The sequence below is a fragment of the Lampetra planeri genome, chromosome 43 (genome assembly GCF_965212315.1).
Source record: "Lampetra planeri chromosome 43, kcLamPlan1.2.h2, whole genome shotgun sequence".
NCBI classification, from domain to species: Eukaryota; Metazoa; Chordata; class Hyperoartia; order Petromyzontiformes; family Petromyzontidae; genus Lampetra; species Lampetra planeri.
The window spans coordinates 6,679,063-6,962,381 of NC_136149.1; the positions used below are offsets into that span (position 1 = coordinate 6,679,063).

General features: G+C 49.7%; 18 protein-coding genes and 1 long non-coding RNA gene across 42 annotated transcripts in view; 3 read left to right on the top strand and 16 right to left on the bottom strand.

The window, feature by feature from the left end:
- Positions 1–2,532: 2,532 nt before the first annotated feature.
- On the bottom strand, positions 2,533–3,917 carry LOC144732657 (uncharacterized). The gene is made up of 3 exons (XM_078614183.1): positions 3,769–3,917; positions 3,083–3,250; positions 2,533–2,765 (listed from the first exon to the last, which is right to left on the bottom strand). Exons 2-3 carry the CDS (start codon positions 3,239–3,241, stop codon positions 2,571–2,573), a joined length of 354 nt encoding a protein of 117 aa, XP_078470309.1. The 5' UTR covers positions 3,242–3,250; positions 3,769–3,917; the 3' UTR covers positions 2,533–2,570.
- A 4,649-nt stretch (positions 3,918–8,566) lies between these two features.
- Positions 8,567–10,174, bottom strand: LOC144732713 (uncharacterized). Its single transcript, XM_078614298.1, has 3 exons — positions 10,127–10,174; positions 9,114–9,281; positions 8,567–8,805 (listed from the first exon to the last, which is right to left on the bottom strand). The coding sequence occupies exons 2-3, from the start codon at positions 9,270–9,272 to the stop codon at positions 8,611–8,613; spliced, it is 354 nt and encodes a 117-aa protein (XP_078470424.1). The 5' UTR covers positions 9,273–9,281; positions 10,127–10,174; the 3' UTR covers positions 8,567–8,610.
- Positions 10,175–14,824: 4,650 nt separating this feature from the next.
- On the bottom strand, positions 14,825–16,212 carry LOC144732714 (uncharacterized). Of its 2 annotated transcripts, none has more exons than XM_078614300.1 (3): positions 16,090–16,212; positions 15,385–15,552; positions 14,825–15,064 (listed from the first exon to the last, which is right to left on the bottom strand). In XM_078614300.1, exons 2-3 carry the CDS (start codon positions 15,541–15,543, stop codon positions 14,870–14,872), a joined length of 354 nt encoding a protein of 117 aa, XP_078470426.1. In that variant the 5' UTR covers positions 15,544–15,552; positions 16,090–16,212; the 3' UTR covers positions 14,825–14,869. The 2 variants fall into 2 exon arrangements, with proteins under 2 accessions (XP_078470426.1, XP_078470425.1); XM_078614299.1 differs by lacking the exon at positions 16,090–16,212 and adding an exon at positions 15,694–15,750.
- A 22,101-nt stretch (positions 16,213–38,313) lies between these two features.
- Positions 38,314–39,711, bottom strand: LOC144732715 (uncharacterized). The gene is made up of 3 exons (XM_078614301.1): positions 39,665–39,711; positions 38,871–39,038; positions 38,314–38,546 (listed from the first exon to the last, which is right to left on the bottom strand). The coding sequence occupies exons 2-3, from the start codon at positions 39,027–39,029 to the stop codon at positions 38,355–38,357; spliced, it is 351 nt and encodes a 116-aa protein (XP_078470427.1). The 5' UTR covers positions 39,030–39,038; positions 39,665–39,711; the 3' UTR covers positions 38,314–38,354.
- Positions 39,712–42,240: 2,529 nt separating this feature from the next.
- LOC144732716 (uncharacterized) lies at positions 42,241–43,469 on the bottom strand. Its single transcript, XM_078614302.1, has 3 exons — positions 43,334–43,469; positions 42,803–42,970; positions 42,241–42,479 (listed from the first exon to the last, which is right to left on the bottom strand). Exons 2-3 carry the CDS (start codon positions 42,959–42,961, stop codon positions 42,285–42,287), a joined length of 354 nt encoding a protein of 117 aa, XP_078470428.1. The 5' UTR covers positions 42,962–42,970; positions 43,334–43,469; the 3' UTR covers positions 42,241–42,284.
- An 8,838-nt stretch (positions 43,470–52,307) lies between these two features.
- Positions 52,308–53,362, bottom strand: LOC144732717 (uncharacterized). The gene is made up of 3 exons (XM_078614303.1): positions 53,315–53,362; positions 52,839–53,006; positions 52,308–52,545 (listed from the first exon to the last, which is right to left on the bottom strand). The coding sequence occupies exons 2-3, from the start codon at positions 52,995–52,997 to the stop codon at positions 52,351–52,353; spliced, it is 354 nt and encodes a 117-aa protein (XP_078470429.1). The 5' UTR covers positions 52,998–53,006; positions 53,315–53,362; the 3' UTR covers positions 52,308–52,350.
- Positions 53,363–56,426: 3,064 nt separating this feature from the next.
- Positions 56,427–58,198, bottom strand: LOC144732658 (uncharacterized). 3 transcript variants are annotated; one of them, XM_078614186.1, is made up of 3 exons: positions 58,129–58,198; positions 56,991–57,158; positions 56,427–56,667 (listed from the first exon to the last, which is right to left on the bottom strand). In XM_078614186.1, the coding sequence occupies exons 2-3, from the start codon at positions 57,147–57,149 to the stop codon at positions 56,473–56,475; spliced, it is 354 nt and encodes a 117-aa protein (XP_078470312.1). In that variant the 5' UTR covers positions 57,150–57,158; positions 58,129–58,198; the 3' UTR covers positions 56,427–56,472. The 3 variants fall into 3 exon arrangements, with proteins under 3 accessions (XP_078470312.1, XP_078470310.1, XP_078470313.1); XM_078614184.1 differs by having other exon boundaries at positions 58,037–58,164; XM_078614187.1 differs by lacking the exon at positions 58,129–58,198 and adding an exon at positions 57,691–57,757.
- A 6,702-nt stretch (positions 58,199–64,900) lies between these two features.
- Positions 64,901–82,662, bottom strand: LOC144732659 (centrosomal protein of 63 kDa-like). Of its 4 annotated transcripts, none has more exons than XM_078614191.1 (10): positions 82,327–82,662; positions 79,742–79,822; positions 78,458–78,635; positions 73,241–73,336; positions 71,696–71,824; positions 70,931–71,044; positions 69,923–70,159; positions 68,487–68,626; positions 66,125–66,461; positions 64,901–65,449 (listed from the first exon to the last, which is right to left on the bottom strand). In XM_078614191.1, exons 2-10 carry the CDS (start codon positions 79,780–79,782, stop codon positions 65,279–65,281), a joined length of 1,443 nt encoding a protein of 480 aa, XP_078470317.1. In that variant the 5' UTR covers positions 79,783–79,822; positions 82,327–82,662; the 3' UTR covers positions 64,901–65,278. The 4 variants fall into 4 exon arrangements, with proteins under 4 accessions (XP_078470317.1, XP_078470314.1, XP_078470315.1 ...); XM_078614188.1 differs by having other exon boundaries at positions 69,923–70,162; XM_078614189.1 differs by having other exon boundaries at positions 69,923–70,162; positions 82,420–82,559.
- Positions 82,663–82,804: 142 nt separating this feature from the next.
- On the top strand, positions 82,805–115,761 carry LOC144732660 (angiomotin-like protein 1). 2 transcript variants are annotated; one of them, XM_078614193.1, is made up of 18 exons: positions 82,827–82,890; positions 84,001–84,202; positions 85,073–85,213; positions 89,789–90,159; positions 90,699–90,901; positions 92,258–92,399; positions 93,036–93,409; positions 94,080–94,331; positions 94,496–94,589; positions 96,388–96,532; positions 97,090–97,182; positions 107,284–107,429; positions 108,005–108,154; positions 108,579–108,769; positions 109,370–109,465; positions 110,039–110,304; positions 113,166–113,453; positions 115,113–115,761. In XM_078614193.1, exons 4-18 carry the CDS (start codon positions 89,824–89,826, stop codon positions 115,223–115,225), a joined length of 2,889 nt encoding a protein of 962 aa, XP_078470319.1. In that variant the 5' UTR covers positions 82,827–82,890; positions 84,001–84,202; positions 85,073–85,213; positions 89,789–89,823; the 3' UTR covers positions 115,226–115,761. The 2 variants fall into 2 exon arrangements, with proteins under 2 accessions (XP_078470318.1, XP_078470319.1); XM_078614192.1 differs by lacking the exon at positions 84,001–84,202 and having other exon boundaries at positions 82,805–82,890.
- Positions 115,762–119,584: 3,823 nt separating this feature from the next.
- Positions 119,585–124,991, bottom strand: HPS1 (HPS1 biogenesis of lysosomal organelles complex 3 subunit 1). Of its 3 annotated transcripts, none has more exons than XM_078614196.1 (3): positions 124,894–124,991; positions 123,843–124,000; positions 119,585–123,703 (listed from the first exon to the last, which is right to left on the bottom strand). In XM_078614196.1, exons 2-3 carry the CDS (start codon positions 123,940–123,942, stop codon positions 121,509–121,511), a joined length of 2,295 nt encoding a protein of 764 aa, XP_078470322.1. In that variant the 5' UTR covers positions 123,943–124,000; positions 124,894–124,991; the 3' UTR covers positions 119,585–121,508. The 3 variants fall into 3 exon arrangements, with proteins under 3 accessions (XP_078470322.1, XP_078470323.1, XP_078470320.1); XM_078614197.1 differs by having other exon boundaries at positions 124,860–124,913; XM_078614194.1 differs by lacking the exon at positions 124,894–124,991 and adding an exon at positions 124,581–124,887.
- On the top strand, positions 124,961–133,210 carry ABHD13 (abhydrolase domain containing 13). Of its 4 annotated transcripts, none has more exons than XM_078614206.1 (3): positions 124,961–125,064; positions 128,628–129,401; positions 131,778–133,210. In XM_078614206.1, exons 2-3 carry the CDS (start codon positions 128,771–128,773, stop codon positions 132,614–132,616), a joined length of 1,470 nt encoding a protein of 489 aa, XP_078470332.1. In that variant the 5' UTR covers positions 124,961–125,064; positions 128,628–128,770; the 3' UTR covers positions 132,617–133,210. The 4 variants fall into 4 exon arrangements, with proteins under 4 accessions (XP_078470332.1, XP_078470329.1, XP_078470331.1 ...); XM_078614203.1 differs by lacking the exon at positions 124,961–125,064 and adding an exon at positions 125,554–128,122; XM_078614205.1 differs by lacking the exon at positions 124,961–125,064 and adding an exon at positions 125,554–127,654.
- Positions 133,211–134,698: 1,488 nt separating this feature from the next.
- Positions 134,699–154,239, bottom strand: LOC144732662 (RNA-binding protein FXR1-like). Of its 6 annotated transcripts, none has more exons than XM_078614200.1 (17): positions 154,127–154,239; positions 150,203–150,255; positions 149,684–149,777; positions 148,157–148,228; positions 147,366–147,514; positions 146,680–146,773; positions 146,130–146,246; positions 145,354–145,512; positions 144,920–144,998; positions 143,982–144,091; positions 142,050–142,136; positions 141,004–141,232; positions 139,454–139,741; positions 138,771–138,968; positions 138,296–138,394; positions 135,973–136,049; positions 134,699–135,500 (listed from the first exon to the last, which is right to left on the bottom strand). In XM_078614200.1, exons 1-17 carry the CDS (start codon positions 154,175–154,177, stop codon positions 135,312–135,314), a joined length of 2,145 nt encoding a protein of 714 aa, XP_078470326.1. In that variant the 5' UTR covers positions 154,178–154,239; the 3' UTR covers positions 134,699–135,311. The 6 variants fall into 6 exon arrangements, 5 of the variants coding, with proteins under 5 accessions (XP_078470326.1, XP_078470325.1, XP_078470324.1 ...); XM_078614199.1 differs by having other exon boundaries at positions 138,296–138,391; positions 145,354–145,524; XM_078614198.1 differs by having other exon boundaries at positions 145,354–145,524.
- A 6,240-nt stretch (positions 154,240–160,479) lies between these two features.
- LOC144732664 (rho guanine nucleotide exchange factor 7-like) lies at positions 160,480–192,722 on the bottom strand. Of its 3 annotated transcripts, none has more exons than XM_078614208.1 (19): positions 192,623–192,722; positions 177,956–178,080; positions 175,309–175,510; positions 174,078–174,157; positions 173,880–173,974; positions 173,597–173,692; positions 173,301–173,423; positions 172,836–172,974; positions 170,603–170,662; positions 169,606–169,752; positions 168,622–168,708; positions 168,189–168,267; positions 167,589–167,725; positions 166,594–166,839; positions 165,915–166,002; positions 164,621–164,713; positions 161,882–161,981; positions 161,413–161,467; positions 160,480–160,892 (listed from the first exon to the last, which is right to left on the bottom strand). In XM_078614208.1, exons 3-19 carry the CDS (start codon positions 175,505–175,507, stop codon positions 160,770–160,772), a joined length of 1,947 nt encoding a protein of 648 aa, XP_078470334.1. In that variant the 5' UTR covers positions 175,508–175,510; positions 177,956–178,080; positions 192,623–192,722; the 3' UTR covers positions 160,480–160,769. The 3 variants fall into 3 exon arrangements, with proteins under 3 accessions (XP_078470334.1, XP_078470335.1, XP_078470336.1); XM_078614209.1 differs by lacking the exon at positions 192,623–192,722 and adding an exon at positions 179,855–180,057; XM_078614210.1 differs by lacking the exon at positions 192,623–192,722 and adding an exon at positions 163,119–163,232.
- Positions 192,723–194,244: 1,522 nt separating this feature from the next.
- LOC144732667 (uncharacterized) lies at positions 194,245–197,054 on the bottom strand. Its single transcript, XR_013588220.1, has 2 exons — positions 194,956–197,054; positions 194,245–194,474 (listed from the first exon to the last, which is right to left on the bottom strand). It is a non-coding gene; the product is annotated as an uncharacterized LOC144732667 (long non-coding RNA).
- A 3,467-nt stretch (positions 197,055–200,521) lies between these two features.
- Positions 200,522–209,065, bottom strand: LOC144732666 (RNA binding motif protein, X-linked-like-1). Of its 2 annotated transcripts, none has more exons than XM_078614217.1 (9): positions 208,889–209,065; positions 205,669–205,792; positions 205,236–205,342; positions 204,612–204,714; positions 204,040–204,165; positions 203,707–203,815; positions 202,992–203,114; positions 202,595–202,695; positions 200,522–201,527 (listed from the first exon to the last, which is right to left on the bottom strand). In XM_078614217.1, exons 2-9 carry the CDS (start codon positions 205,772–205,774, stop codon positions 201,025–201,027), a joined length of 1,278 nt encoding a protein of 425 aa, XP_078470343.1. In that variant the 5' UTR covers positions 205,775–205,792; positions 208,889–209,065; the 3' UTR covers positions 200,522–201,024. The 2 variants fall into 2 exon arrangements, with proteins under 2 accessions (XP_078470343.1, XP_078470342.1); XM_078614216.1 differs by having other exon boundaries at positions 202,941–203,114.
- A 2,424-nt stretch (positions 209,066–211,489) lies between these two features.
- LOC144732665 (E3 SUMO-protein ligase RanBP2-like) lies at positions 211,490–253,197 on the bottom strand. Of its 4 annotated transcripts, none has more exons than XM_078614212.1 (40): positions 252,988–253,197; positions 249,946–250,013; positions 247,537–247,648; positions 247,001–247,156; positions 246,289–246,513; positions 245,898–246,025; positions 244,506–244,689; positions 244,010–244,097; positions 243,467–243,679; positions 242,621–242,805; positions 241,828–242,003; positions 240,185–240,308; positions 239,640–239,801; positions 239,342–239,479; positions 237,849–238,013; positions 236,953–237,147; positions 236,750–236,833; positions 235,711–235,864; positions 234,897–234,982; positions 230,121–234,461; positions 229,352–229,560; positions 228,080–228,885; positions 226,742–226,816; positions 223,141–223,341; positions 222,940–223,005; positions 221,872–221,984; positions 221,196–221,280; positions 220,622–220,699; positions 219,554–219,754; positions 219,328–219,435; positions 219,154–219,209; positions 218,624–218,924; positions 217,416–217,487; positions 217,195–217,272; positions 216,967–217,062; positions 216,132–216,316; positions 215,287–215,403; positions 214,497–214,653; positions 214,011–214,369; positions 211,490–213,670 (listed from the first exon to the last, which is right to left on the bottom strand). In XM_078614212.1, exons 1-40 carry the CDS (start codon positions 253,057–253,059, stop codon positions 213,353–213,355), a joined length of 10,737 nt encoding a protein of 3,578 aa, XP_078470338.1. In that variant the 5' UTR covers positions 253,060–253,197; the 3' UTR covers positions 211,490–213,352. The 4 variants fall into 4 exon arrangements, with proteins under 4 accessions (XP_078470338.1, XP_078470339.1, XP_078470337.1 ...); XM_078614213.1 differs by having other exon boundaries at positions 219,554–219,751; positions 236,953–237,150; XM_078614211.1 differs by having other exon boundaries at positions 236,953–237,150.
- Positions 253,198–254,971: 1,774 nt separating this feature from the next.
- PCID2 (PCI domain containing 2) lies at positions 254,972–264,427 on the bottom strand. The gene is made up of 14 exons (XM_078614218.1): positions 264,268–264,427; positions 263,452–263,541; positions 262,999–263,072; positions 262,411–262,478; positions 261,584–261,623; positions 260,995–261,049; positions 259,500–259,603; positions 259,297–259,372; positions 258,798–258,939; positions 258,137–258,237; positions 257,132–257,205; positions 256,209–256,334; positions 255,980–256,103; positions 254,972–255,753 (listed from the first exon to the last, which is right to left on the bottom strand). Exons 1-14 carry the CDS (start codon positions 264,301–264,303, stop codon positions 255,664–255,666), a joined length of 1,200 nt encoding a protein of 399 aa, XP_078470344.1. The 5' UTR covers positions 264,304–264,427; the 3' UTR covers positions 254,972–255,663.
- A 3,199-nt stretch (positions 264,428–267,626) lies between these two features.
- Positions 267,627–271,675, top strand: LOC144732669 (uncharacterized). Its single transcript, XM_078614219.1, has 2 exons — positions 267,627–271,177; positions 271,279–271,675. The coding sequence occupies exons 1-2, from the start codon at positions 269,537–269,539 to the stop codon at positions 271,579–271,581; spliced, it is 1,944 nt and encodes a 647-aa protein (XP_078470345.1). The 5' UTR covers positions 267,627–269,536; the 3' UTR covers positions 271,582–271,675.
- Positions 271,676–279,228: 7,553 nt separating this feature from the next.
- The window catches only part of LOC144732671 (C-X-C motif chemokine 13-like), an 8,647-nt gene continuing 4,556 nt past the window's right edge, over positions 279,229–283,319 (bottom strand). Inside the window, exons 3-5 of the mRNA XM_078614221.1 lie at positions 282,821–282,944; positions 281,493–281,576; positions 279,229–280,572 (exon numbers count right to left, since the gene is read on the bottom strand). Coding sequence (XP_078470347.1) covers positions 280,458–280,572; positions 281,493–281,576; positions 282,821–282,944 — 323 coding nt within the window. The 3' untranslated portion in view covers positions 279,229–280,457. The remainder of the gene's footprint in view (positions 280,573–281,492; positions 281,577–282,820; positions 282,945–283,319) is intronic.

Consider the following 283,319-nt stretch of genomic DNA (forward strand, 5'->3'; position numbering starts at 1 on the left):
GAAGGTACCTCCAGACGAGACGCCAACGGCAAGTCTAATTTGGCGGGAAGCATTTCCTGCCCAGTTTATAAAATGGAGGCCAAATTTGGCGCCCCGCTCACGGCGGGCAAAATGGCGGCCGCTTAGCCGACGGTGACGGTCGAGCTGCCCGCCAGATGCCCCAGTGCTGAAGCATCCTCGGCAGGTGCAGCAACCCCGAGCTGGGCAACCAGCTCCGCCGCAGCAGAGAACATGTCCGCGAGGCGTGCGATGCACTCGCGCCATCCTTTTCCGGTCGGCGTCAGCGAGGAGTCGACGTCCCTCTCACGTTGCTCGGCATGGATCGCCACCTCAAGACCAATCTCTGGGGTCCTGGATTCCGGGGCTGTCGGGGGATCACATCCCCATTGTCCTCTTCACCCAAGGACACAATAGTTGGAGTCTTCTTTTTGGCCGACTTGGACATAGTGAATAATTATTTAACACTTTTGACTCTAAATGTAGTGACTGACTCAGAGACACTTAGAGTAGGAAGCACTCTGTTAATAAACAGCCTTAACAGTTCACACTTAGTAACTACAGCTCCCAGTCAGGACCGCTGGCAGACTGCCTGACTGACGACGCCAAGATGGTGAAGATGAAGACGGCGACGAAGACTCAAGCAGCACGATGGGATCCCACTCCAAACGAAAGCCCCAAGCTCCCGCTCGGATCCCCCTTTTTTCCTCCCAGCGTGGCCTCGTTCCGCCCCGGCCACGCCGCCTTTCTAGAGGCGACTAGCGGGTTCCTGGGCTTTCCTCATGTGCCCCTTCTGTAACCTTTCCCCAACACCCCTCTCTCTGGTCTTTCACGTGACCGGCTGCCAGTCAGGGCTGCTGTAACTGCAGATCCCCTTCCCTGCCAGCAACAAGCGCTATGCTGCTAAGTAACCGATTCTATGTCACTACAAATGTATAATCAACGTGAGCCGATTTAGGCGAAAAATAACTCATTCAACATTTATTTCAGTGCAATATTTTTTTCTTTTCTCGTGACGCAGTTGTTTCTGGTAAGATTACTATTTGCTTTATTCTGTACATTAATTATTATTTTTGTCATTTAGCTGATCTAAGTCACTTCCAAATTAAACTTTATCCTGGTCTCTTGGATTTTTCATCGCATTTGGTTAAACAAAATAAATTTACATTTTCTATTGTTTTGATTCCTGCGGTGTTGATTGACCATACTTTACCACTGTTGTAAATCGGTGTTGGTGAATAGGATTAGGGGCAGGGAAAGGCTGGACCATTTGAGAAGTTGCATAATGTCCCTGAAATCCAGACAGATCTCGCACTCTAGCCCCTCAGACACCACACTGGGATTGGCGCCATGCAGTTGCACATCAAGTGGAAATGGGGCTCTGGGCAGAGGAGCCACCAGGGCGTGGCTTCTCCACATTCTGCCTTCAGCAACAAAATGTCTGAAGCCTTCCCCGAGGTCAGACTCCGGAACCAACACCAATTCACGTGCCAGATCCGCATTATTCAACCCATTTGTCCTTCGGCGTCATCACCATTCATCGGGAACGTAGCGCAATGAGAACCCCACGTGCATTGCAAACGCTGCTGGCACAATTTTGCGTTTCCTGCAGGACTCATTTACATTGCCACTTTGTTTTTTTTTTGCATCAAACATTCCACACCTTTCTCACTATTGTGACTTCGGTCACCTTTCAATAACTAGCCAGCTTTCGTAAACATTGTGATGTTTCCCAGCTGTGTGCCTCGAGCAGAGATCTCCAGGTGCATAGCGACCCGATGCGTGACTTTTTCAGCTCGTTAACACGAGCTCAGCTTTGGGGGCTTTTACTGCCGATTCTCGCGTTTTCACATAAATTCCCATCGCATGTTAACTTTGATCACCGACTATAGGCGGTTACTCCCCTCTGTTTCCACCAAAGTTTCGGGAAACATTCTAATATAACTTTGGTTAAAGTGCGATTTCCCTCAAATAGCAATGGCGTCTATCTGCACATCGTCGGCTTGGCCCCCCTGCCATGAGGTTGGAGAACCTCTTTATTTACACAGAGTCAAAGGTTTTCTCAGTCTGCCAGGGCTGTGACAAGGTGAAGTCGAAGATGCTTTCCAATAAATTATCGGTTTAGCCTCAACGAGCACACCGGAAGAAAACCTTCCTTCCAAATCACTCGTCAGGCGTGAGATTGGAAACTGTAATATTCCACCATTTTCTTTCCAAGATCTTATACATCTTGAACGGAAATGGAAGCGTTGCCCCTATTTGTATAGAATAAAATACATTCAAGGGATAAATCAGTTTTCGGAGAGCGAATAACTGGGTGCCAAGTGCCACCCATAACTGACCTGTTTTGAAACAAAGGCCGATTTCGCCAAACATCTGAGGATAATGCCATGCTCGTTCTATTTTCAGGGGCCAACAAACCTAGGGAGTTCTATTAAGCCCACCGCCATTCCCCGTAACCAAATTTGCATCAGGAGAAGAGCCAGCCACAACCACTGCTCGCCGATTCCCAACTTCACACGCACCAGGATCAACCAGTTTGCCAGCGATTTTATTCAAATTTTAAAAGGCATTTACTTTGGCTTATCGGCAACAATGGGCGAACCACAGGGCCCCCTGGTGAGGAACACGCGCTCCTGGAACGGGGCATGGCCGGCCACGAGAATCCGCGTCCACGTGGCCATGAACGCTTGGAAGTCCACGCTGGCGCCTTGGTTCTCGTGAAGATCCCCCATGATCTTGCGCACTTCATCCGGGTTGCAGGCGCCCTGCAGTCGTGACAGCATGGAACAGTTTGTTACATGCAATACACCAATAGCTCTGCTCAGTGCTGTAGGAGCAGCAATCAACGTGCGATGGTGGCCATTAAAAGCCCAGTTAAAATCAACCCCTAGCAGTGGCTACACGCGCTCGAGCAACGGACCCGCGCGCCGGCTCGAGCCTTCGCGGCTCCAGGCCGTGGGGCTCCCCGCAACTCGCGATCTCAGAGCCCAACAGCTGTGCGATGAGACGCAGTCGTTGACGTGAAATGCTCAAGAGACTCGTGCGTGGTGCCGCCGCCACGCAGATCCCGCAGGAAACCCACCGCCAGGTAGGACCGTATGTGCTTCACGAGCAGTTTCTGCAGCACGTGCTTCCTCATGGAGACGCTCCCCTCGCCTCCTTCACAGCTGGCGCAGAACTCGCGCACGAAGATGTCCATGACAGCGCTCAAATCCTCCATGGCGGCGGCAGATGTAGGCATGACGAGATTCTTTAAATGAACACGTACACTTATTACAACGATGAAGCAAAAACAAAAATCACCTGCATATCACCTTTAGACTTGAGAGAATCTGTTCAAGGCCAGCATACCACACGAGGTGGTTGGCCAGCACTCCGCCCGTCCACCTTTGTCCGTTCAGCGAAGTTCACAACCACACCACGTTTTCATTTGGCGGCAAAGTCGACCAAAGGAAGGCCCAGGACAGGCTAATAATACTCTGCGGGTGTTGGCCGAGTATCAAACTCGGGACACCGGATTCATGATCCCAGTACGCCAACCGCTACACGACATACGTGTATACAATCTACACGGGTTAACTCAGAGCAGCAACCTTCCACAGAATACAAATATTGCTTTCAGGAGACAGCCGCGAGATTAAGTGGCTTTTCAACAAATCAGGACCCAGACTTGAGCAGCTGCCTCCATCTCGCCCCAACGCAAAAAAATCACGGATGTAGTCTCCACAAGACCCCTCTACATTCAAGACGCCAAGAAACGGAACTCACCGCGATTTAAAGGCGGAACAACAGCGACGATGATAAACCACCGAATCTCAACCACCTCTCGCGCGGGGGTTTAAATCCTCACTTGTGGTGATGATGTCACCAATTACCGCCTTCACCTGTGCTGAAGACGTCACTCGTCATTGTGTGCACCTGTGCTGTGTGATGCTAATCATCATTGTATCGACTTGTTTTATTGACGTCATGACTCATCGAGTCTCCGTGTGCGAATCTGACCAATCCCGTGCAACCCCTCATTCATACGAATCCCTTGGGCGTGCGGGGTATGGTGGTGATGGAAGCAGTGCCGATGATGATGACGAGGATGAGGTTGCCTGGGATGAAGCGAGTTGTAATTACTGGCGAAACGTCGTTCTCAGATTGTAAATGTTGTGACTTGGCTCTACAACACACCGGTGTGCTGGACTAGTGACAAATTTGGCACGTGACAGCCCTTACGAGTTGGCTGTGTCAGGTGGTGGTGGGTTTTAACGATACATTTATATATTTACGTGATCTAACCATAAAAACCTCTATTATGGAGGTCGGCTGAGTTTGTTTTTCTTTGTGATCTTCACTATTGTCGTGAAGACGTTATTTTGCCGCGACACTTGATCACAAATCCAATGCAAGTCACGATAGATTTTTTATTTATAATCTACTTGAGCCGAATGAGGCGACAAATAACTAATGCCTGAAAAATCGGAAAAACGCAGATAATTGATTCCATACACACCTGTGGTGATGTCAGTACATATTGCAGCAATGAAAATAATCGATTCCGGTTAATAGCCATTGTCGATGCCTCGAGCGAGATGGATACCCGCAATGTTTACATTATATTCAATTACGCGTTCATAAAGATAGCGGAGAATAGATTCGACACAGACGTAACGAACCCCGCTGCAGTGACGTCAACACGCTTAGGTTGATTGCAGGGGAGCTACGTATTGACGTCACGACGATTAAGTTAATGGACATCTCGTGAAATTTGTACCTCATAATTTACGTAACATATATATCAGCTATAGGGCATTCGAATCAGGTTTGAGATGCGAGTTCAAGACCGCGAACACCTTCACGGTAAGATGTGTAGCTTCCGAGAAACACCCGACATTTATTTTCCCCATTAATTCGAAGAAAAAACTGTCCATGCCTTGTCCCATAGTTCATCCTCATTCCCCAAATAATCCGTAGATTGACATAACTAAACAAATACTGCCACATCCGTTTGTCATAGGTCGTGCAAACATTCTGCACAGCAATAATTAGACAAGCTCAATTATTATTTAAAAAATTCGCCTATGGCAGTTATTTTAAGTCAGAGCCATGAAGTGCAGTCGCATTGCAATGGGAATGTATAGCAGTCGCTCCTGAAGACACATCTGGCAACAGAATCGCCTGATGGACCTCAGGCAGAATGGGGGCTTCGTGTAAATGTTGCTTTCATCGTGCGTGCAGCTGCGACATGAGCCGCGGTGCCCACGGCAACACGATATCCGCAATCTCCGATCAGAACATCTGCACTCCACTAGCATTGACCATCGGCTTGGTCCCCACTCCCGATTCGTGCAAACCAAACCCGTACCACGGGAAGGGGACCAATCTGAGTGGCAGCCACTGCACGCTCTTCCCAACAGCTTCACGCACACGAGTCACTGCAACGGGGGAACAGTTGGCAAGACATTTTATTCTTCATCCTGTTTCAGATTTACAATATTTAATTCGGTTTATTAGCAAAAATGGGCGGGCCATAAGGCCCCCTGGTGAGGAACATGCGCTCCTGGAATGGTGCATAACCGGCCACGAGGATCCGCGTCCACGTGGCCATGAACACTTGGAAGTCCTCTCTGCCGGCTTGGTTCTCGTGAAGATCCCCCATGATTTTGCACACTTCATCCGCGCCGCACCCACCCTGCAGTCATGATAGCGGGAACAGTTTCTGTTACATGCAATGCACCAATCACTCTGCTCAGTGCTGTATGAAGAGCAAACATACAATTGTGACCATTAAAAGCCCAGTCACAATCAAACCCGAGCAGTAGCTTCGCGCGCTCAGTCGTTCGAGCCACGGACCCGAGCGCCACTCCAGCCTTCGCGGCTCCAGGACGTGGGGCTCAGGCATTGGCAGAATGCCTGACTGACGACGTCAAGATGGTGAAGATGAAGACGGCGACGAAGAGTCAATCAGCACGACGGTATCCCACTCCAAACGACAGCCCCACGATATCCCACTCGGGTCCCCTTTTATCCTCCCAGCCCGGGTCCTGTCCCCTTTCTAGAGCCGACTAGCGGGTTCCCGGGCTTCACCCATGTGTCCCTTCTGTAACCTTTCCCCTACATCCTTCTCTCTGGTCTATCACGTGACCTGCTGTCAGTCAGGGCTGCTGCAACTGCAGATCCCCTTCCCTGCCAGCAACAAGCGCTATGCTGCTAAGTGACCGATTCTATGTCATTACAAATGTATAATCAACTTGAGCCGATTTAGGCGAAAATAACTCATTCATCATTTATTTTAGTGCAATATCTTTTTTATTTCTCGTGACGCAGTCGTTTCTGGTGAGATAATTATTTGCTTTATTCTGTACTTTAATTATTTTTCTTGTTATTTAGCTGATGTAGATCACTTGCAAATTAGACTTTATCCTGGTCTCTTGGATTTTTCATCGCATCTGGTTAAACAAAACATTAAAATGTTCTAATGTTTTTATTCCTGCGGTGTTTATTGACCATACTTCACCACTGTGGTAAATCGGTGTTGGTGAATGGGATGAGGGGCAGGGGAAGGCTGGACCATTTGAGTAGTTGCGTAATGTCCCTGAAATACAAACACAGATCTCGCACTCGAGCCCCTCATAGACACCATACTGGGATTGGCGCCATGCGGTTGCACGAGTGGAAATAGGGCTCCGAGCAATGGCGCCACCAGACCGCGGCCTTTCCACTGTCTGCCTTCAGCAACAAAATGCCTGAATTCTTCCCCGAGGTCAGACTCCGATACCAACACAAATTCACGTGCCAGATCAGCATTAGTCAACCCATTTGCCCTTCGGCGTCATTACCATTCATCACGAACAAAGCGCAATGAAAACCCCGCGTGCATTACAGACGCTGCCTGCACGATTTTGCGTGTCCTACACTGCCACCTTGCTTTTTTTTGCAAAAAACATTCCACGTTCATTTAAACACCTCTTTCACAATTAACTTCACTCACCTTTCAATAACTAGACAGGTGTCATAAACCTTGTGATGTTTCCTAGCTGTGTGCCTCCAGCAGATCTCCAGGTGTATTTCGACCTTGTGCTCGACTTTTTCCTCAGCTCGTTTGCCTCGATCCCAGCTTGAAAACCCTTTACTGCCAGTTCTTGCGTTTTCACATCAATTCATCGCACGTTAGATTGGCCCACCAACTACTGGAGGTGGTCACTCCTCGGCCTTTGATTCCATTAAAGTTTCAGGAACTGAATTCGAATGCCCTGTGAGTAACTTTGGTTAAATGAGAGCTCCTTCAAATATTAAGTCTTTATCTGCACGCTGGCATAGCTCCTTGCCATCGGAGGATGGAGGACATGTTTAATTTCAGTCACAGGCTTTAGCATAGTCTGCAAGGGCTGGGATAAGGTTACTTCATGGTTAGTCTCGCCAAGAACTTGATGAACCGGAACCTCGCACGCCAGGAGAAAACCCTACCCAATTCTAATGCCGAGGTGCGAGGCTGGACGCTCTAATTTTCTTTCCAAGATCTGCCAATACATCAAGATCAGAAACGGAAGGATTACCGCTATTTGTACAGAAGAATAAATTCTATTCCATGGATGTACCCGTTCTCGGTGCGCTAAAATTTGGGTGTCACAGACCTGTTTTTGAACAGTACAAAGCCCGATTATCTTACCATCCGAGGATAGTGCCACGCTCGCTGCTCCTTTTGGGCCGAGCAAACCTAGGTGCCATGAAGTCCATCGCCATTGCCAGTGTAGGACTTGAGAAACACGCGTTACGTGTTGGATTGAGATACGGGCACGCGGTGGACAGTGAGGGCAAACGAGGACACAGGGCGCGGAGCTACATACTGTTGTTGTACCAATTAATGTGGCATGCTAATTAAGGGGGGCCTGCAGATGGCCGAGGTAATCAAGGACGCAGGCCAGTGATTGGACGAGAGGTATGGGTGTCGGGAATTGGCGCAGCGGTGTCTATAACAACACCACGTGAGGCTGGGGGCGAGTAGCAAAGCGGGGGATGGTCCAATTAATTAAGGAGAATTGGTTCAGGGATAAAGGCAAAGAGCGTGGGGAGAAACGGGAGTTGGTTGGTGCCTGGGACGAGAGACAGATAGAGGGAGAGACAGAGCAGCAGACAAGAGAGTATAGTATAAGGTAGCAGTGGACAAAGAGATTACAGAGTAGGGTAGCAGCAGATAAATAGAATACAGATAGAGTAGCAGTGGACAGAGCGAGTACAGTATAGGAAAGCAGCGGAGTAACGGACCTTGGTGGCGAAAGCTACGACAGAGTGGGACGGCAGAGAACAAAGAGTGACCGAGCTGGAGAGAGAGTAGAGAGGAGGGTCGCTGGAGGAGAGGAGCAGTGGGAGAGCGAGCAAAGCCAGCGGAGCAGAGGGACATTGAGTGATGCCTACAAAGAGATGTGAATTATAAGCATTAATAATGAACCGAGAAAGACAAAGAAGCTGTCGCGTCAGTAGGAGTCCTACACCAGTAACCAAATTTGCAACACGAGAAGAGCCAACCACAGCTCGTTGGTTCCCAACTTCACACACGATTCACGAAGACCAGGACCGACCAGTTTGCCAGCAATTTTAATTTTCATCTCATTTAATAGGGATTTATTTCGGTTTATCAGCAACAATTGGCGGTCCATAGGGCCCCCTGGTGAGGAACACGCGCTCCCTGAACGGGGCATGGCCAGCCACGAGAATCCTCATCCACGTGGCCATGAACGCTTGGAAGTCCACGCTCGCACCTTGGTTCTCGTGAAGATCCCCCATGATCTTGCGCACTTCATCCGGGTCGCAGGCACCCTGCAGTCACGATAGTGGGAACAGTTTGTTACAGGAAATGCAGCAATCCCTCTGCTCAGTGCTGTACGAGCAGCAAACATGCCAAGTTGGCCATTAAAAGCCCAGTCAATCAACCCCTAGCAGTGGCTACGCGCGCTTGAGCAACGGAAACCAAGCACCGGCTCGAGCCTTCGCGTCTCCAAGCCGTGGGGCTTCCGCAGTGCGCGATCTGAGTAGCTCAGTGCGGTGCGAAGAGACACAGTCGGTAACACGCACGGCTCGAGAAACGTGTGCGCGGTGCCGCCGCGCGGATCCCGCAGGAAACACACCGCCAGGTAGGGCCGCATGTGCTTCACGAGCAGATTCTGCAGCGCGTGCTTCCTCATGGAGACGCTCCCCGCGCCTCCTTCACAGCTGGCGCAGAACTCGCGCACGAAGATGTCCATGACAGCGTTCAAATCCTCCATGGCGGCGGCAGATGTAGGCATCACGAGATCCTTTAAATGAACACGTACTCATTACAACGATGAAGCAAAAAAAAAAGAAATCACCCGCATATCGCCTTTAGACTTGAGATAATCTATTTAAGGCCAGCACACCACACGAGGTGGTTTGGCCAGCACTACGCCCGTCCACCACCTTTGTCCGTTTAGTAAAGTTCACAACCACACCACGTTTTCATTTGGCGGCCAAGTCGACCAAAAGGAAGGCCCAGGACTGGTGAAGAATACCTTGCGGGTGTTGGCCGAGTATCAAACTTGGGTCACCGGGTTCATGATCCCAGCACGCTAACCGCTACACTACCGCTCGCATTACACACGCGTATACACTCTACACGGGTTAACTCAGAGGCGCAAACCTCCACAGAATACGAATATTTCTTTCAGGAGACAGCCGCGAGATTAAGTGGCTTTTTAAATCCTTACTTAGGACCGTGCAAATCTTTCAGTCGATTTTTAACTCACTTCCCCGTGATCCACTCGAGCTGACATTTTGCACACAGACAATGCATTTTCGTGAAAAAATTTTTTCCAAAATTTTACACTGTTTAGGGAAATTTGTTTAAATATTTAATTACCAATTGCTTAATGGTGGCAGTCAATCATCTGACCCATAGGTGGCAGCCATCTCAAGCCAGAGGACGAGAGGACTCGAGCCGCCCCAATGCCACGCATATAAAGGATTCATAGTGAAAAACTTTGTTTTTACGGGTTATACTTGTTTAACAAAACAGAACCCAGACTTGAGCAGCTGCCTCCTTCTCGAACCTACGCAAACAATTCTACGGATGTCGTCTCCAGGAGGTCCCTCCGCATTCAAGACGCCAAGAGATGGAACTCACCAGGATGTAAAGACCAGCAGCGACCACAAAAGTCCTCTCGCGTGGGGCTTAAATACTCACCTATGCTGGCGACGTCACCAATTACCGCATTCACCTGTGTTGGTGACGTCACTCATCATTGTCTGCACCTGTGCTGTGGATGTCAATCATCATCGTATCGACCTGCTTTATTCACGTCACATGACTCATCGAGTCTCTGTGTGCGAATCTGACCAATCCCGTGCGTCCGCTCATTCAGGGAGGAGGGTGGCTGAGTTTGACTTTTTCTGTGACGTTCACTATTGTCGTGAAGGCGCCACTCACCGTTCTTGCCGGGAAACTTGATCACAAATCCAATGCGAGTCACAATAGCTTTACAATTTAGAATCTAAATGAGCCGATTGAGGCGGCAAATAACTCATTCAACATTTATTTTAGTGCAAAATTACTTGGATTTCTCGTGACGCAGTTGTTTTGGTCAGATTGCTATTTTATTTATTCAGTACTTTAATTGTTTTTCTTGTCATTTCGATGATCCAGGTCACTTGAAAATGAGAGTTTATTCTGGTCTCTTGGAGTTTTCATCTCATCTGGATAAATAAAATACATTTCACTGTTCTAATGTTTTGATTCGTGTGGGGTTGATTGACCATCCTTCACTGTGGTAAGTCGGTGTTGGTGATGAGGGGCAGGGGAGGCAGGACCGTTTCAGTTGTCGCGTCATATCCCTACAACACGAACACAGATCTCGCACTCCCTCGCCCATCTCATGGATACCACACTGGGATTGGCGCTGAGTGACTACACTTTGAGTGGGAATGGAGCGGCGCTCTGAGCAGTGGAGCCACCTGAGCTGCGGGGAACATCGCAACTCGAGCGCGGTCTCTCTGTGCTCCGCCTTCAGCAGCAAACCTTCTGAAGCGTTCCCCGAGGTCAGACTCCGGGGAACCCACGTGCCAGATCCGCATTACCCAACGCACTTCTCCTGTGGCGTAATCACTCATCACCAACATCGTCACCAACATTATCAATCATCACCAACATCGTTATCAACATCATCAGCCGAGTGCAATGTAACAGTCGCGTGCATTACAGTTGCTGCTGGCACGATTTCGTGTGTCCCTATCTCTTAACATTGCCCGATATACTTCTTATGTGAAACAGTTTCCGATTTATTCATATTGACACGTATACTTTTTATGGGAACCGGTTCCCTATACAGTATCTTAAAATTGGCCAATGGAAAAAAGATAGGGAACCGGTTTGTCATCGCTTAACATTGCCCCATAGGATATCATAGACTTTCATAGACGATCAAAATACCGTACATCGTGGGAGTAACTGAGAAACTATCCAGATGTTTGGAAAAACAAAACATCCGAGTCAGATTTGGCACGGTACATCAAATACAGAATCTAATATCTGGTACAAAAGATGTATTACCGAAGCTATCAACAGAAGGTGTGTACAGGATTAACTGCACGTGTGGTAAATGTTATGTTGGGCAAACAGGACGAATGATCAGCACGAGACTAAGATAACCTCAGATAAATATTAAATTCTCCCAAATGCAACTGTCAGCAGTAGCAGAACACGCGTGCCAACAAGGACACTCAATTGATTTTGATAATGTTGAAGTTTACGTGCAAAACTAGCTACTACTGGCCAATACTAATTAGAGAATCTATCGAAATTGAAAGAAGTTAAAATAACTTTAAACGTTCGGATAGCTACTGTATTGCTGCGTGGAAGCGAATCATTAAATAATACATTATTTAAATGCATGCCTACAAAGGGCAGCGTACTTCAATAGGGATTATCGTTGGTAGGGCTATTTTAATAAACACAATCGACAGGAAGGACAAGTTTAAAGGGCTCGCAGAATGCACATGCATAATGTGCGTTGCCTCAGTAATCCCCCCCCCCCCCACATTGTGCAAGAGCGCAGAAGGGTGGTCATCACATCTACGCCTCTATATAAGGAACGAAAAAGTAATACTTCTCCACAAATATGGCTGTCGACTGATGAAGCTAGTTGTAATTACTGGCGAAATGTCGTACTCAGTTTGTAAATGTTGTGGCTTGATTCTCCAACACATCGGTGTGCTGTACGAGTGACGAATTGGCATGTTCTGTTTACGTGACAACCCTTACTAGTTGGCTGTGTCGGGTGGTGGAGGGTTTTGACGACACATTTATATATTTACGCGATCTAACCCAAAAACCTATATTATGGATTTCATAGACTTGTCCTCTGCATACGACACGGTGTGGCGCTGAGGACTCCTCTTTAAACTCGCCAACACCATCAAGTGTGAAAAAAATGGTTTGCCTCATCGCCAGTATGCTTAGTGACCGACAATGTTGCGTCCATCTCAGAAACAAGGTCAGTCGCCCACGGACTCCACAAAATGGCCGACCACAGGGATCGGTATGAGCACCAGCCCCATTTAATCTTTACACCAGCGACATGTCGGCCACAAGTTAATTTACACAGACGACCTAGCACTGGCCAGCCAAGCGACGACACTCAACGCAGCTCAAGACATCTTGAACACCGACCTCAATACATTGGCAGTTTTTGTCTTCTCCGGGCGACTCAACCAAGACAGCATCCTCAGGTTTCCATCTCAAAAACGTGGAAGCAAAAAATATGCTGGAGATCGAGTTTCCTGGTAAAACCATCACCCAAGACCCACTCCCGTAATACCTTGTAGTGGTGCTCAAAGTTTCATGTTCAGGCAACACGTTAAGCAGTTGAGCAACAAGATAAAAACCCGCACGAACATCATCCATAAACTGGCGGAAACCAGTTGGGGCTGTGGACTACCACGCTCGCCCCCCTCGTGTTTTCGATGAAAAAATATGGCTCACCTGAGGACACAGCGCTCACACTCGAGTTATCGACACGCAACTGAACATCTCCACATGGGAGTAAAAAAATTAACCCGTAAAAACAAAGTTTTTCACTATAAATCCTTTATATGCGTGGCATCGGGGCGGCTAGAGTCCTCTCGTCCTCTGGCTTGAGATGGCTGCCACCTATGGGTCAGATGATTGTCTGCCACCATTAAGCAATTGGTAATTAAATATTTAATTATTTCCCCATAAACAGTGTAACATTTTGGAAAAGAAATTTCACGAAAATTAATTGTCACGCACAACGAGTCTGTGTGCAAAATGCCAGCTCGATTGGATCACGGGAAGTGGGTTAAAAAACGACCGAAAGATTTGCACGGTCGTAAGCAAGCACGCAAGCACGCAAGCAAGCAAGTGAACTTAATATAAAGGATTTAAAAATAAATCTCAACTCGCACCTTTCGATATATTGGGACATAAACCCAGCGCCGCCTGTTCGCCTAAAATCACGCCACCCCCTCTGGATCACGGCAGCAGCCTCACTCCACAAATACAAATGAAGGCGAGAAATGGAAGCACAAGTCTGGACCGCGGCCGACAAACAAACATCTCGTACAGTGACCCTACCGTCAATACTCCCGGGTTCAACCTTTCACGTCACCAATGGTCAACCATCTTCTGAAACAGGACCGGGCATGAGCGATGCAGCCACCGGATGCACAAATGTCGCATCAACGTTGTGCAGCCTGCAAATGCGGTCACAAATCCCAAACCATCGTCCACATCGTAAACACCCCGCTGCGTCCGTCTTCACTCCTTTAAAGGAGGAATGGACGAGATCCACCCTGAATTTTAAGGCAATTGAGTGGATAACAAATATTAAATTATATATTTACTCTGCTGCTATTTCGACCCCAGTTCGCATATCCGATCCCAAGGTCGCATAACGTCCTGCAAAATTCACGTCAATTTGCTGCCTCCCTTGACGCAGCGATTTGTAGTTCCTGAGAAACAGTCTATATATTTATTTTCCCCATCCATATTAATGGATTTCAACCATATCAATCTAAGGATTGTATGATCAAACCCCCTTTCTGCAATCCCATAACGACCAAAAATGCCTGAAAACGTTTGCCACGATCTTAGCTTTGCGTTTTCACATAAATTCATCGCACGTTAGAATGCATCACCAACTCCGAAAGGTGGTCACTCCTCGGCCTTTGATTCCACAAAAGTTTCGGGAACTGAATTTCAATGCCCTGTGAATAACTCTGGTTAAAGTGAGTTCTCCATCAAATATTACGTCTTTATCTGCACGCTAGCATAGCTCCTTGCCATCGGAGGATGGAGGACATCTTTAATGTCAGTCAGGATTTTTACATAGTCTGCAAGGGCTGGGATAAGGTCACGTCATGGTTAGTCTCTCCCAGAACTTGATTAACCTGAACCTTGCACGCCAGTAGAAAACCCTTCTTAATTCGACCGCTGAGGTGCGAGGCTGGCCGCTCTAATATTCTTTGCAAGATCTACCAATACATCAAGATTGGAAACGAAAGGGTTACCGTTATTTGTATAGAAGAATGAAAATTATTCCATGGCTACACCCTTTCTCCGGGCGCTAATAATTGGGTGTGAAGTGCCACGTATCACGGACCTGTTTTTGACCAGTACAAAGCCCGATTATCTTACCATGCAACGATTGTATCACGCTCGTTGCTCCTTTTGGGCCGAGCAAACATAGGAGGGTTCTATGAAGCCCACCGCCATTGCCCCCAACCAAATTTGCACCAAGAGCCAACCACAGCCAATGCTCGCTGGTTCTCAAAGTCACACGCACGATTCACAAAATCCAGGACCGACCAGTTTGCAAGCGATTTTATTATTCATCTCATATTTCAAAGAGATTTATTTCGGTTTATCAGCACTAATGGGCGGACCATAAGGACCCCTGGTGAGGAACACGCGCTCCCTGAACGGGGCATGGCCGGCCACGAGGATCCTCGTCCACGTGGACATGAACACTTGGAAGTCCACGCTGGCACCTTGGTTCTCGTGAAGATCCCCCATGATCTTGCGCACTTCATCCGGGTCGCAAGCGCCCTGCAGTCGTGACAGCGGGAACAGTTTGTTACAGGCAATGCACAAATCCCTCTGCTCAGTGCTGCATCAATACTAACCAAGATGCTATGGTGGTCATTAAAAGCCCAGGTCACAAATCAACCCCTAGCAGTGGCTACGCGCGCTCAGTCGCTCAATCATGCACCCGAGCGCCGCCTCGAGCCTTCGCGGCTGCAGGCCGTGAGACTCCCCAGTGGGCGATCTCAGAGCCAAGCGGCTGTGGGAAGAGACGCAGTCGGTGACGCGCACGGCTCGAGAAACGTGTGCGCGGTGCTGCCGCGTGGAGCCCGCAGGAAACCCACCGCCAGGTAGGGCCGCATGTGCTTCACGAGCAGATTCTGCAGCGCGTGCTTCCTCATGGAGATGCTCCCCGCGCCTCCTTCACAGCTGGCGCAGAACTCGCGCACGAAGATGTCCATGACAGCGCTCAGATCCTCCATGGCGGCGGCAGATGAAGGCATCACGAGATTCTTTCAAATGAACACGTACATTACACAACGATAACGCAAAAGAAAAAAAAATATCACCCGCATGACACCTTTAGACTTGAGATAATCCATTCAAGGCCAGCACACCACACGAGGTGGTTGGCCAGCACTGCGCCCGCCCACCTTTGTCTGCCAAGTAATGAAGTTCACAACCACAGTCTTCATTTGGCGGCCAAGTCGACCAAAGGAAGGCCCAGGACTGGCTAAGAATACTCTGCGGGTGTTGGCCGAGTATCAAACTCGGGTCACCGGGTTCATGATCCCAGTACACCAACCGCTACACTACCGTTCACATTACGCACGCGTATACACTCTACACGGGTTAACTCCGAGCAGAAACCCTCCACAGAATACGAATATTGCTTGCAGGAGACAGCCTCGAGATTAAATGGCTTTTTTTAACAAATCAGGACCCAGACTTGAGCAGCTGCCTCCATCTCGAACCAACGCAAAAAAAATCCACGAATGTCGTCTCCAGGAGGTCCCTCCGTATTCAAGACGCCAAGAGACGGCACTCACCAGGATGTTGAGACAAGCAGCGACCACAACAGTCCCCTTGCGCGGGGCTTAAATAGTCACCTATGCTGGCGACGTCACCAATGACCACATTCACCTGTGCTGGTGACGTCACTCATAATTGTATGCACCTGTGCTGTGGATGTTAATCATAATTGTATCGACCTGTTTTATTCACGTCACATGACTCTTCGAGTCTCCACGTGCGAATCTGACCAATCCCGCGCATCCGCTCAATGAGATGAATCCCTTATGCTGTGTGGGGTAATGGTGATGATAGATGCAGTGGCGATGATGATTGATAATGAGAAGGAGGAGGGTGGCTGAGTTTGACTTTCTCTGTGATATTCAGTGTTGTCGTGAAGAAGCCACTCACCGTCCTCTTGCCGGGAAACTTGATCACAAATCCAATGCGAGTTACGATCTATCTATACAGTATATATAAAAGTCAAAAATAGTCTGTTTGGGGGTTTGATTTAGGCGAAAAAATACTCATTCAACATTTATTTTCGTGAAATAGTTTTTTATTTCTCGTGACGCAATTGTTTCAGGTGAGATTACTATTTGCTTGATTCTGTACTTTCATTATTTTTCTTGTCATTCAGGTGATCTAGATCCTTTGAAAATAGACTTCATCCTGGTCTCTTGGAGTTTTCATCTCATCTGGTTAAACAAAATACGTTAACATTTTCTAATGTTTTGATTCCCCATACTTCACCACTGTGGTAAATCGGTGTTGGTGAATGGGGTGAGGGGCGGGGTAAGGCAGGACCATTTCAGTTGTTGCGTAATGTCCCTGAAATACAAACACACATCTCGCACTCTAGCCCCTCATAGACACCGCACTGGGATTGGCGCTGTGCGACTGCACGTCGCGTGGAAATGGAGTGGGGGCTCTGATCAGTGGATCCACCAAAGCGCGGCCTCTTGTTGTATACTAACCCCTTCTTCCAAAATTGATATTAATAATATTTGATGATATTTTTATATATTATCTTTTTACTTGTTTTTTTATAATGAATGAAAACACACCAAAGCGCAGCAAACTGCAAAACACCAGGGGTTGTTAAGTAATGAACTGGAGGAGGGCTAGGATGGCAGAATTTGCAACCTTGCTTCAAGGAAAGATAAGGCCTGATGAACGGGCACATGTCACCCGTGCAGGCGGCAGAGACAGTGGGAGAGTCAGCCAGACATAGTTAAGGCAAAAAGCCCAACCATCCTGCATGGTTTTAAAGTAACGTCAAAATTCGAAATTCAACAACAGAGTAGGCTAAATTATCGATCCTCGCGCTCGCTCAAATTGGAGACCAGGCTGCGAGCTACATCAATGAACCATTGCCCATTTGCTAATCCAATACTGAATGTTAATATTACTGAAGTCAAAACGAATTCTATGACCTCAGCACATGGGCGAATAATAGGGCAGTGTCAACTCAAAGGCAATGGAAGGAAGCAGAGGCGCCTTTGTCTAAATCACAACCACAGAAAGCCAGGAATCATCACTGATTGTGTGTTTAGGGATTCCGAGCTAGTTGGAACACGTGCACACAGGGAGGAGGTAGAAATACGCCTTGTCCTCCTGCAGCTGAGGGAGCAAAGATAAACCCAAAAAGGCCAAGGAAGTGGGTCAGCTCAAGGCTGTGTGCACAGGGGAGGGAGCTGATTAAGAATAACACTCCCAGAGCAGAAGGTTGGATGGCCACAGTGAGACGAGAATAAGAGTGTTGTGTATCTCTCAAGGATGCAGACTCAGCTGAACAACAAGGCTGCGGGGGTCACCAGAAGTTCGCGTTCGCCTAGTTAAGACAAAAAGCTCAATTATTCTGTATTGCTATTAAAGTAACGTTAAAGTCGGAATTTAACAACAGAGTAGGCTAAAGTTATTGATATGAAATGTTATTTCCATACTTTAATACTTTCTATAAAACTCGACCCGAAGCATATGCGGGATGAATCACCACCAGGTCGAATATAAAATACATAATAAAAGAGCGATGTTAAACCCAGGGTCGGAGAGAAAGGGAGATCCCGGCCGTCTTTGTATCCCCGCAGCGCGGGATAGGAGTGTGTATACGCTCGGGGAAACACCTCCACTTGAGTCAAGCACCACGATGGGAAACGACAGACCTTAGGTTACATACAGAATCATAACTGTGAAATGGTAAGGGACAAATGTTAAAACTTTTTAACCATTTCTTTGTGCGTCGGTGAGGGTCGGAGGGAGTGTTGCCCCTCCCTCCAGGTCGTGCAACACGGACAAAGACGCCTATGAGACGATTTGTAACGTCTGTGTTTTGGTTCATGAAGAAGGCCAGACAAGAGATAATATCGCACCCAGACAGAGAGACGACTTCGAGGCAATTTGTAACATCTGATTGTTTGCTCGTGGATTTTATGGAGGGAGTATGACAACGGAATATACCGTGGGTGATGCACACAAGGACATACGGACGTACGGACACACACATGGACACACCTACCTACGGACAGATCCTGACACAGCAAAAATCGAAAGAAACCCCGCCTTGTGGGCAGGATCCAAAAGGGATTTTTCGGCATAAAAGAGAGAACCCTGAGCATTGGAAACCAGCTCGACCGGGAGGGTCGACTCAGGAGCGAGCTGCGACCAGCGGGTCGGCTCGACTCATCTTCAGCTCGTCTGGGACTCAGCCGAGTTCGATCGGCTCACCGGAGCCGGCTCTCGGGGCTCGACTCAAGCGGCTCCCCATCTCCTCTGCAGGCGGGCAAGACCCGCTTGACAGCTCAACTCGGCCTGCGTGGGTCAACCTCTGCCGAGTCGGAGGTCTCTGCTGCCGCCGGAGTGGTGAGGGTCGCAGTTTGGCGACGAGGCTCCGTGCTCACCCTGGTCGACGACCCAACACTGCACGCTGCGAGCGAGCTGTGGGCGCCACCTACCGACCGGGTTCCGAACTGCGACAGCGTATCAACGGGCATCCGAACCAGTTCACCACGGTGACAGGGGAGCGACTGATACGTATGACGTGCACCGCCCCCTCACCACACGACCACCAGGCGTCTGTTTGACATAAAGAACCGACACCGAACACTGACTATTCAAGACAACTTTTACCACTCAAACACACTCGAACCCATAAGCCATCCGTGGCTGTGAAGGCATCACAACGAGACCGAGTGATGGCCATCCGTCGTATAAGTGTATTCGTAATTTTTATCTTTAATATTTAGTGGGCTGTACTCTTAATCGCATAAATTCCCAACAGATCCATCAATACGAATTGATTCTTGGCACCTCCTTCCGCTGAGCCACGCTCACGTGGGGAGTGGTGGCCCACCAGATCCTTATCAGGTGATCTGGTCCCCAATTAGTAAACTTGGTATAAGATAACGATCTTCGGGAAAGGAGCACCGTCGCAGGCCCTTACTCCGAGCCATTCTGTTGTCAGATAACCTGCCGATGTATCTGTTGAGATTGGTGCCTTTAAGAATAATAACTGTTTTTGATTGTGTTTTTTTTATCGCCGTATAATCTTTCAAGTATCTTTCAGTCATAATCGCCGCACGTACTCGCATCCTCTACAGAATATTCAACTGTCCCGTGACCCAAGGTGCTAACAACGTGATAAGGGTTGCGTATGATCAATAAGGAGTGCGGTACTGCGTGAACAATATTGAGTATAATCATTCATTAACGTTAAGGTTTTTCTTAGCATAGTATTTGCATATTTTAACGACTCTCTCTCTCACTAACAACCATCGCGTTATGCGGGATCCATGTGCCGTTGTCAAAGTGAAATCAGACAATCGTTGATGATACTGTATTGATGCCGTGTTGACGTTCCGGGATTGAGAGTTCGCATACTATATCATAGTTGAGGTTGAATTAGTAATAAATTGATTAATACAGAAGTGGTTGTGTGATTCTTTCCTGAAATCTATGCATAAGATCTGCTTCTGCGTTGAGATCTGAACTTGGTGACCTTAATAAACACACTAATACATACTCAGTAAATGTTAAAGCGATAACGGGGTGAACCGGGGACCTAAAATATAACCACGAATACCCACTCTGGGAATGTTAAAGCGAGAATGAGACGAACCTAGACAACGATGCCGAGTTAATCTAAGTTAATCTTGCATACTTACACCACACCTGCATAACTGCATACGATTAATTGCCTTATTCCGATCGATAACCCACCCTCGTCACCGAGGCGGGGTCTGGTTATCATAACGACTTGCATTATCATAATTACACCCACTCGCATAATTACTACGATTACCTCTCGAATTGGCATAATTAAATGTGCATAATTACATAAATTAACATATTTCCGGATAATTACACATTTGGCCAAATTTCATTTGATTATTATTATTTTCACTGAATATTCATAACCCACATATACAACATAATAATTTCACCCACGCACGCATACAACATAACAAATTTTGATAACCAACATATACAACATAATGGGGGCTCGTCCGGGATCTCTCGCAGACAGTTTATGCATGAATTCAGGAACGAATCACTGTTGTGTTAATCAAAGTGTTGTGAACTAACGTTGCCTTGTGATTGTAAACGGGGGTATACAAACAAAACGCGCTCTGAAGGGAAATACCAGAGTAGCAGAGTATAACAAAGACAGCTGGGCTGAGATTATTTGCTCGAGTTGAACTGACGCATCCTGTGATACAATTGTTTATATGTGCTCTGAAGGGGAATTCTAGAGTAACTCACGCCGCACATGAGATGTTAGAATTAAGATACACTCTTAAGTCTATTAACCACACTACGTAATAGAGATGGCACAGGATCCACAACATTCTGAGGTTGACACACCAACGCATAACACTGATACAGAGTGGACCTCTGAGGAGGAGATAGAATCTATGGAAAAACAATATCGGGAATTTGTGTTAAAACGTACTGGACGGACTGCTAGCCAGCAGACGGAGCAGAGAGATATATGGGAGGGGAGCCATACAGAAGATGTTAAGGCCCATAGAAGGAAACTACTTAAGGACGTGATGAAATGTGGCAAAGCCAAACGTGACGTAAAAATTGCAGAAATAGCGAGGGTAGACTCGTATCTCCTCGCACAGACAGACAGAGAAAGATTATGGAATGAGGAAAAATTTGAAAGGGAAAGACAAGAGAAACTGTCCTTAATGGAGCAGGTAGAGTGTCTGCACGCCCTCGTGAGAGAGAAAGAATCCGCACTAAATGCACCAGTGAAACACCCAGACGTTGATACACAGAACACATACGGGAGTAACAATTTACCACACTCCGAGCCACGTGGACGTAGCCCAGGGCCAGATCCCACAATGAGTATGGCTACTGTGCAAAGCAATTTTGATAAAGTAACACCCTCGCAAATCGAGGAGAGAGAAGAGGAAATAATAATACAAACGGGAAAACATGAGGCCGACCACCCCAACGTTAGAGAGAGACAAATAATTAACCCTAAGTCATCAGGATACACTGTAATGATAGGGCGGAAAAGGGCGGAGCTGGTGCAAGACGGGAAACATGACATAAACAGCACACCAGGCAGACGCACGCTACGCAAGTATGACCGACATGATGCAGATGACAGAGAGAGCTCACCAGAGAAACGCACCTCGCACAAACACGACCAACACGACACGGGTAACAGGAGCTCACCAGAGAGACGCACATCACACAAGCATGAGCCATGGGATAAGCAGAAATCACCGAGCCAAGTTGACCCACGTTACAGGTGCAAAAGGCACTACAAAAGTTATGTTAAGCAGAGCCACCGTGATGGTGACGGCTCATCTGACACTGACTCCTCTGACGATGACCAACACGACATGGGTAACAGAGAGAGCTCACCAGAGGAACACACCTCACGCAAACATGACCGACATGATGCAGATGACAGACACAGCTCACCAGAGAGACTCACCTCACGTAAACATTATCAACACGACATGGGTAACAGAGAGAGCTCACCAGAGGGACGCATGACCCGTAAAAATCACCCACGCAAAACCACCCGCACCACAGATGACAGAGACAAGAATCCCGATAACCATGAAGCACGAAACAAACATAAATACAACACCTCACCTAGCAGGCACCACACACGTAGTAGGCAGCATGAAGGTCAAGGACAAAAACACTCACCACATAGACACCGCACAAGACCCACGTAAGGAAAACAAGAGACACAAGCAACGGGACAGATACGAATCCTCGGACAGAGGGAGATCACGACACAGACACGGGAAACATGACAACAGTGATAGTGGAGACAAGGGTAGCTCAAGTGAGCACTCCTCAGGAACCGACACCACTGATGACGAACAACACACTTTTAACAGTAAGACACTAAAACTAATGGACAAAGCACTCGTGAGAATTCCCTATTTCGATCCACATAACAAGAACAGGGATATACACACTCACATAGCTACAGTAGAACAGGAGGCTAAGATCCGGGGTCTGGGTAAATCAGCAGAAAAGGCATGTTTATTATCAAGGAGCCTACATGAACCCGCCAGACCATGGGTAGCCTCCCTGCCAAATAGGGTGAAGAGTGACTTTAAACAATTGAGCCGAGCAGTAGTTAAGAGATTTGGGGAATACTCCACACTATCCGAAGGATTGAACGCGGCAAAGTTGATGACCCAGCGTGTAGACGAAGACCCACGAGATTATCTCCTACGCCTTAAGAAAGCATATTACGCAGGGGACGTGGACAATGCCCAGGGAGATAAGACAGTCTTAAAAGTGATGTTCTTCCAATCATTGAGACCTGAAATAGTGAGAATAGTAGGAATGATGTTGGACCCCGAGACTGCCTCCCTACGCCAGATTGAAAGCAAGGCCCACACGGCCTGGGTGAACGGACGGAAAACCACTAGCATAGCCAAAACCCACATCGTCACCAGAGATAAAGAATGCCTCGATCTGGAGGGAAGCGAATCTCCAAGGAATAATAGTAGAGCCACACGGGGTGGACATGAATTCCCCCAGGAGAGGGCGCCTAACCCAATAGAATCAACACCCGTCCACAACACGCTGAATAACGTTCCACGTGGGGGGAGGAACGAGGCCAGAGGAACCTGGCACCCACAGCCGCCACCACCATGGAATGCAGAAGAGGGCGGAGGCTGGAATTATGGAGGAGGAAAAGCGAGTGACGGGCCATACCTACCCCGCGGAGGCCGACGCCCACCAAACCAGTCACCATATCGTCCCCCACTGCCGCCTCCACTAGCAATAGAGCATAGACCACCGTTAGCTAACAGGAATCGATATGCTCACCACATTAGGATGGAAAAAGAGCTCCTAGGGAGTATGAAGACTCCCATGCAAATAGCGAAGGGAAGAATACCAACTATACCCACACAGGAGGAGGACACACCCAGCGCAAAGGTAGCCCAAGTGAACGTAGGGAAGACAAGAAGCCCCGAAGCGATCACCGAAGTGGTACCAGAGGGAAAAGGGTACCATCTGGGGGAATTGATTCCCGTAGGACCAGTCGGACGAGTCCACGTGGAAGTAATACTGCAAGACACCCTGACCAGCCAGGGCCGTTGTGATACTGGAGCAGGAATATCCATGATATCCAGAGAATTATTTGACGAACTCCAGACTGCCCTCCAGAGGAAGAATGAAACACTACAGATGATGCCAAGTAAAATTACCTACTCAGGATGTGAAGGGACCCACATGCGACCATTGGGCAAAGTTATGACGAAGTTGACATTCAACAAAATCAACATGAACCATCCCCTATATGTCGTACGGAACCCCGGAAAAGAGCTGATCATTGGGATAGAACTACTGAATCGCCTGAAACCCATTATGAACCTTGAATCCCGACAAATTTGGGCACAGTCAATGCCGGAGCAACAAAGGGACTCAGAAGATGAAGACGTTATGAGAGACTCCACGGGAATCCAAGTGATAACACAAGAGCTCAACGACCTATCAACAACAATCAGGAACGAAGACGAGCTCCCAGCAGGAATTCGAATCACTCAGCTAATGACTAACAGACTGAGAGAAGACCGAAAGGAAGCCGACTTAGAGTCAGTATCACCAAATGACCGTCCCCTCATGGAGTATATACCGCCCCCTGGAGGCCAAACCGACGAACTGCAAACCGATGAAGGAGAACACAAGGGCAAGAGCGTATTACCCTCGGATGAAGCCAAGGCAACTCAACCGATAGTAACGCAAAAGGAACTTTCAACCGAGCCGCCCGAAACCACGAAGGCCTTGGACCCAGACCCAGGACAAGGAGTCTCCATAATAGAAGAACAAATCGAACAACAAATTGAAGCAGCAGACGCCCTCGAGAACGACACTCAACGAAATGAGCTTCGTCAACTGCTCCACAAATACCACTTCCTGTTCTCAGAAGACCCCTATGATTGCGGCAAAACCGACCTACACGTGGTATCTATTCCCACACTGGAAGGAGCGCCAGCGGTATATGTGAAACAATACAAGATTCCACTGGCTGCCTACGAATCAATCCAAGAAACCTTGGAGAACCTACTCAAGAAGAATATAATTCGAGAATGCAACTCAACCTACAACTCACCGATTTGGCCTGTATTGAAACCCACAGGCAAGTGGCGACTCACCATCCACTATAGGCAACTCAACAAAACGGTTCCCCTGTCTCGATGGCCAATGGCAGAGATCGACCAGAATCTCAACCAAATAAAAGGCGCAAAAATTCTCACCACCATGGATCTATCAAATGGCTTCTGGACCATGCCCGTGAAAGAAGCGGATCAATACAAGTTGGCATTTACATTCAATGGAATACAGTATACTTGGAACCGATGTCCATTTGGATACTCAAATTCACCTGCGGACTTTAACATATTCCTACACAAGGCAATGGACGACGCAAAAGAGCGAGGTACCATCGTCTATGTCGACGATATACTGGTCAAGGACTCCTCATGGGAAGAACACCTCGAGAGCCTCCAGCATACCCTCGAGCAGTTAAAGGAAGCAGGCGCAAAGATTTCAATACAAAAAGGACAGTGGGCACGCAAAAGGGTGGACTACCTCGGGCTCCAGGTCGGCACTGAGGGAATGTTACCCCAAACCAAAAGACTTGGAGCCCTCCTCGCACTCAAATCGCCCACCACAGTCACGACCCTTCGGAGCTTCTTAGGGATTTGCAACTACCTTCGACAGTTCGTGGACGACTACGCAGGAATCGTTCGACCCTTAGTCAAACTACTGCAAAAAGACGAACCATGGGAGTGGGGACAGGAACAGGAAGCCGCAGAAAAAGAATTAAAACGACAGATCACAGAGGCATCCTGTCTAGCATACCCAGAGAAAGGGAAAGAATACTACCTGGAGACCGCATACTCAGATCATAGTATCAGCTCGGTACTGTACCAGAGACAGGAAGCAGAGAAACGAGTTATTGCCTATGCCAGCAAAGCCCTCCGGGGAGTGGAGATGAAGTTCTCCGAGTGTGAGAAGGCGATATTTGGAAACATCTGGGCCATACAACATTTTCGGAACTTGTTGAACGGAGAGAAGATCATCCTGGAAACGAATCATGAATCCTTGGCATACCTCAACAGTAAGAAGATTCGAGAGGGCCGCGTAACCAGCAGCCGAATAGCCAGCTGGGCACTGACACTCCAAGGCCTACCAATCACAGTGAAATACGCAAAAAACAAGAAAAGTCCAATGGCCCAAGGTCTTGCCGATTTACATGATTGTACCTTTGACAGCGTAGAAGCAGAGGACGAAAAGATACCTCCGGAGGACAACAGGTACCTGCCCTTCAGGAAGGAGACATGTGCCGACCTACCAGTGGTATACATCGATGGATGCTCCCAGATGAGGGAGAACAAGCTTCACGCTGGGTCAGGAGTCATTTGGGAAACTGGCCCACTCACAGGGATTCAAGAGGGATTTCAGCTGGGACCAAAGTCAAACCAGTATGCAGAGTTGGTCGGGGTACACATCGCTGTCCAAATGGCATCCGATAACCAAATACGGACCATGGTGGTGTGCACTGATTCCAACTACGTACAGCACAGCTTCCTGCACCACCTACCCATATGGAAAAAAAACGAGATGAAGAACCATAGGAATAAACTAATTCACCATCGAGAACTATTCGAGGCCATAGATAAGATGGTTCAGAACAAGGATATGAAGATATTTTGGAAGAAAGTCAAAGGGCACTCCAAGATACCTGGTCAAGAGAAAACTGGGAACGACCAAGCAGATGCCATAGCAAAAGTGGGAAGCCTGGAAGGCACCCCGTGGAAGCTAGAAGACCAAACCGACAGAGACGGACAACAAGAGTCGACGAACCAAGACATCGCCGTGATAAGACTGGTCACAAGAAGTGGGAAGAACCCGGCAGAAGCTGGAACCAGACCCCAATTGAACAGTGCCCAGCCTTCCGAAGACCTGATCAGAATGCAACAAGAGGACGAAACACTAAAGACACTCGCCGATCATATCCAAGATCCAGCAGGAAAACCAATCACTACTGACAACTTGAATGACAACAAAGAGCTCGAGATCATGCATAGCCAAATCAAAAGGTTCTCAATGCGGAAAGGGCTACTGGTATACACAAACGAAAAAGACGGTCGACCTAGATGGGTAGTCCCCTCTCAATATCGGGAAATAATGTTACAACACGCCCACAATGAACCGTGCAGCGGCCACCGATGCGAGGTGAATACGGGACAGATGCTGCGACAGGTGGCCTACTGGCCAAAAATGGGGGAAGACATACACAAACATGTGTCCAACTGTCTCGTGTGTTGTAAGTACCAGCCAACGACCTCACAGCATAGGGCACCCCTACAGAGGAGGGGAACAGATTATCCTTGGTCCAACCTACAAATCGACTGGATAGGACCTGTCAACCGATCAACCAAAGGGAACAAGTACATGCTAACTGTGACCTGTGCATTCTCTAAATGGACAGAGTGTTTACCAGCACCCAACAACACCGCGGAAACGACCGCTATCCTACTGATCAACCAAATATTCAGTAGATGGGGCCTACCGTCAACGATCGATTCAGACAAAGGAAGCCACTTCACAGCCGAGGTCATCACAGAAGTGTGGAAGATGTTGGGAGTAAAAAGACAATTACATGTCGCATACCATCCACAATCCTCAGGACAGGTGGAAAGAGCCAACAGGACCATCGTGAGCCTCCTAAAGAAATATGTGTCTACCACGGGCCGCGACTGGGATACGAGACTACCCCTAGTCTTGATGGCCATGCGAGCCACACCCAACCGAGCTACAGGCAGGACACCCTTCGAGATCATGACAGGGAGGCTAATGACCCTCCCAGTACACCTGTTATATGTCCCAGCGGAGGACGAGACCCCGACGGCAATGACGCCAACTGAATACCTGACGGGATTCAATAGTCACCTACAGAGCACATTCGCTATGGTCAGGGACCAGTTGCAAGTAGAGGCTCAGGGGAGCAAAGCATACTATGACCAAAAAGCCAGCCACGCAGAATACCAGCTAGGAGACCAGGTGTGGTACCTCAATTACGAGAAAAGGAAACAGAAGTGCAGGAAATTCCTGCCTTCCTGGACAGGACCACACGAGGTTGTTGACAAAATGTCCCCAGTCGTATATCAGCTAAAAATCACAAAGACAGGAAGAGAGCAGCAATACAAGTGGGTGCACATCAACCAAATCAAACCGTACCCTGTGCTGGTGGAGCAAGATGAGGAATAAAGGTGGAAAAAGGGGGGGGGGGGGAACTAAACTAATGGGCATATCACACTACAATAATATGTAACATGTTTTCCAGGAAATGGCAGCCCTCCTGCTCACGCTCCTGCTAACGTACCTTGCCAAGCTAGAAGGGAGCCAAGAGCTGATCAAGCTAGGACCAGAATCCGGGGTGATGCTGAGAGACTCCTCCAGCTTCCTAGTAACCGAAACGAAAATAGTAACCCAACAAGTCTATGTCTCCTTGGAACCTGCCTTGGTGGTAAAGAAGCACTTCGGGAAGTTACCACCCCAAGCTACCAAAGCAACCCGAATATGGTATTATGACTTCCTAAGATACAGTGAACAGAATGTCGGAACGATCCTGAAGCAATTACAAAGAACCATGATACTTCCCCCCACCACTGTCAACCTAACACGTTTCAAGAGGTCTATCGGCCTGGGAGGGGTCTTTGGAATACTATCCGGTTTTAGCTCCTTAATCACACTAGGAGTATCCATATCCAACGCCGTAAAGATTGGACACCTCACGCAAGGTATCGAGAATTTACAGCTCGATATGCATCAGATCCATCAGCAAATACAACACCAACAAAAGAATCTGGTCGAAATGGGATCCACCCTCCGAGACACCGTGGTTCTCGTAAACCTACATTCTATCATGATTAACTTAACATTCCAAGAATTGAGTTCTGCAATCCGAGATCTATACGAAGAAGAGAGTATTCGAGAGCCAATTCAGTGGGTGATCCAAGACTTGTTGCGTAGCACCAGCGGCAGCATCAGTGATCTTATACAAGAACAAATTCGTCATATCTGGTAACTCCAACACTGATAAAAGATGTGCTACAAGCAGCATCCCCGGAAACAATCAGTCCAACTCAAGTACAAATTGCCTTCAACATGGGTACAGCCACACCCATACATGTGGACCCCCAAACTAGACAGCTGGCATTTTTGCTAAATTTACCCCTGGTCAAACCCGGAAATGTATTTCGATTGCGGACAGTATTGAACGTGGGTACATGGAATAACGACATTTACTCCAAGATGGAAACTCCCTTAGTGGTGGCCTACCAGGAAGAAGGCCCCCTTAAGTACCTGGTGCCTGACCTAAACCTGTGTCAAATAATGAAAGAGGTTCATTGGCTCTGCCCAGGGGAACCATTTCTGACCAATACAGCAGAAATAATGTGTGGTCTGTCAAACCTAAGCTCTAAGGAAACTTGCAAGTTTAAGCTAAGTAAACCCAAAGAAAGAACCGGAACAGTGGCCATGATAGCTAATGCCCAGTGGTTGATTAGCACCCCTCTAGATACGGCAATTGTTTCCACCGATCAACACTCCATAACCATGGAAGTTCCGATTCCAAGCCACGTCGCACTGGTCACAATACCAAGAGGAACATTCGTACGCATAGGGGACAAGGTATTATATAACCTAGACAAAAGCCTACACCAAGCGGAGGTAGAAATAGTAGACACATTCCGAGGCCACAAGTTTGAGATAAGCAGCACTCTGTCCAACTTGTTGAACAGTAAAGAATTCCATATGGTGAAATTATCCCTCAGCGAATCAGAGATTAACATAACAGATCTTACTTGGGCGACCGAAGAGGCTGGATATCAGCGAAATCAACAGATGGGGATGGGAATCACAGGGGCAACAGGGATGATCATACTAATCCTGGCTATTCTAACCTTAACATACCATGTGGCCAAAATGAATACCGAACTTAAAAGACTAATCGCAGGCACAAGCCACCTACCATTCAAGCCCAGGAACAGGGATAGAGCCAAGGCCTGATGATGCCACCCAAGAATAACCGTAGAAACTATATTTTTAACGATATCTCCTATAACACGTAGTCAATAGAATAATTTCTCCCTCCCTTATCGTTTTACCTTCCTTTAGAATATATTTTTTTCCTCTCTCTTGTCACATATAACCATGTTAAGTTGTGACACGTACGCGCGCGTTGTAAGGAAATAGCAGCAAAACTTGAGGACAATCGATGGTTCATGATGGAAAAAGGGTATACATATTTTTTTTAAAAATAACCCGTGGCCATTTGACCACTGGTCATTTTTAAAAGGGCGGAATGTTGTATACTAACCCCTTCTTCCAAAATTGATATTAATAATATTTGATGATATTTTTATATATTATCTTTTTACTTGTTTTTTTATAATGAATGAAAACACACCAAAGCGCAGCAAACTGCAAAACTCCAGGGGTTGTTAAGTAATGAACTGGAGGAGGGCTAGGATGGCAGAATTTGCAACCTTGCTTCAAGGAAAGATAAGGCCTGATGAACGGGCACATGTCACCCGTGCAGGCGGCAGAGACAGTGGGAGAGTCAGCCAGACATAGTTAAGGCAAAAAGCCCAACCATCCTGCATGGTTTTAAAGTAACGTCAAAATTCGAAATTCAACAACAGAGTAGGCTAAATTATCGATCCTCGCGCTCGCTCAAATTGGAGACCAGGCTGCGAGCTACATCAATGAACCATTGCCCATTTGCTAATCCAATACTGAATGTTAATATTACTGAAGTCAAAACGAATTCTATGACCTCAGCACATGGGCGAATAATAGGGCAGTGTCAACTCAAAGGCAATGGAAGGAAGCAGAGGCGCCTTTGTCTAAATCACAACCACAGAAAGCCAGGAATCATCACTGATTGTGTGTTTAGGGATTCCGAGCTAGTTGGAACACGTGCACACAGGGAGGAGGTAGAAATACGCCTTGTCCTCCTGCAGCTGAGGGAGCAAAGATAAACCCAAAAAGGCCAAGGAAGTGGGTCAGCTCAAGGCTGTGTGCACAGGGGAGGGAGCTGATTAAGAATAACACTCCCAGAGCAGAAGGTTGGATGGCCACAGTGAGACGAGAATAAGAGTGTTGTGTATCTCTCAAGGATGCAGACTCAGCTGAACAACAAGGCTGCGGGGGTCACCAGAAGTTCGCGTTCGCCTAGTTAAGACAAAAAGCTCAATTATTCTGTATTGCTATTAAAGTAACGTTAAAGTCGGAATTTAACAACAGGGTAGGCTAAAGTTATTGATATGAAATGTTATTTCCATACTTTAATACTTTCTATACAACTCGACCCGAAGCATATGCGGGATGAATCACCACCAGGTCGAATATAAAATACATAATAAAAGAGCGATGTTAAACCCAGGGTCGGAGAGAAAGGGAGATCCCGGCCGTCTTTGTATCCCCGCAGCGCGGGATAGGAGTGTGTATACGCTCGGGGAAACACCTCCACTTGAGTCAAGCACCACGATGGGAAACGACAGACCTTAGGTTACATACAGAATCATAACTGTGAAATGGTAAGGGACAATAGTTAAAACTTTTTAACCATTTCTTGTGCGTCGGTGAGGGTCGGAGGGAGTGTTGCCCCTCCCTCCAGGTCGTGCAACACGGACAAAGACGCCTATGAGACGATTTGTAACGTCTGTGTTTTGGTTCATGAAGAAGGCCAGACAAGAGATAATATCGCACCCAGACAGAGAGACGACTTCGAGGCAATTTGTAACATCTGATTGTTTGCTCGTGGATTTTATGGAGGGAGTATGACAACGGAATATACCGTGGGTGATGCACACAAGGACATACGGACGTACGGACACACACATGGACACACCTACTTACGGACAGATCCTGACACAGCAAAAATCGAAAGAAACCCCGCCTTGTGGGCAGGATCCATAAGGGATTTTTCGGCATAAAAGAGAGGACCCTGAGCATTGGAAACCAGCTCGACCGGGAGGGTCGCCTCAGGAGCGAGCTGCGACCAGCGGGTCGGCTCGACTCATCTTCAGCTCGTCTGGGACTCACCGGAGCCGGCTCTCGGGGCTCGACTCAAGCGGCTCCCCATCTCCTCTGCAGGTGGGCAAGACCCGCTTGACAGCTCAACTCGGCCTGCGTGGGTCAACCTCTGCCGAGTCGGAGGTCTCTGCTGCCGCCGGAGTGGTGAGGGTCGCGGTTTGGCGACGAGGCTCCGTGCTCACCCTGGTCGACGACCCAACACTGCACGCTGCGAGCGAGCTGTGGGCGCCACCTACCGACGGGGTTCCGAACTGCGACAGCGTATCAACGGGCATCCGAACCAGTTCACCACGGTGACAGGGGAGCGACTGATACGTATGACGTGCACCGCCCCCTCACCACACGACCACCAGGCGTCTGTTTGACATAAAGAACCGACTCCGAACACTGACTATTCAAGACAACTCTTACCACTCAAACACACTCGAACCCATAAGCCATCCGTGGCTGTGAAGGCATCACAACGAGACCGAGTGATGGCCATCCGTCGTATAAGTGTATTCGTAATTTTTATCTTTAATATTTAGTGGGCTGTACTCTTAATCGCATAAATTCCCAACAGATCCATCAATACGAATTGATTCTTGGCACCTCCTTCCGCCGAGCCACGCTCACGTGGGGAGTGGTGGCCCACCAGATCCTTATCAGGTGATCTGGTCCCCAATTGGTAAACTTGGTATAAGATAACGATCTTCGGGAAAGGAGCACCGTCGCAGGCCCTTACTCCGAGCCATTCTGTTGTCAGATAACCTGCCGATGTATCTGTTGAGATTGGTGCCTTTAAGAATAATAACTGTTTTTGATTGTGTTTTTTTTATCGCCGTATAATCTTTCAAGTATCTTTCAGTCATAATCGCCGCACGTACTCGCATCCTCTACAGAATATTCAACTGTCCCGTGACCCAAGGTGCTAACAACGTGATAAGGGTTGCGTATGATCAATAAGGAGTGCGGTACTGCGTGAACAATATTGAGTATAATCATTCATTAACGTTAAGGTTTTTCTTAGCATAGTATTTGCATATTTTAACGACTCTCTCTCTCACTAACAACCATCGCGTTATGCGGGATCCATGTGCCGTTGTCAAAGTGAAATCAGACAATCGTTGATGATACTGTATTGATGCCGTGTTGACGTTCCGGGATTGAGAGTTCGCATACTATATCATAGTTGAGGTTGAATTAGTAATAAATTGATTAATACAGAAGTGGTTGTGTGATTCTTTCCTGAAATCTATGCATAAGATCTGCTTCTGCGTTGAGATCTGAACTTGGTGACCTTAATAAACACACTAATACATACTCAGTAAATGTTAAAGCGATAACGGGGTGAACCGGGGACCTAAAATATAACCACGAATACCCACTCTGGGAATGTTAAAGCGAGAATGAGACGAACCTAGACAACGATGCCGAGTTAATCTAAGTTAATCTTGCATACTTACACCACACCTGCATAACTGCATACGATTAATTGCCTTATTCCGATCGATAACCCACCCTCGTCACCGAGGCGGGGTCTGGTTATCATAACGACTTGCATTATCATAATTACACCCACTCGCATAATTACTACGATTACCTCTCGAATTGGCATAATTAAATGTGCATAATTACATAAATTAACATATTTCCAGATAATTACACATTTGGCCAAATTTCATTTGATTATTATTATTTTCACTGAATATTCATAACCCACATATACAACATAATAATTTCACCCACGCACGCATACAACATAACAAATTTTGATAACCAACATATACAACACTCTCCACCTTCTACCTTCAGCAACAAAATGTCTGAAGCCTTCCCGAGGTGAGACTTCGGGAACCAACACCAATTCACGTGCCAGATCCGTATTATTCAACCAATTTATCCTTCGGCGTCATCACCATTCATCACGAACTTAGCGCAATGAGAACTCCGCCTGCATTACAGACGCTGCTGGCACGATTTTGCGTTTCTTGCAGGACTCATTTACACTGCCACTTTGTTTTTTTTTGCAACAAACATTCCACGTTCATTTAAACACCCTTTTCACTATTGTGACTTCGCTCACCTTTCAATAACTAGCCAGCTTTCGTTAACATTGTGATGTTTCCCAGCTCTCGAGAATTTATACGCGATTTTAACAAGCTAGAAGCTGCACACACAGAAGCCGCATTCATTGTGGCTGGCGATTTTTACAGAACGAATTAAAGGATTGTTTAACCAAAATTTTACCAGGACATCAAATGTCACACGCGCGTCGGCCAGACTTTGGACCGCTGGTATTCTTCCTTCCAGGATGGATAAAAAAGCCTTCCCCCGCCCACTGCTCGGCACATCAGATCACACCTCAATCCTGCTCCTACCCATCTATAAGCAGAAGCTGAAGTCGGAATTGCCTGTGACAAGAACTGTTCAACGCTGGTCTGACCAATCGAAATCTGTGCTTCAGGACTGTTTTGCTTCCATGTGTAGTGACATTAGGGATGTCACTGTATGGTGCCGGCCTGAGAGGGCCGTGGCGTGCGATGTCCCTACATCGCGGACAGCACCGGGTGGGTTGCTATGTGAGGCCGGCTCTAGCACAGCACGGCGTACACCCCGTGTGCGAGTGTGGTACCAGCCGTAACGGGGCTTGGTGAGCGCTGGGATAGCGCGGGCACCACGCAAAGCGTGTAGTGCGAGCTCCCACCAGGGGGAGGGGGAGAGTGTCAGCCCAGGGGCAGGGTTGCCCCGGCACTCTAGTTGACCCGTAGACACGTGATCCGAAGTGAGGCCCCCAGGTGGGGGGGGGGGGGCTAGGGGGTGATCACGTGTCCGGGGAGAGCTCTCGAGAGGGATCAAGAGAGAGCTAGAACGCTCGAGAAGGTGGGCGGGGCCAAGGGCGGAGCAGCCCCAGCCCGGGGGGGATATAATGTGGGTCCCTGAGAGGGACCGGGGTCGCTGCATTCTACAAGCTGGAAGCTCCACGTCTTCAAGCTGGAAGCTCTACGTCCTACCAGGCATCAACATGTGGTCGGGTACCCGAGTGAGGGTCTGACACTTCATAGCTGTAACTCCTACGTATAGAGTAGTTCGCTGGGTGGTCACCACCCTAGGCTGTATTTGGTGAAGGGGCAGTTACCCCTTTGTGTTAGCAGGTTCATTGGCTCTGAGCAGTGGAGCCACCAGAGCGCGGCCTCTCCACTTTCTGCCTTCAGCAACAAAATGTCTGAAGCCTTCGCCGAGGTCAGACTCCGGAACCAACACCAATTCACGTGCCAGATCCGCATTATTCAACCCATTTGTCGCACTTCGGGAGCCCCACGGTAAAGTCACGTAGGTAAAACAATTAACTAAATTAAATCACGACGTTTCGGAGGCAACACAAGCCTCCCTCATCAGATGTAACAAGGCACAGCAAAATAACTGTAGCGAGAGTTATTTGTGATGAGACATTGTTACATAGGGTAAGAGGAGGGGGAGGAGCCAAGGAGGACGGGTGCAGGATGGGGGGGGGGGGGTTGGGGTGTGGGTGGAGCCAGGAAGGTGACAGAGAAGGAGGACGGAGCCCCGGATGGGAGAGGGGGGACGCAGAGCGGGGGAGTGTCACGGTTGAGGTTTAACCAGGGGCGGTTTCTTCATTAGGGCGATTGGGCGACGCACCACCAATGTCATTCAACCACAGAGTCACGCTAGCCGTCACTGTGCCTCTGGATATAGTCCAATCAGCGTCATGCTACGTTCTGTGCAGTACCGCCTCTTTTTGGGCGATTTCCCTCCAGCTGAGAATCGCCCCGAGTGGTCCCATAGACTTACATTCAAAGATGTTTTTTTTCGAACGGGGGCTCTGCAATGCATTCTCTATGGCTTCAGGGAGGGCTCGCCCTAACGTGCTTACGTCATCATACGTGCTTACGTCATCATACGTAAGCACGTTTCATCCAACAATATAATTTGTCGCCACCTAGTGGAATCTTTAATAAAAGAAACTTGAGTGGTTTGTTTTAATAGTGAGTATAGAAACAAACAAGATGTATTGTAAGAGTCACTTTATTTTTCATTAATATTAAAGAAGTGAAGTTGCCTTTACATGCTTAAGCTGTTAATTTATCCATTGCATGGGTGGACCTTATCCTTATCAATCATCCAGACATTTGCCCCCCCTGAGAGATTTTGCAGGAGCCGCCACTGGGTTTAACATGGTTAATCACATCTTCCCAATGATGTAAATCCGGAATGTCATTCCGGATTTATAGTACCCCGGTGTTTACAAATTGAGTTGTACCTGTGGTGACTGCTCCATCGGGGAGACGAAACGACATATTTCGGACCGAATTCGCGAGCACAAATCAGATTTGAAACACGGCAAAACAAATTCTTCGGCCGTTGCTGATCATTGTTACAACGCTGTGGGTGATCAACCTCAACCGTGACTCTCCCCCGCTCTGCGTCCCCCCTCCCCCATCCTGCGCCCGTCCTCCTTGGCTCCTCCCCCTCCTCTTACCCTATGTAACAATGTCTCCTCACAAATAACTCTCGCTACAGTTATTTTGCTGTGCCTTGTTACATCTGATGAGGGAGGCTTGTGTTGCCACCGAAACGTCGTGATTTAATTTAGTTGTTTTCATTTATTTTATTTTATTAATTGTTTTACCTACGTGACTTTACCGAAAAAAACAAAGAGGAGGGGGAGACGTTTCATACGCAGAAAGGGGAGTTGGATAGGAGGGGAGGAGCCCGGATGCAGAGTGACAGGGAGGGGGATGCGGAGGTGGAAGGAAAGGGAGGAGGGCCGTGAGGTCCCCTCAAGTTTAATGTTGAGACGTTGGAACGTGACGAAAGCGCCTCCACCCCTCAGCCGGTGCTGCTGGTGCCACGGGGCGACGCGGTGCGCTCGGAGAGCGTGAATTGATGCAGAAGAATTGTCGTTTTCTCTACGACAACTTCACCTGCAATAGCACTTGACTCGAACATCCTTGCCTGTTTACAGATTAGCACAATAGCCTCATGTTTAATGGTTCTAACTTAATTTTACATTCTATTACCATCGTTTTTCATTTGTAATCTCCTTGAGCCGACTCAGGCGACATATACCACGCTTAACATTTATTTTTGCACAAAATTTAAAATTTTTCGTGACGGTTTTTTTGGTGCGATTGTTTTGTCATTTCGGTGACCCAGGTAATTTTTGCAAACGAAACTTTATCCTAACCTCTTCAATTTTCATCTCATCTGGTGAAATAAAATAAACTTGACTTACTTTTATAATGTTTCGATTCGTGCGGTGTTGATTGAGCATACGTCACCACTGTGATAAGTCGGTGTTGGTGAATGGGATGAGTGGAAAAAGGAATCACCGCTTCAGTTGTCGCGTCACACCCCTTCAATACGAACAGTTCTCGCACTCCCTCGCCCCTCTCATTCACACCACTCGGATTGCCGCTGTGCGGCTGCACGACAAATGGAAATGCAGCGGCTCTACGAGTGGAGCCACCAGTTGCGGGGAATATCGCAACCCGAGCGCGGCCTCTCCGCAGCAAAATGTCTGAAGCCTTCCCCCGATGTCAGACTCCGGGAACCAACAAAGTCACGTGCCAGAGCCGCATTATCAGACCCAATTGTCCTTCGGCATCACCATTCATCAAGAACATTTCACGAAAACCCCGCGTGCATGAGGTGCTGCTGACACGATTGTGTGTTTCCTGTGGGACTCCTTTACACTACCACCTTGCTTTTTTTTTTTAATCAAATTCGGTTTTCCAAAAACCACTCTACGTTCATTTAACCACCTTTTACTATTGGGACTTCGCTCCGCTTTCAATAACTAGCCAGCTTTCGTAGAGTGATAATTCCCAGCTGTGCCTCCAGCAGAGGTCTCCAGGTGCATAGCGACCTGATGCGTGACTTTTTCAGCTCGTTTAACACGAGCTCCGCTTTGGGGGCTTTCACTGCCGATTCTCGCGTTTTCACATCAATTCCAATCGCACGTTAACTCGGATCACCAACTACTAAAGGCGGTTACGCCCCTCTATCCCTTTGTTTCCACCAAAGTTTCGGAAAAACATTTTAATGCCGGCGAATAACTTTGGTTAAAGTGCGATTCCCCTCAAATATCAATGGCGTCTATCTGCACATCGTCGACTTGGCCCCCCTGCCATGAGGTTGGAGAACCTCTTTAATTTACACCGAGTCAAAGGCTTTCTCAGTCTGCCAGGGCTGTGACACGGTTACGTCGTCGTTCTAAGAAACTAGATGTTTAGCATGAACGACCACACGGTAGCAAACCTTCCTTAATCACTCGTCAGGTTTGAGATTGTCAACTTTCATATTCCGCAATTTTCGTTCAAGATCTGCCTAAACATCATGAACGGAAAAGTAGTACCCAATTTGTACATGATGAAATAGATTCCAGGGATGTATCCATTCTCGGGAGCTAACCCGGGTTTAAAGTGCCACCCATCACGGAGCTGTTTGGAACAGTACAAAGGGCGATTTCGCCAAACATCTGTGAGGCTAGTGCCATGCTCGTTGCTCTTTTTTGGGCGAGCAAACTCGGGGGTTCCATGAAGCAGACCGCCATTGCCAGTAAGCCAATGTGCATCGCGAGAAGCGCCAACCACAGCTCGCCGATTTCAACTTCACATGCACGATTCACCAAGACCAGGACCGACCAAGTTTGCCAGAATCTTTTTTTTTTATTCATCTCATATTTTAAAGGGATTTATTTCGGTTTATCAGCAATGGGCAGGCCATAGGGCCCCCTGGTGAGGAACACGTGCTCCTGGAATGGAGCATGGCCTGCTACGAGGATCCGCGTCCACGTGGCCATGAACGCTTGGAAGTCCACGCTGGCGCCTTGGTTCTCGTGAAGATCCCCCATGATGTTGCGCACTTCATAAGGGTCGCACGCGCCCTGTTGTCGTGATCACGGGAATAATGCAGGCCATTAGACAATGCACCAATGCTCACTTCTACGTCGCAAAAATGAACATGCTTCGGTGGCCGTTATGAGCAGTCAGAATCAAGCCGTATTAGGTAGTGCCTACGCACACCTAGTCATTTGAGCCACGGAGCCGAGCGCTGCCTCGAGCAGTCGCGGCTCCAGGCCGATAGGCTCCCACATTGCGCGGTCTGAGCCGAGCGTCTGTGTGGCGAATAGACGCGGTCACAGTAATGCGTACAGCTCAAGAAACGCGTGCGCAGTGCCGTCGCCGCACAGAGCCCGCAGGAAACCCACCGCCAGGTAGGGCCGCATGTGCTTCACGAGCAGATTCTGCAGCGCGTGCTTCCTCATGGAGATGTTCCCCGCGCCGCCTTCACAGTTGGCACAGAACTCACGCACGAAGATGTCCAGGACCGCGCTCAAATCCTCCATGGCGGCGGCAGATGAAGGCATCACGAGATTCTTTAAAATGAACACGTACACTCATTACATAAGAAAGCTAAAATCACCAGCATAAGTCTTTAGACCATTTATTGGAGGCCAGCACACCACACGGGGTAGGTGCCAAGTGGTGAAGTTTACAACCACACCACGTTCTCATTTGCAGCAGACTACCTATGGAAGGCACAGGACTGGACGACCAATACCCTACCACTCCGATTTCAGGAATGTACAATCCACACTGGTTAAGAGCAGTGAGCATTCACAGAAGACTAGTGTTACGTTCATGGCAAAACAAGAGCCGCGAGATGAAGTGGCTTCACAAATCAGGAGCCAAACTTTAACGCAGATGCCTCAATCTCGCCCCAATGCTCGAGTACAAGCAGCAGAGAAGATTCACAGCAAGGAATCCACACATGTCGACTCCACGAGGACCCTCCCCGTACTCAATACGCCAATTTAACAGTTTATTCATTTTTCAATCATGGGCAGTCGTCTGCCTTGAACAGTCAGAAAGAACAGGAAAAAAGAAAAGGTGAAAGAATGACCACAACCCGAACAGGGGACCCTATTGTAACAACCAGTGCCTTCACCACGCTCCCTTACAGCACGTGCACCAAGTATCAATACGCCGAGACAGAGCTCACCAAAATGCAGAGCTCAGCAGCAACCACAAAGGCCGCCTCGCGCGGGGTTTAAATACTCACCTATGCTGGCGACGTCACCAATTACCGCATTCACCTGTGCTGGTGACGTCACTCATAATTGTATGCACCTGTGCTGTGGATGTTAATCATAATCGTATCGACCTGTTTTATTCACGTCACATGACTCATCGAGTCTCCGCGTGCGACTCTGACCAATCCCGCGCATCTGCTCAATGAGATGAATCCCTTATGCGTGCGAGGTAATGGTGATGATAGATGCAGTGACAATGATGATTGATAATGAGAAGGAGGAGGGTGGCTAAATTTGACTTTCTCTGTGATGTTCACTATTGTCGTGAAGACGCCACCACACCCTTCTTGCCGGGAAACTTGATCATAAATGCAATGCGAGTTACGATCTATCTATACAGTATATATAAAAGTCAAAAATAGTCTGTTTGGGGGTTTGTGTGTGGCTTTGCGTGTGTTCGCGCGCTTGCAAACGATTTTGCTCTCTAACGATGGGGTATAAGTGAAATAAAAATAGCCAGGTACTACGCTGTAAGCCCCGTTGTGAGCAAGCGCTATTCCATTTTCACATCCGTCATCACATCCCTCAACTTTTAATTAGTTTAATTAGAGATTTAGTGCGATTTTTTTGCACTTCCCATCTATTTATTTATTTATTTGTGACGCATGCACGACCATACCAACTCACGCGCCTTTGGTGGGGGGGACGGCCCATGCAAAGTCGCACGCCTTCGGTGGGAGTAGGGGGACATTTTCTTTCGCGTTAAATATGCTATATAAATACACTAAACGCTGACGCTAATTCTTCACTGTGTGATATCCACCCCACCCGATGCGTGCAGTTATTACTACTATGCAGTCGGTAGATTCTACCACTATAGGCCATAGATATTACAGCAGAGAGGCCGGGGAGATCGTGGCTGGGCGGGTCAGTGGTAGCAGCCCAGCCCCAGCCTGCCAAGGTGCCATCTCGGCCGGCTGGACATTCTAGGCGAGGCCGGAGGGTCTACACGGGACTAGGCCTCACCACACCACTCTGTCAGGTGAGTACTTTGTGCTATCGAGTCAATAAATACGGCAATAGTCAGTATGGACTACTATAGTGATAGCAGGTACCACCACAGTCGGTATGCACTGCTGTAATCATAGCAGGTACCACCACAGTCAGTACCCACTGCTGTTAGATTTTTAAGAGTAGTTATGAAATATATTTTTGGCCCGGGCAACGCCGGGTATATAAGCGAGTCACTTTTAAATGTAGAATCTACTTGAGCCGATGTAGACGAAAAATAATTCATTCAACATTTATTTTAGTGCAATGTTTTTTTATTTCTCGCGACGCAGTTGTTTCAGGTGAGATTACTATTTGCTTCATTCTGTACTTTATTTTTCTTGTCATTTAGGTGATCTAGGTCACTTGCAAATTAGTCTTTATCCTGATCTCTTTTCATCTCATTCGATAATACAAAATACATTTTTTCTAATGTTTTTATTCGTGCGGTGTTGATTGACCATATTTCACCACCGTTAAATCGGTGTTGGTGAATGGGATGAGGGGCAGGGGAATGCAGGGCCATTTCAGTTGTTTCGTCATGTCCCTGAAATACAAACACAGATCTCGCACTCCAGCCCCTCATAGACACCGCACTGGGATTGGCGCTGTGCGACTGCACATCGAGTGGAAATGGAGGGGGGGGGGGCTCTGAGCAGTGGGGCCACCAGAGCGCGGCCTCTCCACCTTCTGCCTTCAGCAACAAAATGTCTGAAGCCTTCCCCGAGGTCAGACTTCGGAAACCAACACCAATTCACGTGCCAGATCCGCATTAACCATTTTCTAAGCTCGATTACTACACTTCCAGCTTGAAAAACCTTCACTGCCGATTTTCGCGTTTTTACATCAATACATTGCACGTTAGATTTGATCTCTAACTACGAGAGGTGGTCACTCCCCTCTGACTTTTATTCCACTAAAGTTTCACGAAACGAATTCTAATGCCTTGTGAACAACTTTGGTTAAAGTGAGATTCCCCTCAAATATGAAAAGTCTTTATCTGCACACCCGCATAGCTCCTTGCCATCGGAGGATGCTTTAAGTCTGTAAGGGCTGGGATAAGGTTACTTCATGGTTAGTCTCTCCAGGAACTTAATTTTAAACTGAACTTTGCACGCCAGTAGAAAACCCTACATATAATCCGATCACGTCAGTGCAAAACTGGCCGCTCTAATATTCTTTCCAAGATCTGCCAATACATCATGATCTGAAACGGAAGGGTTACTCCTATTTGTATAGATGAAATCTATTAAATGAATGTACCCGTTCTCGGGGTGCTAATAATCGGGTGTCAAATGTCACCCATCACAGACCTATTTTTTAACAAAGCCCGATGATCTTACGAGGAGAATGCCACACTCGTTGCTCCTTTTGGGCCAAGCAAACCTAGGTGCCATGAAGCCCACCACCATCAGTACCCAAATTTGCATCACAAGAGCCAACCACAGCTCGCCAATTCCAAACTTCACACACGATTCACCAAGACCAGGACCGACCAGTTTGCCAGCAATTTTAATATTCATCACATTTTATAGGGACTTATTTCGGTTTATCAGCAACAATGGGCGGTCCACAGGGCCCCCTGGTGAGGAACACGCGCTCCTGGAACGGGGCATGGCCGGCCACGAGGATCCGCGTCCACGTGGCCATGAACGCTTGGAAGTCCACGCTGGCGCCTTGGTTCTCGTGAAGATCCCCCATGATCTTGCGCACTTCATCCGGGTGGCAGGGGCCCTGCAGTCGTGACAGCGGGAACCGTTTCTGTTACAGGCAATGCACCAATAGCTCTGCTCAGTGCTGCAGCAACACTAAACAAGATGCTCTGGTGGCCATTAAAAGCCCAGTCACAATCAAGCCCGAGCAGTGGCTACGCGCGCTCAGTCATTCAATCAATGCACCCGAGCGCCGCCTCGAGCCTTCGCGGCTCCAGGCCGTGGGGCTCCCGAAGTGGGCGATCTCAGAGCCAAGCGGCTGTGCAAAGAGACGCAGTCGGTGACGCGCACGGCTCATAAACCGTGCGCGTTCTCGCCGCCATGTGGAGCCCGCAGGAAACCCACCGCCAGGTAGGGCCGCATGTGCTTCACGAGCAGATTCTGCAGCACGTGCTTCCTCATGAAGACGCTCCCCGCGCCTCCTTCACAGCTGGCGCAGAACTCACGCACGAAGATGTCCATCACAGCGCTCAGATCCTCCAGGGCGGCGGCAGACGAAGGCATCACGAGATTCTTTCAAGGAATACACACGTACATTAATTCCACAACGAGAAAGCCAAATCACCAGTATATAAGCCTTTAGACCATCTATTAAAGGCCAGCACACCACACGGGTTGGGTGCCAAGTGGTGAAGTTCACACCCACACCACGTCCGCTTTTGCAGCCGACTTCCTATGGAAGGCCCAAGACTGGACAACCAATACCCTACCACTCGGATCTCAGGATGGACACATACGAGTGTACTATCCACAAGGGTTAAGAGCAGTGACCCTACACAGAACACGAGTATTGCGTTCATGGGAAGACAAGAAACGCAAAATGAAGCGGCTTCACAAATCAGAAACCAAACTTTAGCACAGATGCCTCAATCTCACCCCAATGTTCGTGCATAAGTAGCGTAGAGAATATTCACAACGAGGAATCCACAAATGTCGACTCCACGAGGCTCAATACGCCAAGCCAGAAATTACCAAAATGCGAAGACCAGCAGCGACCACAACAGTTCTCTCGCGCGGGGCTTAAATACTCACCTATGCTGGCGACGTCACCAATTACCACATTCACCTGTGCTGGTGACGTCACTCATCATTGTATGCACCTGTGCTGTGGATGTCAATCATTGTATCGACCTGTTTTATTCACGTCACATGACTCATCGAGTCTCCGCGTGCGACTCTGACCAATCACGCGCATCCGCTCAATGAGATGAATCCCTTGTGCGTGCGGGGTAATGGTGATGATGGATGCAGTGACGATGATGATTGAAAATGAGAAGGAGGCGGGTGGATGAGTTTGACTTTCTCCGTGATAAATTTTGATTTAAAGCTTTCGTGACTGCAGGGATTCATATTCTTGGTTCTTTCGGTAAAGTCACGTAGAAGGGAAATAATATTTATCTGTGATGTTCACTATTGTCATGAAGACGCCACTCACCGTTCTTGCCGGGAACTTGATCACAAATCCAATGCTAGTCACGATAGCTTCTAAATTTGTAATCTACTTGAGGCGACAAATAACTAATTCAACATTTATTTTCGTGCAATATTTTTGGATTTCTCGTGACGCAGTTGTTTTGGTCAGATTGCAATTTTATTTATTCAGAACTTTAATTGTTTTTCTTGTCATTTCGGTGATCCAGGTCACTTGCAAATGAGACTTTATCCTGGGCTCTTGGAGTTTTCATCCCATCTGGTTAAATAAAAGACATTTCACTTTTTAATGTTTTGATTCCTGCGGTGTTGATTGACCATACTTCACCACTGTGGTAAATCGGTGTTGGTGAATGGGATGAGAGGCGGGGAAGGCAGGACCATTTAAGTAGTTGCGTAATGTCCCTGAAATACAAACACACATCTCGCACTCTAGCCCCTCATAGACACCGCACTGGGATTGGCGCCATGCGGTTGCACATCGAGTGGAAATGGGGCTCCGAGCAGTGGAGCCACTCGAGCGCGGCCTCTCCACTTTCTACCAACACCAATTCACATGCCAGATCCGCATTATTCAACCCATTTGCCCTTCGGCGTCATCACCATTCATCACGAACAAAGCGCAATGAAAACCCCGCGTGCATTCCAGACGCTGCTGGCATGATTTTGCGTGTCCTACACTGCCACCTTTCTTTTTTTTGCAACAAACATTCCACGTTCATGGTAACACCTCTTTCACTATTAACTGCACTCACCTTTGAATAACTAGCCAGGTTTCATAAACGTTGTGATGTTTCCCAGCTGTGTGCCTCCAGCAGATCTCCAGGTGCATTGCGACCTTGTGCTCGACTTTTTCTCAGCTCGTTTGCCTCGATCTCAGCTTGAAAAACCTTCACTGCCGATTCTTGCGTTTTCACATCAATTCATCGCACGTTAGATTGGCTCACCAACTACGAGAGGTGGTCACTCCCCTCGGCCTTTGATTCCACCAAATTTTCTGGAACCGAATTATAATGCCCTATGAATAACTTTGGTTCAAGGGAGATCTCCATCAAACGCATTCCTGCGGAGGGAGCTGGTAGGAACGTTGGGTTGCTCGGTTAATGGCCAAGGTCAACCGCGGCGTGGTGTATTCCGCAAATATGGCCGACTGAGGGCGGGCACAAGCCGGCGTGAGTAGGTTAAACGTCGAGTTTTGTAAGGGCACCACGGGGTGACCAGCCCCTCCCCACCCAGCCCCACCCGTCCCACCCCCCACCCAGCCTCACTCTGCCTACCCAGCCCCTCCCCACCCGTCCCTCTCCACCCAGCCCCTCCCATTTTTGGATGCACGACGGACGGACACAATAATCCCCTGTGGGCTGTTATAACCAGAAGGTTCCTACCAGTAATATTACGTCTTTATCTGCACGCCGGCAAAGCTCCTTGTCACGGGCTTTTACAGTCTGCAGTGGCTGGGTTAAGGTTACTTCATGGTTGGTCTCTCCCAGAACTTGATTAACCTGAACCTTGCACGCGAGTAGAAACCCCTTCATAATCCGACCACTAAGGTGCGAGGCTGGCCGCTCTAATATTATTTGCAAGATCTGCCAATACATCAAGATCGGAAGCGAAAGGGTTACCATTATTTGTATAGAAGTGTAATAACAGCCATAGAGGGTTCACGTGGGGATTGGCTTGCCGGTCCTGCTTGTAGCCAATAAGGGTTGAGATAGGGAGCATGGCCCAGGCGTGATCACGGCATGTCATCAGGAGTGATTGGCCTAGCCATTCGGGGCCCCAGCTAATGGGGAGCCGGATGAGAGGCGTGGTCCCGGGATTGACAGGGAACCATCGAGAATGGTCGAAGCTGTCCATGAACGATTGGCTGGGGGGACCACGTGACGAAGGGATTAAGAGAGAGTGAGAGGGAACGATCGAGAGCAGACTGGAAACCGACAAGAGCAGGGTCACGCGCGGACGGGGGCTCTGGGTGCCACGTGCGCGGTGGGGATTTAGTGCGACGTCTGTCCTCTCTCCGTTGTCTGCCAGCAACGGAGAGTGAGTGAGTAAAGTGTATTGTGGAGTGGAAATAAAAAGGACTGATTCCGAAGCCGTCTCAAGAAGGATTATTACATTGGTGTCAGAAGTGATTCTGCGACTGTTTGGACGATCGTCAAGATGTCTAAGCACCCCAGAAAAAAGAACCTGCCCTTGCCTCTATCGGAGGAAGAGGTCGAGACGGATGAAGATGAGCTGTTGGGAGCAACAGCCCTTATGCCGCCTGCTGATGACACTCGCCTCGACGCCTCTCAGCATCGACCGTGGGAGGATGCAACCACCGCAGGACCAAAAGACGAATGGCGGCTGATGGCGGAGCAGATTGAGTCGTTGCGCGCCATTCTGCTAAGCCTGGTGACCGCGGTGGCGTCCTCACCAGCCGTGAGTCGCCAGATCGCCGATCAGCTGGACGCCGCGGGAAGGGGTCCTGCTATGGAATCGGGACCCGCCATTGCTCCTGCCACGCGGGAGGACGCCGTCGTCTTGGGTGGGGCAGCTGCGCCGGAGTCGTCGGCTGCCATTTTGGGCGCGCCTACCACCACGCGGCCACCGGACGCCATTTTGCCTGCACCGAGTGGAGAGCGGGAACGGTAGTCGGAGACGCCCGCGGCACGCGCCTGCCACCGCGGACATCGCCTTCCACAAATAAAAGAATTTATCGCCGGGGGCGATTGGAGTGCTTTTACGTGGCGCTTCGAGTCAGCTTTTAGATCTGTCAACTGGACGGAGGAAGAAGCGCTGGGAGCGCTACCTACGCTGCTCGATGATGTGTCTCTGGGAGTCTTCCGCTCCATCCCGGCGTCCAAGAAGAAGACACTGCGGGATGCGTTCACAGAGATGGCGGAATTTTATGACCCGCCGACATCGGCCATCAGAAAATGTATGTCGCGTCGCCGAGCACCGGAGGAATCGCCGTTGGCCTATCGGGGGGCGTTGATGGCGATGGCCATGGCCGCCTAACCCGACGCAACGGCCGAGCATTTGGATCCGCTCATCCTTTCCCGCATGCTGGAGTTGTCTCAGGAGCTCAACATCTCTCTACCAGTGTGCGGCCACGAACCGCTTTCATTGCGGTGGGTGGCGCGCTGCCTGGACGCTAAGTTTAATATCAAGCGTTGGGACCAGATGGCGGCGTGGATGGGGAAACCCGAGATCGACGGGCCGCCTCTGGGGTGGTCTCCGCGACTGGTTGTCCACTGCTCCGACGACTCGGGCGACGACGACATGCTGGCTGCTGCTGTCCCGCATAGGATTCCGGGACGGCGGCTGCGCGACCAGCGGGGCGACTACACGGGCCGGCCGCGTGCGAGGGCCGGGTCGTCCGACCACCGGCCGACGTCGGCCGCGTGTTTCAAGTGTGGCAGATGGGGCCACTTCGCCCGTGACTGCTGCTGCCGACCTCTGCTGTCGCCTCTTCCGCCAAGGGGACCTCCATCTCCTCTACCTGCTGCGGAGCTGCAACAACCTCGGGCGAGTTGGCACAAATCGGATTTTACTTCTCCTGCTCCATTGACACGCTCTGCTACACAGTGGAAGAAATTGGCTCGCAGGATTGTGGCTGCGGCGTCGGGATCGTCGACGGTACGAGGTACCATCGACGGCGTTGACGTCCGTATCTTGGTGGACACTGGCGCATCGGCTACCATCATTTCTGATGTTATTTTTCATTTGTTGTCCATTCCTGCATCGTGGATAGGCAAGGTTAATGATGCGAGTGTTGCCGCCAATGGGGGGAGCATGGGTATCTGCGGACAGGTGGATGTGAGCATCGCTATCGGAAATATTACCGCCGCAGGACCTGTGTTAATTTCTCGCCCGCTAGCTGTTCCATGCTTGTTGGGTTCTGATTTCCTGCGCCGGATGCCGCTGAGAATACGGGTCGATTAGGACTGTTTGGAAATGCCGGGGGGTCATTGGATGGCGTTCCTGCCTTCCCTGCTGGCCAATGCGCCTACAGGTAACGCAGTTACTGCTGTCGTTGCGGCTACGGTGGAGGTTCCATCGGGAGGGCCTCCGCATGATCGTTCACAAGAACGCTGGATCGCAGATTTATGCGGAGAGAATTCTTCATTGTCAAATGAACATAGGAACGCCTTGCGTTCGCTATTGTTGCGGTACGCTGATGTTTTCAGCAGAAATGATTTGGACCTCGGCCGCACGTCACTTTTGTCACACCATATTGAAACCGGTGCGGCGCCTCCCGTCTGTATGCACCCTCACCGCATGAGCCCGGCGGAAAGGGAACACGTGCGTGGGGCAGTAGATGAATTGCTGGCGGCGGATATTATTTCGCCGTCCAACAGCCCTTGGGGCGCGCCCGTCGTGCTGGTTAAGGAGAAAGATGGTGGTACGAGGTTTTGCGTTGATTTCCGCCGGTTGAACAAAATTTCGGTAGCGGACGCGTACCCCTTACCGAGGATGGATGACTCGTTGGATGCTTTATCGGGTGCTAAATTCTTTTCCACCCTTGACCTGTCCTCGGGCTTCTGGCAGCTTCCCCTCGATGACGAGTCTAAAGCCAAAACTGCATTCCGCACGCCGCAAGGTCTCTTTGAATTTAATCGGTTGCCTATTGTCCTGAACGCGGCTCCGGCCACGTTTCAGCGGCTCATGGAATTGGTGTTGGCGGGACTGCAGTGGGAAACGTGCCTCATATATCTAGACGATATAATTGTCTTTAGCCGCACGTTCGAGGAACATCTCCAACGCCTTGAGACAGTTTTTCAAAGAATGCGTGCGGCTGACCTTAAGTTTAAACCGAGGAAATGCCACCTTCTGCAACACTCCGTCCGTTACCTGGGTCATATTGTCAGTTCGGACGGTGTATCCACTGACCCTCTGAAAACGAAGTGTGTACGTGAGTGGCCCACACCCACCTCGGTGGGTGATGTTCGGCGGTTTATTGGATTCGCTTCCTATTATCGCCGCTTCATTAAGAACTTTGCGACGTTGGCAAAACCATTACACGTTCTAACTGGCAAAAATCAAAGGTTTAAATGGAGTGCGGAGGAAGAAAGTTCCTTTATGGCACTTCGGGACCACCTCGCCACGGCGCCTACCTTAGATTACCCAGATTTTCGCAGCCGTTCATCCTTGATACGGATGCTAGTGATATCGGCATTGGGGCCGTTTTGTCGCAACGCAAGGACGGGGTTGAGAGAGTGGTGGCGTACGGCAGCAGGGTTCTATCTCCTGCGGAAACGCGATATTGCGTGACAAGGCGGGAACTTTTGGAAATTGTCCATTTTGTTCGATTGTACCGGCCGTACCTGTATGGACGGAAATTCCTGGTCCGCACTGATCATGCGGCTTTGCAATATTCCCTCAAATTGGATCAGCCGTCAGGCCAATTGGCCCGGTGGTTGGAATCGTTACAGGAATTTTCCTTCGATATAGCATACCGGAAGGGGGCCCGTCACGCGAACGCTGATGCGCTCTCAAGGCTGCCGCCCGTTCCTCCGTGCACTTGCCTGACGGGCACGCACCGCTGCGTGGCACCGCCCACGTCGCCCTGCCCGGTTATGGGGGCGATAGCGAATGAGGACGACGCAGGGGCCAAAGCGAAGGAGGAGGACCAGCAGGTGTCGGTGGACACCGATGATACCTTACGGCTGCCGCACGCGGTCTGGTTGCGCGAGCAGGAGGCCGATGCCTCGCTGTCTCCGCTACGTAAATTGGTAGGGAAACAGAAATCGCAATTGGCGGGCTGGAAGTGGCAGATGTTCCGGGGTAAGTCGGGATTATTAATGTGTACCGACGGGTTGTCTGACCGACCACGCTTGGTAGTGCCTACTTCGTTTCGCTACGACCTGCTCCGTACTCTGCACGCTGATAAGTTGATGCACCTCGGCGTCCAAAAGACTGTGGCCGCGATGCAAAAGGATTTTTTTTGGGCCGGTATGACGGCAGACATCAATGACTTTGTCCGCTCGTGCCATGATTGTGCGAAGAGGAAGCCGCCTTGGAACCACTATGTACCACCGTTGCGTTCCATTGAAGTGTCCCGTATCAACGAATTAGTTGCTCTCGACATTCTGGGGCCGTTTCCCCCGTCGGCTAGGGGCAATAAATACCTTCTGGTCAGGGTGGAATATTTTTTTCGATGGCCGATGGCCTGGCCTCTGCCCGACCATATGGCAGCGTCCATCACCGACGCTTTTTTGAACGGGTATGTCATGGACAAGGGGGTACCTGAGAGGCTGCTCACAGATCAAGGGCGGAATTTCTCCTCTAAATTGCTTAGGGAAGTTTGTGACGCGCTAGGTACAAAGAAAGTTCGCACCTCCCCATACCATCCACAAACAGATGGTATGGTGGAACGATTCAACCGTACCCTCTCGGCTATGCTTTGTCACACGGTCAGTGAAAAGCAAACCGTTTGGGACCTGCACATACCAGGCGTCTTAGCGGCATACCGCATGGTTCCGCACACGTCCACGGGATACTCACCATTTTTTTTTATGTATGGCCGTGAAAATGTTCCACCCATCGATGTGCAACTGGGTACGCCGAGTAAACGACCGTCCCGCTCCCTGCCTGACCACGTGCGTGACTCGCTTGAACGAGTAACGGAGGCGCGAGAGGCTGCCCGGTGTGCGACGGCCCGTGCTCAGACAAGGAACGAACGGTATGCGCGTCGATCGCATACTCGCATGCCTTGGTCAGTGGGAGACCTGGCGTGGCTCCACTGCCCCCAGGTACCGGCGGGCACATCCCCTAAACTGCACAGGCCGTGGCGGGGGCCTGTGACGCTGGTAGATGTTCGGAACTCGCAAAGTATCCGCGTTCAGTATGGAAAACGTCGGTGGAATGTTCATTCCTCGCGACTTAAACCCTATGTTGACGCGCGTGTCGGTCCTTCATCCCCACTAGCTGACCTGCCGGGTTCTGCCGGGCCGACTACGCCGCTTGACACGCCCGTTGATCCCAGGGGGGACTGTGTTGTGCCTCCTGCAGATGAACAGGTTCTGAGGGCTGAGGAAGCCCCCGCTGCCCCCCCTCCAACGGGGCCCGCCCTGGACGTGACCAAGCACCAACAACCTACTTCTTCTTCGAGCCTGCCACCTCCTGTCCATCCGGAAGCAAAGCGACCTTGCGCTGGGAGCGGAGAGGGTCCCGCGTCGCGTACGCGGTCGAAATCTCTTCCGTTTCGTTAACGTTTGATCGTTTCGCTAATTTCCCTGTCGTTACTGCGCTGCAGGGGCGCCCTAATGTATGTCGTGATTTTTTGTGTTATTATGGGTGACTTGTTTTAAATGTTGTTAGGCGCGGGAACGCCGGTTCACCCTTGAATTGTTAAACGCACCTTGGTGCCCTAATAAGATGTTGCGGAATTGGTTCTTCACCCTTTTCCCAGCCGAGACAGCTACATTTTTTCACCGGGGGAGGGTGGGGGGGTGATGTAATAACAGCCATAGAGGGTTCACATGGGGATTGGCTTGCCGGTCCTGCTTGTAGCCAATAAGGGTTGAGATAGGGAGCATGGCCCAGGCGTGATCACGGCATGTCATCAGGAGTGATTGGCCTAGCCATTCGGGGCCCCAGCTAATGGGGAGCCGGATGAGAGGCGTGGTCCTGGGATTGACAGGGAACCATCGAGAATGGTCGAAGCTGTCCATGAACAATTGGCTGGGGGGACCACGTGACGAAGGGATTAAGAGCGAGTGAGAGGGAACGATCGAGAGCAGACTGGAAACCGACAAGAGCAGGGTCATGCGCGGACGGGGGCTCTGGGTGCCACGTGCGCGGTGGGGATTTAGTGCGAAGTCTGTCCTCTCTCCGTTGTCTGTCAGCAACGTAGAGTGAGTAAAGTGTATTGTGGAATGGAAATAAAAAGGACCGATTCCGAAGCCGTCTCAAGAAGGATTATTACAGAATAATGAAATATATTCCATGATGTACCCGTTCTCGGGGCGCTAATAATTGGGTGTGAAGTGCAACTTATCACGGGACCTGTTTTTGTACAGTACAAAGCCTGATACTGGTAGGAACGAAGTGAACCAGCCTACAATAGATTATATCGTCCGTCCGTGTAGCAACATCGCCCCCTACTGCAAACCTGCAAACACTTGGCAGGACCCTACAAAAACCTTTAGACTCAGCGAGGCTTTCGTGGCTAAACAAGTGTAATAATACAACATGTTTATATTCTTTGGTTATTCGTTCCTACCAGCCCACCCCACAGGGTCCTGTTTATATTACCATGCGAGGATAGTGCCACGCTCGTTCCGCCTTTTGGGCCGAGCAAACCTAGGGGGTTCCATGAAGCCCACCGCCATTGCCACTAACCAAACTTGCACCAAGAGAAAATCCAACCACAGCCACGGTTCGCTGGTTCCCAATGCCACACACACACACACGATTCACCAAAACGACCGACCAGTTTGCCAGCGATTTTATTATTCATCTCATTTTATAGGGATTTATTTCGGTTTATCAGCAACAATGGGCGGTCCATAGGGCCCCCTGGTGAGGAACACGCGCTCCCTGAACGGGGCATGGCCGGCCACAAGGATCCTCGTCCACGTCGCCATGAACGCCTGGAAGTCCACGCTGGCGCCTTGGTTCTCGTGAAGATCCCCCATGATCTTGCGCACTTCATCCGGGTCGCAGGCACCCTGCAGTCGTGACAGCGTGAACAGTTTGTTAGAGGCAATGCAACAACACAAACATGCTATGGTGGCCATTAAAAGCCCAGTCACAATCAACCCCTAGCAGTGGCTTCGCGCGCTCAGTCGTTCAATCCATGCACCCGAGCAACGCCTCGAGCTTTCGCGGCTCCAGGCCGTGGGGTTCCCGAAGTGCGCGATCTCAGAGCCAAGCGGCTGTGCGAAGAGACGCAGTCGGTGACGCGCACGGCTCAAAACGCGTGCACGTTGCCACCGCCATGTGAAGCCCGCAGGAAACCCACCACCAGGTAGGGCCGCATGTGCTTCACGAGCAGATTCTGCAGCGCGTGCTTCCTCATGAAGACGCTCCCTGCGCCTCCTTCACAGCTGGCGCAGAACTCGTGCACGAAGATGTCCATGACAGCGCTCAGATCCTCCATGGCGGCGGCAGATGAAGGCATCACGAGATTCTTTCAAGGAATACACACGTACATTAATTCCATGTTCGAGTATAAGCAGCAGAGAAGATTAACATCGAGGAATCCACAAATGTCGACTCCACGAGGACCCTCCGCACTCAATACGCCCATTTAAAAGTGTATTCATATTTCAATCATGGGCAGTCCTCTGCCTTTAACAGCCAGAAAGAAGAGGAAAAAAGAAAAGATGAAAGAATGACCACAACCCGAACAGGGGACCCTATTATAGCAACCAGTTCCTTCACCACGCTCCCTTACAGCAAGTGCACCAAGCATCAATACGCCGAGACAGAGCTCACCAAAACGCAGATATCAGCAGCAACCACAAAGGCCGCCTCGCGCGGGGTTTAAATACTCACCTATGCTGGCGACGTCACCAATTACCGCATTCAGCTGTGCTGGTGACGTTACACATCATTGTATGCACCTGTGCTGTGGATGTCAATCATCATCGTATCGACCTGTTTTATTCACGTCACATGACTCATCGAGTCTCCGCGTGCGACTGACCAATTACGCGCATCCGCTCAATGAGATGAACCCCTTGTGCGTGCGGGGTAATGGTGATGATGGATGCAGTGCCGATGATGATTGCTAATGAGGAGGAGGGTGGCTGAGTTTCACTTTCTCTGTGATCTTCACTATTGTCGTAAAGACGCCACTCACCGTTCTTGCCGGGAAACTTGATCACAAATCCAATGCGAGTCACGATCGCTACTAAATTTATAATCTACTTGAGCCGAATGAGGCGACAAATAATTCAACATTTATTTTATTGCAATATTTTTGGATTTTTCGTGACGTGTCTATGTTTGTATATCCCTTATGCGTGCGAGGTAATGGTGATGATAGATGCAGTGACAATGATGATTGATAATGAGAAAGAGGAGGGTGGCTAAATTTGACTTTCTCTGTGATGTTCACTATTGTCGTGAAGACGCCACTCACCTTTCTTGCCGGGAAACTTGATCATAAATGCAATGCGAGTTACGATCTATCTATACAGTATATATAAAAGTCAAAAATAGTCTGTTTGGGGGTTTGGGTGTGGCTTTGCGTGTGTTCGCGCGCTTGCGAACGATTTTGCTCTCCAACGATGGAGTTTTACGTGAAATAAAAATAGCCAGGTACTACACCGTAAGCCCCGTCGTGAGCAAGCGCTATTCCATTTTCACATCCGTCAACTTTCAATTAGTTTAATTAGAGATTTAGTGCGATTGTTTTGCACTTCCCATCTATTTATTTATTTGTGACGCATGCACGACCATACCAACTCACGCGCCTTTGGTGGGGGGGACGGCCCATGCCAAGTCGCACGCCTTCGGTGGGAGTAGGGGGACATTTTCTTTCGCGTTAAATATGCTATATAAATACACTAAACGCTGACGCTAATTCTTCACTGTGTGATATCCACCCCACCCGATGCGTGCAGTTATTACTACTATGCAGTCGGTAGATTCTACCACTATAGGCCATAGATATTACAGCAGAGAGGCCGGGGAGATCGTGGCTGGGGGGGTCAGTGGTAGCAGCCCAGCCGCAGCCTGCCAAGGTGCCATCTCGGCCGGCTGGACATGCTAGGCGAGGCCGGAGGGTCTACACGGGACTAGGCCTCACCACACCACTCTGTCAGGTGAGTACTTTGTGCTATAGAGTCAATAAATACTGCAATCGTCAGTATGGACTACTATAGTGATAGCAGGTACCACCACAGTCGGTATGCACTGCTGTAATCATAGCAGGTACCACCACAGTCAGTACCCACTGCTGTTAGATTTTTAAGAGTAGTTATGAAACATTTTTTTGACCCGGGCAACGCCGGGTATATAAGCTAGTCACTTTTAAATGTAGAATCTACTTGAGCCGATGTAGACGAAAAAGAACTCATTCAACATTTATTTTAGTGCAATGTTTTTTTATATCTCGCGACGCAGTTGTTTCAGGTGAGATTACTATTTGCTTTATTCTGTACTTTATTTTTCTTGTCATTTAGGTGATCTAGGTCACTTGCAAATTAGTCTTTATCCTGGTCTCTTTTCATCTCATTCAATAATACAAAATACATTTTTTCTAATGTTTTTATTCGTGCGGTGTTGATTGACCATATTTCACCACCGTTAAATCGGTGTTGGTGAATGGGATGAGGGGCAGGGGAATGCAGGGCCATTTCAGTTGTTTCGTCATGTCCCTGAAATACAAACAGATCTCGCACTCCAGCCCCTCATAGACACCGCACTGGGATTGGCGCTGTGCGACTGCACATCGAGTGGAAATGGAGGGGGGGCTCTGAGCAGTGGAGCCACCAGAGCGCGGCCTCTCCACCTTCTGCCTTCAGCAACAAAATGTCTGAAGCCTTCCCCGAGGTCAGACTTCGGGAACCAACACCAATTCACGTGCCAGATCCGCATTAACCAACCCATTTATCATTTTGCGTCATCACCATTCATCGCAAACTTAGCATAATGAGAATCCTCGCGTGCATTAGACGCTGCTGGCACGATTTTGCGTTTCCTGCAAGACTCATTTACACTGCCACCTTGTCTTTTTTTTGCAACATTCCACGTTCATTTAAACACAGCTTTCATTGCGACTTTGCTCACCTGTCAATAACTAGCCAGGTTTTGGACACCTTGTGATGTTTCTCAGCCGTGTGCCTCCAACAGAGATCTCCAGGTACATTGCGACCTTGTGCTCGACATTTTCTAAGCTCGATTACTACACTTCCAGCTTGAAAAACCTTCACTGCCGATTTTCGCGTTTTCACATCAATACATTGCACGTTAGATTTGATCTCTAACTACGAGAGGTGGTCACTCCCCTCTGACTTTTATTCCACTAAAGTTTCACGAAACGAATTCTAATGCCTTGTGAACAACTTTGGTTAAAGTGAGATTCCCCTCAAATATGAAAAGTCTTTATCTGCACGCCGGCATAGCTCCTTGCCATCGGAGGACGCTTTAAGTCTGTAAGGGCTGGGATAAGGTTACTTCATGGTTAGTCTCTCCAGGAACTTAATTTTAAACTGAACTTTGCACGCCAGTAGAAAACCCTACATATAATCCGATCACGTCGGTGCAAAACTGGCCGCTCTAATATTCTTTCCAAGATCTGCCAATACATGATCTGAAACGGAAGGGTTACTCCTATTTGTATAGATGAAATCTATTAAATGAATGTACCCGTTCTCGGGGTGCTAATAATCGGGTGTCAAATGTCACCCATCACAGACCTATTTTTTAACAAAGCCCGATGATCTTACGAGGAGAATGCCACACTCGTTGCTCCTTTTGGGCCGAGCAAACCCAGGTGCCATGAAGCCCACCACCATCAGTACCCAAATTTGCATCACAAGAGCCAACCACAGCTCGCCAATTCCAAACTTCACACACGATTCACCAAGACCAGGACCGACCAGTTTGCCACCAATTTTAATATTCATCACATATTTTATATGGACTTATTTCGGTTTATCAGCAACAATGGGCGGTCCACAGGGCCCCCTGGTGAGGAACACGCGCTCCTGGAACGGGGCATGGCCAGCCACGAGAATCTGCGTCCACGTGGCCATGAATGCTTGGAAGTCCACGCTGGCGCCTTGGTTCTCGTGAAGATCCCCCATGATCTTGCGCACTTCATCCGGGTGGCAGGCGCCCTGCAGTCGTGACAGCGGGAACCGTTTCTGTTACAGGCAATGCACCAATAGCTCTGCTCAGTGCTGCAGCAACACTAAACAAGATGCTCTGGTGGCCATTAAAAGCCCAGTCACAATCAAGCCCGAGCAGTGGCTATGCGCGCTCAGTCATTCAATCAATGCACCCGAGCGCCGCCTCGAGCCTTCGCGGCTCCAGGCCGTGGGGCTCCCGAAGTGGGCGATCTCAGAGCCAAGCGGCTGTGCAAAGAGACGCAGTAGGTGACGCGCACGGCTCATAACCCGTGTGCGTTCTCGCCGCCATGTGGAGCCCGCAGGAAACCCACCGCCAGGTAGGGCCGCATGTGCTTCACGAGCAGATTCTGCAGCACGTGCTTCCTCATGAAGACGCTTCCCGCGCCTCCTTCACAGCTGGCGCAGAACTCGCACACGAAGATGTCCATCACAGCGCTCAGATCCTCCAGGGCGGCGGCAGACGAAGGCATCACGAGATTCTTTCAAGGAATACACACGTACATTAATTCCACAACGAGAAAGCCAAATCACCAGCATACAAGCCTTTAGACCATCTATTGAAGGCCAGCACACCACACGGGTGGGTGCCAAGTGGTGAAGTTTACAACCACACCACGTCCGCTTTTTCAACCAACTACCTATGGAAGGCCCAGGACTTGACAACCAATACCCTACCACTCGGATCTCAGGATGGACACAGGCGTGTACAATCCACACGGGTTAACAGAGCAGCGACCCTACACAGAACACGAGTATTGCGTTCCTGGGAAGATAAGAAACGCGAGATGCAGTGGCTTCACAAAGCAGGAGCCAAACGTTAACGCAGATGGCTCAATCTCGCCTCAATGTTCGAGTAGAAGCAGCAGAGAAGATTAACATCGAGGAATTCGCAAATGTCGACTCCACGAGGACCCTCCGCACTCAATACACCCATTTAAAAGTGTATTCATATTTCAATCATGGGCAGTCCTCTGCCTTGAACAGCCAGAAAGAACAGGAAATAAGTATTACCCGTAAAAACAAAGTTTTTCACTATAAATCCTTTATATGCATGGCGGATAGAGTCCTCTCGTCCTCTGGCTTGAGATGGCTGCCACCTATGGGTCAGATGATTGCATTGCACCATTAAGCAATTGGAAATTAAATATTATATTTGTCCTAAAAAGTGTAAAATTTTGGGAAAAAAATTCAACGAACATTAATTGTCACGCACAACGAGTCTGTGTGGAAAATTTCAGCTCGATTGGATCACGGGAAGTGGGGTAAAAAACGACCGAAAGATTTGCACAGTCCTAAGCAAGCAAGCGAACTTAATATAAAGGATTTAAAAATAAAAGGCGAAAGAATGACCACAAACCGAACAGGGGACCCTCTTGTAACAACCAGTGCCTTCACCACGCTCCCTTTCAGCAAGTGCACCAAGCATCAATACGCCAAAACAGAGCTCACCAAAAGGCAGAGATCAGCAGCAACCACAAAGGCCGCCTCGCGCGGGGTTTAAATACTCACCTATGCTGGCGACGTCACCAATTACTGCATTCACCTGTGCTGGTGACGTTACACATCATTGTATGCACCTGTGCTGTGGATGTCAATCATCATCGTATCGACCTGTTTTATTCACGTCACATGACTCATCGAGTCTCCGCGTGCGACTCTGACCAATTACGCGCATCCGCTCAATGAGATGAACCCCTTGTGCGTGCGGGGTAATGGTGATGATGGATGCAGTGACGATGATTGCTAATGAGGAGGAGGATGGCTGAGTTTCACTTTCTCTGTGAGCTTCACTATTGTCGTAAAGACGCCACTTACCGTTTTTTCGGGAAAACTTGATCACAAATCCAATGCGAGTCACGATCGCTTCTAAATTTATAATCTACTTGAGCCGATTCAGGCGACAAATAATTAATTCAGCATTTATTTTAGTGCAATATTTTTAGATTTCTCGTGACGCAGTTGTTTTGGTCAGATTGCTATTTTATTTATTCAGTACTTTAATTTGTTTTTCTTGCCATTTCGGTGATCCACGTCACTTGCAAATGAGACTTTATCCTGGTCTCTTGGAGTTTTCATGTCATCTGGTTAAATCAAATACATTTCACTTTTCTAATGTTTTGATTCGTGCGGTGTTGATTGACCATCTTTCACTGTGGTAAGTCGGTGTTGGTGAATGGGATGAGGGGCAGGGGAGGCAGGACCGTTTCAGTTGTCGCGTCATATCCCTACAACACGGAACACAGATCTCGCACTCCCTAGCCCATTTCATGGATACCACACTGGGATTGGCGCTGAGTGACTCCACTTTGAGTGGGAATGGATCGGCGCTCTGAGCAGTGTAGCCACCTGAGCTGCGGGGAACATCGCAACCCGAGCGCGGTCTCTCTGTTTTCTGCCTTCAGCAGCAGACCTTCTGAAGCGTTCCCCGAGGTCAGACTCCGGGGAACCCACGTGCCAGATCCGCATTACCCAACGCACTTCTCCTGTGGCGTAATTACTCATCACCAACATCATCACCAACATTATCAATCATCACCAACATCGTTATCAACATCATCAGCCCAGCGCTATATAAAAGTTGCGTGCACTACAGCTGCTGCTGGCACGATTTCGTGTGTCCCTAGCTCTTAACATTGCCCCATAGACTTCCTTTGGGAAACAGTTTCCGATCCCTTCACATTGGCACGTAGACTCTCTATGGGAACCGATTCCCTGTATCTTAAAATTGACCAATGGTAAAAGATAGGAAACCGGTTTCCCATCGCTTAACATTGCCCCATAGGCTTTCATAGACTTGTATTCTGCATACAACACGGTCTGGCGCCGAGGATTCCTCTTTAAACTCGCCAACACCATGAAGTGTGAAAAAATGGTTTGCTTCATCGCCAGTATGCTTAGTGACCGACCATTTTGCGTCCATCTCAGAAACCAGGTCAGCCGCCCACGGACTCCACAGCTTCACGCACACGAGTCACTGCAATGGGGGCACAGTTGGGTAGATATTTTACTGGTAGGAACCTCCTTGTTACACCAGCCCACAGGAGAATATTGTGTTCGTCTGTCCGTCGTGCATCCATAAATGGGAGGGGTGGGGCTGGGTGGAGAGAGAAGGGTGGGAAGGGGATGGGTGGGGAGGGAGGGGCTGGGTGGGGAGGGGAGGGTGGGGAGGGGCTGGGTGGTGAGGGTGGGGCTGGGTGGGGAGGAAAGTGTGGGGAGGGGCTGGTGGGGAGGGTGGGGCTGGGTAGGGAGCGGCTGGTCATCTCGTGGTGCCCTTATCAAACTCAACGTTTAATCTACTCACGCCGGCTTGTGCCCGCCCTCACAGTCGGGCATATTTGCGGAATACACCACGCCGCCGTTGACCCTGGCCATTGACCGAGCAACCCAACGTTCCTACCAGCTCCCTCCGCAGGAATGTGTTATTCTTCATCCTGTTTCAGATTTACAATATTTATTTCGGTTTATCAGCAACAATGGGTGGGCCCATAAGGCCCCCTGGTGAGGAACACGCGCTCCTGGAACGGTGCATGGCCGGCCACGAGGATCCGCGTCCACGTGGCCATGAACACTTGGAAGTCCACGCTGCCACCTTGGTTCTCGTGAAGATCCCCCATGAATTTGCGCACTTCATCCGGTTCGCACCTGCCCTGCAGTCATGATAGCGGGAAAAGTTTCTGTTACAGGCAATGCACCAATCACTCTGCTCAGTGCTATGTGAACAGCAAACATGCAATTGTGGCCATTAAAAGCCCAGTCACAATCAAACCCTAGCAGTAGCTTCGTGCGCTCAGTCGTTCGAGCCATGGACCCGAGCGCCGCCTCGAGCCTTCGCGGCTCCAGGCTGTGGGGCTCCCGCAGTGCGTGCAGGTTTTTTGGTGTGACTCTGGTAACCAACGCCAATTCACGTGCCAGAGCCGCATTATCCAACCAATTTGTCCTTCGGCATCACCAATCATCACGAACATTTCACGAGAACCCCGCGTGCATTAAACGCTGCTGCCACGATTTTGCATTTCCGGTAGAACTCATTTACACTGCCATCTTGCTTTTTTTTTTATCAAATCCGGTTTTCCAAAAACCACTCCACGTTTATTTAACCACCTTTCACTAGTGACTTCGCTCCGCTTTCAATAACTAGCCAGCTTCCGTAAACAGTGATATTTCCCAGCTGTGTGTGCCTCCAGCAGAGATCTCCAGGTGCATAGCGACCTTGTGCATGATTTTTTCTCAGCTCGTTTACCACGAGCTCTGCTTTGGGGGCTTTCACTGCCGATTCTCGCGTTTTCTCATCAATTCCCATCGCACGTCAACTTGGATCACTAACTACTCAAGGCGGTCACTCCCCTCTATACCTTTGTTTTCAAAGTTTTGGGAAACAAATTATTCCAGTGAATAACTTTGGTTAAAGTGCAATTCCCCTCAAATATCAATAGAGTTGTATCTGAACGTCGGCATAGCCCCTTGCCATCCGAAGGCTCTCAGTCTGCAAGGGCTGGGACAAGGTTACGTCATAGTTAGTCGCTCCAAGAAATTAGACGTTCAGCCTGAACGAGCACACCGGTAGAAACCCTTCCTTATCACTCGTCAGGTGTGAGATTGCCAACTTTAATATTCCGCCATTTTTGTTCCAAGATCTGCCTACATCATGAACGGAAAAGGAAGTGTTACCCCTATTTGTATAGAATGACATATATTCCAGGGATGTACCCGTTCGAGGAGCTAACTGGGTTTGAAGTGCCACCCATCATGGACCTGTTTTTAAACCGTACAAAGGCTGATTTTGCCAAACATTGTGAGGCTAGTGCCATGCTCGTTGCTCTTTATTGGGCGAGCAAATCTAGGGGGTTCCGTGAAGCCCACCGCCATTGCCAGTAACCAAATTTGCGTCACGAGAAGAGCCAACCACAGCCACGACTCGCCGATTCCCAACTTTACATGCACGATTCACCAAGAACAGGACCGACCAGTTTGCCGGCGATTTTTTTTTTCATCTCAATTTAAAGATATTTATTTCGGTTTACCAGCAACAATTGGCGAGCCATAGGGGCCCCTGGTGAGGAACACACGATCCTGGAACGGGGCATGGCCAGCCACGGCGATCCCCGTCCACGTGGCCATGAAACGTTTGGAAGTCCACGCTGGCGCTTTGGTTCTCGTGAAGATCCCCCATGATGTTTAGCACTTCATGAGGGTCACTTGTGAAGCCTTCCCCGAGGTCAGACTCCGCGAACCCCACGCCAATTCACGCGCCCGATCCGCGTTGACCAACGTACATCTACTTAGGCGTCATCATCACTCATCACCAAGATTGTGAACAACATCATCAGTACAGTGCAATGAAAAGGCCGCGTGCATTACAGACGCTGCTCGCACGACCTCGTGTTTCCTGGAGCATTTTTCATCACCAATTTCTGTTTTAGAAAAGTCACTCGAACTTCACATGCATGAGTCACGAAGACCAGGATCATTTTGAGTGATTGTGTCATTCATCTCGTTTTACAATTTACAGGAATTATTTCTATTTATCAGCAGAAATCACCCCACGACCCACTCCCGAAATACCGTGAAAAGGTTATCGATCAAAGTCTCACTTTTAGGCAACACGTTGAGCAGTTGAGTAACAAGATGAAAATCCACACGAACATCATCCATAAACTGACTGATGCATAAATGGCACATTAAAGCTTCGACGGCCTGCGAGTGCCACGAATCACAAACCATCGCCCACATCGTAAACACTCCGCTGCAGCTGCTGTCTTCGCTCCTTTAAAGGTGGAACAAGACGAGATCCACTCTGCTTCTGAACAGACGATTAAGTGGATAACCAATCTAAAATTACATTTGAATCTGCTGCGCTTAATCCATATGAAAGAAGAGTTCGCATATCTGACCCCTACTTCGCATGTCCGACCCCAGTTCGCATATCCGACCCCTCGTTCGTATATCAGACACTGGGCCGCATATCAGACCCCTAGTTCGCATATCCAACCCTAAGTTCACATATCAGACTGCCAATTGCTATATCTGACCCTCAGTTCGCATATCCGACCCCCAGTTCGCATATCAGACCCCCATTTCGCATATTCACCAAGTATATGTTGTTCTGCCCCATGGCAGATCTGGGGGTGTGTTTACACAGGAAGTTCCTGATATGATGGTGTTGAGTTTGGTCACGTGACCAGGAAGTTACGAGTTCAGGGTCTCGAAGCTACGAGGCCAGGCAGCCATTACAAAGAGTACAAAATGGAGGCACAATTCGCGTCTCAGTGAAGACGGGTGCATGTTTATTGTGGGACTTTAAGAAGCATTGTCTTTAAGTTCGTTTATGTTCTTATAATACTGGGAATGCTATTATAATGTTAGGATTGCCGTTATAATGCTGAAAATGCCTTTATAATGCTGTTAAATTGTTATGATAAATATGAGGCCTAGTTAACAACGAAGCCTGCCACTTGCATTATTGTGAATGTTATTTGTAGTTGGATACACCAAGCCAGACTTGTGCCCATGTAACTTTAATGCGTTCTTGAGAGCAAGGATGAAGAAGTATCTCATCCACAGTTCAGTGTTATGTGCAGCGCTGTACATTTGGGCTGCTGTATGGTGATTACACAAAGTGACCTTATTTAACACAGTCGCTTATTATCTTGTTGTATAGCTATTCAGTGCTAACGTAGGTGTCTGGTCCATCCAGGACCTATCATTGAGATTCATGTTATCTAAGACAATGTTATGATGCTGCAGTGTTCATTCATTGTATTTATATTGCAAGTATTAACAGATGCTGTATTTGTGCCGTGTTTTTCAGTTCTAATAATTAAATACGTTAGAGTCGGATGTTCACCCTGGCTCTGAAGGTTCATTGAATGCGTGCAACGCAACGCACAGCGAGGCTGAGACATATGTGGTTAATGCAAATATCATTCCTTGCAAAAGGTTTCAGTTTGGTGTTTTAACATCTCAACACCTGTTTCATTACCAGAAATGTTAAAATATATTCTTATATCCTCTATGATATCGACTCAGTTTCATTTTTCAGTTTCATTTATTAGGTATAACCCTGTGAGCCATGTGGCTCTTGACTCGGGTGCAACCGCAACAAACATATCGATCAACTCGTCTCCTCCAGACGCGTTTCGAGGTAAATAGCTCATCGGGAATCTACTGACATCAACATGGAGCATCTCTGCGTGGTGACGTCACCACGCTCAGGTTGATTGCGGCGCAGCTGCGTTGTAACGTCAAAGCGAAGGTTGATTGGATAGAGAATCGATTCCACGACTGTTAAATGTGGTAACGTCATCACAGGTGTGAGAGAATCGATTCCGGTTTAATAGCCCGGTCGTTATAGATTCCTCTTGGCGTGATCCATACCGGCAATGTTAATTTACTATTCAATTACGCGTGCACAGCAGTCAAAGAGAATCGATTCCCTTCATTGGTTAAATATGTACATCGCGTCATCACAGGTGTGGGGGATCGATTCCGGTTTTTAGCGCGGTCGTCATCGATGCCTCTTCGCGAGATCGATACCAGCAATGTTAATATTCGATTAAATTACGCGTGAGCCGGAATAGCCGAGAATCGATTCCACACACACACAGCTGTGATGAACACCGCTGCGTGGTGACGTCACCACGGTCAGGTTGACATGTAAGCAATGTTTACCTCATGATATACAAAACCTATAGACATCATCTAAAGGTCCTTCGAATCCGCTTCGAGATGCGAGTTCAAGACCATGAATACATTAACGCTGCGATTTGTAGTTGCAGAGAAACACCTTATATATTTATTGTCCCAGTCATCGCTATGGGGGGAAAAACAACTGATGGGTCTTCACTCAGGCATTTCTTGCCGGATTTTGACCACGTCTATGGGAGCCTTTAACATTGAAGCCTATGGGACCCCCTTGGACCCCCACCCCTTCCCAGAACCACCACGGACCCACCCCGGATGCCTCTTGACCTACACCAACACCCCCTCCAAGACCCTCCCAAGAAACCGACGGACCCACCGTGAACCACGTCAGATCTCCCCGGACCTCCCCCAGACCACAACCCGGACCCACTCCGGACCCCCCCACCATCAGACCCAGACCACAGATCCCTCGACCCGGATCCACCCCGCACTCCAGGTCACTGGATTCGTCGTGCATTATGCTAACCACATCAGCGCCACCGCTCTCCACTCACGCATGCACACACATATAGACAGACAGTTTTTTTACGTATTTTTTTTAATTCAAAAGCTAAACAATACTTAAGATAACCCCAAACCCAACCCAACCCCACACCCCAACCCTCAGCCTGGGAGATAAACATGGAAACCAGTAAACGCAGTTGTAACATGAAATGGGTGGAAACACAGAGCTGGTCACCCGCTATAGGCGATGACCTGGGACTTGAGATCCTTTTAGGGGGTCGATTCATGACAAGAGTGCTGGCTCGTCTGCCAAGCGGTATTAGCTGGGCATACACCCATGTTAATGACACATGAGACCTACTCACAAAACCAAGAAGAGAAACAAGTCTACGTGACCAAACACAGCTTTATGAATCTACGGGTTTTAGTTGCCCATTGTTACTCCACATACTGCTCATGCTGGGGACCCATGGGCTTGACCCAAGTGCTCAAGTGCGAGTCGAGTCTCTCTGCGCAGGCCGTCCATGTGCTCTTCAACCAGTCTCTCCAGATCCTTGGCACGCTTCGACTCTTCTTCCAAAAACTGTTCAACAGCCGCATCGGACCCAGCCGGCTCATCTGAAATCTACAACGTGCACGACTCAAAATCATTGAGGAAAGACAGGTCACGCTAAAATAATAACAACTAAAGAATTCTGGCTTCATGTTCTATAACGCTTGCAAGTGACTACTTTCATTTAAAAACCATGAACAATGGCCCATTGAACCTGTAATTTGCTGTGCATGTATAAAATGCACTGTAGGAGTACAAGTCCTAAACAAAGAAGCATGAATTCGCCATCACCTATTACAAAATATTAGCGATCTGTGGCTTAAGCAGGAATAAACAAAATAGTTGTGAGAGTTATTGTAAGGAAAATGTGGAATCAATTATGTCCTTAGGTTTTTTCGGTAAAGTCACGTAGGTAAAACATCAAAATTAATGAAAATCATTTTTTTATTTTGATGTTTTACCTACGTGACTTTACCGAAAAAACCTAAGAATATGATTCCTTGCAGTCACGAAAGCTTCAAATCTAGAATCAATTATGTCACTTTACGCTTAATTACATAAGTTTACTGAAAAAACACCGTGTACATAAGTAAAATATATATGGCCAATTGCATAAAACCCCTTAAGAGGATGATGTATGCCTCAGTTTATTTTTCAAAGCTGGATACATTCAGATATAAAAACACTAAATGTTTCATGTAGACTTAAGTGGCTTAACTGCAAAATCACCATCCGCAACAATCTTACCAGTAGATCCAGATCCTGTGTCTTCATTGTGTGAAACAATCTTCCTGGTTTATTAACACTGGCAAAGCTATCGTCTAGTTCATCATCAGACAAGGTTCTGGGGTAGGGTAGAGGTTCAAAGCTCGCAGCCAGAGGGGCAGCGTCGACGGCTGTCGCGTGCCTTGACCCAGCAGACTCTGCGGCCTTCAACTCAGACACGGGGTGTCCCTGCTCTCCTCCATCCGGTGGTGAAAACAGGCGCTGAATGTTAAACTGGAGCGGTTTCTCTGCGCCACCCAGTCGGCCGTGCGGCCCATGCATGTCACCTTCACTCCTTGTCCGCTGCTCCTTCACCGACCTGGGGATGCAGACACGGACACTCGAGTTGAAATTAGTGTTGCATCTTTGCCGTGTATGATTCAGCAGGATTTGCAAGCGCGAAGTGCTCTCATTATAACCTGAGCTGTTTTTATTTTCAATCACCAAGCTCTACGGAGGATCTAAATGATTAAGATGTTCTGCTTGCCGGCTGTGAATTACTGGGTAGTCATGCTTAGTTGATGGGGTACACCCATAACATGGCACATAACAAAACACATGGCACATATTGAGGGCAGTATTTGCAATATTCTTTGGGTCTTTCGGTAAAGCCACGTAGATAGAAAAATTATAAAAATATGACGTTTCGATCACAACACAAAAACTCGTCATCAGGTGCCCACAGATTCATGATCTGATCCCATCTGTGAAGGATGTGATCACTGACATGCAATACCCCGGTGCCTACAAACTAGGCTGTCTGCGGCAGTAGTTACATTGGGGAAACTAAGCGACATGTCTCGGACCGTGACCGTGTTCGTGAATATAAGGCAGATCTGAAACACGGTAGGACCAATAACTCAGCTGTGGCTGACCATTGTTTTAATGCTGTGGGCACACACGAAATTGATTTTTCCAAGACGAAGGTACTCTGCAAACCCACTGGCTATCAGCAAAGATTCGTTCATAAAGCCATCCAGATATATAAACACAGACACAATTTCAACCAAGAAGATGGGTACAAACTGAGCCATCATTGGAAGGACGTTATTAACCAGTTTAAGTCATAACTGGCTGTGATGTTTCCTTCCTACCTGCCGATGTTAGCAGTTACTTTCTACTCTCTGAGTTACATTACCAGGTTAAATGTCTCACTGTCTAACACAGCCACCGTTGCTCGTTGGCCTCTGTATTGTTGGTTTTCTGTTTTCCTACATTGACATGCTGATCTCTCACAATACAATGGCCATCTCCACAGCTTCGTAGACGTGGAGGTGGCCCAGCTCTCCGATCTTACATTTGCATGCAAATTTAATCTCTAGCCCCGCCCACTTCGCTTATGACACATGTCAAACCTTTATAAACATCCAGCCTCAGCATCTCTCCCGCTATATTTTTTCACCTGATGATGATTGCTTGTGTTGCAATTGAAACGTTGTGATATTTATTTAAATTTTTATTTTATTATTTTTCTATCTACGTGGCTTTACCGAAAGACCCAAATAATATGAATTCCTGCAGTCATGAATGCTTTAAGTCAAGTATTTGCAATGTTTATAAAAATATATATATATATAAAAGTGTACTTCTTTATAGTTAAAGTCAATGCCCAGTTTATTACGTAACATTGTAAGCTTTGTGTATGGAACATCTGAAAAACATCTCAATACAGCAATTATGGAATGCGAAATGTGATGAGTGGACATGTAAAGATGTGTCAATTAATGTACCTAATCGTGCATTTCAATACACATATCGATAACACTGAGGGGAATATATTTATTTTTCTTTTTTTAATTATATGCCAAGGTTACATATGGGGTAAACGGAGAGGATAAAGCTCATCATTTACAAATGGGACGGAACAAATGAGAATACAAACCAACATAAATATTAAATAATTGATACTTCAATCACACTCCTGAGCCATTACAATTCATGAAATGAGACTGGAGGTAATATGAAGATGTGGGGCTTGTGGTTGTTGGGGAGCCGTAGGGTATCGGTTAGTGCGCTACGCTACATATGCAGCAACTCGAGTTCGATTCTCGTTCACCGTCACCAACACCAGTGACCATTATCTGAACCAGTTCTGGGCCTCTCCTTTATCGACTCAGCCTCAAATGAGTACCTGGTGCAGTATGTAAACATCAGCACTAGGAAACAAAGACGGCTGGGCGTGGTGCTGGCCACCCACCCCCTCGTGTCCCGTGCCGGCCTTCATAGGTGCTATTCGCTAACAGCACTTGCCCCAAAAGTCTGCTAAAGCTACACAGGGGATCGTTGGGGGGTGGCAAGTAGTTAAGTGGCGACTCATGCGGGGGACTGCGTGGCCAGGACACACCGCTCTTCACATCGCTCCATCTCGGGGACGTGATGAGACAGCACGGCGGCGGCAGAGCACAGGGCAGCCAGCTCACTCCGCAGCTGTCTGTTCTCCAGCTCCAGCTGCCCAACGGACACAGCGCTGCCCTCCCGTCTGTCCTGCATGGAATCAAAATCAGAATCTCTATTTACCCTGGACTGAATCCGATGAGCTATGAAGCTGTTTTTCACAGATGTCCAGGAGGGGCGTGACAGGTTACAACAGGCAATACAAAAAAAACGATAGCAGTGTCAAGTAGAGAAAAGGTAAGAAAGTCACTAAAAATATAAATATATACATCTATATATATAAAAGGGAAATTTGTGAATGTGTGTCTGTTCGAAATGTTTAGCATGCTTCCCGACATGCAACAAACTTGAAATTTGGCATGTGGGTAGTTTCCAGACTGTACACAATGCAAAAAGTATAAAAATAGACTTTTGTACTTCTTTGGGAGGGGAAGGGGGGCGCAATAATGTATATATTTTGCACGGCAAGTGAGCGGTGATGTCACATCTGTGATGTCACGCAGCGTCACGCAGTGTGCCTGCTGACGTCACGCATCCCCCCCCCCAAACCCTCCGCGTAGGCCGTGTATTAATCCAAGACAAGAATCCAAGTCTCGGGCGAAGCCGGGTAGTAAAGCTAGTAAAGTATAAAATAGAATGTGCATAAGTACATTCCTGCTAACTCTTCAACACTAAACGCAAGCTTGGGGGCAGTCCATAAATGACGTCACGCGATTTTGGACGATTTTTGACCCCCCCCTCTCGTCACACGGCGTCACAAAAAGTCAGACCACTCCTATATAAGGAACAAAACAGTAAGACTTCTCCACAAATCTGGCTGTCACCTGATGAAGCTAGTTGTAATAACTGGCGAAACGTCGTACTCGGTTTGTAAATGTTATGGCTTGGCTCTCCAACACACCGGTGTGCTGTACTAGTATACTACACTATACACTACACTATACACTACACTTGTGCTGTACTCGTGACGAATTGGCATGTTCTGTTTACGTGACAACCCTTCCTATTTGGCTGTGCCGGATGGTGGCGGGTTTTAATGATACATTTATATATTCACGCGATCTAACCCAAAAACCTCTATTATGGATATTGGTCGCGGAAGCCTACGTGTTAAACCGGCTGCTGCTGCTGATGTGTAAACGGGAAAAGCAGCAAATGAGTCCAGACTGAAGTCGATTTGTAAAGCAAGCCGAGTATCCCAAATGCTGTTCGTTGTGCTAAAATGGAATGTGCACCCACCTTTAAATAAACTGCTAGATGGCTGCAGAAAATGTAAATGGTCAACAATCCTAAAGTCAACTATAACAACAAAACTTGATCATCCACAGGCAATGACGCGAGCACTCTGCCGTGGGTGTGCGAGAGGACGGTGCGACGGCGCCCTACATGTTGGCACGTGCGGTGTAGCTCCTCGCGCAGACGCTGCCTGTTCTCCGCCTCTGGCCCACACGCAGCCTCCGCCTCGTGCAGGTCCTCTCCGAGCTGCTGCACTGCACCCCGATCGGACTGCAGCACCTTGCTGGCTTTTTCCAGTTGGCTTTGTAGGAGCGACATCGCACATTGATCCTTCTCCTCCACTGAATTCTGCCAGCAGATCAACTGGGCCTGGTAGTTCAGCGATTGCTGCTGTGAAAGCATCAGGCACAAACATGATTATCCACTTCCAAATTACCTTTAAATGGTAATGGGTTTGTATTTCTCAAAATTATGATTATTGCTATACTTGTTAACTGAGGGAGTCCTCACCGAGTCTCAACTTTTTCAGGAGGGTCCTAATACTTTTTTGCAGTCAGGGGCAACGACTGCTCTGTATTTCCCAATGAGGTCATTTGTGAATCGTTTATAAAAGTTTTTCAAACTTGGATCATGACACCGGGACACAATGGCCGCCTCGTTGCCATTAAAGCAATTTCGACGCAGATAATCATAACTCTGCAACAAACTGTTAATAGCACAACCACTCTGCCCTGTCACCGCCCCATGTGGCAATGCAGAGACACGCTGCATTCCTTTGGAGCTCTTTTCATACGGCAGTAGCAATATCCTTGTGATGGATTGCACGCATGAAATTTTTATTTAGCATCTGCAAGTACAAGCTGATTTCCTGCTCGAATGAGCAAGGGGTCGGTGCTCATTTCCTGTTGACAGCCCTGAACCAGTTGTTTAATTTCCACATTCCTATGGCGGGGGCGAGTTTTTCCATAGAGACCACCGTCGACTTCCTCATAAAACAGAGACTTATTTTATTGATCCCAGAGGGATTATGGGCTGAGTCAACAACCAAACAGGATGTGAACTCGCAACCCTCCGATTAACAGCCTCTTGCTCTACTGCCGAGCCGCTTGGCCGGTTAAATTTGTATTAACGTGCTCGCTGCTGGAATGTACAACCTACCTGTATGGCTGTGCATTCTTCAGCTAGAGCTCTCCTCTGTGACTCCAGATGGGCCACCTGCTCTTGGTGCATGATCCTCTGCTTCTCCCACTCCAGTGACTGACTTCGGAACTCCTGAAAGAATTCACCACTTGTAAGCATTTGATCCGCTTGATATTCCTGTAATCTATATGTATAAAAGGGATATTTGTGAATGTGTGTCTGTTCGAAATGTTTAGCATACTTCCCAACATGCAACAAGCCTGAAATTTGGCATGTGGGTAGCTAATTACACTTATAAAAGACATATCATCATCAGCCATGGAAAAGCCACTGCTAGATAAAGACCTCCACAAGCTGACTACATCATTCACAGTCAGTGTTATAATCTACCTACTACCTGCACATGAGATGAGCAGTGCGGTTAACAATGAGTGGTGTGCCGCATGCTGGACTCAACAGTGAGGGGTGCAATACATTCTGTACTCAACAATGAGTGCTGCGTCATATTCTGTAACCAACAAAGGGTGGTGCGCCACATGATGGACTCAAAAATGGTTGCTGCACCCTACACTCTACAATGGGTGGTGCGCCGCATGTCATTCCTCATTACGCAATTGCGCACCACGACCACCTCGGTACTCGTGGGCAGCCCTGCCACGGAATCCTAAAAGAAAATTGACTGTCCGGTGGGTGCAAGTGGTGAGTGTGAATATTACACGAGCATCACAACACACGGTCCAGGTGGCAGGGGGGGGGCCTTTGTTGTAGCGGTGGCATCGTTACCTCCAGCTTCTGGCACAGGTGGCCCAGCTCTGCACTGGCGAGACTGCCATCCGTGTCCTGTCGGATCCGACTCGCCTGGCGCCGCTGATGCCGTTGGAGTTTCTCATAACTGCCCTTCAGCTTGCCGAGCTGCAGGCAGGAAATAGCGGGCTCGAGCTGGGCACACGGCACGCTATGAAGAGCTCCACCACCAATACTTTCACTCGAGGGTTGTTAAACGATAATCGGTAAATTGGGAACCATTATAAGAATCAATTACCAATTCTGTTTCCAGTGCAATGTTAGTATGCAAATGCTCAAACCGCTTAGCAGCAGGCCAAAGGGTAAATAACGGATTGGTAAATAAAAGGTAAACGTGCAGCCCACAATTTCTTGCTCACACCACGACTGGCAAAAGGCCTGCACTCGAGGCAGCTCTTGGAAGGTTTTTTGTCTCCTCTTCCACACTGACCACTGGGAACACCTATACTTTACCCCACCACGCGCGACGTGCCGATCGACTTCCGTACACCCATTTTATACACTTGGGCGGACGGGGGAGGGGGGAAACGGGAAACTCTCCCCATTGTTTCAACCGCCAAGCCAGCGACCTTTTTAGATGGCAAGTCCAGTTTTCTAAGTTCCCAATCATTTCACGACAAAAGCTCCCTTCATTTCTGTACTCCGTTACTGTCTGCTTTTCCCTAACTTCATATATTTCCTACGCTCTACCCTTCACACTCCATACATCTACTTGCCATGTCTCCACTTTTCCGACTACACAAATCAGCCACACTGCTGCCCATCTCCATCTCTCGCTCTGTGCATGTCTGCCTCTCAATGCATGTCTTGCTTCTAATTCCACACACCTATATATATGCATCTCCAATTTCTCACTCCACACATGTGCACTTGTGATAACCTAGGTTATCATAGTCACGTGTTTATAAACCTACTCACATATATCCTGCTGCTCGTGCCCAGCAACAGCGCGGTCACTGTGATGCATCACGAGTGAGTGTCGGACCACATGGAGCGGAATATGTGAAGGGTGCAATGTGTGAAGATGGCAGGGGAGAGGAGACACAGTGAGCGAGAGAAGCCGCAGCAAAACAACTCGTGAAGTGCGCCCCGAAGAAGCACGAACACCGAGCTTGAGAAGACAGACGGTGGAAGGAAAGGGATAGGGGTTAAGAACGGTGGAGGCGTAATTGTTTAAAGATAGATGTGGGACAGCGGTAGGGAACACATAGTGGCAACATTTAACAGTGCATAGAGATGTTTGGGACCCAAAAATGTGATAAAACATGTGAAACAATGCAAGAAATGGGAACTTAATAACTCGTTTAACAAACATGGAAAACATACGTTGAAAAATTAAACACTGTGATAATGTTTATAAACAATATACTTGACTTTTTTTTTTATTAAAGGTGATTTACAATTTTTTAAATGGTGAATTGCAACAGCATCTGATAAGAAGCGACCATCGTCGTGGTTTATTTCAGATTACAAATGCACACCGATGGCACGGAAACAAGAGGCTGAGAACAAGCCAAGGCAAACCTGATCTTTGCAATACTTGAGCTCCTCTTCATACCGCTGAGCCACCGCCGCGTGGGAGGTCTCCGCCGTCTCCAGCTGCTGCTTTAGCATGCCCACCTGCGTGCACGGCACTCCCAAATGTCAGCGCTATCTATCGATGCATTCTGTTCGCCGAGCTCGAGTGCCACCTTCACGCATGGAGGGTTTCCAGTTCAAATCCTGGTCAGGAGCCAACTTGGCCAATGGTCCGCGTGCTACTATTAACAATAAACGTTTGTGGTAAGTCAGAAGAGATTGTTCTAAGGGGAGACTGGAGTCCACCACACTAGTGTGGAATTTACACCTCTGACTCACCACAAGGAAACCACTGTTGTGTAATGGAATTGCGTGTGGTGGGCTAAAGTGAAGGAAACACCCTCCTCCCTTTGAACATCTATCTATATATATAAGTCGAAAATTGTCTGTTTGTGGGTTTGTTTGTGGGTTTGTGTGTGTTCGCGCGTTTGCGAACGATTTGCCTCTCCAACGAAAGGGGTTTACGTAAAAAAAAAATTGCCAGGTACCACGCCGTAAGCCCCGCGGTGAGCAAGCACTATTCCTTTTACACATCCGTCAACCTTAAATTAGTTTAATTAGCGATTTAGTGTGATTTGTGTGCGCTTCCCTTTTATTTATTTATTTATGACGCATGCACGACCATACCAACTCACGCCTTTTGTGGGGGGGGACGGCCCATGCCAACTCGCACGCCTTCGGTAGGAGTGAGGGGGACATTTTCTTTCGCGTAAAAAATGCTATAAAAATACACTAAACGCTGACGTTAATTCTTCACTGTGTGATGTCCCCCCCACCCCGATGTGTGCAGTTATTGCTGCTATTCAGTCGCTAGATGCTACCACTATAGGCCGTAGATATTACTGCAGAGCGGCCAGGGAGATCGTGGCTGGGAGGGGGGGGGTCAGGGGTAGCAGCCCAGCAGCCAGCCTGCCAAGGTGCCACCTCGGCCGGCTGGACAATCTAGGCGAGGCCAGAGGTTCTGCACGGGACTAGGCCTCACCACGCCACTGTCAGGTGAGTACTTTGTGCTATAGTCGATACATACTGCTATAGAGTCAGCATGTACTACTGTAGTGATAGCAGGTACCACCACAGTCGGTATGCACTGCTGTAATAATAGCTGGTACCACCAATCAGTATGCACTGCTGTCATAATAGCAGGTACCACCACAGTACGCACTTCTGTTAGATTTTTAAGAGTAGTTTTGAAATATTTTTAAGACCCGGGCAACGCCGGGTACTTCCCGCTAGTCTTACCTATAACGTCATTCTTTGTCTGTCTGTCTGTGTGTGTTCATGCGCTTGCAAGGGATTTGGCTCTCAAACGGTGGGGTTTACGTAAAAAAAATTTAGCCAGGTACCACGCCGTAAGCCCCGTCCTTGGCATAGGCTATTCCTTTTCCACGTCCGTCACCTTTAAATTAGTAAAATTAGCTATTTTATGAGATTTTGCTATATTTATTTATTCTTTGCGCGACATCGACCGTACCAATTCGCGCGCATTCGGTGGGGTTGAGGGGGACATTTCCTTTCATGCGTTTTACATGCAATAAATATAGACATAACGCTGCGGATATTTCTTCACAGTGTGATGTCCTCTTCGCCCCCCCCCACCCCCAACACGATGCGTGTAAGTTTATACTACAGAGTCCGTAGATAATTACATTTCTTAGATAGCATTATTGTTGCACGGGCGGGGGGATGGTGGGGGGGGGTGAGGTAGCGGCCCAGCCCCCAGCCTGGCAACGTGCCACCTCTGCCGGATCGGCAATCTAGGCCAGGACGGGGGCTCCGCACGAAACTCGGCCTCACCACGGCTATGGTAAGTACAATATCCTTGCTTCTTACGCTACAACCACATACGTACAAAACTGTTATTTTATTAATCACCTTGGAAACATTCTATTATTTTGGTTTGTGTGCTCACAACACATTTTCTTTGCTTCTAACTTGCGCATTACTTTCATCTATATTATTGTGTCACCTCATGTTCAAATACACCTATTTATGCAAAGGGGATATTCTACTATTTTTGTTTGTGTGCTCACAACAAATATTTTTTGTTCATAACTTGCCCATTACTTTCATCTTTATTGTTGTCAACTCACGTTCAAATACACCTATTTATGCTAATATCACCTTCCTATTATTACATAACTTATCTTTACTTACACTTGAGGAGTTCATATTATTTGCCTCTTTCTGTTACGTCACGTAGCTACAAACATTGTAATGCATTTTGCATTTGTCACTATGCCATACAAACCATACAAATAGCACATCTAACATTTTGTGCTTATAACTTGGACATTACTTTAATCTTCATTATTGTGTCAACTCACGTTTAAAATATACTTATTTTGGAAAATATTACCTTCCTATTAAACAGGACCCTGCGGGGTGGGCTGGTAGGAATAATACTAATACCGGTACAGGGATATCGACCGGGTATAGAGGAGTTAAAAAAAGAAAATGATTTGTGCATGGGGGGTGAGCGATGACGTCCACACCCCCCTCCCCACTGACCCGCGCGCCCACAGAGCAATGACGTCAACACCCCCCTCCCCACTGACCCGCGAGCCCACAGAGCAATGACGTCCACACCCCCCTCCCCACTGAACCGCGAGCCCACAGAGCAATGACGTCCACACCCCCCTCCCCACTGACCCGCGCGCCCACAGAGCAATGACGTCCACACCCCCCTCCCCACTGACCCGCGCGCCCACAGAGCAATGACGTCAACACCCCCCTCCCCACTGACTCGCGCGCCCACAGAGCAAGGATTGCAACAGGCGATGTCATTGGCTGCGCCGGATGCGACGGCCATCTTGTTTAGTTCATTTAGTTCACAAATCGCGGGGGGAGCGGGCGGCCATCTTGTCGGACAGACGGACAGCCTCGCGAAGCCTGTCGCAGTAGGCCTCGCGAAGCCTCCTGCACTAGGCCTCGCGAAGCCTCCTGCAGTAGGCCTCGCGAAGCCTTCTGCACTAGGCCTCGCGAAGCCTTCTCTGCAGTAGGCCTCGCGAAGCCTTCTCTGCAGTAGGCCTCGCGATGCCTTCTCTGCAGTAGGCCTCGCGAAGCCTGCCGCACTAGGCCTCGCGAAGCCTGCTGCACTAGGCCTCGCGAAGCCTTCTCTGCAGTAGACCTAGCGAAGCCTTCTGCACTAGGCCTCGCGAAGCCTTCTCTGCAGTAGGCCTCACGAAGCCTTCCCTGCAGTAGGCCTCGCGAAGCCTTCTCTGCAGTAGGCCTCGCGATGCCTTTTCCGCAGTAGGCCTCGCAAAGCCTGCCGCACTAGTCCTCGCGAAGCCTGCCGCACTAGGCCTCGCGCCGTGCTTTTCGTGCACAAATAAGGCGATTAAATGTATCTCGTCTCTGTGTTAATAAATGTATCTTGTCTCTGTGTTAAAAAAACGTGCTGCGTTTCAGTAAAGTAAATTTGAAGCGAAGTTTAAAGTTTCGCCGTGAGGCGCCGGAAGCGACGGCCATCTTGTTTAGTTCACAGATCGCAGGGGGAGCGGGCGGCCATCTTGTCGGACAGACGGACGGACGGACACATTAATCTATTGGTGGTCTGGTCCACTTCGTTCCTACCAGTATTACATTACTTATCTTCACTTACAGCTTTCGTCATTGCAGGATTTCATAATCTTTGCATATTTCTGTTCCGTGCACTACCATACACACAATACCATACACACCATGCTAACCACATTAACGTACACACAATTCCAGAAACACACTACTAAATACATCACGGTATACACACAATACCATACACACCATGGTATATACATAATACCATACACACCATGGTATACACACCCTGCTATACACACAAAACAATACATACAATACCATACACACCGTTTTAAAATAATCACCTGGGAAATATTACAATCACAATGTTTGTGTGCGGACAAATAATATTTCTGTTCCTTGCTTCTTCCGCTAAACTCATGTACATTGAAAGTGTGTGTAAGTCGATGTGTCTGTCTGTCTTTTTCACCCGGGCAATGCAGGGTACTTACCGCTAGTGTCTAATAAATGTGGAAGGGTAGACAGAATTACCTGTTGAGCTCCCTTTAGCGGAGGCTCTTCCACCAGCAGTGGAACGAGCAAGCTATTTACAGGACTTTACCTGCCTCGGCACAGCCAAGAGAGTTGAGCGGCGCCCATGGAAACACTCTGAAAGTCTGACTGCAGTGAAGCGAAGAATTTACAAGACAAACATGAGGGCTTGCCCAATATGTACTGTGACGATTTCAGTTTTAACTGCGCATACACACGTCACAACAAGACGCTTGACAGAGCAGGATTCTCGTTGTACATGTTGATAGCTACTGCCTCTTTGCATAAACTAGACTATGCTGACATCATATGCAAATCAATCTCCCCTCTAAAAAAACCTTTGGATTTGCTGAATCCTATCTTTCACTCTGCCTTGCGCTTTATCAACTACTCCACTCATCGCTGTGATCTTAACTCCAAAACCAGTTGTCACCCACACATATATAACTCAGTCCCTCGCCTAATCAAAAGTGGTTATTCAGGACCAAAACTCTCAAAATTCTAGACGCCCCACAAGCACTGAAGTGCACTGTAGCGAGGACACACAACTCGCATCTCTCACGGTTCTCACGCGTTCTGTGTTGATGCCCCAAACACCTGGAATTCCATCGCTACGAAGAAATGTCTTTGATTCATCTCACATCTTAATCACAACGCGAAGCAAAACTGTCAATTATTTATATCGTCATTTGAATTTGCATTTCACTTGCACATACTTGTATGTTTACATATAAGTACAATGGTAGTCACCCTTTATCTGTTTTCTGTAACTCACTGGTAATTGTATTATTATCAGTCTAAAAATGATTTGCCCGAGCTGACTTGCATTACGGGGAATTGGTTAACATCTGATTTACGTTTGTGCAATATTGTCGATGTCTCATCTTATGCAGTTGTTTTTTGTACCGATTTCTACTTGCTTCATAGCTGTACTCTATTTTATTTGTTTTACTTTTCATCATTTAGGTGACCAAGTTCACTCTTGCAAATTAGACTATCCCTGCTCTCTTGGGTTCTCACCTATTTAAACAAATAAGACTTCAACTGGTCATGTCCATTCAGACACCATGCAAATGCAATGCTAATGACCGAGTAAGCAAAAAGAAGCCCCACCTCCTGGTGCTTGCGTTCCAGCGTGGAGCGGCAGAGGAAGAGCTCCTGCTCACGCACCTCCAGGCGGGCCGACAGCGCCTGCAGCTCACGCTCCCACTCCTGCTTGCGTTGTCCCACCATCACATCGATCTGCCGCATCAGCTCCTGCAGTTCTGCTTCACATGATGTCAGCTGACCCCTGTGTAAAAGATCGACAACGGACCTGGCAAAAACTCTCATGATCCAGGTGTGAACATCCAGCAGACACCAAACGTTGGGACCAAACCTGCAAGGGCTTAGCAAGGTGAGTGGGCCATATTACCACGTTACACCTACACAAGGTAACCATGTCCTCCTCGATCCGCAGATATTTGTTTGTTTACAATTGTATTTTACCAGGTAAGGCCCACTGAGCTGCTATATAGCTATTTTTCAGAAGCGACCTGGCCACAAATGATAGCTCAGCCAAGTGGCTTATAATGTAAAAATTTACAGCAGCCAAATACTTGAAACGCCTGTTTCTCAATGTGGTGGAAAAACCGGAGGACCTGGAGAAAAATCTACAAATATACAACAAGCGTCAAGGTCAGGATCAAACCCACGATTTCCTGCATAATAGGAGAGGTAGTTAACATCTCGCCACCGTGACGAATTCCATTAATGGGTGTTTGGCATGTGGGAGGAAACCAGAGTACCTGGAGAAAGCCCACACATATGGATTTAAGAATATTTATTGTACTATGTACTTCGATCTCCTGGCCACCCCACAGCCCATGCCTACAATACCTGGTATTCTCAGGTAATCCCCGATCCAAGTACTATATAAGCACAACGCTATGCAGCATCCGAGATGTGATAACATAAAGAGCATCAAGGGTGATTTGTCCAAGAAATGTGTAATCATACAGTAATACATTGATTTATGTCTCCCCCTTTGTCGTTTCCAAAATACATAATCACTTTATTCATACCTCTACCTGATTTGCATCGCCTCAACCCCACACTTATGTTGCTGACAAAATCCGTCCTTTCTCGTATCCGTTGTCTCTCAGCCTTCGCCTCCATTTACTACCCTGTGAATTGCTTTGATTTACGTTGGGTCAATATTCGTCGTCGCACCTTTCAGGAACGCATCCCCGATGTAAACCGAGGCATGACTGTACATGCTGGCGAATCCACCGCCACAGAGCTTCTGTGGTGTAGTGACCACCACATTCAACTTGCAATCCACAACCACTATGATTGGTGAGCACCATGACTAGGGGCCTCAGTGCACAAGCTCCACGAAAGCAACACCCTCCTCACCTCGCTAGGCCATCGAGGCCCAGCTCCAGCAGGCGCTCCATGACACACGCGGGACCACACTTTCAATCCCCGTTTGGGCGTCTGAAAAATAAAGCACAGGTACATTTGCAATGAAGGACTCCAAAGGCGGCACTTCTTGGATAAAGTTTATTATCCTTAACAACGTCCAGTGCCTACCGCCAGCCAACACCTTCCCTCTCTTGAGCGCCTCCTGCTTCCCCCCTCCCTGTTTCCTTTTATCCTCCCCTCTCCAATCCCCGGCCATGCCTTCCTTCTAATCAATCCCTCTGCTCCTCTTCTAACAGTCCCCAACAGATCCCTTGCGCCTCTTTAAAACATTCCCGCCTTCTCCCTCTTTCAAACCTTTCCAACCAATCACCATCTTGCAAGCCACATTCTAGCTATCCTGATGCAGTAGCGCCACCCCATTATGGTGTTCAAGATATCCGTGTCACCCCATGTCTTACAAAGACGCTATCCAAGGATGCCTAACATTCTTACCCATTGAGAATGTCTGGCACGTCACAGTACAAACACAAGGGACACTCCTCATATCCGTGCATACTGCTTGCTGGGCAAGGTGCTCGTCAAGCACAAGATGTTGCCATTGTTGGCGAGTCCCGGGGCGTGTGGATTTGCGTCATTGCGTTGTCTCCGGAATTCGTAGCGCACCGAAGCGCTAACCGCTACGCGCCCACGCACAATGTTTTCGACTCGACTCGGCTAAACCGAGTCAAAAACGATGTGTATGCGGGGACAGTGGTCCCTCGGTTTACGATGCCATCGATTAATGATATTTCAATAAACGATCCGTCTCCCATAGGGTCCCATTGTTTCGATAAATGATACATTTTCGCTTAATGATGACTCGGCAGACCTCAGCCAATCAGCAATGCCCTTTTATGAGCGTTTTATGAGCAACTGGCTACTAGATTTCCAATGGTTGATGTGCGTTGCTTATGGAAAGCAGCTCTCGTGAATACTTAAGTGTTTTTTTTTAGTTAGAAAAGATTAATAATAGCAACTACAATTAATGTAAAGAAAGACAATACGTCTTAAAGCTTTCGTGACTGCAGGAATTCATATTATTTGGGTCTTTCGGTAAAGTCACGTAGATAGGTTCAAAGAAAATAACAAAAAAACTACGATGTTTCGATCGCAACACAAGCGTTCGTTATCAGGAAGAGGCGGTTAGCTGCTAAAGGGAAACTGTTTATAAAGGATTAAAAAGGGCGTAGCCCAAATGTCAGCAGCCAATGTTAATGTCAGTGGTGGGCAGCGACCGCGACGGTGGTGGGTTTTCCCACCAATCAAAGGGCTGCCCAGTAAGAATTAGCATGTTAATGTAAAATCGTTGAGCTGCCTCCACGGCCAGCGCCCTGAGGTGGCTATGTTAATGTAAGAGATGAGCATGTTGCTGTGAGAGATTAGCATGTTAATGTGAGAGATTAGCATGTTAATGAGAGATTAGCATGTTAATGGTAGATCGCAAAGAAAAAACCTCGAGCTCAGTGAGCGGGGTGGCTGTTAGGATGAGAATTTTTACTTGTTAATGTAAAATCAGAGTCGAAAATAACATCGGAAGGTGGTAGGAAGGAAACATCACAGCTAGTTATGACTTAAACTTGTTGATAACGTCCTTCCAATGATTGCTCAGTTTATACCCATCTTCTCGATTTAAATTGTGTCTGTGTCTATAAATACGGATGGCTTCATGAACGAATCATTGTTGATAGCCAGTGGGTTTGCAAAGTCTTAGAGAAGGTACTTCTTAAACCCACAACACTCACATGACCAGAATCCGTCTCAGATAAGCAGCTCAAAACGCCAACAACAAGTCTCGCTTCAAGCTGCCGAAGGGTCCAAGCTCTATACTCTTTGGTTCTTTCGGTAAAGTCACGTAGGTATAAAATAAATTAAATCACGACGTTTCGGGCGCAACACAGGCGTCCTTCATCAGGTGGGACAACCCACAGCAAGAAACAATTGCTGAAGTGGGCAAAAGGGGGCTGCTGCAAGTCCTCTTGACATCATTCTCACAAAGCCCCCTGCCAACCTCAGCCAGGGTCGTGAGGCGAACACCTCCTGCGGCCACGTAACATCACGGCACGCGTGTGTAAGTACCCTGGCTATCCCACGTACACACTCACACGAGGACACTCACACGAGGACACTCACACGAGGACACTCACACGAGGACACTCACACGAGGACACTCACACGAGGACACTCACACGAGGACACTCACACGAGGACACTCACACGAGGACACTCACACGAGGACACTCACACGAGGACACTCACACGAGGACACTCACACGAGGACACTCACACGAGGACACTCACACGAGGACACTCACACGAGGACACTCACACGAGGACACTCACACGAGGACACTCACACGTGGACACTCACACGTGGACACTCACACGTACACACTCACACGTACACACTCACACGTACACACTCACACGTACACACTCACACGTACACACTCACACGTACACACTCACACGTACACACTCACACGTACACACTCACACGTACACACTCACCGTTGACGCTCACTCGCACGCGCTCTCACCGGAGTACAATTTGCAGCGGCACATTCACCACCGTGCTTCCACGATCTCTCCCCTGCGGCGCTCGTGTACCCTCTGTCGCCTGTAACTCTCACCGGAGCCGGCTGCCGCTGTCGTTGCCGCCAAGAGACGGCGGGAAGTACACACACACACGTTGCCCACGTGCCGCGCGTGTGTGTGTACATGTGTGTAATGTACACACACACACGTTGGCACATGTAACACACACAATAATAACAACGCGGGCGTGGCGCTCACACTCTAACGATTCGTCGATTATCCATAGCTAGCTTGCTCGCGCGTATCGATTAATCGATTGCAACCACAACGGTGACCCCGGAAGTTATGGCTTGACCCAGCCGTTCAATCCGCCCCTCACCCATCGGCCCCACCCCGCCCCTTCGCCCCCTTGGCCCCGCCCCTCGGCCCCGCCCCTCACCCCCGGCCCCGCCCACCCCGCCCATTCCACGCCCCTTACCCCGCGGGCGTCACTCGGCGTCGCGATCTTCTTTGTGTGGCGAGCGGCGGCGGAGGCGGCGAAAATCGGGGAGACGCGAACACTTGAGGTGAGCCATCCTCCACACACACACAACACAATAACACACAACAACACACCTCCTCTCACACTCAACACTCTCCTCGCTCGCTCCTCCAACACGCCTCGGCTCACTCGTGCCGACAATCCTCTTCCCCACCACATTCCTTATACTCCCCTCACGGCAGTCATCGAACGCCCTCCAATACTCTCTCCCCACACTGCTCTGTTACTCCCCACACTGGACTCACTGCCCCCAAATTCTCCACTCTCACCCCACACTCTCCACTCTTCCCCCACACTCTTCACTCACTCCTCACACTCACTCCCCGCTCACTCCCCACACTCTCCACTCCCCACATTCTTCACTCACTCCCCACATTCTCCACTCTCACCCAACACTCTACGCTCACTCCTCACACTCATCATACTCTCCTATGCGCTCCCCACTCACTCCCCACACTCTCCCCACACTCTCCACTCCCCACATTCTTCACTCACTCCCCACATTCTCCACTCTCACCCCACACTCTACGCTCACTCCTCACACTCTCCTATGCGCTCCCCACTCTCCCCCCACACTCTCCCTCACACTCTCCACTCTCACCCCACACTCTCCACACTCTCCCCCCACACTCTCCACACTCTCCCCCCACACTCTCTCCATTCGCGTCTCACCCCCATGGCTGTACACGAGTGAATGTGGGCAGTGTGAGTTGGTAACGCGTGGCCGTACAGTGCGCTGCGTGTTACCCTGACAGCGTGAACTGGGAGCCCCCATCTGCTGCCATATGTTGTTACACGCGCTGGGCCCCCGTGTCTCGTTTTCCACGTGTTCTATGCAACCATTGCTTCCTTGTGTTTTGAATAGCGGACACAATTATGTCAACATCATAACCTGCTACTTATGGGAACTATCGTGGTGTAATGGTTATCGCACCGGACTTGCAATCCAGAAGTCGTCGCCGGTTCGATCTTCCAGCGAGGCACTTGAAGCAAAGGGTCAAGGTGTCTCAAATGTCCTCGTCCGCCTCCGACTGCAATCGGCAGTCTGGCCTCACCGGAGATTCAATAGGCACAGGTCGTGTGTGTGTGACGGGGGTTAAACAAAACACAAAAAGTGTCCCACCCCGTCGTCCAGGACGTCTGCTCAACGTGCAAGAGAGGACCCAAACATCCTCGAGAGGGATTTCTAGAAGTGAGGAGGCCCTCTTCTTACCGCCAGCTGTTGTCGGGACAAGCAATCAAAAGCCACTAAGGACTGGAGGCCCGGTGTCTCGGTGTAGGAGGTGACCACCAGCTGTGACCCACCCCCGTGCCCTGCATTTAACACGGATTTAGAGGTAATTCCCCGTCAGCTTGTTAGAATGCCAATCATTTAACAACCTTTTTGCGAACCACTTGTGGATGAAGGCCCTTATTCTCTGTCATTATGGGGCAGTTTGACCATACGGTAACCTCACCGTACTGGTGAGTGTAATCTCTCCAATCCGCGTTGGGAATTTCTGACCATTACTGAGACTGCATAACCATTGTAGTACAGATGGTGATGGCGGTATTCATAATGTTTATGCAATCTAACCCAAACAAATATATTATGGATAATATTGGTCGCGAATCTTTACGTGTTAAACTGGTGATGGTGGTAACCTAATCAGAATATGGATAACTTTACAACGATTAATTGCTTTTGGAGCACTGAAACCGTTGAGGAAAATTAGCATAACACTTTCTAAAGAACATGTTTTAATCGCCGCTTATTACCTACTGCGACGTGGATCAGAAACATGGACTTATACGACGTTGAACAAACGTTGAAAAGTGTACAAAGAAGCATGGAGAGATACATGTTTGGAATTACGCTGTGAATAAAGTGCGTTGATCGGGAACAAATGCAAATCGGTGACATTGACTTGTAAAGTGGGTTTGGACAGAACACAAGAGATGGTGGCCAATGGATACGACTGGTGATGGAATAGCAGCAGCCAAAGAAGAGAACGGTGCCCAAGAAATGGAGCAATGAGATCAGTTCACGTGCAGAAGTGAGATGAATTGTGGGATCCCGAGACTGTGAGGCACATTGACAGCATGAGAGGAGGCCATCTTTTGGACGTGATTAACTATTGATCCATCACTGATATGTGTTTGTGCACTTGGGCAGCAGCACATGGCTGGTTAAAATGTCATCAACCCCTGTCATTCTGTGTGTGCAGAAGCAGACAACAGGGCAGCATCGGCGACCATAACAAGACCCCAGGGACTGAACTGGGCCAACGAGAGCTGTGCGCAGAGGGCTGATATCTTGCACTGGCATGAGCGACTCAGCAGAGTGAGCAAGAAGCCTCCACATGCTGGTGGGTCACCGTTCTGTGCTGAACACGCACTCCACGCCTGGGAAGGTTTTCATGACAAGGTTCCATTTCCCCTCTTGTATTTGTTTTACCTCAATCTAGATTTGAAGTTTCCGTGACTGCAGGGATCCATACTCTTTGGTTCTTTCGGTAAAGCCACTGTGAAATTGAGTTGCACCAGGGCCGTGCCGAGCCAGGATGTTTTTTCTACTGCAGAAGCCAAGCTGCCGTGCCGCTGACGTCTCGCGCTACGAACAAATCAAGATGCGTGTAGATGACGCAGTGACGTTTTTGAGTTATACTCACTGACATGTCATGCAAGGAACATGTCATTAACGCTGCCCCGGGCCAGCTTGACCCTCCCCAAGCCAGATTCGGATGTCTTATGAGGACTATGTAGCACAGTTTGGTTCTGGCTTGGCATGGCAAACAGCTAATGGGAAACCTACCTGTACTGTGAGGACCCTGCGCTGGGTTGGCTTGGATGCACCAGTGGAAAAATTGGTGTTTGCGGTTAGACCTTATATGTGCCGGGCACAAACCTATCATTCTGCAAAAACTAGGGAAAGTGAGGCTGAAGTATTTTTCGTGATTCAGTATTGCTAAGATGAAAAGTAGTCGGTGCTCATGACCATGCTTCAAAAGGTCACGTTAAAGCACATGTAGGATTTTAATATTTCACAGTTTACTATATTTAACTATGTGGTGTGGTTTTGGATTGGAAGCTAACCCCTGAGGAAAAAAAACACGTCTCGGAATAGTTGAGGTTCTATATTGGCATCTTCAACAACAATTAATTTAAATGATTTAAAATACAATGCAAGTGAGATATTCTTGGTGTTTAAATTGTTCAATGCTCAGAAATGTACACGGTTTAATCTCCCGATGGCATCGCAAGGAAGAAGTTTACCACTGGGTTTTTCAGATACCTGACAACCTCACTGTTCTACATTCTCGACAGCATTCACTGTATATCCTGGGACAATCGGGTCACGGTAGCTATTTAGCCGTACCGTTACCCTCGGTAATGTTTGGGAAAACTACGTGGACAAATGTATAATTCTGTGTTTACAGATTTACTTTGAGATGTTGTATTGTGTTTTACAAATTGTAATGGTAAAATGTCCAATTATAAACACGTAAACATGAACACACCGCATTCATTAATGGGGAATGCTTCTCTTGCTGTGTTTGTTTAACTCGCATTCAAGGGAACTTTGTACCTTGCAACTGTTGGAATGTCCCTGTGGTTTTACATTGTTTGGGTGAATGGAGAGTATATGATAAAAGAGTCTCTTAAAAACATAACATTGTGGAAACAGCAAAAACCGCTAAATTTTAAACCACAACCAGGTTTATACCAATGTTTTTTTCGATAAAATTGGCAAAAGGCATAATCACAGGATCATGTAGTCCTAAACAAATGCATGATAACTCTAGTATGTTTGTAACTCGCACGTGAAGGCTAAGTTATTGGCTGCACGGTCGAGGTTTATCAGGCCCAGGTGTGTATTGCTGTGACCACTGATGGTGGCTGTGCATGTGGTAGGGGCTGTCGTCCTCAGAGCGCTCAAGCAACTGGCATTCCTGAGTTGGCTACATAATGACCGCCTTGTGTCCGAGACTTAAAAAACAAACGCGCGCCACACAGCCTTGTTACAAATACATTTGACAAAAACTTCTACGCTCGGTATGGTTTTGGCTTTAGCTGGTGGGATTGTCGCCAGAAGGCTGCTGCCCAACCCCCATCCCACAGTGTACCGCACTCCCTGGAGGACATTCTTGGAATATAATCTGTTTAAGGCAGAGGAAGAGTGTGGAATGAATGGGCCCTGTTGTGGGAGCTCGGGTGTTTTTACATCACCGACTACGTGGGGTTGGGGAGGCTTGACTGCGGCCAGGCTTTGTACAGTGCACAGAGCTACATTTTCAGTGTGCACTATGACATTTTTTTTCTGGCAGGCTGTTTAAAAGCAATTTCTAGCTTTGCTAAAGGTCAGCTCTGAGCTGGCTCTGCTGAGATGCTGGGTATAGATCTCGGCAGCCGCCAGTGGTTAAACTGCGTTCGAAAGTGGAGTGAGTTGATTGGGCTCACAAGTCAGGTCTCAGATTAAAATATCATGTGATGAACATTTCTGTCTCTAGCAGGGTGGGTGAAAGATTGCAACCCCTAGTGTGGATAAGAGGTCACTGGAAGGGATTTCACAGATCGTTTTATGATTTTTAATTCTGCGGGTTGTTTTCTAACTGCAGTTGTGCCACTGACATAACACACAGTGAATGAGTGGACATCCACGTAGATGGCGTGGCGATGCATTGTCTTCATGGTGTACCGAGTGATGCCACAAGCAATGAATGTGTTCGTCGCCCCACCCCAGGACCTGCTTGGCCCGGAGCCAGATTGAATGTCTTGTGAGGCTAGCGTAGCATGATTTCGTTCTGGCTTGGCTTGCAAAATAGCCAGTGGAAAATCACCCGTACTGTGAGCGGCCCTGCGCTGGCTCGTCTCAGATGTGTCAGTGGGCGAAATCGTATACTGAGCCACAAAGAGAAATGTAAATTGACACAAAAGATGTAGCCGTGTCAATCCACGTGCGAATGCTCATTTGCAAGGAAAGTGGTGGCCTTGTTTTGCACTCGTTATTTGGTGATGCTGCGTTGCAGTGGTGCACAAGGACAACTAACAAAATCAATCTCCACACATTAATCAACACTGCTTAAAATAAATCTAAAAATATGCAATGTTTTAGAAAATGTCTTTTCTCTATGCTATGAAGAAAGGGCCATTGCCCGAAATGTTACCTGTGACGTATTTTCCCATTTAAGCAGTATTATTGATGAACGTGAGTTTTTGTTTCACATTGCTTTATAGTTAATGTGTGTCGAGCATTTGTCTTCAAGTGCTCATGGCTTTGTCTTCAAATGCTCAGGGATTTAATCAGCTAAAGCTAAACAGTTAATTGCCTGGCACGATTATAAAAAAAATGTGAATAGAGTAGTATGAAGTGTTCCATCAGGATTTTTTTAAAATACAGGTATTTTTTAGTTTTTCCGTGTTATGCAAAAGCAGATGTTTTCGTTGAGCTCCCACACACACGTAGGTTTTAGAACCGCACACACACACTGGATGTAACTGTTACGCTGGTGATTGTTTGGTTTCCATGTGAGGACGGGACCGGGCTGGGTGTGTGGGGTGGGGGCGGATAGGGAACCCAACCGAGGCTTGCTTGGCATTTCCTGTTGCGTGCCTCGGGGCCTCAGACCTCAGCACAGGCAGATGTCGGAGATTAATATGTGACGGTATGGGGCTTGAGCTGGTTACACACTGCACTCTGGTTGTGCTTGAGTTAGGAAAGGAGTACATATTGGTTTGTTGATCTGCAAATAAAATGTAAAAATAGTGGTTGCAATACTGAGCAACTTGCAAACGTAATATAACGGAGTTATTTGCATAGTGTTATTCATTTGATTGTCGTAAACTTGATCAAAGTAAACCGATCTTGTACTTGCCGCGTGATTAAATTCCATAACGAATGCCGAAGACCACTTCTGCTCAACCATTTATCCACAGATCCCAAAAGGGTTGGAGCGAGTGTTAGCGGGTGGCAAGAGCTCAGGGCTAGCGAACAAGAGACGAGCTGTTGGGGGTGTGGAGGTTGTATTGGTTGGGTTCATCTTCTATATATATAAAAGAGAAATTTGTGATTGTGTGTCTGTTCAAAATGTTTAGCATACTTCTTGACATGCAATAAACTTGAAATGTGCCATGTGGGTACTTTCCAGACTGTACACCATGCAAAAATTATAAAAATAGACTTTTTTTTTGGGGGGGGCGCAATAATGCATATATTTTGCACGGCAAGTGAGCTGTGACGTCACATCTGTCATGTGACCCGCGTGCGGAAGCGTAACGGATTGTGCCTGCTGATCGCGGGTAAAGTAAAATACAAATGTGTTGCAGGTCTAAGGCGTTCTTCGTGCAGCATTGCTTTATTATTTCAGTCGTTTACTGGCGTACACACCCTGAAAGTTGTGGGTGTCTGCAGCAGACGCGTGTATGTGTACGTATGGACACGCGCGCGTGTGTGTGTGGGGAGCGCGCTGCGCTACGAACCCGACGACCCGAGTTAGATTCCCGCTCACGGCCACCACTGGTGACGATTATTTGAACCGGTCCTGGGCTTCCCCTAGGTCGACTCAGCCTAAAATGAGTAACTGGTGTGGTGTGTGAACATCGCCACTAGGGAGACAAAGGCGGCCAGCGTGGTGAATCCAAGTCCCGGGCGAAGCCGGGTAGTAAAGCTCGTGAGAACATATGAGAATGATGCTTATTGCTTGCCCATTTGTTTTGTAGTCTCCATTTTGACTCTTCGCAATTATTTTGTATTTTACAAAATACACGGTTTGTGGCAACGACACGAAATCAAGGCCGTTCTCTGGCATCGCAGGAGCGAAAGCTGCAGCACACAGGCCAGGACTTGCTTGGCTCATGACTGGCGCAGTATTAATTTTGCTCTCTATACCGCACGAGATTGAGCATTTCAGAGTAAAATTTACATCCCCCCCACATTGTTGCAGGTGGTCGAGAGCTAAGTGGCCCGCTGTCTTACTTCATGGGCGACCCCTATGCAAGAGAGCGGGCGCTAGAAATGAGAGCTGCAGAAGACAACTCTGGAAAGGTGCTGCAGAGGCTCATTCAAGAGCAGCTGCGCTACGGCGGCGTCACCGACAACCGTGGCCTCTTAGCCATCCAGCAGCAGGCGACCACCGCGGGGTCACCCACGCCGGCCAACGCCACCACGGGTGCTGGCGCCTCCCACGGAGCTTTGTCCCTGGCTCCCGCGTCTCTGGGAGTGGTCTCTTTGGGCGGCGCACCGGCAGCGACAGCAGGAAGCTCCATCTCTTCCACGGAGAGCTTGGTGCAGGATTTGCGTCAATCTGCCCGGCAGGTCAGCAGCACTGGATGCCGCACTGTGACATGACACCCCAATGGTAGTTCAATAAACTGTGGTCGTCGAACTGAGTGTTCATTTCAAGATGTCGCAGGATTTGGGACGCATAGTCAGAGCGAGCAATTCCTGATTAGTTGAGCGTTTAGGTGGTTTTCATCTCATGTTTAAAGCTCTGAACTAGTGGTGGAAATTATTTTTTTCCAATGGCGGGGGTGAGTCTCTCTGGAGTACAACCACTGTTGACGTTCCCACAAAGTAGTACTGCTCATTTCATTAACCCCAGTGGGAGGATGGGCTCAATGGTAGGGTTATTTTAGTCTTAAGACATGGTGAGCCTGTAGGTGTTAGGGAGATGCTAAGGATAAAATATACACTTGGAAACTGTATACTGTAACAGGCGTGTGTTCTCCTTGCATTTAATAAAGATGGTGAATACTGTTAATATGCAATCACGTGACAAAGTGTAACTGCCGTTGAATCAATATGGATATCATGGTCTGGAAGTAATGTACCATTGCCGTGTTATTACCACACAGGAGCCACAGGGTCAAGAACACCAAAGCAGTGAGACTCCAGAGAAGCAAGCCCAACGTCTTGCCTTACTGCAGCAGCAAGCACTTCAGCAGCAGCAGTATCAGCAGCAGCAGTATCAGCAGCATCACACTGCCACTGAAGAACTTCCATCTTACGAGGAGGCCAAGGTCCATTCTCAGTACTACTCCAGCCTGCAGAGTCAAGGGTATGTGACAAGCCCGTTACATATATAGGCAATAGAGCAACATTAATACATAAATAAATGTGAATTATTCAAAATATTGAAGTGTGTTTTCTTTGGACAATATCCATGTATACCAAAAGTATTGTACTTATTTTGAGAAGATGGTCATAAAATATTTGTAAAGCTGTGGCATACCTTATTCTGATGTTCATTGAATACTATTCCCACACATCCTGCTGCTGTGGTGATGAGATGTTATCTCTCTCGCCTTCTACACAGAAGTTCGTGGGTTCGATCCTGACCCATTATGTCTGTGTATTTGGATTCACATGTTCTCTCTCCCCGTGGTCGCGTGGATTTATCTCCAGGTTTTTTTTGCCCTACGCATTTAGAAACACGTGTGTTTAGATTATTCGGCTGCCACCATAAATTCCCACTTATGATACGCTACTGCGATGAGCTTTTATGCATTAACAGGTCACCTCTGAAAAAGCGCAAATAGCTTATTGGAATTTACCTGGTAGATAAAATATTTGAGTTTGTAACAAAAAAACAAAGACGATGATCCCCCGTATAGCCTGACCAGACTGTTGGGGCAAGTTCTGTTAGCGAACAGCACCGATGAAAGCCAGAACGGCACACGATGGGGGTGGATGGCCAACACCAGTGGAGATGTTTACACACCGCACCAGGTACTCATTTAAAGCTGAATCGACCTAGGGGAGGCCCAGGACCGCTGGTGTTGGCCGTGAGCGGGAATCGAACCCGGGTCACCAGATTCATAGCGCAGAGTGCTAATCGCCACACTACCGCTCCCCCATAAGTCATTGACAAGTGGTGTGTTCCGTTTGTGTTGCTGCATTGGCTCTCGGAAACAGTTAATTGCTTGCTGAAGCCAAAGCAGAGGAAGTGCAACTGAATTGCCATATTCAGCTTTACCGAGTGTCAGGTGTGTTTACGTTTTGCTCTTGAGAACGTTGTGCCTTTTAAATGTGGTGATGACATGGCCCAGTGGTGGCACGTTCACTATTTGTTGCGCAGTTCAAATTCGGCTAACTGCCCTGGTTGATACTGCGAGGATATTAGCCGCAAAATACTAAGCTCCCTCTGCTTCACAGTGGATGTTAAAGATCCCGTGACGTCATTCAAAAAGAGTAGGATATCGTGTTATTGGGGTCATGGTCCAAATGAGAAAAACTACTCAATTCGAATTGCACAGAGCAATTATCACCCCATACTACTTAGCAGTTAGTCTTAAGACTCGGCGAGGCTTTCCTGGCTAAATAAGTGGAATAATAATAATAAACAATCCGTGATTCACTCTGTGCCTTCTATCCAGACCTGGCTCTGACGAGTATTGAATCTTGTGTGCTGCAGTCAAGGGCAGACGGTTCACCAGGCCAGGATGAGCAACACGGGCCCTGCTGCATTCTACGTGACAGCCACGGTGGGCGCGCAGAAGGGCCGCACGGAGGGCAGGCCAGCCGTTCAGAGGACCAGCCCACTTCCCATCATGCAGGTACACAGGGCAAGACGTTTTGGCCAAAGCCGTTTTCCCACCATACCTCGCCAATGCTTTATACCCTCCGACAGATCCCATGGCTGCTTCTCCAGGCACTGCAGCGGCCTGCATTCTTTAGGATGAGGTGGAGGAATGTTGTCATGTGTTAGAAAGACATTCATGGATTGTACTCGTTTATTTTGTTGGTATATTGCAAATTACAGATGCCATGAAGTTCAATCCAAAACAAATCCAATTTCTGATGGATTTTTCTTCAGCATGTTTCTTGAAGTCAAGGCACAGTCAGTGATTTCTTGCTCAAATGAGCATTGAGGCATTGTTTATTTTCCGTTTTTTCATTTTGATTTGTGGAGGTTACCACATTCTTCCAGTGGGGTCTGGTTTTTCCATAAGATAACCAAATGTTAATGTCCTCACAAAGTATGGTTCTCATTATTGGGCCTAGAGGGATGATGAGCTGAGTCAACCACCCCAACCAGAATTTGACCTCTGATCGTGAACAGCTCACGACTGCCGAGCCGCTTTGCCGGATAGTCGCGTGTAATCTACACATCGCATTTTGATAATTTTTTTCTACTTGTCATAGCAACAAAAAAAAAAATCCTTTTTATGGTGAACGTTTTGTCGGTGCAGGATGACGGCCTTAAAGAGCTGAAGCAGGGCCACGTGCGCTCTCTGAGCGAGCGACTCATGCAGCTCACATTGGAGAAGAATGGAGCCAAGGCTCAGCTGCCGCTGGGCAGCTCCCCTCCCAGCAGTGTGCCACAGCAGTCGAGTGCAGACTTCTGTCGCTTTCAAAATCAGTCGCCGCCCCAGAGACCTTACGACCCACGGGGCCCACCTCCAGAGTACCCTTTTAAACACAAGGCGGCGTTCGCTCCGCAAGGAAGTCCACTCCAGCTAAACCAATTTACAGCTCTCCAGCACCAGCATCATCATCATGTGCCAGGTGCAGCGGAACAGCATCTTCTAAGATATCAGCCACCACCTGAATACAACATGGCCAGGTATGCGGAGCCATTTGTAATTAAACGCCTGTGACTAAGGGTGCACCAAATATTCACCTTTGGCCAAATATCAATTGGGATAAAACATGAAGTGAAATTTTAGGTTTAAGCAGGGAAAAAAAAAAGATAAAGGGATAATTTAACAAATGGAGTTATAGACGAGGAAAAACGAGGACAGAGAATACTCTTTGGTTTTTTCGGTAAAGTCACGTAGGTAAATAATGAAATGAAAAAACAACTAAATTAAATCACGACGTTTCAGAGGCAACACAAGCCTCCGTCTTCAGGTGGAACCGTCATAGCAAAATTGTGTTGCCTCCGAAACGTCGTGATTTAATTTAGCTGTTTTTTCATTTCAATTTTACCTACGTGACTTCACGGAAAAAAACAAAAAGTATTAATCCTTGCAGTCACGAAAACTTCAAATTTAGAGGACAGAGAAGACTGATACAAAAGAAGATAGGCATAGGCAATAGACAGGAATTGAGAGAGAGGGACGCTGAGACTATTTTATATAATGAAAAAAAATCATAAAATACTATTTGGCTTTAAATCAGGGTTCTTCGAATTCTGAGATGTAAAGTATTAGGTATAAAGCAGAACAGTAAAAAATGTTATTGAGTGCACTCCTTGCTTAACTTGAAGGACAATACTTGTTTGCCATTGGCAGGCAAACTCAACAAGGGATGCAGCACATGCAGATGCAGTACCACAGCCCATCTGCATCACAAGGCAGTGCCGGGAGCTTGTCCATGCAGATGCCTGGTGCCGGGGCCTTGCCAGGTCCCGTGCAGAACCTTGGGTCCATGACCCTGACGACGGCAGTGGCACAGCATACTCCGATGTACGCCGGACTCGGAGGACAGCTCAGCATGGCTCACACAGCAGGTCCTGGAGAGGAGCTTCACTTCATGCTGCTGAGGTCAGCATGGTTACATCTGAAGCGCACGTAGGGGGGGATGTTTACACCGTCGCAGCCTCGGAAATCTCTTCCTGCGACGGAGTGATCTGCATCTTGTGAGAATAAGATGGCCTTCGTCCAGTGTCCACTGCAGCAACAAATGTGTGACGATGTTTTGTCTTCAGATCCCAGCAGACGGTGGAGTTGCTTACGGAGGAGAACCAGCTGCTGCGTAGTGAGCTGGAGAGCTATTGTGAGAAAGACGTCAAGCTGCAAAAGGTAATGTCGTTTATCAAGGACCCTGAAACAGTGCTGGAGGAATATTCTTTGCAAAAGCTGTGTGCTAGTCAAGGGAATGGGTGAAATCTGTAGCTTTACAACTGCTTGCATCACAGGTGATGCACATCGCTAGCCACGTTGCCGTATACTGCATTACTGCATTTGCATGGCGTAACTTTTAAAACAATATTTTTAGTGAACACCATTTGTAACTGTTATCTTCTTACCTTTAACTCTACAGGAAGCCTGTGAAAATATGGGTCTAAATTAACAGTTAAACTGATTGGCATGCGTCTCCCTCGTCAGACAACAAGGTTGCAGGTCAAGCTTTACATTTATATGTGGATTGTATTCACGAATCAAGTTGTAACAGGGAACCTCTCCATGAGTCCTTAAGTACCAATGTTTAGGTCATGCTTTAACACCATCACATTAACTTTCAATAGTTCGGTTGGATTGTTTGGGAACAATATTCAATGCATGCGTTGCGAGTATGATCATTAATTTTAATCGGAGTATAATTGCATGCTACATATTTTCAAGCTGTCCGCTTAAGGATTTATGTCCTAATCTTTTCAAAACTTGAATCGCGGTTTCTTTCCAACCTATTCCTGATGGAGACTGTGGTGGTGATAATCGGCCTTCATGTGCAATTGGAAGGATTACTTGTGATGTACAGTTTCGTGGGCTAGAACATGTGTTCATGGTTTACGTATTTAAACTGACTTCAGCATCTTCATATGGCACGTGGCGTTGGAGGGTACTGCACATATACATTGAAACTGAATCGCCATTGCTGTAGTTTATCCCTGCATATTCTTTCTGCAGATGAACAACAGAGGTAAATGCGTGGGTGTCGTTTGTTGTCTGCCATGATGGTAGTGATTGTTGTGGTAAAGTCTTGTGTTGATGCTTCGATGGGAGGGCCAGAACTCCTGCGCACATGGCACAATGTCCTCTCCGTGGTGACGCATTCGACTAATACATGAGCTCAGAGCTCAGCTATGCAACCACTTTTTTCAGGATTTCTCCCCCCCCCCAGGCAGTGTATAGCAATGGTGCCATTTCAGAAGACGATTGAGCCCATCTGTATAAATATAAATTAGATATGTTAAAAAGCTATTTTGCTGCATTCTGCATGCACCCAGAATGATTGCATCATCTATGCATGCCCTGTTGCTGTTTGACTGCACACACTTATGTATATATCCCAAGGTTTGCAAAACACACCTGACTTTTTACTGGAGATGTTTCCAAAAAGGAAACTTGTACTGCTTTCCTTACAACCAATGCTCAAGGGGTTTTTGATACGTTTTTATGGAAATCATCTTGACGAGAATTTGTCAATGTAATGTAAATTGTAGGACACAAATGGGCATTTTTTTTTGTATTCACAAACTGTATGCAAGTTACGCACTGTATATAATGTGCCCGGAGCATTGCACAATCTTGTCCGATTATGTAATGGATTTTTCATCTCCCAGGGTCCTAACCAAACCAGTTTTACATGTAGAGGGAACGTTGTTTTCTTGACATTTGAAGGCTAATGTTTTCCTTTTAAGCATATCTCTCGATAGCTTCTTCCTCTCACCGCATGCAATATAATTGCTTGTACAAAACTACCCATTTCGACTTGTTAAACCATAACATACATTTTTTTTATGTTGAAGACTGATTTTTTATGTTTTGGCTGAATACTGCTTTTGATGTAATTTTTCACAGTGAAAAAATGTCACATTTGCCCGAGAAGGAGCGGCGTTGTCTTATTTGCCTGTGTGATATCTGCGCACCCACGCAGATGGAGCGCGAGGTCCTGCGGATCTCCGAAGCCTACGAGAACCTGGAAAAGTCCACGTCCAAGCGAGAGACCCTGGAGAAAGCGATGAGGACCAAGATGGAATCGGAGATCAGAAGGCTGCACGACTTCAACAGAGACCTGAGGGGTGAGTGGTGCAGGGGGGGGGGGTGTCTGCTGACAATGGCTTGGGCCAGGGCCGTATTATCCAATTGGCACAGTGGGCCTGTGAAAACAAATTTTGACCATGTTTTTCTTTTGTTTTTGTGATAAAAAAAATGTAACAAGATATCTTCGTGAATAAAAAATATTGACATATCAAGGATAGGTAAACTATATGCAAAGAGGCAGAATTTTCACATTAAATTTGCTTATCTGCGGCACGAAGCGAATTAGGGCACAGACTAAATAATGAATGTATCACGAACGACATCTGTCCAGCCGCTAGACGCAGTACGCGTGAAACAAGCGAGTGACAGCGGCGGTAGTAATAACATGGGGCAGCAGCACCAACTGTGGAAAGTTATCACTGAAGGCCTACGAAACAGAAGTGCCTAGGGCCTACAAGAACCTTAATCTGGCCCTTGCTCGGGGCTCCCAACACGATTGCCCGACTTGAGGCGAGGTGAGGCCCAGCACAGTTCCCGAGTTACGCGATTACTTCAATCCAACGCGCCTGTGTCACCCCCCATGTTGTTGTTGCAGATCGTCTTGAGACGTCGAATAAGCAGCTTGCAAGCAGGGAATACGAGAATTCTGAGGACAACAAGCTAACCATCGCCAAGCTCATCGCTCAGAGTACGTGCCTCTTGATCAGTCAGAGAGTGATGTATTTGGTTGCTGGATTGGTTGCTGGAATTAACATTTGAGTCTGTGGTACTTCTGAATGCTTTGCTTTTACAATATCTGAGCCGACATTTTATTGATTGTACAAAAGCAATGCTAAAAAATACTCATTCACATATAGGCATACCTCCTTATAGCGCTCAGGATGCATTCTTGATAAACGGAGCTCCATACGAAGCAGCGCTATAGGAGGTTATTATACATAGAGCTCCAATGGAGGTGCGTTACCAATAGACATTTTCTTCACCTGTGAGCGATATATGAGGACCTCATTTAAGTATCGGTAATAGCCATAATAATGATACTGTACACATGATAAATGTATTAATGCATTTTATACATAAAAATAGTCACTTTTAATCATAATGACATTAAAAAATTACAAGTTATGTACTCACCAGTGCATTCGGTCAGAGGTTACCTAAGATTAACTACCGTCTGCCGTCTGGAATGCTCTTCAGATATTAGGAAGCCACTGGAGCTACGCACTTTTAAATCTAGATTGAAAACTAACTTCTTTAGAACTTATTTTTGTGGTTAATTTGTCGTCCTTCCCCCACACCTCCGATTACCACAATTGGCTACATACGGTGTGAAAGAAGTTCAACATACATACATGTTCTGCAGGAAGCTACACTGACCAATGGGATTACTCAATCCATGAATCGCCAATTAATTATTGCAGTGATTAACCCTCGATCAATCGATACCCAAATGTGGCTGTCGGATTGACTATGAGCAGAATCGATTCAACAGACACCTCGATTCCCATTCCACAAGACCATATATATGGGCAAAGACATACCCCCATGGGCAAGGCCATGCCTACTTCCATCTATGGGTTGATCCACGCAGGAATTTTCCTCCTGGACGGAGCGGTATATCGAAACTGCGTTATAAGAGGCAGCGCTAAAAGAAGTATATATTCTTGTGTGTATATGCTGATGCTTTATTATCTCAAGAAATGTTCACACATATGATGTATGGATACATTATGCTGAAAATCGGCCAGGTGGCTCAACGGTAAAATAAAAATCCTGGTTGGGGGTTGGCTCAGCCCTATCATACCTCCATGTTTATAAAATGTATACCACTTTGTGTGGGGAAGTCAACCGTGTTCTCTGGATAGACTTTCCCCTTCCATAGGAATGTAGAATTTCCAACACTGGCTTATGGCTGTAAACAGGAGATAATCATTGCTTCAATGCTCTTTTGACCATGAAATCACTGACATTCTTGAACAATTTGGTAATCACAATTTGAGCTCAATGCTTTTAAAGTTTGTTGTTGTTGTTTTCTCTCTCATTTGTATAATTATCTCTAAATCAGCGTATCTTTTTTTTTAACTTAACTTTCGTGACTGCAGGAATTCATATTCTTTGGTTCTTTCGGTAAAGTCACGTAGATAGAAAAATAATAATAAAGTTAATAAAAATAATAAATTCGATCGCAACACATCAGGAAAAAGGGGTTAACCTCTAAAGGCAAACTGTTTATAAAGGTTAAAAATGGGCGTAGCCCAAGTGTCATCAGCATGGGCGGGGCAGGTAATGTTAATGTAAGTGATAGTAGTCGACAACGACGGCGCTGGTGGTGGGTTTCCACCAATTAAAGGGCTGCCAGGTAATCATTGCACCTCGCTTTACACACTCACACTGTTGACTGTGGAGGTTGCTGCTGCGAGAGGTGATGGTAGTAGTGGGTAATGATGGTACAGGTGGTGGGCTTCCACCAATAAAGGGCTACTGCTAGTGGTGATGGTAGTAGTGGGCTGCGATGGTCCTGGTGGTGGGCTTCCACCAATTAAAGGGCTGCCAGGTCTAAAATGGAAACATTACAGAAAGTTATGACTTGAACTAGTTGATAACATTCTTTCAGTGATTGCTGAGTTTGTACCTATCTTCTCTGTTGAAATTGTGTCTATGTCTATATATGGATGGCTTCATGAGCGAATCTTTATATATGCTTGTTTCTTTAGGTAAAGTCACGTAGATAGAAAACTAAAACATAATAAAATAAAAATTATAAAAATAATATATTAATAATTAATTTTGAATAATAAAAGCTAAAAACCGCTATAAAAATAAATGTAGTAAAATTCAATTAAAATTACAATTTAAAATCCTAATTAATTGAAAATAATAAAAGCAAAAAACCCATGACGTTTCGATCGCAACACAAGCGGTCTTCATCAGGTAGAGAGAAAAAAGGGGGCAAGCCTCCAAATGTAACGGCTTATAAGGGTTCCAAAGTGAGTGGGCGGGGGACGAGAGCTGCGCAAGCAACACGCTAATGCAGGAGCTAAACAATGGGGAGTTGAGAGGAGGTGAGCTTGTGCAGTGCAAACAGCATGGGCGGGGCAGCCAGTCAGCCAGCGCTCATGTAGGGGCAGACAATTGGGGGGAGGAAGGGGGCAGATACAGGGGGAGAGAGAGAGGGGGGGCAGAGATAGGGGGGAGAAGGGGTAGAGATCAGGGGGGGGGGGGCATTGCACCTCGCTACACACATCCACATTGCTGACGGTAGAGGTTGACAAGAAAACACAAATCAAGTCATGACCCAAAGTGGTTGATGACATCTTTCCAATGATTGCTGTTGTCTCGGTTGAAATTGTGTCTGTCTATATATGGATGGCTTCGTGAACAAATCTTTGTTGATAGCCAGTCAGCTTGCAAAGTACCATCGTCTTAGAGAAATAAATTTCACGTGAGCTAGCCGCATTAAAGTAATGATCAGCCACGGCAGAAGTATTTGTCCTGCCGTGTTTCAGATCGGCGTTATGTTCACGAACACGGTCCGAGACATGTCGTTTAGTTTCCCCAATGTAACTGCTGCCACAGATACAGCTTAGTTTGTAGACGCTGGTATATTGCATGTCAGGAATCTTGTCCTTCACAGATGGGATCAGGTCACGAATTTTATGTCCTGTAAAATTGGACCTGGATCTTGTGTTTGTTCAAGTTTTTGGAAATATTTTTGCTTGTCCCTGCTATGTAAGGCAAGGTGATGGTTTTGATTGGAACTTCAGATGGCTCCTTCCTCACGGTTGGGGTGATGGCTTTGCGGATTGTGTAGTCAGAATATCCATTTGCCTTGAGAGCTTGGTGTATGCGTTTGAGTTCACTAGTCAGGTGTTCATGGTCGGAGATACATTGAGCTCTATGGTGTAGCATTTTGATGAGGGAATTCTTCTGGGATGGATGGTGGTGGGAATCAGGTTTTAGGTAGGCGTCAGTATGGGTTACTTTCCTGTAGACAAAGTGGCTCATTGAGCAATCTGGTCTCTTTTTGATTAAGACATCCAAGAAGGGTAGCATTCCATCTTTTTCTACCTCCATGCTGAATTTGATTGCTAGGTGTATGGAATTGATGTGGTTGAGGAATTATTTCAGAGCCGGTTGGCCATGTGGCCAGATGACAAACGTGTCATCCACGTACCTCTTCCACAAGGACGGGCGTAGAGTGGATGCCTGGATGGCGTCCATCTCAAATTTTTCCATGAAAATGTTGGCCACAACCGGAGATAAGGGAGAACCCATTGGGGTGCCTTCAGTTTGTTTGCAGAATGTTCCATCCCAAGTGAAGTATGTATTGGTGAGGCAGTGTCTCACCAGGGCTGGTACATCAGCACTCAGTCCTTGTTGTACCACATCTTCAATTATTGCAATGGTATCTGGCACAGGAACTTTGGTGAACAGAGAAACTACATCGAAACTGACGAGCAAATCACCTGGGGACAGTGAGATGTATTTAATTTACGATACCAGGTGAGCTGAGTTAAGAACAGAAGAGGTGTTCTTACCAGTGAAAGGTCTCCAACAAATATCGGGCCAGTTTGTAGATGGGTGAGCCAGCGGTGGAGATGATGGGATGAAGGGGTGTACCTCCTTTATGGATTTTTGGTAAGCCATATAGTCTGGGTGGTCTACCAGCAGAAGGTTTTAAGGAAAACCGTTTGGTCTGTTTAATTAATGAAGCTGAATCAGTGATGATACTGTTCGTTTTTGTAACGAGGCAGTTGGTGGGATCTCTTTTAATTTTTGTGTAGCTACCATCATTAAGTAGGGCCTGAATTTTGTTATTGTACACGTTTTTTTCCATGATGACCGTGGCATTGCCCTTGTTGGCTGAGAGGATGACGATATCTTCCCTCTTTTTTATTGAAATAACTCCAAGCACTCCTCCTTACGGATGTTGCTGACTGGTATCTTAGCGCTTTTGAGGGTTGCAGCGATTTCAGATCTTGTCACGCCTGCAGCGATGTGTCCCAAACCCTTAAGAGCTACATCGACCTGAGCAATAATGTCATCCACTGGTATGTGTTTGGGGGTGACTGCAAAGTTCAATCCTTTAACCAAAACTAAATTTTGACCATCGAAAATTGGGCTATTACCAGATTGATAACAACCTTGTCAAGGTCTAACTTTTTAATGTGTGGATCTGGTTTTTTATTGGAAAGGAGGTTGAATTTGTAAATTAGATTATCTTTACATTTAGCTGACATTGTAGCTGCTGATGAAGTGGTCATGTAATCTACATGTTCACAATCAGATGTAGATATTTTTTCTGTCAATGTTAAGTGTGATTTCAAGAGTGTCTTATCTACATGATCTAGTTCAGTGCGGAGCAGTCTCATTCTCTCAGATCAGGGCCAAGCTCGCTCTAAACAAAATTCGTTTGGCATTGGAGGATGTGACAGCAGCAGAGATCAGTGTGAATGAGGTAGGTATTACCTTCGAGTCGCAGCATCTCTTCAGAAATGTGAGTGACTCGATCAGATGAGCTTTCTTGTCTCGGAGTTTGTTAAAAGATCTTATGGTTATGTGGAAACCCTCCCCATAGAGGGAGCTAAATTTAGAATTAAAACTGTCGTGACTGCAGGAATTCATATTCTTGGTTCTTTCGGTAAAGTCACGGAGATAGAAAAAATATATATAAATAATAAAATATATGTCAAATGAAAATAATTATTTAAAAAATTCATAAGTTGAAAATAACAGCAAAAACCCACAATAAAAATAGTAAATAAAATTAAAATAATTTTGCGTTGACAAGCTCACCTCCTCCCAAATCACCCATTATTTAGCTCCTGCATTAGCGTGTTGCTTGCGCAGCTCTCGTCCCCTGCCCACTCACTTTGGAACCCTTATAAGCCGTTACATTTGGAGGCTTGCCCCCTCTTTTATCTCCGCCTGATGAACACCGCTTGTGTTGCGATTGTAACGTCATGGGTTTTTTGCTTTTATTTTCAAATTTTTTATTTTACTTAACTATTTTTTTTTAATGTGTTTTTTTGCTTTTCTTATTTTTTTTACGTGACTTTACCAAAAGAACGAAGAATATAATTCCTGCAGTCACGAAAGTTTTAAGTCAAAATTGAACGAATCTTTGTTGATAGCCAGTGGGTTTGCAAAGTACCTTCGTCTTTTTTATTTGTATAATGTTTTCTTTTATTCACTTTATTATTTTTTTTCTATCTATGTGACTTTACCGAAAGAATCAAAGAATATTGAATTTCTTCTATGTTATCATAATTTTGCATACAATTTCCATATGTTGCAAATAGTATGTACTCACATGCTTGATTTGGTTCGTGTGTCCTGAGTGTAGGAGTTTATTTCATCCAAGGAACCGATGCCTTTTTACATGTCTAATATATACATGAAACAACCGGTTTTATGGGATACAACACAAACCATAAGAGGCAATTGATAAATGCTCGTTCTTTATATTCAGTGGGGGAAGGAGTCGAGTAGATAATTTGGCAGGGTAAGCTCTGGCAGCCGGTGCAGCAGAAGTGGAGTGGCTTCGCATGTCCTACCAAGCAGGGGCCGCCGTTGTGAAGCCAAATTGATTTACTGTTTAATGAGCGTTGATGCGGTGCTCATCTATTCATCTGCTGTTTACAGCCCAGAGCTAATGGTGGACAATTCCACATTATTATGGCATGGGTGAGTATACCTATGAAACAGATGTTGACTTCCTCACAGACCGATGCACACTTCAACCAAGACTTGAACTCGCATCCTGCCGATTGCGAGCCACTCGCTCTGCCACTGGTCCACCTGATTGGCCATTATGTAGGACGAGTTGAAGATGCTTAAGTGAGCCTTGCCATGGATGTGGAATGGGGAACACATGCAGGGCTGTCACTTGGCAAACTTGCACACGGTGCAGGTAGTGCTTGTCTTTAATTTGTTTGTTGCTGAGGGCTGGTCCAGTTTATGTTGGTTCCTGAAGCAGCCAAAAATAAAAATGTCACCTGGGGCTGGCTTAGGTTGTAGGTCAAATTAGTGAGAGAATTGGCGGACTTTATTCAAAGGCATTTAAACTTTCATGATTCAGCGTGTACTTGGCCTGATGTGACTGACTCAGTTTCCTGCAGTGTCAGGAAGATGGGTGGGTGTGTCATGAGAACTGTCAAGCAGCCGAATACTGTCTCTGCACAGACTCTTGAGTGCGATGTTGGATGATGTGGACTTTCATTGACCAGTATTAAAAACAAGCAATGCACAGCCTTAATTATTAATCAGCACGGTAGTGCATCGTGAGTTATATACACTTGTACTGGATGCAGGGAATGGTGCTCTGTGCTGTTCCTGATATAATCATGGCTGTAACATCAGAAAACTGCAGAATCTTTTAATAGGTCACACTGTTGGATGACACTCAAGGAGTCTTCCGTATGTATGTTGAACTTATTTCGCACCATACGTAGCCAACCGTGCTAATCGGGAGTGAAAACTAGACCAGAGTTTTCCTGCTTAGGCAATTGTGGCAGGAAAACATTGGTCCAAATTGACCATAGGCCAATAAAAAAAAAAGATTTTACGCAGTGAAAACAGACTTACGTCAGTGTAATTTTGATTTGGTTAAACATCAAGTTCAATGATGACTGTTATGGGTATGGGTAAAGTTCTCTTTTGGGCCAAATGGTGAGCACCTATTCCAAAGCTGATGTATACTTACACATCTCCTTTAGGTTTGTGATACAAGGCCGATGTTTGTGTCCTCAAGGAAGAAATAAAAATATATATATTGTACAGCAACACCCAACTCGATTAATATTTGTACGCATCTGCATTCATGGATGGGTGAATTCATCTCTCGCCCTTATGGCATCGGGTTCCTATTTGTTTCATGTGTGGCTTCTTCAGATATTGGTTTGGATTAGGATCAAGTTTAAAATGTATTTTGTTTAACCAGATAAGACTTCAAGAGACCATGAGAGTCTCACCTGCAAGAGGGACCTGGGGTCACCAAAATTAACAAAGGCAATCAAATAAAACAAAGTACAACAATAAAGCAGCTAGAAATTAGAGGAAAAACTAACTAAATTTGTGCAAAAACAACCAATCTATAGCTCAAAGCATTGATCAATATAAAATTGTAATAATTTCCCGTAGACAAAGATGGTTTGGACAACTATAAAAAAAAAAACCCATCCATAGAAAAATTTAATTACAGAAATGAACGTGGATTTGTGGTGGTTAGTGCATTAACAGACATGGATATATATGAGGTACGCAGCCAGCCTTGTATCAGTGGCAGCTTGTGCGCTGTGTTGTCAGCTTCTTTATTGGCTGGGCACGACACTTTGCTGCGACGAAAAAGACTCTGCACATTCCCGCGTGGACGCATGTGCCTCCAGAGTGAGCCCGGTGTGTGCGCCTGGCATCTGCCAGTGCCCAATTTAGGCCCGGGTATGTAGAAGAGGCAGGATTCCAGCCATACCACGGTCGACACAGGGCAGAGAGCTGGCTGCTGTGACACCACAGTGCGGGCCACGCATTGCCCGCATCGCTCTCCCTGCACCCCGTGGGCCACGCTGTAGCCTGGCCTGCATCTCAAAAAGGATGGATTTCGGCAGGATTTCAAAGGCAGCGACGTTGAAAGTTACACTTGCCAACTTTTATGGCAAGCATGGTATGGTGAATGTGTAACCGTTTTGACGCACAAGTTTGTTGAAAAGGAAAGTTTGGATGTTGTGTTCGCACGATGTCGCAAGATTTTGTTAACGAGTAATGAACACCTGTTATTGTGGAGGCTGCGTTTGGGTAGTGTCTGGCCTTCATTCCGCTGCACTTCGTTCAGTAGCCGCGATGGGTATGGGGGATCTCTTCTTAATCGGGTGACAGCAAGAGCTGTGTCGGTGTTAGGGCTCTTCTCACCACCACCACACGTTGGCTGTGTCGATCACGTGCAGCCAACTGGCACTCGTGCCTCGGTATGTGCACTGTTAATGTTCTTGTTCTGGGGCTAGAAAAGTCTAATGTCATGAAGACGTCGATTTTTTATGTTTGCTGGAAGCCTGTTTTAGCTGTATTTTGTCAGTGCTTGTCAACAGCTTTCCCAGTTTTAATGTGCCTTAAACACATCATCCTAAAGCCCTGAGTGGTTCATGTCATAATGCACCATGTCCACTCATTACCCTGCACAACACCGCTGTCTGATGAGTGGAAACAAATGTTACAGAGCTTGTGTTGCATATGTTTTTGAGGGTGCAAACGGTCTTAAAATAGGTCGCAGTATTTACAAATGAATGCGTCACAGACACCGCTTAGAGATTAGTATGTACATTATGAAGATAGAAAACGCACATAATAATATTGGAATGGTGTAATATTTCCCATATTTAGCACAAATATTTTTACATTAGAGGTTTTAAATGTTGTTCTTGTTATTTAGAGCCATGAGCCCACTGGGGTATGATGCATTTTGCTATAAATTTAGCAGCCTTTTTGAAGAAACACCTGCTTGGCAGCTTCCTTGGCATTTGGAATGCGAGCAAATGCTTTCCACTGGGTCAGTCACTGCTTACGAGCGTCTCATGACCATGAGCAATGGAAATCGGCAGAAGGACAAAAATGTCCTTTATACCATCTCCGCTATGCATTATAATTATAATGGCCTAGATTTAGTAACGTTATTTAAAATAGGTTTCCGTTGACGATCAACATTTTTCCTTAGCACAGCCACTCCACACAGCACAACGGAGTGCCGTGCCAGTCCAGGGCTGCTGTGATTTGTATCAATTTCCGTATATGCGAGATCGCTAATGGAATGGTATGTTCCCCATGTAATAAGGAAGATTTACCCTGTGATGCTAGGCATATTTGTCCGAAAAAAAATGCCACGTATATTTGTTTCGCATATTATTATTTCAAATATGTGATAGTTGAAGTGGATGCTGGTGACCTGCTGGTGGTTGGGCATGGATCTCGATTGGTAGCCGAAGTTCAAACAACAGGTGCCGATATCTCAAGAGGGAAGACACACGTAGCCCTTAGTGGCTTCACCCATCTATAGTTGCACTTTAACAGGTGGTGTGCAATTACAGTGGACCTCTTAGGCGTTAATCGAATAGACATTTAAAAAAAAAAATTGGGTTAATTAAGTTGGTGATGTGCGCCTCTAAAAATGTAGCTAACTTAGCAGTTGTTTTACTCAGATTCTGGAATACTTAAAGAGTTTGTGCTGACAACTTCATCATGGGTTGTGCCTTTGACATCACGGCTGCTTGCCTGAATTGCTCTACTGTGTTAGCGCACACGGAGTTATTGGAGGGTATGTTCCATTATTTTGTTTCTTTTATGAGCTGGGAGTTGGTGTCTCATGGAGCTCTGTGTGCAGGTGCGCCACCCTCTGGAACTAATTTAAAATGCGGACGCCTGCATTGCCACTGGATCATGATGCAGGACCCTAGTACTGTACTACACACAACATGTAAATTATATGTTGCAGCAGACAGTCATGGGAATATGGTCTCCACTGGTATGACCAATGGGAAGAACTAAGAGCAGTTGGTGGAATACTGTGAGGGCAGATCCATAGAGGTCGCGTGTCTACTGCAGCAGCAGCCGCAGATCTGCCATAGGGAGAAGAAAGTGTTGGTAAAGTGCGACGGTGGACTTAGCGGGTTTGGCCATGTTGACATCGTGACCTTGATATGTAGAGTGTACCCTTCTGTTTGCGTTACCTTTATTGAAAAAAAAAAGCCACCCGAGTATGCGCTTGTGAAATATTCACCTTCTCGCTGTATGCCACTTGCAGACAAGGAGACCCTGCTGACCAAGGAGAAGCTGGAGGTGGAGCTTGCGGGGCTTCGCTCGGCTAATGGGGACCAGCGGCGCCACATCGAGCTGCTGAACCAGGCGTTCAGCAGCTCCGAGGCTAAGGCGGCAAAGCTGCAGGAGGAGGTGCGAGTGCCTCTCTCTGTCTCGACCCCCCTCTCTCGCTCCTTGCGAGCCAAGCCGTGATTACTCCACGTGTTGTGCTCATCATCTTCCTGAAGTTAATCCGTAACAAACACGAATCTTAGGTCACCTGCCTGAGTGTCTCACGGTTCAGATTTTACACGTTTGAATATTACTTCGAAATTACCTAATTGTGTAAAACCGCATAATAACGTTATCCCCCACTGAAATCAGCGAATTCCCACTTTCAGTGTTTGTCCTGCTTCATCTGGTACACTTGTATTTAAACTCCTTAGGATTAATTCTGGAGCTATAGATTAAACAGTGGGTTTTTGAGCACGAACACTCAGGGCCCTGTCATTTCATCATGAGCATTGCTTCCGTGTGTTGTGATTTTTACGATATCTACTTTTTTTTTTAAAGAGTGATTGGTTTCGTTTTTATGTGGACAAAGAATGTTAACATCTTGCTTTTGAATTCTTTTGTGAGAATGCATTTGATGATGTAGGTACTTGAAGAGCATGTTTTGCAGGAGTTGCTTCGAAACTGACATTGCGAGCGTGCAATTGCGTGTGTAGCTCAAGAAGAAGCAGTTCTACGTGGATAAAGTGGAGAAGCTGCAGCAGGCACTGTCCCAGCTGCAGGTGGCGTGCGAGAAGAGGGAGCAATTGGAGCGGCGACTGCGCACGCGGCTGGAGCGTGAACTGGAAACTCTGCGTGCACAGCAGGTGCCACACGAAACCATGAACTACAATCAAAACACCTGGGAACCCGTGAATTACAATCACAACACCTGGGAACCAACAAATTACAATCAGAGCCCTTGGTGTGTCCTGCAGTGTGGTAGATGATCACAGTGGGAATGAAGCGAAACAGTCGGTTTCAACATGAGTGCAGGAATCAACGGGAATAGGAAGCATGATAGGCGCGATAGAAGAGTGATAACAAGGCGGCAACTGACCGCCGGGCGAACGAGCGAGTGACTGGAGTGCAGCAGTGGAGTGCTCTCTCCTCAATTGCCCTGTCCTCTTTACGTTGAGCCTACGGTGCTCGATCTGGCCCAAGGTTGCCACAGAAGTGAAATGTCACCATGGTGATGCTCGGGGTGGAGGCCACGGTGAGAAACGTGCACTGTCTCCGTGGCGTGTGCAGCGGCAGGGAGCGCCACCCCCAGGAGCAACGTCGGAGCACGCGGCGCCGGCGCTGATGGAGCTGCTCCGCGAGAAGGAGGAGCGGGTGCTGGCGCTGGAGGCCGACATGATGCGCTGGGAGCAGAAGTACCTGGAGGAGAGCGCCATGCGCCAGTTTGCGATGGACGCAGCCGCAACCGCGGCCACAGAGCGGTGAGAGGCTGTCTAGAAGACGAGCTCCCCCTTCGGCCACAGAAATCTGGGTCTTATATGGCCACTGTGTGTGGATCGTGGTGGCAGAAACAAGACACTGTTAATTTGCATCCTATCAAAGTTATTAAACGATTGTGTACCTTGGGAAAACCTCGCTGAGTCTCAAAACTTTTTCATGAGGGTCCTGCTAGGTTTTTTGCAGTTCGGGGAGACGATTCCTACGCGTTTCCCAATTAAGTAATTTGCGAGTAATTAAAAAAAAAAGGGGCAAATTTGGACTTACACCAAGACACAGTGGCCTACTCTAATTCAAATTACATCACGAGATATTTAGCATCTGCTGCGAAGTAGATGGCGTGAGGCATTTTGCGGTTAATACACACCCACCACATTAATCAGGGTGGCCTGCCAGAATCGAACCGCGAACCTCCGCAACAAGCAGCGAATGCGCTGGCACCGGGCCTGGTCCACCACTAACATTGAAACTGATGATGTAAAATTCGCGTTGCTGGCTCATGGCTCCTCGAGCATCTAAAATGGCAAAAAAAATCGCACGTTGTTAAGTCTGGAAACTTCTAATTCCTGTTTTGTCTTCTTTAGAGACACAACGATTATTGCAAATTCTCCAAATGCAAGTTTCTCGGAGGAGGAGGAGTTCATGTTGGCTAGCCGCCGCTGCCATGACATGGAAGGCAGGTGAGTGGTGTCTGTAGGGTGACATGAGTGGTGAAAAAATAAGAATATGTTTTACCCTTTGTGGCAATAAAACAGGAGTTAAGTTGTTCAAACACCAAATAGGATCCTTTTGCAAGGCACCAAGTCTGCGTTAACCACACATAATTGTGGCAAAACATGCAAACATGCTCTGATAATATATGCATTCTCTGAAAGTGGTTGGCCTACACCAGAGACAGCCTTCTTTATGGCCTAGTCACCAGTGGTAGACGAGAGAACGCCAAAAGGTGACCAGTACAAAGACAATGCAATCATCAGAATACTTAGAGCTCGGGTCGAGCAGTTATATCTATGGGACCGTTTTGCTCGTGCCAAAAATTATTAAAAATACAAGTATAGGTTATACCCTTTCTGGCAATAAAAAAAGGTGTTAAGGTGTTTAAAGACCAAATAAATAACCTATTATTTTTTCATAATTTGTGATACTGGCAAAAGGTCCAGTGGTGTCTCTAGGGTCACATGTGTGGTGTCTATGTTGTGTGCTAATCGTACGGACGTTTTGTGTTGCTAAGCCGTTAATTTTCTCCTTTGTAGGATAAAAAATCTGCACGCTCAGATTATCGAGAAGGATGCCATGATAAAGGTTCTCCAGCAGCGGTCGCGCAAGGAGCAGCAGGGAAAGACGGAGTCGTCTGCAACCTCCCTCCGTCCAGCCAAGTCCGTTCCGTCGATCGCAGCGGCGGCAGCGGCATCGGGGAGCCCCGGTGGTGGTCTGGCCAGTGGCCTTGCCGCCCGGAAGCCGCCCATGGCAGCCAGCCCCTCGCTGGAGGAGCGGCTTGGAGCTCGGACCGGCAGCTTCAGTACGTCATGGCTATGTTTCGTGAGGCCCTCTCGTTCTTCAGGCCTGTTGGATCATTTTCGTCTCATTCAACAATTTGACGCTAAACTTTTTATTCTGTGCTACAACTTCACTTGGACGTATGTCCTTGTCCATTTACGTGTTTGTCTAATAACCACCATGATTGAGTTTTTAAGGTTTCTTTAATTTATTTTTACGGTGAACGATTCAATGTTTCAACGTAATTTGTCCGAACCAATTTTCTGAAAGGAAAAATGTATGTTAGATAATATTACGTTTGTTAGCCTTTTTTGTCGATGCTGCTGTCCACCAGTCGCGACTCCTCACTCTCAGCAATCCGAGTTAAGGCACGGAACGTGGTGCAGAGAGAGAGATAATTGAGGTGGGCGCATGCCACCTCATTTCCCCAAGTTTGCTACCCACTATACTCACTGATTTTTTTTTTTACCGACAGCAGGTGAAGGGAGAAGGGATGGCCATCCAGGATAGAGTTAGGAGAAGTTAACGAGTACATATAGAGACGAGGAAGGTGTACAATTTTATGCAACAAAAAGTTTGTTTGGTGCATGCTGAAAATAAATAAATTATATTTCAAATTCCGCTCACATGGCACCTCCACCAAGCGTTAGCATCGCTAATGCGGCGTGGACGTGACCTTTGCCCAACTTCCAAACATCGCTCTGCACGTTTGGGAGCATAACTTGCAATCTCGACTGAACGCAGCTTTCTTCTGGTGCAAGAGGAGGGGCCAGCGCAGCTGTGGGGGGTGATGCCAATTGCTTCTGAGAGGCAATGGCCATCTTGACAGGGAAAGATGCATCCTGTCACGGTCTACGACTCCAAAGGCGCCCGCCTCTTGGCAGTGTCTCTCCTGCGGGCTCATCGACCACATGCTCGGGCACAACTCCTCTACAAGCTCCTCTACAAGCTCCTCTACAAGCTCCTCTACAAGCTCCTCTACAAGCTCCTCTACAAGCTCCTCTACAAGCTCCTCTACAAGCTCCTCTACAAGCTCCTCTACAAGCTAATCCGGATACCGGGAAGGGAGCACTCTTGATTGCTCGGTCACAATGCTGCAATTGGTTCATTCGATTGCTCCAGCAAAGCGAGATGTGTGCTGCTCTCCAATTCGGGACAGGAATTCCGACAGCAGTGTTCTCTCGCTCGGGGGCTGTATTATCCAATAGGCCACAGTAGGCAATGTGCTTAGGGCCTTGTAAAACTAAAGGGGGCTACAAAAAACATGTTGACCATGTGTTTTTTTTGTTAATATGATAATTAAAATGTAACCAAAATATCTCTTGGAATTATATATTGATATAGCCAGTGTATATACAAAGAGGTGGAGTCATTTAAATGTTGTCTGCGGCACACAGCGCGTTCCCATCGAATTCGGGCACAGACTAAATAATGAACGTATCGGTAATGACATCTGTCCAGCGGCTGGATGAAATACGTGTGAAACAAGCGAGTGACGGCAGCAGTAGTAGTAACATGGGCAGCAGCGCCAACTGTACAAAGTTATCATTGAAGGCCTACGAAACAGAAGTGCCTCGGGCCCACAAGAACCTTAATCTGGTCGTGCCTCCGCTCGGGATACCGCTCATCGTTAGACAACCCTGCCCAAGCCCAGCCCGACGCGCTTGCGTGGGCAAACAAACGAGAGCGTCACCGGCAATGTGCAGCCCTTCCACAGGAGGGCTGCACCATTACACAAAGCGGACAGCTCGACTTCCAATGAATTGGGACATGCTTGGAGGGGAGAGAGTTTTGTTGTGTTTACCCTACTACTAATGAACAGTGGGGATTGTGGGTAGCAAGCTGGGGGGAAGTGAGGTGGCAAGGGCAGGCACGGAGCGCACGCTTCAACTCTGCACCATGTTCTGTGCCTTGATGGGAATTTCTGAGGGTTACGAATCTCTTTAAGTAGACAGCGGCATCAACTAGAATAAACACATTTTTACCAAGGTACAAACCCTTATTTTTTTATTTCCTCTGTTGTGTGATTGTTTTTGACGTGATTTGTATTTGGTCGCTTTGGCTCTGATTTCTCTTTGTTTCATTGTTGTACTTATTTGTTTTGCTGTTCGCATTTACGTGATTTCAGTTCAGTCTTTCAGATGACTCGTCCCGGTCTTTTGACTTTTCACCGTTAAAACAAAATAAACAACAGAAACTTTAATGTTTACCTGTTCTGCATGAGCCCAGATCCTGATTTATATAAGTGAGTTTACTTGGTTCTGTGGCTGAACTCTGCAGGAACAAGGGTCTATTCATAAAGATTTAGGCAGATGGTCCCATTTGCATCGTTTACGTTTTCTGATGCCTGACCACCTGAAAATGAGTGATTGTGTTTGTGACCATGTTTGTATACTTTATACTGTGGGGAGCGGTGGTGCAGCGGTTAGTGCGCTGCACTACAAACCCAGCGACTCGAGTTCGATTTCCATTCACAGACAATGCCAGTGACGATTTGAACTGGTCCTGGGCCTCACCTAGGTCGAATCGGCCTCAAATGAGTACCTGGTATTGTGTATAAACATTGCCATTGGGGACACAAAGGCAGCCGGACATGGTGTTGGCCACCCACCCCCTCGTGTGCGTTGCTGGCTTGGATAGCTGCTCGCTTACAGCATTTGCCCCAACAGTCTGTTGAGGATATACGGGGGATCTTTGTCTTTCTACTTCATAAAGATTGAAGCTTTTTCTGCAAATTACCAAAAAAATTATATTTACTGAATAAAAACAGTGTGATTCATATGGCCATTTCAGCCAGGCGTATCGCCTCATTTTGACAATATGGGGCCATGCGACCCGCGACCCTGCGTGACTCCACGCGACGCTGCCTGTCTTCCGCTACAGGTGGCCTGGTGAGCACCGAGCTGGCAGAGGAAGGCTCCACGGCATCCTTGGGGCTCTCTCCGATGCGGGCGCTGTCCCCTCTGCCGCCGCCGTCGCCACACTTCACGCACGTCAAGTCCAGCAGCAAGGACAGCAGCACGCAGACGGAGCGCGGGGCCCAGGAGGGCAGCTCCAGCCCCCACGTGGATCCTGCTGCAGCGGAGCGCAAGAAGAGCAACACCCTCCCTCGTGGAAGCAAGATGCTTCCCAGCCTCCACATCCTGCGAGTCGACGCCAGGGACCGTGCAGGTCAGCGAGCAGCACGTGGCTCCACTCGGTCGCACAGCGAGAGACTTGGGTATCGTCTTGCAATGCAAATTTCTCCTCGCCTGCATGAGCGTCGAGTGGGACGGTGATTGTCTTTCTCAACGCAGTTGCTGGGTGCGTGTCAAGCGGCCAGTAATAAACAGCACTATCAAAGTTGTAATTTATGGAGTTGACGCGTTTCGTCAATTCAACAAGGTTATATAAGAACTTTGAAAAAGAGGTAATGGAAGGGGATTTATAAGTGGAGCAATGTGAGAGAAGCAAGAAGAAGTGTTATGACCTGCCATGGGGTGAGAGGGGGGGGGGGTGTGTTGTTGTGACCTGCGGTGTGGTGAGTGTCTGGTAGACAGTCCTCAGCATGGGTGGAGGACTCAACGAGCAGTGCTCACAAGAACAGTGAGGCATAGTAGTCGCTATAGAAGAGGGATAAGGTGACTGAAGGTCTCTGGGAAAGTCAAATGAAATAAAAGTTTGTCATGCACAGGATACAGAGAAGTCTAACTGCAATGAAATGCTTACTCACAAGCTCTCCTCTCAAACAGTGCAGCAGCTATAAAAAAAATCTATTTAGGCAATAAGTAGTCAACAAAAAATACTATGCCAATAAAAATAAGAAAAGCAGAAAAAAGAACACTATAAAAAAGTGGTGAGAAATATAATATAATAAGACGTATTCACAGTAGGTACCATTTACACGTATGCGGGGTAAGAGAGATAAAGTAGGATAAGTGTAGAGAGAATAGTGACTTGAGCAATGGGATATAAGTAATAAATAGTAGCAGCAGTCGTGGTGGTTGTGTAGGTGTGTGTGTGAAGAATGTGTGGTAAAGTGTCGTCGGTCAGCGTTCAATTCTGTACGAGATGGTCCAAATCCGCAAAATACCCAATTCCAATTAGCAACATCGACCCCTTGCAAAACTACCGCCATGGTAACCTCTGCGATTAGTGCGATTACTAATTGTATTCATGATTTACATGTGTGGGTGAGAAGTCTGGCAGTTAAATTTTGCATCAAATGGTGTTTTGTGATGAGCGATTTGGGGAGGAGGCCATAGAGGGATGACTGGGATCTGTTTGGGATGGCGATTGTCCAGGTGTACCCTGATATACATTAATGAAATATACGAGGATTCAATATTACATTTGTCATAAATTAACACTTTTTTGAGTTTACGTCTCGTTTGTTTTGGTATTACGGTTATTCTATGTTTTTTTAAATTTTGGTGGAAAAAATGTGAAAATACCTGCAGTAAATGCCACGTTGTCGTTTGTCTGTGCCTGCACCTGGCCTCGCCACTTTTTTAAACAAGCCAAGTAGCCCAAACTATTGTACGTTCCATCTCACTTTGGACTGTACGTACACCCAAGAGGGAGAGGCGGAAGCTCCTGCTGCCCATATTTATGCATGAAAAAAATCTTAGTTTTGTTGAAAAGTGTTATTTTAGTAGGCTTTGTGTCAGAAAATATTTTCTTAGGAACGTGCATCTTAGGATATGCATTTGGGGCCTTATGGGAAAATACGTTTCGATATACATTGCGATTTTTCACTTTGCGTTCATGTTTTCAAGAACTCAACCCAAACGTATATTGAGGTACACCCGTCCATGATTTGTGCCCTTTCCTGCTTGTGTTCCCTTGCAGATATGAAGATGTCAGCTGGTGAGAAGTCACTGGACGGGAGACCACCACTGCCCATGTCAGGGCTGCCCCAGGAAGACCAAATGGATAACGAGATGGTCGAGATTCTGATATAAGACGCTCATTACAGCCTCGGTAGAGAAGCTCACAGCGGATCTTGACAGTTCCGATCTGTTGGTCCAATACATTTCACGTCGCTGTAATTGACATGAAGAAATAAACCGCGTTGGGGGGGGGGGAGACATTCCAGCCCGGGGAGAGATGCGAGCACTTCAGCTGGACACGTTTCTACTGGACACGGCGTTTTTAAACTTTTTGAGGCCTCTTCATTTTTGTAAGTAAAATAAAAAGAAGCCGCTGGCCGGTGAAGACAAACTCAGCCTCTGGTGACCAGTGTTGCTGGAGACTCTCTGGCGCTCGTGCAGAACGCTGGCCGTCACCTGCCGAGCGTGTCAGCAGTAGCAGTCGCACCCCGACGCGTTTCCGGTGGGATGGGGTGCGCACAGTAACCCTCAGGAACGAGGTCTCGGCATCAAGAATTCTGGAGCCCAAGAGTGCATCGCTGTTGAATCTTTTGGAATTTGCATGAAAGTATGCATTTTAGTTCAAGGGATTTGTTGCAAAATAAAATGGTGAGATCTGCACGGTCGAACGAATGCCTTTGTAGGATTTTGTCAGAAGTGACCCATCTTACCCCACCACAAGAGTGCTTTAAATGCCTTGAGCCCAATTGATACTCGTTTGTAGCCATTGCCAAACGCACGTAGAACGCGTATTTAATCTCACTGCTTAATCTATGTGCTGGACAGCACTTTCAGGTTTAAATGTTTATAATTTATTCTTTACACTACCCCTTTTCAGCTGTGCAATTCAGTTGGCTTCAGTGCATTTTGACCCGAAGCTGCCGAGCGAAGCAGCGCATAGTAGGAAGATGAGAAGGGGGAAACATGGGGGTGGGGGGGTGTTTGCCGAGCGCATGGATGAATTGCAGAGAAGCGCGGTGACTGTTCTGCTGACAGACGCCTTCTCAATGGGTGTCAACATAGGCAAGGGCCAGACCCACAATCAGCATTGGCTGGAAAGCTCGGAAAACCGAAATACACGCGGACATTTGGCAATTGCAGTTCAGTAGCCTAAAGAATTCCGTACATGACAATTACTTTGTATTGAAAGTTTGGTGCTGTAACTCTGTACAACGCTAAGTTGCTTCTGATTGTGGAATTTTACAGTAAGACTGGTTCAAATAATTTGTACACTCCCATAGCTTGCGTGCGGATTTTCTACTGCCTGTGTGCACAGCTGAATGTTGAGTGCAGGTGAACTTGAAGCTAAGCTTAAGACAAAACTGTACTTGGTAAACTATGCCCAAATTGCATCTGCCTATACAACTGTGTATATGTATTCTTAGGTTTTTTCGGTAAAGTCACGTAGGTAAAACATTAAAATTAATGAAAGTAAAATAAAACAAAATAAAAAAAAATAAATAAAAATCACGACGTTTCGGAGGCAACACAAGTCTCCGTCATCAGGTGGGACCGTCACAGCCGAATTAGCTGCATCAAGTGAAGCAATGATTCAAGATGTAATCCCTTATAAGCAAGTTGAAGGGAGGTGGAGAGGGGGGGGGGGTTTGGAGAGCTTATCAGACTGTGGTAGCCAATGAATGGAAACGTATTGGGAGGGAGGAGGAGCGGTGATCAAAGACTGCACGTAGTGCTCAACACAATGAATGGACACGTGTCGGGAGGGAGGAGGAGCGGTGATCAAAGACTGCACGTAGTGTTCAACACAATGAATGGAGACGTGTCGGGACGGAGGGTGAGCGGTGATCAAAGACTGCACGTAGTGCTCAACACAATGAATGGAGACGTGTCGGGACGGAGGGTGAGCGGTGATCAAAGACATCACGGAGGGTGAGCGGTGATCAAAGACATCACGTAGTGCTCAACACAATGAATGGAAACGTGTCGGGACGGAGGGTGAGCGGTGATCAAAGACTGCACGTAGTGCTAAACACAATGAATGGAGACGTGTCGGGACGGAGGGTGAGCGGTGATCAAAGAACAATGAAGAGATTACTGTTAAACACTGGGGATGTTAACACTCGGTGAAGTAAATTAAAATAGTGCCTGTCAGATAAGATGGTCCAAAAAGTGTAATTAAGTCTTTTTTGCGTGGTTAATAACATCTTTCCAGTGATTACTAAGTTTGTACCCATCATCACGGTTGAAATTGTGTCTGTGTTTGTATATTTGTATGGCTTCGTGTACAAACCTTTGATGGTAGCCAGTAGGTTTGCAGAGAACCTTGGTATCGGAAAAGACAATTTCATGAGAGCCCACAGAGTTGTAGCAATGATCGGCAACGGCCGAAGAATCAGTTCTGCCGTGTTTCAGATCTGACTTGTGCTCGCGGACACGATCAGAAACATGACGTTTCGTTTCTCCAATGTAGCAATCACCACAAATGCAACTCAATTTGTAGACTCCAGGATACTGTAAGTCAGGAACGACATCCTTCACAGATGGAATCAGATCACGGATTTTATGCACTGTACTGAATCGGACTTGGATCTTATGTTTGTTTAGAATTTTGGAGATCTTTTTGGTCACGCCTGCTATGTATGGTAACGTGATAGTTTTGGTCGGAGTTTCATGTGGTTGTTTCTGTGTGGTGGGAGAGACAGCTTGGCGGATAGTACGGTCAGAGTATCCGTTCATCCTGAGGGCCCGATGTACATGTCTTAATTCATCAGTCAGGTGGTGTTGGTCAGAAATGCCATGGGCTCTGTGGTATAGCGTTTTGATGAGAGAATTCTTTTGTCATGTTTCTGATCGTGTCCGCGAGCACAAGTCAGATCTGAAACACGGCAGAACTGATTCTTCGGCCGTTGCCGATCATTGCTACAACTCTGTGGGCTCTCATGAAATTGTCTTTTCCGATACCAAGGTTCTCTGCAAACCTACTGGCTACCATCAAAGGTTTGTACACGAAGCCATACAAATATACAAACACAGACACAATTTCAACCGTGATGATGGGTACAAACTTAGTAATCACTGGAAAGATGTTATTAACCACGCAAAAAAGACTTAATTACACTTTTTGGACCATCTTATCTGACAGGCACTATTTTAATTTACTTCACCGAGTGTTAACATCCCCAGTGTTTAACAGTAATCTCTTCATTGTTCTTTGATCACCGCTCACCCTCCGTCCCGACACGTCTCCATTCATTGTGTTTAGCACTACGTGCAGTCTTTGATCACCGCTCACCCTCCGTCCCGACACGTTTCCATTCATTGTGTTGAGCACTACGTGATGTCTTTGATCACCGCTCACCCTCCGTCCCGACACGTCTCCATTCATTGTGTTGAGCACTACGTGCAGTCTTTGATCACCGCTCACCCTCCGTCCCGACACGTCTCCATTCATTGTGTTGAACACTACGTGCAGTCTTTGATCACCGCTCCTCCTCCCTCCCGACACGTGTCCATTCATTGTGTTGAGCACTACGTGCAGTCTTTGATCACCGCTCCTCCTCCCTCCCAATACGTTTCCATTCATTGGCTACCACAGTCTGATAAGCTCTCCAAACCCCCCCCCCCCTCTCCACCTCCCTTCAACTTGCTTATAAGGGATTACATCTTGAATCATTGCTTCACTTGATGCAGCTAATTCGGCTGTGACGGTCCCACCTGATGACGGAGACTTGTGTTGCCTCCGAAACGTCGTGATTTTTTATTTTTATTTTGTTTTATTTTACTTTCATTAATTTTAATGTTTTACCTACGTGACTTTACCGAAAAAACCTAAGAATATGAATCATTGCAGTCACGAAAGCTTCAAATCTAGAACTGTGTATATGATCTGGGATGTTCAGGTTGCAAAGATTACGCGTGTTAATACAGCACTGAGTAGACATCCGAATACCCCACAGAGCAAAGGGTGTCTGTACGCCTTTGGCGATGTGGCGCTGTCATTTTTGTTCAGACGAGTGCTGCTGCTACTGGTGTTGGAAGTTGCGTCATTTACGCGAGCTTTGTCTCGTTCTTGGTGCACGGCCCCTACGAGAATCTGATTGGAAATATTGCGACGTGGCAACTATAAAATGCACTGCGCGATAGGATTCAATGCCTGCGCTCCTGAAAACAAATAACTGCTTGGGCCAAAAGAAAACAGTATGGCTTCGCCTGCATGCTAGGGTAGATGGTTGTCAGCCTGGCCTTGGTGGTGTCACCACTGCATAGGCCCTGGGTGCGGCACCACACGGCCTTGTAGCCACCGGCTCAGAGTGGGATCTGGCATTGTACTTCCAGCATCTTATATTTACGAACTGCACATTGCAGAGGTGCACACCAAGGGATGGCTACACCGTTATGCAATATATGCAGCGGATATACATTTATTTAACATGCATTATCAATGAAAATAGATTTATGCAATTGCAACATAACATCATACCTTTTAGTGCATTGGTTTGCAAGCATGTTTATTGCAATAGCTGTAGGACTTATTTACAGTGGCCCATGTACTTGGGGGCTGCTTGTGTGGGAGTGGCCTTTTCGCGAGTAACCCAGCTTCCTGTACACCTCGCGGTCACACTGGTTACCCACACATTCTGCCGCGTTGCTAGAAATACAGTAAACGAACTCAGTATATCTTGTTACTTAAATGCTTGGATTGCCCTTATTGTAACCGTTTCAGGACACGGACGGAGAGAATGAGCAGTTGATGCGAGTGCATGGAGAGTAGGTGCTGGAGTCAGCTGGTTCTGTCGCCATGTGTGTGAACATTTGACGCATTTGTGCCTCGGTGCGACTGTAACATAGCCTTTACATTTGCTCTTGCCTGGTGGTTGACAGATGCCACTTTGCAAACTTCAGGTTCTTATGCCACACACGCCAGTTTCATGTCTGTTAACGGGAGGCCTGTGAAGCTGCCGTGCAGACCTCTGCATGTGCACCACAGGGGGCAAACCATTCCTAGTGACATTCAAGCTGTTGCTACAGAGGGCCTCAACGCAGCTTATTTCCTGATTGGATGCAAGCCCACACCAAACCACTACGTGACGACGCGTTTTAGCGAGCGACTGACCACAAATCCCAAGAGATGCCTGTTAATCGGAGCTGGGTAAGATGACCTCCCCACATGTGAAGGAGTTCTGCAATCCAGGGACCACGGGTGATGACACACTTCTCAGTATTCATTTAAGTTAACATTACAATGTTAAATCAATAAAAAATTACTGCTTTACTCATTTTCGAGAGGTGTGTGGATTCCAACTTCTCACGTGTTACGGACTGAAATTGTGTTGTACAAGGGAACATCTGGGTTTTAACATTCAATACTCATGTCCATACACCACCGTTTACGGCATAAATTAAGACATGCAGTTGAATGTGACCGAATTTTCACACTGCATGCCAAAATCTGTGCACGCTGTAGTATGCCTTTCATTTTCACAAACTTCAAGCACAACCTATAAGTCTTGAAAAATCCTTTTTCAATGTGTACAGTTACCTTTATTTAATAAACGTGTCAAGAAACTTACTTTATAATTGATAGAGCTTTAAGTGCATATTTAGCACATTGAGCAGCCTCAGTGTCCATTCACCAGGACACGATCGTCTCACGTTTATCCAACATCTGCCTTCATACCCCCATCTCTGTTCAACATCTTAGGCCTTGCCCTTCTGCATTACACTTTGTAGTTGGCAGACGAGCATTGCGAGTGCAGCCGCTTCAGGGTAATGCATCCACTTGAGACTTTGGCAATGAGACACCTGATAATGCACCATTAACACAAGCACTTGCTTGGATAACTAGATTGGCAATTCTGTCTGAGACAGGCCATGACAGTATCTCTTTCTGGTCGCAGATTCACTGGCTGTGGTAAGCATTTGGCCAAGAACATTTAAAATAATTTTCTACATCCACAAGTCCGTATAAACCAGTATCGCCTGTTACAGGCAGCAACCGCATGCTTCGCCACAGAGCGTTGCCAAGGCCTAAGTGTACGCAGCTTCATGTTAAAGTGCAACTCGAGAGGCATTCTACAACAAAACAAAATCCGATGATGCCGATGGAATGAACTGTTGGTGGCCCAGCAGCAGAGGAGCTCCCAGTTTTAGGCACACGTGGCTTCATGAGCGGAGCAGAATGGGGCTGCGTGGCCCCAGGGGGGTGGGTTTCCTACAAGCTCCACAGCACTTGCAAGTTGCTTGCATCAAACGCTTGCATCCCACCAAAACCCTCATGGCAGAAGCTCGTAAAGTAATCGACAGCCTGGATTCCCCAAGGCACAGATTCTAGCAACACCAACGTTGGGCTTAAGATGCCCAGCAAGTCTTGCTTCATGTGAATCGAATCGCTGCGTGCCATCGGGCCCATCGTTGGTCAAAGCAAGGGCAGCCCTGGTGGCTCCCAGAGCGTCTTCACCAACTGCTGGCATTGCTGAGCGATGCACTCCGCAGGCACCACCGCCAGGTGAAGCGTCACCATCTCGTAGCAGCGCACCTCTTCCTGGCGCCGTCTCGCCGAGAGCCACATGAGGCGGCGGTACGAGTCCCCCGCCAGCACCCCCACGGGCTGCCCGGCAGGCCCCTCCTCAACGTCCGTCTCCAGGTCTGGAGCCGCGAGGCTCTTGCCACCGGTATCACGAAACCACAGGAAGTAGGAGCAGACGAAGTCGCCCTTGCGGAGAGCAATGCTATTATAACCGTGCCGCAGCATTCGCCGAGAGAAAGACACGAACCACCAGACGAGGTCGCGCACCACGGCCGCGATCGCCCCATGACCCAGCTCAGAGCCGCCCTCCGTGAGCAGTGCCGGGGCGACCAGGAGCCCTAGGGCCCGGTCCATGTAGAGGAAATGGACAAGTCCGGGGAACTTCTCCAGGTAGGCAGCCATCGTGATGTTGCGCGCACTCTTCACCAGCAGGAAGTCCTTGTAGTCTTCCAGCTTCTTGCGCATGGACTGCAGCGCGCTCTCCTCAAGGGACCGGTACATGCGGGCGCTTGGAGTATCGAGCAGGTAAAGCACACTAAACGCTTTGCAGAGATACTTTTGAATGGTGCGGCAAGCCGAGGTCAAGAAATCGACGTCCAGAGTCTCGCTGCTCTTCACCAAGAGCTTCCTCTTAAAGAGTTGCCACACCTCCTGCAGAGATGTCGTCTGCGAGCGGCCGATTTTCTGGCAGTCGATGATTTGTTTCATTTTTCTATCCAGGTCGTCTTTAAGTCGGGGTCGGATGCCCTCGTCAAAAATCTTCTCCACGGACACGAAGTAGTCCAGCAGCGACGACATGGGGGCAGCGAGGCGGCTGCTGGGGCCGCGGCTCAGCAAGGAGAGCGTGATGCCGGGGTGCACCTCGTAGCAGTAGAGATTGTGCGGAGTGAACGGGCTGTAGCTCTCGCGTCCTCCCGTCTCCAGGAAGATGCGTTTCGGTAGCTTATCATCATCATCCTCGCAGTGGCCGGCCCCCACGCTCGCAGCCACGCGCTGCGCATCGAAGCCAAACACAAACGGCACGGAGCTTGCGGCGAGCGTCGAGGACCCGCCGCTCCGACACCCTCCCTCCGTCAGCTCGGCCAGCACGGTCTCATCCGCGACGCTCTCCAGAGCCATCTGAAAGTCCTCCTCGCTCGATGTGTTCTGACTGAAGCGGCTGGGGCTTTGGGACCTCGGGTTCACGGCTTCGCTCCTCACAAACTCAAACTCGACCTTCCCCGCGCATCTTCCCGTTTCGGCATCCCCGCCATTGCCCGGCGCCCTGCCGCCAGGCCGCTTGGCGGGCGGCTGCTGTCGGCCTTTGCCGCCACCGGAGTTGCCGAACGTGGCTCTGGGTTCCGCCTTTCTGCCATTTTCATGTTTTTCAGCGGCTGCCGTGGGTGTCGCGGCACCCTCGGATGCCGCCCCGTTGCCCTCCTCCCTGCGGGGAAACATCTTCTGTGCCATGAGAATCAAAAGCAGCAGATCGGAGGGGGCCAGGACCCCCGCATTCCGTGCAGAGTAGAACGCCAGCAGCTTGGTGTGCACCAGGATAAATGCGTGCACCACCTCCTCGCCCTCGCGCTCCCGCTCCGGAACGGCGTTCGCCGCGATCACCACCTTCTCGAGGCGCTCCAGGCAGCCCTCGGCCAGCTGCGGCGACGCGAGGCGCTCCACAGCCTCCGCCAGGAAGCCCTGCTCGGTGCCGCGCAGCCGTGCCAGCGCGCTCAGCGTCGAGTCCAGCTCGGCCCACACGCGGCGCCTCTTCTCCAGTCCCGGTGGCTTCAGCGCCTTGCGCAGCAGTTCAGAGTCGTGGCAGGCCAGGCCGAAGCGAAACTCCACGAGGCGACGGAGGGCGAAGATGTCTCGTGCGAGGTCGGTCTCGGCGCCGTGCGGAGCGGCGCACGCGCTCACGGCCACGTAGAGGAGGTCCCCGAAGCGCCGCAGCGCGTACCGCGCGTCGCCCACACACTCGAACGACGCGTACGAGTCCTCCAGCTCCGTCTCCAGGACGGTGGCCGACGCCACGAGAGGGGCGAACATCCGGTAGACGAGGCTGTCCATGTCGAGTGCCGTCGGCACCTCCTGCTCGGGCGACGCATCTGCAAAGACAAGGTGGAGAGGGGGGGGGGGTTGAATGGCGATCGTGGTGCGAGCCTCGTCCCCCCTCTCTCCCAGAGAAGACTGGGAGACGTGAGGAGCGCGGTGTGAGGGGAGAGGCGGACACGCGGCGGTACGCACCCACGCCACCTGCCGCCCGGTGGAGTCGTGCAGCGAACGCCGCATCGGCCCAGACGAACTTCACGTCGGCGCTGCTGTCGGCGATGAAGAGGCACTTCATGCTGCTCACTGGCGCGGCAACACAAGGGAGGAGGCGGGGGGCAGCAAGACGACTGGGCCTGCAGCAGGGAGGTGCGAGAGGACACGGCGAGAGCAAATTGAGCAACACAGGTTTGAGCGCACGCTGGCGACACGAGTAGGCACACGCGAAGCGGCGACCGTGACCACGCAGGCGGCGCGCGCGCAGTGCAGAGCGTGCAGAGCGCAAGGCTGGCACAGTCGGGGTTTTTACAATCGGGTTTAATTGTCTTTTTATATTAAACCCGATCATCTGAGATTGGGAGAAATCCGGTTTAATTGGTACTAATTGCAGAACCGCACTTCTCAACGATGGGCTTCATCTATTCCAAGCCAAGGAACTCACTGGCGCCCACGATTGTGGAGCTCTTAATCATCAAGACCAACCTGCCCGCCGCATTCTACGACTACCCCGTGCCCGACAGCCTCGGGTACGATAGCAGCACCGACGAGGAAGCAGCCTAAGCCTAGGATCAGAGTTTCGTATTCATTAAACCAGGTATTAATTACCCAAAATAGGGTTTAATTGTATTAAAGAAAAAAAACCCGATGCCTGCCGCTGGAAAAATCGGGTTTTTTCCACCCATGGCAGAGTGTACACGTGCAGCAGTAGGGACTCACGCTTAGACGGCAGTAGCGGGACCACAGGTCACCCCGTGTAGCCTTAACAGACTGTTGGTGCAAGTGCTGTTAGCGAGCACCTATGAAGGCCGGCATGGCACGGCCACCACGCCCGGCCGATGTTTTACACACCGCACCGGGTACTCGTTTTTAGGCCGAGTCGATCTAGGGGAGGCCCAGGATCTGTTCATATAATCGCCACCGGTGTTGTCCGTGAGCAGAAATCGAACTCGGGTAGCCGGGTTCGTTGCACAGCGTCGCGCTAACCACTACACCCACCGCTCCCCTGCCCAACACCAGCACCACCACGCACTCGAAGCAGCCGCGCCTTCAGTTCCGCCTCGTGACTCCAAAGCACGTGACACCCTCCTTACTTATAGCCCCGCCTTGTGGGCGGGGCAAGCAGCCGCCGCCGTTGATTGGTCGGCGCCGTGTACGCGCGCGCGGGGCACGCTGGGAGTGCCGCGTCACGGCGAGAAGCGAGGTGAGGCGGAGCGGCTCCCCCCCCCTCTCTCGTCTCGGCCTACGGGGGCCCCCGGGCGCCGCGCGACGTCCGCGCGGGCGACCGCTCGCGGGGTCTGCGCGGGCGGCGTTCAGCGCCGCGCTCCACCTCGCGCCGCGTCCTTCGCCTGCGCGCGCTTTATTTCTGCGTCCGCGTCAACTCGCGGCGGTTTTCCCGGTTAAGGCCGCGGCCCTGCCCGTTGCCTAGGTGGCAACTCGCGGGGCGGGGGCTCGTGAAGGGAGGGGGGCGTGGCTCTAGAGGAGGCGTGCGATTGGCTGAGCACTGCGGCGGGGGTCGAGGGGGGGGGGCAACGGGAGGGGGCGTGGCTCTAGAGGAGGCGTGCGATTGGCTGAGCACTGGGGGGGCAACGGGAGGGGGCGTGGCTCTAGAGGAGGCGTGTGATTGGCTGAGCACTGGGGGGGGTCAGGGGACAACGGGAGGGGGCGTGGCTCTAGAGGAGGCGTGCGGGGATGGGGGCGGGGTTCGAGCCTCATGGCGTCATCGGCTTCCTGCAATGTGGGGGGGTTGTGCGTGTTGCGGAGGAGTGGCCATTCTACGTTCCTATGGCGAGAGAGGGAGGAAATTTAGCCACACTGTTGGCACCCCCTCCAACAAAGTGGTGCTCGTATCACACGGATGATTTTGTGTGGCCAATGAAGAGCAACTACAGAAATTCAGCGCATTTACTGCTGCTTGCTGCTGCATTGATCAGCGGTGCACAAACAGCAGCAGCAGCGGGGCAGCCCTGGGCGCATTCGTCGCTGTGTGGCCTCGTAAAGAGTCTCGTCATAGGCGATGTATCGAGCAATGGCCCTTTTCCACGACACGTAGGCCAGAGGTTCTGCCGTAAGTAATGTGACCGTGCGATTGCGTTGAGAGTTTGATGAAAGTAACAGGAGATGCACTCACCCAGGCCACCGTCTTCAAGTTTGTGTTTGACGCAGTGCGAAGCTACGTGGTGCGAGGGGTTGGGATTCGTAGCCACAGCCGCACAAAGCAGAGAGAGAGAGACTCTGACTATCCACTTGTGCTTCAGGAATGCATTGTTTCTGTGAATGCCCGTTGTTTCTGTGGAAGGTGGGAGCCGGGCAGTGTGGTGGTTGGCTCGTTGATGAGCTGTGTGTAGAGGAAGCCAAGCAATGTGGTGGAGGGCTCGCTGATGAGCTGTGTGTAGAGGAAGCCAGGTAGTGTGGTGGTGGGCTCGCTGATGAGCTGTGTGTCGAGGAAGCCAAGCAGTGTGGTGGAGGGCTCGCTGATGAGTTGTGTGTAGAGGAAGCCAAGCAGTGTGGTGGAGGGCTCGCTGATGAGCTGTGTGTGAGGAAGCCGTGCAGTGTGGTGGAGGGTTCGCTTATGAGCTGTGTGTGAGGAAGCCGGGCAGTGTGGTGGTGGGCTCGCTGATGAGTTGTGTGTGAGGAAGCCGGGCAGTGTGGTGGTGGGTTCGCTGATGAGCTGTGTGTGAGGAAGCCGGGCAGTGTGGTGGAGGGCTCGCTGATGAGCTGTGTGCAGAGGAAGCCAAGCAGTGTGGTGGTGGGCTCGCTGATGAGCGGTGTGTAGAGGAAGCCGGGCAGTGTGGTGGTGGGCTCGCTGATGAGCTGTGTGTGAGGAAGCCAAGCAGTGTGGTGGAGGGCTCGCTGATGAGCTGTGTGTGAGGAAGCCGGGCAGTGTGGTGGTGGGTTCGCTGATGAGCTGTGTGTGAGGAAGCCGAGCAGTGTGGTGGAGGGCTCGCTGATGAGCTGTGTGTGAGGAAGCCGGGCAGTGTGGTGGTGGGCTCGCTGATGAGCGGTGTGTAAAGGAAGCCTTACACTGGTGGAGGGCTCGCTGATGAGCTGTGTGTCAAAGAGGCCTGGCAGTGTTGGACACGTTGCTTGCATTCCACGAATAGGTTCACACACAGTTTGTGCATGTTTCTAAAACGGCTGGATCTCAGCCGTGGATGCGAAATGATGTTGTTTCAATGATCGTTATTTGGGAGTGTTTGGATCGGCCGTCAGATGTGTTGCAGAATCGCAGAGAATATCCGCCGGTGTGATATTTAGCAGAACAGGAATTCAAGGCGTAGATATTTAGGTTCCCGTGAAGAGTCCGCATCGCGACGTTCCCGTCGTTGTTGGGTGTCGCCGAGTCCACGGTGGCAGCTTTCTGCCCCACACTCGGGCAGCGCAAGTTCGGAGCTTGAGGAAACTGCCGGGGCGCATGCCGATGTATGAAGCTCCGTGGAGACATCAGCCCTCCAGCTCATGCCAGCCCATTTTTGAATGAGGTTCACCCTCGTCTTGGGTTCTTTAACCCGGCATACTTATTCGGGTGCCCCATTTAAAGAGTTTGTGTGCAGTCAAGTGTCACGCCAAGGTGGGGTCAGCCTCGGGTCACGTCGCTCCTCTTCGTCACGGGAAGTTCCGTTGAGTGTGGTGGTGTCGCTGTCGCCCCCCCGTCTTGTTTTGTCCTCCGTCACTACTTCCGGGAGTACGCGACTATGCCGAGGTCGGAGTTCAGAGGCCTTTGACCTCACCGAGGAGGCTGTGGTTCGTGTCCAGCCAGGACCACGATGCGTGCATAGGGACGAAGGGCTGAAGTAAACCCCCAACGAGGATTTGAACATAATAGAGGTTTTTGGGTTCGCGTAAATATCAATGTGTCGTTAAACCCGCCACCATCGAACACAGCCAATTAGTAAGGTTTGTCACGTAAACAAAACGTACCAATTCGTTAATAGTTCAACACACCGCTTGTGTGTTGGAGAGTAAACCCAAAGCATTTACAATCCGGATTTAGGATAGGATTTGAACGCTCACTCTACGGCTGAGCCATCATGCGAGATTTTTTCTCGCATGGTGACCACATTTATATTCCTGACATCCTCCGCACCTAACTGATTTAAACAGACAGATAGAGCTTTTAGTTCCTTGTTATGCTCGAGGATAAACTCAGACATTGATCCTTTCTCAAACACCAAACTATTTGCATTGTGTTAACCTCACCACAACCCCCTGTATTGCATATTCTCACTTGCCACGAACGTGATGCGACCTCTTCGTTAACGGTGAATCTCACTCGGGTGTTCATTACGCGTCATGTTTAGACTTGCAATACACGTAGACACATCTGTCTCTTGGATTCATCATCGCTGTTAGACATTGACCTGTCAATTAATCCCAATTGTTGTGGCTGGGGAACTGAGCAATTTTAGAATCCATCCGAACCACGGCTGTTTATGCTTTGGGGTGTTGTGAATGTGATGCTGTCATTTTATTAGCGTGGTAAATATCTTATAGATTTATATCACGCCTTAATCCAAGGCGCTATATTGTGTTAGTCTCATAATTTTCAATCGTCCCCATGTGTCCCCCTACCTCTGAATACCTTTCATGGTGGACCTTTAAGCACTTGGCCGGAAGTCTCATTGAAGACCTGAAAGCCCAAGTCGGTCAGGCTTCGCAAACGAATAATGAAGGAATATAACTATACAAACAATTGATACATCGAATGAATATCCTGTCTTGAGAGAGGACTTCTGCCAATATTGAGTGAACGTTCTCTCTCTGCAGGTTGAAGACCAGCGTGAAACCGCAAACAAAATGACTCTTTATGAATCCAGGGCAACTCTGGGCACTCTGTAGAGTTCTGCCAGGCGCCTGCATGCGCAGCCACCAGCGTGCGTGAGCGTGCGTGAGCGTGCGCCGCACGTGTAATGGACAGCGCCACACAGTGCGGCCTCCACGAAGCTCCTGACGCAGCCCGGGATGCGCACGTGAGTGTGGAGCGCGCCGGCACCGGGGACGCGCGGAGCCAGGTGCCTATGGCCAGGCGCGCGTGGGGCCGAGCGAGCGTGTGTCTCCGCCGGGCGCTGTCGGGAGGCTGGGACGCCTGCCGCCTGTGCCTCCTGCCGCTGGTGCTCGCCTGCCACCTGTGCGGCGACGACGGCGGCGGCGGGGACGATGGCGGCGACGCGACCCGCTCCGCCGAACGCGGCTTCCTCTCGCCGCCGTTTCCCTTCCCGCCGCTCGCCGCGCTGCTCCTTCTCGCGCTGCTGTCGGTGGTGGCGACGCTCTACCGCTGCCAGGACCAGCTGCTGTTCTTCCCAGAGCAGCCGGCGAGCTCGCGCGTGTTCGTGCCGCTCCCGCTGGGGGTGCCCCGTGAGGGCGTGCGGGTTCGCGCGCGCGACGGCGTGGCGCTCAGCGCCGTGTTCCTGCGCGCATGCGACATCGTGGGGGGCCCCGCTGCCCCGGCCGGCATCCCGACCTTCATCTACTTCCACGGCAACGCAGGGAACCTGGGCCACCGCATGCCCAACGCGCTCATGATGGTCGCGCACCTGCGAGGTAACGCAGTGCGCCTCACGCGGAACGTTTACCGCCGAGTGGGAGCGGTACCTGCTCAAAATGAGCGTACGGGCATCGGCACTCATCTGTTCGCGGCCCTGCAGAGCCATTGGTGGAAATGTCATGTTCTTGTGGCAGGGGATGAGGCTATCCACAACCTCCACTGACTACCCCACAAAGTGGTACATACAGATCATCGATTATCCATTGGCTTTGGGGTGGAGGAGGGGGTGCCGGATTTTCAAAAACGCTGGATAATCACTAATCACCATTATTTAATATAGATTATTTTTGCAAAAACATTTATCACATGTTTGTAGTTATTATATGTTCTGTAATGCTTTAAATGTGTTAACTCTATGAAATTGTCATGAATAAACATACAAATCGAGAAAAATAAATGTTCTACTCTAAAAAGTTATTGTATTTACAGTACCGTACTTACCACTCCAATCTCGAAGACCTTCCATGGGGTCACGTATAGATACGTGTGCAGTATTTTCATTGTTTAAGTTGTATGTCGTGTATAATGTACAGTTTCTAATATTTAACACTAAAATCAAGCATAGCGACGTTTTTTTGTCACGCACACGGTGCCAATCGCCGGTCTGGAGCGGTTTTGCCGGATTGGCCCGGGACCGTCGGTAAATGTTGGAAGCCGGATAATTGCGCACCGGATGGGTGATGGGCTGAGAGAAGCCCTCCGCCAGAATTTGAACTTCGCAAACTTCCGTTTTGCGAGCTGCTTGCTCAATCTGCTCTGCCACCAGGCCGGCGCAGAATTTTAGGTGAATTTCCTCGAGCTGAGTTTAACACGTAGTAGGCTTCCGCGACCAATATTATCCATAATAGATGGGTTTTTTGGGTTAGATTGCATAAATATAAATGTTTCGTTAAACACGCCACCAGCTGACAGCCAATTAACAAGGTTTGTCACGTAAACAGAACGTGCCAATTCGTTACTAGTACAGCGCACCGGTGTGGTGGTGAGCAAATCCACAACATTTACAATTTGAGTACGACGTTTCGCCAGTAATTACTAGCATCATCAGGCGACAGCCAAATCTGGAAAATCGTCTGGCGCCTGATGATGCTAGTGTGACCTGCACTGGTCCAGTATTGTAAATAATTCCAGAGCGAAAATGCATTTCATCGGCGACTCGTGGATTAAACGCTCACAAGTTCCACTTCTCGTTGTATTGAGATCACTTGTCCACAGTTTCATTATACCAGTTATGTATCTTCAAATGAATAATAACTGTTTTGCCACATGTCACATTTTCAAACATTTTTAAGTTTTTGGGTTTGAGGGTGGTTCATTCCTGGTCATTCTAATTTCAGGTTAGTTCAAGACCTTTAAAAAAAATACAATTCAGATAGTAATACCCATGAATATCAGATCCATAAGTATAAGAATAGGTGTTCCCCTTTCTGGCAATAAAACAGGTGTTAAGATATTAAAACACCAAACTGAAACCTTTTGCAAGGAATCATGTCTGCATTAACCACATATACTTGTGGTGAAAATACAAATAAAAAACATGCATTGTCTTTGAAACTGATTGGTCCACACCAGAGACAGCTTTCTTTAGAGCCTCGTCTCAAACTGTGTTAGATCTGAGGACGCCAAAAGGTGAACAGCACAAAGACATTCAGACGCTGTCTCCCCGACAGACCTGGTCTTCACCTGAGGACGGCTGCTTGCGTTGTGGCCGAAACGTCGTGAGAATTATTTTATTATGTTTTATTTTTATTATTTTATTACTTCCCTTCTACGTGACTTTACCGAAAGAACCAAGAAGATGAAAGACAATACCACTATCAGGACGTTGAGAGCTCGGGGTGAGCAGCTAGCTACATCATGGAACCTCCCTTGCTACTATCAAAATATATATTGCCAGAAAGGGTAAAACCTATTATCATATTTTGATACTGGCAATGGTGGTCCCATGAAATATCAGATCTGTTGCCTGTTCTTTGCGTTGTCTCACGTCTCATGGTTTGTGTTTAGTTTGTTGTCCTTCCCCCGCACCTCCGATTATGCGTAACACGATTTTTGTTCCTGGGTAGTGTTATTTTCTAATTGCTTATGCCTCAAGTTACAGAAAATGGCTTATTCCCCACAAATTTGTGAATTAGCAGTTGGCTACGCACGGTGCAAAATAAGTTCTACATACAAAATGGTTTACTTGTTTTTTTACCGTTTACAGTCGGTATTGTAACGATATCTTGATTTTTATCCCCAATGTGTCTCCCCAATCCCACCTTTCATGTTTTCTTCCGCTGCTTCCTGCTCCCTTGCCCTCTGCTTGCCTTCTTGTCTCCTCCGTCACTGCTGCCGGTCTCACCCCTTTGCCCCCCCTCCCCCCCGCTTAGTGAACGTCCTGCTGCTCGATTACCGTGGCTACGGCCACAGCGACGGAGAGCCCAGTGAGCACGGCCTCTACCTCGACGCCCAGGCCGCGCTGGCGCACGCGATGGCGCGCCCCGATGTGGATCCGAGCTGCGTCGTCCTCTTTGGCCGCTCGCTCGGTGGCGCCGTGGCCATCGACCTCGCCGCCCGCCAGCAGCAGCAGCCGGACGGAGACGACGGCGGCGGCGACGGAAATGGCCGCCTCCACCACCACCACCGCCGCCGCCTCCACGGGGCGCTGGCGCTGATCGTGGAGAACACCTTTCTGAGCATCCCGCACATGGCGCAAGCGCTCTTTCCGGTGTTCTCGCGCGGCGGCAGCGGGTCGTCCTCCTCGTCGTGTCGGCCGTTCCCGCTGCCGTCCTGGTGTTTCCGCAGCCGGTTCCCGTCGCACGAGAACATCGCGAGCTGCCGCGTGCCCACGCTGTTCGTCTCGGGACTCGCCGACTCGCTGGTTCCCCCCGTCATGATGAGCCGGCTGCATGACCTCTCGCCCGCCCCCCTCAAACGAATGGCCACGTTTCGTGAGGGGACGCACAACGACACGTGGCAGTGCCGCGGCTACATCTCCGCGCTCCAGCACTTCCTGCGCGAAGTTCTAGCGGAGCGGAGCGAGGCGCCCTCCGCGCCCGGCGCTCGCGACCTCGGCAACGTCTCCGCCAATTCCATTGGGGGGGGCGGTGGGGGGACCTTTGGGCTGAGCGCCGACGCCCTTGGCGCCGACTTATTTGCGCCGGCGTCTTCTGCGCGCCGGTCTTTCAGTCATCAGCATAGTCAGCAAACTAACGCCACTCTCATTTAGACTCGCGAGTTGTGTGCGCGCGCGCGCATGCGTGTGGATCTGTGCGTGCGGGTGAAGCGCTGGCGAGTTACTGCGAGGAAGGAGCGGGCATCCGAGCCTTCGGCCGTCATGATTTGGTGGCGGCGAGGGCAACCCGATTGCACTTTGTTGTGATTTTTCACTCGTCATGCACACGTTGCCAAATACAATTAAATTTTAAAAAAAGTCAACGGAAAAAATTACTGTCAGTGCTATATTTGTGTACAGATTTCACGTGTAAGCGTGCCTATTTTTCCATGTCATTTTTCCATTGAGACATAACAATTCACAAAGATGTATTTTAACACCTCCGAAAGCAAAAGTTTAAAACGGATGAATTTGTTCCACAGTTTTCATGCATTCATGGACAGGGCCAAGCGCCACCACCATTGGTTTTGTGGCGGTTCCACGCAGAATTTGAATTTTTCTGGGGGAATTGCTCTAGCTTCTTGTTTCTTTAGGGTTCTATGATAATGAAGAGTATTGGGTGTGGCAGTTTGCTATCCTTTTTTGGGTTTTCTGGATTTCAGGTTTCTCAAACTGATGGGAGTTGAATAAAATACGTCTTTATGTGTGGATGTGTGTGCATACTCGTGTGTCAGTTTGGAACATGGATCTTTGTGTTACGTGAGTGAAAAAAGCATCTGGTATTGCCTGTCTTATGTGTACGAGTGAGTGATTTTGGTGAGTGTTAAAATGCACGTTGGAGGACGGAGGCGCGGCGAGCTCAAACCGGTGGTCGTTCAATTTTCAAGGTTTTTTTGTGGAACCTGGTGAGAGCGCGAGAGACCATGAGTCATTTGCTTGTGCCGTGGGTCACCAAAAATGACATCGACAAAAACTAAGGAAAATAAAGTACAGCAAATGAAGCAAATGCAACAAAAACTGCATCACGTGAGGAGTCAATGTTAATACAATCCCTGTAAGTGCAAGTCAGCTTAAGCAGATAACAACTGAGTACAGGAAAACATCTCGGGTGAGACTTATTGTACTAATTATGTAAACCGACAAGGATATACAAGTAAATGCAATTGCCAGCGAGGTTATAAAGAATCCACAGTTCAACATCACATTGTATTTTCGATGCAAGGCTAATGGAGGATGCATGTTTGAAGCAATGGAATTATAGGTGTTTGGGGCAGTAACAACGAGTGAACCATGCGAGTTGTCCTCCGTAATGATGCACTCCGGTGCTTTTTCACCAAGGTTGGTGGGGGTGAGTGGTGGCACAGTAGTTGGCACAATACACTACAAACTCAGTGACCAGGGTTCAATTTCACAACAAAATTCAGTGATGAATAGAGATCTGGGCCTCTGAGTTTGACAGCACCTAGTGCAGTGTGAAATCAGCATTAGGGTGACAAAGACAGCCCTGGCATGCTGGTGCCCTTCCCAGCTGGCCTTAATAGGTGATGGCGAACAGCACTTGCCCCAACAATCCGTTAAGATGACACGGGGGGCCACGGCATGGGTAGCCCAGCCTGCGTATTTCAAGCCTGGATATCTCAGGCTGTGAATAACAGATGTAGTTTGAGCTGTCAGACTCCTGCACACTGCAAGTGGGCTCTTGAACATAGTTTCAGACCCACGGTGGCTGCTGCAGACGCACAGATCGGATCATCAGCGAGCAGCGCTAGGTTCCGTGACTGAAGCGCCGCGGCAAAGAGGGCGGTGGTTGCACTCTAAAAGATTCAAGTCTCGGAGGCTGAACGTAAAAACGCCACACACCTCCAGCAATAAACAGCATTCACGAACGGGTTGCATGCCCTCTTCGCAACGAGACATGTTTTATTGATGCCGGCTGCAACTCTTATGAACCACAACTGGAGGTTGAACGGCAGAGGGGTGAGTGGCAGGTCAAGCTTTATTTGTTATTTGCATACAGTGTATTGCACATCATCAAGAATAACAGTGCTTGATAACGCAAGCCCCACGTCACTGTTCATGGGTGGACCTGGCTTCAATAAAAATTACGAAGGACAAAACAATTACCCAATAAGCACATGCAAAAGAAAGTCATAATAAATACTGCACTCTGGAATAAATAAACAAGTACTAATTGAAAACGTTGTAACAAATGCATTTATTTGGCAACGCCAGAAAGCATGGGATCAGATTCCACAGTTTCGCGTCTGTAGTCTTACATACGATTAGGTTTACGGGTTTGCGCCAAACCACACGTACAGGAAAAGAGAAACTCTGTGTACGGCCCGAGTGATGGCATCACGCGCACAGCAATCCCAGCCAGAGTGCTTGTCCAAAAGTAAACAAAGTGTTCATACTGTGGGCGAACAATTCTTGTAATTTGCGATTTTACGTCTTACAATTGTGGTCAAATTTCTCCGCCGCTCTCCCTGCGCCGGAGACGCCGATGCAGAGCAGCCCCGTACCGCTATCGTAACAAGGCACACCACCACCTGTCTCTCGTGTGGGGCTCAAATTGAAAATGGCTCCATTTTTTACTTCATCGCTATTCACAGGTTCTCAACGCAAGCGCTTATCTTTTGGCTTTGCCCTGTGGGACTCGGCGCGCGTTAACATTTGCAGCGAACTACGGAGCGCCGCGTTTCGCACACGCGCGTGCACAAACGCACATGGATGAACGCACGCATGAACGGACTCACAAACACGCGCTCGCACCGAGGGCGCGGGAGGTGGGGGCAAGCCCTGGTGCCGGTTACGCTTCGCCGTTTAGCAGCATCTCAGCCGGACCCACTTCAGTTTTCCCATCTGTGGGGTCGCCCTTTTTAGGAGGCCGTTGCTGTTTAGCGGCACTGGGAACAGCGGTGGTGGCGGCGGCGGCGATATCACCGCCATTCGAAGGAGCTCCGGGGCTGTCCCCACTCAGGGATCCGTCTGCCCGTGCCTGGAAGGAAAAAAGTATTGGGCGGTGAGTAATTTTCTTGCAGGGACCCACAGCCAGGACCGGCTGCTCACTTCCAAAAGCCCGGTCACTTCTAGATGTAGAACGGATCGATCGGTGAAAATAAACTGCGCCCGTCATGATACATGAACCGATTTGCACATCTAATTGATTTTTTACACGATATGCAAATTATATGCTTGTGTGCCGTAGACTGATATAATTAACCCTAAAACAAATTCCAACACAAATGAGACATATCGACAGATAAAGATTCTTGAATCGGGATTACAACCAAGAATCGGAAATTTACCACCAGTCCAGCGGCAAACATCAACTTCCTGAGGCATTGCGGTGCGAGGTGCAACATCCCTTGAAGGGGGCCTACTGGTGTTGGGTAAACTTAAGGGGTACTGCTACCAAGACTACGCTCGCCTGGCTGCGAGGACAGCCACTGATCAATCCGTCTGATTACCGGATGTGGAGGCTCCTTGGTGGGTGGTCGCTGCCGGCTCTGGGACTCGGCTCGAGAAATGTAGTCGGCCACCGTCACTGCAAACAACACAGTGAGCACACACACGATGGATTCAACCCACCAATACCACCACCACACTCCCTCACGCTCATGCAGGACTCCTAAGGGCTCAGAGTCTGCACGAAAAACACATGCTGGTTATTCCTCTGCAATAGACACACAAAGCTCATTGAAAATGAGTGAATTAGTAGAGAGCATTACATTAGCAGAAAGCTAAAGAAACACCCAATCAACAATCACATCTCTTTATGAGTGTGTATCATTCGATAAGTGCATGCTTACATGTAACACATGTTAGATAAACTTTGGTAACGTATAAACCGCCATCATGAACAAGAGCCGAACGAAAACAGACGCCTCGTTTCTGCGAGGGAAAGAGTGACCCGCAGTGGGCAGAGGAAGTTTCACACGTAGGTGGACTCTGAATACAGCAACACCACATTCCTACCAACACACCCACCCGCAGGTATGGTGAACAGCAAAGTCACGTTCTAAAATCACCAATGCAAACTCCCGTGTCAACAATACTGATAAATCTACATAGATCTCAAACACCAGTGAGTGAGCTCCATCCACCAAGAGGCCCACATCACTCGTTTACTCATCGTTGGCATTCCGATGCACAGTTGCGCACTTCTGTTGATTGTAAAAGCAGAACGCCGACAGGAGGATTATAGCGGCATTGTTTCCATTGACCATTTCGAGCAGTGGCTCTTAACCTGGGGTGCACGCACCCCCTGTCGATGCGAAATGCCGTTTCTGGGGGTGTGAGACGCGGCCAGATTTTTTTTTAAGGTAAATCATCGAAAACAAATTAAGCATGGGCACGTAAGTACAACTACTTTATTTCATCAAACATGCATTTTTTTACATCTTTTTTTTTTTACAATTGAGAACCAAAGGGGTGCAGGCTGCAGTAAAAGATTAAGAACCACGGAGTTCGAGTCTGTAACTGGCCGGGTGTGGAGCTGTGGTCAAGAGTGCCAAGCTCACAATAAAGATTTGCGAGTTCAATTCCAGGTCGGGGCTCAACTCAAGTCATTACACTGGTCAACAAAAAAAACATTTTTTTCTGGCCTGGACTTTTGCAGCTGTTTTAGACTAACTTCAGGGTGCCGATTCCAAATCTGAGCTCAGATTTGCTCTATCACATCTCATTTTTATGCTATCGGCATACCCCATTTTCATTGATTTTACCCGAAATTAACTCTGTCACTGATGATTGCAAGTTGTTGCGAGTCAGTTACTGCTTTAGTGTTAAAATATGGTGCTGTATTTTTAGGATAGTGTGTTTATAATATCATTTTATGTAGATATCCACATTTATTTAATATTTTTCTTCTGCAGTTTTTATTGAAAATGCAATATTTGATATCTCAAAAACCTGATGTGATATACAAAAACTGGTGTCAGATTTGGAATCAGCACCCCAAAATTACATTAAAACCGTTGGAATACCTTATGCCAGAAAAAGTGTGTTGACCAGTGTTATCCTTCCATGGTTGATGCAATGAGCAGTGGATTGCCCTGGAAAGAAACTGCCTTCCTCACGTGGGGATGTGGAATTTCCAACACTTGCGGTCTCAGTGCCTCCAATGGAGATGAGCACCGCTTGTCCGAACTGGATATAAACTTCCTTGACTTTTAAACGAGAAATTAATCCTCATTCCTCCGATGCTGCATGTGGATCGTAGCGGAGCACGGGAGACAATCAATATCCGATCACCTTAGCTGCGTTAGCAGAGGCGTCTCAAATTTCTAAGCAACTAAAAGAGGATCGTCACCCTCATTGTACATTCGGGCAGTTCGTTTGGTAACACGTTTTAAAGTATATACAGCAACCTGAGAACAGAAGCAGCATTTCACACCGTGCGCCGTAGGCACGACACTTCCACCGACGCATGCCGAACTGCTTGGCACAAGTCACACCGCTGTGACCGGCGTTGCGCCGAGATGTGGATTAAAGCGGAAGAGGTTTCCTCTGGTTTCCGAAGAGATTTCCGGCAGCGTCAGTGGCCATTCGCACCGATGACTACGAACCTGCACGTCAAGCGTGAAACAATTCCATCCCCGTGCCCTTCCATTGACTCCAATCTCCAACCAACGCAGGGCAGTGGCGCACAGCACACGGTGGAGCTACACCCTGAACAGGGCCAGTCCTGTCCAGTAGCAAAGGTGGGACCACGAGTGCAAGATATGGTACGGGTTAGGGGCGAGTTAGAGGCATGCAATGCAAACGCATCCGGCTCCTGGGAGACGACACCTGGGATCTGCCGGTCACAGCTGAGCGAGCCGGAGGCCGGGGCCCGGCGCCGGCGCCGACTCCGGTTTCGCCGTTGGGGCCTGGGCTCGTCACTCTCTTCTGATGAGACAGCCATAGGCCACAGTCGAGTCAGCGAGTTCGCGCGCACACCCAGCACCACAAGACCCTCGCTCACTCGCAGTTAGCTCGCACGTAAACACCGGCACGAGAATCGCAACAACTGTCCCACTCTCTGCAGGGCCCACATAACTGTAATGAACCACATTAAGCGTAGAAGCAAATGTAACGCGATGGGTTTTTTGCGCAGTCGTTCGTGACCATGCTCAGACCGTGAACTCGCTCGACTCGAGAGCCAGGCTACGAGGGGGGGGGGGACACCGCGATCTCGGCAGCGCCTTTTCCGAGCTCCGACCTCGAAGCCACCCGGGCGCCATGGGCGGTCCGCCAGACTTGCCCCCGGAGGGAGCCGACTCACCGGCGCCGTTGACGGACGCGCTGTCCGACTCGCTCACGGTGTCCATCAGCGAGGGCTCCTCGTCGGCGCGGCGGCGGCGCGAACGCCGGCGCCGAGGCCTCAGCTGGGTCTCGCTGCCGTCCGTGTCGGCTGCGAGCTCCGCCTCCGCCTGCTGCTCCCCGAGCAGCCGGAAGGGATTGCTGTCCGGGTCGCGCAGCACTGCAAAGACAAAGGCAACGGCGCGCTCGCAAGAGACGCCGCAGTGGCCACCCGGGGCTGTGCTTGCGGCGGCGGGTGGTGGGTGTTATTTATACACACTCGAGAGCACTTCACATCTCAACACAATTTAAATGGGCACCCCCGACGGCAGCTGTCTCCATCGGTACGAGGGGACTCAACGCCTGGCCGGCATTAGTCTGCCTGCAGTGGCGCATTTGTACGGGATCCACTTCCGGGGTGGACGGTGGTGGAGGGATGTGCGCTGTGACATCACCACCGCGCACTGCCACTTGCATGCCAGCCAGCCAGGAATCCAGGCAATTTTTTTTCTAATAGAGCAAATGGCTTCATAAGTAGATTCCGAATTTTAAGATCAATCTTGAATTCAGCAGGGAGACAAAGTGGCCATTCAGGAGCCGGAGTGACGCGTCGTGGCGTTGTCTCATGGCTACAACTGTGTCGGCCATGCGACACGCCCACCTCACCGGAGCTGATGCTGGTCGCCCCGGGCTTGCTGCTGCCGCTGCCGCCACCTCCTCCGCCGCCTCCGCCGCCCTTGACTGGCCCGGCTGCTGCAGAGGTTCCCCCGCGGCCCCGCGCGGCGCTGGCTCCACCGCTACTGCCACCCCGACGGCTGCGCGTCTCCTCCTTGCGCTCGGCGGTGTCCCCGGCCACGCCGCCGCCTCCAGAGCCGCCTCCGCCGCCCCGGCCACGCCGATCCTCCCGTCGCTCCGACTCCGTCTCGGATGCGTTCGACAGCTCAGAGTTCGTGCCTTCAACGGAGCACACGGGAATTAGCGCGGCCTCTCTCACACGTTCGCACTCGGCCGCTTTCTTCCGTTTGTCTTTTACGCCCCAGCTGTAGTAGTAGAGCCGTGCTCTCTGCACCACGTCACGCGCGAGGCAACGCAGTCGGAGCTCTTACGAACAGCAGCAACAATGCAGAGGTCCCTTGAAACGCTCCTCCTCGTTCCTATTCAGCTGAAAGTGTTCGCCATGTGACCCACCACCAAAACATTGTTTAGTTCTCAAAACTAAATAATATATCTAAGTAAAAAAAAAAACTCATCAAAGTGTTTTGTGTATTCGTTCGTGACCGTGAACATTTGAGAACCCAGTTTTACCAAAGGTGTTCACTCCGATTTCAACTCAGGCTCCTCAGCACCAAAGGCTCAGTACTGACGTGTGCCTGCATGGATGTCTGTGCATGGATGCTGTGCGATGTTCGTCTATGGAGGCCACCAGGATCAAAAACCTTTTCTTTTTATCTTTTTGTTAATTATGAATAAGTATAATTCAAAGAGGGTATATCCAAGTGACTGCACACAAAAAATAAGACCAGAATGAAACTCTCATCGGTATTGAAATGTCTCTGCTTAGCCAACACGAATTTAAACTCATGAAGAAATCAAGGTGAAGAGAAGGTGGTGGGTCTGGAGTACAGATTTAAAACTCTCCAGACTTCTTTGCAGCGGTCATCAATTCACCATTCACCAATGATGGAGCGCGTTGCACGCTTGTGCACCACCGCTGTTACTTCTTTCAAAACACTGGTTTTATCACAACACGGTGACGCACAACTTTTTGACTTACGGCACACAAAGTTACACTTCTGAGTAATTATCCATATCATTTACACTTGCTTACGTGGGAAGTCTCATCAGGTCTCAAGACTTTTTCAGGAGAGTCCTGCCAAGTTTTTGCAGCAGGGGGTGACGTTGCCACTGTGTGTAATCCCATTTGAATAATTTGCAGGTATTTTTGTTACCATTCGTATGCTTTGGTCAATACCAGTTACGTTGTGTGTGGTTCTTTTCTAGCTATGAGAGGAGCACAAGCAGTCCAGAGGAAGTCCGTGCAGAACACAGGGAAAAACGAATTCCACACAAAAAATGATGCCACAGTCAGGAGTCGAACTCAGGGCCTTTCTTGCTGCGAGGCACGGGTGTTACCACCACGCTGCCACTCTGGTGCCACCGTAACCCTTGTCAACATGACAGGTGGTGGGACGTGGTCAAAGCTCGCGGTCACGTACTGTATCCAGACGTGTATCCACGGCGCCCGCCCCGACCCCGGCCATTATAGGAGCGAGCATTGCGTTGCTGCTGCTGCTGCTGCTGTTGGGAGGCGGCAGCAGTGCTGTCGTCGGTCAGGTAGCCCTTGTCCCGGTCGGGGCGACCGGGTCCACCGGCGCGTGGGCCCAGCCGGATCTGCCGCAACTGTTCATCAATCTGGAGGCGCTCGAGTCGTAGCTCCTCCACCTCCTGCAAAAAGACAAAGGTCCCCCCGTGTAGCCTCGACAGACTTTTGGGGCAAGTGCTGATCGTGAGTAGCAGCAGATATGAAGGCCAGCACGGCACACGAGGAGGTGGGTGGCCAGCACCATGCCCAGGAGCCTTTGTCTCCCCAGTGACGGTGTTTACACACGGCACAAGGTACTCGTTTGAGGCCGAGTCGACCTAGGGGAGGCCCAGGACCGGTTAAGATTATCGTCACTGGTGCTGGCCCTGAGTGGGAATTGAACACGGGTCGCTGGGTGCTTAGGGGAGCACGCTATGCGCTGCCCATATGCATGCACACGGGCATAGTAGTGCACATGCATGACCACACATGGACACAGACTTGCTGTAATCTATATATATAAAAGGCAAAGTTGTTATTATCTGTGTCTGTTTGAAATGTTCAGCATACTTCCCGACATGCAACAAACTTGAAATTTGGCATGTGGGTAGTTTCCAGACTGTACACAATGCAAAAAGTATAAAAATAGACTTTTGTATTTGGGGGGGGGGGGGGGGGGCGCAATAATGGATATATTTTGCACGGCAAGTGAACGGTGACGTTACATCTGTGATGTCAGTGCCTGACGTCACGCACCCCCCCCCCCACCCTCCGCGTAGGCCGTGTATTAATCCAAGACAAGAATCCAAGTCTCGGGCAAAGCCGGGTAGTAAAGCTAGTTTTATATATAAAATTGAGACTGTCATAAAATGTAAACAATGATCAACTCCAGAAATGACAAACGTCATTACCATTGTGATTTTGAGAATATGACTGTGCTGATAGGACACACACATGTACCTTCAGGTAGGCCAGGTGGTACTCAAGCAGGACTTGGGCATTGCTGATGTTCTCTTTAGTACCCACAAAGATGAAGGGAACCATGCCCTGGTAGGTGAGATGTCAAGGCAAGGCACACAGATGCACGAGGGTCACATTTGAAACCCGGACAATGGCAAACAACATCCGCGTCACTTCACTCATTTCATATCAGCGAGTCAGCGATTTGCTGCTCAAATGATCATTGAGGCAGTGCTCATCACCTGCTTGCAGCTCTAAGGCAGTGGTGGAAATTACACATTCCTATGGCAGGGGGCGAGTCTATCCATAGCACAACATCTGTTGACTTCCTCATTAAGCGGTACTCGTTTTATCGACCCCGGAGGTAATGATGGGCCGAGTTAAATTCCAGCCAAAATTCGAAACTCATGACCTCTCCAAATTGCAAGCCGCACGCTCAACCCCTGGGCCAATTGGCTGCTGGGACTTTGCTGCAGCGTATTGCCCTGGGTTACTGACAAAGATTAAATAAACTGTTTTAAAATTCAAGACATCGCCCATTAATGACAGAAATTAAAATAAATGATAAATATTGTATTCATTGATAATTTACTTATTTCCACTTTCTTTATTTAAAAGTGTGCATGGTCGATTAAACACTCATAAGTTATCAGTTGATTGCACGTCTGTGGTTACAATTAAATCAAAACAGCTACCTCGTTTAGATCTAAACACATTTGTCCCTCGGTTAACGTTTTTAATCCGTTCCACAGAAACTACTGCTAACCGAAATAACTGTTAATCAAATATAGGAATTACATGTTAAAAGCATTCATGCATTCCAAGACAATCGGAAGTTGACCTTTTTGAGCCTAAAAACATAGTTTAGAACATTTAAACACTCATGCAGTAATTTCATGATTTGTTTTAAGGCTAATTACTTTCCTACTCCTCTTTTCCTTCTTGCGAATTCACTTTAGGGGCCATTGCAATAACTATTTATTCACTTATAAGTATAAATCACCGAGTCTGCAAGAGAGCTGTTTCCACTGCCACAATGTAAACAAAGCCAGTCGAGGTTTAAACGCTCATAAATGGGCGTCGCTGATTGGCTGAAGGTGTGGCTCAGCCCACTTACGAGTGCTCCGATTGGCCAAAATTTGGCGCCCCGCATGCATAAAGTAAACATAACATTCGTCAACATTTTTACTTTAGTCGAAAACATGGGGTCCTATGGGAGGAGAAACGTTAACCAAAAAACCGTTAACTGATGTCACTGGTTAAGCGAGGGACTATTGTCGCTGCAAAGTATGATCGGTGTTTTGATTTAGTGTGCGGATCTGAAAGGTGCATCGAAAAATGTTGATACTCCGACTGATGCTCCTGCTGTTGTGGAGTGACTCATGCAGCCAGCTATGGCTGCAGAGTTTGGTAGTACATGTTGTTTACGTTGTTTATTGTGAAAATTCGGTCAGTTCCTATGATCACTGTTTCATTGATTTTATGGCTTTATTTTGGTGATTTTCGAAAAGTTTTTTTGTTTGGCCATTTTAGTTTGTTGTAGTACAGAGTTAGACTGATGGCCTTAATCTAAGTTGTCTTGTGGTTGTTGTTGTTTGACTTGCATCCCACTGGGATTTTTGCACACAGTGTTGGTGTACGGTGCTTTTTCTGCAATATTTTGCTGTCTTTTCTTGGATTTTCTGTTTGCACTTAGTCACTTTAAGATGTTTTCTTGGTCATGTTTTTGTTTTTTGTTTGTTGCGGTTGCACCCGATTCAAGAGCCGAATGGCTCACAGGGCTATACCTAATAAATTAACTTGAACTTGGTGATGGTGGCGAGGGTGATATGTGGCGATGATGAGATGGCGAGGGTGGCGAGAATAGCGATGGTGGCGATTGGTGGCGAGGGAGATAAGAGTGACACGGTCACGTCTAAGACAAGGCGTCACCTCTTCACGCGGCAGCTTTTTGTCATTGTCTCCTTCGATGCGTACGCGTACCACCCCAGACTTGTCCACGATCTCCTGGATCACCTTCCCACTCTTCCCAATCACCTTCCCTGCACACGCGCGGACCAGCAAACAACAGCCGCCATTCACCCCTCAGTGACAGAGTGTGCGTGCGCTTGCAAATGCATGCACAGCCAACTGGTATGACACGGCACGGTTACAAATCCACTCTCCCAGAAGCACACCCAGACAGGGGCTGCACAGCCCTACGTAAAATCGCACGGCTCCTCCGCAATGAGCATGGCTTCCCAGGATCGGGTGGTTCAATGGCACTGACAACGCACTGCTGACACACCACCATCAGAAGTGAAAACCGCTCTTGGATATGCAAACTTAATCAATCTAAAACACAGGACAGTCTATTAGGTAGGCAGGTAACAATGCATCAATTACAATTAATTCTTAAGCTTCGTATTCCGTGTCTATGAATGTCGAACTTCTTTTGTACTGTATGTAGTCAACCGCGCTAAACGGAGGTGCGGGGGGGGGGGAAGGACAACAGACGAAACGCACAAAAGTAGTGAAAGATAAATGAGTTTGCATCGACTCGATGTGCATCGACTCGTGCATGTAAAAATCAATAATTATTCATAAATATCGATTATTCCTCGAAATATTCCGAAAGTTACATTGAGGTAAAAAAACTGGGAAACGTGGAGAATAGAAACCTTACAAACGAGGTGATGAGCGAAAAATTATCGGTGGTTGAATTAGATCATGACATCAAATCGCGAAATAGAGTCATCGACTCGCTACGTACAGGTAACAGCTGCTCCACATGCCGACGATTCTGGCACAAGGTCCCACAGCCGGGCGAGGCAAACACAATGTGCAGCCCCGGCAAAAACAGGGAATGCACCGCGCGCGTGTATCCGTACCGACGAGGTCGCGCGGGACTTGCATGGGCTTCTCCATGAACTCCAGGAAACTGCGAGCAGCCTTCACAGCCTCGGCAGTCTGCCTCGAGAAGCCAGGCCACACGCGGGGAGGTGAGCGACACGCTGACGAAGACTCCCGACTACCAGAAAAGCCAGCTGGTGTGAGGCGTTGCAACCGGAGCACTGCAATTTAGCGCGCCGCAATTTTGGCAATGGAGACGTTCGTGCAAGAAATCATCGCGTGAATATGTTTAAGATTGGCAATGTAAGATAGAATGCTGTGAAAAGAGTGAGTTTGCCACCGAAGCCAAGACTTCAGGTCGCCACGCATACCTGCCCTGCTTGCATACGTGTGATGGTGCTTTCTATGCACGTGCATGCCTGCGTGCGTACGTGTGATGTATACGTGCGTGCGTGCGAGTTTTCCATCGCACCTCCCCATAGATGCGGAAGGTGCTGGTGTCCTCGTCCAGCTCGATGGCGGTCACGCCGGGCACCTTGCGCGCCTGCTGGATGTTCGCGCCGTGCGTGCCGATCGCCAGCCCCATGAGCTCCGGACGCACACTGAACTCCTCATGGAAACCTGACTGCAGCTGCTTGGTGTTCTGCACACAAACGTGCGATCGGCTCAACTCCGAGCCTCCTGAAACACGCACGCACCGCCCGCCACTACCCTCCTTGCCAACAGGAGGGAAGATGCTTGGAATTCAGGGGAGTGCACGCCAGCCACGGCCCCGCACACACGGTAACCGGAGGGGCTGCGCCACATTCGCGATCACAGTGCAGGGGAAAATGTTAAAGCAAGTCCAAGTGTTTTCCTGTTCATATGAACATGTAGGTGGTGTCTCCATCTCCTTTTACAGCCCTCAGCCAGTGGTGGAAATCCTGCAATCCTATGGTATGGTGGGAAAGGACATAACCAGGAAAACAATTGTTGACTTCTTCAAAAAAAGAGGCGACTAATTTTAAATATACCCCAGAGAGATGATGCCAACACCCTACCCAAACATTTTAACTCGCAACGTTCTGATTGTCGGCTGCTCACTCGACTGCCGACCCATCCGGCTGGAATCACCAACAGGTGCTTAAACCTGGCCTTCAATAAAGGGAACAAAGTCAATTAAATGAACGGAGAAACTTCCTTCAACCCCGGCCATTAAAGCCACGCACCACACGGCAACATTGCAGCAGCACAGCCGGGGGGACCCACCTCTAGCTGCTTGGTGGCCTCCTCGTTGCGCGTGCGGAGCAGCAGCTTGGTACGGATGCTCCGGAAGTGCATGTCGCTCAGCAGTCCGGCACGCTTTACGGTTGTGTCGCTCGTAGACTTGGGGGAGGAAACGGGACGAACAGGAACACCGCCGTAAAACGCAGGCACGCGCGCTATATAACACGGCACTCGACAAAGACTCCCAAGGCAAAGCGAAGAGTAAATAAGAAACGATGACAAACTTTCAGTTACTCTTTGGTTTAGTCAGTAAAGTCACGTAGGTTAAAAAAGAAAACAAATGAATTAAATCACGACGTTTCGGAGGCAGTAATTTTGCTGTGACGGTTCCACCCGTCGTCATTTAATTTATTTGTTTTCTTTTTTAACCTACGTGACTTTACTGAAAAAACCAAAGAGTATGGATCCTTGCAGTCACGTAAACTTCAAATCTAGAAACTTTCAGTTGTGTACAAAACACACTGGCCTCGACAGGGGAATGGATTGAATGTACATGCACTTAAAAACATGCTCCAGCCCGGTGCTCACTTACCACCACTACCAACCGACTGTTCTCGGCATCAAACTGTATGGATGTGGCACCAATTGCTTTCTTAAAGTCCCTGTGAACAGCATCACTCGCACAGCTGGAGGGGGAACACAAACGGCCAGGAATTAGCGCTGCAGTTCCCTGCCATCTCTCCTATCGCGGTGTTTTATGCGTCACTCGTTTCCTGCCTTAACATCGTAAATCTTCCTTCTAAAAATATCCTGAAGCAGAAGATTAGTGCTGGATAGTACCATTTCAATATGCAATTTTATTGAGGGACCATGTGTTGCGCGCATGTTGAACTTCTTTCGCACAGTACGTAGACAACCGTGCTAATCGGAGGTTGTCGTGGTGGGTCCTGGGACTGTTTTTGATGTTGATTTGCTGCCTTGCCCAAGCTTGCATTTAGTGTAAAAAAATCGGCAGGAATTTACGTATTTTTATACTTCATTTAATTTGACTTTCTTGTCTTCTCTCTACTTTGCACTCCTATCGTTTTCTGTTGTTGTAACGTTCTGAGCCGTCCCTACTGGACATGTGAAAAAGAGCTTCATAGCTCATCGGATTCCTCGAGTATAAATAAAGATTCTGATTCCGTCTCTCAGCCCCGCGCGGTGTTGTCCAAAGATGCATCCGGGAGCCTTTTCACAACCCACGCGTATCCCCACATCCGTCAATGCGGAACTCACTGTGGCTTGAGGTCCTCGGGCACAGGGATGGAGAATTTGTGGAACGCGTTCTTTCCAATCGCCTTGTTGGGGTTGGTGGGTCGTAGACGCTCTATCGTCACGATCTCGTTGTACGTTGCATCACATGCCGCGTACTCGATCACATAGAACTGAAAAAACGGAGAGCATTTACAATCACGCAGCAGCAGCAAAGCACTTCACCAGCTCATTCTCTTTTTTACGCAAGTTTATTCCCATTGTGCTCTCGCCCGTCATGTGACGCGTTCCATCGGAATTCTCAAAGACGACTGTGTCTCCCCATATTCGACGACGGTCGTGAAAGGGTAGATCACAAAACTACTTCCGATGTCCTTACATTGGACCTCTCATTCATGGCTAAGGGACGAGTACTTGGCAGCATTGTCCTGCTACAAAGAGGTGCTCATCACAAGGCAGGTAGACCAATCATTGTTTTTATTTCTCAGCAAGACGTTTTTTTCAAAATTAAGTGAAAAACGCAAATTTAATATTAAACAAATTCTTATGGTCACTGGTGATCGGGCTGTGACCATCACTTGATAACACCGATTCACATCCAGGATCTCATTAGGGTCAGGGCTCCAGCCCTGTTCACAGTTCTATTACAGAAGCAGAATGCGGGATTGGTCTGATCAGTATGGAACGAGACGATCTGACCTTCGCAAAACCACTACAAAGTAGCCAATCGCAGAGCAATACACCGACAGCCTGGCACGGGCACGTCAATGTGCTTAGACGTTTCATTGAAAACGGGTGTGTGTGGGAAAGCTCACCTCTCCCTTCATCATGCGGACCCGCGCCAGCCACCAGCCGCACGGCTCATTGTCATTGGCCCGAGAGAATACCTGCCCACACACACACACCACCGTATAACCGTGTGAATACATGCACACACACACCACCGCGTAACAAAGTGAACACACACACACATCACCATATAACCGTATGAACAAACACCACTGTGTAACAGTGCGAAAACACACAATGTATGGGTAAATGATATAAAGGGTTAACAGCTTCATCTGGATGCATCGGTGTACTCTGGAATCGAGTGCTTTGAAAGGAAAGGGTTGGTGAATCATGCAGAGATGGCAACGAGAAGACAGTACACGAAGTGGGTTTGTAAGCATGTCTGTGTGGGCCACAAGTATTTTGCCCCACGTGTGTAGGTTTTTTGGGGTACTCTGCTTTGTCCCACACAAAACGCACTCAACAATTATATGGGTGAGGGTCGAGTGCCAAGACAAGCACTGGAATGGGTCTTCACTAGTCGAGAGCAGATGATGGAATATTCTTGAGGATACATCTTGGAGGTCGTTGTATGGTTACTGTGCAGTAGCTGCGGGATCTGGTAGAGGGTAGAAAGCGTTGGTGATGAGGTGCAGTGGTGGCATCAACGGTTTTGGCTGTGATGACATCTCGATCCCGATTGAACGTGCAACCGGGTCAAACTTTCCAATGCCGGAACCGACTGAAATACAGGGTGTTTCAAAGAGATGGACCTGATTTGAAATCGCTATATCTCTGCAACCACTAACCGCCCATGAATGAAACTCTTACTACTTGAATGGGCTGGGCATAGAGATTAAAATGATTACCGCTATATGCCTCTCCCAGCGCACAAACAACCCCCTAGCCTCAGTCATTCGCAAGACACACTGCCTCAACGTTGGATAGGTCGCACGGGACCCCAAGACTTGGCGCTACACTCTTGGCCCCCAAGATCCCCAGAAATCACAGCCTGCGACTTTTTCTTGTGGGGATAGGTCAAAGACCGTGTTTTTGTGCCACCATTAGCGACTAATCTGGATGACCTCAAAAACAGAATCACGGCAGTGGTGACTTCAGTGAAAGAAGATACTTTGAGAGGCGTTTGGGACGAATTCAACTATCGTCTCGATGTTGTCCGTACAGCAGGTGGAGGGTACATAGAGCATTTATAAAATGGTTAGTAAAACTTGATAACTCATTAAACCGTTTGTAACTTTGTGTGAGTGTAACATGTTGCCATCGTGAAATATACTGCTTTGAAATTGGGTCCATCTTTTTAAAACACCCTGTAGTCTTGAGACCAAGCAATGTTTTTACCGAGTAAATATTATCACTAAAATGAACTGCAATTTGTTAAAACGCAATTACCAGCCGTTACATCTTAAGCTCACCTGCTATGCGCATGTTAAAACTCACATCGGCATTGTATAATTTAACCAGATTGCACCGTAGACCGCGATTCAGGTCATCATAGGTCCGACGGGAGTTTGTTCGGAGGAGAGCACAGCCTTGTGTGTTGTGGAGCTCACCTCCACCTCGTCGCCCTCGCCAATCTCCTTGTTGAAGTCATCCGGAGGAGGCAGTCGGATGTCGTGGAATGGGATCTGACGCTCGGGCTGCCAGCTGTCACAAGACATTGCTAATCAATTAAAGCACAGGCATCACCGACAGTCATGCACACGTGTGAAGTAACCGTGCTTTTTAATGCTTTCCAATTCAGGTAGCTCTGTCCATTCGTCCATAATGGGGGTGGGAGTGGCACTGCAAACCTTGAAAAGATTGTGTTGCTGTTAGGGACTCACACGATTGAACACTGGCCTCATTGATCAAAGTACTGCCGAAAACTGAGAACCTAGCCAGAGCAAAAAAATACTATTTGCAAAACCGCATACGAGTTTGGCCCTGACATCCGCCTTTCAGTTTCCGTACCGTTAATTATATAGTTCTGATGACAAGCGCGGGTTGGAAAGCATCACGTAGCCCATGTGTACGGGTACATTTTCTGAACATGTTTTGTGGCAGCATTTAACCAATGTGTAAGAACTCACTTGTTTTCAAATGCCACTAATAGAGAGTCCTCCAGAATGTCCTTCACAAAAGCCTGGTAGAGCAAAAGAGAACAAGGCAAGGATGATGGTTGTGTGACTGACAGACAGATGATTCAAGTCAAACCTACAAGCTTTATTTTACACGTTACTGAACTGCGATGAACCATTCCGTCATAATGATTTACAGCAGTTCCAAGCAAGTCAGATCTCACAAATGAATAAACACGAGATACAGCATCGCTCATCTTTGGCCCATGTCATGAAACTCATGGACATTGAAATGTTCAGACATGCAACATTTTCAGAGAAATTATTGCTCCATACTGAAGACCAAAGATAGTCCCCACAATGTGGCTGCGGAGACGGTAACCAGAGAATGGGACACATATGGGACACATAACCAACTCATGCCCTGAGTGACACTTCACAAGAAGAATCAGGTGTCGCCTCACAACCACACCTGGTGGTTCATGAACCTCAATATAAAAATTTAGCATTTCACACACGATCCAAATTCAAAGCAGCTAAACACCTGTTTTCTTCCACATGAAACCCTGTTGCCATTTGTGAACCCTACGAACCCAAACACGTGTCACGTAAAGAGTTGTGCCAGGTGGCCTACGCCTATGATCCCGCACTTTGGAAACAAGGGGCTGGTGAAGCCCGCAGATTTGTGAAGTTCCATAAACGGGTTTGGGCTGTCGGGTGACAAGAAGCTGACAGGACAAAAAAATGGGATCTTGGGATTTATTTGTGTGGACCTTTTGAGTATCATTTCCGTCATATGAATGGGGTTTTCTCCAGGTACTCCTTCCTCACATTTGCAAAAAAAACATTCCTGAACATGTAATTTATTCATCTAAGAAAGCTTCACCAAGTCTCACGCCACTTTTTCAGGAGAGTCCTGCATTGGGATGTTTGGCAAAGCAATGTCATGAAAAAAAGTCTTGAGACACCATGAAACTTTCCTGGGTAAACAAGCATAACAATAATACAAACAATGCATGTTGAACTTCTTTCATACTGTACGTAGCAAACCGTGCTAATCGGAGGTGTGGGGGAAAGACAACAAACAAACAAAATGTAATTATACTGTTCATGGTGAGATAATGACCCAACAAAGATATTACAAACTGCATTATTCACAGCGCGAGTGATCTCTGGTCAAAATATCCATCACGATTCTGGTTGAACTTAGCTGGCAATTCCTGGCATAAAAACGGTCATCGTTGATTGTTTAAACGGTTGAGTGGCTAGAAGAATGTCACTACAATAATAGTGAAGCGAAAATAACCCAACTTCGACATTACAAGGAGCTACTTTATATGTACACAAAAAAATTCTTATACAAAAAAGCTCTTATAACATTACAAGACAATTTACACAATAAGCGTGTAAACAGCTTGCCTTGCAGGTACGGAGAGAGATGACAGGGTGGATGACCGTGAGACAAAGATCCCCTGTATAGCCTGAGCAGACTGTTGGGGCAAGTGCTGTTAGCGAGCACCTATGAAGGCCAGCACCGCACACGAGGGGGTGGGTGGCCAACACCATTCCAGACCGCCTTTGTCTCCCTAGTGGCGATGTTTACAGAGAACCAGGTACTTATCAGAGGCTGAGTCGACCTAGGGGAGGCCCAGGACCGGTTCAGATAATTGCGACTGGTGTTGGCCATGAGCGGGAATCGAACTCGGGATGCCGGGTTCGTAGCGCAGCGCGCCAACCGCTGCACCACCGCTCCCCATGAGAGAACACACACACTGGGGGGGCAGCAGTCAACTCCACAAAAGCCACTATCTTCTCCCTCTTTAGTTTGTCCCAATAACCAGACGAAAAAATCTAAATGGGTGCCATTCATCAGACTTGGCTTTTTTTTCAAGGAAAAAAGCAGCCAACAGACACTTAAGACCCACGCGAAGAAAGGCCTCCCTGAACCATCTCGGCTCGTACGCGCGCAAAACAAAAATACCAAGAGAGGCCAAATCCCAAAAAGTGGAGAACGCTCGAGGGATTCCGCCAAAATCGCCTTGACCAGTTACGGTGTCTGAAACCTTGTCCCCCGCACGGACAGCCCACCCGGACGCGATAGCGGAAAACTCCTGCCTCCCTGTCAATCATCGTCAGCCGTCGTGCGCAATAGAGCCTCAACGGGCCACACAGCCATCATTCTGTCACGGGAGCGTTTTCTCTTCCCCACGCAGGGGGCTGCTCTCTCTCTCGCTCTCTTTGCGAAGGGGTACCCGTAAGGACCCAAGGAAGGGGCCTCTGGTCGCCATTCAATCGGTTGACGGGCGCGACAGCTGACGGTCCCACAAGAGGCTGGCGAACAAGCCCACACACACGCCATGGAATGCCCCCCCTCCCCTCCTCCATCCTCGCTGTATTTATAGCCGATTGGTAGGGTGCTGCGATGTGTGACTGTGTCCACCAAAAATAGTCTGCAAACTCCATTCCGTATCAACCAACCCACAAGTGTCTCCATTTGTGAGCAAGCTTTTCACACCGGCCACGTGGAGAACTTATTTTAGCTGCCGCACATGTTCGGCGACCTGCGATCTTCGGAGTTTTCACTTTGGCCATGTAAGTGGTGGAGTACGTTAGTGTTGTCATACGACCGCTTGAAACCTGACAATTTATACATTTTCTACCCTAACAAAACCCCATCGGAGTGCGCTGCCACCATTTCGATATTAGATGCGGTGTGCGTGAGAACTGCATCTTCTCAGGAGCCCAAACCACCCCATGGTTTTCCACCTCCTATCTGGCACTCGGTCTCTGACGGAAGAGTTTAGCACCAGATTAATTCCTCTCTCAAAATCGACAAAAATCAGCGAAGGGTCTCGATAAAAACCCACAAGTGTTAAAGCCATGCACTGTCTAACATAATAATCAAAATCAATCTTAATTTCGAGGCCAGGAGGGCACACTTCTGTTCATGGTAGCTATGACAACACAAATGTATGGAAAGGGGGCTGGTCAATGTTGTAACTTAGTTGTCAAACTACAGCACAACCTATGTGGTAACATGAGGCCACTACTTCTCGTCTTCACATCTGTCAAACTACGTCTCTGCCTGCCTGTCCTCATGCCTGTGTGACTTACAGCTTCCCTGCTTCTATTACTTTGTGGACCCAATGGCTCCCTGGTTTCGCAACCCACGATGGCTCCACTGTCAACTCTCCCTCCACCAGCCGTGTCATCTCTGCTTGTGCCTGTCCCCCCCCCCCCCCGTGTCTCCCACGTTTCTCGCCTCCTGTCCAGCGGTGGCCTCGCCGTCTCTCCCGTGAATCTTGTGTCAATGTCTCTCCTCACGTCTCCCCCCCACTTGTGTCCCCACACCTCGAGCGTCTCCATGTGTATTGTTCGCCGTATCTCCCTCGGAACTCCAGTCTCCCTTCACTCGTGTCTCCGTCTCTCTTCGTATCCAATGTTGAGCGTATCCGGTGGTCAGCGTGTCTCCAGCGGCCCTCACCACGTCTCCGTTGCATGTCTCTGACCCCTGTGCCTCCCAAACTCTGCATGTCCACGCGTCTCCAAATCCCCTCATGTCACCATGTCACCCCTGTTTTTACCACATCCCGCGTCTCTCCCACCCCATCTCCCCGCGTATCTCCCCGCGTCTCCCCGCGTCTCTCCCCGCGTCTCCCCGTGTCTCTCCCCGCGTCTCTCTGTCTCCCCGCGTCTCTCTGTGTCTCTCCCCGCGTCTCCTCGCTCCCCCGCCACCACCGTCGCACCTGAAGGCCTCGGACTCTCTCTGCGTCGCGGCCGCCTCAACCACGGCCGCCCCGCGAGTGCGAGCGCCGATCGCCCGTGGGCCGCCACGAGCCGCAGGCCGCACTGGGAGGAAGCCCCGGGGTGGTCTAGGGGGGTTGGGGAGCAGGTGAGGAGGGCCAGGCGAGGGGTGGGGGACGAGGGCCGCCATACCTTGTAGAAGGCGCCGTTCGAGCCGCGCACCTCCACCACCAGCTCCTCCATGTTCGCGCGCGCGGGACTCTGGGAAGGCGCCTCCCGCAAGACGATTTTGTTTTAACGCCGTCGTGACGCCATCGCGTCGCGCCGTGACGTCATCACGCCCCGTGTTCGTGACGCCATCACGCACCAGTTAAGCCGGACCGTGACGGCGTGACGCCATCGCGTCGCAGGATGACGCCCTCGCGTCGCGGGGTGAACGCCATCGCGTCGCACCGTGACGTCATCGCGCCCCAAGTTCAGCCTGACCGTGACGTGACGCCATCGCGTCGCGGAGTGACGTTCCGCGCACCGCTGTGAGGCGCCGTTGTTGTGACGTCTTCGCGGGAGTAGTCGCACCGCGCGCCTCGCGTGACGTCATTTTTTTACCGTCAATGACGTCATGCGTATGCCAACCCGAGCGAGGAGAGCGGCGGGGAGGGAGGTTTAACATGGACGGGGACTTGGTGCTCAACAGGGAGGAGGTCCCCATTTGCTCTCAGGCTCCGTGCGCATGAATCCACACTCTCTGCGGATGCTCAGCGGCAGAGCTAGCGGCTCGCAAGCACTACTCCATGGGGACGTCAAACGTGGGTTGTCTTACTGGTGGCCTCGCCCCCGCCATACGAATGTGGAATTTCCACCGCTGGCTCAGGAATGTCACCGCACGTGTTCGCAGTGTAAACAGAGACTGAGCACTCTTTCACGCCAGCAGGGTGCGTGTTGTACTGCTCCCTCTACTACTGAGACACAGACACATTGATATGTGTAGAGGTAAACAACTTGGGAGCAGACAAACCCATTGCCTTAACCTGAGTTGACTATACACCATCCACTAATACCACCCCCCTCACTCACCCCTAACCCTAGCCCCCACCCCCCTCACTCACCCCCCTCACTCACCCCTAGCCCCCACCCCCCTCACTCACCCCTAGCCCCCACCCACCTCACTCACCCCCAGCCCCCACCCCCCTCACTCACCCCTAGCCCCCACCCCCCTCACTCACCCCTAGCCCCCACCCCCCTCACTCACCCCTAGCCCCCACCCACCTCACTCACCCCTAGCCCCCACCCCCCTCACTCACCCCTAACCCTAGCCCCCACCCCCCTCACTCACCCCCCTCACTCACCCCTAGCCCCCACCCCCCTCACTCACCCCTAGCCCCCACCCACCTCACTCACCCCTAGCCCCCACCCCCCCTCACTCACCCCTAGCCCCCACCCCCCTCACTCTCCCCTAGCCCCCACCCCCCTCACTCACCCCTAGCCCCCACCCACCTCACTCACCCCTAGCCCCCACCCCCCTCACTCACCCCTAACCCTAGCCCCACCCCCCTCACTCACCCCTAGCCCCCACCCCCCTCACTCACCCCTAGTCCTAGCCCCCACCCCCCTCACTCACCCCTAGCCCCCAGCCCCTCACTCACTCCTAGCCCACACCCCCCTCACTCACCCCTAGTCCTAGCCCCCACCCCCCTCACTCACCCCTAGCCCCCACCCCCTCACTCACTCCTAGCCCCCACCCCCCTCACTCACCCCTAACCCTAACCACCACCCCCCTCACTCACCTCTAACCCTAGCCCCCACCCCCCTCACTCCCCCCTCACTCACCCCTAGCCACCACCCCCCTCACCCCTAACCCTAGCCCCCACCCCCCTCTCTCACCCCTAGCCCCCACCCCCCTCACTCACCCCTAACCCCCACCCCCCTCACTCACCTCTAACCCCCACCCCCCTCACTCACCCCTAACCCTAACCACCACCCCCCTCACTCACCTCTAACCCCAGCCCCCACCCCCCTCACTCACCCCTAACCCCCACCCCCCTCACTCACCTCTAACCCCCACCCCCCTCACTCACCCCTAACCCTAGCCCCCAACCCCCTCACTCACCCCTAAACCTAGCCCCCCACCCCCCTCACTCACCCCTAACCCTAGCCCCCAACCCCCTCACTCACCCCTAACCCTAGCCCCCACCCCCCTCACTCACCCCTAACCCTAGCCCCCACCCCCCTCACTCACCCCTAATCCTAGCCCCCACCCCCTCACTCACCCCTAACCCTAGCCCCCACCCCCCTCACTCACCCCCAACCCTAGCCCCCACCCCCCTCACTCACCCCTAACCCTAGCCCCCACCCCCCTCACTCACCCCTAACCCTAGCCCCCCACCCCCCTCACTCACCCCTAAACCTAGCCCCCACCCCCCTCACTCACCCCTAACCCTAGCCCCCCACCCCCCTCACTCACCCCTAAACCTAGCCCCCCACCCCCCTCACTCACCCCTAACCCTAGCCCCCACCCCCCTCACTCACCCCCAACCCTAGCCCCCATCCCCCTCACTCACCCCTAACCCTAGCCCCCACCCCTCTCACTCACCCCTAACCCTAGCCCCCACCCCCCTCACTCACCCCTAACCCTAGCCCCCACCCCCCTCACCCCTAGCCCCCACCCCCTCACTCACCCCTAGCCCCCCCCCTCACCCCTCCCCCCCTCACTCACCCCTAGCCCCCACCCCCCTCACTCACCCCTAACCCTAGCCCCCACCCCCCTCACTCACCCCTAGCCCTCCCCCCTCACTCACCCCTAGCCCCACCCCCCTCACTCACCCCCTAACCCCCACCCCCCTCACTCACCTCTAACCCCCACCCCCCTCGCTCACCCCTAACCACCACCCCCCTCACTCACCCCTAACCCTAACCACCACCCCACCTCACTCACCTCTAACCCCAGCCCCCACCCCCTCACTCACCCCTAACCCCCACCCCCCTCACTCACCTCTAACCCCCACCCCCCTCACTCACCTCTAACCCCCACCCCCCTCACTCACCCCTAACCCCAGCCCCCACCCCCTCACTCACCCCTAACCCCCACCCCCCTCACTCACCTCTAACCCCCACCCCCCTCACTCACCTCTAACCCCCACCCCCCTCACTCACCCCTAACCCCAGCCACCATTCCTCTCACCGATACTCCTCTGACCACGACCTTTGTCGTTTTTTCCCCTCGCCCCCTCGCCCCTCGCTCGCAGTTTGTGTTCGTCCCGCGCGCCTGGCGCTCCCCATTCCACTTCGTTCCCCGCGTCCAAAGCAAGAGACGGGGATCAAGGCGGTGCGGCACCGAATCCCAAGAAAAAAAAAACAACGGGAATCCGACGATTCACCTCGTTCGACTTTAATTTATAGCATTGAGATTAAGCATCGGCAGTAGGGAGATACATTAAAACATTGATACTGATAAAATTCATTACAAACTTGGACGTGTACATAAAAAACACGAGATGCTCAGCGGATGCGGGGCGTATTTACAACGCGACGGATTCCCTCGCTGTTAAAGTGACGATTCCGAACGGTTTCCGCACGGCGTACATGTTTAACTGCATTTCAGACTTTGTTCAAACTCTGACCTTGCTTCATAAAACATACAAAAATACACCAACGGGTGCCTTTATACATGCAAGCAAAGCGTTAAAAACACAAGACCCAGAGGAATATACAAATTCTGGAAGGGCGACTTGTCGTGACAGCATCTGAGTCGCGATGACAATGACGAGGTGAATCAACAAGCGGACACCATCAAATCTGTAAACGATGAGACAATCTCATCACGGGAGAGTAACGACGGTGCGGGTCCCCAGTTGTCCCCCATCAGTGCATCACTGCTGCTCGCAGCCGGTCACATTTACTCGAATTTATTTCGATGGTGGTCTAACGGGCCGTCCATAAATGACGTCACGCGATTTTGGACGATTTTTGACCCCCCCCCCCTTCGTCACACGGCGTCACAAAGTCAGACCCCCCCCCTCAAATATGACGTCACAAAGCTCTGCCCCCCCTCCCCCCAAATATATAAAACATGCTTCAAATCGCTTCAAACTATTGTCATTGTAGTGCGTATTTAATGTGGCGCTGCACTCTGATGTTGTAGGAGAAAACATGTATTAAAAAGTCTATTTAATTAAGTAGAACGTGTTGTCTATATTGATTTAAAGTTGCGCATTTTGATGTAACGTCACATTTCTCAAACCCCCCTCATCACAAATGTCTGACCCCATCCCCCCCCCCAGGTGCGTGACGTCATTTATGGACGGCCCCTAAGACAAGAGTACCACAGCGCAGTTCAAGAACTGATGTTTCTTTTTGCGAAATGCACAAAGTCTGTGCCTTTTCATCACTTTCGCGCGATTGGTTTAAAGCCACAGCTTCGGACCTCATCACCGCAAAGCACCCATGTCACCCTACCACAACCTGGGGGCCTCAGTGGCACGGCAAAGTGGTTGGGGCAGTGGCCCAGTCGCATAAAACACACAACTGTAAGTTCCCACTTCTCATGTAAAGCAGCACGTGGAGGGTGGAGGGGGGGGGGGCTTACCCAGGGTGTTTGATGCAACCAGCCCCAGCGCCTCTCAACATCCCTGCAAGGACATCTCTCTTCCCACACCAGAATGTCTCCAAAAAAGCAAAGCAAGGCAGCCGAATTGCCTAGAAGAGATGGGGTGCTACTCGGAACGAATTTTGTGAATCAAACCAGGTGAATGCTCTACTGGCTGACGTGGTCACCTTGCATCGTGAAAGTCATGATGAATCAGGGGCGGTTTTAATGCAAATTATTGCCGGGAAAACGTTACCGGCAATGATTGCCATACCATTGTAGAAAAAGAAGTTGCCGGAATCTGATTGCCGTTACAACTTAGAATCAGATTCGGGGTCACAAGACTATCCAAGGTTGTGTACTCTTTGCACAAACCCTTGTTCCATCACAGTTCTATGCCAAGGCAAAACCTACAAAAATGTCTGGCTGCCAAAAGAAAAACACCAGCACCAATGTCCAGGCAGCTCGTACTAGGCTCACACGAGTATTCAGTGGAGTGTGCCACCAGGAAAGTGATCAAGTGGCAAGCAGCCCTGCAGCATCCAGCATGATACCAGAGTGCAAGTTGATGGAAAGATTTCCCTGGCGCAGATTATTTTAATCACTGTGCCTGCACTTTCATTCTTCATTCCCGGGGGATATGCATCCCCTCTCCACCCCCCCCAAATAAAAGAATGTCCAATGCCATAGTGCAGCCTGGGTAGTACTCGAAAGATAGACTGCTTGGGAATATTTAGGTGGCGTAGAGTTGCCGTTGGCTGCGAGGTGGCCTGGAGATGAAAAGATGGAAGTACAGCAATGGATTCTTGATATCTGTGCAGAGCTTTGAGTGTCAACCCCTCCCCCCTATGCGTGGTGTTTTTTTCTCTGGGCTCCAGTTTCCTCCCACAAGAAGAAAAACTCTCATTACCAACAGGCAGCCACGAGTGTAACGGCTGCGTATTAGCATGTGCTTGTGCGTGGCGACAGACCGATTGTGGGAGCGGCCTCCACAACCATCATAGAGTTCAGAACACGTCATGTAGCAAGCCACCTCCACAACAGTGGCAAGAAAACCACAAGAAAGCACACTAGGCCACAAAGCTCAGCTCCAAATTGATCTTCCAGGACCAGATGCCGATGTAACGTGAATTTAGCATTGTGGAATTTGCAAGACAAAGCAAAAGTGATGTAATCTCTGTAAAACGCAGAACCATTGTGCTGGAAGTGATAGGTTTCTCCTGCAGTGACTTGTTGTGGTGACGACCTCAGTGAGACACAAGTGAATTTGCCACAGCAGCAGAATCCGATGTGATGCTGACAGAGAAGACGGCCTTAAAAACCCCCGTGTCAGACAGCACCACACTTCAAACGTCAAACTCCTGTGACCGAATACAAACAAATGAATCATCTCAATTGAAATTGACGTTATCCATGCTCTTACTTCTCACACACAACCACCGCCCCGTCCAAAGGTATCCTGTAAAACGACATCTTAAAACACTCCTCCTCTTGATAAAATGTCAGTCTGGTACAATTATCTGAGACACACACCACACGGTACTCTCCGAGAGGCTTGAGGCCCTTTGGATATATTTCCTGAACACTAATTGGCAATCTTTACGATTCCTTAACGATACTTGCATCGCAAAGCACACTCGTACTTCTGGCTCTGTGCACAACCCATCGGCGATAACTTACACCAACATAATAAGTACAAAAATGCAGTAACATTATGTAATCGGAGGTAACAACACTGGTGAAATGATCGTCAATTCCTGACACCAAAGACAACAAATTAAATGTAACACTTGCTAATAAAAAAAAGTGAAAGGCTTCTGCAGTTTTCCCAGGCTGCACCGTGGTGTAGCGTGCAGTGCTGTTGGGCGTCCATGGGGGGAGCTCCTCTCATGCAAGACACCCCATCATGAACACTCGCCAAATGAAACGACCCATGCAGTGGCTTATCCACGCGGGGGGGGGGGGGGGGGCAGGGGTGGCGGGGGAGTGCCTGGGGTAAACGAGGGGGGGCCTGTCTTCACCTGCGATCGCGGCTAACGCCTCCCTGGCGGAGGGTAGCTCGACTTCGGGTGGTCTGGCACCACGGAGCCCGACACCACAACACCACCCATGGCTTACGTCCCCTCGCGCGTCTCCAGGACGAGCGGCGAGGCGCTCCCCGGGAACACGCCGCCGCTTTCCGTAAACATGACCGTGGTGGAGTTGGCGCACACAAGTGCATATGTACAAGTCTCTGGTCCCAGGTCTACTCCGCTAAAGGTTCGTTTCATCCCACGAGGCGTCATTCGGGACCTTGAGGCACCGCTTGAGGATCTTTTCCAACTCCTTCCGGGACTTGGCCTCTTCTTCCAGGCCATGTCTCAACCGCCGAGTCTCCTGGGAGAGGGGCAGCAGCCAGAGGAAAATCCGTGTGGATTAAATGCACATTTCAATAACCACGGTGAATGTGGCCAAAATAGACGATGGGGTTAAGCCCGAGTTGAGATCAAGTTTGGAGCCAGATTAACCGGTTAAAGTTTGGGAGTTTTATTATGATTCTAACTATGATTGTTTACCCAGGAAAGGCGCACTGAGTTTCATTGACTTTATACCGATTTTCTTTTCAAGAGTGGCTGATGATTGCTATTTACATTCCCAATTGGAATTTGTGGGCATATTTTTTTTTTATTCAGCAAATTTGGACCATGAAGTCAGCACACAACGGCCTACTATTTCGAATGACATCACAGGATCTTTATTGTAGATTGCGAAGAAGCAGGCGGCGCACATTTCTATGGTTGACACACCGACGGTATGAATCAGGGCAGCTGCTGGATTTGAACTGTGAACGTCTGCAACGAGTGGTGAAGGCAAAAAAGCGCTGAGTCGCGTCACCGTGTGGAGCACGAAGTGGTACCTGTCTCAGCTCTTGTATTTGGTCCTTCAGGGCATACACAGTGTCGACCAGGCTCCTGCAGGTGACAGGGAACACACGTGATTAAAAGCAGGCTCCTCTCTAAGAGGCGATGGACTTCAGGTGAGGTCCCACACATGTTGTGTCAGGGGCTGTGACTGGTAGGTAACACCTGGTTGGGGGTTGACTCAGCTGATCGTCCCTCAAGGGTCAATTAAATGATTACCACATTGTAGGAAGATCAACAGTGGATATCCTATGGGAAGACTCACGCCAGAGGAATGTGGAATTTTCTCCATTAGGATAAGGCCTTTAAACAGGACATGAGCAGGAAATCCCATTGTCTTGACAGGAAAGGAGTTGATAATTGGAATATTTCCGAGTCTCGGGATCCCACTGAGAGCGTGAGGACCAACTGTTTCTGCCTCTGCTTCTCTTCGCCCTCAGTGTTTGGTGGAGCAGCGCCACTCACTTCTCCTCCGTGACCGTCTGCCCATTGCTCTTCCTCTCCTCGACAATCATCTTCTCTTCTTCAGGAAGCAGCACTTGGGGGGCCACGTCCTTGTTACAAACTGAGGGCAGCAAGAAGACACTCGCTCAAAGCACTGGGCAGTCACCAAGGCGTCTGGACTTGCCAGCAGAGCTGACCACAGCCAGATAGCAACAACCACTCAAGGACAGAAACTGTATAAGTTACATTAACGTTCATCAAAGCATCGATTAAAAGTCAAAGCATAGCTTAAAGCATAAGTTTCCAGGAGAATTGCTCTTTTAATTTTCAGTTATCCTTAAATTGCCATATGAGCCCCGGGTGTATGGAACATGCGAATGTGCGATCACGTATGTGTGTATTTAACATCACACAAAGGTCTGCATGCATGGAGAAAGGCTCTCAGCCTTATACAGACCACCATCTCAAAAGAACTGACCTGTGGCCATGTTGTTTATACCACAAATTTCAAGAGTTGAGGAAAATATGGCCATCCCAATGGAGGCAGCTGTGAGAAGAATAGAGAACTGTAGACTGACCATTGGAACCTCATTTGCCAGTAAAAAATATGATAATAGTTTTTTTTACCCTTCTATCATATTTATCATATTTTTTACTGGCAAATGAGGTTCCAATGGTGTAAATGCTTACCCCGAGCTCTCATACTCTGATGGTGCATTGTGTTTGAGTTGTGCGCCTTTTGGCGTCATCTGGTCCAACCCATGTGAGACTAGGCTCTAAGAAAAGCTGCCTTGGGTGTGGACCAATCAACTTCAAGGACAGTGCACATTATCAGAGTTATGTTTTTTGTTTGCATTATGACTGCAGGTATTGTGGTCTATGCAAACATGACTCCTTGTAAAAAAAAAGTGTCAGTTTTGTTGCCAGATAGAAGGGTAAAAAAACAATTATCAACTGTAGACTGGTTTCGTCCTGAATAAGACTCATAAGGACAGTCAGCACTGTTCACAGAAGTGACAAAATGGCCACACACTCGGTTCTTTCCAGCAGGTGGTCTCAGATAAGGCTGAGCGTTTTTGGACATGAAAGCACACCTCTTGAGTGTTATTAAATCTCTTTGTTGCCAGCCTGTATTGATGTGTCTGTTGTGATGGGTTTTCTCATCATTTACATATTTGAACGGGTGTGTGAACGGGTGTGTGCACGTGTGTGTGTGCACGTGTGTGTGTGTGTGCATGAAGCTAAGCAGAGGCAATACGGAGGTCAGCAGAGTCCCAGCGAGACAGGCTGGCGTGCCTGGCCATCCCCTCTGGCCCTGCCAGCTCACAGTCAGACAGAACGTGGTTGTGCATCAGGTCAGTCGCCTGCCAGGCTGCCGGGAGGAGCCGCGGTTACCCGGGACGGGAGGTCCGCGGCAGCGAGTCAAGAAACACATGGGGAAGGGAGTGCGAGGGGTTCATACGTTGAGAGACACGTGGAATGCAAAACAAACAAACACAGGAAGGTCAAGAGTGGGAGCGAGAGGGGATTGACAGGAGACGAGACAAAGGGGTCGGTGGGATGTCACGCGGGGCGGTGACGGGGACGGGAAGGAGGCTGATTGAAAAAACACAAAATTAATACAACGTGATGCACCACACGTGCAATGTGCATGCGAAACGAGACAGATTAAGATAGAGCGGCCACGAAAAAATGCGCGACAGGGAAGGGCAGGTGTGGCTAAACGTATTGGGGTTCATGCTCAAAGTAAAATGAAACAAAATGCAGGGAAGACAACAAAAAAAGATCAAGAAAATGACCACAGACAGGACAGAGACAAAAGAGACACGTTAGTCCACAGGCACCCGCTGAGCCTCCTTCACTGACGCACCGACCTCTAAGCTGTCAAGACAAACGCCGAGCCCCAGAACATCGACCCCAGTCCTCAGGTAACCCACGCTCGGTCATCACGTACACCAAGCCACATTGTACGTATGTATGCTGAACTTCTTTCGCACCGTACGTAGCCAACCATGCTAATCGGAGGTGTGAACATGGAAACTCTGACTCATCTTTGTTCTACAGCATGGGACACAGCCGAGCAAAAAATACAATTACATAAATCCCACATCATTTTGAATGCACCGATTAACGACATGACTGAGAATCTGGGAGATCATAGCTGATATGGGAAGCTGAAAGGAGAGGTCCCTGAGGTCGGTACGTTGGCAAACACCATGGGGGAGTTTAACAACCACACTCATTTAAGAATCTCAAAGTGGCACGACAGATTCAAAAGCAGACTGAATGGCCCAATGAGAGATCTTGATGTGTGAACAGGAGCCGTGCTGTGTATGAGCCTTGTGTGTGCGATATGAGCAATGCTCTGTGTGTCATGTGTGCTGTGTGTGGGCTATGTGTGTGAGCTGTGTGTGTTCGCTATGTGTGCGCTATGTGTGTTCGCTGTGTGTGTGAACTGTGTGTGTGAGCTGTGTGTGTGCGCTGTGTGTGTGAGCTGTGTGCGTGCACTGTGTGGGGGCGCTGTGTGCGGGCGCTATGTGCGTGCGCTGTGTGTGGGCTGTGTGTGTGCGCTGTGTGTGAGCTGTGTGTGTTCGCTGTGTGTGGGCTATGTGTGTGAACTGTGTGTGTGAGCTGTGTGTGTGCACTGTGTGTGTGAGCTGTGTGTGTGCACTGTGTGCATGCGCTGTGTGCGAACGCTGTGTGTGTGCGCTGTGTGTGAGCTATGTGTGTGCGCTGTGCATGTTGTGGCTTGGGACCCACTGGAGTTGAGTGTCTGCCGGGTCTTGCCGCTGGTACAGTACGCCTCGATCACCTTCAGAATCTGCGTATCTTCCTCAAGCGCAGCTGCGGAACCTGCACACAGAACACACAGCATTACCACTTGAGCAGTGGATTTATGAAGATCAAGCACAAGATGTTGCCACGGCCAAAGCCACTGATGCCACCGCACCTCATTGCCAAGGCTTTCTACCACTCTGTCAGATCCCGCAGCTGCTGCACAGTCGACACGCGACCTCCAAGATCTACCGTCACAGTATCCCACCGACTGCTTCTTGGGCTTCCCCTTGATCTCCGGACTTGTGGAGACCCCTCCAATCCTGCACAGCAACAGGTGCCACCAAGCGCAGCAGTTTCTTTCTCCTCGTCAAAGCTACAACACTTACCAGCCGCCTTCTTCTCTTCCAGACTTCTGCATTACCAGAATCCGTCTCGGACACAGCAGCTCAAAACGCCAACAGCCTCTCTCTTTAAGCTGCCTAGGGTCCAAGCTCTCTCTGGTCTGCACAGAAATCCAGCGAACACTCCCACCTCAAATTCCCTTCGTTACATTACAGATTAATCTCTCTTCTTTTGCAAAATGGTCTCCGTGGCCCATCAACACATGCCCTGCAAAAGCAACGTACCTTCTGACGAAATTTTCACAAAGCCCCACATTGCGGATGTTACCACAGTAAAGCAGTACCATTTGTGAATGTAGTCTATCTTGCTTTGTAGACAGATCTGCATCAATTCACCTCCCTGGTGATTTCAAGAATTGTTTATATTTCACGTCTAGATTCGATACAATATATTTATTTCTCCAATATTGTACGGAATGTAGCGACGGCCAATGGGTGGAGGGGTCATGTGAATCCGTTTTTAACGTATCTCAAAAACCCCAGTTGAGTAATTTACATGTACATCTTTTAGCATCAGGGCATTAGGCCAATACCAGTTACATTGTGCGTTTCTTTAGCTATGGGAGGAAACCTGAGAACATGGAGGGCACCCATGCAGAAGAGGGGGAGAACATACCTTGTCGCGAGAGCAAGGGTGGAACGAGGGTGGAGTGAGGGTGGAGTGAGGGTGGAATGAGTGTGGAGTGAGGGTGGAGTGAGAGTGAGGGTGGAGTGAGGGTGAGGGTGGAGTGAGAGTGGAGTGAGAGTGGAGTGAGGGTGGAGTGAGGGTGGAATGAGGGCGAGGGTGGAGTGAGGGTGGAGTGAGGGTGGAGTGAGTGAGGGGTGGTGCGAGGGTGGAGGGTGCAGTGATGGTGGAGCGTGTGGGACTTGCGTACTCTTCCTCACAAAGTCCTCGTCTGACGGTTTCCGTGTCTTGCGAGATGGCAGCAGCTTCTTCATGGTTTTCGGGCTCCTGCTCAGCTCCTGCAGGTGTTTGACAAAGGTACAGGATTGTATGACGGCATTATTTTGCACGGTGTGTGTGTGTGTGCATAAGCACATCTTACAATTTAAACTTACGGAACATCTAATGCAAACTGTGTCTCCAGATGCAGCATACATTACTTGAATGACAGATATTTTTTCATAATGTCAGCAAGTTTATTTTAAAATAAACAATTCTAGGGGAACATTTACCATAGATTTTTGTCACAATCTGACCATGTTGAAGTTCCGATTTGTTAGAATATAATTGATTTATTTACACTATTTACCCAAGAAAGCCTCACTGAGTCTCTTGACTCTTTTTCTGAAGGGTCCTGTCAAGTTTTCAGTCGGGGGCGATGTCACTGCTGTGTGTGATCCCAATTGATTAATTTCCAAGACAATTTTCAGCACTGGGATATTTGACCAATACCAGTTACCTTCATGTGGAAGGAAATTGAACCCGGAGGAAGCCCACGCAGATCAAGGGAAGGACATACAAACTCCACGTAGAAAAACGACCAAGTCAGGAATCGAACTCAAACACTTTTTTTGCCGCGAAGCGCGTGTGCTACCGCCGTGACGCCCCACCTCCTTGTAAATGAGCGCGGCGGAGGGGCGGAGCGGCGGTGCCGGGCGAAGGCAGCTCAGGCTCCAGGGCTTGGCTGTCTTAGGCGGCTCCAGGAGCCCCCAGGTCTGCAGGTGGACGTGGTGTGCGCCGTGACTCCCGTGGCTGCCCGCAAGTGGTAGCGTGCGGTAGCCCGGGTTCACCGGCAGCGGCTTGGAAGCCCCGTCAGCGTGCTTCCCTGTCGCGCTGGCTAAGACGGGCGCCGGGAGCTGAAAGGACACATTAGCTTTCGACAGATTCTTATAGATTTTTTTGTCTCTCCATATAAACCATTATAATTTAGTCTCAATAGTGCAACCGGCATCACGTCACAAAATGTGACTTTCACACACACTCTTGTATGAGGCAGTTTGTCACACGACAGTCAAGAACCACCTTCGAGGTCTCAAGTGCCAAGTGTCTGCTGCTGTGGTACTGTGTCCTGTACAACGCTTTGAGATCCTTGATGAAAAGCGCTATATACGTGGAATTATTGAGCGACTTTTTGGACGACGTAGCAACCGAGAGTAACGTTCGTCGCATGATAGTAAAAACTATTTTTTAAACCTCAGAGCTGGAATTTTGCCACATTTAAGTGCAGAACCAAATTTTTTCGTGTCTTTTTGTTCTGTGAACCCGTGAGCAAATGGCTCAGCAATAGCGCCTTTGCCGCCATGCAACAACCATAAAATAATGGTGCCGTTTTCCTTCACAGCGGTCGTTAAAGATACCGTGATGTCATTCAAAGAAGGGTATGCCATCGTGCCGGCATCACGGTGCAAGGTTGCCATATTAAAAAAATGATTTGCAAACTACTTCAGTTCAGTAAAAAACAGATATTCGATCGTCGCACGCTACTGCGAAAACCAAGTCTGACTCAACAAGTGGCATAATAATAAAAATATTCATAATACTAATAGCTTTGTGTTAGACAGACAAGGTGGGTTTCCCCCAGGCATGTGTGGCCATGGTACCGCACCGAGTGCGACTGTGTGGACTTGAGGATGCTGGCGCCGCCATGCGGAGTGGTGCGGCTCTGCCGGTGGAGGTGCTCGAGCCAGGCCTGCACCTCCTGTGGGCCCTGGCACCAGACCAGCATGCGGTCCATCGTGTTCCCTGTGGGCGGCGTGCACGGCAGCGACTCGCACACAATCGCGTCGGCAGCGCACGTGCGACTGTGCATGATGAACCGCTTGCGTTATTTCAAGCGTGATATTTTGATTTAACAGCGCAGAGGTGTGTGTGTGCGTACAGCACTGCATGTACAAAAGCCCTCAACTTTATCCAGGCCACGTGTTAAAAGGAACTGAATGTGTGGCCATATTTATCAACGAGTTAGGAAGACACATCTGCCGCAATAGTGCGTGGCAAACGCTTGAGGGAAGAATACTGAACACGCAGCCCAACCCGGAAAACCACGCATTAATTATAAGCAACTGCGAAAACGTAAATCTTAAAACGCATGAGAATTGGTGTTAATTCATTAATCAATGCATCGTTCCGTGCCTAACAGTTCCCGTATGGGAGACGATGCTCGTGTGATTGTCTCGATGTTATTGACAGGTGTCGAGCAGTTTACCGTTAATTTCAAATGCGTTGCGGTAGACATCCCCGTCCTCCATCTTGGTGAAGGACATGCCACTGAGCGGGAACTTTCCCTGCAAACCAAGAGCGCGGAATCTGACTCACGACACGTGGCATCGATAACCCTCACCCGCGTGGGTGAAGAGCATCAGACCTCAAGACTTTAGGTGGTGGTATTGACAAGTCCAGGAGGCGGAAAGGATGAGGGAAGGAGCAGGACGGATCAAAGATTACACGAAGGAGAATAGAAAACATAGAAATCATGGGGGAAGCAGAGGGGAGGTGAGAAGTAGAGGGTAGAGGCAGAGGAGGAAGGAGGAGGAATTGGGAGGGGAGGTGACATGATGGAGAAGGGGTGCAGGTAGGGAATAAGGGAGGAGGGGTGTGAGGGAGAGGAGGGGGGGGGGAGAGCGGGACGTGGAGGTCACCTGGAAGATGAAGCCGCTCATGCGTGGGCTCGCCGATAGCAGCACCAGCACACTCGGGAAGAGCAGCAGGAAGCGCTCCGTCCGGTCCTGCTCAGCAGCATCCCAGCGCACAATTAGCGTTAACATTGTTTGGCGTTTATCTCCAGGGTGTTGAGTGACACTCAAATAGCAAACACGTGACGATGCGTGTACTCACATTACATCGTTTACATGTACAGTGCGTGTTTATACAATGGACGTCGCACTCGGTGAAACACACAAACAAGTACACGGAGTGAAATGGTGCACGCCGCGGGTTCTTACTGAGTGTGCTCGAGCTGTAGCGGCTGCAGATGTAGTGCGCAGTGAGGCTAAACTAGAGAGTTCAACAAAGTGAGACTTCCAGCGCGTGTGGGTGGGTGGGTGGGAGATCGTTCCAAGTGAAGCGGCTGTCTGAGCGAGAGTGTGCCTGTTCAAAGTTTTACTGAAGGGGCAGTCACATTTTGATGGTTTTTGGACAGAAGAGCAGAGTTACTGTTGGAGTATTGCATCATTCAGAATGTGCAGGCCAGGTATCACTGGGATGAACATAGTGCAAACAGAGATAGCGGTTAGACATTTTGTGGTTCATAACTCTCTTTTTTAGATAAAATAAACATGTATAGTTGTAAACGGCACACATGCTGCCTAAACACCGTGGAAGCTGCTCGATGACCATCATTGTGGTTTTGTGGATGCATCATCGCAATCATCAGCTGTGATTAATCCATTTCTGGAAGAAAGACCTCTCATCCCGCCGCCACCTCTCGCGATTTTACCATGATTTCACAATTCACCGAGCACATGTGCGCGAGACAATTTCACGCAAAGCAAATTTCTTGATTTCGTGCGATGCTCAGCATTTATCGCTTCAATTGTGGCCCCCTCCGCTCCACACCCTGCTGCTGAGACACAGGTCACTCTCGCGAGTGCACAACTTCCTGCCATGACGGTGGCAATGCCCACCTCGCTGCCAGTCGCCTGCACCACGGCCTGGCTCATGTACACGATGCTGCCCAGCGCCTTCATGTCCTCGCCCTCCCAGCCGCGGATCGGCTCCGTCATCATCTGTAGCTCCAGCTCCTTGCGTTTCCTCATCTCGCGGCACTGCGTCTGCGAGCAGCATAGCGGACGAAGTCGTTACGGTGGTCTGGGTGACCTGCAGCGCGTGTGTGTCATGGGACCTAAGTGAACTCAGGATTTAATGAGCCATCGTGAGAGATCGCGTCAAAAAGTAGTGATCGTTCGTAATTGATTTTTGGGGGTTGGACGTGTAAGGAAGTGCCCAAATCTGTATCATGACTTCCTAGATATTCCTGATCATGCGTGACACTGACTTAAGCGAAATGTCACGTGTATATATGCTAAGTTTGGTTGTGAGAATTGTTCTACAACTTACCGGTGAGCTGAAACAATAGTAATTGACACGTTTAACACTTGTACACCATGCAACAATTCATTTGTTTGGCTGCAATGAGTTGTGGAGGGTTTCTAATTACATAGATATGGCGAGATCATTATGTGGCCTAACCTAAAATGCAACTACGAATTAGAATACTATCTATGGGACCTTTTTATAACTGCTTAATCATAATTGCATTGTCTTTGTACTGTTCGACCTTTTGATATTCTCTGGTCTACCACTGGTGAGACATGGCCATAAAAAAGGCTGTCTCTGGATTAGGCCAATCAGTTTCAAGGACAATGCCACAATTATGTGTGGTTAATGCAGACTTGATGTCTTGCAAAAGGTATCTAATTGGTGTTTGAGCATCTTAACACCTCCAGTTTTATTGCCAGAAAGGGTAAAAGCTAGAATTATAACACTGGCTGCGAAAACCTACGAGTTGAGTAGTGATGACGTGACCCATTGAGACGCTGCGAGTGACCCATGCGACCGATGAGCGAATGTCACAGTTGCTCTGGGCCGAGTTTCCGCTCAGCGTGGGGGTCGGCTTCTCACCGCCAGGGTCTTGAATGCCGTCATGCCCCCATGGATGTCGTTTCTGTCCGGGTGAATGTCCTGTAAACAGAGCCGCCACATTAGCGACGAGCTACCTTGGTGCCTGCTCGTGTCGTGTACATTAACAACGACGCTAACGTTTGGTGCGCCATGCAAAACACCACAAGCAGTTCCGGACAAAAAGAGCATTGTGCTCCTCTTGTCTTCAGGCTACCATCAAAATACATGTCCTGAAGAACTGCTTGCTCCCTGTCAGTGAGTCACATTTTTTTTTGCATAATTCACAAAGGCTTAGTAGTGTTTGCACGTTGGTGCGGGGTGTTTGAAACATGCGGTTATTATTTTGTTAGGATGGGATTTCTTCGTCATTTACAGACTTGATCACGCCCTTGTCGGCTGAGAGGATGACTATGTCATCTCTCTATTTTTAGTTGAGACAGCTCAAAGCGCTCATCCTTACTGATGTTGCTAATAGGTGTCTTAGCGTTTTTGAGGATTGCAGCGATTTCCGATTTTGCCACATCTGCAGGAATGTGTCCCAAACCCTTAAGGGCTATGTCAATCTGGGCAATGATATCATCAACTGGGATGTGTTTAGGGGTGACTGCGAAATTCAACCCTTTAGCTGATTGATAACAATCTTGTCACCATCTAACTTTTTAAAGTGTGGATCTGGCTTCTTCTTGGACAGGAGGTTGAACTTGACAGAAAAAAAATGTCTATATCTGATTGGGAACATGTAGATAACATGACTGCCTCGTCAGCCGCCTCAATATCAGCTAAATGCACAGGAAACCTGATTGCCAAGTTCACGAATAATTCTTTAGTTCTTTCGGTTTGTTTGTTTGTTTGTTTTCTCATTCATTTGTACCTGATGATGGTTGCTTGTGTTGCAATAGAAACGTCGTATTGTATTATTATTTTATTTTATTTATTTCTATGTGACTTTACCGAAAGAACCAGAGAATAAGTATTGGATGTTTAAATCGAAAAGAGACCAGGTGGCTCAATGGCACACTGTCTACAGGAAAGCCACCCATACGGATGCCTACCTAAAACCTGACTCCCACCACCATCCATCCCAGAAGAATTCCCTCATCAAAACTCTACACCATAGAGCTCGATGTATTTCTGACCATCATCACCTAGCCAGTGAACTGGAACACGTACACCAAGCCCTCAAGATGAATGGATATTCAGACTACACAATCCGTAAAGCTACCATCACCCCAACCGTTGGGAAAGAACCATCTGAGGAACCAATCAAAACCATCTCACCTTGCCATACATAGCAGGGGTCACCAAAAATATATCTACGATCATGTGCAAACAGAAGATCCAGGTTCGATTCAACACAGTACATAAAATTTGTGATCTGATCCCATCTGTGAAGGATGTGATCCCTGACATGCAATACCCCGGCGTCTACAAACTAAGCTGTGTCTGCGGCAGCAGTTACATTGGGGAAACTAAGCGACATGTCTCGGACTGTGTTCGTGAACATAAGGCAGATCTGAAACACGGAAGGACCAATACCTCAGCCGTGGCTGATCATTGTTTTAACGCTGTGGGCACACTCGAAATTGATTTTTCCAAGACGAAGGTACTCTGCAAGCCCACTGGCTATCAGTAAAGATTCGTTCATGAAGCTATCCAGATATATAAACACAGACACAATTTCAACCGAGAAGATGGGTACAAATTGAGCAATCATTGGAAGGACGTTATTAACCAGTTTTAGTAATAACTGGCTGTGATGTTTAGTAGTTATTTTCGACTCTCTGGTGTTACATTAACAGGTTAAATGTCTCACTAACACAGCCACCGTTGCTCGTTTTCCTTGATGTGGCGGTGGCTCTCCGATCTTACATTGACATGCTAATCTCTCACAATACAAGGGCCACCCCCGCAGCTTCGTCGTCGTGGAGGTTGCCCAGCTCTCTCCGATCTTACATTTACAAGCAAATTTCATAATTAGCCCCACCCACTTCGCTTATGACCCTTGGGCTACACCCATCTCAAACCTTTATAACATTCTGCCTCAGCAGCGCTCTTGCTATTTTTTCACCCGATGACAATTGGTTGCGTTGCGATCGAAACGTCGTGATATTTTTTTATAATGTTTTCTATCTACGTGGCTTTACCGAAAGACCCAAAGAATAAACACTTAATCTAAAATCGTTGATATTCACTGGCCATACAAAATCATCATCATCATCATCCTCATCACCACCTCCATGTGCCTTTCCAACTCCTTCAGCAGGGTCGGGTACTTGTCGAGGCGCATGAAGGGCTTGCTCAGGCTGGTGGTGAGCATGAGCAGGCCAGGGCTGCTCACACCTTTGCTCTCCATGAACTCTCCCAGCATCTCACTGTCACATACGGACACGGCACATGCACCGTAGCAGTCAGTGTGGGCCATCAGGAACGTGGGTGTTCAATATGGGTTAGGGATAGGAGCTGAGTTAGGGATAGGGGATGTGTTACGAATAGGGCCTGAGGTTACGGCTGCAATAGTGATAGAGGTTGGGATAGTGATAGGGACTGGAATAGGGATAAGAGCTGAGTTAGTGATAGAGGCTGGGATAGTGATAAGGGCTGGGATAGTGATAGGAGCTGACTTAGGGATAGGGGGCTGGGATAGGGACAGGGGCTGTGATAGTGACTGTGATAGGGACTGGGTTGATGGCAGGTCCACCTGTGCTCCTGGAGGGTGCGCACGGCCCAGGGGTGGTTGCAGCAGTACGCCAGGTAGAGGCCATGCATCTGATTCATTAGGGACATGAAGCAGCCGCCCACTGTCTGCTGGGACTCTGGCACCCTGTGGAGATACATACACGAGGAGATACACACACAGATCTACACCCACTAAGGTACACCAAACGGAATTCATTTGGCAACATCAGACGCAACTTAATGGCTCCTCCAAACTCGACTCACAAAGCTATAAACCAAGCCCACTGCTTTTAAATGCCACGTGTAAGAAAGACTCACTTTGTACAGTCCTCAAGGGCCTGCACCAGGCCCTGCTGGAAGCCACACACGTCCTCCAGGTTTCCCATCAGCGTGGACACATCCGTGGCAGAGAGCCTGCACCCGGCACGTGAGGGCCGCTCGATCAGGTTAAAGGTCCTCACGTGGCCTAAACGGACTGTTAGGCAAGGCACTGTTAGTGAGCGCCTATGAAGGTTGGCACAGAGCACGTCTGCATCTGTCACCCTCCCACGCTCACGCGCTCTCGCACGCAGGGCACGCTCAGCAACAAGGTGCGAGTTACTTGTCGGAGTTGTGCAGCGGCCTCAAGAAGGTGCCGAGGAGGTGCTGCAGCTCTCGGCAGTACTCGCGCTCCGTCTCCACGATATTCTGCAGCACCTGTGGAATGGGGGCACGCGCTCCACTCAGCTGTTGTTGTATCTCTGCGGACCTTCAGCCCTGGCTGCTGGATTAAAGTGTCCAGGAGGGACGAGAGACGTACCACATTGTAGTAGCCCTTGTTGGAGATCGGGCTGTCCACGCTCTTGCCAGTACTTTTCGATTTGGGAGACGTAGGTCTTTCTGAAAGTCAAGTTTTCGAGGAAATGTTTTAGGCCATGTCGGTCTCCTTTAATGAGCTCGGAGATTATATAAATCCACTGAGATACACGAAATTCCGCTGCCTCTTTTTCAAGGTTGACCTAGGTTACATCTACCAACCGTATAAATGCTCATACTGGATCAATGCCGCTGAAGTTATGCACTCCCAGGAAGTTGTGGGGCGAATGGGTCTTTGAAAGGATATTTTCATTTATTATATGTAGAGACAGACACATGAAAGAGTCGCATTGTGTGCTCTTTTGTAACAAAGAGAAAAATGTAACAATATTTTAATAAAAAGGAAAAGTAACAAGGTAAATTACACCCGCAAATTATCGTCTTTTTTAAGTATGCCAGAGATATAATGTGATTTCTGAAAAGAAAGGCGACTCCATCAGATAAGGAGAGGGAATTGGGAAGATTGCATGAAATGTCAAAGTATAAACGATTTAGCTTAAGGCAGCCAGAAAACATCAAATCAAACGTGGTGTTTTGCTTTCAAATTTTATCATTTTTTACTTTTCTAATAAACGTGACAAAAATATGAATCAGGTAATGAGCTCTTGTGTCTATTTACTAAATGCAACCGGACAAACATCCTACACAGAGTCCTTCTGAAAACGTCTTGAGACTCAGTGAGGACTTCCTGGTTAAATTACTTAATTTTGTGTAAAAAATGTGAGTTTGTAATGCACGAGAACAAGGCAGCACCATTTGTGACCAAGGATCTCAAACATCATTAGGCTTATTCCTCTGATCAAACTCACACGAGTATATCAATCTCGCAGCAGTGCAAAATCGAAGTTATTTCCGATTCAAATGAGCATTGAGGTGGTGTTCCATCTCTCGTTAATAGTACTGAGCCAGTGGTTAAAGTGAATATTTCTATGGCAGGGGGAAAGTGCATCTATAGAACAACCACTGTTTTCCACAAAGTTGGACTCATTTTATCTGTCCCAGCAGGATGATGACGATATGCCGATTCAACCCCTCAACCAGGATTTGAACTCGACCGCGAGCTGCCCACCCTACGGCCGAGCCACCGGGCAGACGATGCGTGCGAAATCGGCGCCACCACTCAGGGCACACGAGGACTTGGCCCCCGCACGCAACGTGCGGACGGCGCCGCTCACCGTTGCCCTTGAGCTCACGCACGTAGTTGCTGGGGAACCAGCCGGTGCGGCCGGCGAGCGTGCCCTCCCACCAGCCCCCGTCCTCGGGACGCGTCACCGTGATGACGTCGCCCTTGCTGAACGACAGTTCATCCTCGTTGTTGCGTTGGAAGTCGAAGCGCGCACGCACCACCGCTGTGTGCCCGCCGCTCTCCGTCATGTCCTGTCGGTGCCCGGCCCGGTAGTGCCGCGGAGTTACAATCGAACGCGGAAGTGCGGCAACCACCGCAGCAGCAATAACCGGGCTGCGCAAACTCACAAGGGGTGGTGGCATGGCTCAGTGGTAGCGTGTTCGCCGCTCGTTGCAGAGGTTTGCGGTTCAAAGCTGGATGGCCGCTCCGATTGATGCTCAAAGTCAAAGTGATTCGCTCGCTCAAATGAGCACATATTCATCAGCTCAGGATGGATGAGCCTTCTGGGGCGCAGCCCCAAAAAATCTGGAACACCACCCGGCCTGCCACCGGACATTTGAAACGCACCGAGTCTCTCAATTCAGGGGTCTGTGCAAGACACACCTGTTCAGACTCGCCTTCTCATAAAATAAAAAATGTAAGAAGGGGAAAAAACAATACTGTTTCGACATCATGGGACCTCCTTTGCCAGTACCAAAATAAGAGAATATGTTTTCCCCTTTTTTCTGGCAACAAAACAGCTGTGTTAAGATGTTAAAACACCAAACTGAAACCTTTTACAAGAAATCATGTCTGCATTAACCACAATACTTGGGGCCAAAAGGCGTCCTCTAGTCTAACACTGTTTTAAGACTAGGCTCAAAAGAAAGCTGTCCCTGGTGTGGACCAATCAGTTTCAAGGACAATGCACATATTATCAGAGTACGTTTTTTGTTTGCATTCTGACTACAAGTATCGTGGTTAATGCAGACATGATTCCTTGTAAAAGGTTTCAGTTTGGTGTTTTAACATCTTAACACCTGTTTTGTTGCCAAAAAAAGGAGAAAACCTATTCTCAATACTGTTTCTTTACTTATTATTTATTCGCTACTTTTTTTATCATGCTATTCGCAATGTTGCACTGATGCACTACTTTATTGAGGGCGATGTTGGCACGCGAAATTCAGCCCTGAGCCAGTCGTGAATATTCCTCATTCATATGGCAGGGACCAGTCTATCCATAGGCAAACCACTGTTCACTTCCTCAAAGAGTATTTATTCTTTTTTTATCCACCCCGGGAGGGACGATGAGCTCAAATCAACCTATGACCAGTGTTTGAACTCGCAACCTTCTGATTGCGAGCTGCTCAACTTTAGCACGGAGCCACCGGGCCGGCTAATCTTGTGGGTGTATTACTCGCAAACTGCTACGCACCATCCGCTTCACAGTGGACGTTCAGGATCCCACGATGTCGTTTGAAGAAGAGTAGGAGGCCACTGTGCGTCGGTGTCACGGTTCAAACTTGAAAATTACTAGCAAATGACTTAACTGGAAAACGCATTGAAATTGACACCCCCCCAAACCTTGTAAAACTTAGCAGTACCCTCATTCAGTCTCAAAACCTAAGTGAGGCTTTGCTAGATAAACAAGCGTAGTAATAATAATGATGAAAAGAAGTCTACTCCCCTCCACGCACTCTCCCCCCCCCCCCCAAAGCAATCTCCTCCACGCATTATCTAATCGAAGCCCATCATCAACCTTTGCTGTTGCTTCTAGATGATGAATAAAACCCAAATTTTGAACGTTATTGTACGTTATCAAAATATGTTGGGGTCTGCAGCGTCAGTGATGTACGAGCATCATACATTAAAAAACTCACCACCAGTGGGGGTGGTAGGGCGGCTCAGAATGAAGAGGGATAGAGCTGGCACTGCTGAGATCAAATCCGAGCAGCCGGCCATGAGAAAGCTGAATACTCAAGTGCGGAGAGTTAAGAGTCTCAGCCCGGCCACGATATGAGTAATGGTGGTTGACAAGAAGTAGCGTGATTGTGTTGCAGGTCACACCTGCAGAGTGATGGTGGTGTTGTGGTTCCCACTGAGAAAGTGGTGGTGCTGTGGTTGACACTGAGTGGTGGTGTTGTGGTTGTCACTGAGAAAGTGGTGGTGCTGTGGTTGACACTGAGTGGTGGTGTTGTGGTTGTCACTGAGAGAGTGGTGGTGCTGTGGTTGACACTGAGTGAGTGGTGGTGCTGTGGTTGACACTAAGAGAGTGGTGGTGCTGTGGTTGACACTGAGAGAGTGGTGGTGCTGTGGTTGACACTGAGAGAGTGGTGGTGCTGTGGTTGACACTGAGTGGTGGTGTTGTGGTTGACACTGAGAGAGTGGTGGTGCTGTGGTTGACACTGAGAAAGTGGTGGTGCTGTGGTTGACACTGAGAGAGTGGCGGTGTTGTGGTTGACACTGAGAAAGTGGTGGTGCTGTGGTTGACACTGAGTGGTGGTGTTGTGGTTGACACTGAGAAAGTGGTGGTGTTGTGGTTGACACTGAGTGGTGGTGCTGTTGTTGTCACTGAGAGAGTGGTGGTGCTGTGGTTGACACTGAGGGAGTGGTGGTGTTGTGGTTGACACTGAGTGGTGGTGTTGTGGTTGACACTGAGAAAATGGTGGTGCTGTGGTTGACACTGAGAGAGTGACGGTGTTGTCGTTGACACTGACCAAATGTTGGTGGTGCCCGTGAGACAAGGGTGCGGTGGTGGTGGGCGGCTGGGTTGTGGCAGCTGCTGCGTCTCGGCGTGCGCTCGCCCCTCGCACGACCCAGCTCGCCCTCGCCGCTGCTCCTGCTGGAGGACAGAGCATGGCAACGATCACAGCCCCGCACTTCCCACAGACGTCGGTATTGCGAGGAAACGACTAGGCGGCACGACGCACAAGGGAGAGTCCACTCCGCAGCGGACGCTCCACTGCCCAGGCGGCGCTCGGCTTGTAGCTTCTCCCGAGGAAAGAAAATATTCAGGTGCCACACTTCCCTTTATGATGCAAAACTGTCGATCTAAAAATGGAACATTGCTGAATGAGGAAGTTGTCGGCAAAGCCAAAGGGCGCTGGCACGCAGTGCGCACGCAGGCTTTGCCAGGTGTGGCCACACGGGCACGCCTGGCTTCGCTCACCAAACGAGCAGCTCACATCACTCGCAAGTACACAGACTCACCATTCTGGGAATAGTTGTCATCATTCTTAACTATTGTGCTTATTTACGGCGTGCTAAGTCTCATGATTCTTTTTCACGAGGGTCCTGCCAAGTGATGACGATTGCCATTCCCAATCGAGTAATTTGCATGCAAGTTTTCAAATTTCAGCAGGTTGTGCCGTGACTCCGGGATCTTTAATATCCACCGTGAAGCAGTAAATACACCCACTACTAACCTTGACAGCCTGCCATGCGAACCGCGAAGCTCTGCAGCAAGCGGCAAACACGCGCCCGCTCAGCCATGTCACCCCCCAATACAAGGGAATATGAATCTTAAAATTGAAATGTGTAAATGACACTCAGCAGCCAAACAACTGTTTACATGGCACGCTGAGACACAACGAGAGTGATTTTGTGGCTTTCCTGTGCACGAGAAAAGAAAGTGGCAATAGAAGATAGATACCTCCCTGCTACCCAGACTGGATCTCAACTACACTGGGATGATACACGAGGTGAAGGTCTGGGTGGGAGCCACACAGGGTGACACGGTGAGGGCAGCAACGTCAACGCAGCTCTCAGCTCCCACTTCTCGCAATCGCAGAGGCGAAGCCGCTCGCAAGTAACATGGTTGGCACCGGGCACTGACCCTAAGCGTCCTGAATGCCCGTCCACTCTAATCGTAGCCCGGAACGACAACCCCAGCATCCACACTACAACTGGCCCTATACCCACAAGCACCAACACAACTGAACCCCAACCACGTGTCCCTGTACCCACACACCAACACAACCGAGACCCAACCACGAGTCCCTATACCCACACACACCAACACAACCGAGACCCAACCACGAGTCCCTACACCCACACAAACCAACACAACCGAGACCCAACCACGTACCTACCCACACACCAACACAACCGAACCCCACGCACGTGTCCCTACATCCACACACCATAACTCGAGTAGAACAGCACCCATAGCACCCACAATACCTCCCTCAAAAAACAGATTCCCCCGGCTAGAGGAGGTGGAAAGAAATTTCCAGGTTGCGTCACATTTTTACTTCCTTAATAACGTTGGTTTCAAATCGTGTTCGTCATGAACTAAATTTTCACACTTGCAAACCACCAATGACAACAAAATGGTTCCAGGTGTGGACACGCTCTGGAGCTGTTTAAAACGAGAACGGCTTTAAAAAATGAACTCTACCGTGGGGTTTTCTGGCCGGACACTGGCGCTGCCACGATGACACCCGAAGTAAACGCGGCGACAAGACACGGGGGACGAGGCGGCGACCTCTTGGGAAAGCGTCCTCCCAAACGATCGGCACCACCGCGTCCCTTCGGCCGTCGCCACCGACTGGTACCTGGGCTGGGTTCCGAGCCCACACAGCCAAGAGAGACGCGCGGGGAGAAGGGGGCCGTACCAACAGACTTGTGCGACTTTAGTTTAGCGCTCCTCGTCTGCCGCCCGTCATCCATGCTTGCGAGGGTGTGGAGCGAGTGAGTGAGTGAGCGAGCGAGCACGGGCGTGGTGGGGATGTAACCCGCTCGACCGGCTCTAGCACGAACCCAGGATAGTTATGCCCCATTAGGTGTAATGGAGCTTGGCTCCCTGCCAGGCAGACCTGGGCTTGAGCCAGATCCATAAGGTTAGGTGAGCGCCCGCGACGCGCGTGCACGCTCAGCGAGGGGGCCCTCACGCCATTCATTAAGCCCGGGTGTGACGCAACTGCCACTTGCAGCATCATCACAGGACCACGATCGAGCGTCAGAGAGGACGCGGGCCAGGCTGCCTCGGCACCTGCATGCACATCGTCGGTACTAGAGCGTGACGCACGGCGAAATCCCTGCACGAGGGGAAGCCACACTGAGGCCACAGCAGCACCGGCTTACCTAGGCAATAACATGAGTGAAATAGGCATCGCCCCCACCTGCTCCACGACTCGAGCGGGCCAGGACGACGAGCGGGGATTGACACTGTTACACGACGCACCTCAACCTGCACGTGGCCAATTAAACAAGGGCTGGGCGCACGCCGCGACCCCCTGCCACGCAGCACCAATTAAGCCCTGGAAGCGTACCCAGAGAACCATGGCGATTTCACATTCAATCTTGGCTCGCAAATATTACATTTCAGGAGTTAACGCGGATCGAATCCTTGGCACTGCACCCATCGAACGCTGCACACGATACGCATTCTGCTGCACGAATTACACACGTTGCATTCTTCCGTGATGAACATTACACAAATTACCATCGTCTCACAAGAGCACAGTGTGCTTGCCCGAGCTCACCACCCGACCTGCACAAAACAGGCACTGTGAAGCCGATGGACGAGTGCCAAGTCCGCTGGCCGATCCGGAGATGCAGGCAACAGGGGCGGCGGGAGCTGCAGCGCTCACGCTGCCCGGGCAGGCGACAGGCGGTCGGGAATGCGGACAAAGCTGCTGCTGCTGCTATGCAGGAAGCGCCGTGTGCAGAGCGAGCAAGCAGCGGGCAGAGCGTTCCCGAGACGCGGCATAGAAATAAACGCGACAGCGAGCGAGCACTGTGTACGGAAAACAATGATTACGTATTCCGGTCACGGCACGGGGTGTGTGTGTGTGCGCGCGCGCGCTGTCGATACAGCCTCGGATAACCCACTTCTTCTCGGGTGCTCCTGCACCGCTCGTGGTGACGTGTAGGGGATGCCGGGTTTTCGCACGCGAGCACTATTCTCTCTGGAAGCCTGCGCAGTATCTGCCGCTAAATAAATGCCTGACCGAACCAATGCACGAATTGGCAACTTGAATTGAAACGGCGTCCAGCATTCACGACCACCGTCCAGGTGGATGCATGCAGCAGACCCTGCATCACATTTAAATGAACCCAGGAGACAATGCCTGTGAGGTCCGGTGCCACGGAAGAGAATTAGCATGCTCCGCTCACCGCGGTGGGGGCAGCCAAACGGAAGCGGGTGACATTTCAACACAAGAGCCGCTCACCCAGCCTCCCTGCTTGCTCGCTCACAACCCTGCACTCCTCTGTCCACGTCTCTGCGCCTGTGGGGCAGCAAGTCAGGGTCAACGCACTCCAGCCTGCTCTGTGTCCACGCGCGTGCAACCGAGGTGGCACCTGAACCGCTTAATGTCGGCACACATATTACCGCCACCTAAGGGGGCACTGCATTGTTAGCGATGACCAATGATATCACCGAGTCGTCTGACCGCCTAGGAGGGTTGATCGGAGTCGACATCATACGCTCCAGCGGAGAAGGCACCCTCCTCCAGGCGATAAGTCGGCGAGAGACGAATACTGCCGTAATTGTCACCTTCCTTCCATGCGGACGCTGCTGCACAACGTGATAGTCCGTAATAAATAGAGCGCCTGTGATGGATCACATTAATATCGCACTCGCTAAGACACATTGTGCAAATGTGATAATGTGTGAAATCGTAGGCAGGGGATTTCATCCTTTAAAATTATGGTAAATACTGTATAACCCTGCTTAGACAAAGAGTAATGCTCTTTCAAACATGTTCATGACTTGTACAGTCACCTCAGTCCAGAACGTAAAACAAATGTCTATTCAGACCCTGCCTCAACCCCCAATTCTAAACCTAGACTCAACTCTAACACAAGAGAAAGCGGCCAAAACGATCCGAAATATACGACTCAAACTCCAACAAAGATCCAGCTAACACACCGTGGACTGCTGTGATTGACATAACGATCACCAGGGTGTGATTCTATTACATTATAAAATGACAGCGGGAGGGTGGCGGCGCAGTCATAGCACTTTCGCCTCACAAACAAGAAGGCCCTCGGTTCGATTATCGAATCGGGCGCCTTTCTGCGCGACATTTGTATGCCTCCCCCTTGTTCTGCATGGGTTTTCCGTCCGGGTTCGCTTAATTTCCAACCGCAGCGGAAAAAACATGCAATATATTTTAATAATGGTTAAAAATGACACTGCAGATTACTCATTGGCATTACACACACTGCAACAATGCTCCTAACTTGGAAGGACCCTCCTGAAGAAGTCTCGAGATCCAGCGAGGCTTTCCTGGGTAAACAAGTGCGATAATAAGGCTGATGGTAAAACAACTGCACAAGACTGGCCTAAGGGCTCTCCATCACCACATCTGCCCACATTGCCCGTCACCCCCCGGCACCTACTGTGACTGTGCTAATACTGCGCTGCATAGCAAAGCTTTTAGATGTAACAATCCACTGCTGTATACGACCACCTCCTGGACCACCTGGTATTCCCAGGGAATCTATCTACGAATTAACCAGGCTCATTCTTCCTTGGCTTCTGAGATCTCATGAGTTTAGGAGCATGCAAGTGTATGTCTTGACTGCAGATGTGAAAACACCCTCGGCCGTGGAAAGTCCCAATGCAAAAGCATGCCGCTACCACCATCAGTCTGTGCCGCCGCACACATGGCCATAGCGGCCTGATCTCAGTGGTATTATACTGTTGAGGCTGGTGGCTGTTCGGCAGCTGGCCTGTTGCTAATCAGGAGAAGCGTGCCTCTGCTGGGAAGCAACTACCACCTGCAAGAGTGTCCGTGTGTGTGAAACAGCGACTGCTCAATAATGGTTAGCGACCCGAGTTCGATTCCCGGCCACGGCCAACATGAGTTAAGGATATCTGAAGCGGTTTTGAGCCTCTGCTGAGACATCGAAGCCGTAAACGAGTACCTGGTGCCATATGTAAACATCACTGGTGAGAAAACGGCAACCGCAAGCAGAGCGCGTTGGGAAATTCAGTGTGCGCCTCTGGCATTTGGTGAAGCAACAGCAACCCCATTCATCGAATCTAAAATACAATCAGCAGTCACACAGTGATGATGTCATGTCAGGGACGTGCTTCGCTCCGAAGCCTTGGCAGCCGAATGTAGCAGCGCGCACGAGCCAAGCACACGAGTCTGTATGTACGTTGAACTTCTTTCGCACCGTACATAGCCAACCGGGCAAATCGGAGGTGTGATTCGTGCGTGCACGCAGGCATCGCTGTGAGTCTGCTGCCTGGGTGCACACACGCGCGTGTGTACGCGAGGAGGGAGTGCGCCGCTCATCATCTCACCTCTGGCAGTTACCACTGCTTCCAGTTACCATCTGAGTTACCAAGAGCATACACGTTGTAATTATCACCATGTGAGAAAACACAGCTGTCTTCCTTTGCAAGGGATTACTTATACATTATTAAGCCTAAACACACTGTGAAATACTGCACATCCCCATAAAGCATCCGAACGTCAGAGATTTGCACTGACCGCAAGAACCCCGCACCTCCGATTATCACGGTTGTCTACGTACGGTGTGAAAGAAGTTCAACGTACATACAGTACATACATCCCCCACTCATCACGGTTGGAAAACTAAAAGACGTAAAGTGGAAAAGTTATTTCTAGTGAATGGCATCATGAACAGGTAGGTACACAGAACAAGTATTTTCGTGCTCTGGTCCTCGTCAATACCTAACGATCCCCTCTCATCTCTCGCTACTCCCCTCCACGCATTCTGCTACCTCTCATCTCACTCTACTCCCCTCCACACACCCTCCTACCTAAACAACAGCCGCCATTCGCGAAGTGGCGGTGATGTCACCATTGCGCTGATGCCAGGCTTGATGCACTTTGAGACCACATGAAGCATAGAAAACCTTCTGACAGGAGGTGACAGGTCAGACCTAGTGGTTACAGGTTAACTGGCTGAGATGACTGGCATATGCACCACCTGTTCTCCCCACTGTGTCAACTTGCTGTGTTTCATGCGCCCGATACCCTGTGTATTGTTGTGTCAATCCTCTCCGCTATTGATGGAGGGCGAGCGTTGGAGGGCGAGCGTCTCCAACTGCCCAGTAGAGTCCTTCACGAAAATCCTTCAAATCTGACACTGCTGGTAACAGTATTTGGCAAGTTCAATAACATGCTCCTGTACCACATAAACACATTTCTTCTATAGCCCATACCCCGTCTGCTTGGGAATTCGGTGGCTGGGCATTTGAGCTACATGACCTGGCCAACGCAGCCTCATCTGCTGGAGGAGCTCACTGAGGGGACTATGTCTATTTCTTTCGAGGATCTGTGAGCTTCTCACACAATCCAGCCTGATTAATCCCAGGACAGACAGTAGGCAGCCAGCATCTGTATCAGCTTTCTGTTGAATATGGCACATTAGAAATCTTAGACTGATTAATTGAATGTTTCAAACTGGCTCAGATGTTCTTATAAATGGGTCCACGTTTCACAAGCGTGGAGAAGGGACGACACACCTGGCCGAGAAGATGCAGAGCTTTGTATGGAGTGAAAGGCCAGGTAGCTTCCCCACAGCGTTGCCCAGCTAATGAAAGCATAATGCTGCTCAACTGATTCGCAGTGAGACCTCCGATGGTAAACCGGAGCTGGTCATATGCATACTGCCCAACTATGGAAAATTCTCAACTCTCTCCACAACTGCCCCATAACTCATGAGGAGTTAAAGGGGGTATAATATTTGATGACATAAAATACCCAGGCAATTGTCTTTGTTTTGGTGGGGCTGCTGATAAAGCCTCATCTCTTAGTGGCATGCTCCAGGTTCAGCACTAGACTCTTCAGAGTGAACACGTCAACAGTATACATAACATGGTTGACCAAAAGCAAGCAATCCCTTCACTGCACCCGAACATAAATTGGCCTCCCATTGTATCTGTACCAGACGAATATTCCTCGGGTACAGCCAAAGACAGTTATTCAAACTATGTAAAAAAAAACAAGTGTAGGGACCAAATGACATCTCTGTTGCACTTATCCAAGGTGAACAGGAAATGACTCCAGGCCATTGCCGCTTTGTCAAGGCCTAGCTACCAGCATGAGGGTCATTCATGATTGTGAGCAGAGGGTCAGGGATCATTAAAGCATGAAGAATAACCCAGGCCAGGCGTATTGATGGCATTATGGGCATTGACCAGTTGAATGAAGCAGAGAAATAGGCAAAGTTGATAATTCCTTACATCTCTGATGTAGCAGATTGAGAGAATATGGCATATGTGCAAAACTGCCCCGGTCTGTAGACAAGTTGGGGATTCGCAAGCCTCTCCTCAGTGTGCCGCCTAGCACGGCGATGTTGAATAATCCGTGCCAGGAACTTTCTAAGCACACATTTAGGAGGGAGATGCTCCGGTAGTTGTTGCAATCAGTGGAGCCCCCCTTTCTAAATAGGGGACCCTCTCCGCTTTCATCTCACTATACTCCCCTGCAAGTACTCTCCACTTCAGACACCCATGATTTTATTTTGAAGCCTTTAATCTTTGGCCAGTGGCAGGTCGCTCATTCTCCTTCCCCCAGCAGTCTGTGCAATTGACTCTCTGCCCATGTCCAGGCTCAAGACCTTCCTAGTTCAGAATCACAATCAATGTATTTATTCTACAGGAGGAATCCGATGAGCTAAAAAGCTCTTTTCCACCCATGTCAGAACATTACAACAAGCAAAACACAAACACGATAGGAGTGCAAAGTATAGGAATGGTCCACAAATAACTTTAAAATATACAAATACTGTAAAACTAAACAATGTTTTATCTTACCAGGTAAAGCCCACTTAGTCATCCACTTCTCTCTTAGAAGTCTCCTCCATAATAAATACACCCGCTGTATATGCGCAGTGCCTTGAGATGGGGCCTCGCTTTCATTCATCCGCCATCTAAATCCAATAATACTGCATCCCATCAGATACCCACGTCCCTCTTCTTCCCACGGTTGGCAATGCCAGTCATATAACCGTACAATGGGGCAGGGAGGGCAGGGGGAGGGCAGGGGGGGGCAGGGGGGGCATGTCGGTGCAGGCATTGCCTTCAGGTGCCCGCAAAGGAAGGTTGGCAGAGCATTCTCGGCATTGCACGTAAGCCAACTCACGCACCCTCCCAGCCCTCTCCCCTCACTCTTCTCCACGCACCCTCCCAGCCCTCTCTCCTCACTCCCCTCCACGCACTCCCCCAGCCCTCTCATCTCACTCCACTCCACGCACCCTCCCAGCCCTCTCCCAGCCCTCTCCCCTCACTCCCCTCCACGCACTCTCCCAGCCCTCTACCAGCCCTCTCCCCTCACTCCGCTCCACGCACCCTCCCAGCCCTCTCCCCTCACTCCCCTCCACGCACCCTCCCAGCCCTCTCCCCTCACTCCCCTCCACGCACCCACCCAGCCCTCTCCCAGCCCTCTCCCCTCACTCCCCTCCACGCACTCTCCCAGCCCTCTCCCAGCCCTCTCCCCTCACTCCCCTCCACGCACCCTCCCAGCCCTCTCCCCTCACTCCCCTCCACGCACTCTCCCAGCCCTCTCCCCTCACTCCCCTCCACGCACCCTCCCAGCCCTCTCCCCTCACTCCCCTCCACGCACTCTCCCAGCCCTCTCCCCTCACTCCCCTCCACGCACTCTCCCAGCCCTCTCCCAGCCCTCTCCCCTCACTCCCCTCCACGCACCCTCCCAGCCCTCTCCCCTCACTCCCCTCCACGCACTCTCCCAGCCCTCTCCCCTCACTCCCCTCCACGCACCCTCCCAGCCCTCTCCCATCACTCCCCTCCACGCACCCTCCCAGCCCTCTCCCAGCCCTCTCCCCTCACTCCCCTCCACGCACTCTCCCAGCCCTCTCCCAGCCCTCTCCCCTCACTCCCCTCCACGCACCCTCCCAGCCCTCTCCCCTCACTCCCCTCCACGCACTCTCCCAGCCCTCTCCCCTCACTCCCCTCCACGCACTCTCCCAGCCCTCTCCCAGCCCTCTCCCCTCACTCCCCTCCACGCACCCTCCCAGCCCTCTCCCCTCACTCCCCTCCACGCACTCTCCCAGCCCTCTCCCCTCACTCCCCTCCACGCACCCTCCCAGCCCTCTCCCCTCACTCCCCTCCACGCACCTTCCCAGCCCTCTCCCCTCACTCCCCTCCACGCACCCTCCCAGCCCTCTCCCAGCCCTCTCCCCTCACTCCCCTCCACGCACTCTCCCAGCCCTCTCCCCTCACTCCCCTCCACGCACCCTCCCAGCCCTCTCCACTCACTCTACTCCACGCACCCTCCCAGCCCTCTCCCCTCACTCCCCTCCACGCACCCTCCCAGCCCTCTCCACTCACTCTACTCCACGCACCCTCCCAGTCCTCTCCCCTCACTCCCCTCCACGCACCCTCTCAGCCCTCTCCACTCACTCTACTCCACGCACCCTCCCAGCCCTCTCCACTCACTCCCCTCCACGCACCCTCCCAGCCCTCTCCACTCACTCCCCTACACGCACCCTCCCAGCCCTCTCCACTCACTCCCCTCCACGCACCCTCCCAGCCCTCTCCACTCACTCTACTCCACGCACCCTCCCAGTCCTCTCCCCTCACTCCCCTCCACGCACCCTCCCAGTCCTCTCCCCTCACTCTTCTCCACGCACCCTCCCAGCCCTCTCCACTCACTCTACTCCACGCACCCTCCCAGTCCTCTCCCCTCACTCCCCTCCACGCACCCTCCCAGTCCTCTCCCCTCACTCCCCTCCACGCACCCTCCCAGTCCTCTCCCCTCACTCTTCTCCACGCACCCTCCCAGCCCTCTCCCCTCACTCCCCTCCACGCACCCTCCCAGCCCTCTCCCCTCACTCCCCTCCACGCACCCTCCCAGCCCTCTCCACTCACTCTACTCCACGCACCCTCCCAGTCCTCTCCCCTCACTCTTCTCCACGCACCCTCCCAGCCCTCTCCCCTCACTCCCCTCCACGCACCCTCCCAGCCCTCTCCCCTCACTCCCCTCCACGCACCCTCCCAGCCCTCTCCCCTCACTCCCCTCCACGCACCCTCCCAGTCCTCTCCCCTCACTCTTCTCCACGCACCCTCCCAGCCCTCTCCACTCACTCTACTCCACGCACCCTCCCAGTCCTCTCCACTCACTCCCCTCCACGCACCCTCCCAGTCCTCTCCCCTCACTCTTCTCCACGCACCCTCCCAGCCCTCTCCCCTCACTCCCCTCCACGCACCCTCCCAGCCCTCTCCCCTCACTCCCCTCCACGCACCCTCCCAGCCCTCTCCACTCACTCTACTCCACGCACCCTCCCAGTCCTCTCCCCTCACTCCCCTCCACGCACCCTCCCAGTCCTCTCCCCTCACTCTTCTCCACGCACCCTCCCAGCCCTCTCCCCTCACTCCCCTCCACGCACCCTCCCAGCCCTCTCCCCTCACTCCCCTCCACGCACCCTCCCAGCCCTCTCCACTCACTCTACTCCACGCACCCTCCCAGCCCTCTCCCCTCACTCCCCTCCACGCACTCTCCCAGCCCTCTCCCCTCACTCCCCTCCACGCACCCTCCCAGCCCTCTCCCCTCACTCCCCTCCACGCACTCTCCCAGCCCTCTCCCCTCACTCCCCTCCACGCACTCTCCCAGCCCTCTCCCCTCACTCTACTCCACGCACCCTCCCAGCCCTCTCCCCTCACTCCCCTCCACGCACTCTCCCAGCCCTCTCCCCTCACTCTACTCCACGCACCCTCCCAGCCCTCTCCCCTCACTCCCCTCCACGCACTCTCCCAGCCCTCTCGACTCACTCTACTCCACGCACTCTCCCAGCCCTCTCCCCTCACTCCCCTCCACGCACTCTCCCAGCCCTCTCCCCTCACTCCCCTCCACGCACTCTCCCAGCCCTCTCCCCTCACTCTACTCCACGCACCCTCCCAGCCCTCTCCCCTCACTCCCCTCCACGCACTCTCCCAGCCCTCTCCCCTCACTCTACTCCACGCACCCTCCCAGCCCTCTCCCCTCACTCCCCTCCACGCACTCTCCCAGCCCTCTCCCCTCACTCTACTCCACACACCCTCCCAGCCCTCTCCCCTCACTCCCCTCCACGCACCCTCCCAGCCCTCTCCCCTCACTCCCCTCCACGCACTCTCCCAGCCCTCTCCCCTCACTCCCCTCCACGCACCCTCCCAGCCCTCTCCCCTCACTCCCCTCCACGCACCCTCCCAGCCCTCTCCCCTCACTCCCCTCCACGCACTCTCCCAGCCCTCTCCCCTCACTCCCCTCCACGCACCCTCCCAGCCCTCTCCCCTCACTCCCCTCCACGCACCCTCCCAGCCCTCTCCCCTCACTCCCCTCCACGCACTCTCCCAGCCCTCTCCCCTCACTCCCCTCCACGCACCCTCCCAGCCCTCTCCCCTCACTCTACTCCACGCACCCTCCCAGCCCTCTCCCCTCACTCCCCTCCACGCACCCTCCCAGCCCTCTCCCCTCACTCCCCTCCACGCACTCTCCCAGCCCTCTCCCCTCACTCCCCTCCACGCACCCTCCCAGCCCTCTCCCCTCACTCCCCTCCACGCACCCTCCCAGCCCTCTCCCCTCACTCCCCTCCACGCACTCTCCCAGCCCTCTCCCCTCACTCCCCTCCACGCACCCTCCCAGCCCTCTCCCCTCACTCCCCTCCACGCACCCTCCCAGCCCTCTCCCCTCACTCCCCTCCACGCACTCTCCCAGCCCTCTCCCCTCACTCCCCTCCACGCACCCTCCCAGCCCTCTCCCCTCACTCTACTCCACGCACCCTCCCAGCCCTCTCCCCTCACTCCCCTCCACGCACTCTCCCAGCCCTCTCCCCTCACTCTACTCCACGCACTCTCCCAGCCCTCTCCCCTCACTCCCCTCCACGCACTCTCCCAGCCCTCTCCCCTCACTCTACTCCACGCAACCTCCCAGCCCTCTCCCCTCACTCCCCTCCACGCACTCTCCCAGCCCTCTCACCTCACTCCCCTCCACGCAACCTCCCAGCCCTCTCCCCTCACTCCCCTCCACGCACTCTCCCAGCCCACTCCCCTCACTCCCCTCCACGCAACCTCCCAGCCCTCTCCCCTCACTCCCCTCCACGCACTCTCCCAGCCCTCTCCCCTCACTCCCCTCCACGCACCCTCCCAGCCCTCTCCCCTCACTCCCCTCCACGCACTCTCCCAGCCCTCTCCCCTCACTCCCCTCCACGCACCCTCCCAGCCCTCTCCCCTCACTCCCCTCCACGCACTCTCCCAGCCCTCTCCCCTCACTCCCCTCCACGCACCCTCCCAGCCCTCTCCCCTCACTCCCCTCCACGCACTCTCCCAGCCCACTTACCTCACTCTACTCCACGCACTCTCCCAGCCCTCTCCCCTCACCTCACTCCCCTCCACGCACTCTCCACCCCCTCCCCCGATCACCCTTCGCTCAGTGGGAGGTCGCTCGTTCTCCTCTGCTCCCTTCCCCAAGCCATTCGTGCTGTCGGCTCCCCTTCACCCTGTTCAAGCCCAGGATCAAGACTCGCCACGTTCCCGTCTGCCTACGATCGCATCTACAGCAAAGTCTATAGAATAAACACGGGAGCGGTGCCGCCGATACACGCGGGATTTTCAGTTTCATGTATTAGGTAGAGAGCCTTGTGAGCCATTCGGCTCTTGAATCGGGTGCAACCGCAACAAAACAAAGTTTTTCACTATAAATCCTTTATATGCGTGTTTAATGGGCCACAACCCAGCCCACATTGGTCTTTGAAACGGGCGGCTAGAGTCCTCTCGTCCTCTGGCTTGAGATGGCTGCCACCTATGGGTCAGATGATTGCCTGCCACCATTAAGCAATTGGTAATTAAACATATTTTTTTTACCTAAAAAGTGTAAAATTTTGGAAAAAAAATTTCACGAAAAGAAATTGTCACGCACAACGAGTCTGTGCAAAATGTCAGCTCGATTGGATCACGGAAAGTGGGTTAAAAAACGACCGAAATATTTGCACGGTCGTAAGCGCGCAAGCAAGCAAGCAAGTGAACTTAATATAAAGGATTTAAAAAACAACAACATGAACAAGAAAACATCTTAAAGTGACAAAAAAAACTATTAAATCACGTTTTGGGGGCAACACAAGCTCCCGTCTTCTGTGTTGCCCCACAAGCTTCCGTCTTCTGTGTTGCCTCCGACACGTCGTGATTTAATTTGTTTTCTTTTAACCTACACGACTTTACCGAACAAACCAAAGAGTATGAATCCTTGCAGTCACGAAAGCTTCAAGTCTAGAAAGACTAAAAACCCCCCAACGCTGTGCGTGGAGTGAATCTACTACCCACGCCCGCCTCTGTGCCGCATGAAGCAGCGAATTCCACACGGGACACAGACGAGAGTGAAGAGGGTGGTGATGGTGATGATGGTGGTGATGGTGATGATGGTGGTGATGGTGATGATGGTGGTGATGGTGATGATGGTGGTGGTGATGGTGGTGGTGGTGATGGTGGTGGTGATGATGGTGATGATGATGGTGGTGGCGATGATGGTGATGATGATCGTGGTGATGATGATGGGTGGTGATGATGGTGGTGGTGATGATGGTGGTGGCGATGATGGTGGTGGTGATGATGATGGTGGTGATGATGATGATAATGATGGTAGTGATGATGATGGTGGTGGTGATGATGATGGTGATGATGATGATAATGATGGTAGTGATGATGATGGTGGTGGTGGTGATGATGATGATGATGGTGGTGATTGTGATGATGATGATGATGGTGGTGATGATGATGGTGATGGTGGTGATGATGGTGGTAATCTTGCTCGGGTCGTGATGGCGATGACAGGACGATGGTGAGAGAAGAGAGAGAGAGGGGGGAGGGGGTTGTTGTTGTTGGGAATGAAGTAGCTCACCCGGACCCGGCGAGAGGCGATTCCGTGGCCCGGTTTGTTATTTCTATTGTCTCCCCCCTCCACCTCGTCTCGTCTCCACCAGCCACCTCTTCTACACTCGTCACCGTTCCTCTTGTCACCTTCTCCCCTCCTCCTCCTCCTCACTTCTCCCCCTCCTCGTCCTCAATGCCCGACCTCGTTGTCACCTCTTCTTTCCCCTGCTCACCTCTCTACACGTCACCTCTTCGCTTTTCTCTCCCCTCGTTTCGTCTCCTCGTCACCGCGTATCTCCTCCCCTTCCTCCTGTTCCCTCCCCTCGTCTCTTCCTATCGAATGTTCTCACCTCATCTCTCTGCTCGTCTCTCCTCACCCACCTCACCTCCCCTCACCCACCCACCTCATCCACCTCACCCACCTCACCCACCTCGTCTCCCCTCACCCACTTCGTCTCTCCTCACCCACCTCACCTCTCCTCACCCACCCACCTCCCCTCGTCTCTCCTCACCTCCCCTCACCCACCTCACCTCCCCTCACCCACGTCTCTCCTCACCTCCCCTCATCCACCTCACCTCACCTCACCCACCTCACCTCGTCTCTCCTCCCCTCGTCTCCCTCTTCCCCGGCAGTCGCCGTTGTTCGCGAGCTCTGGACGCCAGTCGAGTTCCGTTTCGCTGTCGACAGATTCGCGCCTCCTGGCGCCTCCTGGCGCCCACGCGCGCTCGGCTCCGATTTCGCGTCCTCCACATTCACATTCCAGCGCCATGTGATGGCCGCTTATCCTGTCGCCTAGCAACCAGTCACCCATCACCTAGCAACCAGTCACCCATCACCTAGCAACCCATCACGTAGTAACCAGTCACCCATCACCTAGCAACCAGTCACCCATCACCTAGCAACCAGCAACCCATCACATAGTAACCAGTCATCCATCTCCTAGCAACCAGCCACCCATCACATAGCAACCAGCAACCTATCACGTAGCAACCAGCAACCCATCACATAGCAACCAGCAACCCATCACCTAGCAACCAACAACCCATCACTTAGCAACCAGTTACTCATCACTTAGCAACCAGTCACCCATCACCTAGCAACCAGTTACCCATCACATAGTAACTAGTCACCCATCACCTAGCAACCCATCACGTAGTAACCAGCAACCCATCACCTAGCAACCAGTTACCCATCACCTAGCAACCAGCCACCCATCACATAGCAACCAACAACCCATCACTTAGCAACCAGTCACCCATCACCTAGCAACCAGCAACCCATCACGTAGTAACCAGTCACCCATCACATAGCAACCAGTTACCACACCTTGCAACTGTTACCCTAGCAACCCGTCACACTTATCACATGGCAACCATTGCCCCATCACCCAGCCAATCATCATGCAATAAATCATACAGCAAATAGCGACTGCATCACACAGTAGCCAATCATCAGGCACCTAACACCTCAATAGTGGTCACCAAGCAAGTTACCCCATCACCAAGCAGCCATTCACACCGTCATACAGAGGTCAGGTCACGCACCGCAAGAAAAGTCGATTCTAAAGCAATCTCCAGCGTGAGTGCAGATCGGATCTATAGCAGAGGTCGCAACTGGGTACTCGATACCCGTACCCGGCTGGGTACGGGTATGGTACAGCCGGGTACGGGTACCCATTTGCTACCCTGGTGCGGCCGGGTACGGGTAGACCATGAGTCACTGGTGAGTAACCGTTTGTCACTCATTTCCCAACGTTTTGTCTCTTCTCACAATTCAAGTTCCTAGAAGCAACCCACCCACGCCTGCAACATGGCTTTATCCCAGAGATCGCAATCAGGTACCCAATACCCGTACCCAGCCGGGTACGGGTAGGGTACGGCCGGGTACGGGTACCCGTTTGCGACCCTGATGCGGCCGGGTACGGGTAAGGAATCAAAAGCCGTTTGCTACCTCTGATCTATAGGGCTGCAGTTAGTGCTGATCAGGTCTATATGGATCCAGCGTTAGTGTGGATCTGGTCTATGGGGCTTGAGTTTGGCTCTCCACTGCATCCCTGGGTAGCACCTCTCTTCCAGAGACAAGCCGACATTGTACCCCCCCCCCCTCGACAATCCGTGGCTGACGAAGATTTCCCACACACGACAGCAGGTGACCCCGTGTCCGTTTAGCATGCCCAAACGTCTCGCAAGTTCAATTGTACAAGGACAACGACAACATTTGATATTTGCAACCGTTTATTTGCACACAGACATGTTCTCAATCAATGTGGATGCATGGAGGACACAGGTATAACGTTTAACTTTTCAAGAAAAGTCGCTAGTTGACTCTCTGCGAGGAGCACAGTTGTGAAGGAGTCTGCCACTCCGCCCTGTTCATGCGTTCCTCCGGAAGAGCAAATCACCAGGAGTTGATCCCGGGGCTGTGGTCCTTCAACTCTCCAAACATCCTGCAGCAGAAAACACAACCACTCACATGACCAATGAATGACATGTTCATTCTTACCAGACACTAGGCATGGGGCAATTAACTCCTCCCTGGTGAGTGCATGCATTAAAATATTTGGCAACTCAATTTTATTAAAATGCTCATTCACAGTATTTACATCAAAAATTTGTTTTTTTTACATGCACAGTATACTACGGTATCTTGGGTGTAAGAATGTATTTAAATTGATGAACTGATGCAATCCTACATCCCCCCAACACGTGACACATTTATAAAATCTAGATTCTACAATGCTACACATTTGATGCGTACAATTTAGTTTATTCTGCCCCCGCACCTCCGATTAGTACGGTTGGATACGTACAGTGCTAAATACATTAAACATACATATGTAGTGTTGCATATTCAACAACATTAACCAGGCAAAAATGGCAAAAGGTTGAGCTTCAAACTCAATGCACTGCAGTTTGACACCAAATTACCTGCGTTGAGGCCAACCCTGCTTGTCAGCATCCATTGTTGCCCAAATTACATTGAATTCAAAGGAATCATTTTCGGCATTTCAACCTGCAAAAGAACATCCAATTAACACTCCATGGCACGTCAAAGACAAGCAAGGCAAACCAATTATTATAGTGTGCCACTCCAAATCTGGCCAATGTTGTCCGTTTGACCAAGCTACTTGTTGACATCGTTTGAGGTTACGGTTAACTTATCTACAGCCACGGGCAATCCACTGCTTGATGTTTCCATTTACAAACAAAATCTGCCGTTTCATATAGACAATCCACGATTTTGTTATTACGAAACGCCCACATGTTACGATCACCTTCATGCCAATTCCCTCGATATGGTTTACAATTGAGCACAAACTCCAGATGCGATACCGATGTTTTTTCGACGTCGCGCCGTTCACGCTGGGGCTCCTCAAGAGCGCTTTGCCATCATACCACATCTCAGCACATTTGAAAGGGGCACCTCCCCCCATGGGCAAGCGGTTCCTGTCCAGCACAAAAGTGACTGAAGACACCTGGCCTGCAATTGGGCATGAGTTTTGAGTTTTCAAGTCGGGTAGCAATGCTTGACAACGTATAATCCAAATTGAGCAATAGATTCTAGATTTGAAGCTTTCGTGACTGCAACGATTCATACTCTTAGGTTTTTTTTCGGTAAAGTCACGTAGGTAAAAAATAAATAAAAATAGAAATAAGAAAATAAATTTATTTTATTTCTATTATTAGTCCTATTTTCATTTTATTTTAAATAATAAAATAAATAAAATACATTTATTATTTTATTTCTATATTTTTTACTTGAGCAATAGAGTTTGGACCCAGTTTCCCCCATGTAGTCTTATGCGCTGTTGTTGAGAAATGCTGTCCACCATTATGAACTAAAACAAAACGCTGGAATTTATCAAACATTTCCTTCAAGACATTCACAATGAAGTTATTAACCAGTTAACCCATTTAAAAAAAACGCAAGCAACCCCATACGACTAGAAACATGATTAAACATTTGTATTCCACTATATAAAGTGAATGCTAAAATCTAGATTCAATTTCACGCTTGACGCTCCTTACACACAGAACAAAATGCATGTGTTCATTTTAAAATCTATTTCAGCCCAGTCTTCGATAAGCTCTTGTATTCCTTACTTGGACATGTTGAAAGTTCAGTTATCTTTTGAATGCACGTTCCATTTTATCCATAACATACTGTCCTTTAAAATTGTCTTCTTAATTCAAATCCTTTTGATACATCTTTACATTGTACCTCATTTTAGAACGTTAATTTGCACTTCCATTGTTCACATTTGTTCTGACGTTTGAATTTCTGTTATGCCGTCCCTCGTCTTTACCCAGGTCTCCATTGAAAACAAGACGTTTCATCTCTTCATCATTGTATTATCGCCTTCGTTGCAGCCATGCCACCTGTCACCTAAAAAAATTGTAATCTGAACCAATACTTGAAGAAACTGTCCATCAACTTTTAGGCAATCCACAATTTGTGGCTTAGGATAGCAAACCTACACCCAGCGAGACCGACAGCCTCTCGAGCAACAAAACGCTACCAGCAAATTACGCCACGTGCCACAACGTGGTAGTAGTTAGTACTGGTTCAGTTGATTCGTTTGACTTCCCTACTGTGGCACTGTATGAAGCCTGCTCCACAGCTCCCTTCTGTGCTTCAGCTTAACTTATCCCAGTTGAGTTATCGATACTTAAGGTAGCAGTAATGTATTTCTCCTGTATAAGGTTCTCGTAGATGCAGGTGACACCGACATTCAGGAATGGAACACTCAGAACTAGTCTTCTGATTTTCTGTGGTCAGGGGCACAATCTATTAAATCTGGTCAACTTTCTTCAGAATATTATTCAACAGTCATTCAGACAAACACAAGATTGAATCACAGACCACGAGTAGTTTCTTTGGAAGAATTATAACTTGTATCACATTCTGTTCCACATCTTCATATGCAACACACTAATCTGTACCACAGCATCACTACTTGCAAACGACATATATTAGGCACTCAAGCTATGAAATTCCACCCATCTATTGCTTAGTCGTTCTTTGCAGCAGACACGCAGACACTTACTTTAGAGGGCTCAAGCCACGTCCGCGCAACCTCTGTTCGTTCTTGTCGTGTCAGTCGAGTCCAGCTTTTGCAGCTTTTCAAAGCGCCGGTTAGGTTGACTTGTGCGGCCAGGTAAGACGCGGGGGGCTACGCTCAACATCAGCCTCTTCTGCTCTGAAAATCAATGCCACTTTCCCGACTTCACCACATCGACGCTGGCGCCACATTGAAGACGGTCCACTGTTAGCATACCTCAAGATGGTCGAGGTTTCACTCCAGACGACAGCATAGGTATTGTGAGCGTTGAGTCGATCAGCCGTGTTGTTTGTAGCGGAGATGCCGATGTACACACGGCAGTAGATCTAAGCGTTGTTTGTATTGTCAACATTGATGGTTGTTCTCTCAAGGTGTTTGGCAGCTCAACATCTTCTCGTGACAAGGTGTAAAAAAAAATATTTTAGTTGCAGCCACTCATTCTTTGAGGGACTCTTTATCCTATCGTCTGCAGCTTATGTAAGAATATGTAAGAATACAGTGGTCAACAATTTCGGGTGCAAGCAGAGCTGCAAGTAGTGCTGTTGCTACCAATGTTCCGCTTAATGAAAAATTAACAATCAAGTCAATTGTTAAATATGCAATAGAAATGTGTGATGCATCATTTAATTGAAATGACTTTTATTTCATCCTGGAGACATCCCATGAAGATTACTTGTTGAGAGACAGCAATGAGGGCCGATTTCAACTGTGCCTCACAGCAGTGCGTCACAACAAGTGTGCCCAAGTCCCAGGTGTGCCATGCCAATGAAAGAGATTAGAGATGCACTGCGGGTTTAGAGCACTCCCACGGAGATACATCCCCGCACAAATGGCATAGGGTGAACAGTCAAAGAGTTTTTTTTTTATTCTACATGGGAAGTCGATCCCAGAAGAATCTAATCACGATTTCGTCAACATTTCAGTTTTGGGAATCTATTTTATTTTTGGGATGAAAGAGTAGACTCCAACCCAAGATCATTCCAAACCTTGGAATAAAGTGTGTCCTCTTCCCTTTTGGAACTTGGAAGACCGTCAAGATTCCACAACTGATGGAGCGCTGGCGTAGAAATCCGTGTGCGCGAGAGGGGGACAACTAGTGCCGAGTGAGAGAAGGGCGTTATGAACATTTGGAGCTCATCTGAAAAAGAGATGCTCACGACGAAAGGCCAAGCAGCCAGCCTTCCCATACTACAACCTGTAGTTCAAGGAGAATGTATTGGTGTGAGTTGGTATGAAAATAGTCGTTGTGTGAATGATTATTTATTGGTTAGGCTGTTTTTAAGTTGTGTGAATTGCTATTAATCGTTGGTTAGTTTTCAATGCAGTTATTTGTGTGATTTGTGATTATTTATTGATTTTGATATATTTTTAGTTTTAGACTGAATTAATTAGAAAGGTGCTAGCAGCAAGAGCTTGGCTGTATCGATAATACAGCACAGGGACCTTATTCATGTGCAGCCCTCATCAGGATCGATTCGACTTTTTGGACCAATCATACACCTGCCGGAGCCAATTGCCATCACGATGACAGAGGGTCCTGTTTCCTGGCACATTCGTCAATTAGACAGGCCTACAAGCCATCAGCGATATCGTTGGTACGTAGCACATTGGCACGTGCGCATTGCAGCACGCATCAGGTGCCTATGGGCAACTATGCGAGTAGACTGACAAAAGACAACCATTTCCTTGGAACCCTTGCACACACACCTGCGATATTTTGCTCTTGCTCGACATGACTTAAGTGCACTCTTGATTTGCCTTCATATTACAGCCAGGTGGCTCAGATGAAGAGTGGGTGGGCTCCCAATGTGAAGGCTTGCGAGTTCCTGGTTGCAGATTGAATTGGCCCTTAATCTCTCCAGGGTCAAGTCAGTATTACTTTGTTGGGAAGACAAGAGTGATTGTCCGCTAAGGATAGAATGACCCGTCATAGGAACGTGGAATTTCCACCACTAATTCTGCAGGGCTGTCAACAGGTGAGCAACATCTCAATTCTCATTTAACGGGAACTCACCGCCGCTTGTTGACTGCAGAGCACATTTTGTGTTCTATTTCATATTATTCAACACAAGGATCTCTAAGTTTGCAGTGATGCCAGGCAGCCCTTTCAGATGCTGACCGCTTGTCTTAAAGGTGTCCAACTTGCACAGCCTGCTGCACCAAGCACCACACTAGTAAATCTTCGTGCGGCGATATCTTTGGAAAATGTGGAAAAGGCTCAACATTCAGTTGTTTTTTTTTTCATGAATTCCATTCGTATAAATCACAAGGTGCGCAATTAGAGCCTCCTTCCAGGTTGTCGTTTCCCCATTTCAAAGGTTGTTCAGAATTCCAACTCGGTTGTTTTGATTCGCTCAAGAATGTGTTTGTAATGAGCGTTTTTACACTTCGTCATCTTTTATGAATATTGAGAAATGTATTTATAATCAAATGCCGGTAAATAAAATGTTTGCGAGAACGTGACATTCATCCAAATACCTAGTTTTGATATAGATTTTAATTTGGGAATCTTGTCTTCAAAATTACAATTGAGAAATTAACTTGAACATGTTTAGTGGTGTCAGTGTACGGCTGTGATGAGCAGGACTTGCCTACATGCCACTCAAGAAAAATGTAAGTATAAAAAACCGTTAAGGTGTGCAGGTTTTCACTTGCCAGCAATTGCTAATGTCAACGACGTGCTTTATAAGGGAGGCGTTTTGTGAACCGTTGTTGTCAGGAGCTTCGAGTTGCGAGGATCGCGGTCCCCTTTCCCATCCAGCCCCCTGTTCACGCGACGCTTCATGTCACGTTATCTTCACCGTGCGCGAGGAGCCCCGACTACATCGTTATTGAAATTCCTTCCACTCAGATGCACAAAAAAACAAGCTGCCCTGCAGAGATTTCAGACGTCTGATTTTCCGCAACACAAATTAGACTCTTCAGCATCTTTGTAATGATCGACTATCCTGTTACACATCAATCAATCAATCACGGGTTCTTCTGTTATCATCAGATTCAGGTAATTGAGATGTCGAGGCGGTCTATTTTCGGGTTTCAGCGTTTAGTTTGCACACCTCATTTTTGGAGTTACAATCACTCCAGGGAACTGCTTAGAAGACTGAACTCCCTTCACAGTGAACCAATGCAAGCCCTGCAAGACTGTCCGGCATTGAATCGGCTGTTACAACCTTGGCGTGTTGGTGCCGCTGCTTCAGGAATCATGTTGGCCGTTCGGTGGAGCTGTCAATTTCACATTGTGTATTTCATGCTAACTTTGCAGGTGGTCCAGCTCCGTTGTGGGGCGCTTATATCCCGGTACCATGGTACAGACTGCAGCATCCGACTGGGCCCATTTCAAGGATTTTTCAGCACAATTTCAGATTGTTGGTTTGTGAAAGGGACTTGGCGCTTCCAGACTGTCATGATTCACTTTTCACGATAATCACAGCTTATCTTTATGCATATTTATTGAGCTTTAAAAAGAAACCAACAAAATACAAATTCTCAATGAAGCAGTTTCGAACAACGATCGTCACAAATGTCTAGATTTGGAGTGTGCCTGCTCCAATCTAAAAAAAAATAACAAAATAACAAAGTCTGTCATTAGCAATATGAATAAAAGATGTCCATTTCACATCTCCCAAAGTCAACTGTATCTTATTAATATGCCAAATGTTTCACAGGAGAAAACGCTGCAAAATTGATTTTTTTTCTTTTTTTCAAAAACATTAAGTACACAAATTTAAAAGGGACAAACCAAACTGAGGCGAATGCAGTCTTAACATCGAGGGGGCTCTGTAAAACTCTGAAAAGTGTAGGATCAGTAGGGACGGCACAAATAGCAGATGGTTGCCAAAACGTTCAGACGTTGGTGTTCACACGAGTGCCGCCAGCGGGTGGGATACTAACACGACACCTGACAGCGAGCGCCAACTCCTCGCTAAAATCGTAATCAGTATCGGTTGCGGCCCTCCCCACGGTGTTCGGAGACGCGAGGGGGCCCTCGGCTGGAGCCGGAATAAATGTCACGGGGGGGCGCGCCGGCGTACACGTCGCGCGGCGGGGGGCCGCGGGCCGATCCACCGTACGCGTCGCGGGGCGCTCCACGGTACGCGGATGAGGCACCATAAGAATCTCTGGGTGGCGGGACGCCGCCACCGCCGCCAAACGAATCGCGTGGGGGGCCGCGGGAAGAGCTTCCGTACGAGTCGCGGGGGGCATAGCTTCTTTCCATGGGGGGGGGCGGGGGAGGGGGCGGGGGTCCTCGCTCGGCGCGCCCCATCCTATCTCCGCTACGACCCAGGCCGTATCCGTCGCTGGTGGCGCGCCCTCCCGGGTATTCGCGGGTGCTCCCGGGCGCATAGGGGTCACGCGAACTAGGGCCGTAATCGTCGTATCGGCCGCCCCCTCCACTGCCGCCCCCGTAAGAGGGAGGCGGGCCTCCCCGCGAGCTTCCTGTGGGGTCAACCGTCAGGTCACAGCAATGATTCACTTGCACTGCACGGGCGCTTGCTCTCGCGCCGCTCACCGAAACATTAAAGCATCACTTCAGAATTCAGCTTGACATCAGCACAGATCCCAGGCGGTCATCACTCTTCCAATTTGTCGTTTGCTGGAAATTGTAAGGTATACAAGGAGATACTTGGGATAAAGTGAATCGGGTTGGCTTCATTGACATTTTTTTCAGAGGTCATCTCTCATTATAGCCGAGCATGGCTCTTTCATTCACTAGGTGGTTTCCAAATTCCATTTCCATTGTGCGTATTTTTCTTTGCTGCAGCATTTTCAATATTTTTTCTCCACAATTAAAACTGTGTTTATCGCACACAGCTCATAGATTACTCTTAATTGCCAGAATCATCCACTTATGTTCTCTTGACTAAAAGCAGAGGGTTGCTCCCCACATCTCCATCTTCGCAAGTTTCATCGGCATTTTTGGTCACAACACGTTAAGAAAACTTCAACACAGGTACGTTCATTCAGAGGTATTTTTGATTTCTTGCATTTTTTCACTACAACCCCAATGTCTGTAAAGTGTTGGAATGTTTTTTTACAGACTCAACATTCTCTTTATATACTAACAGCCATTGCATGTAAACCAGCATGTTCACACCTGGCAATTAGCTTGGACGTTCGTGGCACTATTTTCTTTGAGTGCTATGATGAACCCGTCGGCACTTTGCACGTTGAACATTTGTTTCAATTGTTGATACGTGGCTTGTGAGAATGCCTGGTCGGTCAAATCAGTGGTTTTGGATGGCTGCCTTTAAGCTCACAAGGCCTGAAGACTTTCCATTGTTGTTTAATTCACCCAGATGAATTGCAGGGTTTTGCTGGGGTAATTTCATTTTCAAGTTTTTACTCGTCAGCTTCAAATTAATTTGCAAGGCCCAAGCCAAAGTTTCGTGGTATCGAATATTTCACATTATGTCTTCAATTATCTTCACAAGAGTTTCAGGTTTCGTTCAACAGTCCAGCACGTCAGCATAAACGCAACCCGGCCGTCGCTGCACAAGGCTTACCGTAACCCGCATAGCCGTCGCGGTAGGAGCCAGCACCTGGCCGCTCGCCAGGATATTCGCGCATGTGGTCTCGGCCACCGCTGCCGTAGATGTCTCGCTCCCTGGGATGGCAGAGCACACAATGTCACCACACCACGGCATAACGGTACAAGTGAGTGTGGACTAGTCTTTCATAGAACAATTCAGCAAGTGCATTGCTACACTGTGGCCTACACAGCATCTTGTACTGTACACAATGATGCCGGTGAGTAGTTAGTGTTGTGCAATGGCACCGATCAGCGATGCGAGCGGTGATATGCACTTCACAGCAGTCGCAATTAGGCAGCTCCTTAATTCTCAATTTAACCTGGATGCAGGCCCTGGCGAGCGGGAAGTGCGGAGGGAGCCGGGGTCGTACCCGTACGCGCGCGAGCTGGGCCCGTGGTAGTCGTCGCGGCCCGGGGGCGGACGGTACTCCTTGGGCGGGGGCGGGGGGTAGTCGCGCCCGTCACGCGAGCCCCCGTAGTCTCGGCGTGCGTAGCTGCGCACACACATGGACCCCGCTTAGACACGGGTGGAAGCAGCGGCAACTGCCAACGAGTGATCTCTACTTTGCTTTCGTGTTGTGAATGGCCGATTTTAGCGCACACATCATAATGAATAAAGATTACAATAAAATTCCAGTCCTGAGTGCATCTATGCAGAAGATGGCGACAGACCAAATTTTAATGATCCGGATGGTTCTAATGTTCGTGCGTGCCAAACGGTTCAATCATTATGAAAAATTTACTGGATTTCATTACTTATTGTGTAACTTTGGGATTCATAAACGATTCTTGTAATCGATTCACGACCCTACTTCAATTCACAAACGTGACGTCAAGGGTCGGTGGATCACTTCCAAACCCATTGGACTCGAAGGTAACCAGGAGATGGCAGTAAAGCATGTGGGCTTGTGAAGCTGTCGATGAACTTTGAGAGTTATCCTCTGGCCTGCAGCTTTCTTCAGGGTATTCTGGATTCCTCCAACATGCACAATATGCCTTTAAAAAGTGGTCAGCAAGGTCTTCGGTTTTTATTATAACAAAGAAACATTCCTCCCCTGCGAGTGTGGAGTGGACGCGTGCACCCACCTGTCTTTGCTGCTGTAGTATTCATCCCTGGGCACGTAGTCATCTCGCCGCGGCATCATCTCTCTGCGCGGAGGCCCACCGTAGCCATCCATGTCGCGTGGGCCTGGCCCTGAAACGAGTCGTGGCCCCGTCTGGTTACGTATGTACGCAGAACTTATTTCGTACCGGACGTAGCCAAGCGCGCTAATTGGGAGGTGCGAATTAAACTGCCCCGAGAACATCCATCACCAGCAATAGCACATCGTCACACGGTGCCAACATCTCTTTACTTCCATTACAAATCGCCACCGCCGCGCTCACACACGCGCACGGACGAGGGCAGCAGGGCGTTACCTCTGAAGCCTCCGCGGCCGCCACCACGGGGAGGTCCACCAGCCATGGTCATCGGCCGTTTGGCAGGAGGCCCGTCCCCCCGATCCAGGGGTCCACGCTTCATGGGGGGCCCTCTGGAGGAGCCACCTGCACGAGGCAAGCGCAATTGCGTTAGGGGCGGTGGGCACCGTGAGAGTTGATTTTAAATATATTGTTTAATTAGGTCACAACTCTAGAAACCAGGATAGTCTCATTTGCAAGAGTGACCTGGGTCACTGAAATAACAAAAGCAATAACATGAATCAAAATGCAGAAATTAAGCAGACAAAAATCCAATAATAAATAACTGCATTACAGAAGAAATCAAAAACAGTACACAAACATGAGTGAACATGAAATGAAAATCCTGTAATTAAAGTTGGTTCAGATAAATAACTTTTTTTAAACCATTCTTGTTCACAGTAAATTCAGTTGCAGAAACATGGAAATGTATTTGGGGCGATTCCTGTACATGAGTGCGACAGAAAGTACTGCTTAGTGCACGGTTAGTGGTCAGGACACCACGAACTGGGCAGGACACTCAGTGGTCGTACCTCTAGGGGGCCCGCGGGAGAAGCCGTAGCGTCCTCCGCCCGGGAAGCTTTCAAACGATGGCTTGGTGGCCTGGTCCACCCGCATCGCGCGCCCTTCCAGCACCTGCAGCCACACCCAAACCACCTTTACTGCATCAACAACCTCAGGGAACTAAGCTTAAGAGATCCGAGAGATTTGGTTAAAAGGCACAACTCAAACAGCTGCCATAGGGGCAAGCCACTGCTCACACATTCAGCATCGTTTTTTCTCTCCAAATCGGACTAAATGTGTGCGAGTGCTGCTCGCAAGTACCGAGCATAATGTTGATACGGTAGTTTAGAGTCCGACTGAGGCACATTGGTTCAGTGGTTAGAGAATGGCCTGCAATAAGCAGGCTGTAAATACAAATTATGGTTGCAAGTTGATTCAACCCATCATCTGGGAAGGATTGATAAAATAAATACCACTTTGTGGTAAGACAACAGTGGTTTTCAAATGGAGGGATCTCTGCTGCAGGAATTTTCCACCACTGCCTCAAAGATGCAAACAGGAGACTAGCACCGCCTCAATGCTCATCAGAGCAGGAACTTAACTCGTTTAACTGAAGCGAGGGGTGATGATATCGTTCCCTTGTGTTCCCCTACCTTTCCATTGGCGTCTCTCTCAGCTTCCTTGGCATCTTCCGGGTTGGCGAAGGTGACGAATGCAAACCCCCGAGACAAATTCGTCTCGCGGTCCTTCATCAGCAGAACTGAGCGAAAGACAACGGGAGCAGTGATACCAAGGTTCACCCTCGGTTGTGTATACACCCTGAATGTGTTGTCTCAAAAGTGAAGTTTGCTGCAACAAAGTTATTTTGTAAGTGAATCAACTTTTTATACAGATTAATTGCTTAATATAACAGTAAATGTAAAAATAATTGATAAGGGTCCATTAGGGATGGGTCTTTGCATGATCACCCAGGCATGTCTTCAAAATTATATTCCAGTGGAGAATGAAGGCACCACAAGCAAAAGTTTCCGTCAATATAATTATTAAACAACTTAAAAGTGTTATTCGTGCTGGGTGTAATACTACCATCTGCAACTCTTCCATATTTGGAGAAGGTCGCTTCCAAAGCCTTCTCGGTGGTGTCAATGTTCAGGCCTCCAACAAAGAGCTTTCCTGGATCTGCCTCCCCCATTCCTGGTTTTTAGAAGGCCTACAGATGAGCAGCACACACAGCAGGGACACAGGGAAGTGTTACTCAAGCGTGCGTTCGCAATACTGAACAAAAGTACTTTGTTAAAATATTTCACCTGGCTAATATCTTGTGGCGGCACATCTAATTTTCAGGCGTGTCCAGGGTGTTGATTGACACATACTAAACACGTAACCATATAACCACTTGACGGGATAACGATAGAGTGGTAACCACCACGCGTAACTACATAACCATTCGACGGGATAATGACTTAGGGTGGTGACCACAATGGCTCGCTACGTAACCACTCAACGGGATAACGATATACTCGGACCAGGTCAGCTAAATCCCTGCCTGGTCAACGATGCCGTGCGTGAAGCCCAAAGACGGAAGACTTAGCCGGCTGATTCCATTCCAAGAGACGAACAGCCAAGATCGCTCTTGGGACTCGGCCTTTATGGGCTGCGGCGTGGCCAGGCTCCACCCTTGGCCACGCACCTTTCCAGATCCTTCTCGGAGACTCTGGGCCCACATCACGTGTCCCTCTCACCTCCTCTTTGGCCCTCATTGCTACCTCATCCGGTCACGTGCCTTCCCGGGTTCACCCAGACTACCATGTCCTCATCCGACCTCTCTCTCGCTGTCATCCAAACTATGCCCCCTAAGAGGCCCTCCGTACTCATCCCGGTGCTTGAGACTCCAAACCTCCAACACCGCCTTTCTCTCAGTACTGGCACTATACCACAGAGACACGTATACACGCCACTACACATATAATGCATACACAGTACAATGAACATGACACCAAGTTACACAAATGCATATGGTGCACATTGCCGGTACATACTGAACGAGTTCAAGCTGTAGCAGTTATAGATGTAGTGCGCGTGAGAGATTTAAATACGTTGAGACTGGGGGCACATTTGAGTCTCTGGAAGATGATTCCACCTGTGTGTCTCAGCAAGTGTGCCTGTTCAGATTTATACTATACTGAGACTTAAATTGTTATGATTTGGGGAATGAACACATTTATTTAACACAAAGGCTTTCGACAGCAATATCATCCATAATAGTTGTTTTGGGTTAGATTGCGTAAATATAAATGTGTCGTTAAAACCACCTCCAACCGACACAGCCAATTAGTAAAGTAGTAAGGTTTGTCATGTAAACAGACCATGCCAATTCGTTACTAGTACAGCACACTGGTGGTATTGGAGAGCAAATCGACTACATTTACCATCTGAGTACTCGGAATGTAAATGTTGTAGATTTGCTCTCTTATGGACAAATTTATTGTTGACTTAAAATGGTAGCCATCGAGTTAAGCAAGAGCGGTTAATCCCATATATTGCGCTGAAGGGTCCCTGTTTTCGGGGTCAAGGATAACCCAGGACTTCTTCCCAGGAGCATCAAGTCTTGTAACACGCAGCTCTCTGCGGCCAGGTTCACATTCAGCATGGAGCCCAGCACGGTCAATCTGAAATTCATCAGATCACCGGGCTCATAACTACATTAACGACTCCAATGAAGATTACGTGACGACTTGTAATCATAACGACATTCATGACCTACAGGACCTGGTGGCTCGGCAGTAGAGTGAATAGTAGCTCGCAATCGGAAGGTTGCGAGTTGAAATCCGGGTTGGGGGTAGACTCATCCCATCATCCCACTGGGGTCAATAATATAAGTTCCACTTTGTAGGCAAGAATTGACGGACTTGCCCCTTTCATAGGAAATTATCACCACTGTTTCAGGGCTGTAAATAGAAAATGATCCATCAATTCTCATTGGAAAAAGAAATAATTGACTTTTTGGACGCAAAATACGATGATTCTAGCGCTAATAATGACCCAAATTCAGTGTTCAAGGTGAGAACTCAAGGCACCAGGATACAGTACACGTTAGTCCAATGTACACTCTTGCGTGACCAGGCTTACCATAATATATCCCGTAACAAAAGTTGACTCGAACTTAAAAAAATCGTTTGCAGAAAAAACAGTAACAAAACCTAAGATTAAAGAAACCTTTGACCACGATAATGGCCCTTACCCTAACGATGACGCAAGAATGACCCCAATGTTTCACAAAGCCGGCAATTCGGGAAGCATGTGCCACCGTCCCCATTCCTGCGCTCGCTAACGAGGTAATGAGGTTGAGGAACTAGGCGGTAATGAGTTAACGAGACGCGTGAGGTGGTCACTAAGTTGACAAGGGATAACGAGTCAATGAGGTAAGGAGTTGTACAAGGCTAACGAGGACGTAACGAGATTGAGTAACGACGTAACAATGGTGGGGTAAGGGGCAACGCCATTAAGGAGCGACGTTGTAGCGAGGTAACGCGACGGGAGCGAAAATTTAACGAGTTAACTTGATGAGCTAGGTAACGAGTGACGGGATAACTGAGCGAGGTAACGTGATTACGGTAAAGTGATTACGGAGCGCGGTAACGAGATGACGGAGCGAGGTGGTAACGAGTTAACGTGATGACTGAGCGAGGAGGTAACGAAGTAACGTGATGACTGAGCGAGGAGGTAACGAAGTAACGTGGTGATTGAGCGAAGAGGTAACGAAGTAACGTGATATCTGAGAGAAGTAACGAGATGACTGAGCGAGGCAACGTGATGAGCGAGGTACCGTGATGACTGAGCGAGGTGGTAACGAAGTAACAAGATGACTGAGCGAAGTGGTAACGAAGTAACGTGATTGAGCGAGGTGGTAACAAAGTAATGTGATGATTGAGCGAGGTGGTAACGAAGTACCGAGACGACTGAGCGAGGAGGTAACGAAGTAACGTGATATCTGAGCGAGGAGGTAACGAAGTAACGTGATATCTGAGCGAGGACGTAACGAGGTTGGGAGTGGCGGTGGTGACGTTGCACTTGCGGAGACGAGGTTGATGGGGGGGGGGTAACGCGGGCGCCTCGCGACGTATGGACGCGACACGAACCCAACCCGAGACCACACACCCCGTGACGAGGTGGTGAGCCCCTCTATATCGGTGACGAGGTGGTGAGCTTCTCTCTCTCTCCGTGACGAGGAGATGGAGGCCGCCCGCTGCTTTCGACACCCAACAACAAAATGGCGCCGCGCCGAGTCGGCCTCCTCCGCTCTCACCTCGAGCAGCAGCAGCCCGAGGGCGACGCAGCGGCACCGCTTCGCTTCTGGCTGACGGAGGAGTGGCGGTGGCCGACGACGATGACGACGAGGTGGTGATGGCGGCAAGTTGACGAAGCGAGAAGAGACAACGAGAGACGCGCGCGCCCTCCTGGCCCTTTCGTCGCCTCGCGGTGTGAGGGGGGCGGAGGCGGGAAAAGCGCGCAATGGATTGTGGGGAGCGATGACGACATCGAGAATCGATCTAAGCGTCTAAATTTATTAAACTCGATCCCGATTCCAAACGATTATTGGATCCCCTGCTGTCACGAAAACTTCAAATCGAGATTGATTATTGGCTTCCTTTTGTTGCTCGGGGAGCGATCGATTAGCTCTCCATGGTGCCGGCTCGTCAGCGATGTTGCTGCTGTTTAAAATACGGGGGCATCGAGGCATTTGGTTGGGGCGAGTCTCACCATATGACAACCCTTGTTGACTTCCCAAAATAGTATGTATTTTATCCACCTCCAGAGAGAGAGAGAGAGAGGGATGATACTTGTGTAGTGACTGTGCTTGTCACTGTGCCGGGGCTTGCGAAGCCACGGCCGGTAATGTGTTGCCATTACGGGCAGCCCGGGTTACGGGATATAGTACCACCAGCCCTAGCGGGGCTTGGGTTAGCGCTGGGCATGATACGCTGGTTGACCTGCTGTCACGTGACCGGATGATATTGGAGGGGAGCCACCGGTGGACGGGGGCCGTGGGGCGGTCACGTGGTCCAAAGGAGCTCTCGGGAACCTTCGAGAAGGAGCCCGAGAGACCTGGAAGGTGGGCGGGGCGAAGGGCGGAGCCAGCCCCAGCCCGGGGTATATAACGAGGGCCTCGCGAGGAGCTCGGGGCTCTTCGTGTGCTGGTGTGAAGAAGATCCACGTCGGGGAGAAGAAGCCTCGAGCCACGCGGTCCGGGACCCAGCTCGTGGTCCGGAGCGGGATAGCGACCCGTGTCTAGTTCTGCCGTAGCGTGGCTAGATGGGCATTCGAGACCCGAGTGTACATCGTGTTGCGTGTTAATGTGAATAAATAGTGTTGCTACCAAGATAACGTCTGCGTCTCAGTTGGGCTCACTACACAATTTGAAAATGTTTTAGTGATGTATCTTCCCGGTCCACTCTCCCTCGCCCCCCCCGTCCCCCCATCGTACAGGCACTCCACTCACCCTCCCCCCGCATCACAAAGAAAAATGTTTATCTATCGGCTTATCTCAGCTAATCCACTGCGCAACCGCCCGCGAAGCCACACGGCCTGCCGCATGCCCCCCCCACCCGAATCCTTGGCTCCTCCCCCCTAGTATTCTATATAACCACGTGTCTCTAAATAGCTCGCTTTATATGCGACAGACATTTTGCTGGAGCAGTCACACCTGATGACGGAGGCTTGTGTTGCTTCCGAAACGTGATTTAATTTAGTTTTTATTTTGTTTTCACCTACGTGACTTTACCGAAAAAACCAAAGAGTATGGATCCTTGCAGTCACGAAAACTTCAAATCTAGAATTCTGTGTTGTTTGTTGTTGTAACGTTCCCACGATCCCCTACTGGACATTTGTGAAAAATTAGCTTTATAGCTCATTGGATTCCTCCTGCAGTATCTTGTATTTATATAACGCCTTTATCCAATGCGCTTTACAATGTTTAGCAAATCAAATTCCCAAATTTGACATCCGCAGCCTTGGTCATTCCACTGCTGGATGAAGGTCTCCCGCCACCATGTTAATATTTTCTTTCAGGTGTGCGTGCATTCGATTGCTCGTGTTGCAGACGAAGTTGCACTTTTTGTGTATGTGTTCTATTAGCCTTGTTTTTTTATTTGGACCCTGTTGATGATGCACGACCTTGCCAATTAGAACTTGACCGTGTAGTTTTGCATTATTTTCATGTTTTTAGTTGTTGCTGTAACCAGTGTTGTAGGGGTAATCAGGCCCCTCTCATCAAGTGACCACATACTGCCCAATGGGGGTTTACCCGAGTCAAAATAAAACCCAACACCTAAAACCTCTCACGATCTCGCAATGCAAAAAATCCACCAGCTCCTTTACACCAGCCGATTGCATTGCTCCGTCTCCACGGCAGACATCCAAATGCAGTGAAATCTCGCTACAAGGCGAGGGAGAATGAGTTATACTCGCTTGTAATGAAAAGTTTGCATGGATAAGAACCATGAAAGACAAAACTCTCCATTTTATCTTTCTCCGTGGCTGCTGGCAGAGGGCCTCCCTATTCCGTGTGGGTAGTTGGGTTTATTTGACCAAACTTCACTCTGCCGGCGAGTGCGGATTGAAGGGATGGAGCACAGACATTGGGAGCATCGAATCGACATGTTATATGTGGAATGTTATGGCTAGGTTCTCTCCAGGATCCTCGCAGGTAATCCCGGGTCCTCCCCACCCCCAAGATATCCCAGGACCTCCACAAAACTGTGGCATGGCCACCTCTTCCCTCAGACCAGGGAGTCTGAACAAAGAATGCAGGCACCAGGACCCCCTCTCCAACCTCACGCCCCCCCCCCCCCCTACATGCTGCTCGACCGTATCCCACGTGGGCTGAACACTCCTCCACATCCACACAAACTAGCAATATCGGCTTTATTCCTTACTAAATATCAAAACACTCAACAGCCAAATGCGCAGACGTACGAACGCTCTGCTCAAAGCCGCCAAACCTGCTAGCATTGGACACACTGGAGTTCCGTGTCAACTAGAACGCAGCGAGAGGTAGAGTCTGTGAATAAAGATAAACCGTGCGTGCATGGTAATGTCGGTGCACGCGCGACACCAACTTCACTGCCAAATTCAAACAGATCGGTGTCCTCTCAACCCCCACAACTCAAAGCCTCATGGGGGGGGGGGGGGCACGCATATTTTACATTGTCATTTACGTTATATTAAATTACGCAAGTGTAAATTTAACAGCATCAAAGGATCTGACGTGGTTTACGCTATCTAGCAGGCGTAGCAGCTTCAATGGAGGGTGCCGCCGTATTGAAGGGTGCGATGGGGTGCGTTTGTTCCTCCACCGAGCGCTGCTCGGTGCATTTCCACTTGGGCGCAGCACCACTGGGTGCTCACTGCCAGGCACGTGTGCCTTGAACTCATCCCAACTTGCACAAGTCTCGACACAACTGCCGAGCCGGCACGGGCAGCGCAATCTTTGGGGAGTGACAACAGTGACGACTTTCACTCCTCTGTTTAGGTCATGCATCCGTGACCAATGGATGTCCGGGCATTCACATGCAGCCACAGCTGAAGGAACGCGATATTTTTGTCCACGGATATCCAGAGGCACGGACCACATGGAGGGGTCGACGTCGAGCTAGGATCACGCACGCACTCCTCACAGAGACAAACTCCGCACGGCCGACACCCCTCGTGGTTTCAGGCCCAATGCTGGCGCTGCCGGCACAACAGGCGATGGACCCGGGCACGCTCGCCCTACCACGTCGCCCCCGCAGCGTCATGGCCGCGAGAGCAGCTCCAAATCTCTCGCCATCGCCACCACCACAAGCACAGGGGGCACCTACTCCCTCCATTACCTCTGGCACAATTGAGAAAAACCAAGGCTTTCACATAAACATATCGAAACGCCAAAAAACGAGTACACCGAAAATCAATAATGTTCATCAACACATGGTTGTGCTTTCATGGATTCCACTAATTACTACAAAGGGCGCAATTCACCACTGATGTGTGTAGCCAAGCCGATGAAGTAAATTGCACACAAAGCACTCAGGAGCTCACAACCAGTTCCCATCTTTCCACAATGAACATGCCAGAAACACAAACTTCATTTTTGATTTACAAAATATTAAATTTCAATTTTAATCAACGCTACAAATCGAGCTAAAGACTTTGGGACAACAGGAATTGCAGGGCAGACAAGGGAAGCGTGACAGCAGTGCACCCTGCTCGTGTTAATGAGGAGCTTCCTCAAGGTTTCTACTTGTGATCACTTCTGAATTTTAGAAAATTTACTCGGGAGCTTGTTTAATGTCCCACCGCACACAGAGCTGTGTGACTCTGCTGCTCAAAGAACGGCTCTCAGGGTCATGGTTACCTCGGCGGTTAGCTGGCTCTGCTCAAATATTGATCGCCAGCGAAAAAAACTAGGCAATTCACAGTGGTGGATTTAACTTCATAGCGTTTATGCACAACCCTATTCTCTGCATCCTTTTGATTCCCGAAATATTGTAGCCAACTAACACGATATAACTTGGTGCGCTGATAACACGTTTGCCTTCAGTGAGACATCTGCCGCCACACGAGCAGCAGGAAATACGAGGCGCAGCGATCTCGCTTGTTCCATTACGGTGGTGGGTGGTGGGGGTGCAGCCCGCGACATTTGCAGGAAACTTATTTTAAATAAGAGGTTCTACAGAGGAGAGCGAGACAGCAAGTTCACGCGCCGTCAACCGGGTGTCACGCGACGAGACTCTCAGGGGTCACGCGCGACCTCCCCGCTGTCCGTGACGACGATCTTCTTGGTGGTGTTGCCCGACTCAGAGCCGAGCTCCTCCATGGCGCGCACGATGCTCATGCCGGACCGCACGGCGCCGAAAGCCACGTGCTTGTGATCGAGGTGCGGGGTGGCACGCAGCGTGACAAAGAACTGTGACGTGTTGGTGTTGCGGCCTGAGTTGGCCATGGATAGGATGCCGGCGCGCGAGTGCAGAATCCTGAAGCTCTCGTCCTCGAACGGCTTCTCGTAGATGGAGCGGCCGCCGGTGCCGTTGTGGTTCGTGAAGTCTCCACCCTGCCGGCAGAAAAAGGTGCAGGGGGATGGGTTTGTGGCCGAAAACATTTTGTAAGGAGGGTTCTCGCGGCCACGCTTAAAAATGCTGGCGAGCGATTTGAGTTTTTTTTTCGATAAAATTAGATAAGTTTAATGAGACATCCTGTAACTGGGCGAGGTTTTAACATTTCGCCATGGTGGCACCCAAAGTTAGCAGATGGATACCTACCCCCTCCCATGGGAATGTGGAACTTCCACTACTGGCTCAGGGCCATAAAACAGGAGATGAGAGCACCATCATCAGCCATTTGAGCAGGAAATCACATTTGTCGCACAAACCCACATCTCCCAGCATGCTCACCTGGCACACAAAACCGGGAATGACCCTGTGGATGGTGGAGTTGCGGTATCCGAAGCCGTGCTCGTGCGTGCACAGCGCTCGGAAGTTCTCGGCAGTGCGCGGCACGACGTTGGTGAAGAGCTCGATGGAGATCCGTCCCAGCGGTTCCTCGTCGGCCGCCACGTCGAGGAACACCGTGGGGTTGGTCTCACTGGAGACCTCCAGGGGGGCGTCTTCCGTTGTAGCGCCGGGGGGGGCATCCGCCGCTTGCCACTGAGCCTTCAGCCGCTCCTGGCAATCGTGCACCGTCACCAGGAAGATTCTCGCTTGCTCCGGAGTCTTGAACCTGCAGGCAAACTGCTCCATCCTCCCGGTGCCCTCTGTGTCACACGTGGCACGGAAGGGAACGAGTCGTCGGCCTGTCAGCGGAATGGCCGCAGGCAGTGCGCGTCACTGTTGCGCGTGTCACTGCAAGGGGGCGAGGCGCGCGCGCGCGCTGCTCCGTACCGGAGTAGTCGTTGGCGATCCACACGAAGGCGTTGTTGGAGGCCTGCATGGGCGTGAGCTGCAGCTCGGCCGTGATGGCGTGGTTGACGCACACCTTGTACACCTGCTCGCGCCGCATCAGCACCCGGAAGCCGCCCCGAGCTTCGTGGTGCAGCACCTGGCGTCATATTGCAGCGCTTGGTGAGTTGTCCTCAACGCACGCACCCACCCACACCCCTCTGCTTTTTTTTTTATTTCTTCGACCATTATTTCCATTGCGCTATCAGCGCCACGTGATAATAGAATCCATCAGGTCTTTTGCAGAGCGCACGGCCCTTCGTGAAGGAATCTTGGAAGCAGATACCGCATAGCTACCTCCGAGATCCCTTCACGCAATCAATTCTGCACAGTAGGAGGGGGCGGCACTTTACCAACCACTCTGCCACTGAATGTCATGTTCATTGCACGACAGTCAAACTAATATTTTTAATTATCAGGTGAAATTTAGCCAAATTAAGTGCAGCACCAATGTAATGCGATTTATTTTCATTCACTCATTGGTGACCAGGCTGAGACCACCAACTCACGACACATGGGAAGCCAGATAAAAAAAATCACAGGTGGCTGCCAGGAGTCGGACACGGGCTCTCGCACCTTTCCCAGATCAGAGCACTGACCACACCCGACACACCACATCCAGGATACCATCTCACTATGGCTGTGGCTACTGAATCAAGTGCCACCTGCTCCAGTCGACCAGCGACTCCGGACTTCGTTCAGCGAGGGGAGACGGCAAAGTGCCCGAGCCAACCTTGATGTCACCCACGCCACGTTCCTTCCACGTGGAGGCATCGCGGTCCCAGCGGAAGAGCTTGGCACGCTCCTTGTAGAGGATCGTCTCCTCCTCCTCGCCCGACCGCACCTCCACCTACGAACGGGCACACACGTCGGTGGCGCCCAGAGGGCACGGCCACCACACTGCTCTGAAGCAACTCGCGCCACACGTCTGGGGGCCGTCGCCATACCGTGAACACCACGATGATTCGTGCGGGTACAGGGGACCACGATAGCCGTATCGGCCGTTTTGATAATATCGTTTCCCCTTACATCCTGACAAAAAGGTTTGTGAAGTAACATGCACAGCGATAACATTTCTAAATTAATATGTATATAATCTAGGGGTGGGATTCTTCTTAGCACGGGTGTCGCTTTACACACAAGCACAGTGAACATGTAAGAAAGCATATACACACAACGTAACGTAGACCTAGCCCTTCTTTGTCGTCAGTTGCATTGTTTATTGTATAACTGACGGCACGTGCGTTATTAACATGATCGGTTGTAAAGCTGCAAGGATTCCAAGAAACCCATCACAACAGAAACACCTGTGTGTTGTTGAATATAGTCAACAACACACAGGTGTGGGTGTGCAGCGCTGCACGTACAAAAACTCTCGGCCTCATCCACACGGCCACATTTTTCCACCTTTATGAGTCGGTGGCGTAAAGAACATGGCCACACAAGTTCAGTTTCCCTTGAGCTTGTAGTTTGCACAAGGCCAACAGAGATTTTGTACGTATGACGCCGCACGTTTAATCTAACGGGCACCGATCCCCCCCCCCCCCCCCCACAGGCGGCGATCGCCCCAGCGCACACCTCAGGCAGCGAGACGAGTGGCTCAAAGTGGATGTCATCGCTGGACTCGCGAGCGTCGTCCTCCTCTTGCTCCTCCTCGCCCCCCTCGTCCGCGTCTTCTTCTTCCTTCCTCCCATCGCGCTTCTTCTGGATCCCCGCGGCCCCGAACACGGACGCTCCGGCGCCCACCCACGAGAAGTTTGCGTCTGCGGTGAGACAAAGCCCCGCGTCGATCGCCGCTGCGGCCGCTTTAGACCCCAACGACTCATCGAGTAACGCGATTCTCACACCCAAGATGACTTGCGTCGCGTGCCCAATAAACTATTGTCGAACGTCACTCGTATTGCGTTGATGCCAATGGCTCAAAACTGTAAAATGGGAACAAGCCAAAAGTTATTTTCTATTCCAATGAGCATTGGGGCAGTGTGCTCATCCTCCTGTTTGCAGCCCTGAGCCAGTATTAGAAATACATTCCATTGTTGAGACCTCCCCACAAAATGGCACTTGCTTGATCGACCCCGGGAAGGATGACAAAAGAGGACAACAGCCGACCAGGATTTGAACTGGCAACCTTCCGATTTGTGAGCATCTCGCTCTAAGAGACGGGAGAAAAATACAAACTATGGACACCAAGAGCAGGCTCAAGCTCCATCTGTGTTCGTGACGTCGCACAGGTAAACACAGCCTTGAAATGAAAGCATCAGCTTTCAATGAAGCCAGTGTGTGTGTTGGTGGCAGCATATGGGCAACGTGTCATTACACTGGTGCGCCCCATTGGGCCAATTCATTCGGCTGCCTTTCTGAATCCCCCCCCCACATGCAAGTGCCCAGCAGCACAGACGCAACGTCGGTTTACCTTTCTTATCGGAGAGAAAGTCCGAGCTCTTGGAAGCGAGGTCGGAAAAGCTGAGCTCACTTCCCCTGGGGCACTCGAAGAGCAAGCGCGCTTCACCTGGGCACGGGGGGCGCACACACGGGCACGGGGGGCACACACGTCTCATCGGCCACCCTGGACTCGCTCGCAGCCTACGACTGCGACGGCGCATGAGCGTTCGCTTCCCCCCCACCCCTGCCTGCCACTCACCTGTGGTTGTGCTGAACGGGCTCGCCGAGCTCGCCGCGCTCGTCTGCGTGGCGAGGGAAGCAAACGACTGCAGGGTTTCTATTGGGAAAACGAGTGCTTGTTAGCGTCGCCGTGATATCACGATTCAACAACATGTTGATTTTCACGACATGATGATTATCGCGATGTCAATAATCCCGTAACTTTGTGCGAGTGCAATGCACGGGTGCAGTGGCAGTCACCTCCAGAACTGTGCACGAAGGCTTCAGTCGCGGCCTGCGAGGCCAGAGAGGCAAACGAGGATGATGGCGTGTCTGTGGAGAACACACGGCAGAAGGTCGCGCACGGCGTGGAACACGACTCGAGGCAGCAGGGCTCGCACATCTTGGGAATTAAATTAAGGTTACTTTAAACTTACAATGACCGTCAATTGAACACTTCGTCGCAGTGCATTTGTGGCTATCACCTCCCACACCGATGAACAACAAAGAGTATCGCACGGTGCGACTGGGGCACCAATCTCAAACCATGGGCCGCATAGTAACACCACTGGCCGCTTCCAACTTTGGCTGGCAGCCATGTCAGACATTCACCCGGAGGATTTTTCCAAAGCCGTCTAAGCTCACTCGCCAACCTCGACACAAACACCACCCTGGCTGCCATATCAACTCCCTACCACACGAAATTAGAAATGTAACACCTCACAAGCAGCGCCAGGGAATGACACTACTCTTTCTGGTTTATAACCAAGAGGGGCAACGCAACCCAAACAATGCACCGTATAGTAAATCCACTGTAAGTCTGCGCTCCTTCGATGCAGGACTAACAAAACTAAACGAACTCGCTCCTTAAGCCCCCTTGTGGCAAGCACACATTGCCATTGGAGCTCCTGCACATACAGTAGACTCTCGATGATCCGCACATGGTTTTACCGATTTGCGGATTAACTGGTCACCTGAGATTTTGACACAAATTCATAACTCATGGATTTTCCCTTAAGCCCAATATGAAAACAGTTACACAATGGTTATTCTTGGAAATGTTTATTACAAGCCACGTGCTCAAACCGAACAAATATGTGCTCTGGTTCATTAAAAATCCATGTGATCACCCCGACCGTACAGTTGTTGCATATCTTTACAACAGTGGGCGGAGTTTAATTAATTTTGATTGGCGTGGTTCTGCTATCCACTTAGTGGGCAGTCTTCTGCGCGGAAGCAGGACCGTTATCATTGGCAAGCAATCCGCGTAAAATGGTTATAATTTTGGATTATCCGCAATTTTGAATTATCTGCGGCCGTCTTCCCCGTCATTAAACGCAGATAATCGAGTCGACTGTATTGCTATCATGTAGAATCAAGAGTGGAGGTTTGGCATGAACTGCATTAATCAAGGCTTGAGAATACTAGGAACGGAGATGCGGATGGCGACGCCAGACGGTTGCACTCACCAACTGTGGAGATGGGCGGGAGTGCCCAGGAGTTTCCGCTCCCCGCGCCGTCACGCATGTGGGCGCCCCACCGCAACGTGGAAAACTTGAGCGCCCCCGACGTTGCCTCCATCTCCTCCGACTGGGTTCCCGCGTCCGGGGTGTCGGCTGCGCGTGGCGACGAGGGGCGGGGAGACGTCCTGTCTGGTTCCTGTGTCGTGGCAAACATTTCCGGAGCGACGGGAGCGGGGGAGGCTCCGCCTGGAACGGGGGAGGCTCCGCCTGGAACGGGGGACGCCGAGGGGCAGTCCACGGTGGTGACCTACAAGGGCGGAAACCACGGAAGAGCAAACTCACCGAGCTGGCCACGCCACCACCACACGTGCACCAACCACATCTACTAACCATAGTGACGTCTTGAAGGCGGCCACCATTTGGGCGACATAGTATTTGATACATTTCCTTGTCCGTTGAGAAAGTCGTGCACATGATACTTTTATGTTGCTGCAACTTAATTTGACTTAACCAGGGAAGGCCTTAAAAGGGCTCACCTCTTCACAACGCTCCACCTTCATCTCTCCCACGCCAGGCATCTGCGCTGCGGGTCCTGCAGACGAGACGCTGTCAAATCAAACCCCCGTCCGCTAAACCCACAATGACACACTGACATACATGGGCGTGTGGCCGTGCCGTGCCTCACATGCCGTGCCGCATAGCCTACTCACCCTGCGGCTGATCCTGCTGCTGCTGCTGTTGCTGCTCCTGGCATCTGCTGCCCTCCTTGTACAGCTTCCCGCGCAGCCGATTCACAGCCTCTTCGTAGTCGTCTGTATCTGGAGAGGCGGCACAACCCAACGATAGCATGAGCGAAACTCTCGCTAGTCAGTGCCGCAACCGGAATGGCGCCACGGCCTGGCCGTGAAACTCGTGCGCGCTGGCCGTTGCCCCTACCCTCTCCAGAGTCGCTGGTGTATCCGGGCAGGTTCTTGAAGCAGAAGAAGGTGGCTGGGAGCTGCAGGTTCTGCGCCAGGACTCGCTGCTCCTCCGTGGGGCTCAGCTGACCGGCAAAGACGACCTCCTCATCCGCAACCGCCGACGTGCGGGGGCGGCTCTCCTGCACCAGCGAAGCAGCATCCCCCTTCACGTCCGCTGCTGGAGAGCGTCGGCAAGCAGCGGCACAAACAACAGGTCACAATGTGCCCCTCCTGGCACGGCGTCAGAGCCAGCTAGAGCCGGCAACCTGGGGGGGGGGCAAGAGCTACAGGAGCTGGGTCACGGTACAATCCTGCAAGACGCATCCCTCCACCTGCCGCAAGGCTGCAAGCCGTTTGCACCACTGTGGGCACACGCATGCACCACTGCCGTCGTGGTGAATATTTTGTTCCAAATCCTGCAGTGAGCCTGAATGGAGTTTACTTTTCCACATGCTGGCCACAGGAATTGAACAATAATACAAGTTTTTTGGGTTGTAACCCAAAAAAACCCTGTATAATGGATCATATTGGTCATGAAAGCCTACGTGTTAAACTAAATTTGGTGAAAAGGACTGAAAAGATAATTCATTTTAAAAAGTTTTGCTTTCTCGGTTAAACAGTGGGCGGCGGGTGCGGGCAGTGCTAACATTTGTGGCCTCACAGCAACATGTGCCTGGGTTTTATTCCTGACTCGGATGCCCTTTTGCTTATGTTTCATCCTTTACGCAGGAGGGACCACGCTTTTTCCACACGCTGCTAGGAAATGTTCACATTACAATCTCCCCCTGTTCTGCATGGGTTTCCTCCAGCTTCTCTAGTTTCGAAGCAGAACTATAAACACACAAGTTAAGTGGTATTGGCAAAATTCCCCAATCCTGAAAAAATACCTGCAAATCACTCAACTCGGATTACACACAGCAACATTGTCCCCTACTGTATGAACTGGGAAGGACCCTCTTGAATAAGAGTTTTGAGGCTAAAAGTGAGGCTTTCCTATGTAATCACAATGACTAATGACAATAAATCACGCAATAGCTAGCAGTACCGGCGGGAGGGGTGGGGAGGAGGCCAGGCCGTGAAGCCTGCACGGTCATCTTCACATCCACGGGTGCCCCCACAGCAGCTAATGGGAAACAAATCCAGGGTCAGCAATTGCACCATCGTCTCCTGCAGCAGCGGCCTCACTACTGTGGCCAAAGTAAATACGTTGCCCAAAGGTGGGGGGGGGGGGGGGGTAGATCGCCTTGACACACTGGAATCGACTCCGCAAGTCCTTGAAGAGACCAACCAAGAAGCAGATGGTGGGAGGCTGTCAGAGTAGGTCGAAGAGTCTATATGCGAGTCTATAGGTCCCTATGTGACTCTGTACGTCCCTGAGTATCAAAGAGCAGATTGTGGAGGATTGTGTCAGATGTTGGAGGTGGATGCGTGTCGTTTCAGGATCTGGTGGAGGGTAGGCAGCATTGGCAGCGAGGTGCGGTGGTGGCTTCAACGGCTTGGGCCGTGACGATGGAGTTTTAATCCCAAGTACTGAGGCCTCTCCCAGTCTACCTCCCAACTCAAATAAGCGTCCCGCCGAGGGGGAGATGGTGGTGGTCGGGAGCAACGTGGCCACGTACCCCGGTGAGGCGGCGTGGCTGAGCGTGCGCCGGGGTCGGCTTCCGCTGGAGTCGAGGCTTCAGGGCGGCTCGCCGATTCCGCCTCCTGCGCACAGCACCGCCACATCGCACGATGTCACATGCAAAAGAAAAAGATGCAGCGCTATACCCATATAAACTGCAGGGTGGACGGAGAAAGTGAGGGGGGGGGGATTTGATGAACCTAGCCCAGTGGTTGAACTGCGGCGCCGGGAGATAGAGGCGAACTGGCAACCATTGGATTGCAAGTCCAGTGCGCTGCTAACCGTTACACCACTGTGGCAGCTCCCTGATGCCACGTGTACCATATGCAATTCACTTCTTACAAAATTCACGCGAGCGCTCGCATTGTGCCGCCTGTGCTCAAACGCTAATTGCATATTTTACCACATCTCACGGACACAAACTCTAGCTCAGATGGCCATCCGTTCACCTGCTCTTGGGACAGAAAAAAAAATTGGTGAGGATTGTGGGTAGCAGGCTGGGGGAAGTGAGGTGGCAGGTGCGGGCACGTAGCGCCCCGCCTCAATTCTCTCTCTTTCTGCACCACGTTCTGTGCCCCGACTGGGATTGCTGAGAGTAATGAATTGCAACCGGTGGACAGCGGCATCGACGATGACAAAATCAGCTTCCTTGCAAGACGGCGTCGCCTCCTCACCTGTGCCGGCCGCTGCTCTTGCTCGGGAACGTTGGCGGCTGCCTCGACAACGACAACGCCGTGGCCACCACAGGTGGTGCCGCGTGGAGCCTCCACACGTGGCCTCCTGTGCTCTGTGAGAGATGCCGCCGCCGCCGCACCATCCCAGCGAATTCAGAAATTAGAGCGGCGCAAACATGACAGCTGCAACTCACCGCCCATTGCCACGCGTACCAGGGTCTGACCCCTACGTGACTTTACCGAAAGAACCAAAGAGTATGAAACTATAAACTATTTTTATTTTACCAGGTAAAACCCACTGAGCTATGTTGCTTTTTCAGAAGCCACCTGGCCACAAATGATCACTCATTGAAGTGGCATATCACGTGTAAATTCATAGTAGCGATCAAGGAGAGAAAATGCGAACTCCAAGTATACAGGCGCCAGGGTCGTGATCGAACTAATGACCTCCAGTATACCAGGCGAGGTAGTTAGCATCTCGCCACCGTGGCTCCCACCCCCGGCAACAGGACCTGCCTCACTGGATATCCATCGTCTACAAATGCAACAACTTTTATTTCACTCCCAACAATAACTCTGCTCTCTTTGGTCTCAAAATCATCAAAATGTGACTGCTCCTATCACAAAATCCTGAACAGGTGCCCTCTCGCTCACGCAGCTGCGTCACTTGGAACGATCTCCCATGCACATGCAAAACGCGCCACCAGTATCATCTGGTTCATCTCTCTAGTTTAGCCTCGACGCACAGTACATCTGCAACCGCTACAGTCCACTCGGCAAGAACCCGCGGTGCGCACCATTTCACTCTGTGTACTTGTTCATGCATTTTACCATGTGGTTTTCACCGCATGAAGCGCTCGCCTCATAAGTTTTAGATTTAATATGCGTACACGCGTCATCACGCGCTTGTTACGTTTGTGCCAATCAGCAACCTGGACTCAATTTCAAACGAAATGTTCAACCTGTAGCGATTTTCCATTTAAAAATGCTGAACTTTTGTAAAATAAACCACCGTGCACACGGAGGAAGTTACAGCTCCTCGGGAGGACATGACAGGTGCTCGCTTACCAGAGTCCATCTCCAGGTAGAGCTTCCCCTTCAGGTTCCTGACGGCAGTGGCGAAATCCTCATCTTCTGCAACGCACAAACCACCTCGTTACGAGCCGGCATCATCGCCACCCACATAAAGCGGCAGCACCGCCCCCACCATTGGCGGCAGTAAGATTATTGTTATAACGTGTGCGAGGTGCGCACGCGCGGTGCATGTACCCTCGTCGGAGTCACTGGTGTAGCCGGGCTCGTTTTTGTAGCAGAAGAACGTCGCGGGCAGCAGCAGCAACTCCGCCAAGACTCTCTGCTCCTCCTTGGGGCTGAGCTCCCACACCACCTCCACCTCGCCTCCCTCATCCTCATCCTCCTCTTCCACCTTGGGTTGCCGAGTTTGCTCTTCCTCACCGCTGCTTGTCGTGGCTACAAGGGAGACAAACGTTAAGAACCCAGCGCGTCCCAGACAATGGGCGCCGGGCGTTGAATTGCGTGGTCCACCGCAATATTGTGGCTGAAGCTACCCGGATTCGGTGTCGTCCATGAGCCAGACAACAATGCCCACAAGTTGAATGGGGAAGCAGTTTTACAATTTAAACAGATTTCATGAATTATATCCCTGGGTCGTGCATTCGACATTGGGACATAAGCAGATATCATGGGTATTTAAAAAGCCAACGTCCAATATTCCGGCTCAAGAGCACGCAAGGCAAGCATCCCAACCCACGCCCCTACTCTCCCTGATGTGTGCCAACTCGCCCAACTCCGCTACTCACCCATGCACCACGCAGCCCACCTCATTCCCACCAACTTATTTACCCAGGTGAGAACCCAGTGACATTCATCGTGTGCGTTTGCAAGGTAAGCCTACCTAAACAGGTGCCGACATTAAAAAACAGGATCAGTTTTATAAGCAATTTTAAAGTTTGCCAATTCTAGCCGGTGTCGGAATGCAAGTGATGAGATACACATGGGAACAGTGCCGCATGTGCATCTGGGTCCATTAACTCGGACCTCGGTTGTTAGTTACATAAAGATATACATTTCAAGTTGCATCGCTCTACAGGTGTGGTCATGGAAGAGCTTCTCTCCTCTATGGATACCCCCTCACTCATAGCACTACAAATAGTACGCAATATACTAAACCACTGCAAACGTAGGAAGGGCAAAACTAAACACTCTCCCAAAGCCCACTTGTGGCTAGTAGACCGCAACACTGGCATACAACTGCTGAAGATAGAAGAGTTCTCCTCGGTCTCATTGCTGGTTTTGACACTGCTAATCAATCCATCCTCCCCATCGGCTACGCCTTGAGACATTACTGGAAGGCGCCTTACAAATAAATGTTAATTATTACGTAGGCCTGTCGGGCACTTCTCCTGCCGGGTTCTGCTCTCGTCATAGATGGAAGGTCCAATAGATATAACTGCTCGACCCGAGCTCTAAGTGTTCTGATGCTTGCATTGTCTTTGTGCTGGTCGCCTTTTGGCGTTCTCTGGTCTGACACTGGTGAGACTAGGCCATAAAGAAGGCAGTCTCTGGTGTAGGCCAATCCGTTTCAAAGACTATGCATATATTATCAGAGCATGTTTGTTCGCATGTTCACAAGTATGTGTGGTTAATGCAGACTTGATCCCTTACAAAAGGTTTATATTTGGTGTTTGAACATCTTAACACCTGTTTAATTGCCAACAAGTATAACCCGTAAAAACAAAGTTTTTCACTATAAATCCTTTATATGCGTGGTGGCTAGAGTCCTCTCGTCCTCTGGCTTGAGATGGCTGCCACCTATGGGTCAGATGATTGCATGGCAGCATTAAGCAATTGGTAATTAAATATAATATTTTTGTCCTAAAAAGTGTAAAATTTAGGAATTTTTTTTCACGAACATTAATTGTCACGCACAACGAGTCTGTGTGGAAAATGTCAGCTCGATTGGATCACGGGAAGTGGGTTAAAAAACGACCTAAAGATTTGCACGGTCCTAAGCAAGCATGCAAGTGAACTTAATATAAAGGATTTAAAAAGGGTAAAACCTATTCTTGTTTTTTCATCATTCTGCACTTCCGTTTGCATACAGGGGCCGTGCTGCCTCGACATCCCCTGTGCTGTGCCATGTCTCATACCTATGAAGTCTTAAACATTAAACACATCTCCCTATTTCCAGTGGTTCCCCTACCCCCCATGATACACATGTCCTCCTCTTGTTTATGGCATCTTCAGATACAGCGGTCTTTAGATGCTACATAACATCCACATTTAATACTTTGCTGCCTTCAGCTACGCGATGTACAACACACACACATTCTATGTACACACCAAATTGGAGTTAAAATTTCTGCAAATTCACACATTCAAGATATAACCTCATTGTATCTGCGCTGCACATCCCGCACGCTAGTTCGCTACAGCCGCTGTCCCGGGGAATGCTCAATTGTACGCCACAATTTCCAAAAAGCATCTCGTTTATTTTCTGAAGCGATGCAATCACCACAAGTTGTACAGACTCTCAGAAACAGGTTACATGGCCACTGACCCACTGACTATGCAGGCCTAGACAAAATTGTGATTTCGCCCCCCCCCCAACCCCCCGAGTTAATAATCCGGAGCGGCGACTCCAACCAGCGCGCGGAGGGCGCAAGCGGACATCGCTCGCGGCCCGTGTGCGAGGGGGCAGTCGCTCGCACCGCAAACGCAGCCCTCATGAAAGCGCGCACGCTGCTGGTTCACAAACACTTCTTGCCGAGTTAAACATGGCGGGAGGCAGCGGCGGATGTGGGGAGGGGGTTAGGTGCTGTGCGCTTCACGCTTCGTCCTGCGGCGGCGGCGGTGTTAGTGTGTCGCACACACAAAACGCCCACGTTTTCTCTCAGCCGGAGCGGCCGGTGCAGCCTGTGCAGCCGGTGCAGCGTCTCTCAGGCTCGGCCCCTTCGCCAGCACTCCCCGTTGCCGGCACCGAACGACGGTCGCCGCGCTACCGTGGTGTGACCCCTGGCGGCTGGACGGAGGCGTGGAGCCATGGCAGGAAAAATCACCGGTGCCTCACTTCCACGGCCAGTGGCAGCTGTGCGCCAGCTCAATTTGGGCTCGGTTCTCACAGCTTGACATGGCCGAACCGATCCCGGACACGGGGAACTCAGAACCAGTCACAATGTCACAGAGTCAACGGGGAAGCGAGATGCACCTGCACTGCAATTGACCCTGCCAAGTTGAACTCTGGCCATTTTAGTGGTTAGATACACAGCAAACATTTGGTTTTCAGTTAAAAGTATAACCAATATCTATAGTAAACACTGTTAAAAATAATTGAGTTAAAATCATTCCCTGGGCATCCAACATTTGGTCGTGGAAGTCGAGGGAAAGGGGAGTGGGGGCTGAGCCCATTAAGCCTCATGGCTCACGGGTGGTTTGGGGGCTCATAGGCCCGAGTCCTGGTGCCGTCCCTGGGCTGACACGGCCCGACAGGCATGGCCCAACTAACAAAACGGAAGCCTCCTCTTGCACCTCTACCCTGTTGACCCCCGGATTGCCGTGGCATTAAACTATGAGAGATGTGAACTTCAAGGGTGACGCAAACGTGAGGATTTTACAAATCGGACACGTGTGAAAAACCAAAGCCAAAAATCCCAAAAATTATAGAGGGCATGCAATCATGCGTCTGGCGGGAAGGAGGGCAGCTGTTAGCGCAGAAACTGCAGTGAAATTTTAGTTCCTCGCAGAGAAAGGGGGCCAGAGGCCGTAGGTTAAACCAGCAGGCAAGCCGCGTGGTGGTGGCACACGTTGCTGTTAGAGGGCACGCCATGCAGTGTGGGCGCAACCACTCTACCTGCAGCGCTAGCCAGGGGAAACGGCGTGGTCCAGAAGGCCGCAGGATTAGCTTTGAAAAGGCTAAAGTCAACACCTACACATGGAGAAGGGGAGTTGCGGCCAACCGTCAGTGTGCGTGTGAAAAAACAAAAACAAGGAGGTTTGTGTGGCATGAGAGGGCAGAGCCCTTCAGGTGAACGACACTGCACCCCCTCAAATTTGTTCATGGCCCAAACATCTGGAATTTCATTGCTTAAAAAAAAAAATCGCTAAAAACGTGTCCTTGGTTACTCTCCGATATCAAATTAAAATTTGATGCAAAACTGTCCATTGTTTATAATTTCACTTTCAATTGCATTGGACTCGTATATCCTTATTTGTTTACATATTAGTTTAAAAGTAATCCTGTAACTGTTTAATGTTCCTGTAACTTAATTGTAATTTTATAATGGTCATCCTACATGGGAGTTTTTCTATTTAACATCGATTTACATTTTTTTTATAATCTAAATGTCACTGCACTTCATTCTATTTATTTGGCTTCTGATTTTTGGCCACCCAGGCGACTCTTGCAAAGGAAACTCATCCTGGTCTCTTGAGTTCTCACTTGGTTAAACAAAATAAACTTGAACCCCGACCATACACCTGGGGTTCCACTCTGCAGGAGTCTACCGCCCCAAGCAACCAAGGCTCAGGGAGGCGCACGGCTGTGGGAGTCTCTGGATGCGAGGTCGGAGGAGAGGTGCCGAGTAGGATGCGCACCTCACGACATTCGACCACTGGATGATGAAAACATGCCCGAGTGAAACGCTCCCCTGCGCCAGTATGGCAGGGTGAGCACAACGAGCGTGAATTCGCTCTCATTGCCCCACACACAAGGCTAAGCTTGTAAACGCGAGTAAACACTGTCCATGTAAACACCGCACTTGTAAACAGCACCCATGTAAACAGCACCTAGAAAACAGCATCCCTGTAAACAAAACAGCAGTTTATCGTTGCCTGAAATTTTCACGCTGCCTTTTGCATAATTTATGTTTGTATGCATAGACATCAAATGGCTGTAAACAATCAAAATGTATAGGTCGCCCAATTACGCAAGCTGAGGTAAAATGATAGGCACGTGCCTATACTTTCCCCAGGTGACAATGAAAACTACAAACACTTGCTTTACACATATGTCCAAGTCTCCTGCTAACAAAGTAGCAGCCGCATACTCCAACGACGCACGGCGGACCAGCGGGGGCTCCGACACGGCGTCACGGCTTGACGCGGCGCATGACGCGAACGAGCACGAAGCACGCAAGCGCGAACACCCAGTGCATTTCAACGAGCATTCCGAAATCCGCGAGCCAGTTACCTTGCTGCGGGAGGTGAAACGCAAAGCAGCTGCCACTGCCGGTCGCGGTGGTCGGGGAGGCCCCTCGGAGGCCTTTGCTGACAATCTTGGTGGCCAGCGAGGACTGAGCGCCATCGCTCCCCGCATCGCTACCGTCGCCGCCGCCGGGAGGTGCGAAGGAAAACGGTGAAGCCGTGAAGTCAAAACTTGAAGCTGCGGTCGGCTCCTTCGACGAACGCTGAGGCTCGAAGCTGAAAGTCGCCTTACCTGCAGAATTCAGGAAACTGAAAGGCGAACTACCAGGTGCGTCGTTGGCCATGCCAGAGGAGCCAAAAGTGAATTTCGTGGCCAGAGTAGGCCCTGGTTTATTGGTGCTGAAGTCAAACCCAGCGACGGGTTTTCCTGCGTCACCACCGGCTGGCTTGTCGGACGTAAACAGGCTCTGCAGCGCTTCCAAGCCGAACGAGAACTTGGCGGGAGAGATCACCGACTTGGCCGGGCTGGGCGTCGACTCCGAGCCGCCGCCCATTTCCGGGCGGGGTGGCGACGACGGCTCATCGACCTCGGTGATGGCGTCCCCCTCGTTGTCCTCGGCGGGCCCTGTTCCCTTGGCGGGTTCCGCCGACTCGGAGACGGAGAGCACGCGCGTGGGGGTCGGCGGCGCAAACTGGACCGGCGGGACAAGCTGCCTCGTCTCCTGTGCCTCCTGTATGTCCAGCACCGCCTGGCGGAACACCACGGCCGTCTCCAGCTGCTTGAATCTCAGCGCCAGGTGCTCCATCCGCGGCTCGCCGTCCGACGAGTCCAGGGCGTTCCACACCCACGCCCTGCAGAACGCGCACCCGCACGAGTACTCACAACGGAACTACCTACACGACAAAGACCCCCCTCACCACACTACCGCCCGTATTGCCCGAACAGACTGTTGGGGCAATTGATGTTAGCGAGGGCCTATGAAGGCTGGCATGGCGCACGAGGGGGGTAAATGGCCAGCACCACACCCAGCCGCCTGGGGGTTGTGCTGGCGATGTTATCCAGAACACACCAGGTACTAATTTGAGGCCAAGTCCATCTAGGGGAGGCCCAGGACCGGTTCAATTAATTGTGATTGGTGCTGGTCGCCGGGTTAGTAGCACAGCGCTCCAGACGGCCATATTACTGCTACCCCATAACCACCACTGCACACACCACTACACACGCTGGTGAGAGCTTGTGGGAACAATGTGTGGATGAGGCGTGGGCGGCGACAGCCGTGCGGACGAGGTGCAGATGACGACAAGTCAGCGGCCGTACCTGTCGGAGCCGCGCATGGGCTCGAGTCGCGTGTCGGCCGTGAGCCAGTGGTTGGCGCAGATCTTGAGCACCTGCTCGCGCCGCATGAGCAGCCGCCCGCGACCGTCCTCCAGCCGCTGCAGCAGCTTCACATCGCCCACCCCACGCTCCTTCCACTGCGCCGCCTCGCGGTCGTAGCGGTACAACTTGGCCCGGTGGACAAAGACCTCCTGGGGAGGCGGCACCGACGGTCGAACGTTAGAGATCGGGCGGCCGAGACCAGTCCCAAGTAGCTCCGAGCGACGATGACGACCAATGCAAAGCGAAGCCAACGCGACCGTTCTTACATACGGATTTGTTATCACTTCTCAAAAATTAATTCCGACCGCGTTGTCGGCATCGCGTGGTCACGAGTTGAAATATGCAGCCGAATTTCAGAGAAGTGCAACTCGTTTGTGTTGAGAGCAGCCTATGGAAGTGTATGTCACAGAGCTACCACTGACCCTCTTAAAGTTGACCCCTGGTCCACAAACAGTAGGAGGTGGCACTTTTTCACCCACTCTACACGTCAGAGTAATAATATATAACACACGAGTAAAACCGACATACACATTTTTTTGGCCCAATTAACTTCTGCAGAACCATATTTAACGATGGATCTGTTTGCGCGCAGTCATTGGTGACCGGATTGAGACCAGCGCCTCGTTTAATCGTTAGCGGTGCCGGCTCGGCAGCACGAGAGCCACACAAGAGCCACACGAGAATTAAAGAAGGTCCTGTGTGCCCCCACCTGCTCCTCCTCCTCTCCCGTGCGCACGTCTATCAGCGCGGGCAAGGGCACGATGGGCTCGAAGTGCAGGTTATCCTCTTCCTTGCTCTCCTCCTCCTCTTCCTCGTTCTCCTCGTTGGTGGAGTTCCGGTGCTGGTGCCCCCCCGGCGACTTGCCGGGGCTCACGATGGGCTGGAAGCTGAAGTTGAAGCCGGCGGCCGTCTCCCCGAAGCGGAAGGGCAGCTTGTCCGACGACGCGGCGTGGTCGGGTTTGTCGGGCGCTTGCGGCGGTGGCGGCGATCGGAGCAGGGAGGTGCCCGCAGAGGTGTCGCAAGTGGATGCTCCCTCGCGCAGGTCATAGTCGTCCCACTCGAGCGTGGGGACAACGCACTCCGACAGCGAGCCCGGCCGCAGGGCCGCCAGCGTGCCCCCGGTCGGGGTGGACGTCACCACAGCGTGGCCGTCGCTTGCCGCCTGCTTGGATTTGTTGTCCAAGGCGGAGAACTGCTCCTTGAAGCCCTTGAGCTCAAACTTCATCTTCTCCGCTTTCTGGATCAGTTCCGCGGCCTTGCCCGTCTGCAGAAGCTTGTGCGGTGTCTGCAGAGGCATGTCCAACAGGCCCCGCTGACACTCCTCGAACTTCGCCTTGAACTCGACGCCGACGTCAGGAGTCTTGAACTTTACGGCGAGCTGCTCGACCTTGGGCTCCCCCTCCGAGAAATCGTTGGCCACCCACACCCAAGCGCGGTCGGAGCCCTTCATGGGATTGAGGCTCATGGAAGTGGTGATGCAGTGGTTGGCACACACCTTCAGCACCTGCTCGCGTCGCATCAGTATGCGAGTTCTGCCCGTCTGCTTGTTCCGCAGGATTTTAATGTCTCCAACGCCCCTCTCTTTCCACTGAGACACGGCCGTGTCGAAGCGAAACAGCTTGGCTCGCTGAGAGTAGCACACTTCCTCCTCCTCCTCTCCTGTGACGAGGTCCACCTTGTCGGGCATTTGCACCACGGGCTCAAAATGAATCTCGTCGTCTTCCTCCGTCTTGTACATTTCGTTAGAGTCCTCCTGTCCTGACGTATCGGCATCGGCAGTCACGCCAAACAGCGCCTTCCCGATGCTGGGAAAGTTGGAAAAACTCGACTGGTTCTTTCCAAACTCCAGGGGCTGGGCCGTTGCCAGATCAGCAAAAGAAGTGCCGGAAAAGCCCTGGAATCCGTCCGCGCTCATCGGCTTAAAATCTGAAAGAATGGCACCAGAGAAGCCTTGCCCTCCGACAGGACCACTTGAGTTGGGAACCTCCGCTCTCTCGTGATCTTCTGCAAGAATCTTGAGCAGGAGCGATGCGGACCCTGGTTGGCAAGGCCCTTTCCTCTCTTTCCCCTCCTGCGTGGCAAATTTAAAAGCGCTCGCCTGGCCAGCCGCAGGAGCCAACGAACCAAAGCTGAAGCCAGATTCATCAGTCTTGGCAGTCAAGGTGCCGAACGTGAAACCAGACATTGACGATCCAAACCCGGAGCTGGGTTGTCCGAACCCGGTTAAAGGTGCTGGAGGTTTCTCTGTTGGTTGAGTGCCTGGTTTTCTCGTCTGGCAGGCAGCGCACGCGGCAAGCTCAGGCTTGTTACGAACTGCGCAAGTGTCACAGTCCCACTCGCCCTCTTTCTTGGAAAACTGAGAACCAAATCCTGTCAGGTTCCTGACGGCAGGGGCTTGGCTGCTCTCTGCCACACGTGGAAAACTTGTGGTGGCGTCCGGTTTTCTCGTCTGGCAGGCAGCGCACGCGGCAAGCTCAGGCTTGTTACGAACTGCACAAGTGTCACAGTCCCACTCGCCCTCTTTCTTGGAAAACTGCGAACCAAATCCTGTCAGGTTCCTGACGGCAGGGGCTTGGCTGCTCTCTGCCACACGTGGAATACTTGTGGTGGCGTCCGGTTTTCTCGTCTGGCAGGCAGCGCACGCGGCAAGGTGAGGCTTGTTACGAACTGCGCAAGTATCACAGTCCCACTCGCCCTCTTTCTTGGAAAACTGCGAACCAAATCCTGTTAGGTTCCTGACGGCAGGGGCTTGGCTGCTCTCTGCCACACGTGGAATGCTTGTGGTGGCGTCCGGTTTTCTCGTCTGACAGGCAGCGCACGCGGCAAGCTCAGGTTTGTTACGAACTGCGCATGTTTCACAGTCCCACTCGCCCTCTTTCTTGGAAAACTGGGAACCAAATCCCAGCAGCTTCGGGAAAGCAGGAGCTTGGTGGCAGCTCTCCACCGAAGAGGGAGTGGTTGCGGAGGCCTGGGTAAAACTAAATGACCCTGGCTGAATGGTCTTGGCCGTGCTGCTGGCAGCGCTGTTTCCAGTTGCGATACCAAAGCTGAATCCGGTGGCTGCGTCAGAGCCCATCCCAAAAGCAAAGCTGGTCGCTGCTTGCATAAAGCCGGAACCTTGCTTGTCGCTCTCTGTCGGTAAACCAAATTGAAAAGCCGTCACCCCGGTGAGCGACGGGAGGCCTTCGGTGAACGTATTGCTCTCTGGAGGGGCTCCGGGATTGGGGGTCTGACAGGCAACACACGACGTGGCGCTGCTGTCATTCCGAACGACGCAGATCTCACAATCCCACTGTCCTTCTTTCTTTGCGAACTGTGCACCGAACCCCTTGCCGGAAACCGCAGGCGACGCCACGGCAGGTGTTTTGTTATCTTGAGTGGACTTGAAAGGCAGGCTTGATGAAGCAAATCGAAAATCGGGAGCAGAGCCAAGTGCCAAAGACCCAGGACACTCGACAGCGTTTCTTGCGGAGATAGTGCTGAATTTGAAGTCGGGAAAGGAGGCGCTGCTCCCAGAGCCAGAAGGTGCAAACGCTGCAGGCGTCTGCCCCGGCCTGTCCCCTCCTCCAGGCTTTGCGCTGAGGCAGGCGATGCACGCATCAGCATCGGGCTTGTTCCTCACCACGCACACCGAACAGTCCCACTCGCCCTCCTTTTTCTCAAACTTCGCGCCGAACCCCACCGGGATCATCTTGAAGACAGGAGCTTGACTTCCGGCTCGAGCCGATTTAGAATAGATTTGTTTAGAAGGGCCTTTCACGAGAGCCAGAGGTTTATCGCCTTCGTCACCATCACTCACAACATTTTTCAGCAGCTGCTGTGCCTCCTCAAATTTGGTTTTAAAAACGACCGCCTCCTCCGCCGTTTTAAACTTGATCGCGAGCTGCTCGTGCCTTGGTACTTCGTCGGCAAAATCGAGTGCGTGCCAAACCCAGGACTTGTCGGAGCCGGCGTTGCGGTTCAGGGTCATCTCGGTCGTGATGTAGTGGTTCGCACAGATCTTCAGGACCTGCTCGCGCCGCATCAGCACCCGCAGCTTCCCTGACACAAGGTGACAGAGAATCTTAAAATTGCCAACTCCGCGCTCTTTCCACTCTTTGCTGTCGGCGTCGAATCGGAATAGTTTTGCGCGGTTGCAGTACAGCTCCTCCTCGTCCTCTTCTCCCGTTTTCACTTCCACCTTGTCCGGCAGCGGAACAACGGGCTCAAAGTGTGGCCCATCTTCCTCCCCAAGGACGCTGTCCACCTCACCGTCGCTGCCATCATCCCCCCTTGCGGGAGTGGACTGCTGGAAGAGCGGCCTTCCCCGGTCCTTGAAGGTAAAGGTGTTTGTTGTGCTGCCCGTGGTCTGGCCAAACCCGACTTCCTTGTCCAAACTCTGTGCAGCGAGGTCGGCGAAAGACATCCCAGACAGCGCTTTCACATCGAAGTACGGAGCGGTGGCCTGAGACAAACTCGGAGGGGGCCCGGCCTGGGAGGACGAGGGAGGAAAGGGCTTGCCGTGTGACGAGGCGTTTTGTGGCAGTTGTTCCATCTTGATGGGCGTACCCGTGGTCAGCGAACCAGCCGGACCCTGCCTTCCCACCGGCGAAGAGAACGTATAATCGCCGTCATCCGACCGGAAATTGTTGCTGAACTGGAATGCGGGCTGCTGCTGCTGCATCAACTGCCCGGGCGGCTGGCCCTGCAGACTGGGGCTCGCCACAGCTCTGGGTGCGTCCGGCACGCGGTTGGCCGGGGGCATGGTGAAAAATCCTGGCTCGGGCAGCGCCGGGTTGCTGGTGGCTGGGGGCTCGTAGAACTGATTGCCGTAGGGGGACAGCACGCTGCTGGACACCGCCGAGTCGTAGCCGTAAGCAGAGCCGTGCGGGTAGCCAGAGCCACTGAACACGTCCTGGGGGTAGATGCGTGGGGCCGAGGAGGGTGCGGGGGGCGTGCTCGCAGGGGGCTGCTGGTACGAGTAGACGTGCGGGGGGGGCTGTGGCTGCTGCTGCGGTGGCTGCTGTTGCTGCGGTGTGAGGCGCGGGATCCCGCTGTACATGTTGGGGTGCTGCCAGGGAAACAAACACAGGGACAATGAGACAATTACGATGCACCTGCCGAGCACTTAAAATTACAAACCCGACATGAAGCACCTCCCCCCCACCCCCCCCAGGTTTCAATTTAGCCAGGAAACAATCTCCTGCAATGAACTGCATCAGACTGCATGGCAGACGTAGCTAGCTCCACCTCCACTGATGAACAATTAAAAGAATATCCCAGAGCGCAGAATGCAGTCACCAGTCTCAATGCACGGACCACACAGCTATGCCACTGTCCGCTTCCATCTTTCTCTGGCAGCAAGCAGCATTTGAGATATTCACCACAAGGCTTCTCCTGAAACCGTCCACTGGCTTACTCACCAACCTCAACACGAACACACAGATGCTGCCAATCAACTCTGACACCACACGAAATAAGTTGAAGAAAAAAAGCTGGTGGGTACCTTGGCAGGAGTGGTGGTACGTAGCAGGTACTGTGTGTTGTAGCCGGGAGACTGGTTGTAAAAAGCCGACGTTCCTCCTGTCGACACTGGGGAGAGACACGCAAGCAGGCGTGCGTGTGAACGGGGGGAGTGGTAGCGTAGCGCTGCGGGACGAACCCGGCCACCTGAGTTCCATTCATTCCCACGGCCAATGCCAGTGACTATTATCCGAGTCGATCATGGGCCTCCCCTAGGTGGACTCAGCCTCAAATGAGTACATAGTGCGGTGTGTAAACATCGCCACTGGGTAGACGAAGGAGGTCGAGCGTGGTGCTGGCCACCTACCCCGTTGTGTGTCGTGCCCGCCTTCATCGGTGCTTGCCAACAGCACTTGCTCCTACAGTCTGTTAAGGCTATATGGGGGACCTTTGTCTTTTTCTCGTCAGTGCATCCCATTCAGACGTGGCGGTTTCACTCACAGCTGAGTGAATATCATCAGCGTATGAGAGACACCAATCAGTGAATTTGCCACCACGAGCATAATTGACCCATTCGCTTGCACGAGCAAGGAAACCCATGAGGGAAAGAACACAAAATCCAGGTTGGGAATAAAACCCAGGTCCTTCTTGTTGTAAAGCACCATTGTCACCTACCACTGTGTCACCCTTATGCCCGATGATTTGTATTAAGGGACAAACCCCTTTGCAATATAATGGCATTCAAACACCCAGGTGGGATTTCAAGACATGTGGCGCCAAGCTGCATGTGAAGGCAATGCCAGACTGCGGGTGCTGGGGTCAGGCTGGATGAGGTGTGTGCGATTAATGAGCTGTACCCGTGAGAGGCACGCCCTGCTGGAAGGAGGCGGGCGCCTGATACGAGTCGGCGAGCGTCTCAGCTGGGTAGCCACCCTCCATGACCATGTGCATGCGGGACTGCACGCCACCCGCGCCCTCAGGCGTCCCCATTTGCAGGCCACGCATCACATTCTGCCAACGGGAACACACACACACACACGTTGGCACACGCATGCAACAACATTTGCCATGGCGTTTTAGCAAAGCTAGGTGCACTTTGAGGCCACGTGAAGTGTTAAAGGCCGACTAGCAGGTCATGGGACAGACGCTTGGTTGGGTTGACTGGCAGATCGACCACCTGTGGCTCCCTACGTAAGTCTGTATGCTGAACTTCTTTCGCACTGTACGAAGCCAACCGTGCTAAACGGAGGGGCAGGGGAAGGTTAAAAAACGTCTGTGCCAACTTGCTACGTTTTAGCCGCCCGGCACTCTGCTCGTCATTTTGAGCGTTGTTGCTGAAGGGCGACTGCCTCCAACTGCCCAATAGCGTCCTTCATGAGCCTCCTACACAGATGCCAATATCGCCACCGCTGGTACCAGTTATTTGCAAGTCGCAATTATCTGCAAGTCCAATCAGCTCCACATCCTTCCGTACTACATCAGTTCATCTTTTCTCACCCGTACTGTGCTAATTAAGATCACTCTATCCAGCCAAACAGAAGTTGTGTGGGCATGCAGTGGCTAGGCATGCAGGCTACATGACCCAGCCAACGCAGCCTCACCTGCCGGAGAAGCTCATGTATGATGGGGACCGTATCCAGACCTTTAAGAATGTGCGAACGCCTCACACAATCCAGACTGGTTAAACCCAGGATGGATCATAGGCAGGCCACTGTGCGGAAGTCAACAATGGTTGTCCTATGGAGACTCACCCCCCCCCCCCCCCCCACCATAGTAATGTAGAAATTCCACCACTGGCTCTGCGGAGCTGTATAAACAGGAGATGAGCATCACCTAAATCATAATCGGAGCAGGAAACCACTATGACTCTGTGACGGCTGCACTTGGCTTACTCGCCTGCAATCCCTGCACTTGGTGGCACAGTGTCTCCAGGAGGTGCGTCTGCTGCTGGGCCCAACGAGGGGAGGTCCGCGGGGAGCCCTGCACACAGACAACGCCACACACGACAACGACTCAGCGCCAAACCTCACCGTCTCACCACCGGCTCGCAACTGATCACGACCGCGCAACGTGTCGCACGCGTGGGGGGTGGTGCCTACCAGAATGCTCTTGAGTGGAGAGGTGAGGGTGGTGGCCTTGGCGGGCGAGGCCGATGACCGCATGGAGGCGGCGACGCTGCTGTTGCCGAGGTCGCCACCGTTGGTGATGTCTCCGTTCGGTTCGACACGGGACTGCTCCAGCCGTGCTCGCAGCGCATCCAGAAGATCGCGCACGGAGCTCACGCTCACCCCGGTCTGCTGTGGTGTCGGCCGCACAAAGACAAATATCCCCCGAAAGCCTTTAACAAACTGTTGGGGTAAGTGCCATTTGCCAGCACCTAGGAAGGCCAGCACGGCACACAAAGGGTGGGTGTTCAGCACCACGCCCGACCGCCTTCATCTCCCCAGCTGCTGTTTACTCACCGCACCAGGTACTCAATTATAAAGCAGAGTCGACTGAGGGGAGGACCAGGACCAACTCTGATATAAGTCACCAATGTAGCCTGTGAGCGGGAATCAAACTCGGGTCGCCGGGTTTGTAGTGCAGTGCACTAACCACTACGCCACTGCTCCCCATACCCACACACACGTGGATACGCAGAACATGTGGGGACCCACAAGTCAGACAGCCACTGCTCCCCTCCAGATGACACTGCCACAACCTCATCTCTGCCAGTGGTTCTAACCCAAGCAGTCAACCACACTCCGCTCAAGACTAGACATGTAGCAAAGCATTCATTTATCAATTAAGATCACTTTTGACTTCAAGACGATACATGTATCGGCACCGTGCAAGAATTTATTTTGCATACAATTCGTGCAATTATACGCAAATTAGATCAATACACCGAGGTTAATGGAGAACACTGTGCAAACGAGACAGACTAAGGAATGTATTAACTAATTCATTTCTGGCCACGAGGCTGTTTGTCGTGTGGCGTGTGGCGTGCGGGCACCTCGCCGTCCTCCGCAGGGGCGTCCCAGTCGTGCTCGGGCAGCATGCGCATGATCCTGAGCAGGTATCCCTCGGCCTTTCGGAGCTGCGCCCGGCACGCCTCTCCCTCCGGGCCATCCGTCTCCTCTCCACCGGGGTCTGCGTCCTCCGCCAGGCTCTGGAAAAGCTACACCGAGCAGCAAGACAACATCCTTGGTCACATAATTCACATCATCATCATTCACAACGGTGTTGCGGTGGATTTTGTTGCTCAGAGGTTCTTAACTCCCTGCTCCTGAAATCAGAGTTGCAGATAGCAGAGTGCCGAGGTTCAGGCTGCACGACCTACGGGAGGTCGGGTGGCGCAGTGATAACACTTTGTGCCTCACTGCAAGAAGGGTCTGGTTTGGATTCCTGATTCGGGCTTCTCTCTGTTTGGAGTTTGTACTTTCCCTCCCTGTTCTGCATGGGTTCTTCGGGGGTTTACGGTTTACAGGGACTCATCTCCTTATGAACGAGTTAGGTTCCAGGTCTGTTTGCAAGTCTAACTTTACTCCTGTCGATTCCAAACATGTTGTACGGCACGTACACTGAATACGGAGAGTGGCTTTAAAAGTTGTATAATCTCCTGTAGAGGAAGATGCCACTGGTTCTTCATGTTCTGCAGATGTAGATGCCACCACTGCCATCTGAACGGGAAACTGGAAATACAGACAAGTTTGTTCGTATCTCCGAAAGTTCCCAAGTCGAATTATCGTAAGTAGGTGTCCCTGTATTCACAAAGGTAAAAAAACGATGGTACATCGCATTCAAGGTCGGTCTCCTGACCTGTAAAGCCCTACACGACCAGGGACCCTCCACTACAAACTTCGGGGCCCCCCTTCCTATGCTTACACGGCTCCTCCCCTGTGGAAACAAGCTGGCTAAGCTGGATAAATCGGATTTTCCGTGGAGCAAATAATCAGTGAATTGAAACGGTGCAAGAAGTTCAGAAGACATATAATAGCCACACCCAAGATTTGACACTGTTTATTTAAAATTGCTTTCACATTTAATGTGTGCTTCTATTAAATGTAATTCTTTCTCCAGAACATTTTTAATCCTAGGAGAATATTACAAAAAATTTAATTATCTTACTTAAAAGAGCAGATTACTTGTAGTGGTCCGAGCACAGGATTATGAGAAGCTTATGAAAACTACCGTTCTTGTTTTTTGCGCAGAGCAACAGGGGTCTCTACTCATTGAAATACAAATGAATGCATGCATCATCATGCTATTGTATTATTTTTCTAATCGTATTCACCACATTGTTTTTATGCATTGGTATTTATCGTGTGCCATTGTTAACCCAGGTCTCCGTTGCAAATGGGACAGCTCTCAACGAGCTCTTAGCTCCATAATACAGGTTTTTGGGTTAGATTGTGTAAATTTACTGAGCTCTTAGCTGGTTACAAAATAAACTCATCCATTTCAATACAAGGGGCAAGCATGCGACCAATGGGTGTGGCAGCGTACCAGGGCACAGTTCCAGAAGGCCAGCGGGGTCCCCACGGTCTCGAACCTCATCACCGCATCGTCGTATTCTTCTCGCACAAGCGACAGCGTCCCGAGCGCCAGCTTTGCCGATGCGATGAACGCGTCAGCCTCTTGCGGCTGCCGAGCGACACGTTCACACGAGTGCGGTCGTCAGGAGGGCAGAGCCCGCAAGACCAAAAGAAACGCTCGACAAATTTCACCACGGTCCCCGAACCCCGCAGCAGCTCCCGCATGAGGATGGCGTTGCCTGCGACGACGGGGACGACGCGGCGCATACCTGGATGTCACGGCTGTGGAAGTGCCAGAAGAGCGGCTCGATGGGCTCGGGGATGTCCTTGTGCTTGCGTGCCAGCTGCAGCAAGGGGAGCACCCTCTCCCAGTAGTAGGCGCCGCGCGCCACGTAGTCCCGCCGGGCCGCCTTGCTCCTCTGCGCGCTGCCCTGCATGCAAGCGGTGCGACGATGCGCGTGTGCGCGGCGCGAGCGGCTTTAAAGCAACCGCTTTCGTTACAAGACGACGCAAACCAGTACAAGAAACATCATGCAGACGCACGGATTACGCAACGCTTTCCAACAGGCGCTTGTACTCAACGGCAGCTTGCTACTAGTGCATACCCGCATTCCTCTCCCAATGACGTTAAAACACATGACCTGCGACGTCACGCACCGTGCGACGTCACCCCGTTGTGCGACCTCTGAAGGCAACGTCGCGCCTTGCCAATGAAAAACGTCCAGGGTACAAACGCACGTTGGAAAGCGTACAAAATAATTTCCCTCGCTTGTTCCTTTCTTGGCTGCAAAAGCTGCAGTGGTGCGGCCGTCACCTTGCGCACGAGGGTGTCGGCCCAGTGGACGAGCAGCGCCGGCTGCAGCCCGTGCCGCTCGTGTGCGCGCAGCACCGGCAGCTCCTGCTGGACCCTCAGCCTCAGCTTGGCCAGTGTGCCCGGCCTGCACACAGACACACCGCCACCGTCATGGTCGCAACACCGTGCTGTTGTGTCTGGAAGACTTTGCAGTTTTTTTCCTGGATTTTTCTGTTTGCGCATAGTCACTTTAAGATGTTTTCTTGTTCATGTTTTTGTTTGTTGCGGTCGCACCCGATTCAAGAGCCGAATGGCTCGCAGGGCTATACCAAATAAATGAAACTGAAACTGTTTGACCGCACTTCCATGCCCTGCCCCTATCAACATTTGTATCCATTTTCTTTTGAGTAACTTGCTCTTTCAAAGTTGTCAATTGTCGCCGAAATATTTTACTGTAATCATTACGCTGCGTTGATTTTTATTTCACTACCGTTGAGACAGGGCGAAAGATTGGTCAATGCGTGAGCAATGGTGATGGGCTGGGAGACCATAATCATGCAGTGAATACATCATGGCTCAAAATTACCATATTTTCCGGCATATAACCCGCGGGGTGTACCACTTCTTACAAACAAAACAAGACCCTGCGGGGTATATGGAGGTGCGGGCTATCCCAAAAATATTTTACACGTGTGACATGTCATCATAACTCATTTAATTTTTTCATGGTAGGACTATCGACTATGCAACACTTACTACGTTTGACTAAAGCACTGCTGAATAAACCACTCACACTAAAATTGCACATGGAATCACGTTTTAAATTATTCGAATTGTTTGTACAATGAAACGACAATGTTTGAAGTGGGTGCACTTTGTTTAGCGGCCACGGGAGAGCTGGGGGGAGAGAGAGGTGGTTGGGGGCGAGGCAATGGCGTTACCGTAGTGCCGCTATTGTCTGCGCAGTGCGCAATCTACCAGTGCTGAAACTGTACTTATCTACCAGTTAAGTGTTACTTATTTATTGGATATTTATTTTTGTTAGTTACTTACTGTTTTAAGTTCACTCGTTTCCGGTTAGTTTGTTTTCTTTGTGCACGTTATGATTTTAATGTTAACAATTGATAGTGGAATGTATTACAAATGTAAACTTCGTATTAATATGATGGAATTAAGCTGCGATAACGACGTTAAAGATATGAATGCATGCGGGGTATATGGAAGTGCGGGCTATCTGAAATTAGTTTTACCCAAAACGCTATTTTTGCGGGGTATATGTGTCTGCGGGGTATATGCGTATGCGGGCTATATGCGGAAAAATACTATATTAAATTATTGGACTACTTTTTTTTCCTTTATGGATATATGATGGAAAAACAGGACATGATTCCAGATGTACATCCAAATAAAGTTGTTAGCAATGGGCAATGCAGCAAAATCCACTGCTGTTCTATACTGCCAAATCCACGCTCCCAGCCTTCCCCACCGGCGCTGACCAGCGCTGTGAAGTATGGTAAAAGACGACACTCTCGCAATGGATTGCCATTGGGGCTGTACAAATGTGCGTTCCTGCTTGACAAACTAACGCTCGTACGTGACGTGTCCCCGTGGGAAAGCGTCACGCACAAGCGGGAGAGTGCGTGAAGGAGTGCATGGCCACTCACTGCGCCTGTCTGTTGAGCAGGCTGTGCACCGCTTGCCACCACTGCCTCTGCCGATCGCTGATGAGAAGGCGACACAGTGGCAGTGGGCTCAGTCGCGGCTCGTCGGCTCGGCGCAGATTTTCTATCTTCTCCCCGAGCTGGGCATTCGCTGCAAACGTCACGCCCAGCAAGAACACCTGCCGGGCACAGCAAACAAACGCTGTGGCACTGCTGTTGGATGCGAACCGCAGTCCAAAATCTCGGCGGATCTAACAGTTACTGCACGAGCAAATGCCGGCACAGAGAGCCTCGCGGTGGCACGCTTTCCTGTGACAACTAGGCATACAACTATTCACCCACAGGCGATTCACCCCTCTAGCAGAGCGGTGTAAAACCCTTCGTGTCAGAGAAAAGCACTTGGGCGTGGATCCCGCAGAACTACCTCGGAGATTCCTTCAAATGACCCCGAGTCCACGAACAGTAGCGGGGCAGCACTTTCCAAACCTCCTTGCAAATGAGAACACATTTCATCTTCCGGTAGTCGTGACAATATTTTAATTCTCGGAGCTGAACTTCAGTCCAATTAAACTGCAGTAATAAATTAAATTATGGGGTTTTTTGTGTGCAACATCAACTCACCAACCCAGTTTAATCACAGGCGGCTTGCCCGCATTTCGAAACCCAATCTCAGCAGTGCCAGCTTACCGCTCTGGACCTCCGAACCACTCGGCCACTCTCTCGTTGGCCCAGATTAAAAAAAAAAATCAACAAACTGACGCGTCGTCAAAACGACGAGCGGCAACGACGCTGTCACCTCCATATCCAAAAGAGCCGTGGTCTCCCCAGAGTCCGATTCCAGCCGCTCCGTCTCCAGCCTCATCTTGGGGAAGAGTGGCGACAGCCACTTGAGGTGGTCGGGCCGTGGCTCGGACGAGTCGTACCACATCAGGGACAGCCACACCAGCTGCTGCAGGTCCCCGCCATGCTCCGCCACCGCACCTGGCACCGGCAGCACGACACGGAATGCCAGAAAATGCTTGAAAGGAGGGCGATTCCCGGTCCAACATCGGTCATCACTTTTCACCCACTTCCAACTCGGAGGGAGGTTTACTGGGCCAAGTTAACATTTAACGCACACACACACGCACATAACTCGGTCCCTTACCTAATCCAAGGTGTTTATTTGGAACCAAAACCCTCAAAACGAACACGGATCTCACTTGTTCTGTGTTTATTCACGAAACACCTCAAATCCCATCGCTTCAAACATGTGTCCTCAGTTAAGTCTCCCATCTAAATCACCATAGGATGCTAAACTGTCAATTTGTTTTCATAAATTCACTTGCAATTGTATTTCACATATATCCACGTCTGTTTATACATCAGTATAATAACAGTCACTATCTGTAAAAATGTTTGTAACTTAATTGTAATCGTGCTATGATCAACATAAAATGATCTGCCCAAGCCAACTTGCACTACAGAGAATGTATCATTGAAAGTTAATGTATGTTCCTGTAATATTTGCAGATTATTTATTTATTCTTCCATTTGTCACTTCGGTGACCCAGCTCACTCTTGCAAATACGATTCTATCCTGGTCTCGAGCTCTAAGCACGAGACTTCAAATCTACGGGACCAAGGCCATCAGCGGCAGTACCCGTGTCATAGTCGAGCAGCCGGTGCATGTCAGGGACATGCGTGCGCAGCTGCTGGGGGATATCGTCCGACGCCAGCAGCGAGCAGGGTGGCGGCTGGCCCGCGTACACGGCCTTCACGAGGGCATCCTGCCCAGCAGGGCCAGCCAGCGACTCCGCCACCTGGACCAGGTAGTCCTCCGGCTTTCCCTCGCACAGCGTCACCAGCATGTGGCCTGCGGGGCGGGCGTGGGGCAAACGGACACAAGCGCGGCGTATGCATACGTGTGCGCGTAGCATGTACAAGCGCACCCGCGCGTACGACTGCTATAGTACTTGAACTCGCACGTGTACACGTCGCGGCGCCACTGTGGAAGTTATGGGCATCAAGTAAAAGAACGTTCCATTCGTGTGTGCCCGAGTTGCCATTTATAACTCTGGCACACACGCTACAACAGTTAAAAGCATCGGAGTCAGCATGAAATAAACTATTTACATTATAATTAAGCTCATTTCACCACAATCACCACCATCACCACCACGCTTAACCAGCGGGTTACACACACCTGCCTGGCTCAGCCGATCGCACGAGAGGCTGTCCATGTCCTGCCCAGTCACCACCCTGCTTTTGGACTTCAGCTCGATACGGTCAACCTGCCGCAGCACACGGCAGCACGCAGCGTCTCAGCCAAGCCACAAACTCACTGCAGCGCGTGCCGAAAAGCCACAAAATCAAATCCCCGATGACTCACTCGACTTTGCGAGTCCTCATTCAACCTGCACAACCATGTCGTAGTTTGACGAGATTTTGGTTTTACATTAAGTCTTAAGGTCTTATATAGTTGGTTTCATTAATATGGAAGTGTTTTTCAGGTTTAGCTGATTGTCTTGAAATAGTAATTAATAATATAGAAGCTTTAAAAGGTTTACAACGCGATGTTTTGTTACTCTGTTTTAAGCAAAGCTTTGTGAAGAGTCTAGGGTTGCGGTAGCTTTTGAGACACTGCACAAGTTGATGCCGTGTCACGTTGTACCCCGTCACATGATACAAGTGGCACTTGCCTGGTAGGACAGCATGTAGCACAGGGCAGCCTGGTCCACCACTGCCCTCCAGTTTGCCAGCCGGTCCCGTGCCATCTGCAGCAGCAGGGTGCCAGCGTGCAGGTACAGCTGTCCCTTGAGCTCAGCCAGCACGGGGCTCCAATCGCCCTCCTCCACCAGGGCGGTGCCGAGCTCCTCATCAAACCTGTGGATAGAGATACCCGACGGGCAACAGTGAGGGCGGCAACGTCGCAGCTTCTTTCAAGCGACCACAGAGGCCGCTTTCGGCATTCACGACGGCACGTGGGCCCCAGTTGCTCGCGGTGACTCCGCAAAGGTTCTTCAAACAACCAGCTTGTTGGGAACACCAATCCAGCGTGGTAATCATCCCTCTCTCCTTCGACTCTTCATTTTAATAAGGTGAAAAATGGTTCCAGCCATTGTACAAATGGGAGTTTTTCTAAACTGCAAATCGCCAATAAAACCGTGTTGCAGAAGGGATCCGAAGCTTGAGTAAGTTTATGCCTTCCACCACCCAGTGACTCATATCAATTAGCACGTTGACATTTAAATCTTGACTTAAAGCTTTCTTGACTGCAGGAATTCAGATTCTTTGGGTCTTTCGGTAAAGCAAGGTAGACAGAAAAAAAAAATCACAATGTTTCGATCGCAACACAAGCAATCGTCATCAATGGAAGAACATTTTTTTTCACCTGCTGACGATTGCTTGTATTACGATCGAAACGTCGCGATATTTTTATTTTCCCATCTACGTGGCTTTACCGAAAGACCCAAATAATACATTGACATTCATCACCCGTAGATTTTTGTTAGAGGTTGACAATTATCGGCTGTACACGATTCACCATCAACATCATGCGTCGTTGTTTCTTTTCAGTTGAAAGGAGCCTCTACTTCACGGCGTAGGACAAACATTTTTCAAGGAAAAGTGCTGCAACGGTGTGACAGACAAAATCCAAGAGCAGCTCAAAATAAGGTGTTGGCATCTTAGCACACGTGTCTTAATTGGACGCTCAAAACTGGTTACAAGACAGGATAAACAAGTTAGAAGTCTGGAAGAAAAGGCAGGTGAATATTGTAGACAGGAAATAATGGCTGCGCTGGATGGGATGTGTGCAGTGCAGAATGGGGTAGCTCCAATTGCCAGGAAAGACACTGGAGTGGTCTCTGAGAATTTGGCGACCAAGACTAAAGTTCTAAGAGTAGATGGTGGGATACTGCGAGGGAAAATCTTGGATGTCACATCTCTACAGCGCAGTGGATCTGACGGAGGGTAGAACGGGTTGGCGAGCTGTGGTGGCATCAACGGCTTTAGTCAACAATGCCATCTTGATTTGTTCTGTACAGATTCACAGTAACCGAGGTGTACGCAATCCCACGTTTTCGGCGCACCTTCTGAGAGCGTCGACTGCCTCCGCGATGTCTTTTGTCCCCAGGGACAGCCGCACCACGTGATGCAGCGCAAGTAGCAACCGCAGCCTCACCTCCTCACGCTCCTCTGCCCTCCCTCGCACAACTCCCTGCCAGGTCGCAGAGGCAAACAGGCGCCACTCATGAGCAGGACCGGACGTGTCGCTGCTCACAATTACAGCCTGCACGAGGAAACGGGCGTGCTTGCACGACTCTTTGACAAGCCGAGCTTTGCATCCATAAATAATAATTAACCACACACGACTGAAGCCACAGTTTTAAGGACACGGATTTGGTCTAAAATCGGGTCTGGTCAAGGTATCTTCTTAACCGATGTAATGTTGAATGACCCTCAATTCCCACATGTTGGCACCTGCAGTGAGGAGACGACGCATCGCTGCCAGGTGAGGGCGTGGCGCAGGCCGGGAGACGCATCCACGGAGCGCACGTGCTGCAGCACTAGCGAGTGCCGTCCCGAGTCGAGCAGCAGTTGGGTCAGGTGTACGTTGAGCGCTGGCTCGTGGGGCCGCAGGCGCAGCTCATCCCGCACCAGCGCCTCCAGCTCCTCAGGCTCCCCACCCATGCGCAGCAGCTTCTCCTGCAACAGGACCACAGTCACCGCGGCACCCCCACACAGGAAGCCCAGCACCGCACCACCGACAAACAACACACCAACCCCATTCGCCAGACCGCCAATTCAACGACACCTTCACAGGCCTAACAAGGATCTTGACAGAGGTGCGTTCCAAAAGTGAAGAATTGGTGAGGTGGTCAGGAGGTGGTAGTACGCAAATGGATTATTGAATCTATCTGTTCCTAAGTTTGAGAATGATGTCCTTGCAAACGTGGGTTTTCTCCGGGGTACTCTGGTTTCATGCCACGTACTAAACACTAATTTGTGAAATTGATCAATCAGCCCAATGCAGAACGTTCCTGAAACAGTTTGAAAAAAGATTCAGTTCAGGACTTGCAAGTTGAATTATATTTTTTGTTACAAATGTTTCTGCAGTGCAACAACTTGTGCGAAACACAAGTCCCCCTTGGCAGGTGAAGTGCCAAGGTGAAGGTGTCACGGCCGGCGGCACCTTGAGCGAGAACACGGCGGGGTTCCCGGGGAAGACTTTTGCAGCGCGCTCCACCCAGTACTTAGCGCTGCCATCCTGCAGGGCGCGGCCTTCGCTCAGCAGCTCCGCCACTTTCAGCACCAGCTCCTTCTGGGCTCCGTTCAGCTCCAGTGAACGCTGTGTGCCGAGCGACGGGAAGCCAAGCGCCTCGTTAGCACGGCGCACCTCGCTCGGAGGCGGTGCCCCCGCAGTTGGGGGGGGGGGTGGTGGGGGGGCCAGCACCAAAAGCGCCGCAGACCGTGTCATCCACAACACAACTCGTGGAAATACACAAACCGTTTAAAACGCAGTCGTAATATCAGCACAGGGTCAAAGGCGCTGGCGAATGACGCTAATGCTATGCTTTAGCTGTAAATCATTAAAGCACGAACTTAGGAAGGGGGGGGGCATGACAAGATTAATTACCTCACAGCAGTTGAGGATAATTGCATTAAAATTACTGCAAAGGACCATTCTATAATTAACCCCCATTACTGTACTAATTACTAACAAATTACCTTGAAGCATCCGGCAGCTTTAACCTTGTCTCCCTCGGCTTCGTAAATCTGCCCTAGGAACTTGTGTGCTTTCGGATCTTTCTCGTTGATGGTTAAGTAGTCGGACACATGCCTGAAAAGGAAAATAAAACATTTCAGTCTGAATGTAAACCACAATGTAAATACAATTTTCAATGAAACAGCCAAAACATGGGACAAGCCCTCACAGCATAACAGATGCCTTATGCTGTGCCCTGGATTATTCAAATTGAGGCCAACTCTATTCTGGGACAAAGTGCCACTCTGCTGCCACTGTAAATGTGGTTCTGGCGCCGTACGTCTGGGATATTTGACATTTGCAGCAGCTGCAGTCAGCTCAGTTGCCAGTGCTTGGCATGGTGCCAGAACAAGCAATTACGAAAGAGTTGCAGCACTGCAATGTTTATGTAAACACGCATATTCCAAGCGAATGTATTTAAAGGCAACCCATAATACTGCCTTAGCTACGTTTAGAGGGCACTGGAGATGTGCTTTATATTCCTATTATCACATGAATAATTATCATGGGTGTGACTTTTTATGCAATCAAGGCAGTGCATCTGAACTGTATTATGACCAACTTATTCCCATGTTGCATTCAAATGTCTTTGACAAAATTATACGGAATGAGCCCTAGATCTCGGAAGCTAAACAGGCTTGGCATATGAGAATAGGTTTTCCCCTTTTTTCTTGCAACAAAACAGGTGTTAAGATGTTTAAACACCAAAGTGAAACCTTTTAAAAGGAATCATGTCTGCATTAACCACAATACTTATGATCAGAATGTAAGCAAAAATCGTCCTCTGATAATATATGCATTGTCTTTGAAACTAATTGGTCCACACCAGAGACAGCTTTCTTTTTAGCCTGTCTCTGGTTTGGCCAAAAGGCATACGTAGTATGTAATATACCTTTTGGCGTCCTCTGGTCTAACACCGTTTGAGACTAGGCTCAAAAGAAAGCTGTCTCTGGTGTGGACCAATCAGTTAAGGACAATGCATATATTATCAGAGTATGTTTTTTTTGCATTCTGATCACAAGTATTGTGGTTAATGCAGACATGATTCATTGTAAAAGGTTTCAGTTTGGTGTTTTAACATCTTAACACCTGTTTTGTTGCCAGAAAAAAAGGGGAAAACCTATTCTCATATTTTGGTACTAGCAAAGGGGGTCCCATGATGAGGCTTGGCATAGTTAGTGCTTGGAACAGCAACCACCAAGGCAGAATACCAAAAATATATAAACCAGGTGTTTTCGGATATTGCAGTGCTACGTTGTCAGGCAGCAGGTGACCGCAATATAAACGTTTGTACAGTCGTACCCCAGAGATCGAACTTAATTCGTTCCAGAAGGCCATTCGAACACTGATTTGTTCGAACACCGAATACATTTTCCCCATAAGAATAAATGTAAATGACATTAATTGGTTCCAGACACAAGAAATCTCTCATTATAAAGCATTTTTACACGAAGTTTACAGTAATTACATGCATAAAATCATACAAAAAAACAAGAAACACAATAAATAAATGGAATAAATATATGGAATAAATGAAATAAATGAACATTGAACTTCACTTTACCTGTAGTAAGGAGAGTTGATGGCTTTCAGTATCGTGCAGATCGTCGATTTCGACATACCATACTGTTTGGAAATCTCGGTCACATGGACACTTCTCTCTGCCTTGCAATCATCTCTTTTCTAAATTCTATCCTGGTTCTCACAACTTTCCTTTTTGGCTTATAACTACCACTAACCTTCTTAGGAGACATTGTGTATGGATGAACATCAAAAAACACTAAAATAAAGGAAATTAACGAAAAAGTTAAGGAACGATGTTTTGCGGGTCTGCACTGGGTGAGAGCTACGTGTTAACTGAGCCACTCATACGGTAAAACCTTTGTCCGGGCAAGCGTCATGCACGCTGGCCATACGCGTCTCAGCCGTACAGGTTCTTTCAAGTCGCGATTGCCCGATCGACCTCCGAATTTCGTTCGGTTTCCGGAACAAAAAATGTTCGGAAATATCGTTCGAACACCGATTTGTTCGAGTTCTGGTGTGTTCGATCTCCGAGGTTCTACTGTACTGTAATATGCTTCCACACTTACTCCCCCCACCTTCACCAACCCACCAATAACCAGCAATGGTGAAATATGGGAAAATAGTCCCCATGACCCGCTCGGCATAGGGAAGCCTTCACGCAGCAATTGATCAATAAAAGGGCTTTACATGTTGTACTGTATACCAATGCTCAACAATGGGCCTGCAAAGCAGACCGTGGAACACACCACGCTCTGCTCAGTTAGGCTGCGGTTACAGCAGCGGCAGCGACAGCTCAGACCCGCCCGGTTAGAGGTCACGTGAACAAACCCCCACGAGTGGTTCCTCACCTCCTGGCCACCTCAAAGTCCTTGGCTTCATAGTACAGCTTTCCAAACAGGAGGCCCTTCAGCTTTTTCTGCAAAAAGAATGCACAGGACAGTGGTACACTTCGTCAACTGACCAACTTCTCTCAATCGTTTGGATGATAAAGCAACAAAATGCGACTATTTCAAACACACTCAATCACAGTAACAACCGGATTACAGATCGACCATGAACTGGATCTCCAGTATCCCTGTTGTCTCCCAGTTCTCCCGTTCCAGATAGGTTCCTCTTTGCAAACCTCCCGTTTCAGGTATACAGTATACTCAGGTCTCCCGTGTCTAGTCTTGTCTTAAATCTTCGGTGACACAGGACTCCGTGTCTAAGATCTCGAGTCCCCGATATCTTATACTTGCACCCCAGGTATCAATGGGTCCTCAGGTCTCTCTGGTCAGCCTCTCTCCTGTAGCTCTCCGGCCTGCCAGGTGTCCACGAGACCCAGGTGTACATATATTACACGCCACTCATCTCCCCCTATCTTTCCCTAGTCTCCATATCTCCCGCTTCCACCGTTTCTCAGTCTCCCATGTTTCCCATGTCTCAAATTCCCCAAGTCTCTCGTGGCTCCCATATCTTAAGTATTTCATTCATCCTTCCCGTGTCCCCACGTCTCAGGCCTCTCGTCTATCCATGGATGCCAGATCTCCTTTCTGTCCGTTTTTCTCTCTGGGCCTCCCCGTGTCCCCCCACCTCATCCAATCCCCCCCCCCCCCACCAGGTCTCCTCGTGTCCCACCCCCTCCGCAGGTCGCCCCGTAATCCCCCCCTCCACGTCTCCCAATGTCCCACCCTTCCACCCCCGGGTCTCTCCGTGTCAACCAAGGTCTCGCTGGGTCTCCTTGTGTCCCCCGCTCGGCCCCCGGGTCTCCCCGTGTCCCCCCCCCCACCCCCCCCCCCCCCAGGTTTCCCCGTGTCTCCCCCTTCGGCCACCGGGTCTCTCCGTGTCAACCCAGGGTCTCCCCGTATCACACCCCGGGTCTCTCTGTGTCAACCCAGGGTCTCCCCGTATCACACCCCGGGTCTCTCCGTGTCAACCCAGGGTCTCTCCGTGTCAACCCAGGGTCTCCCCGTATCACACCCCAGGGTCTCCCCGTATCACACCCCAGGGTCTCCCCGTATCACACCCCAGGGTCTCCCCGTATCACACCCCAGGGTCTCCCCGTATCACACCCCAGGGTCTCCCCGTATCACACCCCAGGGTCTCCCCGTATCACACCCCAGGGTCTCCCCGTATCACACCCCAGGGTCTCCCCGTATCACACCCCAGGGTCTCCCCGTATCACACCCCAGGGTCTCCCCGTATCACACCCCAGGGTCTCCCCGTATCACACCCCAGGGTCTCCCCGTATCACACCCCAGGGTCTCCCCGTATCACACCCCAGGGTCTCCCCGTATCACACCCCAGGGTCTCCCCGTATCACACCCCAGGGTCTCCCCGTATCACACCCCAGGGTCTCCCCGTATCACACCCCAGGGTCTCCCCGTATCACACCCCAGGGTCTCCCCGTATCACACCCCAGGGTCTCCCCGTATCACACCCCGGGTCTCCCCGTATCACACCCCAGGGTCTCCCCGTGTCACACCCCGGGTCTCCCCGTGTCACACCCCAGGGTCTCCCCGTATCACACCCCGGGTTTCCCCGTGTCAACCCAGGGTCTCCCCGTATCACACCCCAGGGTCTCCCCGTATCACACCCCGGGTTTCCCCGTGTCAACCCAGGGTCTCCCCGTATCACACCCCGGGTCTCGCCGTGTCAACCCAGGGTCTCCCCGTATCACACCCAGGGTCTCCCCGTATCACACCCCGGGTCTCCCCGTATCACACCCCAGGGTCTCCCCGTATCACACCCCAGGGTCTCCCCGTATCACACCCCGGGTCTCCCCGTATCACACCCCAGGGTCTCCCCGTATCACACCCCAGGGTCTCCCCGTATCACACCCCAGGGTCTCCCCGTGTCACACCCCGGGTCTCCCCGTGTCACACCCCAGGGTCTCCCCGTATCACACCCCGGGTCTCGCCGTGTCAACCCAGGGTCTCCCCGTATCACACCCCGGGTCTCCCCGTGTCACACCCCAGGGTCTCCCCGTATCACACCCCGGGTCTCCCCGTATCACACCCCAGGGTCTCCCCGTATCACACCCCGGGTCTCGCCGTGTCACACCCCAGGGTCTCCCCGTATCACACCCCGGGTCTCGCCGTGTCAACCCAGGGTCTCCCCGTATCACACCCCGGGTCTCCCCGTGTCACACCCCAGGGTCTCCCCGTATCACACCCCGGGTCTCGCCGTGTCAACCCAGGGTCTCCCCGTATCACACCCCGGGTCTCCCCGTGTCACACCCCAGGGTCTCCCCGTATCACACCCCGGGGTCTCCCCGTATCACACCCCGGGGTCTCCCCGTATCACACCCCAGGGTCTCCCCGTATCACACCCCGGGTTTCCCCGTGTCAACCCAGGGTCTCCCCGTATCACACCCCGGGTCTCGCCGTGTCAAACCAGGGTCTCCCCGTATCACACCCCGGGGTCTCCCCGTATCACACCCCGGGGTCTCGCCGCGTCTCCCCGTGTCCCCCCCCCCCCCCGGGGTCTCCCCGTACCCCTCCCGGCACCACTGATTGCATTCCCTAGCGCGCACAGGCGCCGAGCCTCACTATTGGACTCCACGAGCAGCGCATGGCCTCGCACCCGCGCCCCATTGGCCGACCGGAATTCGTTTCGACCAATCAGAGTGCGCGGCGGCCAATGCAGGCTACGAATTCGAATGGTGCGAGGCCTGGGGCCTAAAGTGAGGCGGCGCGGAGCCCGCGGCCCAGAGCCCCCGCGTCTCCCCACCGCGCTCCAGGGTCCCCCTCCATCACCCCCCTCATTACCCCCCTCGTATCCCCTCGCTCGCCTTCACCTAACCAGGTCCTCTCCCCCCCCACATCGTCCCCCACCCCACCCCGGCACTAGTCGAGGCCTGAGGCCTAGGCCGGCTCCGGCGCCGCCGCCGCGGGCCCACAAGTCCACACCTCTCGCGGGGAGTGCGCGCTCCGCTCCAGGCTGGACACGCATCGCTCCACCTCCCTGCGGCTGCGGATCATGGCCCCCTCGGCTGAGCGGATGGAGCGCGAAGCGGGGGTCTCCTGGGCACACGAAGACGCGCGATGGACGCGCGGCGAGACTCGGCGGCTGATCCCCTCGGCGGGAGCCGTGACGTCACCGCTCTCGCGAGCTTGCGCGGAAGTCTCGCGAGAGTTCGCGCTTTTATGGACAGTGTCGGCTGGAGGGGCCACGTGGGGGAGTGGCGATCGGCTGTGGTTATCGAGGCCGTTGACTGAACCGGCTGGTGGTGGTGGCATTCTCGCCGTTCCTATGGCGTTCAAGTTCATTTATTAGTCTTAGTTCTTTCGGTAAAGTCACGTAGGTAAAAAATGTAATTAAAATTAATAAAAATCACGACGTTTCGGAGGCAACACAAGTCTCCGTCATCAGGTGGGACCGTCACAGCCAGATTTGATACTTTACCGAAAGAACTAAGAGTATGAATCCTTGCAGTCACGAAAGCTTCAAATCTAGAATTCATTTATTAGGTATAGCCCTGTGAGCCATTCGGCTCTTGAATCGGGTGCAACCGCAACAAACAAAAAACATGAACAAGAAAACATCTTAAAGTGAATATGTGATTAAGTGCAAACAGAAATTCCAAAAAAAGACAGCAAAAAATTGCAGAAAAAAACACCGTACACCAACGCTGTGTGCAAACATCCCAGTGGGATGCAAGTCAAACAACAACCACAAGACAACTTAGATTAAGGCCATCAGTCTAACTCCGTACTACAACAAACAAACATGGCCAAACCAGTAAACTTTTCGAAATCACCAAAATAAAGCAATGAAACAGTGATCATAGGAACTGTGACGGAATCCGTCTGTAGGACGACCATTAAATTCGCCGACCCGCAAAGCGGTGCTTGTGATGCATTGACCACTGAGGGTTGATGAGCGGAGTCGGCTCCCCAAAGCAGGATTTTTGAAGTCGTGACCTCTCCGCGGTGAACCGCTTCGCTGTCGTCTGCCCAGTCGAGGGGGCACGTGGCCCGTCACAGTTTCAGTAAAAGGCGAATTCATAACAATGGCGAAACGCCGAGTTGGCCGCGTTATATGCGTTGCTGTCTCCCCGCGCGTTGCGAGTTCTGTGGTGCCTTGCGTGTGCCTTTCGTGAGCGCCGCGGGTGTACAACTGATAAGTCGTCTCGGTTCGTGAACCGAAGCGTAAATCCTGTGCCCTCTGACAGATATCCTTTTACACTCCAGAATAGAGGGGGGAGGGGGTCTTGCTTGAGATCGCGTAAATATAAATGTGTCGTTAAACCCCCCACAGCCAATTAGTAAGATTTGTCATGGTAACAAAATTCGTTGCTAGTTCAGAACCCCGGTGTTGGAGAGCAAACCCATAACATTTGCAATTCGAGTACGTTTCGCCAGTAATTACCACTCGCATCATGATGCGAGTGGTAATTAACGACACATTCATATTACCGCGATTTAACCCATGAAAACCTCTATTTTGGATATTGGCCGCGAAAGCCTCCGTGTTGTACCCTTCTCGTCACCTCAGCAGATAGAGCGTGGCACAAGCGGTGTGCTCCCCTTCACGAAGTGCTGGATCTTCCCCCGTCCCATCCGCCCGCCGAGTTTAAATCAAGCATTCAGAGAATAATTCGACACTGGGACAAGCAGCGCACAACCTAATAAAAGACTTGAGCAAAATGTTTTGATGAACAATAAAGTTGAAACTGCGGTGATGTAAAAGCACAATCTCAACATTCGTTTTCTCATACTACCTTGTAACAAAGTACTGTACTTTACAATGATGGGCTGACTTTTTGGACAGTGGCTCTTCAGAACTCAAGGAGAGCAGGGGTGGTAGTAGTAGGGCAGCTGTGTTGTAGTGTCACTCGTGTGGGCTGTAGTGTGTGTGTGGTGTCGTGCACGGAGCAGTCCTTAGACCAAAGACCAAAACATGATATTTATTGAAAATCCAACAACCGCGACTACACGTAAAGCAATGAAAGTTAACATTGAACATTATAACACCACAATAGTTGAACTATGAGGGGTAGGGCAGCAGTTATCACACTGCGCTCCGGCTAACAGCAGCGAGTGATATTAGAACGTCCTGAGCTCCCGTCACAAACCTGGACTGATCAGCATGATGAAGTATGCTCATATAACACCCGTGACCCAACATGGCATTGCGAGGCGCTCATTCAGCAGTGGAATGACGAAGGGGGGTTTATATTGGTATGCCAACTGACATGAACACGTAGCTCTTGACTACTTAAAAATATCTGAAAAAATATAATAACGGTGGCTTCATTAGTTCTCGTTGAAAACTGACACTCGGGATAAAAAAATACTAAACCAGTTATTGTCATTGGGGTACTGGGTGCGCTCCAGAGCTGTCTGCGAGGATGATGGTAAACCACACAGACCAGGCCCTGACCATGTCAATGCCACGGGCTTTGTGACCCAGCCTCGTCAATTTCGACATTCGTGGTTGTGCTGTCGACTCGGGATCAAATCCTCTTGACCATCCGGCAGCATCGACATCATGAATCACGGCTCCGACTCTTGTCTTGATGCCTCGAGACTGCCGCTGGTCAGGGGCCCCCTCACAGTCCTCGCTGGTGCGCAAACGGGATGTTAGCTGAGCGAGGACAGCGCCGGGAAGGGGTTCTGCTTGCTGACCACCAGCTTTTGGTGCTGGTGTGAGATGTAGCCCTTGATGTGGCCCTGCAACCACGCAGCATGTACAAGCACAGATCCGTAAGCACAAACGTTCAACTTAATCTATGTGAACAGAGACTATACTCATCCCGGACGAGGAAGGCAGCTGTTTGGTGTTTTTAAACCCATTGCAATCAGTGGCATCTTAAATCAAGGTGCGAGAAAGGAGGGGGTGGGTGGGAGTGAAGAGACGGAGGGAGGTGTGGACGGAGAAGGTGGGGAAGGAGCTCACGTTGTAGATGAGGTTGGCTAGGATGCATTGCACCTCATCCAGGTCCACATCATCCACCTTCATGAACCGAAGCGCCACCAGGAAGGCATCGAGCGGCAGCTGGTGGGTTCTCAGCAGTTGGTACCTGCGGTTCACACAGGCGCGTGTGCAAGGAGGTCACCCTCAATTCATGGGCACCGCCGCTGTAAACTTTGCAAAATGTGCCAACCCATGCTGTGCTGACACGCACACTTTCTTGCTCAAGTTGCGGTAGGTGATGATCTTGAGTTTCTCCAGGATGAGGAAGATTCCGCAGCGGATGAAGAAGGCTTCGTGCCGAGTCAGCGCCTCGTTCAGCAGCAAAAGATTTCCCTCGCTGTCATGAGGGCATGGGACAGACACACGGTACATCCATAAACACGACCAATGCACACATTTGCAGTCCAACTGAGTCATTTGTCAGCATTGGGATGTTGGGAGGAAACTCAAAAACCCAGAGGAGACCCATGCAGAACAGGGGGAGAACAGGAACTCCACACAGGTATTAATTATAGATTTGAAGCTTTCGTGACTGCAAGGATTCATACTCTTAGGTTTTTTCGGTAAAGTCACGTAGGTAAAAAAATAATAAAATTAAAATGAATAATAAAAATAAAATAATAAATCACGACGTTTCGGAGGCAACACAAGTCTCCGTCATCAGGTGGGACCGTCACAGCTAGATTTACTGTATCAGAGTTGGGAATCAAATCCAGGAATTTCTTGTTTTGAGGCACAAGCATTATTCACTGCGCCACCCTGCCATCCAGCATCTGGTTATCGGATGCAAATAATTAAGTGTCACGTGTTTATGTGCACGCCTGTTCATTAGCTGCTCCTCGCTCATGACTCTGTGCCCACGTGGACCTCAATCATGCCAACACAAAAACAATTGTTACTTTAATAATAAAATAAAAAAATAGATGACACATTCTACATCTTCACAACCCATTCAATACAGTTAAACTATATGTTTGTACAGCCTCGTTTACGGTTGTTCTGCATGAACCGAGCCACCCCCTATTGGGACAATATCTTGCCCAGACATAGTGCGCATTTGCGCGCGTGCACCACTCGATCACCCCCGCCACCCCTCAGTGTGTTGCCGTGACCTCACGTGCAACATGGACTCACCTGACGGCCTTGGTAACGTCTGCAAACTGCATGAGGTCGTACTTCTTGAGCAGTCGCAACGTGGGCATGTGTCCCTGCACAGCACACAGCCCGGCGGCCACACGGCAGGATAAACCACGGCAACCACTTTCCTCGAAATGATGTTGCTGCTGAACGTGTCGAGTTTACTCCGTTCGAAGACGACCGACAGAAGCCAAGACCCATTAAAGCCGCAGGCAATGAGGCTACGCAATGCGGCACATGACGTCACAAGATGAGGTCACACGACGACATCATCGCGGAGCCCGCGTGTATTGTGTGACTGTGGCTTTGGTCACAATGGATTATGAGTAATATAATGAGCCAATAATGTGTGTGTCCCGCGCGTTACGTCACTCCACACGAGGCCCCCCCCCTCATTAATAATCATGAGCGGGTGACGTGACTCCACATGCCCCACCCCTCCCCAATGACCATGAGTGGGGTGACGTCACTCCACATGCCGCACCCCTCCCCAACAACCATTAGCGGGCGACGTCACTCCACATGGAGCAACCCCTCCTCCTCATTAATATTCATTAGCTGAACAGTTTTTCTATTTAATACTTCAGATTTACTGCAATATAGACCCATCCTTAGACAGGCAAACAAGCTAGTATGTTATTATTACTATGATTGATTACCCAGTAAAGCCGCCTCACCGAGTCTCAATACTTTTTTCAGGAGGGTACTGCTGTGTGTAATCCCAAACGATGAATTTGCAGGTAATTTTTCAGCATTAAGATGTTTAGGCAAGAGAGTATGTCTTTTTTAGTTATGGGAGGAAACTGAAGAACCTATAGGAAACCCATGTGGACAGAGGGAAAACATACAAATTCTCCACAGAAAAGTACCCAAGTTGGGAATCGAACCTAGGCTTTCTTGCTGTGAGGCACAATTGATTGCCATAAGAGGCACGGGCCCCATATGCTCACTGGACCTTCGGTCTGTGCCTGAAATCGGTGTAAGCAGAAATGTTCTCATTACCAGCAGCATCTTGACAGGCAGCAGATAGATGAGGATCATGCGCTTGTTCTTCTGACTGCTACGGTGGCAGTGGCTGAAAGCGAAGCTCAGATATTCTTCCGCTGAAGGTCACAGCACGGACACAGCACGTCACTCCACATCTCCGCATCACCTGAGTTGCAGCCAACATCTCTGCCTTCTATGGCACTCGTGCTACATTGTGCAAGGAACAGTTTCTCTAACATGTTTTTGATTTGTTTACCTCGGAAAGCCTCACTTAGTCTCAAGACTTTTTTTAAGAAGGGTCTTGCCAAGGTTTTGCAGTAGTGGGCGATGTTGCTGCCATGCCAATTAAGTAATTTGCACGCAATGTTTCAGTATTGGGATGTTTGGCCAACACCAAGTTACATTGTATGGTTCATTTTCTTTAGCCAACACAGCAGAGGGCCCTTCTTATTGAGACGCAACCAGGGCGTCATTTCAGCCAAGTTAGTCCAGGTCTGCGATCTCGACAAACCAAATTTAACGCAATTGGTTTTTCATTGATGATCAGGCTCCACTTGAGAACCCAATGTAATCACAGGTGGATGCCAGGTTTATGACACAGGATCACAGCTTTCCCAGATCAGTGCACTGACCACACCTGGCACACCACACCTTCACGCTCAGGCAAGCGGAGCACCTTGCTTGAAGTCGCTGTCGAACATGGCCTTGCGGCCCACGTAGTACTTGAAGGTGACGCGCTGGGCCTTGGTGTATTCGTCTTTGAGCGGGGAACTGTCGATGGCGCGGATCAGCGGCTTGCACAGGTGCAGCTTGTTGATCTTAAGGGCAGGGCGGAGAAAGAGGCTTTGCTTAGAAGTCAGCAAGTAGCGATTCATCAAGTCATCTTTTACTATGCATTCTCTGCGATACATTAATTCAATCATACGTGCGAAAGTGTGGTAATTTCATATTCGTATGTGTTGTATGTAATATGTGCATGGCATGTGAACCTCTCCAGCCCACTAAAGGTGCTTCCATGACAATGAATAACACGTTTTTTTTTTATTGAAACCTAACTCCCGAATCGTGACAATTCACCGGATCACAAAGGGGCAATCCTTAACACTAAGACACAATTTAATTTCTGACTTGAGCTTAACCGGAGATTTGTATGATATCCCAAGATACCGTCCTACCTTAAAATAGATCTTAAACAGCTGGTTGACCAGGAACAGCATCCCCCACTTCTTGGAGTCGTCAATCCCTGCACGACTGCGCACACACACCCACACAAGCCTCGTGGCGCGCATCCAAGACTCAGAACTCAGAACGCAATACGACGTACAAGGAGCGCGCACACTCTGCCGCCCGGGCGCGCGTGCGCGAGAGGCGGACGCACTTGTCGCTTGCGCAGACGCGGAAGCAGCTCATGAGGGTGTCGGCTGCCTTCTCCAGCGTGTCCCCCAATTTGCCCCGCCCTTTCCGTGCCAGCTGCAGGTCGGCCTACGCGCACGTTCCCAACACGTACAGACGCCTGTCGGGACTCAACATCGACAGCTCGGTTGCATACCAAGGCACGCAACGTTTGACGCATGCGCACATCAAGCCCCTTTTGTTAATCCGCTGCTGGTTGAAGGCTTCCCCAAGCTGTAGAGGTCATGTGAGTTGTTTTGACCATACTCCACCAGGCTGGGCAGTGTGGGTTGAAGGTGGTTAGCAGAGACATTTAGGCACATTACAGTACAAGAATGCTTTTTGCTGCACTACGCTCTGCTGACAAAATAATGGAGTCATCAGTGAAAACTGATTACGACGCTGAAGATACGTGTATTGAATCACGTGTTTGTGAATCGATTCCTAAGTCAAATGAGCATTGAGGCCGTGCTCAGCTTTCGTTTAAAGCTGTGAACCTGTGGTGAGAATTCTACATTCCCATGGCAGGGGTGAGTCTATCCACATGTAGTGAGTCCAACTGAGTCGCAGACGTTGTCCTGGGAGCAACACTATTTATTACACCAACTCAACATTACACAACCTACACTTGGGTGTTGAATGCCCATCTAGCCACGCTACGGCAGAACTAGACACAGTTCGCTATCCCGGTCTGGACCACGAGCTGGGTCCAGGACCGTGTGGCTCGAGGCTTCTTCAACCCGACGTGGATCTTCGTCACCAGCAACCCGAAGAACGCCGAGCCCCTCACGGGGTTCCCGTTATATCGGCCTGGGCTGGCTCCGCCCCTCGCCCCGCCCACCTTCTAGATCTCTCGAGCTCTTTCCAGAAGGCTCCCGAGAGCTCCTCTATACCACGTGACTGCCCAGCGGCCCCCGTCCACCAGTGGCCCCCCTCCAAAATCATCCGGTCACGTGTCGGCAGGTCAACCAGCGTATCATGCCCCAACGTAACCCTGGCTGGCTGACACCCCCTCTCGCTCCCTCACCGGGAGCCCGCACCGCACACTGTATGTGGTGCCTCCGCGCTGACCAGCACTCACCCAAGCCCCGCTAGGGCTGGTACTACGCCCAGTAAGCGGGCTACACATAATGCCAACACATTATTCGCTGTGGCTTCGTAAGCCCGGCACCACACAGTGACATTCACAGTCACTACACACAGGACAACCACTGTTGACTTACCAAGCCGAATGAATGATTATAATTAATGTAAATATTATGCTACTTACATTTAGGTCACTTAAGTGAATACAACTGTACAATATGAAATGGGAAATAGACGAGACAACAGGGGTTTTTTTATTAAACTGTGATCCCGAAATGGTGAAAGCTCATTGAGTTGACAGGGGGGTTGAACCATGACTTGCCTCCTGCACACAGGACATTAAGGAGAAAAATGTCACTACGTCGCCCATCAAGTGGGTGCAACGTCAAACTCACGCTATTGGCAAAGATCCTGAGGTCCAGTGTGACCGAATTCATGATGGGCAGGGCCCTGGACAAACAGAGAAAATGGGAGGATGGAGTAAGGTTATCCACTTTGAGAAACTCAACAGATAAGCAGAAAATACATATCCTGCATATATCTGTCTCTCCACCAATCACACCTCACAGCCTTCTGGGAGTGCAGAATTTCACCAACATTCAGTGTAAGTAAACTCTTGACTGGCTCTGACAGTCTTATTAGTGGTCAGCCTTGCTTGAGGGCCTATGTAGATGAACTGCCAGATGTTATAGGCAAGGATCATCTCTTTAAGATATGGGTCCTAGATTGATGCAAGATACATATGACAAAATAATGAGCATGGTCATGCAGAATATATTGTTTGAAAGCTGCAAGACAACTGGTGGACCCACGAACCACCTGCATGTGCTACAGCCAGAGCTGTGCGGAGTCGCTATAAGAACAATAATTCACGGGATCCGTCACACGACAGTGGCTCTTCAATGGATTTTAAATAGCGTTGAATCCCTGGGATGGCAGCCACGGTCATGAGTGTGCGCTGAGTGTGCATGTCGTGGCGCATACCAGTTTTCTTCTTTGTCGGCTTGGAAGGCTTTGATGAAAGATGTACGACTTCATTAAGGCCATTTCCAGAGGAAGTTAACAAAACTATAAACATTGCAGTTCTAAGCTTTCTGGATGAATGCATGTGTGCGTGTGGTTTATTCGGTTAAATTAACATGCATCATTCATAATGGGGAGTACAGGTGTAGAGGAGTAGTGGGTGAAGTCACGTCACGCTAGCGCTCGGAGAGAGTGACGTAACGGGACGTGACGTCAGGCGGACCTTGGGGGATGGCGACGTCATGTCCCCCGGGGGGGATTTAAGGAGGGACCCGGGACGTAACCGGGGTTGATCGGGGAGTAGGAGTTGGGACTCGGGGTAGGGGATCCTCACACGAGGCTAAGGGAAGCTACTACGCCCGACCTGCCAAGGTTGGTTTAGCCCCAGGCCGGTGCAGGGAGGAGATCCGAGTTAGCCAGGGTTGTAGGATTTCCAGTACCCTGTCCCCTGGGGAGTTATAGGCTAGGGTGTGCGGGTTAGGCGTAAGCCCTTAATAAACGCGGCGTGAGCCCCTAACGAGACTTGCCTCCGAGTCGTCAGTTGCGCTGTAACACAGGTGCAATCAGGGCTGAATAATTACCAGGTCGCCGGTAGACCAGGACATTTGCACATGACCAGTAGCCACAGCCATAGTGAGAGGTTTCCTCAATGTGGTGTGCTGGGTGCCAAGATATTTTACGGGTCACCCACCCAGACTGACCCAGTTGAAATTAAGCCCTTGATGCAATAAACCGTGGCGTCAGACCGTCTTGGAGCGGTGTTCCTGGACAATAGTTTGATGAAGGATATTGAACGACCACCGTTTGGTACTTGTAGGCCTCCACGTATTCGTGGTTCCCCACGGCGTACGTGCACCTGGGTAGAGAAGCAGACACACGCCTTCAGGGAAGTACCAACCATTCTTCCGCAATAGGCACATTACACAAAAACTGAAAAGCCCGCAAAGAGGCATTGACGGGTGTATGCTTGGAATTACGTGAGAGACAGAGAGAGGGATACATAGCTTGGAGAACATAAGCAGGTTAGAGATATCTTCTTGGTTCTTTCGGTAAAGTCACGTAGAAGGGAAATTATAAAATAATAATATTAAAAAAACATAATAAAATACAATTCTCACGACGAAAAAAAAGATTAGAGATATGTCATTCTAACTTTGAAATAAAAGTCAACTGGAGCATGACACTTCACGAGAATGGATGGCCTGATGGTCAAGAATAATGAGTGGCAGCCAAAGACGAGGGGACTGCACCTCGGAGATGAAAGTGAATTCATCTTTTGCAGGAACATGAGATATAGTGATAGATTTGGAAGGCCTTTATCCACCAGTGGATTGATCATGGTTGATTACGAGGATGAAACATGCATGCACATTTACCGTAGGTGAGCAGCCAGCATCTCATCGTAAGGTGGCTCCAGTAATTCCTGGCATTTCTGCTCCGGGTTCTGCACCTGACAGACAAATACAAAGACCCCCCCCGTATAGCCTTAGAGTGTTAGGGCAAGTGCTGTTAGCGAGCGCCTATGAAGACCGGCACGGCACACGAGGGGGTGGGTGGCCAGCACCACACCTGACAGATGGACACACACAAAACGAAGTCCTACAGACATCAGCACACCCAGGCACATGACAGACAAATATAGGAAGGAGGTGTATTGTCCGCTTATTTTGTGTTGTGAAAATATCTAATTTGCAAGGGTGACATGGGGACGGGGGGACGGGTATTTATCTGTCAGTAGGGAGTAATGATTGGTGCTGTGTGTATAATCGCAACCGAGTAGAACTCGGGTGTCGTATCGTGAACATTCATGTCTCGGCAACCTTACTGACCTGCAAACGAGGGTTGCCCACGTGGGAGTTCCGCAGGGACACCAGCTCGGCACAAAGGGCGCCTTCCCGGTTGTCTAGGCCATCAGACATCTGTGTGGGAACATGGGACTCGGGTTAACGGTCCAACTCACTGCCAAGCCCAGCAGTGGATCCCAACATTTATAGTGACTCTGGGGGGGGGGGGGGGGGGTGGGACACACACCACACTGTCAACCCTCAACACATGCCGTGAAGATTCGAGAGACTTGTCAAGTATATTGCAGAGGTCGCAACCGGGAACCCGATACCCGTACCCTACCCGATACCCGGGTACGGGTATGGGTAGCCGTTTGCGACCCTGGTGCGGCCGGGTACGGGTAGGCCGTGAGTCACTGGTGAGTCACCGTTTGTCACTTATTTCGGGTAGGGTACGGGTAGGGAATGGGTACCCGTACCCGGCCAGGTACCCGGGGTACGGGTACCCATTTGCGACCCTGGTGCGGCCGGGTACGGGTAAGGAATCAAAACCCGTTTGCGACCTCTGGTATAATGTGTCTGCAATAGTTGCACGGTAACGCTTCCCCCAGGGCCTGGCAGACCAACGTTTGAGAAGCAGTGCTCTGGAGTGGGACTGGAGCCGTGCAGGAATAGACCCAACTGCTGCAAGTACTGAACCAGGGATCACTACCTGCTGCAAGCACTGAGCCAGTGGCCCTACCTGTTGCAAGCACTGAGCCAGTGGCCCTGCCTGCTGCAAGTACCGAACAAGCGGCCCTGCCTGTTGCAAGCACCGCACCAGCGGCCCTGCCTGTTGCATGTACTGAGTCGAGGCCCTACCTGCTGCAGGTACTGGACGAGGGATCCGTGCGCCATGGAGACGGAGGCGCCGCTCGACTTTTGAGTGAACTGGAAGCTGAAACGTTGAACCCGGAACACGTGGCGCTCCCGGAAGTGACGTCCCCGCGAAGGATGTCGAAGCGACTCATGAATATTAACGACTCTCTCGATTCCCAATGAGATGATGAATCGTTGTTGTTGAAATAACGATTAACGACTCTTTCGATTCCTAATCAGATGTTGAATCGTTATTGTTGCAGATAAATTCGCTGGTAAATATTAATCATCTTGTGAATATTAACTAGATTTATTTTGTTTTGTGACCACTTGCTTGCACAACCCGAAACTTACAACAACCGGCACCTTCAAAGTTGTCATAGGGCAAGGCTGGTTGAGTTGAACCAAGGGAATATTATTTCTAGATTTGAAGCTTTCGTGACTGCAAGGATTCATATTCTTAGGTTTTTTCGGTAAAGTCACGTAGGTAAAAAATTAATAAAAGTAAAATAAAATAAAAATCACGACGTTTCGGAGGCAACACAAGCTTCCGTCTTCAGGTGGAACCGTCACAGCCCGCGACAGCTGTATCAAGTATTGTTGCAATAACGATTACTTAATTTTAATTTTTTTATCTACGTGACTTTACCGAAAAAACCTAAGAATAAGGGTATTATTGTTTCATAGCTGTCAACCCATACGCTTTAGGGGCCGTCCATAAATGACGTCACCCACCTAGGGGGGGGGGGGTCAGACATTTGCGACGATGTGTGACGAGGGGGAGCGGGGGTTTGAGAAATGTGACGTCACATCAAAATGCGCAACTTTAAATAAATATAGACAACACGTTCTACTTAATTAAATAGACTTGTTAATAGATGTTTTCTCCTACAACATCAGAGTGCAGCGCCACATTAAATACACACTACGATTTGAGGCATGTTTTTTTGGGGGGGGGCAGGGCTTTGTGACGTCATATTTCAGGGGGGGTCTGACTTTTTGTAACGCCGTGTGACGAAGGGGGGGGGGGGGTAAAAAATCGTCCAAAATCGCGTGACGTCATTTATGGACGGCACTGATAAGGGGCTGACAGCTACGTCGTTGTGTTCAGAGCTTGAGTGAAAGAAAGACGACTGTAGCAGGGAAATTACAAAGTGGAGCGTGCCGAAAGAGAGACCTGCGGTGACCTGCAGTGCTGGTGAGCACGTGGGTGGGTGATTGTGTAAACGAGTGGGGCATTGTGTGAATGAGTTGTTATTGCAAACCTGTCAACCCCTTATCAGTGCCCTACCCTATTACAGACAAATTCAGACCTTATCGGAAACGGATGTCCGCCGTTTCGACCTGAAAACTCAACTTCCCTCGAGATTAGAAGTTGTCGTGACTGCAGGGATTCATACTCGTTGGTTATTTCGGTAAAGTCACGTGGGTATAAAAAATACTCTTAAATCACGACGTTTCGGGCGCCACACAAGCACCCGTCACCAGGTGGGACAACCACAGCAAGAAGCAATTGTTGTGGTTGTCCCACCTTGTGTTGCGGTGTGTAGACAACATCGCCGCTGGGGAGACAAAGGAGGTCGGGCGTGGTGCTGGCCACCCCTACACCTCCTCGTGTACCGTGCCCGACATTAATAGGTGCTCGCTAACAGCACTTGCGGGCCGTCCATAAATGACGTCACGATTTTGGACGATTTTGACCCCCCCCCCCCCTTGTCACACGGCGTCACAAAAAGTCAGACCCGCCCTCAAATATGACGTCACAAAGCCCTGCCCCCCCACAAATATAAAACATGCTTCAAATCGCTTTAAACTATTGTCATCGTAGTGCGTATTTAATGTGGCGCTGCACTCTGATGTTGTAGGAAAAAACATTTATTAAAACGTCTATTTAATTAAGTAGAACGTTTACACTATGAGACATTTACCAGTGGCAAAATATAGTAATAGGTTTTTACCCTTTCAACTGGTACAAAAACTGACACCTTTATACAAGGCATCATGCTTGCAATAACCACAACACAAGCAGTCAAAATGCAAACAAAAAGAAACAACTCTGATGATGATAATGATTTGCATTTTGACTGCTTGTGTTGTGGCTATTGTAAACATGATGCCTTGTATAAAGGTGTCAGTTTTTGTACCAATTGAAAGGGTAAAAACCTATTACTATAAGTAGAACGTGTTGTCTATATTTATTTAAAGTTGCGCATTTTGATGTGACGTCACATTTCTCCCGCGCCCTTCTCTTGCCCGTGTAAGTCACATGCGCACAGAGGATGAATCGTCACCGTCATCGTCACACTCTCATGGGGCAAAGTGTAAGTTAGTTTGTTTGTTACTCTATCCGGATGTTTATTTTTTAAGCCCAGAACCTCGGACAACAATTATTGGTGAAAGTTCGTCATCAGTGATCTCTGTAATACGGTGATTCGGTACTTTTGATAGTTTGATCATGGTAAAATCAGGACGCGCCACGGCTAGAAGAAATCGATGGTCAAGCAGACGAATGGAATCTAGATTTGATCTCGATTTGAATGGAGTGGAAGCCAAGGGACGGGACGCGTGTCAGAGGAGGTCTACTCAGGAGACGGATCGACTGATGGCCTTAATCTAAGTTGTCTTGTGTTTGTTGTTGTTTGACTTGCATCCCACTGGGATTTTTGCACACAGCGTTGGTGTACGGTGCTTTTTCTGCAATATTTTCTGTTTTTTCTTGGATTTTCTGTTTTCACTCAGTCACATATTCACTTTTAGATGTTTTTTGTTCATGTTTTTGTTTTTTGTTTGTTGCGGTTGCACCCGATTCAAGAGCCGAATGGCTCACAGGGCTACACCTAATACATGCACTTGAACTTGAACTCGTTGGATTGCGCTGTGTGGCTTGTGGGGGAAGCCTTAGTCCAGCAGTTGGACTGACCATGGCTGATGAAAGTGCCCTCTCGCGAGGTGATTTCCCGCTGAAATTAACATTGAGGTGGTGCTAATCTGCTTCGGGGAATTCCACATTCCTATAGCGGAGCGAGTCCCCGTGGTATGGTATACAGCATGTTTTATGATTACACACACCACGCATACTGCACACACACACGCACGGCACATAGTCTCACACACTATGTAGCATGCACCACCCACTACACTGAAATAAACACAACAGGTGCCCTGCCACCAACACAAAGCCGCACAAACACGCACACTGCAGTGCCTGCACACAGCACAAACACAGTTAATGCAACACTGTCGACTTTTTAATTTGACTAACAATCTCACTTTGTTGATGAACTGTGAAACACCTCATCGGTAACATGTATAACGTGATAATAACATAATCTATTTTAATTTATAGGAATATATTACCCCTCCCCCCTCACTGGGTCCTTTTCAGCTTCCCCTATTTAAGATCCAAAATAGAAAGGCATCTTCACGCTCCTGGCAAAACGCGTGATGATGCTGGATTGTCATCACCGGAGAAACGTGGTACTGAATTGTAAGGTATGGGATTGCTCTCCAGTTCACCGGTGTACTGGAGTCGTAATATATTGACAGGTTCTTGTTCACGTGATAAACATCTACTAATTGGCTGTGTTGGGTGGAGGTGTGTGTACGACACTTTCACATTCATGCAACCCAATCCCAAAAGTATCATGAACTATTCGGGATTCTTCGGGGTCAATGCTAGGAGGCTAAAACGTATTTAATGGTTCTGATCGTTAATATCAGTGACTTACTACCGCTCCAACTGGAATTCTCACACCCACTCATGCAACCTCCATTCAATGGGGCAACAGTTTCACTTGAGAGAGAAAGAGAATGAGGAGGAAGTTAACACGAGGACACACAGTCGAGTTGTTATTCAGTAGGGCACGACAGATCGGGGTTTGTTTCACAATCCTCCGGCATCGAGTGACGAAGACTGGCTTTGTCATCAATGACCTTGCGCTTTCTGTGAATTACATCCTCCTAATTCTAGATTTGAAGCTTTTGTGACTGCAAGGATTCATATTCTTAGGTTTTTTCGGTAGAGTCACGTAGGTAAAAAATTAAAATTAATAAAAGTAAAATAAAAATAAAATAAAAAATCACGACGTTTCGGAGGCAACACAAGCTTCCGTCTGCAGGTGGAACCGTCACAGCACGATTGCTGTTTCAAGTGAGAGAAATTCCAAGAAAACAGTCCTTGTATATATACTGGTTGAGAGTTGGAGGAGCCAAGGCAGGCACCTGGATATTATTATTGTGAGGTTCGGTGCGGCTGAAGCACGCTGCTCGGAATGAGCCTTTGTTGTGTAGACTGGTTTACCTACGTGACTTTACCGACAAAGCCTAAGAATATACATCCTCCTAGTGACCTAGTCAGACGCTCCCTTTAAGATTGACAACTCTGTATCACATTTCCGCGTGTGTTGCTGCGGTCCCACATGGATCTCTACTCGGCCCTTTGATTTTCTCCGCTTACATCTAAGCCATTGACAACTCCGACACTAAATATCGCATACATTTTGAACACGCCCTACTTTACATTGTGCGAGTTCTGGTTTGCGGGTTTTTCAAATATAGGCGACTACGCAAAAAAAAAAATTGACGTTTCATTAAAACGTGCGCGTTTTAAAAACCCACTATCCATACTAACATCTCGCAGCGGACCTCAGCCCAGAGGGTCTGGCATTCTGAACAAAAATCGACGTGACCCATCACCCCTTTGCCTGTAAAGTGCTGGAACGCGCGCCAACTCTGCCCACACAACTATGCGTGGGCAGAATAAAACAGGGAGCAGCGGTTTCGATGGGGAGCTGTAGTGTTCAAGCTTGTCTCAACGGGCGAGACCCGACGAGACCAGGATAGCCTTGTTGGCAAGGGTAACATGGGTGACCGAAAATGACAAAAGTAAGAACATAGCACAGCCTACAAGAATCGGAGCAAACACAGCCATGCGCAGCACAATGCTTGGGCATGTAAACTCTGTGGCTTTGTGGGTGCGCAAGCCCGAACACGTGAAAGTGATGTGTGAATGGTCTGTATGAGCAACACTTTGCTCAATATCCTCTTACCTGGTTTGAAACTTTATTAAAAGTAGCATTCTATTGATTGTCCCCAGCAAATAGACTCATTTTGTAAGAAGACACAAACCTTTGGAAGTTGCAGAATGGCAATGTAGCAAGGCGCTACCTTATCACTCTTATAACGCTACTATCACGGTTACCGATTTCTGTGAATTTCACTCATTGATTCATCTACGCACGTTGAGGGCTCGGCCTTCTAGACTTAGTGTTTTATGTCATCCACGTTGTGTTCAGCTACAATAGTGCAGGTCACAACAGCACACCCACTCACTCACCACACTGCGGGTCACACCAACACACTTACTCACTCACCACACTGCGGGTCACACCAACACACTCACTCTCTCACCACACTGCAGGTCACAACACACTCACTCACTCACCACACTGCAGGTGACACCAACACACTCACTCACCACACTGCAGGTCACAACAACACACCCACTCACCACACTGCAGGTCACATCAACACACTCACTCACCACACTGCGGGTCACAACAACACACTCACCACACTGCGGGTCACAACAACACACTCACTCACCACACTGCAGGTCACAACAACACACTCACTCACCACACTGCAGGTCACAACAACACACTCACTCACCCACTCACCACACTGCAGGTCACTACACAATCACCACACTGCAGGTCACAACAACACACTCACTCACTCACTCACCACACTGCGGGTCACAACAACACACTCACTCACCACACTGCAGGTCACAACAACACACCCACTCACCACACTGCGGGTCACAACAACACACTCACTCACCACACTGCGGGTCACAACAACACACTCACTCACCACACTGCGGGTCACAACAACACACTCACTCACTCATCACACTGCAGGTCACAACAACACACTCACTCACCACACTGCGGGTCACAACAACACACTCACTCACCACACTGCAGGTCACAACAACACACTCACTCACCACACTGCGGGTCACAACAACACACTCACTCACTCATCACACTGCAGGTCACAACAACACACTCACTCACCACACTGCGGGTCACAACAACACACTCACTCACCACACTGCAGGTCACAACAACACACTCACTCACTCATCACACTGCAGGTCACAACAACACACTCACTCACCACACTGCGGGTCACAACAACACACTCACTCACCACACTGCGGGTCACAGCAACACACTCACTCACTCATCACACTGCAGGTCACAACAACACACTCACTCACCACACTGCGGGTCACAACAACACACTCACTCACCACACTGCAGGTCACAACACACTCACCCCACTGCAAGTCACACCAACACACTCACTCACCACACTGCAGGTCACAACACACTCACTCACCCCACTGCAAGTCACACCAACACACTCACTCACCACACTGCAGGTCACAACACACTCACTCACCCCACTGCAAGTCACACCAACACACTCACTCACCACACTGCAGGTCACAACACACTCACTCACCCCACTGCAAGTCACACCAACACACCCACTCACCACACTGCAGGTCACTACACAATCACCACACTGCAGGTCACAACAACACACTCACTCACCACACTGCGGGTCACAACAACACACTCACTCACCACACTGCGGGTCACAACAACACACTCACTCACCCACTCACCACACTGCAGGTCACAACAACACACTCACCCACCACACTGCAGGTCACAACAACAACACTCACTTACCACACTGCAGGTCACAACAACAACAACACTCACTCACCACACTGCAGATCACAACAACACACTCACTCACCACACTGCAGGTCACAACAACAACACTCACTCACCACACTGCAGGTCACAACAACACACCCACCACACTGCAGGTCACAACAACAACACTCACTTACCACACTGCAGGTCACAACAACAACACTCACTCACCACACTGCAGATCACAACAACACACTCACTCACCACACTGCAGGTCACAACAACACTCTCACCCACTCACCCACTCATCACACTGCAGGTCACAACAACACACTCACCCACCACACTGCAGGTCACACCAACACACTCACTCACTCACCACACTGCAGGTCATAACAACACTCACCCACTCACCACACTGCAGGTCACAACAACACTCACCCACTCACCACACCGCAGGTCACAACAACACACTCACCCACTCACCACACCGCAGGCCACAACAACACACTCACCCACTCACCACACTGCAGGTCACACCAACACACTCACTCACTCACCACACTGCAGGTCATAACAACACTCACCCACTCACCACACTGCAGGTCACAACAACTCACCCACTCACCACACGGCAGGTCACAACAACACTCACCCACTCACCACACCGCAGGTCACAACAACACACTCACCCACTCACCACACCGCAGGCCACAACAACACACTCACCCACTCACCACACTGCAGGTCACACCAACACACTCACTCACTCACCACACTGCAGGTCATAACAACACTCACCACACTGCAGGTCACAACAACTCACCCACTCACCACACGGCAGGTCACAACAACACTCACCCACTCACCACACCGCAGGTCACAACAACACACTCACCCACTCACCACACCGCAGGCCACAACAACACACTCACCCACTCACCACACTGCAGGTCACACCAACACACTCACTCACCACACTGCAGGTCATAACAACACTCACCCACTCACCACACTGCAGGTCACAACAACTCACCCACTCACCACACGGCAGGTCACAACAACACACTCACCCACTCACCACACTGCAGGTCACAACAACACACTCACCCACCCACTCACCACACTGCAGGTCACAACAACTCACCCACTCACCACACTGCAGGTCACACCAACACACTCACTCACTCACCACACTGCAGGTCATAACAACACTCACCCACTCACCACACTGCAGGTCACAACAACTCACCCACTCACCACACTGCAGGTCACAACAACACACTCACCCACTCACCACACTGCAGGTCACAATACTTCTCTTTCTGGCTTCTATCCCTTCCGCCGCTCGACTTTTGGAATGCTCTCCCATTATCGCTTATCCCCAAGCCCCTAATATCCTTGCGTAATTTAAGAAACATTAACTCATATCTGTCACACCTTTGAGGATGCTGGTTGTTCCTGGCCGCTTGACGTTTCGGTCTACGCTCAGCAACAATGTTTATTAAGAACGACAAAGGTCCCTCCTGTAGCTTCAACAGACTATTTGGACAAGTACTGTTAGCGAGCACCTATGAAGGCCGGCATGGCACACAAGGGGGTGGAGGGCCAGCATCACGTCCGGCCGCATTTGTCTCCCCAAGTGGTGATGTTTACTACACACCGCATTAGGTACTCATTTTTGAGACTGAGTCGACCTAGGGGAGGCCCAGGACTGGTTCAAATAATTGCCACTAGCGTTGGCCGTCAGCGGGAATCGAACTCGGCCCGCCGGGTTTGTAGCGCAGCGCGCTCACCACGGCACCACCGCTCCCCTCTAGCAGGGAGCAATACAAGGCGGCACCCTTTGTTGGACGCCACGGAAACTCCCTGCTGAGCCGCTCTGGAGGCGTTCAGGCAGCAAGCCAAAGTCCATGCGAGCGGTGTTGTGCCCTGAAAAACAAAGCGAGCGAGTGGGCACGGAAAGCCCCTTTGCTCAGTGGGGTCAAGGGGTTGATCCTCAATGATATGCGCCAAAACAAGTATCCAGTGTTCAACAAAGCAAATGAGTAAATACATGAATATATATACTTTTTACATTTTTATTAAGTTTTCCCATGACCGTTTTGGATCAGTATTTTCCGATGGCATTTTTTGAATGAAATTAAGCTTGGACGAGTATCGACTTTTCTGGCAGTGATCAGCAAGCCGTGGCCTGCTAAACAAATGTTTCTGGGATACCTTTTATTGTGGGCAAGTGCTTTCAAAGGTTGCAGTGTTTGCCTCAAGCACTCGACATTTGCTTCCAACGAAATGGTCATTGTAACTTCAAACAGAAACAAGTGGAAGTGCAGCAACATAAACGGTGAATCTTCTTGGTTCGTTCGCTAAAGTCACGTAGAAGGGAAATAATAAAAATAGAAGAAAAAATTAAGACGCTGTCTTTCCGACAGACCTGTTCTTCACCTGAGGACGGCTGCTTGCGTTGTGGCCGAAACGTCGTGAGAATTATTTTATTATGTTTTATTTTTATTATTTTATTATTTCCCTTCTACGTGACTTTACCGAAAGAACAAATAAGATGAATCCCTGCAGTCACGAAAGCTTTAAATCGAAAAATAAACGGTGAATGCGAAGCCCTGCAAATGATTCGCCTAAGCCACTGCTGGAAAAGGGCCTCCACTTGACCGAACTCAGAATGGTATTTGGCCTACTCTTCCACATTGACCGCACGTGTTGGAAGAGATGGGGAGTTACCTACACCCCCCTCCCCGCTGCCACATGACACCTTCACTTTAAGATGTTTTATTGTTCATGTTTTTGTTTTTTGTTTGTTGCGGTTGCACCCGATTCAAGAGCCGAATGGCTCACAGGGCTATACCTAATAAATGAACTTGAACCTGCTGATTGCCTGTGGTGAACTCATTTATACTGCTGGGTGAACAGAGGCAGTAGGGAGGTGGATTTGAGAAAGTTACATTATTGTTTCAACTGACACGCTGGAAGACGAAATCAAATGGGCGACCTCTGGATCAGCGAGTGCTGCTGTCACACCACGGCAGCTCCCACCAGATATAGAGGAACTGAAATCTCAGAACACAAAGCTGCTTTTTCAAACGAGTATTCTTAGTAAAGCTGGCTATAAATAAATAACTGCATGGCTCACCGCCAAACGTTAAGCCCTCTCCTGGGTAACCGAGAACGTTGCCTCACAGAGTGCACATAGTTCGGTCGAGTGGTTGAGGCAAACACTGCTGTGGGTTTCACACGTGATGATGATTAGCTTGTGTTGCAATCGAAACGTCGTGAGAATTTTATTGTTTTATTTTTTATTATTTTATTGGTTTATTTTTTATTATTTTATTATTTCCCCTCTACGTGACTTTACCGAAAGAACCAAGAATATGAATGCCTGCAGTCACGAAAGCTTTAAATCGAAATTGACTTTTTGGAGCTCGGTCGAACTTAAAACATGTGTTCTCGAAGTTCACGCAATGAGGCCACACGGTGCATCCTTGAAGCACAACCACTGCAGTGTCAATCCCCAAGCTGCCCTAAGAACAACACTTTCTCAGTTGACTCTCCCCCCTCCCTGCCCCGATAATATCACGGGAAATGTCTTCAACATTTATAAACGACTCGTTTTAACTACCCGGCTTTGCCCGAGAGGGTGGGGGGGGTGACGTCAGCAGGCACACTGCGTGACGCTGCCGCATGCGGGTGACATCACAGATGTGACGTCACCGCTCACTTGCCGTGCAAAATATATCCATTATTGCGCCCCCCCCCCCCCCCCAATATAAAAGTCTATTTTATACTTTTTGCATTGTGTACAGTCTGGAAGCTACCCACATGCCAAATTTCAAGCTTGTTGCATGTTGGGAAGTATGCTAAACATTTCGAACAGACACACATATTCACAAATTTACCTTTTATATATATAAGATAGCAGGAAAATACCTGGTGTTGCCCGGGTACTTGCGGATAACTTTTTTGTGAATGTGGAGTGGCTCAATCGCTGTGTTCAGAAGGAGGGGGTCAGTGGCGTTTACAGCAACGGTGAAGATGTTGCCGTGCCATTGGGGCCTGTATTAAGTGTAATACAACGTGCCACAATGGGGCACGTGATTGTATCATCATTAATAGTTTGATAATCAACAGCAGTAATATCTTCAGCAGTAGCCTAAGCAGTAGAATCATTATGATTATCAGCAGTAGCACTTCAGCAGTATCATCTTTTAAATTAATATATTTAGAATGTTTTTTCAAACGTACATCTGTGCATATAACACCGCGCGTGTGTTAGCATACTCACCCACGAACTCACAAACTCTCACACTTACGCAGACAACCTATTCGTGCACTCTCTCATCCCGATCAATCACGCATCCACTCACTCACGCAATCACACACACACACACTTATGCATTTAAATCAGTGTGTAAGCATTGAAAGTAAATTAAACGTTCATGTTTTTTTATGTAGATTGCAACACAAGCAATCATCATCATCAGGTACGAATGAATGAGAAAAAAAACTATTTTTTGTCGTACCTGATGATGATTGCTTGTGTTGCAATCGAAACGTCGTATTCTATTATTTAATTTATTTTCTTTCTACGTGACTTTACCGAATGAACCAAAAAGTAATTCCTGCAGTCACGAAAGCTCCAAATGAAGTTTAAACCACCTCTACGGGAAGGATTTAAGTTAGTTTTCTCTCTCTGTGTGTCTATGTGTTGTCTCTCTCTGCTGGTGTGTCTGTCTATGTGTCTCCGTGTCTGTGTTTTGTCTCTCTCTCAAATTTAGTACTCTTTGGAAGAACGTCATCAACCATGTGGGGTGTTGACTGTTATGTTAGCCGACTCTGTGTTGTATTGCATTATATTGCTAAGTTTACTTGGTTTTTTTCTCTCATTCATTCGTACCTGATGATGATTGCTTGTGTTGCAATCGAAACGTCGTGTTCTATTATTTAATTAATTTTCTATCTACGTGACTTTACCGAAATAACCAAAAAGTTACAGAAGGTAATCTTGTTTTTGGAAGCGTGGATGATGCCGTGCTATTTGTAACGCCATGGAAAGATGATGCGCCAGCTCATGGAGGTTAACCGTTCACTGGAATCACCAACGGGTTTTTTGGATTTTGTAATCAACGGCAAATTATTAGCTTAACTTTAAGAGGGAGTCATTGTATTGCTGTTAAATGTGCAGGACCAGGTTAATATGTGCTGGGTGAGGGATGGTGACGTCACTGGGAGCGTGTGGGGTATCGTTTGGGGGGCTCTGCCCCCCCCACTCTCTAAAATGTCGGCTCGCCATGTAGCTAAGGGTTTCCTGGCAACCCTGCCAAGTTTAGTGGCGATGGCGTAAACGGTGTGGATTTGTGTTAATTTTTATGTAATAAAATAAGCCACAGTGGTGGCTGAACTCACCACCTGGAGAGAAGTGTCCTCAAATGCGTGAGCCTTGGCTCTGCGGCAGAGATGTTCGTGTTGCCGGCGACCAATATGGCATTTCACATGGCAGCATAATAACGTTCCATTCAAACATGTCAGGCATCAACAAATTGTATGAAAAGACTCTCCCACGGAATCTGCTCCGCATTTCTGCCTGGAGCGCTGGAGATGCGTCATGAATTCCAACGGAATTTTCTTTGCCAGATGCAGTTTTTCCCCCATTCACACGCAATTGGCAAAACATCTAAGCTTTTAATAATAATTAAACACGATTATTAATGTGATTTCCACTGAAGGAATGCTGGGTTTTCCCCAAATGAAGGTGGCTCGCACCACACAAAGCCCTGTCTATGCTTCCTCCCTCCCTTCTCCTCTCTCGGCCATGTCCCGCAAGGCCCTATGGGAAGGCGGCTGAAAAGAGGGCATCCCGCCGCAATGGGGCATTTTGACGACCCCGCGATCTCACGGGGTCAATGAGATGCAAACTTGAAATTATCAGGTTAAGCTTCTCTGCTGAGCGCACGTTAATTGCACAGTGTGAAACACATTCTAACATAACCCATGCCATGATTAATAAGATGCAAAGGTGTGCTCACGAACGGCAAGAATGCATGACTCTCAATCATATATGCCTTGCATATTTGTCACGTGCTATATATGCCAACCACAGTGTGTGTGCAATGCTCTCAGCCTTTTGTATGTGGGCACGTGACACGCAAGCGAGCCGTATGGATGGATCTAAGACTTGCCTTTCGGCTCTCTGAGCAACGTACCTTTGCCCGATGTAACTTCTGTGTGCTTCCATCCTGCACGTATTCAACTGTTTCGATGGGTTTCGTTATTTTTTTTACAATTAACGTTGGATTGTAATAACGCATGCCTACATCCTACACGAAACTTACAAATCTACATTCATCCTGACCACCACCACACCTAGAGAGTAGAGCGAAGGACAGGGTTGGGGACAGAGTGGAGGGACTGAGGCCACGGAACCTCACGGCTCATTCAGCATGGGAACTCAGAGGGTGTGAGCATATGTCTTTGTATGAAGGTGTGAGCGTGTGTGTGTGTGGCACGAGAGGATATGGAGCTGAGTGGACTTGCCAATGACTGGTACCAGTGGTGTCAAGATCGGCCTCTGTGGAGGAGGCTCGTGAAGGACGCTGCTCCTGGGCAGCTGGAGACGGTCGCCCTCCAACAACAACGGAGAGCAGAGGAGCGACGCTCACAACAACGAGCAGAGCGCCGGGCGAATTAAACACAGCAAGTTCGCACGGTAAGGGGCATAAGTGGTGCATCTGCCAGTCATCTCAGTCAGTCAACTCATGGCACCTAGGTCAGTCCCGTGACCTTCCAGCGGGTGTTCGATACTTCACGTGGCTTTAAAGTGCACATAGCCTGGCACAAGCGCCGTGGTGACGTCACCGCTACTTAGTGACGTTCTGTATGAGGGTGTGAGGGCAGCAGTAGTGGAGCAGTTAGTGCGCAGCGCTACGAACCTGGTAACCCGCGTTCGATTCCCGCTCACGGTCAACTCCTTTGACGACTATGTGAATCGGTATTGGGCCACTCCTAGGTCGACTCGACCTCAATTGAATACCTCGTGCGATGTGTAAAAACATTACCACTCGGGAGACAAAGGTGGCCGGGCGTCGTGCTGTCCACCCACTCCCTCGTGTGCCGTGTTGGCCTTCATTGGTGCTCACTAACAGCACTTGCCCCAACAGTCTGTTAAGCCTATACGGGGGATATTTGTCTTTGTGTAGTGATGTTAAATGGATCACTATGGCGCGTAGCACCAAGTTTCAAGTTTTCAAGTTTCATTTATTAGGTATAGCCCTGTGAGCCATGCGGCTCTTGAGTCGGGTGCAACCGCAACAAACAAAATATGAACACAGAACATCTTAAAGCGACGACGCGTAACAGAAGCATCCTGGAATAAACCAGCAAATATTGCTCAAAAAACGTATTAAAACGCTGTGTGCAAAAATCACATTGTGGTACAAGCAAACAACAAGTGCCGTTGAAACAAGTGCAGAGGCTAACACACCGTGCAGTACCATTCAGGGGACAACTCGGGGCATGGTGCTGGGTGCGAGCAGGAGGGATCTTGGTGAGTCCCACCGACAGAGTTTTGGGGGTTGCAGCCTCCACCAGCGCCGCAGCGCCACTGGAAGAGCGTAGTGGGGGGGGGCGGCTGGTGCTAGGGGCCATGTGAGGACGAGTCACCCCGGCACCGGGTTAAGCACGTGATGGGTCGGGGTGAGTAATGTGGGCCAAAGGTGAACGAGGGGGCACGGGGGGAGGAGTAGCTGAGGACGTCTGGAGAGTTCCCGGAAGACGCGTGGTTAAGGGTGGAGCCAAAGAGGGAACAGGTGCGGTGTAGCCTGGAACCGTCGGGAATGTTCTGGACGGAGGGCGCGGTCGAGGGTGGAGCCAAGCCGCACCGAGAGAGATAAAAGGGAAGCCCCGAGCACATATCCGGGCTGTCTGCAGGTGAAGTGGAAGCCAAGTGCTGCGTCTTCGTCCCCGCCTTCGACATCGTAGGTCAGGCAGCACGTGGCTGCTCTGACCCGATTATAGTTATCCCGTATGCAAGATAAATAGGTGTATTGTGGTCCTAGGCGTAACAGGAGTGAGAATATGTGTATTTAATCCCGTGTGTAACGGTGTTGCATAAAGTGTAGAATTAACGTTGTTGCCTCCTAAAGTCTCTGAATGGCTCACTACATTTGTATGATACCAGTTGTGTGGGAGCACTGGAAAAACTCAGGCAACGTGAACATTTTGGCGAGACTTAATATTTTTTTTATTAAAATGGTTTCGGTATAAACAATGAGTTTAACAGGCAGAGTGATAAAGACAGACTGGCAAACGCGCATACGGAAATAGAGAGATCAGCCAGCCAGACAGGTAACAGAGAGATACGCGGATAATGCCAACAGATAGCACACACACACACATTGGACAAAACGAATTCCTTCCCGCACATCAGCGTCATGAATACAATTCTCTGTTCGCCAAATAGTCTATTTACAACTACCCAGGGGCAGATTCAGCAGTCGGCTATTATTAAATATAACAATCCAGTTGTCATGATACAAATACAGTTCACACAAAATGTTCATGGACAGGCAACGAGCGTGGAATATCCCCAGGAGTGGTTACTCGCAAAACACAGTTAATGGGCGCTGTGGAGAGATTATGCATGCACGAGGCTGGTGCAACCAATGAGATGCGATGTCAAGTTCACAGACGTGTTTCCTTTAGCTTTACAGAGCCCAGGGGAAGCACATGCGTATCAACTGGCATGTGCAGTCATTCTAAAGGTGCTACAATCAGGCACAATAATCTACGGAACCCATAATAAACTATGAGACCTACAGGAATCGCAAGGGTCCCACATTTATCCCATTGAACCCTCAGGAATCCAATGGGACCCACAGGATACCACGGGGCGCCCAATGACAGACACCGCAGTTGCCTACGACAATGCACGGAGGCTGCCCGGTCACACGGTGACCGAGACTGACACTGCGTTTGCCTGAACGCGACCGTCTCCACGCCGGCGCATTTACCGAGACATCTTCCCGCTATACTACGGGAGCTTTGGCAGAACCCTCCTGAAAAGGGTGTCTCGAGATTCGGGGAAGTTTTCAAGGTAAAAAAAAAACGCTTAACGACTGATACAATAAAATATAATTATCAGTGGAGTGGTGTTAGCAACACGTTTTCAGGTGTTCTAGAATAGATCCTCTGCTGTGTCATAACCGTCACAGCTGTAGCTATTTGACCTCAAAAAAAACTCTGCAAATGCAGACGAGCTGCGGCGCGTGCACGAGGCCGGGCCGGGGCCACGTCGGCCACCAACGCGGGACCGGCCGCGTGGCCGCGAGCACGTGCGCCGCTTCAGCTCCGGCCGGCGGTGCTCGTTCACCCACGGGCGCCCAGCATCTGCAGCCATCGGACAGGGACGGCGGTAGCGGCCGCTTGCCGCTCCCTCTCGACAGGATCCTATGTCCGTCGTTTGTTTCCACGCTGCAGCCTCTCCGCTCTCCGTTGCTGCCGCTTCTTCTTTAGGGCCCGCGTGCACTTCTTCAGCTGCTGCAGCCCGGGTTTTCTGTTGTTACTGAAAAACAATTGGGCGAGCGGGTCAGACGCTCCTCGCGTGAGAGCGGGGGGCGCGGCAGCTCGTTGGGGTGCGGGCATCGCGGGGTGGACGTGTGGACACCACGCTACGTCACGTGCTGCGCAATATGCCGAATTTGTGCCCGAGGCCTTTTTCTACGGTTTTATTTGTTACGAATTGGCAACCGTGTGCGATTTTAACAACACACCTGGGTGTGCAAGAATTGGACGCGCAAAAGTTATCGGCCTTTATCCAGACCAACACTTCAAAAGAACTGAACTCGGGGCAGCAATGTTGTCATTCTGACCACTGACTCAAAGATTTGGGAAAACGTGGCCGTCCCAACGGAGGTAGCAGTTAGACAAGTAGATGACTGTATACCGGTTTCATACGCATTAGTACTCATCAGTACGGTACTTTATTTTCTGTTGTGATGGAATTTTTTTCACCATTTACAGATTTTATTGGCTGTGGATGGTCAATCTCTCTGCATGTCGGGCTACTCGATTGGACTAACTCTGGATGCCGATTGCGCCCTGTGAAGCTGATTTTTATTCTAAATTATCGTCGATTCGAAGTGCATCGAAGTGCAACTGACTTTTAATCGTCTATCTAAACCCTGTTTGCATTTATGACGAATTTCATATTTGGTTTAATGCTGCATTCCGATTCTTATTTATTCCGAATGTGCCGTGCGATTTCACCTTAGTGTCTAGTTTTTGTCATTCAGGTTTGTGTTACCGATACTTTATTTTACCCACAAGCGTTTTGAAATCAAATCCAGAACAATCTTGTGAACAGGACCACCTTACATGTTTTATCTTGATCACCTACTAGGCGATTTCTCTGAAATAACTCGGCTCGGATTACTCAACGCGGGCAGCGCAGTGGCAGCAGCGCACACGGCACGGGGCCCTCACCGCGGCAACGTGCAGCTGACGAGTTCCACCACCCACGTGGCAGTGGGGTCCAGGCACACGGTGATCCCGGATCTCGTCATCACGCTGAGACAAGACGCAGAGACAATTGTCAGTGGCACCGCGCGCGTGGGCGGAGCGGTGGTGCAATGTGTCGGTGCGTCGAGCCACGAACCCACTGACCCGAGTCCGATTCCCGGCCGTGGCTAAGATGAGTGACGGGTAATATCGGAACCAGCCGTGGGCCTCCTCTAGGTCGATCCAGCCTTAAAATAATAACTTGCACGATATGTAACCGGTGCGTTCGGGAGACAAAGGGAGTTGGGCGTGGCGATGCCCGCATCACCACCATCTTGTCCTCACGTTCGTCATGCCGGCCTTCACATGTGCTACTCGCTACTATTACTTGCCCCAACAGCCTGTGAAAGGCTATACGGGAGATTTTTGTCTGTGTGGGTATCCTAAAGAGGGCTGGATCACGAGGCAGCCCAGGATGCCCATCAGGAATTCTAGTCCGAGACACAGAACCCGGCAATGATGCAATCGAACGCAAGCCTGACATGGGTTTTGCAAACTCTGAATGTGCTTTGACAACAGGCTGTGGATATGTAGATCCCATTGCACTGCCGTGTTGACAAAGCACGCGTGACTACAGTAAACTCTCGATTATCCGCGCTAATGACGGTGAGGACGGCCGCAGATAATTCAAAATCTCGGATAATCAAAATATATACATTTATCTATGCCGAAACCGCTATTATAAGTATAAATTGTGTTTAAGTTAAGCAAATTTCGTTTGTTAATGAACAAAAAAAAATTGTAGTCGAGAATGTCTTGATCCTGTTTTATTACAAAAGTCCATACAAAAAGACACTCACTTAGAACGAATATTAACGATCTACGCGCAGGCTCAGTGATAACACTTTCCTGTTCCCGCGCAGTAGACTCAGCCCACGAAGTGGATGACAGCAGAGCCACGTCAATCATCATCAATCAAACTCCGCCCACTGTTGTGAAGAGATGCAGCTACTGTACTGTAGAGCCCACCACGTGGATTTCGGATGAACTCGAGCAACATATGTATTTGTTTGGTTTAAGCACTTGACTTGTAGTAAAAATTTACAAGAATAACAATGTATCACTGTTTTTAGATGATTATTATTTTGGGCTTGAGAGAAAATCCATGAGTTATTAATGTCAAAATCTCAGATACGCTGTTAATCCGCAAATCAGATAAACCTCACGTGGATAATCTTGAGTGTACTGTGCATGTGTGTGAGAGTACATTTGTAGGTGTGATAGCTCGTGTGTGTACTCGTGCAATTACTCACATGATTTCGTGATGATTACAGCTGTGGGACTTCTTGAACACGTCCATCTTTGCCATCCTCTTGATGGGAATCCTGGCCCTGCTTGTATTGACGCATTGGCATCTGCCATCCTGTCTGCCCAGCACTGCAGCACACGCACACACACTCCCAATTATCACCACGATACGGAGCACATATTCGGCCAAAGCCGAGGTTCTGCTGCTGTCACATATAGGATGGAGAACCCAGTTCCTATCTCACTGTTGCACCGGAGTGAATCCAATGCAAAAACCGCAGTCAGGGTAACTGATTACTCTTAGGTTTTTTTGGGTAAAGTCACGTTGGTAAAAAATAATAAAAATAATAAAATAAAAATAATAAAATAAAATAATAATACAAGAAAATAAATCTGTTAAATCACGACGTTTCGGAGGCAACACAAGCTTCCTTCTTCAGGTGTAAAAAGGCACAGGAAAATAACTGTAGTGCTGTGCCTTTTTACACCTGACGAAGGAAGCTT

Coding starts and splice junctions, on each gene's coding strand:
- LOC144732657 (XM_078614183.1), bottom strand. CDS start 3,241: ATGCCTACATCTGCCGCCGCCATGGAGGATTTGAGCGCTGTCATGGAC. Junction 2,766..3,082: donor ACATACGGTCCTACCTGGCG/GTGGGTTTCCTG, acceptor TCACGACTGCAG/GGCGCCTGCAACCCGGATGA.
- LOC144732713 (XM_078614298.1), bottom strand. CDS start 9,272: ATGCCTACATCTGCCGCCGCCATGGAGGATTTGAACGCTGTCATGGAC. Junction 8,806..9,113: donor ACATGCGGCCCTACCTGGCG/GTGTGTTTCCTG, acceptor TCGTGACTGCAG/GGTGCCTGCGACCCGGATGA.
- LOC144732714 (XM_078614299.1), bottom strand. CDS start 15,735: ATGAAGACTGTGGTTGTGAACTTCATTACTTGGCAGACAAAG. Junction 15,553..15,693: donor TCATTACTTGGCAGACAAAG/GTGGGCGGGCGC, acceptor TTCATTTGAAAG/AATCTCGTGATGCCTTCATC. Junction 15,065..15,384: donor ACATGCGGCCCTACCTGGCG/GTGGGTTTCCTG, acceptor TCACGACTGCAG/GGCGCTTGCGACCCGGATGA.
- LOC144732715 (XM_078614301.1), bottom strand. CDS start 39,029: ATGCCTTCATCTGCCGCCGCCATGGAGGATTTGAGCGCGGTCCTGGAC. Junction 38,547..38,870: donor ACATGCGGCCCTACCTGGCG/GTGGGTTTCCTG, acceptor TCACGACAACAG/GGCGCGTGCGACCCTTATGA.
- LOC144732716 (XM_078614302.1), bottom strand. CDS start 42,961: ATGCCTTCGTCTGCCGCCGCCCTGGAGGATCTGAGCGCTGTGATGGAC. Junction 42,480..42,802: donor ACATGCGGCCCTACCTGGCG/GTGGGTTTCCTG, acceptor TCACGACTGCAG/GGCCCCTGCCACCCGGATGA.
- LOC144732717 (XM_078614303.1), bottom strand. CDS start 52,997: ATGCCTTCATCTGCCGCCGCCATGGAGGATCTGAGCGCTGTCATGGAC. Junction 52,546..52,838: donor ACATGCGGCCCTACCTGGTG/GTGGGTTTCCTG, acceptor TCACGACTGCAG/GGTGCCTGCGACCCGGATGA.
- LOC144732658 (XM_078614184.1), bottom strand. CDS start 58,105: ATGCTTGGTGCACTTGCTGAAAGGGAGCGTGGTGAAGGCACTGGTTGT. Junction 57,159..58,036: donor ACAAGAGGGTCCCCTGTTCG/GTTTGTGGTCAT, acceptor ATTCCTTGAAAG/AATCTCGTGATGCCTTCGTC. Junction 56,668..56,990: donor ACATGCGGCCCTACCTGGCG/GTGGGTTTCCTG, acceptor TCACGACTGCAG/GGCGCCTGCCACCCGGATGA.
- LOC144732659 (XM_078614188.1), bottom strand. CDS start 79,782: ATGGAGCGCCTGCTGGAGCTGGGCCTCGATGGCCTAGCGAG. Junction 73,337..78,457: donor TGGAACGCAAGCACCAGGAG/GTGGGGCTTCTT, acceptor CCGTGCACGCAG/GTGGGCATGCTAAAGCAGCA. Junction 70,163..70,930: donor AAGAATGCACAGCCATACAG/GTAGGTTGTACA, acceptor ATGCTTTCACAG/CAGCAATCGCTGAACTACCA.
- LOC144732660 (XM_078614192.1), top strand. CDS start 89,824: ATGGGCGACCCCTATGCAAGAGAGCGGGCGCTAGAAATGAGAGCTGCA. Junction 94,332..94,495: donor CTTCACTTCATGCTGCTGAG/GTCAGCATGGTT, acceptor TTTTGTCTTCAG/ATCCCAGCAGACGGTGGAGT. Junction 97,183..107,283: donor CGCCAAGCTCATCGCTCAGA/GTACGTGCCTCT, acceptor TGCCACTTGCAG/ACAAGGAGACCCTGCTGACC.
- HPS1 (XM_078614196.1), bottom strand. CDS start 123,942: ATGAAGTGCCTCTTCATCGCCGACAGCAGCGCCGACGTGAAGTTCGTC. Junction 123,704..123,842: donor CCGGGCGGCAGGTGGCGTGG/GTGCGTACCGCC, acceptor TTGTCTTTGCAG/ATGCGTCGCCCGAGCAGGAG.
- ABHD13 (XM_078614206.1), top strand. CDS start 128,771: ATGGACAGCGCCACACAGTGCGGCCTCCACGAAGCTCCTGACGCAGCC. Junction 129,402..131,777: donor GATGGTCGCGCACCTGCGAG/GTAACGCAGTGC, acceptor CCCCCCGCTTAG/TGAACGTCCTGCTGCTCGAT.
- LOC144732662 (XM_078614198.1), bottom strand. CDS start 154,177: ATGGAGGAGCTGGTGGTGGAGGTGCGCGGCTCGAACGGCGCCTTCTAC. Junction 150,256..154,126: donor CGAACGGCGCCTTCTACAAG/GTATGGCGGCCC, acceptor TTGCTCTACCAG/GCTTTTGTGAAGGACATTCT. Junction 146,247..146,679: donor ACAGTCGGTTGGTAGTGGTG/GTAAGTGAGCAC, acceptor TCCTCCCCCAAG/TCTACGAGCGACACAACCGT.
- LOC144732664 (XM_078614209.1), bottom strand. CDS start 179,909: ATGGATGACGGGCGGCAGACGAGGAGCGCTAAACTAAAGTCGCACAAG. Junction 167,726..168,188: donor CAACGCATTTGAAATTAACG/GTAAACTGCTCG, acceptor CGCCGCCCACAG/GGAACACGATGGACCGCATG. Junction 166,003..166,593: donor CCGCGCTCATTTACAAGGAG/GTGGGGCGTCAC, acceptor AAACACCTGCAG/GAGCTGAGCAGGAGCCCGAA.
- LOC144732666 (XM_078614216.1), bottom strand. CDS start 205,774: ATGGGGGAGGCAGATCCAGGAAAGCTCTTTGTTGGAGGCCTGAACATT. Junction 204,166..204,611: donor CTCCCGCGGGCCCCCTAGAG/GTACGACCACTG, acceptor TGCCTCGTGCAG/GTGGCTCCTCCAGAGGGCCC. Junction 201,528..202,594: donor CGACGGCTATGCGGGTTACG/GTAAGCCTTGTG, acceptor TTGACCCCACAG/GAAGCTCGCGGGGAGGCCCG.
- LOC144732665 (XM_078614211.1), bottom strand. CDS start 253,059: ATGATCCGCAGCCGCAGGGAGGTGGAGCGATGCGTGTCCAGCCTGGAG. Junction 243,680..244,009: donor CGATCGGCTGAGCCAGGCAG/GTGTGTGTAACC, acceptor CCCGCCCCGCAG/GCCACATGCTGGTGACGCTG. Junction 217,488..218,623: donor CCCGCCCATCTCCACAGTTG/GTGAGTGCAACC, acceptor TGTTCTCCACAG/ACACGCCATCATCCTCGTTT.
- PCID2 (XM_078614218.1), bottom strand. CDS start 264,303: ATGGCGCACGGATCCCTCGTCCAGTACCTGCAGCAG. Junction 257,206..258,136: donor TGCCTGTCAAGATGCTGCTG/GTAATGAGAACA, acceptor TGTGCTGTGCAG/GGACACATGCCCACGTTGCG. Junction 256,335..257,131: donor GACGTTACCAAGGCCGTCAG/GTGAGTCCATGT, acceptor CCCTCATGACAG/CGAGGGAAATCTTTTGCTGC.
- LOC144732669 (XM_078614219.1), top strand. CDS start 269,537: ATGTCATCCACGTTGTGTTCAGCTACAATAGTGCAGGTCACAACAGCA. Junction 271,178..271,278: donor ACACACCCACCACACTGCAG/GTCACAACAACA, acceptor ACCACACTGCAG/GTCACAACAACACTCTCACC.